At 38.9% G+C, this 217,270-nt stretch overlaps 1 protein-coding gene across 3 annotated transcripts; it reads right to left on the reverse strand.

The window, feature by feature from the left end:
• Window positions 1-51,959: 51,959 nt before the first annotated feature.
• RFX7 (regulatory factor X7) lies at window positions 51,960-166,261 on the reverse strand. 3 transcript variants are annotated; one of them, XM_037053952.1, is made up of 10 exons: window positions 166,099-166,261; window positions 165,344-165,506; window positions 109,899-109,932; window positions 90,636-90,718; window positions 89,476-89,598; window positions 65,594-65,710; window positions 63,803-63,887; window positions 62,958-63,165; window positions 59,187-59,482; window positions 51,960-58,064 (listed from the first exon to the last, which is right to left on the reverse strand). In XM_037053952.1, the coding sequence occupies exons 2-10, from the start codon at window positions 165,502-165,504 to the stop codon at window positions 54,786-54,788; spliced, it is 4,386 nt and encodes a 1,461-aa protein (XP_036909847.1). In that variant the 5' UTR covers window positions 165,505-165,506; window positions 166,099-166,261; the 3' UTR covers window positions 51,960-54,785. The 3 variants fall into 3 exon arrangements, with proteins under 3 accessions (XP_036909847.1, XP_036909846.1, XP_036909845.1); XM_037053951.1 differs by lacking the exon at window positions 166,099-166,261 and adding an exon at window positions 165,658-166,063; XM_037053950.1 differs by lacking the exon at window positions 166,099-166,261 and adding an exon at window positions 165,658-166,063 and having other exon boundaries at window positions 165,344-165,509.
• Window positions 166,262-217,270: the final 51,009 nt, after the last annotated feature.

The following is a 217,270-nucleotide window of genomic DNA, read 5'->3' on the forward strand; positions in this document are numbered from 1 at the left end:
ATGTGAGTCATCAATAATATTAACCTTATTGAGCCTTGGATGCTGTAATATCCCATTTACATCCATTGCTGGACATGCAAGTACCAAGATATGCCCCCATGAAATCTGAGTTGCACACGTACTCTTTGTTGTCTATTCTCAGACTAGCTCCTTGTGATAGAGCCAATCCCTCGGCCCCCTACCAATATGGTAACTTTTGTTTGTGTATGGGTTACTAGCCTGAGAAGCTGAAAACGACCAAGTGAGAGTTATAATTTCAGGTATAGTGGGACCCATACAGTGCCTCCTAGAAGAAATATCCCCCTATTGACCTCAGGAACTAAGACTTCTAATCCAGGAGAGTGTAAATTGTGGGAGCAAAAAGCACAAACAAATCCCTGAGACGATAGTGAGAAGAGTCCAGCCTACTTCCACTCTTTGGGTCACAGATCTGAGAGTGTAGCCCTCAGAGGCCCAACCCCCTATGTCAGCCATCATACTGTTCATCGTAGTAATGTCCACAGGCCTCTGCTCTTCCAGAACCCTAACATCCTTAATAAATATAGTTTCATGATAATATCTACTATTTCCACCCCTGCCCTACAGAGAGTAGCCAATGAGCAAAGTTGTCAGTAGCCCCCTTACCAATGTATTCCTTATTGCCTCGGTGAAGTGTCCTCTTAGGAAACAGAGTTGGGCGGTGAGTTCTCTGATCCCACATTATAAACTAATCTAATAGTCTTCCCTCCCTGAGACATCTGATTTTTTCCTCAATGATCCTGCCAAGGTAGTTAGGCATCTTTACCCCACTTGCTGTATGCCACAGTCATGTCCAAACCTCAAGGAACAATTCCAGCATTGTATTAAGACTGGATGCAGGTATTCTTGCCAGGACTTCAACCCTTGAGTCATAAGAGAGTGCTCCCATGTAGAGAAATTAGATAAATTCTCCTCACCCAGCTTATATAGTCTGCCCTTTGTAGTCAACACTTTCAAAATCTGCTCTTGCTTATGCCCTCTTGGTTTCTGTCAGGCATGGTAATTCTTAGGTGTGCATTACATTTTTCCCCAGAACAGGCACAGTATTTCCTTCCAGTATTTAGGCTATGCTATGACCTGACCCCAAATCCATTCATTATTATCTGGAGGAATTGATGGGACAGGATCTTGAAGAGGACCAGAATCATCTTGGGAGGCGCCTGCCTCATGTAACATCTTTGCAGGGTCTGCAGGTGAGGGGGTGCTCAATGCTCATGAAAGCAAGGCAACTGCTTCTGCCAGCCCGGAGAGTTATGGGAAAATCTGGGTGTTTCCATTTTCTAGAGCTGCCATAACAAATGACCACAACCTGGGTGGCTAACACACCGTACATTTATTTTCTCGCAGTTCTGGAGGCAGGGCTGCGCTCCCTCTGGAGGAGGAGTGCAGGAGGAGAATCTTCCAGCCTCTTCCAGCTTCTGGCAACTGTTGGCATTCCTTGGCACATGGCCTCACCTCTGTGCTCCGTCTTCACCTTGCCTTCTCTGTGTTATTCCCTCCGCCTCTCTCTTCTAAGAACACTCGTGATGGTATTTAGGGACCATGTGGATAATCCAAAGTAATCAATTTATCCCAAGAGCCTTAGCTTTATCACAGCTGCAGAGACTTTTCCAAATAAGGTGATATTTATAAGTTCCAGGGTTAGGACTCAATATGTTTGGTGGCCGTTATCCAACTTACTATAGTGAGGTTTCGGGTCTCTCAGGCTCTTCCAACCAAAGGTCCCCCTCTGGAAAAGAAACAGCCATGAGTGGAAAACTTATTTGAACAAATAATAAAGGAAAACTTCCCCAGTCTGGCAAAGGAAATAGACTTCCAGGAAATCCAGGAAGCTCAGAGAGTCCCAAAGAAGTTGAACCCAAGAAGGAACACACCAAGGCACATCATAATTGCATTAGCCAAGATGAAAATGAAAGAGAGAATCCTGGAAGCAGCAAGAGATAAGGGGACAGTCACCTACAAAGGAGTTCCCATCAGACTGTCAGCAGATTTCTCAAAAGAGACCTTACAGGCAAGAAGGGGCTGGAAAGAAGTATCCCAAGTCATGAAATCCAAAGACCTACAGCCAAGATTGCTTTATCCAGCAAAGTTTTCCTTTAGAATGGAAGGACAGATAAAGTGCTTCTCAGATAAGGGCAAGTTCAAGGAGTTCATCATCACCAAGCCCTTATTATATGAAATGCTAAAGGGACTTATCTAAGAAAAAGAAGATGAAAAATATGAACAGTGAAAGGACAGCAAACTCACAGTTATTAACAACCACACCTAAAACAAAAGCAAACCAAGAGGACAGCTAGACCAGGAGTAGAACCATAGAAATGAAGATCACATGGAGGGTTAGCAACAGGGGAGTGGGAGGAGGAGAAGGGGGGAGAAGGTACATAAAATAGCATAGACAGTAGGTAGAAAATAGATGGGGGGAGGGCAAGAATAGTGGGGGAAATATAGAATCTAAAGAACTTGAGACATGTGGTTATAAACTACAGGGGGGACAATGGTGGGGGAGGGCGTGTGCAGGTGGAGGCAAATGAAGGGGGGAGAATAGAACAACTGTAATGGTATAATCAATAAAATATATTTAAAAAAATAAAAATAATAAAAAGGCTGCTTAGGCAGTCACTGGGTAGCTCAATTGGTAGACCATTATCTCACTATGCCAAGGTTGTGGGTTTGATTCCCAGTCAGGGTACATATAAGAATCAATCAATAAGTGCATAAATAAGTGGGGGGAAAAAAAGAAGAACTCGAGATACGTGGTCATAAATTAAGGGTGGGGAATGGTGGGGAAGGGAGTGTGCAGGGTGGAGGGGAATGAAGGGGGGGAATAGAACAGCTGTAATGGTATAATCAATATAATATATATATTAAAAAAAACAAAGGTCCCCCTCTGAGGTTTCGGGGTCCAGTCTTCTCCCCACCAGAGCCCTCCCTGGCTTCGGCACGACCACCCCGTTGAAGCTACATACTCAGTCTCCAATGTAAGCTTTGCCAACATTACTGTTAAGCTTGAGCTTTGTTTTCATCACAATCTGCCTAGAGCGGCAGGAGACAGGTGACTTTAAGTGCTGCCGTGGAAGATTTCTAACTTTCACTGTTCTGTCCCTTTGACCAAGCTGACTCTGCCTGCAATGCTCTTCCCCTTCACCTTTCTTTGCCTGGAAGGCAGTTACTCATTTTTTAAGATCCCACTCAGTCTATTCCTTGAAGTTTCTTAGTTGTTCTATTTCACAGGCCTCCATTCTTACCTTTAAAAAAACGAATCAGGTTTTACTGTTTAAAAAAATATTCATATCTCTTTTTGAGTACCTAACATTGTCTTACAGCAGCTTCAATTAGTCTGTGGGTTCCTTGAATACAGGAGTTGTGTGTATTATGTTACCATAGTACCCAGTCAACAGCAATGTGTTAAGCGAATGAAGATATTTTCCAGCAATGGGGGAAATGTAACACTCATATTTTTACCTGAAAGAATTTTTACATTTATGGCTTTTTTCTTATTGCTCCTGACTGCTCCATTCTACAATAGATAAGCACTATCTATGCCATTAATATCCTGTACTAAAAACTTTGAGCAAATGCTATGGTTTGTTTTCACTCCCAAACAGAAAATAAACTTAGAAAAACATTCAATTTTAGTTATGAACCATTTTGAGTGATACAATGAAAAAGATGGTTTAGAAAAAAACATTAATAATTACTACAATTGTATGACCTTTCTACAATGACTTGTTGAACTTCTACCTAAAATGAATAGCATTTAGAATTTTAAATATTTGCCTGTTATTAAAAAAATAGAACAGTAACAATTTGAATTACAAGATGTTTTATATTGTTTCCAGGAAGAGTAAAAGACATTGTACTTGTGGGTTCTTTTACCCTAACAATTCTTAAATCAGATTAGAGAATCGATCCATAAAAGTGATTTTGAATTAGACATTTAAGTAATTGCTTCTATATTATTATAATATGTAAAGTAAAAGTATTACAATGAGGACTCTCCTACACTGTTCCTTGGAATAATTCAAATGTGTGAATAAAAATAACATTGCCTTCATATAAAACCAAGAACAAGTTAGTGAAAAATTAGCAGTTCGGTATTTTATTTAAAAAGTAAACATTATCATGTAGGTAATGTGGTTTATACACGTGAGTGCATGAGTGTATTTTTGTCTTCTTTCTCGACACATCACAGTTCTGAAGCAAAGATGTCATTTTTTAAGTTACAGGTAACCTTAAGTGTCGAAGTCATTGAGAAAACTGTCTTCAAGTTTTCTTAGCAAACACATATTAACATTCCAGTTTTCTTATCAAAAGATGATTCATGGTAAAATGGCTTGAGGGTTTTGTAGGTAACCACTTACAAATTAAGCTAAAGGTCTTAGTCTACCTGCACAAACTTGTTTAGCTTTTAATTGAAGAGACTCACGTGCAGATCAATAATTTGAGCGTAATTTGCTAAATAAATGTGTTGTGTTTGAGTTGTGTCTTCCTTCTTCAGTAGACTCATTTCTGAGGCAAGAAATAAAGATATTTTTAAGGAGGTGTTTTTGAAATTAAAACTCTATACCTGTCTAGTGTGCAAAGAAAGTACAAAAATAACTCAGCGCCTCTTCTGGGAAAACTTACAGAATCACAGAATGTTAGGACAGCAGGGCACGTCCCTCTCTGCATGTGCTAACATGATGCTGGAGGATGAACATGTTTATTGGAAAATAAATGCAAAAATAGTGATGGTAAAAGTAATGTTCTTTTTTTCTCTGTTCCACATTGAGTTTTTTGGATCAACCTTATATAGAGAAATATTTTCCCTGTTATGCAAAAAAAATATTTAAAAATGATGTGAAATGTAAATGACAAAAATTGGTATCAATAGGGAAATAACTTAATAAATTCTGGCATATTGATTTCCTGTGTTTCCATGAATATAAATGTGTAACTTAGATCAATGGGCAAGGTGTTGAAGGGAAAAAAACAGGACAATGTATCCTTTTTTCTATCCAAGTGGAACTGTGCACACCAAACTTAAAACAATGGTTACTTCTGAGAGGGATTTGGGGATTTGACCAAAATGGACTTTAGCCTTGTCTAAAATGTATTAATTTTTTTTAAAGAAGAAATCTCAATCTACTTCTTGTACTATAAAAAGTTAGTGAAAACATAATTAAATGAGACAATGAATGAAAATATTACTAGTATAAAGTGCTATATTAATATAAGGTTTCAAGAAGTATAAAAATATTATATAATATTTGGTGTAAGAAGGAAAAGATTAAGTATTTAGCCCAAATTACTCCTGATTCTTATGTGAGGATAATATTGCAAGGAAACAATTTTAGAATTACTAAGAACCAGAGGACTTTTTAAGATATCGTCACATTTCTGGTCAAATGCTGGCTCATGATGGATCCAAGACACTATCATTTAAAAAGAAGGAAGTAAGGGATAAATATTTAAATGGGAACTATTGTAAATTATATATCATTTGCTTTTTTACTGTGCAATGGATCTTCCTTTGGAAAGCTTCCTTTGCTGCTAGTCCATACAATTCTGACAGACTTCCACTCGGAACTTCCCACACCGCTGACCAAAAGGAAGAGAATGCAGTCCAAAACAGGGCAATCAAGCTCTCTCCTGGGAATGTAAGTTGTAAGTGTGACATCTAACAAAGACCTCAATAAAAAAGACAGACAACCCAATAAAATACTCACCTACTTCACAAAGTATTTTAAAATACTTAGACATTTCACAAAGGAGGGCATGTATCAAATTATTCAACAAACATATGAAAAGGAAGTGCTCAATATCATTAGTCAACAAGGAAATGCACACAACAAGACAGCACTGCTCACTCACCAGAAAGGATAAAAAAATCTAATGACACTACCAAGCATTGGCAAGGATGTGCAGTGGTTGGAACTCTGATCCTCTACTGGGGATATAAACTGGCACAGCTTCTTTGAAGAGCTGTTTGCTAACATTTACTAAATCTGAGTATATCCTTACATTATTACCAAGGAATTCCACTGTTAGAGAATGGAAACATATGTGAATGAAAGACATGTGCAAGAGCATTCATTTGTAGCTTTGTTTATAATATCCAAGTTGGAAACAATCCAAATGTCCATCAAGAGAATAATATTCATGGGATGGAATACTATATAGCAATTAGAACAAGCTACTGCCATGCACAACAGTAAGGATATATCTTAACAAGCATAATCTTAAGCAAAGATTCCATTTAAATAAAGCTCAAAAATAGGTAAAACAAATTTGTGTGAGAAAATCAGAATATGGATACCTTTGAAGAAAAGTAACTGGGAGAGGGCATGAAGGAGATCTCTGAGGCACTGATGATACCATTTGTCTTTGTTGATCTGCATGCTGGTTATGTGAGTGTGTTCACTTGGTAAAAATGCATTGAACTGTACACTGAAGATCTGTGTACTTTACATATGTTATACTTCCATTTAAAATGTTTTGAAATAAAATCTCTAGCAGCAACAGAGTTAGAAGACAGAGCCAAGTTATCCCGAGGCTGACCCCTAAAAGACGGTCAATGAGTTTCCACTTCTGAGGTCCCTAGAGCTCCAGAGATGTTCTACTTTCTCTCCTTCCCAAGAATACATGGTGAAGTTTGGTGTTTTGGTTTTTTTAATCCTCTGGATACTTATAATAAATTCCTTTCCCTGTTTCCTCCAATACATTTGATTGCTTTCTGAGATCCAACTTGAGTTGCCAGGAAAAATGTTGGTTTTATTCTTGAGGTAAATAGTATTTTTTTTTCAAAAAGTGCAAATACCTTAAAGGCAAAGTGGCCAAAAAGTCTTTTTATAAATAATAGAAGTCTAACTGAATGCCTTGGAATGTTTGGCTACAAGCGAGAACTTGATATAACTGGCATCTGTACTGTGTGGGAATGCCATCTAACTTAACAGCAATAAAATCCAGAATCTAACACCAGAATTAAAAGACTAATATCCACAAGAGCAAGAACAATTAGAATTGGAGGTCCCCTGCCAATTACTTATTCATGAGCACACAGACATAAAAACATGATTAACTGATCCTTAATATTCTTTAGTGAAGCAACTTTCAACCTTTTTCACCTCATGGCACACATAAACTAATTACTAAAATCCTGCAGCACACCAACATATGTATGTTTTACCAGTCTAACCAAAAAAATAGGTACAATTTTGATTATTCACACCAGATGGCTATTGTTGTGTTGGCTGTTGTCATTCTTTTTGACAGTCTAGGGGAAAAGAGGTCAGTACCCCCGACTAAATTGTCAGGTATTGCATGTTTTAAAAATCCTTGCAGCACACCAGTGACAGATTGGTTGAAAATCACTGCCTCAGTGTAAACTAGAAGGCTGGAATGTTCAAACAGGAATGTTTAAAATTGCTAATTTACAAGAACAATTCTCTTCTAAAGAGAGTGGATTATGTTACAAGAAAGTCTCTTTTGTTCTGCTGAATACCTGGATAGCTTTGGATATGCAAAGTGAGCCTCAAGCTAAATTTGGGATTGAAGAATTGAATTGTTCTTCATTTAGAGGCAGAAAAAACTAGATTTACTGGTATACTCAGTGAGTGTAGAGATGCTGAAGAAAGAGAGGAAAAGGATGGCAAGAACGGAAGGAGAAATGGGGTGGGGGTTAAGAAACCAATGGGCCAGATACCCTTCAAGAGTGTTTGAAATTCCTCAAAGCTATTCCCATATTTACAGTGTAAGCCCCATATCTGTCAAGATTACTTAACACATAAATGTCTCATGTGTAATGTGTGTGTGTTTCAGATGAAGAAAGTTGTGTTTCCTATAAAAGTTGGTGTGATGTTTTTATACAGTGTACAACTCAACAGATACTAGAATGAGATGACCCATACACTGAACCACTGCCCGTGGCGGACATACGAACATGAACATGTCTACAATTGAAAGATATCTGGAGGAGTGCTTTGTATTTCTACAGAGCCCAGAATCTGCGTTCAAGGTACTCTCACTACAATTTCATGGGCAAGGAAATCCAACTAGCATATGGTTTACACAAAACCTCACTAAAGATGAAGGAAAAAAAAAAGGAATGAGACACCTTTGTGGACGAAAAGGGGGTGTTCTACGGAAAGTAACCTCACAGGGTAAATCTGATCAGACATTCCTAAGTGGGCAGGTAGTGGTGGGTAGTCATGCCCCATACCTGTAACTTGAGTGAAAGGTTTTAAGCCAGACCTGTCCGTTGTTCTTATGCATCTAGGTTAACACACTTTTGAAACACCAGAAACAATACTTCTCTAAGGGAGTATTAACATCTCAAAGAGAGCACATAATCTTGTTCATGATCCTGTAATCCAATCCCTACCTTGCTTTCTCCCACCTCCCTGTATTTTTTCTCCTTAATTTCAAATGCATAAAAGAAGCTGCAAAATTGTTCATCTCTGGAACATTTGAGATCACTTGCTTCCTGGCATATGTCATCAGTTTGGCTCAAATAAACTCTCCACAAATAAAAATTCTCTACAGGTTTAGGCGTTACTTGTGTCAGCACCATATAACAACAGAGTGGGTTGTCTGATTGGGATTTGCTCACCCGAAATGCCAGTCCTCTGTCCAGTTGACTCCATATTAGACTCATCATTCGGGGGACTGTACTTGGACAGCTACTGTTTCAGTCAAGAGGCTTTCTACTCCATATAATACAAAATGAACTCCAAGGCTTAAACAATGAATTTGGCTCACATTCCTGGAAGCCTAGGTATATTAAGGTTGGAACAGTGGGGAACTGTAACCGACCCTGCCATTCTTTTGACATTGTTTCTGTGAATACTGCCTGACTAATATGTTGCTTCTAATAGTTAAATAGCATGTTTGTATAAGAATCCTAGGAACTAACTTCAAAAGATACAAACACTGACCTTCAGTCATCCCAGCTCTGGGAGACTTGCTGAACTTGAACTGTAAAACCAGGATGACAAAAACCAGAACGACACACACACAGACCATCACTTGACCAGTTTTGAGGTCCTTATTGGAATGGACTGTGCTGGTCTGCACACAGAGAATTTTTCAACCCTCTCTCCTTGGTTTCTTTGCTCTGCTTTCCCTCTCTCTTCTTAGAAAAACCTCTGCCTGCACCGAGATGCTGAGATGGGCTTTGAGACACGAGTCTCCCGTCTTCTCCTGCGGCTGGTACTTGAATAAAGCACTTTTCTTCGCACCAGCACCTGCCTCATGAATTGGCTTTTGTTATGGCAGGGCATCCAGACCCGTGTTCAGTCACAAGGGTTCTTGCACTATTTTCTTGCAGTTCTCTTAGCCCCACCTTCCTCCAATGTTTAGGTTCTGAGCATAATATTTTCTAGGTTTAGCCATATATCAGTACTTCATTCCTTTTTATTGCTGATGAGTATTCCAATGTATGAATATACCACTTTTTTTTTATCCATTCACCAGTTTTAACGCAAGAGCTCCAAACCAGGGAGATGCTTAAGTGTTCATGATATTCTAAAAACAAAACAAAAAAACATCTGGAGAACTAGCACATTTATTACTCACATTGCAGTGGACATGCTGTTTATTACTCACATTACAGGGAGTGCACCTATGTCAGTAGGTCAGTGCAATAGAGACACACCTCCTACAGTCCAAAGATTGTTATAAGGGATCCCAGACAAAGGAGGCACGTGCCCTACATGTGACTCTAAACTGTATCACCTCAGTGTGTACCAGCAGAAAGAAAAGGTCAAGAAGCAGCCACAGGACAAGAAACCACTCCCAAAAAGAGATAAGGAGGGAGTTACAATCCATTCCCAGAACAATATGCATTCTTTCTGGCCAAGGGTCTACTGGCTAGCCCTTATCACAGATGGTGGGAGAGCCATGTCGGCACCAACCCCAAACTCCACCACAACATTGCTCTTCCACCTCACATTCTTCACGTTAATTTTTCTGATAGGAAATCTGTCTGATGAGCATATTGGCACTTTGCATCCATATACCACGGATACAGTAAAGGCTACACCCTAAAATTAAAAGTGCAATACAGAAGCCAAAGAGACCCAGGAGCGGGGGACACCTGTATCGGACAGTACCATAATATACTTGCACAGGATTGCTGGCATCCACCCTATGATTTGCACAATTTCACTTGAAGTCCTGTTTCTGCATTCAGCACATATGGGTATGGGCTGTCATACTTCTACCTATAATGCTGACAGCTACCCTACACTATCCCAAACTGCGTGTGTGAGCTATGGCTTGGTGCGGCGGTGAGCCTGCTCTGTCACACGCGATGATACCTTCTCACACGTCCTTTTGAAGAGGGGGTCAGAAGCCTTCCAGTCTTTCAGCCAGTCTCAGCATGTCTGGGTTGCAGGGTGGATCCACTGTGGCAGGCTGGCAGAGGCTGAGGTTAGGACTCTGTGCAGACCCAACCGTCTGAGTGGTTGTTCACAGCAGCCAGTATTCCCCACCCATTGATGGAGATGGTGCTCAGGTAAATTCTGTATGGTTGATACCACATCAGTAGTTTTCGATAGTGCCAAATCAAAGGATGAAGGAAAAATGAAACACTAGTTTGAAAAAAACTGGAGAAATTCAAGATCTAGTCTAGTTCATAGGCAAGATATAAAATTTTACAGACAATACACTGAATTAGAGCCTACTTTCCAAAACTGTATACAATAGATTTTATTGAAACATAATTTTTCCCCTAAAATCACCTTCATTTTTATCAAAGAGCCAAATCAAGACCAATTCATTTACTGTACTACGTCCAGTTTCAATTTGGCCTGGTTGTTTGTATAAACACAACAGGAACAGCAATTGATCAGATAGGCTTTCTTAAATCTACTTTGCTAGAAAGTTACCAGGAATTCCTAGGCTGAGCTTTAATTAGTCCCTCAGGGCTGGGAAGTCAATCCATACAGTTGCCATCAGGCTTTGCCTACATACAGCACCTGCAGATTTGGGTGAGTTTCTCAAATTCCTGAGGTCCCCAAAATGTCTTGAGTTTCTTCCTATGCCATCTTTCAGAAAAGTAATCTTTGTTCTTTACCTGGAAAACTGCCACAAACCACAAGGTACCAGGTACCAGGGTACCAAGGTACCAGGCTGCTTCTCCAAGGGGCTTTTGTTGGCTTCAATCTTTTTTTCAGAGAATATAATAATTTTACTTTTTATTTTAATTTTATTTTATTTTATTATTTTTTAAGATTATATTTATTTATCTTTAGAGGGGAAGGAGAGAGGGAGAGAAACATCAATGTATGGTTGCCTTTCGTGCATCCCCTGCTGGGAACTGGCCTGCAGGGAACCGGCCTGCAACCCAGGCATGTGCCCTGACTGGGAATCAAACGGCGATCCTCTGGTTCGCAGGCTTGTACTCAATCCACTGAGCTACACTAGCCAGGGCTTTATTTCCATTATATTTTATGACTATGCTATAGCAGTTGTCCTGACTTTTCCAAATTTGCTAACCCCTACCCAGCACCTCCCACTCCGCTCCCTCAGGCAATCCCCACACCATTGTTCGTGTCTGTAGGTCATGCATATAAGTTCTTTGGCTACTCCGTTTCCTGTACTGTATTTTATGTCCCCATGGCTATTCTGTAACTACCTATTTGTACTGATTAATCCTCTCACCTCTTCACCCCTTCTCCCCCCACCACCTCCCATCTGGCAACCTTCCAGTAACTAACTCTTTTCTCTTGCTGTCAAGAGTCTCTCTTTATCTTCCACCTTTGGCTTTTTAATAACGATGTGTCTTGGAGTGGCCTCTTTGCACCCATCATACTTGGGACTCTCTGCATGGTTCTTTCCTTCACCAAATTAGGGAAGTTTTCTTTCACTATTGTTTCAGATAGATCTCCTATTTTTTGTTCTTTCTCTTCTCCTTCTAGCACCCCTATGAGGCAATTGTTGGACTTCTTAAGTTGTCCCAGAAGCTGTTTATACCGTCCTCATTTTGGGGATTCTTTTTTCTTCTTCTCATTCTGCATAGTAGTTTTTTGCTCCCTTATGTTTTAAATCAAGTATTTGGTTCTTGGCTTCAATCATTCTACTGTTGTTTCCCTGTAAATTGTTCTTTATTGCACTTAGTGTATCCTTTGTTTCTAACTGGGTCTTTTTTATGCTGCTGAGGTCTTCACTAAGTACCTTGATCATCCTTATAAAGTGTTTTGAACTCTGCATCTGATAGATAGCTTATCTTCACTTAATTTAGCACTTTTCCTGGAGTTTTTTTATTTATTCTTTCATTTGGCCATGTTTCTTTGTCTCCTCATTTTGGCAGCCTCCCTGTGTTTGTTTCTATGTATTAGGTAGAGCTGCTTTGACTAAGTACTTGGTCGTGTGGACTACTGTAGTAGGTGCTATATAGGATCCAGTGACACAGACTCCCCTATTGCCCAAGCTGGGTACTCTAGGTGTGTCCTTTGTGTGGGCTGAGTACATTCTTTTCTTGTAGTTGAGCCTTTGCTACTGTTGGCAGGTCAGTGGGAGGGATTTACCCAGGCCAGTCAGCTGCAAGGACTAGCTGTAAGCACTGACCACAAACCCCCATCCTCCATAGAGTATAAGCTGTGCAGGGACAGGGTAACAGTTCTCTGATGTGGTGTGTAGCTGTCCACTGGGTGCATTGACCCTGGGGTTTCCTGTGTAGTGCAGGCCAAAGTCAGCCCCCACCTGTGTTTTGCCTGCAGCACCCTGCCTGAGCTATAATGCAATCTGAACAGGCTGCTATTTGTGCTAGGCATGGAGGTTCCCAGGTGAAGCCAAGCTGTGACTCTAATCTGGCTGCCATCACTAGGGCTCACTGAAGCCAGTTATTACTTGTTTGATAGGTTGTAGGAGCCAAGACCAGCCATTCTTATGGAAAAGTGGCTTGGGTGGGCCCATAAGTTGGATGGGGTAGAGTCTCTCTGGATTTTCATTAAGAACTTCTAAATTCTAGAATGATCAGGTATGGAGAAAAATATGAATGACTCAGTATTGCTTATGAAAACATTCCTTACCAAATTGCTTTAAGAAACAGAAAGTTTTCTTATGTCTAAAAACAAACGATTAAAAATTAGCAATACAAAAAGTATAAAAGTCGCAATTATATTTAGTTTATTATATAATTTCTGTTTACCCTGAATATCTGCAAGCATCTCTATAAATCCAGTCATTTCATGAAGCTCCAGCAATCTTCAACTAAGTTCAAAGGTACGATCCCAAAATCCATCTTCAGAAATATACAATCCAAAACAAGTCAGCATCCTCTCCATGAACGCCTCCCACAACATAACATGTTTTTGTAAATGCATTAGAGCAAAACCTATGACTGTTTATAAATGACATAACTTAAAGTGACATGGGTACAGAGTTGAGTATAATATAATTGACAAAGGAATTTGCTTTCCTGCAACATTTTAATAACTAAATTACAGATGAAAGTATATCAACTCTTATATGATATCTAGAACATCTACTTTCATAAAACTATGTATATACAAATACAATGTACTTATTATTTCTTTTTTGGACAAAGTTTCCCATATACTTTAAGCATATATTTTTAAATATTTTATTTATTTATCTTTAGAGGGGAAGGGAAGGAGAGAAGGAGAGAAATATCAACGTATGGTTGCCTCTTGTGAGTCCCATGCTGGGAACTGGCCTGCAACCCAGGCATGTGCCCTGACTGGGAATCGAACCACAATCGTGTGGTTCGCAGGCCCACACTCAATCCACTGAGCTATACCAGCCAGGGCACTTTAAGCATATTAAATAAGCCTAATTAGTTCTGAAACTTCTCTTTTATAAAAGAGGGAGAACAAATATTTGAGGTATTCCAGGAGCCCATTGGAATAACTTAAACTCATTTCTCAATTTAAAAAAGTCTCTTAGACTCATAGATGGAGAACAGATGACAGGCAGTGAGTGGGGTGGGAGTTTGGGATGGAGGGACTGAGCAAAACAGGAAAGGACTCATGGACATGGCCAACAGTGTGGGGATTGCTGGGGGAGGAGGGTATAATGGGACTAAATGGTAATGAAAAAAATATAATAAAGATTATATATATTTTAAAAAGTCTCTTAAAATTTGAACTTTGTGAAAGCTGTCAAACCTAACTAAAATATTATAACATAAACTTTTATAAACCAACACATTTTTTATGGTAATAACTTTAAAAGACATTAATTAACCTGGAAGCCAGTTTTTACATCAAGTAGTTTGTTCAGAATACAGGATCCTGTTTAATTTATATAAATGTTTATTTTCTTTAGGCCAACAAAGTATTACATCCTAATTATGCCATCTGGAGGCAGAAAACACACCACATGTAATACACAGATGACACATATCACAAAGACTATACACATAATTTGACTTACTAATTCATATGGAGAAAGCACAAGATTTTCTTACTTGCTTGACTTTTTGTTTCTTCCCTCACCACAATCCTTCTGCAATCTGCCTAGTCCCTTTATACTCATCCAGAAATTAGAACAAACAACTTTTAATTCAATGTCCTTTAAAATATATTGCCATAATTTATACCTTTTATTACCAAAGCCATTTATTTTTCCCCAACTTAAACATAAGTAGTTAGAATTCTTTTCTTTTTTTTTAATTTTATTTTATTTTTCAGAGAGGGGAAGAGAGGGAGAAAGAGAGGGAGAGAAACATCAATGTGTGGTTGCTTCTCAAGTGCCACCAACTGGAGACCTGGCCTGCAACCCAGGCATGTGCCCTGACTGGGAATTGAACCTGCAACCCTTTGATTCACAGGCTGGCAGTCAATCCACTGAGCCACACCAGCCAGGTGCATTCTTTAGATTGACAAATTCATGAGTATATATTATAAATCTTACATCGTTTACTAGACCTTTAGCAAAAAAATTCTAATTAGTCTAAAATGCAACCTATGCTGCTCCTTTCCAAAACAGAAACGAGAACAAAACCTAAAGGAAAGGCAAAATTTCAAGAAGGAACTAGGACTAGCCTTAGGATCATACCTCCTTACTTTTCTCCCTAAGTCAAGCTCACTAATGGCCATACTTTTACTTTAGCTTTCTATTCCTCCATGCAGCTCCTCTGCAAGGCCCACAGGGGGGGTTGTGGGTGACCCCCCAAAACTGGTGGACCACCCTGGGATTCCCCTGCTACCTGAAGGATTCCCTCTAGGCTACTGAACACGGCATGCTGTCTCATGTAGTCTACTCAGCAGGGGTATTTTCCCAAATATCCTGTTCGTGATGCCAATTATAACATAGGGCCTCCAAACTGAGGAGTTGCTTAAGTGTTCATGATATTCTGGGGAAAAAAAAAACCACCCAGAAGACTAATAGATGTGGACATGCTGTTTATTACTCACATCACCGGGGAGTGCACCGATGGTGATAGGTCACACCTCCTCCAGTCTGTAGCATTATAAGGGGTCCCAGACAGAGCAGGCACGTGTCCTATGTGTGACTCTAAATGCCCTTACCTCAGTGTGTATGTGCAGCAAGAAAAGTTCAAGAAGCAGCCACAGGACAAGAAGCTGCTCTCAAAAGGAGATACGAAGGGAGTTACAATCCATTTCCAAAACAATACACATTCCTTCTGGCCAGGGCTTCTCTGGCCAGCCCTCGTCACCAGTAGTGGGAGAGCCGTGTCAGCACGGACCCCACACTGGTGGATGGAAATTTTGGTTGTTTCTACTTTTGGGGTTCTTATGAATAACACTGCTATATATCTGTTTTTATGGAGACCTATGTTTTCATTTCTACTGACTACATATGTAGGAGTGGAATTGCCAGGACATGTAGTAACTGTATATTTAAACAGTTGAGAAACTGTCCAACTATTTCCCAAAGTGGTGGCACCATTTCACATTTCCACCACTAGAGTACATGGCCCTGAGTTCTTCATATCCTCACCAACACTTATTAATGTCTGGCTCTTTGATTTTAGCTATCCCAGTGGGTGTGCGTGGTGTTTCACTGTTTGTGACTCCTTAATATATGCTAAGTGTGAGCTTGTGACTGTTCACCCTTGAGGAATTCTTTAATAATCAATGTCTAAATTGTGTAATAGCTGACACATATATTATCTTATAAATCAGGTTCTACAGGGTTAGATTTTTTAAAGCTTCAAGGCAAACGTGTATTTGAGCTATCATGTTGCAGGACTCTGATGGGGAAATGGGAGAGCCAAGAACAAAAGTTGGGGCTGGGTCTTGTGAACTTTGAAAAATGATATATGCATATAGTGAGTACTCATTAACATTTTTGAAGGAATGAAGGTGCATCAGTGCCCTGTGACTTGGATTCACCCCTGCCATGTGACTAAGCACTCACAGAACTACCTGTAAAAAGATGTCAGAGACATTAGCCCAGTGATCCTACAGGAAGCTGTGACCTATTTAGGTGGCCAAGACAAATGGATGAGCAGGTACACACTGAAATAAGACAAACACAATTTGCTAAGAGGTATGACAATAGCTTTCTGTATGAGAAGTACTTAACAGATGCTATTAGTTCAGAAAAGAGAAATCACTTTGGCTGCAATAAAGTAGGAAAAGAGCATGCAAGTGTTTTTTTTTTAGTTAAACATTAAAGGATGGTGTGATCTGGTAGGTGGAGAGTAACAAAGATTCTCTCCTTGACCAAATTCTAGCCAGGACCCTTTGAGTCCTCTTCTCATCAAGGCCTCAGCCTCAGCCTATAAAAACTACAGATTCTCAGCACAAGGATTTTGTCCACTACTGTCCACCCCGCACCCCCCCCCTTTAAAAGACTTAGCTGACATAGTTGCTAAGGCCTCCTCCCAGGATGACGCTAGTCCTCCTTAAAGTCCCTGCCTGAGAAAGCTCAAGGCTGCCCCCAAAGTATACTGTTTGTTCCAGCCAAAACTTTTTTTTTTGCTTTTTTTGCCTTGTGATTTTGGTGTCACATCCCAAAAGTCTTTTCCAAAACCAATGTCAAGGAGCTTTCCTTCTGTTTTCCTTCTAGGAGTTTTACAGTTTTGGGGTCTTACACAAATTTTAATCTACTTTGAAGTACTTTTTGTGAGTAGTATAAGATAGGGGTCCAATTTCACTTCTCTGCATGTTGGTTATCCAGTTTTCCCAGAACATTTATTGAGGAAACTATCCTATCCCCAGTTGAGTCTTCTTGGCTCCCTTTCAAGTATTTCTTGATCAAACTATTTGAAAGAGCAAAAAGGCAGTACAGGCTGAAAATATAGAGAAAAGAATGAAACACTGTCCCTAGAATGGCTTCTGAACATGATGGGGAACTTCCACCCCAAACCCAGCTTTCCAAGACTGACAACAGCAAAATATGTATTTAGAGAAAACAGTCATTGAAGCCTAAGTCAAAAAGACTTGCTTTGCTAACTAACTCATTATAGCTTTGTCCTCTTTGAATTCAAGTTCTGCAGAAAGAGATAGTGAAGTGAAATATATAAATTCATATAGGATATACATCTTCCACTTTAGAAATAGTATGTTCAAGCATTCTAAATGCACACATTTAAAAACTGTTTTCACACTTCAGAATGGAGTGTTAAACTTTATTGTAGCTCACATGTAGAACTTAATATGAACTGGCAGTGTGATTTACTGAAACTGTGAGTCAGAGTTTTACTACACAATAGAGTTAATTAAAAAATGTTACAACTCATTGATACTATATAAGTACATATATGTAAATACTAATACCTTTGATTTAAAGTATTTTTTCTTTCTTTCCTTTTTTTTGAACTCATCTCATCAACCAGTACACACAGAACTAGTTTGCCAAAGAGCTGCTTTCTATGTATCACATAAACTATACTAACTTTGTATTTAAAATACAATTTAAACTTTCAGATAACTTATTTTCTTTGTGAGTTCTTTCTACCATATACAAAGTTTTAGGACTTCCGCCAAGATGGAAGCATAGGTGGGAAACCAAGTTTGAATACAACAAAGGTTTGGAGTACAAAGACACTGCCAAAGAACAGAAAATTGAATTATAAGGAAGTCCGACAACAATGAACCGTTCTACTGGGACGGTAAGAGGGGTGGAGCCAGCAGCAGAGCTGGGTCAGGCAGGAAAGATACCCGGACCTAGGCGCGCAGGCAGCTCAGACCCAGTCCGGGTGTGGGGCAGACTGACCATGGTCGCACATTCGCACACAGTGAGATGGACCGCGCAGACCCCAGTGGCGAACCCAGTGGTGGAGGGTTGACGGAGATGGCGCATTCATGTGCAGTGGGACGAAACGCACAGGCCCCTGTGACGGTGGCAGCTGCAGCACCTGTGGTGGCAGCGAGAGGCGGCAGATGGGATGCCATTGCTCCTCTTTGACCCCGCCCCCACATACAGCGTCACAACCCAGTGACTGAGTTGCCCTGCTCTGGTGAACACCTAGGGCTCCGATCCTGATACGTAACAGGCACAAACAGCCCAAAAGATGGTGCAAGAAGAACTCAAGGCCCCAGAGCCCATAACTCTAAGTGACCAAGAGATTGCCAGGCTCTCAGATGCACAGTTCAAGACACTGTTTATCAGGATGCTCACAGAACTCGTTGATTATAGTCACAAATCAGAGGAACATATGAAGGCTAAACTAATTGAAATGAAGGGAGATGCACAGGAAACCAATAGCGATGGAAAGGAAACTGGGACTCAAATCAATGGAATGGACCAGAAGGAAGAACGAAACATCCAACCAGAAAGGAATGAAGAAATGAGAATTCAAAAAAATGAGGAGAGGCTTAGGAACCTCCAGGACATCTTTAAATGTTCCAACATCTGGATTATAGGGGTACCAGAAGGGGGAAAGAAACAGCCACGAGTGGAAACGTATTTGAACGAATAATAAAGGAGAACTTCCCCAGTCTGGCAAAGGAAATAGACTTCCAGGAAATCCAGGAAGCTCAGAGAGTCCCAAAGAAGTTGAACCCAAGAAGGAACACACCAAGGCACATCATAATTACATTAGCCAAGATGAAAATGAAGGAAAGAATCCTGGAAGCAGCAAGAGATAAGGGGACAGTCACCTACAAAGAAGTACCCATCAGACTGTCAGCAGATTTCTCAAAAGAGACCTTACAGGCAAGAAGGGGCTGGAAAGAAGTATTCCAAGTCATGAAATCCAAAGACCTACAGCCAAGACTGCTTTATCCAGCAAAGCTTTCATTTAGAATGGAAGGGCAGATAAAGTGCTTCTCAGATAAGGGCAAGTTCAAGGAGTTCATCATCACCAAGCCCTTATTATATGAAATGCTAAAGGGACTTATCTAAGAAAAAGAAGATGAAAAATATGAACAGTGAAAGGACAGCAAACTCACAGTTATTAACAACCACACCTAAAACAAAAGCAAACCAAGAGGACAGCTAGACCAGGAGTGGAACCATAGAAATGAAGATCACATGGAGGGTTAGCAACAGGGGGGTGGGAGGAGGAGAAGGGGGGAGAAGGTACATAAAATAGCATAGACAGTAGGTAGAAAATAGATAGGGGGGAGGGCAAGAATAGTGGGGGAAATATAGAATCTAAAGAACTTGAGACACGTGGTTATAAACTAAGGGGGGGAGAATGGTGGGGGAGGTGGTGTGCAGGGTGGAGGGGAATGAAGGGGGGGAATAGAACAACTGTAATGGTATAATCAGTAAAATATATATTAAAAAAATGTTTTAGAATGATAAAGAGATGCAGGCTCTATTCACAATTAGGTTCAACTACCAGGAAGGATTAAACACCCTCCTAATAAACCAAACAGAACCACCATGCATGTTAGGCTGGTGGTTTCCTCCCTTCAGATTCTACGGTGCCTCCCAGCTCAGAAGAGGAAAAGAGCATGAGATGGAGAATGGGGTAAATTTTCTAGTTTCTCTGAAGTCAGTCTTCCAACAAGTGTTATTTTGCTTGAAGTTTTGTTTCCAGAACAATCAGACACCAATTCTCAAATATACAATTCCAAACATGTCAGAAATTATAAGGAAGTCTTGAAACAGTATTCTTCACAACTATCTATGACTTTCTTTTACAAGAATGGCTCATTTGGAGTTAATTGTAGAGTTAATACTTAGGAAGTAAATCCCACATGACTTTTCAGGTTAGAGGTGAGACAAAGAAGAAAGGTCAGTTCCTGTACTTTGATGAAACACTTTATTCTGTCTGCAGAAGTAGCTGTGGCTCACATGAGTGACTCCCGTCGGAACGGCAGGCTGAAATAAAAAGAACCTCACGTGCTGGCAAACAGCGGGAGACAGGTCAGTTACCTCACTGGGCTGAAACAATCCTGGAATTTCCTGAACAGAAATGTAAGTTAGAATCTGTGGAGAGGAAGAGGTCCTTGGCTGCCCGGCTTTCACTGATTCTGCACCACTCACCACAGCACCTTTTTTTAACCAGTTGTTTCCTTCTTTTCTGATGCGATGAGGTGGTAATTGCTAACAATTACACTGTGCCAGACTCTCATCTAAATGTTTTATGCCTTTAACCTCCATAACATTCTGTGAGGTAGGCATCCTGTTTTGCAGATAAAACTGCTGATATGCAAAAATCTTATGCAATTGCTTTAGGTGACACAGTAGAACATCAGATTTCTCTTGGGGATTTACACATGAGGATCTCTTCCTTCATTACTCAGGTTGTGTCTATCTTCCAGGAAAATGTAATCTTAGAGAGACAAAGGCCACTGTGAGCTATGACAAAGAGGACATTGCAAACCTGATATCGGAAAACTTGAAGTCAGAAAAATCAGCATTTGTTCTGCCTTTCACTACCAGAACCAATAAGCAGAGACAGGGATTGAGTCTTTCTGGGCACTTTATTCAGATGGCCAGCAAGCTGAGAAGATGATGTACCCTAACAGACCATCTTACATTTCCTTTCAAGCCAGGCTTTTTTATAAGAAGGAAGAAGTGTAGGTAAGGGGTTTGGAATTCAAGGGACAAAAAGAGGAGGTAAGGGACTTAGAATTCAGGAAAGAGGTTAATCAGATAAAAGGTGCACTCTGGCAATTTCCCTAACACCCTTTCATCCAGTGATTTTTTAATTTGGGTCCAGTGGCCTGGGCGATTTTCCTTATCTTTGTCCTGGGCTGCAGGATGTCTCTCCCTAGAACACAATGCCTCAGATATGATCTTGATTGCTCCTGGTCTCTTCTGGAGCACAAAGGTTGGCTTGGCTTGTCGTGTCTTGAAATCAGGGTGGGTTGTACCTGCAGTTCTGAGACAATAGCTTTTTACATGTGTTAACTACTAAGATTATTAACTAATACCTAAAACTAAAATTTTCCAACTCTTGAGTTCCCCCATCAAACTCAGTGCTCTGTTCATCCATTTTTAACCTTGAAATTGGAGCTTTTTAAAAATATATTAGAATTTTATTTCCCTACAATTATTTCAAATTGCTTAGTATTTTAAGATTGTCTTTAGTATTTCACCAGAAAATGGTCACCACCTAAGATTTCCTCCCACTTTTTCAGGGATTTATGTACTTATTTACTGGGGTTTTAAGATTATTTTCAGTAAAGGTAAATGATCAAGTCTTAATTTTTATAGTTCATTATTTTGTTCTGGATTTAATACCAATATTTACATAAATAAGAGATCAGAAAAACATGTGCAAGGAATACGTTGGTTTGATGATTACCCTTGGGTGCCACACAACTCAAAATCCATGTGTCCTTCACTTCTTATCACCCATCACACAGGAACAGAGAAAATTGTGGAGGTGTGATGATCCTGGAGTCTGCATTAATGATGGATTCCTTTCAGCCTTGGATGTTTTGGTGTAACAGTTCCACCTGGTAGCCACACCGGTTCAGGCTACATATTTCTACTAGCAACTTTCTAGGAAGGCAGGGAGCGCAGAGCGAGCATGGATTGATTGCCCAAACCTACTACTTGGATCCCAGGTGCCCAAGACAGGCTTTCTCCTAGACAGGGATGGAATTAAACATTCAGACTTAGTCCTGGCCTGAAGCTCTTTTACTACTTCAGTTACTCTTGAGAGAGTTCAACTTTTGCTCTCACCTTTGTTTCCGGAGTTACTAGAATGTTGCAAATGTTAAAGTCAAGGCTTGTTGACCTTACCTATGGTACAAGGTCACTGTCCTGTTAGGGTTTCTGGCAAGTGCTACTTCAAGGCTCCTTTCTTGTTTAGCAAGATTTAGCTCTGTTTAAAAGAAGGCATACCATACTTAGCCAATGCAGGATAGATAGAATCCTCCTATTAGAACTCTTCTATTACAATATAAATTCTAATTCAATGAAAGTATTATTTATAGTCACATATATACAGAGATCCCAATGTAACTGATGCTTCAATTTTTGCTTATTTGAAGACTAATTCCTATCTCTCCCTACATCATGACACATTAAATGTAATTGAAAGATTTACATTTTTAAGATAGAGAAGTACCTGTGGAAGGGGATACTAATGAGAAGTGAGCTGACTTAGCCTACAGAGCCCTGGACATGCTCAGGGATTAGAAGTGCTGAGACTCTCAGCAGACAAGGGTGAGGGGTGTGTGTGTGTAATGAGCAAAAGCAGGGGGAGTGTTTGAAAGTCTCTATAAGCAACAATCATATTCCCAAATTGCCCTCCATGTTCCAAACTCCAATTTCTCCCCAGCACGTGCAGTGGAGGGGATGCTTCTGAGAAACTGGATTAGAGGTTCTGTATTTGACACCAGGAACGGAGGAGGGTGAGAATCACACTACGGATTCAAAACAAGGTAAGTGCCCTGGTTGGTGTGGCTCAGTGGATTGAGTGCTGGCCTGCAAACTGAAAGGTCACAGGTTCGATTCCCAGTTGAGGCACATGCCTGGGTTACAGGCCAGGTTCCCAGTTGGAGGAGTGTGAGAGGCAACTGATCCATGTATCTCTCACACACTGATGTTTCTTTCCCTCTCTATCTCCCTCCCTTCCCTCTCTCTAAAAAAAAGTAAATGAATAAAATCTTTTTAAAAAATAAATAAAATAAAACAAGGCAAGTGATATGTATACTGAAAGGTATAACCTCTTTCTCCTTCTACTGACTTTCAGAGTGACAATAACCAGTCTTATAAACACAAGCAGGAGGTGGGAAGGCGGGCAGCCTGAGGAAAAAAATAGCTATGGATGCTGACCTCTGGGGTTACACGAAGGACAAAGCAACCTGACCGCCTCAGAGTGAAGGCTGCCCACCAGCAAGACTATTCATTCAAACTACTTGAATTAGGTGTGAAAATACACACACACATACATAGGTAACAGTATCATAGTAAAGAAAAACACTGAAAACAGATTAAGCAAATTTGTGAGGAAAAAACTGCATTGGACGGATGGATCAGGAAATCAGAAAGTGAGGAAGTGTAAATTTCTTTTCTACTATAATGATAGATCATACAGATAACCTCTAAAAGTGATGGATAAACAGCAATGTTTGCATATTACTTAGAAATATAAAAGTAATGCTAGAAGAAACATACAAGAACTAAGTAGTTATATTTAAGCAACAAAACAAGAAGATGAAGAGTTGCAGTATTTTGTTACATGCCTTTAATAATTACATAATATTTTACAACTATGGACTAATATTACTCTGATGAAAGTGAATAGTAAATTATTTCTTTTCAATGAATAATTTAGAGAGTGCACACCTTAATCTACCTAAACATGCTACAGGTGAAATAACCCTCTGCCCTTTCAGAAGGAACTGGGGTGCCCTTTTTAAGGATACTCCCCATGTAGGAGCTAACTCTTTAGTGAAAGGCGATGACAAAGAGATTCATCAGTAAGGTGATACCATGAAGACATCAGAACCCAGAGAAAGGGACAGCAAGACGGCTTTCCAATAGCTGTACCACTCTTTCTAAATTAGCCTGGATATCTTTGCAATAAATGGCTGTTACCTATCTTGAAATTCAAATGCTTCTTTATATAAGAATGTTGTTGCGCTGTAGTCTGAGAAGATAACTTGAAAATAATGAAGTATTTCAAACTAAAAATATGTGCAAGTCTTTGATAAACATGCTACTTCCTCATTAATCATGCAGAGTGAAAGACTCCTTAAAATGTATTTTAATGCACATTAAAAACACATTTTCTTCATCAATATTAGGTCATGCCCCTGGCAGAAATCAAGACCAGCCACAAATACTAAATGAGAAAAATCTACAAGGTCAGGAGACATAGGTCAGGGCTTAATTACCTGGTTACTCAGTACAAAGAGTTACATGGATTATTTAAAGACCCCTATGAAGAAACACTGACAGTCATGTTCTAGAATCTTCTTAAGGAGTAATTAAATATTATGACCAAAGTGTAGATCTAAAACACAGGCTGCTAGATAAAGTAACTCTTCAATTTATTCCATTTCCTCATAAATGTACCACAACAAGTTTGAATTCAATGACTAATCAATTTATGTCTTTCCCCATAAAAATAGCTCCTAGATTCTCTCTACTGAGTATCAGACTATAAGAGATCTTAAATGAATGAATGAGAAGAAATAAACAAATTTGATGAGGGAATCTCTAAACCCAGAAATTTTTTATAAAGTCTTTATAATCCTGTTTAATATCCATCTTTTCACAGTGGCTTTGCAAGACCTGTCAGTGAAATGGTTCATCAAATATTTTAAATGTCACGATGGCATTCTTGAAGCAGAAAAGGTCAAAACACAGCTATACAATTGGCAGTAATTTCAAAGTATAACAATGTCTCAGCATGTCTGTTACTGTGTACTAGATAGTACATGGAGGTTTCAACCTTGGACATTTTTGTCTCCTAAGGTCATTCTGAAGTTCTCTGCCAATGGTAATGCCATTCACTGTTTGCAGAGGGCGGGCACGGCTTCCTACAAAGAAATAATTCAAATAATTTAATTGAAGGACTGAATGGATTTTTAAATTCATATTTGGCAAAAGAGTCTGAAATTGGAGCATTCTGGCTTTGTATGAGCTAAGCCTTTGACTGAGAAATAGTTTTGTTTTGAATGCGAAGAAAGCTTGGTTCCAGAGTCTGAACCATATTGGAGGACCAGAGTTTAGGCTTTACAAAAGGAACCATGGCCTAGCAAACAACATACTCTGTGACGAATGAGCAGTTCCTCATCCTCCAGGCAGAAAAACCAAAGCAATTTTCTGGGGCTGGGAGATAGAATTTAGAGTGAGGAAGAGAGGAGCCACAGAGTCATAGTGCCCACAAGGGGACTGCGTCCAGCTGCCTCAGGAAGCAGTCAGACCTGTAGTGGGGAGACAGGTGAATGGGGCTTGATTCAGTCATCAGAGCAGAAGGAGCCTGGGTCCCACTTCCCACGTGGAAGTCTGGGAGCACTCGCCTGCAGAGTGCCAAGCTACCATGCATAGCCTCAGTAGAGTAGAAATGGTACTGTGATGTGTTTCGTAGATGAGGAGAGCCTAAGTTGGTGCCGTGTTGGTTCCCTGTGACCTGGATGAGATCTGCGAGTTCCTGAGTCAGGTGTGACAGGAGCCCTTCATGCACAGACCACACAGGTGTGCAAAGAGCAGGTAGACACAGCCAGCTGGTCGAAGAAGACAGGAAAGAATGTGGAATGCTGATTTAAAGCTTCTTTCTTGGACTCTGAATAGTTCAAAGAACTGAAACTCTTCTCACAGAGATAAAGACATGAAGCATCAAGCAAACTCAAAAAGCAACTTGGTGCCCTGACGGGGGCGGCTCAGTGGATTGAGTGCTGGCCTGTGAACCAAATGTCGCCAGTTCAGTTCTCAGTCAGGGCACACGCCTGGGTTGCCCTCCAGGCCCCCAGATGGAGGCTTGTGAGAGGCAACCAATTGATGTATCTCTCACACACTGATGTTTTTCTCCCTCTCTTCCCTTCCCTCTAAAAATAAATAAATAAATTTTAAAAAGGCCACTTGGGCTTTAGGTGTGGAAGCTTTGGGCGTATTTGGAAAGGCTAGGTTCATTACTGGCTCAAGAGTCATGTGTCTGACACTTGAAAAAAGGCCAATAGTCAAAATGTCAGGTTTTGGAGTGAGGAAAGTTTCATTGATTGAGAAGTTACCATCTCATGTTGTATTATTCCAGTTACATTAGGTACCTAAGGAATCAAACTCATAGGAAAAAAGTAGAGTGGTGATAACAAGGGGATGATGGGAGAGGAAAAGGAGTTGTTTAATGGGTATAGTTTCAGTTTTGCAAGATGAAAAGGTTTGAGAGATCTATTTCATAACAACACGAATATACTTAATAATTCTGAATTATAAACTTAAGAATGTTTAAGATGGCAAGTTTTATGTTGTATCTTTTTACCCCAATAATACAGAAACGAATGGACCATAAAATAAATAATACTTCTGTGTTTACTCAAAAAAAAAAGAGAGAGAGAAAAGGTGCTGCCAGCTCAAGAAATGGGAGTAGGGGGTTTATAGCTTTTACAAATCTGTATGAAGAGAGCCCAGAATTCAGGCATCTTTTTTTTGTCAAGGGAAGGGAGGAGGAGCAGGGCAAGAGGTGTGTGACGCTTAGGGCCAGCAGGGATCCAAGGAAGAGTGAAAAATCTCTTTGTACTCCAGCCAGGTCATTGACCCCTGTTTATCTGATTGATCCTGAGTCTGGGCAAACCCGGGCCAAAAGCTCAAGCCTCAAGCAGAATTCCTCTGATTACATACCCACAGCAGGAGCTACTCACCTGAGGGCCATGGCGGAAATGCAGGCTAGAATTAAGATAGAGAGAGAAAGAAAGCATATCCCTCTGTTACAGACACTGGAGAAAGAGGCAAGGTTTTACCGAGAGGCCTGAAAGAGATCACTAGTGATGCAGAAGCTGAGCAGACTTCAGAGGTGCTTCAGAGGAAAGGGGGCCACTCTGGGCGGGGGAGAGCCTCAGCTCAGGCAGTGCCCGAAGCCCTTTCTCAGCCACAGGTCAAGGAGGACACTGCCTCTAGCAGAAAGAAGAGCAACTTCCTGTTGTTCTTAAAGAAAGACAGTGGACTGTCTTGTTGATGTGAAGTGAGAGTCACCACGTACAATCCTATGGGTGGGTGGTGGTGTTATACATACAGACTAAGATAAGAGTGGTGCCCTAGGTTGAACTCCTCTGCGCGACAGCCCCGGCCAGTGCCAGCCTGAAGCTTATCCTCCGCCCCCTACAGGGAGGCTCTGGCTGGAGCTTCATCAGAGGTGGGGTCAGCGGGAGAAGGAAGGGAAACCTAATTAAGGGATGGATGTGAGGATTTTGCTTAAGACGAAGGCCGCCTAGGTACACCTAGAGGGCTTTCCAAGAGAGATAGAAAACAGATTCTACATAGAGGGCTTCTTAGAAGTGGGAACATCTGGATGAGAGTAAATGTCTCTGGTGACTATGGATAATTCATTAGGGGAAGAAATGAATTTGGGGTGATACTTGGAAATTGTTAAGCAAGGTTTGTTTTCTTTCCAAAAAGGACACTTACTGCCCAATGACTTTTCACCCATTAGAATGGCATTCATTTCTTCAGGGAAAAGCCTATTTATCTAGAACAAAGAAGGCCAGCGAAGGGCTGGGAAGTAGTCTGTGTGAGGTGTGTGTGTGCACAGTTTGGGTCTAAACTCAGAGCAGGCAGTTGCCTGAAACCGTGACTATGAACTAGGTTTAAAGTTTGGGGTCCTAATGGCTCCGATGGAAACAAATGTAAGTTTCTTTTTTTGTCTATAAAAATAGGGACAACTTGTCATTTCTACAAATTCAACATTTCATCCCACCCCTTTAATGTAACTCAGATATTGGCTACTAAACAAGCCTGGGGTTTCGCTGTCCGCCACGCTAAAGAAAAACTCTAGAGGCAGAGGCTGGCGAGAAAGACAAACTTACCGAATGATCCGGAAGAACGGGGCACTCCCCATCTCAAAGCTCATTTCCTCTGCAAAACCCAGACAAAACCCGGCTGTCCTCACCAAGACCAAAACAAAGGCAGTTCCCAGAATTCCTGCTCCATTTAAAGTACTGTCCTTCCAAGCCCAAGGTAGCTAGTAACCAGTCATATCGGTAGTTTCAGCGGTTTCCAGCCTCTGTCCAGCCTCAGGCTTCCTCCTGGAGAGTATGTGTGGAGCCGGCACCACCACTGGCCATGCGGCCTCTAAGGCCACAAGGTCCGACGCTTCCTGGCTGGATAGCAGGTGAACACACAGGTGAACGCTCCATCTGGCCAGCAAGAAGGAGACTCTCCCTGCTAGAGGCCATGGGCCACGCGACTGCTGAGCTTGCCTAGCCCATAGAGAGGACAGGCCACTACTCTGACCAACTGCAAGTCCCGAGCAGCAAATGATGAACAAGAGAAAGATTTCGTTGTTCCCATGGGTTTATATTAGCTTTGGCTGTGGGGTGTACCAGGTGACCCATTAACTTTCTAAACTTTCACGTGCTTTGGGTAGGTCCACCTCCCAACCAATCCCTTCTCTCCCCAGGCTGAATTGACAGGCCTCTTTGGTAAGCACCTCACCTGCCACCGTTTTTACTTCTACCGCACAGGTGCCTGCCTTCCCTCTTGTCCCTCCCCCAGTCCAGTACCCAAAGCCCTCCGGTAGGAGGGCTTTTTCGTTATACAATTTTCTCGCTAGCCTTGGGTGTGAGAATCTCCTCCTGCTGCCATCTTACTCCGAGGGAGATTGTACTCGGTTACCTGGGCAACGTGGCCCCACCAGCTGCCGCACCTTGGCCCTGGGCAGTTTCTGATCTCCCCCGGAGGCGCCCCCCCCCATGCCCTCAGTCCTCTCCCAGTGGTTCAGACAACTTGTCCATCAGTATCATCTCTAATTTAAATCTTCCTGTCTTTTGGAAAAATAAATGAAGGGTGGCAGAATATGCCACCACCAAATGTACCACTTTCGGATGATGATTATTTTGAGCTAAAGGCAATGGTAAAGAAACAGATGTAAGAAAAGTCATGGGGATGCAAGGTACAGCGTGGAGACTGTAATTAATACTTTTTTGCATATGTGAAAGTTGCTAAGAGAGTGGATCTTGAAAGTTCTCATCACAAGAAAAAAACTTTGTAACCATGTATGGGATGGATATTAACTGAACTTATTGTGGCAGTCACTTTGCAATATACAGAAATATCAAATAATTATGTTGTACACCTGAAGTTAATGTTACGTCAATTATACCTCAATAAAAATATTTAAAAATTTACAGAGGTGTCCCACCTCCCCTCTCTACCAGGGAGGAAAGGAGCTAATCAGGGGAGAATTTAGGACCCGGTCAACCCAGAGACCGCACGGGAGGCTCTACATAACAAATGTCACCACCCAGCCTTGATCTTCCCTTGGTGTCCCACAATTTGGTGTCCCACAATTTGCCGCCCCTGGAGACTTAAGGTTCTTTCCCTTTGCCTTGTTACATCTCTAAAATGTATCATTCCTTTGCTAAGATAGTATATAAACTAAAGTGCTAACCAAACCTTGGTTCCCTCTGGGGTCTCCCATGTGTGACATGGGTGATCCACATGTTAATAAACTGTTCATTTTCTCTCATTAATCTGTCTTTTGTTAGAGGAGCCCCAGCTGACAACTTAGAAGGGTAGAGGATAATTATTTTCCTCCCCTAATTACCAATTCAGGATTCAAATGCCATTAATTCAAGTCAAACTCCATGTATAGGCCTTTCTAGATGTTCTTACCCTTTGACCTCAGGGCTATGCTCTGAGTGCGGGGTCAGGGTGGGGGGCAGGCAGCCAGCCTTGTGCTGTGGAGAGGAGTGCCTGGCCCGCCTACAGATCTGCTGACCTTGCACCTTGCTGGCCTAAGGTGACACCTTGTTCAGCTAAGGCCTCTCAGTCTCTGCTGTGTGCACCAGTAGCTGCCACCTGCTTGGATGCACTTGGCTCTTGCTACGGCCTCCCATCTGAGGAGTATGCTCGGTTCAACAGCACTCAGTCCTTCCCCAGGAACATCTTTACAGAAGTGGTGCGTCCTGTACATTAACACGTGCCCTTTGGATCTTGTCCAGGAATCACATCACCCCAGAAAACCCATGGAAAACTATAATCACTGACTGTTTTGGTGACTAAACATCACACCCTACCATTGCTACCTGTCTTCATGTATTGGTGTGAGGTATTCTTTAAGGTGGTGTCCTTCCAAATTTTCAGACCAAAAATAGTGCACAAGCTTCCCCTTCTCTAGGAATCTCAGGTTTGGGATTCTTTATCCCACCTATCCCCATTCATGGAGCTTGAGAATCCTGTCCTCCTCGGCCTTTTCTCCAAGCTTCTCCTTCCAAGCCAGGAAGGGTTTTGATTGCCTTTTTCTGTGACAGGAAATTGCCATGACCTCATGTCCTATACCCTATGGTTTATATTAAAAACTCTAAACTTAGCCTTCCGTGTTTTGGATCTAGAGATTTAAAGAGAATGTTTTAGAAGTTGAAACCAAAATAAAACAGAACAAAACCCTGTTCTATCTCAAATGGCTGGCCTCTGTAATCAATGTGCTGACCCTGGCTTCTTTGCCCCCCAGTCCTTTCCTGCCCTGTGTCCTGCTAACTCTCCGCTCTGTGGCGATGCCTGCAGGCCCCCGTGGCAGCTGGCCCTGGCTGGGTTAAGCCCCTGGGTAACACTCACAGGAGATGGGGCCAGGGTTGTGAAGGAAGAAGTCTGAGCATTTCTCTGTGTCTTGGTGGTAACCCTAGTAGGAGCCGCCTTAATCCACCGGGGATCCAGCTTCCTGAGGTTATAGTCGCCTTCCTCTGCCTCTCCTGTCTTTCTGACGTTCCTCTCGGGGTGACTTCATCACTCACTTCGGTTTCTCACCTCCTCCATCTCTTGTGAATTCAGTTACCTATGGTAATTTCCCTCTGTTTTAAGTTCTTAAAGGGGTTTCTGTTTTCCTGGTTAGACCCTAATTACACCCTTGACTTTCAAGACTCCTGCTTTTGAAAGGGTTTCAGGAATTAAATAATGATTGCATGTTCCTGCTGTTAAAATCCTAATCCTTCTTAAGATGAATGCGCTAAAAATTGGAGGGGAAGTCACGGTCAAAGAAATATAAAAATAAAATACATTAATATATTTCAAAATATATTACCAACTCATCCACAGTTATTGCATTCATTGTGTTGTTACTTCAACAGACATTTTTGCTGCTCTTGTTTATGAGGTCTCTCTGGAAAAAAGTCCAGTCATTGTTAATATAATGAGAACGGTTTGCGTGACATCAGTGTGACCTGGCAGCCAAGGAGAGTGGACTGGAGTTCACATGCATGACCAATGATGACTTCACTGTACCAGACAGTGGGGCAGTAAATGCTGTTGAGTGAGCATGTGCACTGTGCCGCCATTGCATTCAAAATGACTGAGCGAGTAGAGCATCCAGTCTGTATTAAATGTTACATTAAGCTTGAACATTCCTGCACGGAAGATATTCAGATGATCCAGAGGACCACAACTATGAGCAACTGGTGATTGGCAGCTTCACCATGATGATGCACCCACTCATGCACCATGTCTCTGTATATACAGAGTTTTTTTGCAAAACATCAAATCAACGCCCCCCCCCCGTGACTCAGCCCCCATAAAGCCTAGACTTGGTGCCCTGTGACTTCTGAATTTTCCTAAAACTAAAATCACCTTTGAAAGGGAGGAGATTTCAGACCATTGATGAGATTCAGGAAAATACGATGGGGTAGCTGACTGCAATTGGGAGAACTGCATGAGGTCCCAAGGTTGCCTACTTTGAAGGGGACTGAGGTGCCCTTGATCTATGTACAATGTTTCTTGTACCTTGTATCTTCTTTAGTAAATGTCTCTATTTTTCATAATACATGGCTGGATACTTTCTGGATAGACTTGTACTTATGGGCAAAATTCTCAGCTGTTTTAATAATCGTGGATCTTTGTTGGGTCTTACACTATGTGTCTTACCTTTTACTTATAGCAGATTGGACTCCATGCAACAGCAAGCCACACAACTTAATGAAGTAATGACATATAAGTTTGTTCAGTTGTAACAAAATTACTTTTTCACACTGACTGAAATATGCATGCAGGAAGGAGTGTTAGAACATCAGTGTGTAATGCTGGGTAAGAACTAGTCCAACAGAAGTACTAAAACCTGTACATCCAAACAGGCAGACACAGACATCAGCCAAATCAAATGTCTGCGGGGCTAGACCAGGGCCGTGAATGAGAACATAGATCCCAGGGATTACGAAGGGGAGCGGTAGCGTTGTTGAAACAGGGGGTGGGTGGGTCCGTGTGCTACTGGACAGGGAAGAGGTCTCCTCCCAGCTCCAGGGGACTATGCTGTGTGGGAACGAGGACCTCTTGTTATGGAATTTCATAGTATCTGAAGAGAAGTCAGAAATCTAGATTGCACATGAAAATATCATGATTTGGACAGTAATATCAACTAACTCAAAAAACTTGAAAATGTTGTATAAACTTAACAGACCTGTCTTGTGCTAAGTAGGATTCCCATTTGCACTCTGTGTCCTTATTAGACGTTATACTTTGGACTAATATATGTATGTGTTCATATAATGCTGCCTCAGCTCGATTATTTTGAATATTCTCATTTGTATGAAATATACATTCTTTCATGGTAGGCCAAATTTTTTAAAAGAGTCAAATAATAATAACATGAATACCTTTTATAAACAAAGATAAAGTGGGGAGAATTATTATTTTTTAATTTCTTATTTTCACTACTCACCTCCCAGATTTATTTTTCACATCTTGGTGTTTTAAAAATATCTCTAGCATTCTCACTGCTACCATCCTAGTTCAAGTAATGATTCCCTCTAGTAAACCATTCCAAAAATGTTCCGCTACACTGGGCTCCCAGACTATTTCACATGCATCTTACTATGGGGCAGTCGATGTGTACCAAGCACACTTCTAGGTATGCAAAAATAAACTGGGGGAAAAATCTCTGTGTTGGGAACAGCTCTTCCTGGTTTCAGGACTCGTAACTGTCCCCCATGAATAAGTCTGAGTGTGCGACCTCCAGAATGTGAGCCACAAGGAGACAAAGCTTGTCTCTGCGTCACCCTCTGCCTCCAATGCTTGGTTGATTAGTCTCTGATAGGTATGACTCCTCAGAGGAGGGGCAACCTAAGCCAGACACGATCACTTAGGAGGCTATCATGGAAGGACTCAGGGGGCTGCAACAAAGAGGGAGTGATGGACCCTCACCCCCCAGCTATTTTGACATAGCCTGAGCCTCATGTCCTCTGGGAGAAGTGCTTCCTGGCTCTAATCCACTTAAGCTTGAAAACTTGTGATGGGGGAGGTGGTGTAGCCCCTTGCCTGGCTAGAGCTGGATCTGGGTGATCAGGCATAAGAAAGAATATATAAAATTCTGTGAAACCTGCTTTGTTTAGAATGCTCTCATTTAAATGATAAGGGTCCAAGTGGAAAAGTTTGTTCCTCAAAGTTTTATGGTTCTTTAGCTATCTGACCCTGACTGAGAATAAGCCCTCATAGTTCTTTGAATACTATCTATTGTTTGATCCTTACCTGTATTCTTGTGCAAATGAACCCAATAAAAGCCCCTTGAGGAAGGGGCTCTTGGCCTTTCTCCTCTGAGAGATTGGCCACCTCTCCTCCCCAAGCAGATCATGTCTTGATAGTTTCACTTTCATCCATGGTAGACAGGGGTACTTTGCAGGCAAAGTGGCCCCCGCAACCCTGCCCTCAAGAGATTCACATTCTAGATATTCTAGAAGATACCAGGGCTATGACCATGGGGAGGAGGAGTCCCAACTCTGGCTGAAGGGAGGGATGTGGAGGAGCAGAGGCTGGTGCCTTGATTGGAGCCTCTAATGAACCAGGGCTCCTCCCCCAACACTCCCATCGCTGGTTTAATAGTCACGGTCTCTCCATCGCTACATTTAAAGCAGTATAGTCCCAACTACACATCGTCTTATCTCTGCTAAGAGAACTGTACTGTTTGGTATTCCCTGAACACGTTGTCATGCCTTTCTGCTTCTGTTTTCTTTATGCAGGACTGTCACCCCTGCCTGTTGAAATGCTACTTGAACTTCAAAACTCAAGTACTGCACTACCTCATCCCAAAATCTCCTAATTTTTTGGAGTTATTCTTTCTTTTTAGTTTCCATAGAACTTCTTGTCTATATTTTGACATTTATATTCTGCTTTGCAACATAGACTCTTGAGCTTCTGTCTTACCCCCACTAGCCTGCAGGAGCACTTAGGGCATCACGAACATTAAGCTTTGCACAAAGCAGGTGCTGGAGGTTTGGCTCACTCTTGTTGGTGAGAAGATGAGTTCTCCATCTAGTGGTAAAACTGAAAAATTGCATACAACTTTTGCTTTAACACAATTTCCCCCAAATGGCTCATTAATACTATGGATTGCTCCAACTTTAATCCAGATTGAGGAACGTTCTGTGTTACTTCTCAAGAAAATACAAATCTTTCTTATGGTATTTTTTCAGTTTTAAATTATTTAAATTTTCAATTACAGTTGACATACAATGTTCTATTAGTTTCAGGGATACACCTCAGTGATTATACATTTTATAACTTACTAAGTGATCATCCTGATAAATCTAGTACCGACTTGACACCATATTTCCTATGCCGTATTTACACTCCCATGACTATGCCGTAACTACCCACTTGTGCTTCTCAATCCCTTCACCTTCTCACCCATCCCCTCAACTCTACCCCCATCTGGTAACTGGTAAGTATCAAAATGTTCTGTTTTGGCTCTGCTTGTGTGCTTATTTTGTTTTTTAGATTCTATGGTTGGTACATATGCATTTATTACCATTTTATTGTTCATATTTTAGACTCTTCTTCTCCTCCCCCTCCTCCTCCTCCTTCTCCTTCTTGACCCTTTAACATTTCATGTAATCCTGAGTGATGGGCTGAGAGGAGTATCTTTTGTTCATCATAATAAATCCCTTTTGACCTGAGTTCATGTTAACATGATGACTGGTGCCCCAACAGCCCTTAAATAGCTTTGAGATAGGGGCTGGTCACCAAAGAAACCAGCAATGTGATTAGAGGGTTGGAACTTTAAACTCTACCCCACAACCTCCATCCCAGAAGGACAGAGGGGCCAGAGACTGAAATAATCACCAACGGCCAATGATCTAATGAATCATGCCTACGTAAGGGAACCTTCACAAAATGACCACATTATGGGCTCAGAGGGCTTCTAGATTGGTGAACACAGCTATGCACCAGGAGGGTTCACACCCCACCTGCATGGTACAGATGCTCTTGTGGTCAGGATTCTTCTAAACCCGCCTGATGAACCCCATCCCTTGGCTACTCCTCGGTGTTCTTTATAAGAAATCAGTCGTGGTAAGCAAAGTGTTTCACTGAACTCTGTGAGCCTGTATAGCAAATTCTCAAAGCTGAGGAGGGTGTGGTGGGAACTTCCGATTTGCAGCCAAGTTGGACGGAAGTGGGTGTAGCCTGGGAACCCACCATGTGTGACTGACATCTGAAGGTGGAGGAAGTATTGTGGAGTTGAACCCTTAACCTGTGAAGTCTGTGCTAACTCTGAGTAAATAGTGTCAGAATTGAATTAAACTGTGGGGCCCAGTGGTGTCTACAGAGGCCTGGAGAGCTGCTTAAAGTGGAAAACCCACACACTTGGTGTGCGAAGTGCTGTGAGTAAGGAACAGTTATCCTCCAGCCAGGCGTCTTTCAGCTCTCCATCTGAGCAGCCCGACCCCTTTCCATGGGGCTTGGAGCTCCAAAGGGGCAACAGTGGAAGCTGCACAGTCTTGAAAGACCTGGCAGAGTCACCTGTGCTGCGTTCTATTGGCCAAACAGGTCACAAAGCCAGGCCAGATTCAAGGGGAGGGGAAGTAGACTCACGTCTCTAGATGAGCAACAGGAAAGATGTTGTGGCCATCTTTAATCCACCACGGTCTATCTCTGTGCATAAGTTATTTGCATTTCTCCCACATGCAAAATATTCCTCTCCTCTCAAGACCTCCCAAAGTCTCATCCAATATGGCAGCAACTCAGTGTACAGCATAGCAGCACCTGGATCAGGTCTGGGTGTGAGTGAGGTTGCCTGGGTGCAGCACTTCTCCGTCTGGAAACTTTGTGATCTAAAAATTCATTATCTACCACCATGGCTACTCCCCCCGCCTGAACCCTACAAATGAGAAAGAGAGAGGGATAACAGCAATAGGCACTGAAGACACGGGGCAGGCACAGGTCCTTAACAATTCTGAAACCCAGCCACCCACACATGGCGCCGGCTCCCCTGGTCCAGAAGCAGGGACTGTTCGTCATCAGGGTGTGTTTCTGCTTTCTGGAAATGGTTCCTTCGTTCGGCTCTTGCATGTATCCTTAGACACCTTTCTCTTTTTCCATGAAAAATAGTTTATATTTGCAGCTGAGTAATTTCTCAGTCTGCGTCTTGCTTACAGGAAGTTGAGGGAAGTTGAAGGAGCTCTCTTTTCATTTTGAACTGTCTTGGTTCCTTTGTCTAAGTGTGCACTATTCCTTTAAAAATGTTGTGGGTTTGCCCTGGCCAGTGTGGCTCAGACGGTTGGAGCATCACCCCATAAACTGAAAGGCTGCCAGTTCCATCCCCAGTCAGGATGCACACTGGAGGCAGCAGATGTTTCTCTCTCACATCGATGTTTCTCTCTCTCTCTCTCCCTCTCTGTCTCTCTCTCTCAGTAATGACAAAAAAATATCCTCAGGTGAGGATTTAAAAAAGTAAATGTTGACCCTGGCTGGTGTAGTTCAGTGGATTGAGTGCGGGCCTGCAAACCACACGATCGCGGTTCGATTCCCAGTCAGGGCACATGCCTGGGTTGCAGGCCAGTTCCCAGCAGGGGACCCATGAGAGGCAACCATACATTGATATTTCTCTCCCTCTCCCCTTCCTTTCCCCTCTAAAGATAAATAAATAAAATCTTTAAAAAAACAGTTGTACGCCCTGGCTGGTATAGCTCAGTGGATTGAGCACGGGCCTGTGAACCAGAGGATCACGGTTCGATTCCCAGTCAGGGCACATGCCTGGGTTGCAGGTGGGTTCCCTGCAGGCCAACTCCCAGCAGGGGACGCACGAAACCAACCATACATTGATGTTTCTCTCCCTCTCCTTCCCCTCTAAAGATAAATAAATAAATAAAATATTTAAAAAAAACCAGTTGTACTATAGTTATAAAAAATAAAAGTAAATGTTGTAGGTTTTTTGTATACTAAGTTACAATTTACTTCATTAGACAAAAGTCATCCACACATCTCTGGGGGAGAGAGAGGCCCTCTTTTCTTTCAGTTGTAAAGTTTTAAAACAGGTCTTACAGTAACAAACTCAACTTGGTTTTGATTAAGGTCACATTTCACTGGTAGTATCCTTAGGCCATTTCTGACCTTGACAATCCTTGAGGGAAGGGGGGTCTGGAAAAGAGGGTTTTATTTCCCATCCCAGCAACCCTGAGGTGACAAAACTGAGCTCCTTCTTTATTTCATATTTCCTTCCCATATTTTACGCCAGGTGAATTTAAAAAAGGAAAAGCAGATTACCCCCTTCAGCGCTCTACTTGGAAGTTCCCTTTGGCCAGATCCGTAAGTTCATGAAGTACGTTTTCTATCTTCTGTGTTACTACAGTCATCAGCGTCACTAATTGTTCCACTACTTCAAACACAGATGAACATCTTCCCAGCCTCCAATCACAGTTTCCTCACTGCCTGACCACGCTCCCACCTTCCCCCAGGGTTCAGTCTCAAAACCACCTCCTATTACCGCACCACGCCACTTCCAGGTGCTTTCTATTTCAGTTACCTGTTGCTATGTAATAAACCATCCCAAAACGGAGAGGCTAAAAACAATGACTTATAATTTCTCACGATTTTGTGGGCTGACTGCAGTAATGTGGCTACATCCATCTGGGAGCTCACTGGGGCTGACCTGGCCAAGAGGCCCTCAACCTCCGCAACGTGCCTCCAGGTGGCCTCTCATCATAGTGGTCTAGCCTAAGTCAGCTTTCAGCCTGGTGGCCAGCTCCAGAGATAGCGCTAAAGAGGACAGACACTAAAATGCAAGCCTCCTTCCATCATGCTTGCTAAGGTCCCTTTGGCCAATTAAATCACATGATAAAGTCCAGAGTCAGTGTTGGGGGCGGGGTCATCAGGGGCGTGAACACGGGGAGGCGTTATTTATTGGGAGCCATGTTGACCCACTTTGTCTGACTGTTCTCTCTCTTGTTCGCTGTGCTGAACTTATACCACGTTCCCTGACATAGCAATCTCTTCCTTGCCTCAGTCTGTGCCTTTTATTTGGATTACTTTATCTCTAGTCTTCAAACAGCTGTTTCTTTTATTTTCCTCCAATATCAGCTGAAATGTCACCCCTCCATTACTATCTATTACATTACCATGTTCCTTTCTTGCAATCTGAAATGATCTTGTTTATGAATTTTCTAGCTTGTTTAATGTCTTCTTCCTCCTACCAAAATAGAAGATAAGGGGGCCTTTTCTACTTCTTTGTTCAAAGCAGTATTTCTAGCACTCCAAATAGACCAAATGCATAGTAAGTACTTAATAAATTTTTCTGAAAGAAGGATGAATGAACACATGGGTGGACACATGAAATACCTAAATCTTAGTGTAAAGAAACTTGTTAATACATGTGTTTACTTTTACAAAAACTACTAAGCAACTATTGACTACTAAAAACCAGAAGTGATCTATGACATTCTTTTCTGAGAACTGGAATATTTAAAATAAATGATATATTTTAGATTTGCTTGCAAATAATCTGGAGAACACAGGGAAATGGGTTGGGGCACAGCCACTATGAGACTGTAAATTGATACTTATTTAAGCTGAGTTAAGTGTATAGGAAGTTTCATAATACTATTCTCCTAACTTATATATTTATTTGAAATTTCCATAATAAAAAGTTTTAAAGTTACATGTTGATTAATAAGAGATTAAAGAGCATTAGAAAGACTGTGAAGCCCTGACTTGTGTGGCTCAGTGAATTGAGTGCCAGCCAGCAAACCGGAGGGTCTCTGGTTCCACTCCCAGTCAGGGCACAGGCTTTGGTCTTGGGCCAGGTCCCCAGTAGGGGGTGCACATGAGGCAGCCATACATTAACATGTCTCTCCCTCTCTTTCTCCCTCCCTTCCCCTCTCTCTTAGAATAAATAATTAAAATTTTTACAAAAAGAAAAATTGTGAAAAATTTTCATAACTATGAACTAGTATTTCCATTTTCTTACTTTTTTAGAAAAAGATTTCTACCCATATATGATGAAAGGAAAGCATTTTTAAACATTATCTAGAAATGTCATTGGCTAGATGACTTGAGGTTTACTTAGATGTTGCATTTAACCTGTAATGGGCCTCAGTTGAAGGTATTCCTGGAACTTTGCATGCAGAACAGATTTCTGCAAAGCAAATCATTCCTGCACTGATTTCCATTCAGTTTGAAAGCATGCTCTCATACCTCCTGTTGATATCTCTGTCTGCCAATGATAGCTCAAGGCAGGAGATGGGAAGTGCAGGAGCCCATGTAAGCACTGGCATTTTGCCTTGAACTGGAGCTCAAGGCAGGTATCTGATGCAACAACTTTTTGTGTTTTCTGCCTGGATCCAAAAGCCAGGGAGAGCAGGAGTTTGCTCCACCAGATGCCATCCTCATCCTGACAGCCGCTTTGCCTGGCTCTGGTATAGGTCTGGGGAGTTGCTCATCTCTTGGCGGAATTCAATTAATAAGAGACTTTTAATTATTACGTATCTTCCATATCAGAGTTAGTTTGGGGGAATAGGAAAAATATATGGCTTTGTCCCTAGTATCAAGCAGCCTAAAGAGTTACAGGGTTCAGGAACAAGTCCAGCTTTAATGCATTATCTGACATTTTCCACCCAGAACTAGAAGAAAACCATTACAAAGCTGAAGGCTGCCATATCCTGGGCATTCATTTACGAAATCAGCACCATGGAGCCCAAATCATCCAGAGACAAAGCCTACCCGTGAAGTGAGCTGGGAACTGATGATGTAGTTGTGTGGGCAGAGGCCCAGGTGGCCGGTTTCCAGGCAGCGCAGAACGTTGCTCCTTCACTCCGAAAGACCCCAGATATACATAACCAGGCACATCTATTCAGGAGGACAATTTTGCTTGGGCACCTCTGTTTCTGGACTAGAGAAAAGGAACCAAATGTGAATTTGTTTTATTTTATTGTATTATTATTATTATTATTTTCTGAATTTGTTTTCATGCAAGTCTCTTCACTGGGATTTGTCCTCCCCCACAGGTCCCACCCACACTTTGTGTAATGCTGTCTGGTTACAAAGGTGGTTGGGGGAAGGCCAAGAGGCAGAAATGGAGGTGTGATGGGAAGAAGCCTGCAGTAAACGAGGCACGTCAGTTTAGGGTGCAGGCAGCGACAAGTCATAGTAAACGGTAAGCACGGGTTGCTTCACCTAATCTCCCCTCCCAGGAAGCCGCACCTTCTTGGGGAGGCCCTGGATTTGTAGTGGAAAGAGCACTGGGCACTAGTCTTGACTTACTTGCTTTCCTTCCAAACCCTGTTTTTCTGTCTGAATAAGGAGGGAGGGTGATCTAGCTTCTGCAAGATATCACTTCTACAGATCCAGGAATCAGTAGGTAAGTGATGAGATAAAAAAGTGTATACTGGGCCTGGCTGGCGTAGCTCACTGGATTGAGCACGGGCCTGCGAACCACACGATCGCGGTTCGATTCCCAGTCAGGGCACATGCCTGCGTTGCAGGCCAGTTCCCAGCAGGGGACTCACGAGAGGCAACCATACATTGATACTTCACTCCTTCTCTCCTTCCCTTCACTTCTAAAGATTAATAAATNGTGTATATTGGGCCTGGCTGGCGTAGCTCAGTGGATTGAGCGCGGGCCTGCGAACCACACGATCTCGGTTTGATTCCCAGTCAGGGCACATGCCTGGGTTGCGGGCCAGTTCCCAGCAGGGGACTCACGAGAGGCAACCATACATTGATACTTCACTCCTTCTCTCCTTCCCTTCACTTCTAAAGATTAATAAATAAAACTTTAAAAAAAGTGTATGCAAACCTGGGGGGGGGTTGTAGTGGGGGCCCTGAGAGGGTTGGGGGTTGGGGGAGTGTGGCAGATCTTCAAGAGGAGGCGGAATTAGTCCTCATTAGGACATTATGTTCAAAGCCTCAGACCGACCTCGGCTTTTTGGAGTAAGTTAAATGAAGGTATCACCACAGTGCTCACTAAGTGTTAGTCTGCTGCTCTCTCCCTTTCTACAGGTGAAGCCCACCTTCCCTATGTAGGACAACCTCACCCAGACAAGAAAGAGCAGGACTTCCGATTTGCAAACACACACAAATGCCTACCTCAAGACTTCCTTAAAAAATATATATATTTTTTACATTATGCTATGCTATACTGTGCAATTTATGCTATGCTAATATATATATAATCTTAGTCTTGCTCAAGTTGTTCACTTTCTCCATTTCTATGCATAATTATATATTATATTTATATACACTATACATATATTAGCATAACATAATTTTGCAAAGACCACAGTAGACTCCAGTCACCAAATTAAAAATAAAAATTTAAAAAATATTTGTATTGGAATTTGGGTAGATCTGAGAATGTTCCTATTTATAGCCTCACACAATAAAGTAGTAGCTGAATCAAAGATTTGTTTAATGCAAATATTTGGCATCCTGCCAGAAACACCATAAGGCTATTGTCAAATCAGTTAAATTTCTTTTACAAGCAGTAAGGGAGACCATCTGCTGTAGTTGGCAAAGAAATTAACATATTTCAAAATGCAAACACATCTCAGTCTTTCCTACAGATCTCAATATCTTTAACTAGGCAAGAGATATTAGATAATAAATATTCTATTTATTTGCTGTTATGAAGGATGACAATTTCTTAGCTTAATACTTTGTGCCTTCTTCATAGATACGTGGAACAGATTGATAGATCTCAGAGGGTAGGTGGGTGGGGGAGACTGGAAGAGATCAGCCAAAGAGCATATATGCAAAACCCACGGACACAGACAGCAATGTGGTGAAGGCCGGGGACTGGGGTAGGGGGATCAGAGCTTGTGGGGGGAAGGAGCAGAAATGGGGGGTGTCTGTAATAATGAAAAAATAAAATAAAATAAAATAAATCAATGACAAAAATACATTGTGCCTTCTTGAGAAACTCCGTTTGAAAGCATCAGTGGCAATTCGATTCAGTGAGGATAGTGCCGCTGCTACAGACAAGTCATTGATGCCTACGGCGGAAGGGGCAGGGCCTTTAAGGAGCATCCAGTTTAGTGAAGATCTGGATACATATGTGTCTGTCTCTACAAGGCAGGATACTAGCATAGAGGCCCCTTCAGGTAGTAGCAAAGGCTCCCCCTTAGATAGTAGGTGAGGTGGATTTTGAAGGAAAGTATGATTCATTAAAAAGAGAGAGAGAGAGAAAATAGAGATAGTGAACAACCTGGGCAAGACTAAAAGGCAGGCATTGGAGTGTGTGCCTTGTTCATGAAACAGTAAGTAGTCCTGTTTGTCTGGACGCATTTTGTACAATGAGGCTCAAAAAGTTGTGTGGGAACAATGGTAGATAGCTGTTATATTTGTTTGTTTGTTGCCTGGCTTTATACAACTTCCTTTGGAAACAGCTCCCTGATTTTTTTTATTTTTATTTATTTATTTTTAGAGGGGAAGAGGAGGAGAGAGGGAGAGAAATATCAATGTACGGTTGCCTCTCGTGAGTTCCCTGCTGGGAACTGGCCTGCAACCCAGGCATGTGCCCTGACTGGGAGTCGAACCGCGATACTCCGGTTCACAGGCCCGCGTTCAATCCACTGAGCTACACCAGCCAGGGCTCCCTGATTCTTTTTTTGGAGGGAAACCAACCCTGCCCTTTTTGCAGCTCATGCTACTTGAAGCTGTGCGGTACCATGAATACCACCCAAAGGAGCACGGAGTGTAAGTTACATATTTAAGGATCTTATTTAATAAAACGGGAGATCACAAAAAGCTTTTTACACACACAAAAAATGTTCAAACATATACAGAAGTTAAAAAAGTCTATATAAGCCCCATACCCACTAAACAATCACCAAGATTTTACCCTTCTTCCGCTGCCTCTCACCAAAGCACTTCGGAGCGACTCCGGGACACCGTGTGTTTTCACTTCTGCACGTTTTAGTGCGCACCACTAAAAGAACGGACGTTTCCTTACAAACAAATTGCCACCATCACTCCTCAAGATTCCTTGTGGTTCGCTAATAGCCCACATTCAAATTCCCCCGATTGTCTCAAAAATACCTTTGTCTGCTGATTTGTTGGAATCAGGTTCTAAACAAGGTCCACCTGTGGGGTGTGGGTTTTCTATTAGGGCCTTAAGTCTTTTTCAACCGGGAGCAGCTCTCCTCACGGCACTTTGTTTCCTTCTGCCATTGACTTGCCGAGAAAACCACGTCCGCTGTTCTCGAGAATGTCCCTGACTCCAGGCTGGCCTGGTGGCATCCCTGTGGTGTCATTCAACGTGTTTCTCTACCTCCTGTATCTCTTGTAAGTGGAAGTTACCCAATGTCTGCTTGTTGCACATTTAGTGGTAGTGATGCTGAGACTGATCAGTGGGCGGAGGTGGCAATGGCCGGATTCTTCCACTGTAAAATTGCGTAGCCATCTGCTACATATCAAGTTCAACCACTGATGGTCTTGGCCTGAATTCTTCAGTAAGGATTGTAAAGTATTGATTTTGTAATTTTGTCTCGCTTTCCATACTTATTACCTGGAATTTTTCACTAAAGAAAAATTTTCTCTGACAAGTATGACTATTATCCTAAATACAGCTGATATAGCAAAATGCAAATTTTCTTATAATTGTCATTCTTCAACATACTACTTTAAAAATCTTTTAAAACTAAAAAATGTAAGAAAGGTATTGAAAACCACATGAAATAAACACCTTAGTAAATCATTGTAAGCAAATGCCTTTGTAACCATCACCTAGGTGAAGAATCAGAACTTGGGCAGCCAAGTTCATGGTGGTTTTTATGGTGACCATTTCCTTGCTTTTCTTTGTATTTATTTAATCACCCAGTGTGCATCTCTAAACATTATACTCTGGTTTCTTTATTTATATTTTTTAAATTTAATGTGAACATTATTATGACTTTTTTTAAAAGTCTTTTTATTCTACAGGTTCCTGTCCATTGCTTCCCCCATTTCAATGTGTTTGTTAAGGAACCTGAGTGTTTGATCTACAGAGATTCTCAAACTCTGGATTTTACTGGTTGTGTCCCCGTGACACTCTGTTTCGTAATCTATGTACTTTGTGTAAATTGGGAATCGGATCTAGAGACTCACTTATTTTCAGTATAGTGTTTGGAGGCCAGTGTACTTCATTCCAACTTGTGTTCTGTTGTTATGAGACACATGTCTGTCTGCCTGTTTATGATGTGGGTAGCTATCGATGTCTACCCTCTGTATCAATTCAATTCACTAGGGGCAGAAAAATGATGATATCCCAATCTTATTAATCCTTTATTATTTTAGCTTGATCTCCTCTCTATAGAACAGCCCCCATATGTCATTTGGTTATCCAGGGCACAGCTCACATAGGAAAGTCAGGAACCAGAAAACCACAGAATTAGAATACCACGCAGTTACAATTTGCATTGTCTTGCACTATACACACCACAGTCTCCGCAAAATCACCCACCAATACTATTGAAAAGTTTAAAAATTGCAGAAAAAGCAAACTAAATCAAATATAAAATAAAACATTTAAAAATTGTTTGCATATACCCTTTCATTTCCTTTAGTTGTATTTCATCTATGTTTTCGGAACATATATCCAATACATAGTATACGCTTTCCTCTTTGACTCTCACGTGGTCTTGGTTTTACAAGTAAGCAGGGATTTAATGCTCACCACCAGTCTTTGGGTCGACTTCTCTCCAGTCATTTGGGCATCTGGTTTGTTCTCTGGCAGGTCCTTTAGGACCTGTGCAAGGAAACAGTATCAAATGACTGTCCTCACAATGCTTCCAAAGAGAATGCTATCTAACTTAGATTTTTTTGCCAACCTGATAGGTGAGAAGGGGTAACTTGGTATAGATTTAATTTGTATTTCTCTTGTTATGATTAAGATTGAACGTTGTAAATTTTTAAGGATCATTTCTTTATCTGTGAACTGGCTGCTCATATCCCTTGTCCACTTTTGTTTATTGCCTATCTCCTTTCTCCCATTTTATGACCCCTCTGTACATGGTATGGGTTACAAATATCTTTTCCTACTTTGTCATTTGTTCTTGGACTTAGAGGGATTTTGACATCTGACTCTATAGTATGTTTAATAATTTATATGGTTAGACACTCAAACTGTTTTTTGCCCCAGGTTTTTTGGGGGGGCTATAAGTGTCTATATTGTCATTTTAAATGTATATGCAACTTCTGTGGCTCCAGAAAAAGATCACTGACAGTTTTGTTGATGTTAAATTTATCCATCAACTGAAGGAGAGTTGCTGTGTTTGACATTGGCTCTTTCCAACCAAGAACATCATTTCTCATTCCATTTGCTCTGGTCTTCCTTGTGAATTTCTGTAAAACTGTCTTAAAAGTTTTCCTTCTGCAAGTTTCACATGGTTCTTATTAAGCGTATGCCTGGATATTTTACCTTTTTGTTGTTGTTGTGGCTAGCATTAAAAGGGTCTCCTCTTGCATTGTGTCTCCTAGCTGGTTATTGTTTATAAATTGACTTCTGAATATCAAAGGCTTTTGAATTAAGGATTTCTATGGTGCCACTATAGAAATGATCAGAGAAATGAAAGATAATTGAGTATTTCAAGTGAGAATGAACATATGAAGGCAGGATAAGGAGGGAAAGGAAGACAGAAATATGCACCTCAAAGGTATATGACTTGGCAACTAATTTCATGTTGAGAAGAGGCGGAAGGGAAGGGTACATGGGCGACTGTAATGAAGGAATGTTTAAATGGCCAGGGAGAGAATGAATAAAAAGAGAAAAGCCACTGGTAAAAGATCAAAGGATTTCTATATTTAAATAACAGGTATAGGGTGCTAATTCCTAAAAGAGACCAAGAATCAGGGGTCTGAGGTAAAAAGTGAATCAAAATACAAAGTTGTAAAAACCAAAAGAACAGTGTTACTGGGTTTACCAATGATAAAATCCCCAGTAATTTTGAAACAGCCATTTCAAAACTGCTATCAGGGTGAGATAAGATTGTGAAAGATTAAGTAAAGATCCTATCAACTAGTGGTGGATTCGTGTAGGAAATGAAACTGTGTATTTCAAACATGTAAAGTCCAAATAAAAGAGGTCTCATGCTGTACATAATCTATTACAGTGGTTATCAGTTAGACAAACATGTTAAAATGACAATACCTTGGCCTAAATTAAATTTGATTAGTAGTTATTTTTGTTATGGTCACATACCCAAGTTCAAAGTTCAACCCTTTGCCTCAATACACATTCTTACTTTACCTCCTATCAGGTCCACGTGTGTGTGTGTGTGTGTGTGTTGGGGTGCAGGAGGGCTTCAAGTTTCTACTTAGGTTTAAGTGCTGAAAAGAATAGGAGCTTTTCCCACTCCTACGGAAATGTCCATCCTTTTCTGTAGGCATTTATAATCGTCATAATGGCGTATACTTAGGGTTTACAAAATATTGTCATAACGCATATAACATCGCAAGGTTCTGGGGAGTAACCAGGACATGGATCATTATTCTCAATAAAATGAAGAAAGGGGAAAAGAATGACGGAACCAGGTCTAGATCTCAGATGTTCTTGTCCCCTAGCCTCCAGGCATATGTTATGAATCAGAGCTAAATGCAGGAAATGCCTTTTCTAGGTACTTTAAGCAGAAAATTACTTCTGGCAGGGAATTAAGTGCTTGTACATACGTACATGGAAGAATGAGTTTTAGACTGTGCTTCTAGAAATGACTCCCAGAACAAGATGGTAGAGTTGACCATCAGAATTAGTTCATCCCTGGAATCACTGGAGATCAGGAAGCCAGACCAAGAACTTCCTGCTACTGTTGCAGCTGCCCTCACTGCCATTACACGACTCCATCTTGCCGTCCACGGGACTAGGGACTTGGCACTGGAACACGGACCCTTGACACCTCAGAATCTCAAGAACACACACACTCTATAACACCACTACTGAAACACTGTCACTGTGACCTTACTTGCAAGAAAGTCACCAAAAGGGGGTAGAAGGATAGCTTCTGCTTCATTTTCACCCTCCAAATCTTTTGAGAATGCATCTAATAGAGGGAAGGTAGCTCATATCCCCAACCCAGGCTGTGAGGAAGTCTAGAAAATGTGGTTTTGGGCTTCCCAGGCACTGTATGCCAGGAAGAGGCTGGGATGAAATTAAGCCGATCCACAATATTTGCTATAGCAATTTGTCTTCATCCAAGACGTTGGCAAAAATAACGAATGGTCTCAGCCACGTGGCCCACCCCTAGAGAAATGCTCTCCAGATGGAGGTCACTGCTCTCACTTTCCCCTGGTTGTAACAGGCAGAGCTGAGACTTAAGCCCTGGGTCTGACACCAATAACTAGAATGCCTGTATTGCCTTTCAATTTGATTCATTAATTCTCTTTAGCTGTTTAAGCAACTTCTAACCCATCTAATCTTATCTTTCCTTTTTGAGGAACAACTATGAAACAGTATTTAAATGCTGTGTTAAACTCAGGGCATTCTAAGTTCCTCTCCTGACTTACCAATTCCCATGAAAAGGAGATGCCACCCAATGAAGGGGAATCTACGATTGCTTAATGATCCTCAGGCTAATCTAATATTCCCCACAATTGTTTAAAATGTTCTGGAGGCTCTGTTGGCTAGAATTTGAATTTGTGGGCAGAGTTTGAGTGTAGCACTTGGTGGTCTCTCTTCTCTTCAGCTTCCTGTGCGTGGTAAGTTCAGGCTGAAAACATTTAGCAACCCCCTCCCCCACAGAGAACAGTCACCCAACTCACCACAGGGACTTTGCACTCAATAGTTCAGAAGCCCCAGGCAGATTATAAACTGTGTCAAAAGGTGTGGAGTCTGCCGTTTGTACAGATTGGATTCATCATAAATTTACCAAGTCAAGAATTTCAGGCCAAGCCCTGGCTGGTGTAGCTCAGTGGATTGAGCGCGGGCCTGCGAACCAGAGGATCGCGGTTCGATTCCCAGTCAGGGCACATACCTGGGTTGCAGGCAGGTTCCCTGCAGGCCAAATCCCAGCAGGGGATGCACAAAAGGCAACCATACATTGATGTTTCTCTCCCTCTCTCCTTCCCCTCTAAAGATAAATAAATAAATAAATAAATAAATAAAATCTTTAAAAAAAAAAAGAATTTCAGGCCAAGTGTTTCAGTCTTCACAAAAAATACGGTGGGGAAGCACTGCACCCTCATAAACAGCATATTGTTACCTGAATAAAAAGTACAAAAAGACATCCATACTGGGGAAAAGGTGTGATGAAGATACCTGGGTTAGAAAAAGCATATACCCCTCAAGTTCACGAGAACATCTTTCAGGGAATGCGAAACTGAAAGTGGTTAAACATTTGGTAAGAATCAAGTTCCTGAGGCTGCCACAAGGACCTCCAACAGAGGGGCGCACGGCTCGCATGGGCCACAGAGAGCACTGGGGCTTTAGTGCGGCGGCGGCAGCCGAGCTCTGTGGACCAGGAAGCAGTTAAGTTCTGATGGCAGACTGCTTCAGAGTAAAAAAATGAGTCATTTTTATTTAAAGATGGTGAGAAAGTGTTCTCATTCTAATATATTTTAAATGCTAACATTTTTTGAATGTGTCGAGTAATTGTAACTTAAACTAGAAATTAATTTCTCTCACTTAAAATACATCCAGAGGCAAGCAGTTGGGAAGTTTCTCTCTGTAATTAGGGCCTTAGGCTCATCGTATGCAGTTACTGCATCAACCTCAGTGTGTGGCTTTATTTCAAAGTTCAAGGGTCCCACTCATTAGGGTCCTACTCATCACATGCGCATTCCAGCCAGCAGGGGGAAGGACGGCAAGAACACTTCAAAGTTGTACAGACTTTCATGTTACCTTCTTTTGGTTGAGTACTTGGTTAAGTGGCCCCACTCAAGTACAAGGGAAGCTGGTAAATGGTCTTTCTTGCAGAAGGCTAGAAGGCTGCTGCCGGCCAACAGCAGGCTCTGTGGCAGCCACCTCATCGGGTCTTTGTCATTCTGTTCACCGTGCGCCTTCCTCAGTGTCTTGCAAACTTTCAAAATGGCAGTATCTTAAGTATCACCAAATGATTAAGAACTGTGCTTTGGGACCAACTTAATCCCAGCTCTTCCTTTTATTAGTTTTTACCTTTACCAATTTCTGAGCTAAAATTTTCTTACTTTAAAAGTAATATTCTTTCAGAATTATTAACTATGAGGAAATGAGAATACATGTAAAGCATTTAATAGTGTCTAGTGCAAAGAAATATTGTATATATAGTAATATCGTTCTCATGATATATTTTCTTTATAAAATTGTTTTCCCTTTTTTCAAAAGTACTTAGAAAGAAAACCTATTTTGAAAACTATAGGTCTCTCTCTTACTCTTCCCCCCCCTTCCTACCCTTATAAACAGATTATAGTTCCAGAGCTGGTCATATACATTCTTAAAAATTTTCAGGTTATATACTATTGATAAAAAAGCCCATCCATAAATTTGTAATTCTAATTACTAAAAATTCATTTATAACAATGCACATCAAAATCAACCTCTACTTTATAGATTTCACAAAAATCAAAATTTTACTCTTCTATTATGGTGACAGGTACTGAGCCCATTTGTGTTCATGGTAATACCCGATATTCCGACTCAACTCAGAGAGGGCAGTACAGCAGCTCCACTCATACCAGTAAACAGTCTACTCCTAAATGTAGTCTTTACTTGGAACCTTCTTTTGTACTTTTCTTAATTCCTCAGTGTGAATTCTTTTTAAAAAAATACTCAGCAGACTATACTATACCTCTAGTTGGTACTCCTTTTTTTAAAAAAAATAAATAAAGGTTTTAGCCCTGGCTGGTGTAGCTCAGTGGATTGAGCACGGGCCTGCAAAGCAGAGGATCGCGGTTCGATTCCCAGTCAGGGCACATGCCTGGGTTGCAGGCCAGTTCCCAGCAGGAGATGCAGTTCCTGTCAGGGGGCGCACGAGAGGCAACCATACATTGATATTTCTCTCCCTCTCTCCTTCCCTTCCCCTCTGAAGATAAATAAAATCTTAAAAAAAAATAAAGGTTTTATTTATTTTTTAGAGAGGGAAGGGAGAGAGGTAGAAAAACATAGGTGTGTGGTTACCTTTCACACACCCCCAAGTGGGGACCTGGTCTGCAACCCAGGCATGTGCCCTGACTGGGAGTTGAACCAGTGACCCTTTGGTTCACAGGTAGGGACTCAATCCACTGAGCCACAGTAGCCAGGGCCAGTTGGCACTTCTTAAGTAATATGTAGTTAGTTTACAAGACTGAGCATCTCTTAAAGGCAGGCACAAGATTTTAAATCTCTGGTATCTTCCTAGATTATGCAACTCATTTAAATGGATGACTTCCTGCTCTAGGAAGTGGCCCCTCCCTACAGCTATAAAGGTTGAATCAGGAACCCAAGCTAATAACTGGCTTTGGGAGGGGGCCTTGACCTTGTCTTGTCCTATAAGAAGAAATGTTTGTTGGAGGGAGGGTAAGGAGTACTTAAGAGGGTTTGGGATTTTTTTTTCCTGAGAAAAGGATGCAAGCTGTCCTTACCACTTTGGGATGTGTGAAGATGTATTTGGAGCTATGACAGCCATCTTGTGACCATGGGGCAGTGGACATAGAAGAGGAAAGTTAAAGATGATGGAACACAAACACAGTATCTGGTTGATAACAGGGAGCCATTAAATGAACCCTGCTATCTCCAAACTTAAGCTAGAAGCATGTGGTGTTCTCATGGTTTTAGCCAGTGTTAGGTTTTCCTTTACGTGCAACAAAAAGCATCTCAGGTACTATACTTCCCCTGGCCACACCACTCCCCCACCCGAGATTTTACTGGTTCATTATATCCATGGGTTCTTGCTTTGTCCATCACTCCTGATTATTTAAACTTTTCTTTTGCCTTCTGTCACTGATAATCCTAAAATACTTATTTTAAATTAACATAAAGGTATTTCATTACTTTTTTATCTTGAGTGATTGCTGTCATTCTTAGGACTGGTTTCATTTCCTTCAAGTACTTTAGAATTTTGGTTTGAGGCTCATCTTGTGTGGGAATCTTCCTGCTCTTCACCTCCTCCCTTCTAAATCTCTACTCGCACCTTCCCTTTTGTAACTACTTCTGCCACCTGTTCATGCTCAGGGCTACAGCTCTGTGGTGATAATAAAGCTATCACAGGCCTACACAGGTCTGTACAGACAGAGAAGTAGGCTGTTTGTGGCTCAGGCCCCAGCTACGATATATTATAGTCTCTACAATATAAGTTATTTGCTTCATCTCAGTTTCAAGAGTGAGAAGACTCCATTTCAAACCCTGGGTTCATTACCTTGCAGGGGCTGGCATTTCTGACCAGACCTACAACCCAGGTCCTGATTTACAAATTTAGTACACTTATCGCTTTGTATTTTTGGTTAACTTGCTTGAATACTGTTGTACTTTAAAAAGCTTGTCCATTTTTCTATTATCTTTATTTCAAACCTCCAAGAATATATACATTTAGGTACAACATAGGCTAACATTTTAAAGCAAACATTATATAAATGAGCAAAAGGATTTTCTGTGTGTGTGGGTAACAAGCAACTCTATGCCATGTGCCGTTAGTAAGTCCCAAGTGAACAGCAGGGCCCTGATGAGCAACACCTGTGTGTCCTTCCGGATTCCGAGCAGAGGGCACACCGTCAGCGCTGTTTTACCATTTCCCCTAATTTCATGAGCTCAACGAAAGAATGGCATCGTATCTGTTTCTAAAACAGTATGCTGCCTATTTAAAAACAGATCCCAGAAATCACCTTAAGAGCCAGTCAGTTTAATATAAAATGTTTTTAATTGATTTTGAAAACATTTAAAAAACAATTTTTGAGCACTTTCAATAAAAAAAGAGAACTGAAATGCTACCGCAATATTCAACTACTGTAGTTTTAGCAGGTACAACAGACAACAAAACATTGGGGAAATCTGACTTTTTGCACTAAATGAAAACATAAAACAGGGCTTGTTTTTGTCATTTATGGTGTAGTTAAGCACGTTATAGTACAAGACTATTATATGAACCTCAGATGCACTGCACAAAACACTTTCCTTCTTTTCAGTTCAAAAGTCAGTGCTTATTGCAATTATATGCAAAATTATTTACTTCATGAAGTCTTATCATGATAAACAGTATGCAAAATGTTTTAAACATCAAAACAATGAAAATAATCTCAGAAAAAGAACATAGTCAACAGTAACTAAGCAGAATTAGTAAACGTAAAAAATAACTTGTGAATAACTATGCTTGCCTGGTTAACACTGAACCAGTTTCAATACAGCCAAGAAAAAAAAAGTGGTTACAGGAATACCTAGTACTGTACAAGATAAGTCAGTAACACTCATGCACATTTTGTGATCATGTATTAACACGGTGAAGCAAACTAAACTTAATTCTTCCTGCTGTAATATTCTCATGTAAGAGAATAAGAAATAGAAATATCTCATTGAGATCAATGCACATTGCTACATAAGACAATTTTATCTGTCACTTTGATGACATTTTGTCTTTTCATAATGAAACACATTTAAAAAGTTTAATCTGTGGACTGTATTGGTTGCATTTATCCTAAGAGATGTGCCTACCACAGGTTCAACAAATTTAGTGCAATATATGAACCCCAGAAAGTTTGCTGGACGAATTCAACCAAATTTAAAGTGTTTGCTGCAATACTGTACAAGGGGTTAAAAATCCTCCGCTTTTTATATTGTTATCAAAAAAGATTTCCATTATTTTCATATTAGTAGGAAGTTAATAATGTAAACATGGGATTAGAATGGCCTCAAAATCTCCTTTTCAGAGTATCTCATATAGAAAGGCTCTCATCATTTGTTAGAAGAAATCACACAGTTTCCTTTGGGAATTGCGAACTTTGGTGTGCAGTAGTGCTGTGTCTCAATGTACAGTGAAGAAATAACTAGCCTAGGAAAAAATATCTAACAGATCATTGAATCAAGATAACAGCAAACACACACAAATGCCAATAACTAGGACATATCAATATATAAACCTCTGAGCCAAACCTAGCACCATTTATTTATCAAAATATATTAATACCCTACACCTTGCAAATTTAGTGAACAATGAAACCTTATTAAATCACACCCTTCATCACAACTGTTAAATATTCATTGATTGTAGTCTTCTGACTGGCTTACTAATTGAGATAAAGGAAAACTTAGCTGGGTTCAAGGTAGCACAGCACTGGTTTAATGCCAGCTTTAAAACTTCATGGTAATTTTTAAACCTATGTGAAAGTAATCTTGAAAACACTTAAATGGAGCTGTCAACTAGTGAGCAGACTTGTGTCAACATGAAATTCATAAATAATCATTCATAAAACAAAATGGGAGCCACTGAGAGAAACATTTTAAAACAAATCCTGAGTGCTTATTTTGCAATTGTGGTTATCACAATAAATAAATTAAGCATGTAATAAAATGCTCCTCTTCTTCAAGTAATATTGATATCCCCCTGTTTTATCAGAGATATAAAGATTTGTGGCTTCAGACCCTGGGTGGTGAAATGTTTTTTGTTTACTTTTTTATATTATCTCCCTCCTGCTTGTTTTTCAAAGAGGTCTCATGATCAAATTGTATTACTATATTCAGGAGGAGCGATGGAGTCGGTTACTAAGTTGAGGACTTAAGAATATTGTAATTAAAGACACTTCAAAATTAATCTTAAATAGAATCCTACCATATTATATGCATGCAGCAGCCATTGTGATGAAACAAACAAACAAAAAAGATTTTACTATCCTTCTAAAATCCCCTATCTCAATTACCAAATAACAAAACAAAATATTTTCCTATCATGCTTGTTTTTACTCTATTAAATTAAAATGTTTGGAGTTATTTACTTGTGTGTGTGTGTCTGTTGGCTCCACATTAAAATCAACATTTTAAAATAAGATTAATGCAAGGTCACAAATATAAATGGCTACTAGTTTTTCCTTTTAAAACTTATAGTGCAGCTTTTGTTTTCCTTAAGTTAATATTTAATTTCCCATTACTTTTTCTATTAAGCCCTTCACTGCAGGTGCAAATGGTACTGAAGTCCCAGAAAGTCCTACAGAGATTTTCCATTCTACAGTAGCTCTATGCTTCAAGCCTAAATACTTACAAGAACCTGAATATTATCCCTGTTTCAAGAACTTCTTGTCTACAATTCACCTTACCTATGATTTCTTACCTAAAAGATAATGCCAACAACAAAAAGCCTATGCCTAAAATCAATGGTTTCCTCTAAATTCTGTGTAGATCAACCAATGAATTAAAATGAACTTACACAAAATAAAGATCTAGCTTGTTCCTGTAAAAAGCTAGTCAGTCAACTGTTTACTAGCAAACAATGTGATTAAAACGGGGAACATTATACAATTTAAAACCTAATACTTGTTCTTCTACAGCCTACTGTCTTTTCAGAAACTTTTAAAGAACTGAGGCAAGTCTAACCATTTCCTAATGAAGAAGAAACCACTTCTGCAGCAAACTCTTTTAAAATGTCACAATTAATAGTAAGTGTTTCTGCTGCGGGAGGCACTTCCATTAAGACAAATACAATACATATGTCTTTAGATACAGTGTGCTACATATTATAAAACACAATTTAACCCAACATTTCAACAGTAGGATGGTCCTTGCTTTCTATCCATTCAAAACCTGATGAAGTCATAGAACTCATGGATTCACTGCAAATTTGTTGAAATAATGGATCATTCTTTAAGTCTTCCAGTGTAGCTTCATCATCTTGTCCCTGCTGACGACCTGGATCAAACAGTAGATTTGGATCTAACGTGTTCAAATCGTTGATGCTGCCTGAGAGCTCAGAAGACAACCTGATGTCGCTAGAGAAATCGGACGCAGCACTGGTGAGATCAGACGCTACCTGACCTACCAGGCGCTGGCTGGCTTGCAAGCCATCTCCACTCAACAGGTCTTTAACAGTGCTATGGAAATCTAGTTGTTGCTCTCCAATTTCTGGTTGTGCTTGATTATCTCCAGGAGAAAAGCTGATCTGATCGGTGCTATTACTTTTGGTGAGGTAAGATGGTGTTTGGAATTCATATACAGAAGTGCTGGAATCGATCATATTCTGAGGATTGGCACTAGGAAAAACAGTGGAAGTTTCCAAAATCTGAGTGAGATTCATCCGAGCTGTGTAATTGGAAGGCAGGTTGTTCATGCCCAAACCTCTCACTGCATCATCGTTTTCAGAATCCAGTTTACTCAACAAAACATTGGTTATTTTTTTACTGTTTGTTTGCTTCTGAAGAGCGTTTGGGAAGGCCGTCTGCATCATGACTGTCAATGGAACTGACTGACTTCTTTGAGCTATGTTGTTGGCACATGCGTCTGTGTGAACATTGGTGAAGACATGAACTTCTGGGGTTACTGGGCTCCCAAAGGGGGTCACATTAGATCGGGGGATATTAGATACTGGATAGAGGGTGCTTCCACTAAGATTACGTTGGCGATGAACAGCAGGGCTCACACTCCGGCATCTGAAATTGCTGCTGGCAGACGAATTAGTTCCTTTATTATCCAGAGGGGCAGGGACTGCAAAACCCTCCTGTTTGTTGGTGTTATTTACAGTGGCACCTTGATGCTGGACAGGAGAGACAGGAGTCAAGCGACCAAAATGAGTATCATGATGTCTGGACTGGGACTGATAAGACTGTCCAGGCACAGCAAAAGCATGAGGTTTCCTGAAACGGTCTTCCACTAGTTCCTGATAGCTTGGGAGAATGCCATGTCCAGAAACGGATGAATTACCAACCCCGCTATACCCATTATTCATCCATTCAAGCTTGGTCTTGTCAGGGTGTGTGGCCATGGGTCTTTGCATCGGTTTCACAGGACTACTTGAGACTATGCTGGCGTCATGATACGCCATACTGGAGCTTATGGGGGTAAATGCAAATGGATTCCTGCATTCAACAGGGCTGGGAGGGACACTGCTGCTGCAGTTAGAATGCGGAGTACCAATGGGTGTGTGTCGGCTACTTCCTAAAGCACTATCCACAGGTGTGGTCTGGGCTAGCCTGGAACAGGGGCTCTCCCGTGACAGACTCTGAGACCCAGCAATCATTTCAGAGGTTGGGGTCGGGGTCGGGGTCGGGGTGGGGGTGGGTGTGGGTGTGGGTGTGGGTGTGTGGATCGGAGTGCCATTGCTGTGGATCGGATGATAGAAGTGAGTGCTGGAGGTGTGAGATGGCATGGGAGCTCCTGGAGTCACCGGCTGATTCTGAAGGGTCATTCCCAAGCAGTTACCGTAAGAGTGAGAACTGTTCATTGACATTTGCTGCTCCATGAGCACCAGCTCTTCCACAATACTATCCTGTGTGAGTTCATCATCGAAAGGAAAATAGCTCTCATTTGTTTGGGAAATAGAAGGCTCAAACTCTTTCAGTTCGGACTGTAGAGGTAACTGATCTGAAGACTGTGCTTGTATTTGATTCAAAGAAGACTCTTGTATCTGGCTCTGTAGCTGCTGTGTATACGTGTCCTGCGGCATTCCTTCCAATTCCCAAACAGATTTCTCTAAGTCATTGATATCAGAGTGCTCAGGAATTGTCATAACACTGATATCTTGCTGTTGTTCACAGGCGGCGGATACAAACTCAGAATCCTTAGTGATCTGTTGCCATTCATTTGGATTAAAGCTGCCATCTGTTTTTGAATCGCTGTCCAAGAGAAAGATGCTTCCTTCAAGTTTTACTTTTATATCTGGAGATGATGATGGTGTTTGCTGTTCCAAAGCTGAATCACTGGTTATAAGAGCAGAAGAATTCAAGGGTTGGTTTGCTATTATGTGTGAGTTGACATTTATTGATACCTTGCTAGGAATCGGAGCACCTGCTGTTGAACTTTCTGTTTTCCCTGAATGTGGAACCTTTTGGTCCTTCTTAACACTGCCTGGTTTCTGACCTTCCATGATAACGGCAGAAAGCTGTTCCACAATTGGTTTCTTTATGGGAGGCACCTGGGACTCTTGCAATACAGAAGACAGTCGCTTTCTTGGACTTTTAGTGCATAATTTAGGGTCTTTATTTATTGAGTCACCATTAGATGGTGAGCTGGTGCTGGTGAATGTTAAGTTCTGAGTGGCAACTGAGAGAGTGATAGTGCTTTGATTATTGCCTGTCGAAGTGCCTGGCAGAATTTCGTTACAGCGACTTTTACATTTGGTCCTCTGGTCACAGACCTTAGTTGCTTTTGTTTCAGTGACTCCTTCATTTGAAGGCTTTTGCACTACTCCATCGGTATTACTTTTCTGTCCCAAAAGGGCACTGGGTGCTGCTTTAGGAGCTTTAGTACCATCAGAGTTCTCTTGGCACTGCACAGGATGCTCGTCTGATGGGATTTCCGGTTCCATTTTGACTTCCACAGCAGATGTCCCCCCGGCACCACTGGTTTTGGACCCAGGGGACTGAAGCGAAACAACAGAACCATTCTTGATCTGCGGAAAGGTCCTTGATTCTTCTGTTGTCCCTGCAGCACTGTTTACTGAGGCAGAATGTTTCAGAGGGGCACCGCTGCTGCTGCTGGGCGTGAGGGATATTGCTGTCATCTTCACCACGTTTAGAGAACTCATGTGTGAGGTGGGTACAACAGCAGTTTTGATGGGGCTGCTAGTAAAGAGGACAGTAGTTGGAGAGCGAATGGTGAGTGCACTGGTGTTGGCTGGTTTAGGTAAGATCTGAGGGTAGCGGTTCCGGGCAGAACGATCCCCACCAGGACTGGCGGGGACGTTCTGAGGAGTCTTTGGTGCCTGTTTCACAGACTGCATGTGCTGAGTGACCACTTGTACATTGAGGGGAAGAACTTTGCCATCAGAAGAATTCATTGGACTTGGTGATGTTACCAGTTGCCTGGTCCGCTGGACCTATTAAAAAGTGAAAAACAAAAAAAATCAGATTTAACAAGTCTAGAATATTAACTGTGAATCCCATATCTATATAGTATTAAAACATTTTCAAAATGTTATGCTAAAAAGAAAAAAGTTCCTATGTTAGATGAGAGTTCTAGATCAGTTCTATACAGACATAAATATTATAAATTATAATAAATGCAACACTGTGCAATATAGTTACAAAATACAATATGTAAAAACAACATTAATGAACATGTACTAAAACAATTATTTTTAAGGAGATTATAAGAAAAGGAGACACGATCTTGAAGAAACACACAACTATAAAGGCATCTACTGGAGTCTGTGCCAAGAAGATGACTCACTCACAGGGAGACTGTCTTACAAATGGTCTGCCTTGGACGTTAGTAACTAAACCACAGTGGGTGGGTCTCAGACAGAGCTTGTCTCTTCAAGTTTGCCCTACAGTGAATAGTGCAAGAATACGGTTGCCAGGTAGTTCACGTTTTATGACATGATAGCGATGATGATTAAGAACAAGAAAAGCAAGATGAAATCTCTCCTCAATAATATCAACAATAATAACATAAAATACCACCTGTTTTAGCACAACGCATGCTCACTGTAAAAGCCCCTTTCATCATAACCTCAGCTGTGTGAGATAGGAGAGGTTAAGACCACAACCTCTATCTGTTGATAAGGAAACAAGACTTGTCATAGCTGAGGGACTTGCCCGAGGTCCTATGTCCAGCAAGCCACAGAGCTAGGTCTATGTTAGCACATCAGAATTCTGTTCCATCTGAATGTTACAAAGAAAAAAGATGAAACCCAAAAAAGTTTGCAACTGTGTCAACTCTAAAAATGACTCATCTCTTACATTAAGCTTTGACTGGCTATATGCATATTTTACATATCTTGTATCTTTATATTCTTACTTATGTTCATTGTATAGCTCACTCTGTAATCAACAAGGTATATTGTGAATAAAAGGCAGCCAACTAAGGCTGAATCTGTCTGTGGTCACAAAATCAGTTTATAACTGAATCCATGCCACATCTGCCTCCTTCTCATGTACCACTTTTAATGAAACGATCTATTTCCCACCATCCAATAAACACCATTTAATGGCATTACCGGGATAGGACTAGGGACAGCTGCCACGACGATACCGATAGGTTGAGGAGAAAGGATTGCAGGGTTTCCATTAGGAAGGCTAGTCACTCCATTGCTTGTAGTGCCTTCTGATTTTTTTGCTGAGGATTCCCCCGGCAAAGGGGATTGTAGTTTCTGCTCCTGCTGCTTCTTCTGGATCTTCCGTTGCAATTGCTGTTTAGCATCAATAGGCGATGGCAAAGTCTTCACTTGGGGCTGAAAGGAGTTACTTTCAGCTGTAGGTATAAAAGCAGAAGGCTGGGCAATTCCTTTAATTCCTGAAAACAAACAGAAAGGAGAGCTAAAGTAAACACTCTCCTCCGTAAAAGGCAGTTACAGCTCTACTTGAGTACATTACCATCTACTGGACAAAGCAACCAGACCAGAAAATTTTAAATCACAGTTTCTTTATAAAGCTTAAGTATTAGATTTCTAACTTAAAAACATCTGTCGCTATGGTCTTAATGGGACACCTTGAAATATGGTTTGACTCAGGCGACAGTTTTCATTAAACCAACAGTGACAGATGAAGAGTTGGAATAGTAGCTATGTCATAAATGTGCAGAAGCTAAGATAAATAAGAGCATGTTTTACATTTTATCAGATATCAGAAATTTCCCTCCCTCCTTCTCTAATAGAAATCCATGAATCTTCGTAACTTTAATATTCAGACAACAAAGGGCACTCAATAAATACTTACTGAAACCATATGCACCTTAGGAAAAAATTACATGGGAATGTTTTTAATCCTACCAGAAATTCAGGAAAATAGGTACCACTATTTTAACTGTTGTATATTTATTCCAGTACAACCTATGAGAAATTAAGCAGGTTCTTAATAAGACTGAGGTTAAGATATTTTGAAAAAGTGTCACTGAGAAAAAGGAATGATAAACTAAATAAGAGATAAATCTTAACTGAAGAAAAACTGACCACATAACAATGTTTTAAAAAGCTCATTTCACATTTCGGGTATGCCATTAGGGCCACTAGAGAGTGAAGCTGCGGTTGGTATGAAAAGTGGAGAGGAAAGGAGAGGACAGCAACATCCTGCTGGTGCACCTTGCCATTCCTCTCCCAGCCCAATTTCCGCTTTTCATTGTTCCGTTAACAGCAGCTTGGGGAGGGAGAGACAGGAAGGAGAGAAAGAAGGGACTGTAAACTCTCTCCCACTCCTCAGTAACCACTCATTTTTTGACCCCCTCCCCAATCTCCTAAGTAGTATTTTTTTTCTCTTCAAATCCAGCCCAAATTGTTCCACTCCCTCCTGGCCTCCAGCTGCAGCTCTGGCTTCTCAGCACCTGCCCCTTGCGAGTTTCTGCCAAAGGCTCAGAGCTGTCTTGCCCCCACTGCCAGGGTTTCTGGACAGGAATGAGTTCCAAGCAGCTGACTTACAAAAGAACATTTGTAACACAACCTGTTCTCTATAATATGAAGACTACATTTATAAAAAACAAATTCACCTTCAAAGGATGAAGATTAATCACTACAAAAAGGTATTTTAAAAAATGTGGCAATGGCTGAGAACAAAATTTCAAGAGAGATTCTAAAAATGTTTTGAGTGACAATGCAATTTTTGTCAACTTCCCAAACTGACTACTTTCACAAAGGGAAAACATGTTTACATTTGTGATCCATTGTACCTTTGTTTAGAAAACACACCTTTCTTCACATTTTATGTTTTAAAAATCCTTTTAATGTTTCCCCCAGACTTGATGAACAATGTGGGAAACAAGAAAGAGAGAGATGTTTCTCTTCTCCATTACACTTTCCTCACCTTGTTAAAGTGCCCTCCGGGTGTGCATGGAGGCAGGAGAAAGACAACACGGAAGGGCCCCTATCTTTTATTTTTATTTATTTTTTTTAAAGATATTTTTCTCTACTTTCTTTTTTAAAAAATATTTTTTTATTTATTTGTTTATTTATCTTTAGAGGGGAAGGGAAAGAGAGAGGGAGATAAATATCAATGTATGGTTGCCTCTCATGGGTCCCCTGCTGGGAACTGGCCTGCGACCCAGGCATGTGCCCTGACTGGGAATCGAACCGCGTTCGTGTGGTTCGCAGGCCTGCGCTCAATCCACTGAGCTACACCAGTCAGGGCTGAAGGGCCCCTATCTTTTAAAAACCCATTTTGCCAGAAGATAAGGAAATAGTATGGTGTAACTGAGTTAACTTGGACTTTTGAGACAGACAAATCATTTCAAATTCTGGCCTCACTATTTATCTGCCCATGGACACATTACTTCACCTCCCCCAGTCCCTTTCCTGGTCTGTACGATGGGACTAAACATCACCCACCTTACAGGACTGCTGGGGGAATAAATGAGGTGACATATGCAAGCTGCCTAGCTAGATAAGGCTGTCCAAGCAGTCTCCCACTCATGAACAAGTATATGCAAACATTTACCGTTTACATTTAGACAGGAAAAATTATGGCAAGGCTCTACTAAGAGATTATTTTGCTGAAGTGGGTCCTCAACTGACCATAAAATAAAAAGGACAAAATAATTACATGTCACACCCTTCCCTCACAAAACTTAAAAGCTTCTGATAAGTATAAACTAAAAGAAAAAAAGATTATTAAAATCATTAAGATAAAAAGTGATTTCAGAGACTATATTCTGGCTGAGATAAATTTTTTGTAAATTTAAAAATATTTACATTAATCAGAAGAATCATCTCTGGAAAACAAGTTTTATGTTAACACATTTTCCCCCATAGAGATTATAATTTCTTAGACTAATAACACAATTTTTCTTTTTTAGGTTTATATCATATGACCAAGATGTGACATATACAAAATTTTATCATATGCTTCAGACAACCATTAATTTAGAAAGAAGTAATTTATCCCAACAATACTGTCAATTCTAAAATTCTTATTTGAAGAAAAGGACTCATTGCATGTTAAAATCACTTCCTATTTTACAGTAATGTTGCATACAGTTCATTTTGGGGGATGTTTGTAAGTTTTATCTGAGCCAAACTGATCACACACGCAGTGGAGAAAGATACTCCTCGGAGTAACAGTTCTGCAGCTTCTTTTCTGCATTTGAGGTTAAGGTGGGAACTACATGGAAGCAGCAGAAAGCAAGCTGGGCACCGAATTGCAGGACTGTTAACAAGATTACGTGCTCTCTTGAGAGTTAATACCCACTTCCAGGAGTATTCTGGTTTTCAAAGGTGTGTTAACATAGATAACCTAGGTCTGGCTGAAAATCTTTCACTAGAAAAATTACAGGCCTGGGGCATGACTACCCACCATGATCTGACCAGTTACGAGTTTTCTCTTTTTTTGTGAAACTAAAGCATCTCACATTGTCCTAAGATCATTTTATTTATTGGCATTAGTTTCTGGGACAGGAGTCTTTTCAAGTAATTTTAAAATTTAAGCTTATCTAATACTAATACTTATCAATTTAGGTACACATATCAACTTAACAGTACAAATATACGTATTGTTTCAATTTTAAAACAGCAATGGAAGAGTTACTATCAAGAGGGAAATCTCAGTTTCACGTCTCAGCAGAGCAATATACATAACAATAGCTTTAATCTTTAAAATGAAAGGACTGTTATAATTACCATTTTTGTTGGCTCCACAAACCCATATGAATTTATTGTTATAAGTGAAGAGTGAACTCATGCGAATACTAAAAAGACAAAACAGTTCTTTGGCTAAACTGTTTCTTTTCCTACCAGCTCTGAAAATAGTAACCCTGCCAGTTCTGCTTGTTAACAGTGACGCTGTACCTGGCGGTGCCGCTGCCATTACAGTCAGAGCAGCCATGGACTTGGTGCCTATGTAATGACTCTTCACAAGGAAGCGGGCCAGTTCCAGGACCGTGTCAAACGGCTGGCCTAGCACTTTCTGGGCCCACTCACACACGAGGCGGCAAGCAGAAGAAATAACTTCCTCGTCAATATTTTGAAGCTGCCCAGAAGGTTCAGCTCCTTCCAACTAAACAAAAGAAAAAGAAAAGTTAAATTGTAAAAGAAGGTTTAGAGAAGTTAAGCGGAAGCACATTCAAGACATGTAATCTTAATTAAACGATATAATCCAAATCTGTCAGGTCAACCATGAAGAGATGTGTTGGCAGGCGTCGTAAGAGCCTTGCAAGTAAAAGGCCCGTCCGTGCCTGTGCCCACCAGCAGCACCGTGAATACAACTCTTAAATGGTTGCTAAACCTACGTGAAGACTAAGAGACAGTTTAAATCTTTCTGGAAGTCTTTTCTGATGTCAATAAAACTATACCACTACTCATTATTTTCTCTTCTGCAGACATGTATAATAAACATTTTACTCTACAACTTAATCTTTCCTTCTGACAATATATGTACTGTCATATATATTATGGATATATTTACTAATTGGTACGTTTAGGTCTATCTTGTCCCCCCTAGTTTCAGAAGTCATGCTAATTTAAGTCGTATATGCTAACATTTTTCAGCCACTGTTCAATTTTTTTCTCGTTTATTTTGTAAAAGGCAGAGTTCCGGGTCCCTGGTTTTATCCAAATGAGAATATGCAGCATCCACACCAATGTTGATTTAAGGTACAATCCAACTTATTAAAAAGAAAAGGCAGAATTCTTACCCCATCTCCAGTTTTGTGAAAGTCAAGATTGGGCAGTGTTGGCATATGAACAAAAGCTTTTTTCCTTAGTCCACTGTAGCAATATGTAATGAACAGTTAAGGTCTTAAGTATTCTAAATTAAATGGACTGCTTACATAATTAGCACCTGAGAAGTAACCATATATGAAGTGAAAATAAAGTCAGAATGAAATAACACCTACGTTTTGAGGTCTTCAGGAAAAAAAAGAAATCTTATTACAAACTCAGGATTGGTACTCCTTTGAAATGGGAATAGTCTTTTTGAATAGAATGTTACTGTCTTAAGAAAAACAAAATAATTCTCATCTGTTATAAATTTAATGAAGAGATGTTTCTAATAAGCTGTGCCAGCCACCAGTAACCAACAGGTCAGAAGGAAAGAAGTATCCAGATGGAAACCTGGAACAGAGAAGGGAAACTCTAGCCCAGGGCACTGGGACAAAAACAACTCTTGAGTGTCACAAGGGCTTTAACCTTTTCATTTCTCTTTTTCCACTGAAACACACAGGATTATCACCTGCAACATGCCAAAGACACATCAAGACATTGTTGTTTGTACTCAGAAAACAAGGACAGGTCATGTAACACGTGGTGAAAGAACACCTGGAACCATTCTAGAAAAGGAGCCTTCCACCATCCCCTTCCCCTCCTCTCCTCCCCCGCAGTGAATTTTTATGCCGTGAAAAAGGCCAAGAGCTAAGCAGAGAGAGATGAAGTACTTCTAATCTGATACAGAGACCCCCATCTTCTTCCAAGAGTAGGAAGAACTTTAATAAACTCTTAAGTTTCATTTCCTTATTTCTGTTTGCTCCTAAATATTTCTCTATCACAACAGGAACCTGGTTTTAATTTTAATACAGATTTTAAACAGTTGGCTGAAAAATACTTTAAAGCAGGAGCCCCCAACCTCCCAGCCTTGGACTGGTACCAGTCTAGGCCTGTTAGGAACTGGGATGCACAGCAGGAGGTGACATTGAGTATAATGTGCCTGAATCTAAAATCATCCTGAAACCATACCCCCACCCCCATCTGTGGAAAAACCGTCTTCTGCAATATGGGTCTCCAATGCCAAAAAGGTTGGAGACGGCTGCTTTGAAGAAAACACTAATATTCTAGTACAAGTTCCACAAGAAAAAAATTTTAAAGATTTTATTTATTTATCTTTAGAGGGGAAGGGAAGGAGAGAGGGAGAGAATATCAATGTATGGTTGCCTCTCGTGGGTCCCCTGCTGGGAACTGGCCTGCAACCCAGGCATGTGCCCTGACTGGGAATAGAACCATGATCCTCTTGGTTTGCAGGCCCAAGCTCAATCCACTGAGCTATACCAGCCAGGGCTCCACAAGAAAAATTTTTTGAATGTTATATATTTTGCAAAAGAAGATCCCTATGTTTCTAAATAAGAGGAAGGAAAGAAAGCAAGTTAACACCTTCCTCCATTTTAATTGATAATTTACAACTGCTATACTGTGGCATGCTGTGGTCATTCTCATTGTTAAAGAAAAGGAGATCAGGCCACTAAGAACACATTACAGTAACAAATCCAATGAAATCTATCACAGTCTTAATAACCACTATTTGTTATTTCTCTTGCAGTTTGATACACAGCTGGAAAATTACATTGGTAATTATTCTACTAAGTACTTTTGCATTGTTTATATTTACTGATTTAAATTTACTTCTAAACATTTACTTCTAAACTGGCAGAACTGCAACAACAGGTGTAATATGTGAAAATTCAGACATTACTAAAAACCATCCTGGTAAAGGATATTTAGATTTGCCTCTTGTGCCCAGACGACGTGCCTTCATGTTTGGAAAGACATTTTTCATAATCTTTCCAAAGTCAGCAGCACTTAGTGGATGGTAACCAAGATTGTCACAATAGCTCCTGCAAAAGAAGGAGAGACCGATTTAGAGAGCAACAGAACTCAGAATTTTACAGCACAGTGCTATTTCAATACAATTTGATCCTTTCGACAAAGTGAAAAATCACATCACCTTCCAGTCATCCACCCCAACTTTCACGGATATGCGGTCTTCATTCCCTCCAGGGACTAACTCGGGGTTAGATTATTTTATCCTCAGGGTACACTGCACTGCTGCCTCCAGTAGCATTCAAGAAACTTTCAGTAAGAGACAGGTAGATGGTATGAAGTTTTTCAACAACAATCCAACCCTGCATTCTGAATTGGTATATCCAGCTTGTAAGGCTGTAAGTTTCCACATATATACGTATAGGTATATATATTGCATACATATACACACACACACCAGATATTAGAGATAAAACTACTACATAGTTTAATACAGAAACATGATATATTAGAACAAAAAGGGATCTTACAAATCAACTATACTAACACTCTCATTTCACCCATAAGGGAAGCCAGAGAGACGTTCCAAAGGTGCAGTGTTCTCTCCTCATCCCTACCCTCCTTATTATTGCCAGGAAAAAAGCACTTTGTAAGGCAGTATCTTCAAGTGAGACCGGGGAAACAAACTCAGTCTTAATTACTCCTGAAATCAGCTGCTGTTATTCTCTAAAGGTGCCAGTCACAGGTAAAAGGACAATCCCTCCTCTACCAGCTCAGCAGCAGGCCAAGGCCATAACTTGCTGTGGCTGCCAAGACCTTCTTCACAACCGCCGGCCTTTCAGAGAACCACTATCTGAGAAATACCAAAGAGGAAGTCAGAGGAATTCCCAAATACTTCAATCAAGTCCCCCCACCTCCCATTTTAGCATCACCCAGAGCAGCTTCTTGATGAAGACATGCAGGTGGGGGAGAGCCAAAGAAAGAGATTTAGGATGAAGAAACAAAGGAAAAGAACTAGAAGGCCTGCTGGGCAGGACATAACTGCAGTTGGGACTTGAGTTCTTGTAGACGGCTCTATAAATATCCTGGCAACATTACTGAAGTGACCTGACCACAAGAAGTTGAATTGGGAGATACTCAGGACGATGTAGGGACCTTTGGGAGTCTTAATAGAGAGAAGAGGGATAGTGGTCTGGAGCCAGTGGTATTTTTCTTGATCATAGCCTCCCTATGCCCACACTCCCCTGATGACGGTGGACAGGAGAAGCAGCTAACACACATTAAGAGTTCTTTCTACAGAAGTATCTGGACGTCATATTTAAATTGAGACTAAATACAATACTCTGGCTCAGGGATCAAGGTTTAAGGTATAACCTGAAGAGGTGACTATTTCTGGGTACTGACAATTTAATGAATTGTATTGTCATAACCATTTTGGCAGCAAGTTAAATCAGTCACCTTCATGGCTTTCACCAGCACAGAAAGGAAATGTGAATGAGGCTCCTTTCCCCCTAAGGAACTGCATGCATGCTGTTTCCCCACCCGGATCATTACTTTTCTTGCCCTTCGAGGCACAGCTTAAATGTTATGATTTTGAAAGGATCTCTTCCATCTAACGCAATGCCTTCCTGCCACACCTAGCCACATTCCCTGTTAGTGCACTTATACTAAGCCACAGCCAATTTACTTGTTTCCTCAATTAGGGCAGTGACCATATACAGGAGTGAGCAAAAGTAGGTTTACAGCTTTTCACATTACAGCTGTATGTGAAACAGTTTATTCTTATATTATTAACTATTGTATTATTTATTTATATTACAACTTACTTTTGCCCTCTCCATGTATCTGGTTCACCATTTTATTCTCAGAACTAGGAGCAAGATTTAAGAATCACAGTAACCCTACGTGTGACATTAAGTATGTAGTATTTAAAATGACAAGAAACTTTAAACAAACACACAAAAAGACCCCAAAAACACCCCAAACCAACAACAACCCAGCAATCCCCCCAAACCAATGCCTACTGGCTCCTATGATCATACAGGCAGATGGGCCTAATGAGGGATAGAATATATCCATTCTTATCCTCTCTCTGTGATTAGATTCTGATTTTTCTATTATACTAGCATACCAAAACTTTTTAATTTGGTAGATGTGATAGGTAAAAGGTTGGCAAAGTTAACTACCAAGATGACTGATTTGTTTGTCAAAATGGAACTAATCCTGAGTGAGATTTCAGACACTGGCCACCTGATTTCATCTGGATTTTGATTCTTAATTATTCTGTTACAAGAGAGGAATTCACCTTTAAAATGATTTTTAAAATAATAACCTTATCTTTAGTGGATATAAAAAATATCTTGTAGACATATAAACAGCTCAAATTATTCTTCCTGAATAGAAAGAAAGCAAAGTTTAAGAATAAAACATCTTATGATTCAAAATTCCATACTGTGCATCTTACATGTCAAAGAGAAAATAAATTACAGAGCCTCAATTTAAAGGCAACAACAACAATGCTGGAAACATGTCCTCAACTGCTCTAATTTTTTGGAATCTTAGAACTGAAAATGAGTTCAGCATTTGTATGGTTCAACTTCCTGCCAGAGGAGGAAATGGCCACACCCCAAACGATGGGCCACCACAACGTGAACTCTGTCCTGATGGGGAGGGCGTTATTGAGGTAGTCTACCCAATTTTCAGCGGTTCTCATTTTCAAAGAAAAAGAATTTCATTGTTAGAGCCCCTTCTCCACTGGGAAGATCTAGCTAGTCAATGATTCTGTTTCTAATCTAATTCAGTAGGTATTTATAAGCCACCTAGTCATCATTTTTAAACCTGGTGCTGTATGACAAACCACAGGCCATTCCAGGCCACATGGAAATCTTTGTTAGTTTATGTCTCATTTTCCTGCTTCGTAACTAGCTGCACGTTGCTCAAGCAAGATACAAGTTAGGTGTCAACACCTAACTCAGTGTCAGATTATATTTACGTAAACACAAAACCAGAGAAGAAACATGGAATGTTCTGTTTATAAAATAATAAACCCTTTAATGCCATTCTTAAAATCAGTTCCTTTATTGTCCTACTTTTCCTTATTAAAAAGTTAAAAATTTTGCCCTGGCTGGTGTAGCTCAGTGAATTGAGCGCGGGCCTGTGAAGCAAAGGGTCACTGGTTCGATTCCCAGTCAGGGCACATGCCTGGGTTGCAGGCCAGGTCCCCAGTGGGGGACACATGAGAGGCAACCACACACTGATGTTTCTCTTCCACTCTTTCTCCTTCCTGTCCCCTCTCTCTAAAAATAAATAAATAAAATATTCTTAAAAAAAAGTTAAAAAATTTTCTTTTATTATACAAAGAAACATCACTGTGAGAGAAAAACACTGATTGGTTGCCTCCCATATGTGCCTCAATTGGGGATCAAACCCACGACCTAGGTATGTGCCCTGATCAGGAATTGAACCCTCAAACTTTTGGTATACGGAACAATGCTCCAACCAACTGAGCCACACTGACCAGGGTTCTTTTATTCTTTTTTGAAACTGCTTTTAAGACTCGAAATTAAGCCTTGCATTCAACATGAACATTAACAGGTCACTCAAAATCTTTGGTAGCAAGTCACTCTTTAATGTTTAATCATACCATTTACAAATCAGTCATAGAAGTTAAAGGTATACCAGTATACATTGTTTAAAGGTCAGAAATATAGACAAAAATTGTAAAAGATTAGTGGCAAAATACAGGGCAGGGCAAAAGTAGGTTTACAATTGTTTGTATGAAAATATAATAATTAATAAATAATAGAAGATCTACTCTTGGTTTTGCACACTCACAACTGTAAATCTACTTTTGTCTCACCCTTGAATCAGAGGATACCTATCCATACCTGAACACTTTTTGTCTGCATTTATGCCTTTCATTATTTAATCCCCCTAGCAACCTTAGAGCAGAACTTTTTTCTCCCTTCAGAGTTAGTTCTATCTTCCTTTGAGACACTAAGTTTCAAACCTTTATACAGGAGCTCTTACTTTCTTATAGATATAAAAATGTCCTCAGAATTATTTATGTGAAAACATACACACATATTTCACTACTTATAGTAACTATGGCTATTACGGATAGTACCTGAATTCAACAAACGCCAGTTGATGAGGATGGTGATAAGCAGTCCCTCAAATGCACTTAAGCTGTCCCACTCTAAAGGCACATTAGTACCTATAAAAAGTGGGTGATGCAAAAAGGTGATCTACACTACCCCAAAGAAAGTCAAGGAAGACATCATTACACATGTATAAAATGTTATAAAGTTTAACTAATTTACACACTTTTAATTTGTGCTGGAAAATTCTACTTGGCATATTCTTGGCCATGGAATCCTACAATTCATGGCATACTATACTTCTGTCTTAATGTATGATGTCAAGATCCACACTTTTATTTCGTTCTTTTTTTAGTGGATGAGTATATTCCAGTGTATATACACATTCCTCCACTGATGGACATTTAGGTTGTTCCCATTATCTTGACTGTTGTAAATAGTGCTGCAATGAACATGGAGGGGCATGTATATTTTTGAGTTAGTGTTTTGGTTTTTGGATAAACACTCAGAAGTGGAACTGCTGAATCCATGTAGTTCTATTTTTAATTTTTTTAAAATTTTATTTATTTATCTTTAGAGGGGAAGGAGAGAGGGAGAGAAACATCAATGTATGGTTGCCTTTCGTGTGTTCCCTGCTGGGAGTTGGCCTGCAGGGAACTGGCCTGCAAGCCAGGCATGTGCCCTGACTGGGAATCGACCCGTGATCCTCTGGTTCGCAGGCCTGTGCTCAATCCACTGACCTACGCCAGCCAGGGCATTATTTTTTTATTTTTTGAGGAATACTACATACTGCTTTCCACAGTGGCTGTGCCTATTTACATTCCCAGCAATGGTGCACAAGAGTTCCCTTTTCTCCACATTCACTCCAATACTAGTTATTTGCTGTCTGGCCATTTTAACAGGTCTGAGGTGATTATCTCACTGGGATATCTATTTGCATTGCCCTGATGATTAATGATGTCGAGCATCTTTCACGTGCCTGGACATCTATCTGTATGTCTTCTTGAGAAAATGTCTATTCAGAGCTTCCTGTTTCTTCATTAAAAATTTTTTTTGTTTGCTACTGGGTTGCATGAGTTCTTTGTGTTTTGGATATTAACCCCTATCAGGTGTATGGTTTGCAAATATTTTATCCCTGTTGATTTTGCTGATGGTTTCTTTTGTTTCCTTTACTTTGATGCAAAGCTTTTCAGCTTGATGTAGCCCCACTTATTCATTTTTGCTTTTGCTTTTGGTGTCACAACTACATCACTGCCAAGATCTATGGTAAGGAGCTTACTGCCTATGTTTTCTAAGAGTTTTATGGTTTCAGCTCTTATGTTCATATCTTTCATCCATTTGAGTTGCTTTTTTTAAAAAAAATTATTTATTTATCTTTAGAGGGGAAGGGAAGGAGAGAGGGAGAAAAATATCAATATACGGTTGCCTCTCGTGTGTCCCCATCTGGGAACTGGCCTGCAACCCAGGCAAGTGCCCTGACTGGGAATCGAACTGCGATCCTTTGCTTTGTAGGCCCATGCTCAATTCACTGAGCTACACCAGCTGGGGCTTGAGTTGCTTTTTGTGTATAGTATAAGATACTGTTCAAGTTTTATTCTTTTGCATGTGGTGATCCAGTTTCCCCAACATCATCATTGAAGAGATTATCTTTACCCCATTGTATATTCTTCTTTCTTGAGACAGGTATTTACCACTATGAACTTTCCCTATTGGAACTGCTTTTGCTGCATCCAATAAAGTCTGGTATGTTATATTTCCATTTTTGTTTGTCTCCAGGAAATTTTTTATTTCATCTTGATCTAATGGTTATTCAGTAGCATGTTTTTCAATCTCCACACACTTGTGAATTTTCCAGTCTTTCTTTTATAAATTGATACCTAGTTTCATACCATTGTGGTAGGAAAATATGCTCAACAGAATTTCAGTTCTATTAAATTTATTAAGACTTGTGTTGTGGCCTAACATATAATCTATCCAGGAAAATGTTCCATATGCACTTGCAAAGAATGTATATTCTTGCTTTTGGATAGAAGGTTCTATATGTGTCTGTTGAGTCCATATGATCTAGCATTGTTTCAGGCTGGTGTTTCCTCATTGATTTGCAGTATGAATGATCAATCCACTGATGTAAGCAGGGTATGACAGTGCCCTACTATTATTGTATTGCTATCTATTTCTTCCTTGAGGTCTATTATAATTTACTTTATTATTTAAATGTTCCTATAGTGAGTACATAAATATAAGTGTTATAGCCTCCAGCTGGACAGACCTCTTTGTCATTATATAAAACCCTCTCTGTCTCATTATGTGTTCAGTGTCTAAAGCAGATTTGGTCTGATATAAGCATGCCTACCCCAACCTCCTTTTGGTTCCTGTTGCACAGAATATCTTTTTCCATTCCTTCACTTTCAGACTCTGTGTCCTTACATCTTAAGTGAGACTCTTGTAGATAGCATATAAATGAGTCTTCTTCTTCTTTTCTTCTTTTTAAAAAATCTTTCAGTCTCACTACATTGACAGATTGCTAAATTTAGTCCATTTCCACTTAAAATAATTATTTCTAGGCATGTACTCATTGCCATTTTAACTGTTTCCTAGTTTTTGTAGTTCTCTCTTTATTCTTCTCTTGCTCTCTTCCTTTGTGATTTGATGATATTCTTTAGTGGTATTCTTATATTGCGTTCTCTTTATCTTTTGTGTATTTACTATATTTTTATGCTTTGTGATTACCAAAAAGCTTACATATAACTATGTATATGTAATAGTCTGTATTTATTTATATATTTATAAATATATAATCTACTTATATATATATATATACACGATCTATTTTAAGTTAATAAGAAATCTGATTACATTCTAAAGCTCAACATTTTTACTGTCCCTCCCCATGTTTTATTGTTCTCTATAAAACAATGGGAAAAACAAATGCTGGCCACTCTAAAAATTAACCCAAGGCTTGCAGAAAACTGGGGAGCATTTTCCCAAGAAAAATAGTGGGCTCCAGAAAGAACAGCTCTAGGGATCCCCCATTCTCTAGCAGTAGTACTGAAAAGTAATAGCCCACATTCCCAGTTCAGCTTGGTGGCCACCAGAATGAACATAACACAGCTGGAATAGTCTCAAATCCTCATTCCAAAGAACTGTCATTATTTGTCGTGTGGTGGATTCCATAAAATTCCACCTACAGGCTGTTATCTGACCTTGCTTGGAGCTTGCTCGTTGCAAAATGCTTTCTCACTGAAGGATGGGGTGGGGAAGTTGTTAAAAAGAATTATAGGCAAGTGTCTTAACTTCTTGGCTGCCTGAGACAGTGAATAACAGCTGGGGCAAACAATAGGCTAACCAAAAACTTAAAAGAAAAGCTGGGAAATAAGAAGTTCTTTGAAGCTTTAAAAAATTTCAACATATTCCTGGAATTAACTAAGTGTTTATAGTTCACTCCTCCCCCTGCCCCAGACCTTTGATAAAGACTGGGAGATTTAAATGAGCTTAAAATGTTTAAGGAAATCTCTACCCAATCAATAGTTCACCACTAAGTTACCAAGCAGAGACTTCAATGGCCAAAGAAATGAAAGAACTCATCACTAGTAAACCAGTCCTACAGGAAGTACTAGAGGTAGTCATTCAGGCTTAAATAGCAGGACATCAAACAGTAGCTCAAATCTACACAAATAAAAAATAGCAGTAGAGGTAGCTTTGTAGGTGAATATAAAATATAGTTTAAATGTCTTTTTTCTCGTAACTCCTTATTCATATCTGATCTAAAACACAACTGCATAAAGCACCAAATATAAATCTGTGTTAATGAGTACACGATGCATGAAAATGAATGGGGATGATATAGATAACACACACACACACACACACACACACACACTTCTGAGTTAAGTTGGTATAATCCAAACTAGTTTTTCACAAATTAATGTGTTAACTGTAATTTTAAAAATATAGATAGTAAAAGAAAAAAGGGAATGAAAATGTTTCAATAAAAAATAACCTGCTTAACACAAAAAAGGTCAGAAACTGGGGAACTTAGAAATAAAAAAGACATACACATTTTATAGAAAACAAATAGCACAATGTAAATGTAAAGGAATTAAATTCCCTAATTAGGCAGAACAGATTTAGAGTAAAATATGATCAGACTATATGTCACCTACGTATTATGTATTATAGAAAAAGACTTTAGGGCAAAAACTGCAAAAGACCAAAAAAGGCATTATTTCATGATAAAAGGGCCAGTTCATCAAAAAAAAATACAATAATTAACCTACTATGCACCTAATAACAGCTCCAAAATACAAAAAACAAAAATGAGCACATTTGGAAGAAGAAATAAATAATTCAACAGTAATAATTGGAAAGCTGCAATATTTGGTTGGCCAAAAGTCCATATGTTGTTTTCTATAAAATAAAAGACACATTTTTCATTTTTACTGATATCTTTATTGATTTGGTTATTTTGAGTATGTCAGCTACCTCCTGCATGGTATAACTTTGATTGTTCTCAATTAATTTCTGGATTTCATTGCTATCAACTTCAACTGTTCTACCGAACCATGGGGAAATTATCCAGCAAGAAATTCCCAGCATGAAACTTTGCAAACCACTTCTGACATGTTCGATCAGTCACAGCACCTTCTCCATATACTGCATAAATCTTTTTATGTATTTCAGTTGCATTTTACCTTTCCTGAAATAATAAAGCATAATATGCCAAAATGTTGTATATAGTCTTCCATTTTCAATATTAAAAGGGCTATACAAAAATTCACCAATTTTGATTAAGTTTTTTAAAAATGTGAGCTGATATGACAGCTGTCACAATACAATCTAACAAAATTGTTTCTAATGAAGTTAAAGACAACTAAGTGCTACTAGAGCCACCTTGTGGAAAAAACAAAACAAACTTTTGGGCCAACCCAATACTCTACTTTCAGTAAGAGACAGAATTAAGAAGAGAAACAAGGAAACAGAATACATAAAACAACAGTACGAATCAACTATACCTAAAATATAATCTACAGAACAACCCACCTGACCAAGCAACCACAGAATATACGTTCTTCTCAAGTGCACATGAATTATTCTCCAGGATAGATGGTATATTAGGCTATAGACACGATTGTACACTAAAAGTAAATCTATACAAAATATTTTCTCCAACTGTCATGGGTTGGAACTTGAAATCAATAACTGAAACTGGGAATTCACTTGTGTAACCTATAAATAGGTCAAAGAAAAAATTACAAGAAAAATTAGAAAATACTCTGAGATAAATAAAAATGAAAACACGACATGCCAAAACTTACAGGATGCAACGAAAGTAGTGCTTAGAGGAAAGTCTATGACTGCTTATGCCTACATTAAACAAATAGAAAGGTCTCAAGTGAGTAATGTAATCTTCCATTTTAAAGATCCAGAAAAATAAGAGGAAACTAAATCCAGTGCAGACAAGAGTAATAATAAGGATTCAAGTGGAAATAAATGAAATAGGGAATAGAAAAAAAATTAACCAACCTAAAATGTGTTTCTTTGAAAAGATCAGTGAGGCTGAGAGACCTTTAGTTAAACTGACCAAGATGTAAAAAAAAAAAAAGATTTAAATAACTGAAATCAGGAATGGAAACAGGGCATTACAACCATTTCTATTGTTATAGAAATAAAAGGGGCTATAGAGAGTACTATGAAAAACTGTATGCCAATGGAATATCCACATGAAATAGACAAATTCCTAGAAAGGCATAAACTACCAAAATGGACTCAAAATAAAGTGAGACAATTTGACCTATAAAAAAGACTGAATTAGTAATTTAAAAAATACCCACAAAGTCCTGGCCTAGATGACTTCACAGGTGAATTCTACCAAACTATTAAAGATCAATATTAATCCTTTTTAAACTCTTTCATAAAAATAGAAAATACTTCCAAACTCATTTTCTAAGGCCAGCATTACCCTGACTCCAAATTAGACAGAGATATCATAAGAAAAATACAGAGCATATCCTTATAAATATATGTGTAAAAATCTTAACATTTTTTTTGTTATATGGCTTAGGCTTCTGGTCAAGATGGAGGTGCAGGTAGACACGCTTTGCATTTTCACACAACCACAGGAAGAATACCAACTAGATCTCAAAACAAGTAACACCCAGAATCATCAGAAAACCATGTTGTGTGGAAGCATGACAACCAAGGATTTAAAGAAGCCACATTCATCCAGACGGGTAGGAGGGGCAGAGTCTCGGAGATGAGCAGAGAGGCATGGAGACGTGGTATGGAGCAGAGAGGATTAAATGGATGGTCTCACATTCAAGTATGGTGGATAAAAACTGGAAGGGATACCCTGGGAGCAAGCAAGCCCATCCCCAGGCCAGAAGACCAAAAGGCCCAGGGATCCAGTGCCAAGAAGATAAACCCCCATAACTTCTGGCTATAAAAACCAGTGGGAGTGTGGGCTGTGGAAGAAACTGTTGGATTTTCAGGAGACTGTTTAAAGGGCCCACACAGACTTAGAAGGTATGCAAACTGCAAACCCACCTGTTCTGGGATTCAGCACCAGGGCAACAGCCAGAAGGACAACAGTCACATATGGGAAGTGGGGGAAGTGATTGGAAATGGGATGAGTGCCAGGCAAACCTCCAGAAGCTAAGCAGCTATACAGTCCCCTCTCTGAGCATCCCCTCCTACATACACAAAGCCACAATGTGGTGAAGAAGGTTGCCCCACCCCGGTGATTACCTAAGGCTCTGCCTCACACAATTCACAGGTATTTTTTCTACAACAGGCCATGCTACTAAGATAGGGTGTCAAAGCAGCTCTACCTAATAAACAGAAACAAATACAGAGAGGCTGCCAAATAGAGGAGACAAAAAAATATGGCCCAAATGAAAGAATACAACAAAACCCCAGAAAAAGAACTAAACAAAACAAAGATAAACAACCTATCAGATGCAGAGTTCAGGTCATCAGGTGCTCAAAGAAGTCATGAGTATAGCAACGACATAAAGGATAAATGAGATAAAGAAAAATCAACAGGGAAACCAACAGTGAAGGGAAGGAAGCCAGGACTGAAATCAATGATCCAGCACATAAGGAAGAAATAAACATTCAACCAGAACAGCAAGAAGAAACAAGGATTTAAAAAAACAAGGATAGTATAAGGACCCTCTGGGACATCTCCAAACATAGGGATGCCAGGGGAGAAGAGGAAGAACAAAAAAACTGAAAACTTATTTGAAAAAAATAATGAAGGAAAATTATATTAATTTGGTAAAGAAAATACAGTAGAAGTTTGGAAATACTCTTAAGAGTTTCAACTAAATTGGGGCCAAAGAGGACCACACCAAGACATCATAATTAAAATACCAAAGTTTAAAGATAAGGAGAGAATCTTAAAAGCAGCAAGAGAAAAACAGAAAGCCACCAACAAAGAAGTTCCCATAAGACTACCAGCTGATTTCTCAAAAGAAACTTTGCACGTAAAAAGTATTCAAAGTGATGAAAGGCATGAACCTACAATCAAGATTACTCTAATCCAGAAAAGCTATTATTTAGAATGGAAAGGCAAATGAAGTGCTTCCCAGACAAGGTACAGTTAAAGGAGTTCATCATCACTAAGCCCTTATTATATGAAATGCTGAAGAAACATTTTTAAGAAATAGAAGATCAAAACTATGAACATCAAAATGGCAACAAATTCACAATTATCCGTAATAATCTAAAAAAAACTAAGCAACTACCAGAACAGGAACAGAATCATAGATATGGAGATGATCTGGAGGACTATCAGCTAGGAGGGGGAAGGGGGAGAAAGGAGGAAAGGTGCAGGGATTAAGAAGCATAATTGTTAAGTACAAAATAGATGGGGATGTTAAGGACAGTATAAGAAATGGAGAAGTCAAAGAACTTATATGCACAACCCACAGATATGAACGAAGAGTCGAGGACTGCTGGAGGGAAGGGGGGATTCTAGGCAGGTGGGTACATAACAGGGGAAAAACTGGGACAACTGAAAAAGCATAATCAGTAACATGCATTTAAAATTTTTTTTATTGATTGATTTTTAGAGAGAGAAAGGGAGGGAGGGAGAAGGGGGGAGAGAGAGAAAACATTGACTTGTATTGACTTGTTATTTCACTTATTTATGCATTCATTGGTTGCTTCTTGTGTGCACTCTGACTGGGATCAAATTCACAACCTTTGCACATCAGGACAATGTTCCAACCAACTGAACTACCTGGCCAGGGCTGTAAAAATCTTTAACACCACACTAGCAAACTGAGTCTATCACTACATATAAAGGATTATACATTACGACCACCCAGGATTTATCCCAGGAATACAAGATGGATTCAACATACAAAAATCAATCAGTAATATAACGCAATATTAATTGCATAAGAAAAAAATCTGATTGTGGTAATCTCAATAGATGCAGAAAAAACATGTGAGAAACTTCGACAATCAACAATCTGGAAATAGAATGTTAAAGATCATCTATGGAAAACCCACAGTTAACAACATACTTAATACGTTGGCACACTGAAAGGTTCTTCCTCCAAATCAAGGATGGAGGCAGGCAAAAGACAAGGATGCCTGCCTCATCATTTTTGTTTAACATTGTACTGGAAGATTCCAGCCAGGGCAATTAGGCAACAAAATAAAAGCCAAACTAGAAAAGAAGAGGTAATGTTATCTTTATTTTCAGATGACATATATTATATATAGAGATAACCTTAAGGAATGTATTGAAACACTGTCCTTAGAGTTACTAAACCAGTTCAGGAGGGCTGTAGGCTATAAGATCATATATAGTCACATGCCAATTAAGGATGGGAATATGTTGTGAGAAATGTGTTATTAAGTGAACTTGTCATTCTTTGAACATTGTAGGTGTAGTACTTACACAAACCTAGATGGAATAACCTACTACTGTAAATTGTATGTGCTATAATTTTATATGACCAGCAGCGCAGTAGGCTTATTTACACCAGCATCACCACAAACATGTGAGTAATGCATTGAGATACTACATTATGATTGGCAGGAAATCACTAAGCAACGGGAATTTTTTTCAGTTCCATTATAATCTTATGAGATCACCACTGTATACATGGTCTGTCATTGACCAAAACATTGTTATGTGGTACATGACTGTATAAAAAATCGGTCTTATTTCTACACACATGTACAATAAAAATGGAAATTAAAAAGCAATTCCATTTATAGTATTTTAAAAGAATGCTAGGAATAAGCTTAATAAAATAAGTTACAAGAATTTTTACATGAAAACTACAAAACATCCTTGAAGAAAACTAAAGATTTGAATAAACAAATACATTCCATGTTCATGGATTGGAAGAATATTGTTAAGTTGGCAATACTCCTAAATTTATCTATTGATTAAATTCAACCTTTATGAAAATTCCTGTCTTCATTACAGAAATTAACAAGCTAATTCTAGAATCCATACAGAAATTTAAGGAAACCAGAGTCAAAAAGAAATGAATCTGGAAGGCTCATACTTCCCTATTTCAAAACATACGACAAAACTAAAATAACCAACACAGTGTAATGACACAAAGATACACAGAACAATGGGACAGAATTAGAGTCCAGAAGTGAGCCCATACACTAACGGCCAATTGATCTGCACAAGGGTTCCGAGACCATTCAATGGGGAAGAGATCATCTTTTCAACAGATGATGCATGGCTGTTGAATATCCATGGACAAAAGAATGAATCTGGTACCTACCTCACAGCACATATAAAATTTAAATAAAATGCAAAGATCCAAATGCTAAAACAATAAAATTCTTACAACAGTATAAATCTGCATGACCTTGCATTAGGCACCAGTTTGTTGTGATAGCTAAAATCACAAGCAACCAAAGGAAAAAATAAACTAATTTCATCAAGATGAAAAACTTTTGTTCACCAGAGGACACTGTCAAAACAATGAAGACAGCCCACAGGTGGGAAAATATTTACAAATCATAACATATCTAGTAAGAATTTAGTATATGGGATATGTGTACAACACATAAGTAAACAATAAGACAATTAAAAATGAGAAAAGAATTTGAATAAATATTTCTCCAAAGAAAATACATAAATGTCCAATAAAAACATAAAAAGTTACTTGGCACCATCAGTCACCAGGGAAATACAAACTGAATCCATGAGCTACTACTTCACATGTGGCTGAATGACCATAATAAAAAAAAAGACATGAAGGCGTTGACAAGAATGTGGAAAAATATAATCCTCATAATTGTTTGGTGGGAATGTAAAATGGTGCAGCCATTTGGTAAGACAGTTTGGTAATTTTGTAATTCCTCAGAAAGTTAAAATAGAGTTTACCACATGACCCAGCAATTCCACTCTTCAGTATATGACCAAGAGAACTGAAAACCCATGTCCATACAAAACCTTATAGACAAATGTTCATAGCAGCATTTTCATAATAAGAAGTGGAATACTTAATTGGCATGTGACAACTCAATGTTCACTAAATGATGAATGGATAACAAACTGGTATATTCATACAATGGAATATTATTTGATCATAAAAAGGAACAAAGCACTAAATATATGATACAACACAGATAAACCCTGAAAACATCAGGATATATGAAAGAAACCAGAAAGGAAAGGCCACATAATACATAATCCCTCTTGTATGAAATGTCCAGGATAGGTAAACTGATATAGGCAGAAAGTAGACTATTTGTTGCTAAGGCCTAGGAGAAAGAAAAATGGGTTGTGACTCCTAGTGGATATGGAATTTTGGGGTAGTAATGAAAATAGTTTCACACTGTGGTGACAGATGCATGACCTTATAAATATACACTCAATTGTACAGTTTAAAACTGAGTATTGTAATATGTGATTTGTATCTCAAAAGATAAAAATCTAAAAAGCAAAAGAGAAATTTATAGTTTTGCCCATGTGTAAAATAACAGCCTATGACACGTAGTAAACTGAGATTTTTGCCAATACATAATCTGCAGCATATTCTTTAATGCTGTGGAGTGGAAGTGATTCATTTGCTGGGACATTTGTAGGGGGCTGCAATTGATCAGTATAGTTTTTTCTAAACTTTAGTTTACTATTTTTAATCAACTAAAACATTTAAAATACAATTAAAGCTTGGGAAATTCTACTCCAAATATTTCAATCAAGACTAGCATTTGGAATGAATTTCTAGAGGTAATGGGGATTAAATAAAAAAGCCCAGCCATGAAGTCAGAAAACCTGGGTATAGCTTGTCTAGAGCATTTACTTCTGAGTTGTAGTGATCTCATCCATAAAGCAGGAATAATATCTGCTTCCATTTAGTTTATGCAGATGCTATAATATTAAACAATATATTATACATTTGAGAAAGTATACATACATGCTTAGGCCTGACCTATATGTCATTTAGCCCATGAAATGTTCACTATTTTAATGCTTTTGAAACAAATATGTTTCAAGAATCTATTTCTACCTTCAAGGTTGTCCTAAGAGTTTAGTTTACACTGATTAACACAACAGAAAATATAAACTTAGGCTGTAAGCACAAAAGTATCACACATACTAAATTAATGATTACAACATAATTTAAAAATTAAAATAATCAAATAGATGGAAAAGAAAGGAATGCAGAGAACAGTTGTGCCAGGAAATGGTGGAAACAAAGCTGTCAAATTTAAAAATCTGCACTTTTGAGACTCTACCCAGAATGAAAGCAAACAGATTTTTAGGACTGCTAAAACAGCCTACATATCATTTAGTAAGAAGTCCACTTGAGACTAATGCTTTGTTTCTCCATCATGCAGCAGAAGCAGCAGCACTGAAGAAGCAGCAAGAAGTTGCTACTGGCTCTGTTGCTATGTGTCTGCACACACCAGAGTTTCTGGATAGGTTCACGCCACCAGCTTCTTCTATTGGTCAGATTTAAAGGTCAGGGACTTTTTAGGAACACAATTATGTAAACTGCCTAAAACAAAACGATACAAATGAAAAACATAAAAGGATGGGCATATATGTAAATATACAGGGTGGGGGTAAAAGTAGGTTCACAGTTGTACATATGGAAAATAATACAATAATTAATAAATAATAATAAGAGAACAAATTCTGTTTTGTATACTCACAATTGTAAACCTACTTTTGACCCACCCTGTATGTATTTGTATTAGACAGATATCCAGAGTGGGTTGTAAATATTGACATTAGAGAAAACTTTAAGACAAAATACATTAAATATGATATGAATACATTTTTTGTCAGTAACAGGCAAAAACTGCAATAAAGATATATAATCATTATGTTTTTCTTTTGTCAAATAGCCTGAGATCTATAAATTAAAATCCATTAACTACTATGAGAAACTGGGAAACCTCACTTTTGTAAGAGATTAATGTACTACTCATTCATAACTGATAAAACAAACCTAAAGAAAAATATTTTTAAAATAGAATTTAAAGGATTTAAAAAAACACAGGAAAGTGAATTTAGTACATATTAATATACAGTGAATAAATAGTGTAATGTAATGAGAATGTCCAGAAATATTTATGAAAACTGATAATTTGTTAGGCTGAAGGTAAACTTCAACTGAAATGAATACTTCTTGACCATACTATAATAAAACAAAACAAAGTGGAAAAAAAAATCCTTAAGGGTATGAAAGGCTTAAAAAAAACCACTTAACTGTTTAGGTCAAAGAAAACAGTAAAGCTATAATTCCACACTATTAGAAAATAATGATAATTGTAACTAATCATATTCATTACTAAAGGAATATAGCTAAAACTACATTAAAAGAAAAATTCATAGATGTAAATATTCACATCTTAAATATAAAAAGAATGAAAACAAAGTAGGCATCCCATTTAAAGAGTAAGAAAAAAAAACATACCAAAAATCAGGGAAATAAAAAAGGCATCTAATAAATGAGAAAACAGACAAAAAATAAAACTGATATATCATGCTTACTTTCCTTTTATTTAAAGACTAATAAAAATAAACTATGGCTAAATACAACTTGATACAATATGGGGAAAATTGAAATACAGGATGAGACAAAGTAGGTTATAGTTGTTCATAAAGAAAATATAGTAATAAATAATAATACAAGACTAAACTATGTTTCCTGTACTCACCACTGTAAACCTACTTCCACCTTGCTCTGTATATAAGATTAGAAATAGGACAAAGGATACATCAGATACAGAAGACATTCAGTTTACAAGAGATGAGTATACATAATACTATACTAATGTATTTGAAAATTTGAATGAATTCCAGGAGTAAAAAATTACCAAAATTGACTAACAAAGTAAAAACCTAATAGAAGAACAGCACAAAAGTTGTCAAAGAATTACCTCCAACAAAGACCCAGGCCTAGACAGTTTTATAGCTGAGTTCTTTAAAACTTTCAAGAACAAGTTAAGTCCCATGCTACATAGACTGTTTCAGAGCACAGACAATTAGGGAGAGTTCCAAATACTTTAAGAACCTGGCCCAACTCTATTAAAATCCCATGAAGCATAAAAAAGAAAATTACAGACCAAATTCCCCTATGAATGGATATAGATACAAAGATCCTAAATAATATACTTGACAACAGAAAGAGTACACTAAAAAGATTACAGATCTTGATATGAAGAAAGCATTCATTCTAGTAGATAAAAGGATTCACATTGGGTACATCAATAGTTCAAAGAAGAAGCAATGCACAATAATGTCAAAAGATGCCCAAAAAGTATCTGATGAATTTGAATATCCATTTCTCATAAAATAGCAAATTACAGTCTTATTACAGTAAAATAGCAAATTACAGTCTTGGTCAATTAAAAAAGATACATCCTTAACACAAAGAAGTTTAGAGAAAATGATGCAAACATTGCTTATTTAAAGTCAGAAGGAAGATCTATTAAATGTAATAAAGAGAATGAGAAAGACATGCAGGATAAACTCTACCCAGAAAAGTCAAAAGAACTGAAAAAATTAGGATTAAGCAAAGTTCAGTAAATATAAAATTTCAATATAAATAATAGAAATTTACAGATGTTCTTTAAACCCAAAAGACCAACAGAAAAAAAATTTTCTATAATATGACACAAGTAAAAATTAATAAGGAATATATACACTTAACAAGAAAAATAAGTGAGCTTAATTGAAGGAAAAAACCTAAAACTTCACTTGAAGGGCATGAGAAAGATATAAATCAAGAAATATACTCCTGGCCCTTGGCTGGTGTAGCTCAGTGGATTGAGCTCGGGCCTGGGAACCACATGATTGCGGTTTGACTCCCAGTCTGGGCACATGCCTGGGTTGCAGGCCAGTTCCCAGCAGGGGACTCATGAGAAGCAACCATACATGGATACTTCTCTCCCTCTCTCCTTCCCTTCCACTCTAAAGATAAGTAAATAAAATCAAAAAACAAATATACTCCTAACTTTGAAGTTAATTTTTCTAAAATAAACTTTCACATCAAAATTTCTTTGAAATTTCTTCTTTAAAGTAAAAAAAATAAAAATGATTTTACACTTCATATGAAAACATTGGTATAAAAAATTTTTTTAAAGAAAAAAATTGGTGTGAAAATCAAGGAAATTTTTGATAAAGAAGGGCAATGAAGAAAGACTGGTCCTATCAGCTTCTTAAGCATTTAATAACTGTAACACTTAAAAATGGTATGGTACTGAAATAAGAATGGAAAATACAAATGAAGAAAATTCAGTCCAGGAGACTGTAGTAAGATAAGAGTTACATAATAGATTAGTGTTAAAAGAAAAAAATTATTCAGTAAACACGGCTGAAATAATTACTTAACCATTCAGAAGAATATTAAAATTAGTCCTTTATCTTAAGGCATTTACCAAAATAAATACCAGCTGTGGCCAGTGTGGCTCTGTTGGTTGGAGCATCATAAACTGAAAGGTCATGGGTTTGATTCCTGGTCAGGGCACATGCCTAGGCTGCAGGTTTGGGCCCCAGTCAAGGTGTGTGTGAGAGGCAGCCAAGCTATGTTTCTCTCTCACATAGATGTTTCTTCTCTCCCTCCCTTCCCCTCTCCTGAAACATGTCCTCAGGTGAGGGGAAAAACAACAATGACAAAGAGTTGTATGTGAAAAATGAAATAAATACCTAGGAAAAAATGCATGTAAGTATACAGCTACTAGTGGATGGCAGAAGTTCTTTCTAAGTGTAACAATGGATGTTATAAGCTGCAAAACAGTAGGCAAACTAGACTTATAAAAATTAAAATTAAATAATAAACACTAATCTTTAAAATTTCCACATTTTAATAGTTAATATCCTTATATATAAAGGTTTGCAAACTAACAACCCCAATTCTGATGATCTATGTTAAGTTATACAGTCAAGAATGTTCACTGCAATGTTGTTTGCAACTGTCCCCCCTTCACAAACTGTGTAAACGAGGGGACAAATCTGGTTAAATAACAAGAAAATATACATAAAAAAGGCATTAGAAAAAAATAAAGTGGTTATTTTTAGGTAGTGAGGTTACTGGTGCTAGTTTTCTTTTTTATACATTTATAACCATCTGCCAAAACTTTCATGATGAATACATATTACTTTTATAAACAGAAAAATAATATAAGCCCATTAATAATCACTTTCATAAACACATGTAAGAACTTCACGATCACTTGTAAATTAAACTGTCTTTGCACGCTGAAAGCCCTTTAAAGCTTCCTGGTTCTATTAATATCTTAATTTAGCAGGACAATACAGTTAAAAGAAGCCAAATGTCTTAGATTACACCTTCAATTTTTCTCTCAAAGGGATTTTTAACAACTATTAAAAGACTGACGGGCCTGTGAAGCAAAGGGTTGCCGGTTCAATTCCCAGTCAGGGCACATGCCTGGGTTGCAGGCCAGGTCCCCAATGGGGGACACATGAGAGGCAACCACACATTGATGTTTCTTTCCCACTGTTTCTCCTTCCCTTTCCCTCTCTCTAAAAATAAATAAGTAAGTAAGTAAATAAATAAATAAATATTGAGGGGGGTGGGTTGAGATGGGGGTAAAAAGCAGAAAACTATAGGTGAACAATAAAAATTAAAAAAATAAAAAGATTGACTTTTACACAAATATATCCACACACCACTATAATGAATTATACAAGAGTCCATATGAAATAGAAATAGCTTAAAATAAAGGTATATTTCATATTGATAATAGTATCTTTCCAATAAATATTCAGAAGAAATTCTGTTTAAGACTGGTCATTCTATGTATGGTGAATTTTTTATTTTATTTTATTTATTTATCTTTAGAGGGGAAGGGAATGAGAGAGGAAGAGAAACATCAATGTATGGTTGCTTCTCATGCATCCCTGCTGGGAACTGGCCCCTACTGGGAACTGGCCTGCAACCCAGACATGTGCCCCTACTGGGAATCGAACCGTGATCATCTGGTTCGCAGGCCCGAGCTCAATCCACTGAGATACACCAGCCAGGGCTGTATGGTGAATTATTATTCTGGAAAACTCATTAAGGCACCAAAATAGGAAGATGACTATTCTAAAAGGCCTTTAGGAAGGAACAAAACTTCCCTTAAAATCCTTACAGACAGAAAATGTTATTTTGTATCTAACCGAAATCTCTCCTGTGATTTGAAACTTTTCTTTAAAAAAATAAATAGCTACACTCCATTTTGCTTTCTTTAGACAAGATAATTTTAAAACTTTAAACTAGCTATTTCCTAATACTTCTTGCCTGCCTGTAGTCTATTTTTCGTATCTCCCAAGTTATTTAAATGCGCATGGCAAATTATGATTTCAAGCAATGTATAATCAAGTGAGAAGAGCCTAGAGCTCTCACATGGCTAACTCTGTGGAAATACATATTTTCTTTTTAGCACTTGTGCTGTTAGTACATGTTACTGTGTCTTTTATAACACATTATTTGTATGCATGTATATTAATTATAAACAAATTTATACTTTGAGCAGCTAATTTATTCACAGTAGGTGGAAGTCCTCACCAACCTGACATCTAACAACTTAACTTTTTCTACCCCCTCAATTTGATACACTCAAATTTAACAAGTTTGCTTTTTTACATATTACGAACCACTCACGGAATCTGAGATCTAGGCTTATACCCACCCCTAACTAATTTTGTGACACTGGAAGATTCACCTAACTTCTCTGGGCTCCAATGCTTTCACCTACACATTAGTGGGGTGGAAGTGCACTGGAAGACTCAGTGAAGTCTTTCACAACACTAATTTTATTGTCAATGGAAGGGATCAGATTACACTCTAATTAATCTTAACACTGTGGGGAAACAATATAAATAAAGTATGTTCTTAATGAACTCTTTTTTGAACTAAAATACTCAGACTCAGGTATAGTACTATACTGTGTACATGTATATCTCCATATAGTAGTATACATATTATTATATGGATTATAAAGACAGGCACAATCATTAATATAATTCTTTCAAATTTCATGCACAGAACTGGTATTTCTTTCCTTGTCACATTATTATCAAGAATTTCTCTTAACTACTACTTCTTTTTTAAACTACTTCCTATTTTCTTCTATCTCTGTTGTTTTCTACTGAACTGTAAATTATTGGCTCAAAATTGGAGCACCTACTATGTACACCGAAAAGATATAACTTTTTTCTGTTTTGTTCTGTTTTGTTGTTTAACTTTTCTTAGTGAAATAAATTACTAGGATGTATGGAAATCTAAGAAAATGGTTTACTAGAAAAATTCAGAAAAATATTATAGAAAAATATAATCATGCTTTGTTTGCCAAAGGCAGAAATCTTTAAGGAGCATAGGACTGCACTAACGAAGCAGGGTCACACTTCCACAAACTAGTGACAAATATGGTGGAGTGGAAGGACACCACTTCAAAAATACGTAAACTATCCTAAATTCCCTTATTAATTCATATGGTGATGTCATACATTAATTTGTGCAATTTGCCTTTTGGGAAACTATAGAGACATTTTTGGATGACTAGTTCTTCAACAGTTTCCTTCTTCAGACAACTTTTAGAATTTTAGAGCTAAAACCCTGGCTGGTGTAGCTCAGTGGATTGAGCACGAGCCTGTGAACCAGAGGATCGCGGTTCGATTCCCAGTCAGGGCACATGCCTGGGTTGCAGGCCAGTTCCCTGCAGGCCAACTCCCAGCAGGGGACACAGGAAAGGCAACCATACATTGATGTTTCTCTCCTTCCCTTCCCCTCTAAAGGTAAATAAATAAATAAAAACCACTTTCTTTAAAAAAAAAAAAGAATTTTAGAGCTAAAAGAAAGTCTTAAACTGCCTAATTTTATACATGATGAACTGACAAAAAGAATGGTAAGAATATATGTCCAGGTTACGTAAGTTTAATGACAGGTTCTGTTTTCTTGATCCTCAAACCAGGGTTTCAACACACCACACATTTGCCTGATATCGATCAGCTTTTAGTGAATACAAATTTGCTTCTTTGTAGTGTCAAGAGTTTTCTTCATTTTAATTAACTTGAAGTTGGTGAAGAATTCAGTATCTACAAATATACACATTCATATTCTCATCAAGGGCAGAAGCTGCATCTCATGTGTCGTGTCCTCAGAACTTATTACAAGGTCTAGTACACAGCAGGACATGGCAGGTGTTCAAAAGACTATTGTGGACCGAGAAAATGAACTTCAGACTCAGATCACATGCAGTCTTAGCTTTCATTTTCCTAAAGAGAAAAAATTCTAAAGATCTTCAGTTTAACTTTGTTCAACCCTTGATCATTTCAGACATTTTTCTCTAAGCTTTCTCCAGTTCCACTATGTTTATTAAGGTGAGAGAATCAAAAGTTTGAATGAGGGTAGAGAAAGCTTTATTTCTCTAAGTTTTATTGGTATCCTAGATACCAATAACCTCCTTAAAAGAGAAGTTGCTTTGCATCATGTTACACTGGTGAAGAGCAGCACTTATTCGACACTTTTCTTCCCAATTGTATAATTACACACTAATGCCTGCTGTTTTGACATTTCAATACCCCTAAAATTTTGGTTTTATTTACTCTGCCTGAATAAATTTCCTTTCCCAAATAAATTATGAAAATGTTAAACAAAGCTAGATATGGCATCTATTAACTTTTCTCTATCCAGAAATGTTCATTAGTCTCTATACCTTTGCTTCCAGTGGTTAAATAAGTTATCTATATAATCAAAATTATACTGAGTGTCTAATATGTGCAAGCCACACAATACTCCAGAACCCTATTATTTTATTTGGTTGGTATAGAGAAGGATTTTAAAAGGATTTCATAGATGCATGAAAAAGTCCTTAAGTCTAAATTTAAAAAACACGTTTTAGCTTTCCATATGCACTGACTTATTTATTGCCTTCCATTTTCCTTCTACCCTAGGCACACCCTTCCTGTTTCTTAAGGAACTCCACAAGAATTTTATTCAGCAATCCTATCCCATTGTCCTTCCACCTCCAGTCATCCAGATGAACTCCAGAGTAATCCTTTTATTTAGTAATCCTGTCCTTTGTTAGATACACTAATAGAGAAACTTTTTCAACTTTTTAAAGTTGTTGTTCAATTATAGTTGTACCCATTAGAGAAAAAAGGAACAGGCGAGATTTCTAAGTTAAATTCCTATATACCACTGATATCCACCAGTGCTAAATCACTGAAGCCACGTACAGTGCTTAAGCTCTTTAATACATTAGCAAGCCTGACATATATACACAATACTTACTTGTACTCATCATAGACTTCCTGTTTGGGCAGTGAAGTCTCCGGATGTTCCTCTAGAGTATTCCGAATCCAGAAAAAGGCATGCTTTTGTTGTGCCCGACTAGATGACATGGCATTCTGATCACTAATCACAGAAGAAAAACACGTTCAGCTGAACTAGACAGCAACTCATTGACAATTTTTGAGCCAGGCCTAAATGTTCCACTGAATAACTATGTGTAAACACACTCTAAATGACCAAACCAAACTCAGGACAAACAGCAGATGCCCAGTTATCTATACATGGAAGTCATCCACCTGTGGGATGTGGGAGTTATTTTCTATAACTAGTGTCTGACTAAAGTTAATGCCCTATTTCAGCTCTTCCTACCATCTCTAGAAAAATCATTGACAATATCGGGTATTTGTTTTGGCTAAAATGATCTCTAATTGGCTATTTGCTCACTTACTTGCCTGTTCATTTGCCTAAACTTACCAAACCTCCATCTTTCAAAATAAAAGTTATGGAATCAATTGTTTATTTTTTTGCTTACCATTCTCAAGTAACTACCTAAAATCTCACTAAAGCACTCAATGAGCCAGAGAGAATGTAATTTTTTGTATAAATTATGTGAATGAAATTAATTCTGAGAAATACTTAAAAGAGTATAGAAACTTTAAGAACAGAATGCATGAACCAGCAATGTTTCTCCCAAGTTTCTAAAGAGACAATATTTTGAATAATGAAATATAATACCCACAATCTTACATTTATCAGAAATTCATGCTTCATACAGGCAACTCACTATTCTCTTTTTAACAGTCTGTGACATGCTCACCTGACAGTACCTAAAAAACTCATGCAGTTAATTTATTGCTCACAATACTTATGTACTTATTCTTTGGTTTTACTACATAAATACATTAACCTGTTTATAAAACAACCTACACTGCATTTCACAGTGTTTACCCAGGGGCACAAATGAATTAGCAAAAACTGTAAGTAAACACTTAACCAAATATAATCTACTGTTTTGCCATTCTGTTTTCTGATGATGTTAGTTTAGGAATAGTGTTAACAATAACAACCAAAACACATACTGCAGCCCCCCCGCCCCCCACACTTCCTTCCTAGGGATGGCCTGTGAGCACTGCAAGAAAGGCAAAGACAAGCAGACACACCTTTTCTCTCCATTGCTGAGACCAGAAGGCAGCTGAAGGTAGAGGTAGAGTTTCTCTAGGTCTGTAAACTTCTCAACTTCTTGCTGGTTAAAAAAGATTGAAAAGAAAGATCATTTTAAAAACACAGTTTCTCTCTTAAAATTTACTAACAATACTGTAAAAAAATTACTGTCTAAATTTAAGCCAGATTGAAAGGATCACCTGCCAAAGAAAACATCATCTAGGCTTCTCCCTCATCATTAAAATAATACAGGTTAAGCTGTTTGATAAATTTATTGCATGTAACACAATTAAGGAAAAGATGTAACTTTCCTATGAATCCTTATACTCTAACATAGATCAATGCTTAGATAAAAGCTTACCACTTTTAATCACATTTAAAGAATGAGGGTTGTACAGTATTATCAGAAAAGTACTAGACTCAGAGTCAAGAGGATATTTATTATCAGTCTTAGCCTACTCACTTAACTGGCTATGAGATTCCAGTGCTCTGGCAAACACTCCTTAGAACTATAAAATAGATGAGATGATTTCTAGTGTCCTTTCCTAATTCTCAAAAACCCAGAACACATGACTAATGATGCTGTCAGCCTATAGATGAAAACAGAGATTTAAAAGTACTCAGTTACAACCAACATTCCTTCCTGCACTATGCAGATGTACTTATTCTCTGACTTGCAAGAGTAGCTGCAATTCGGAGAACTGACTGATGTGATTTTCTATCACAATTGTTCTGCAATGATGTCCTTTTGTCTATAAATGTAATTTAAATAATTCCTGCTACAACCAGGACTGTACAGCTTTCTTTCCTAACTGAGTTTGCCACAGAAGAGCTACAAATATGCCACAAATCCTAATACAATAAAAATATCATTGTAAAATCCTGGTAGCCAAATTAATTGCATTGCAATTGAAAATGTGAACACATTATTTGAATACCTGTTGTATAAGAATAAATTCTACCTGGTGGCAGAATTTATTCTTATACAACAAAGCACAGCTTAAACATAAATCTAAATTTTTAAAAAGCTTAAAATGATATAACTTAGCCTATTCTTATTCTCATCAGAATTCACCCACAAAATAGCATAATTTTAGAATTAGTCCACAGAGTGACTTAACCTCTCAGTTACGTGTAAATAAAATAACTCCTAAACCCACATTTTTTCCCATTACACTGCCTGCGTGGTATTTTCAATTAGCTCTCGCTCTTATACCTAAATAGATTTACTAGCATTATCTTTGAAACTTTTCCCATAAAAAAGGAATACACATACATATCTCCTTTCTCAATTGTTACTTAATACGTTTTTTAAAAAATCCTCAGCAGAGGACATGCTTACTGATTTTGGAGAGAGGGGAGGAAGAGAAAGAGAGAAACATTGACTGGACTGGTCGTTTCTTGCAGAAGCCCCAGCTGGGGCCTGAACTGGCAACCCAGGCAACCCTGACCAGCAACTGAACCCAGAACCTTTCAGTTTACAGGCGACTCAAACCAGCTGAGCCACACCAGCCACGGCAACACCTTCTTCACTCCAGTTCCCCAGTGTTCAGTTTTGGCATCTGTTTAATTTTGTTCCTTTGTGCATTCTACTTTAGTCCTTTATTTATCCCTCTTATCTCTTTCCCCCTTATTTTCTCTGTACTTTACTTTCCCAGCTACTTTATTAGTCTAGGTCTGTAGCAGCCTTTAGTAATGAAGGAAAATGTATGTATGTATGTATCTATGTATGATATTTATATTTCCTTCCATTTTCCACAAGGGACTTGTAACAACTATAAAAATACTGAATATCACAACATATAAAGGCTGGAAACACGTAGATGAACAACACAATTGTCCTTGCCTTTAAGGAACTTACAATGATTCTCATATTATTAAAATGTCTAACTAGCTGGTTTCCCTGCCACCAATCTCTCCCCACCTTAATCTGTCTTAAATATAGATCCTAAGATACTTTTTACTGAATGTTATTAACATCAATCACTAATGCCTATCATGTTAAATACATAGCAGGTTACAAAAACAAAACAAAAAAACAGTATTCTGGGAAAAGTCTAAGAAAATGTAATATAAAACATCATTTCTGAATAAAGAAAATGCAGTCCATAACAATGAAGTATCACTGAGCCATAAAAAAGAACAAAATCTTGCCATGTGACAGCATGGACGGCCCTTGGGGGCAATATGCTAAATGAAAGAAATCAGACAGAAATATTGGATGGTCTCTTTTTTAAAATGATTTTTGAAATCCTCACTTGAGGACATTTTTCATTGCTTTTAGAGAGAGAAACATCGATGTGGGAGAGACCTGCTGGATGCATAAGGACAGGGAAGGTACGCACCCGGACCACGGATGGACCCGGGACCTAGATATGGGCCCTGACGGGGAATCCAACACGCAGCCATTTGGTTACTGGACAATGCTCTGACCAAGCGAGCCACAGCGGCCAGAGCTTGGGTTACCTGTTCTGTGTGGAATCTACACAACAACGACTGGTCAAAGCAAAAAACAAGCCTCCTCCCCGCACCTACACAAACAACAAGCTACATGGGTATGGAGGACACACTGATGGTGGCCTGAGGTAGGGGCGGAAAAATGAGTGAATAGGATCAGAAGGTACTAATTTGCAGTTACAAAGTGAATAAGCCATGGGGATGTAATGTACAGCATGATGACTATAATCAGTAATACTATATTGCATAATTGAAAGTAGCTAGGAGAGTATCTCATCACAAGAAAAAAATTTTTATTTGTAGCTATGTACTGTGACAGATGTGAACTGTACTTACTGTGGTGATCATTAGGCAATATATACAAATACTGAATCATTGTGTTGTACATCTTGAACTGATGTAATTTTATGTCAATTATAAATTTTTTTTTAAAATCAAAGAAAAAACATTTTTTGGTAAGAATTTAAAAAGCCTTATATATTATTGGAGAAACCTTGGATTCTATAGTTCTCAATTTTTTTTAGTTCTCGAATTTTAAAGGAACTCTGTTCTTTAAAAATTGAAAACCATAGAAATTACAGAAGAAATTTAGACGATAATACAAATTAGGATACAGTGCCAAAGAGATGTTTTAAAGACTATGTCAGAGAAATCGTTTTGAAAAAGATCAAATTGTCCTGTTTCGTTTGTTTCTGCCTTTCAAACAACGAAAACTTATTACTACCAATTACTAATTCATTTGTTACGTGGAACTCGACGCATAGAAGACAACACTTGAATTTACTAATACTGATAATACCAAAATTCTATGACGCGCATGTGCACAAAATGACTCGAGTGTGTGTGATAGCATCCCAGCCCAGAAAGGCTGAGTTCACTACGAATATTTTTGGTTTTGGATATGCTGTGCCATTTACCGTTACCTATCAGTTTCCAAAGCAATGATTAGTGGTACAGTAGAGAACTTATCCTTGTTTATCAAGGCAAGAACATCAGGTAGCAAGTATATTAAACATCAGATTATTTGATATGCTTTGTAAAGATTTAAATATCAAGGAATTTGTTCCATGTTAAAATTCATTGGTTGTTAAACAGAAATGTACTGGCTGGTTTTATGAAATGAAAGACCAAGTTGTTCAATTTTTAGAGCATTAAAAAAAGACTAAAGCATAAACTTTTAAAAGTAGTGATTTTTAAATTTAGCCATAAAAACGAATGAAGTAGTGATACATGCTGCAACATGGATGAACCCTGAAAACATACTAAGTGAAAAGCCAGACACAAAAGGCCATATATTGTATGATTTCATTTCTATGAACTATCCAGAACAGGCAAATCAATCCACAGATAGATTTGTGATTGCCAAGGATTGTGGGAAGGGAAGCAGGAGGACTGACTGCTTAGTGGATTTATTTTTGGGGTGATGAAAATGTTTGGTACTGGATAGAATTAGTACTTACATAACATTGTGAATATACTAAATAGTGCTAATGGTAAATTTTGTGTATTTTACAGTAAAAATCATGATTTTTAATACAGCTCAGCATATTTGACAAACATATTCAATATATTTGACCTAAAACTTAAAATGGCAATCATCAAACATTCCTATTCATTAGACTTGAAAGACTTCATTTTCTTCAATGGAAGAAGTTAAATTCTTGAAGAAAAGTTATTGAAAATGGTTTCAAGTGTAAAGGAAACCTCAAATATTATTGAGTCTATTGAATGAACTAAGGTGATAATTTCCTAAAATTGTGGTTGAAAATCTTGCCCAAAAGCTAGTAAGAACTTCTCTCTCACACAGTTCAACATTTACAAGATACCCCAAAGGAACCTTTGAACTGAAGTCTGACTGATCTGTCGAAGACACTCCAGAAAACCACTTTGAGAATTTGGGCAAAAACCTGTTTACTCCCAATAAGCAAGCAGACCTTGTGTGTCACCGCGCCATTCACATGAGCTTATGTTCATGAAATTGCTTTTTCAAACCTGTGGCTATAAAAAGAAAGTAATGCTACAGACTTAATATCAAAAATGATCTAGCCCTGGCTGGTGTAGCTCAGTGGATTGAGCGCAGGCCTGTGAACCAGACAACGGTCAAGGTTCAGTTCCCAGTCAGGGCACATGCCTGGGTTGCGGGCCAGTTCCCAGCGGGGGACACATGAGAGGCAACCATGCATTAGTATTTCTCTCCCTCTCTCCTTCCCTTCCCCTCTAAAGATAAATGAATAAAATATTTTTTAAAAAGACCTAGATATACTTTATTCTTTCACATCCTAGACAGAAAAGCTTGTGACTAATGATCAGATTCAACATTTGCTTAGATATTATGTGATCCAGAAGAAAATAAAGGTATAACACAAGTAGATGCAAAATCAAGTTACTTTTGGAGGTTCAAGGCAAAGTTTGGTGTTTGAATCCTACTACTCAATCTCCTTTCCTTCTGAAGTTTTGGCTGATGACATTCACACAGGATCAAGTGGCACAGAGCTATCTAATGCTCCCATGTGGGGAAAACAAAGTGGTAAAAAGAGCATGGGATACAAACAGTGCTCATCAAATATCCTATCTGCTCAACCGGAATTTCTCAGCTTCCTCTGCGGTTAGCTTAGGGTCATGAACTGACTAAATGTGACGTATATGATTTCTCAGGGGACATAGTTTGGAATCAGTGTGCCACCTTTATTGTTTTGACCCCCTTTGTGGCACCTTCGAAGTCACGTGTTTCACTTGTGAGGCTGTAACATGGACGTGCCTGTCGATGCGAGTTCCTGAGGGACTATGTGGAACAGCGGCCTACAGTGATTTGTGCAGCACGCATAACGTGCATAAAAACACATTTTTGTGGTTCGGTGGCTGATATTTTTGGCTTACTCTGATAAAGCAGCATAGCCTACCTAGCCCCTCCTGACTAATACAGAAAGTGAGATGTTTACCCTCTATCACTTCTGAAAGAATGAAAGCTCCTTTCTATACATGCAAATAAAAATGTGGCGAGAAGAAAAAGCAGATAAAAATGTGGGAAGAAGAAAAGAGCTCCTCTCTAATTTAAAAAGCTTTCATTTATTCATTTTTAGAATATTCACCTTCTTTTGAAATTATATTAAGCAAGAATATATGATATTCATATTTATCAAAATGGGGTATGAGCTAAAAAAAGGATTCAGAAGCACACGTTTAGAATATACAGCCTTCAAGCTCTCTTCCACTTAATTTTACTTTAATAATAATAATAATTTTTTAAAAACCTAGTTAAGATTAGACTCTAATAACACAATCCTACAGTACGTCCTTCTATTTTGGTCCACAGCAATTAGTCACCAATTTACAGTGATCAAATTTGGATTTATTGATTTTCTAAAATGCTTTTCATTACCAATGCTTTTAATATTTTAATACCCCACTTAAAATTAAAAAGTATTTCAAATAAAGTTTACAAAGTAGGTACACATGTATCACAATCCATATTTTAAAAAATGTTAATTTTTTGCTAGAGAATTCTTTGTTTTTTCCACAGATTTATATAATAGTGTTATATGGATTAAAACCAGTTCATTTCTCTGATAAAGTAATTAGTTATTATAAAAATGTACTTTTCCACACAGCACTGCAATGGAAATCCTTATTTGTGATGTCTGTGTCCCTGTGCAAGCATTTTTTTTTTCCTATGGTATATAGCCAAAAGTAGAAGTACTTGGTCATAAAGGATGTACATTATCAATTTTATTGAGTATTTATTTCCAAATTACTTCCCAACACTGTTATGCCAATTCATATTTTCCATAGCAATGCTACAATTTCTCTACATCCTTGTGAAAACTTAAGATATCAATTCTAGCTAAGCTCATGGATACAATTACCCGAAGTATCTCACTGTTTCATTTTACATTTTCTGATTGATGATCAGACTATCTTTTCATATTATCATTTGAGTTTACACTAATACAATGGTTATTCAAGTCCAGTATGCATCAGAAACACCTGGAGAGCCTGTTTAAGGATTGTAGGACCCCACCTCCAGAGATCCAGAGTTTCTCATTCAGCGGGTCAGGAGTGAGGCTTGAGAAAGAAGTGCACATTTAAAAATGGGGATATAAAAAAAACTGGGATAGTTAAGATGTAGTCTATATGTTAATCCTCTGATGGTTCTAAGTGCTACTAATATCTCCCCCTAATTACAGCTTATCCTTTCATTTTAGTTTTGAGTCATATGATGATTTAATTCCAGGCAAATATATCAATCTTTTCATTTATAATCTGTGTTTTTTGCATCTTGTTTTGAAACCCTTCCCTAGCCCAGTATCATAAAGGTACCCCAGGTTTTCTTTTGAAAGCTTTGTTTTTCATATTTAGGTCTTTAGGTCTTTAATTTCTCTGATATTTATTTCCCTATAAGATATAAAATAGGGAAGGACGTAATTAAAAATTTTGACAAGGTTAGCTTAATTGTCCTGGTATAATTTATTGAATAATTCACCAATTCCTTTCTATTTTTTCATGCCACATCTGTTATGGAATTCTTGTTCATTACAGGTTAAAAACAATGCCATTTTTATTTTCATTATTTAAAAATATATTTCTCAGAGTTGAAATTTAAAAGTCAACAGTTTATTCTTAAGAGGGTCTTACAGCAAAATGTATGATTCACTGATTGTTCCCAACTTGTGTCACAGAAACTTTTCATATAAGAATATCACCCAGTAACTGAACTTTCATGGAGCTTTTATAAACCTGAGGTTAATAGGCACGTATCCTATTCTTTTGATAAATTAATACCTAATAAAAATATAAGACCTCCCTGGCTGGTGTAGCTCAGTGGATTGAGCTTGGGCCTGCAAACCAAAGTATCTAGGTTCGATTCCCAGTCAGGGCATATATCTGGGTTGCATGCAGGCCAGTTCCCAGCAGGGGACACACGAGAGGCAACCATACATTGATATTTCTCTTCCTCTCTCCTTCCCTTCCCCTCTAAAGATAAATAAATAAAATCTTTCAAAAAATATATAAGACCTATATTATATATTACAGGTGAATGAAGCAACTGCCACCTGAACTTGATTAACCCTTCGAATCGAATCTATCCAAAGCAGGGGGACACAGTGGTAAAGGTACAGGATGCAGAATCAGAAGGCCTGGATCTGATCCCACATTTGCCACTCACTAGCTTTATAACTGACATTAAGCAAGCTGTTCCAGCTGAGTATTAATTTTTAAATATGTAAAACAGTATTCAATTGCTCAGTTTTTGGTAAGTATTGAAAGCAATTTATAAAATACATGCATGATAGGTATTATTATTATGTGTATTCTGAAATATAGAATTGCTTAAAATTAGAGTTTAGCAGAAGAGTTTATAATTCAAATTCCACCAACAAGTACAGAATCTCTTATTTGAAAAAGCAAGGTATCTTAAGACATTTAGGAAGCATTTAACCTGGTGACCTCCACTAACTTGGGAGGTGCACAAGAAGAGCAAGGCTCCTGGATTTTATGCGCGCGTCAGACTTGGCCATTGTTCCTGAAGGCCATATTCCACCAGCACTGACTTTCCTCAGGGAGAGCACAACAAAGGGTAGAAACTATTTCCTCTCGAGTCATTAAAATTAAAATGAAGTTAGACAATACTTCTGACAATTGGGCTACTATAGAGAATAAAATCAACCTAAGCAGTACTGGTCAGAAATAAAATCTTTTCCCCAGGTTGGACTTGGAACAAAATGTGTAACTGTCCATTTGTTGTCTTCTGTCATTAAAAAAATAACCTAAAACAATATTCTGTATTTCATAAACAGTTAATTTTTCATGTTTCTGTTTGTCTGCTTAGGACATCTGTCTCTCAACTGTCAATCCATACCAGATGGATCGCAGAGAACCAGCTGGAACTTTGAATGTCTTATTACTAAAGCTTGAAGACCATCAAAGCAGATGGTAAGGAAATATGTTCCTACTCTGTGCTGGCACAGAATACAGTACCAGGTAGTCTGAGTAGAGAGCTGCTCCTGTTTTTCAGGACCACCTTGAATCAGGCTGACTCTGCAATTTCTCAGAAGTTAATAAAAAAGGATTTCTCCTGCTGGACACAAATTGTGTTTTCTGTTGCAACACTTCCCTCTGGTCTTACTGAAGTTGTTTTCCAAAGTCACAAAACTGGGGAAGGGCTGATGCAAAACAATCACAGGCTTAGTGGGAAGTTTTCATGCAAGTCCTTGATGGAGCAATTACATCCAAGGCATATTATTTTCATTTCCAGAAGAAACAGACACTCTTCTTCTTCTGTTAAGATGCACACACCTTTCAAAGGACTGTCCAGGTTGACAATGACCGAGTTCTAATGATAGATGACCAACAAGTTGTATCATTAGTTCTTTAAACTTTACTCTTCCAACTCATATCAAAAATGCTTTTTACAGGAGTTTTAATTTAAATTTGTATTTAGAACAGTCGGCTTAAAACCCAGATACCTAAATTCTCCGGTTTGACTGTTTCTCCAGGTAAGCTACCACGTATGGAGGGAAAATGTGAGTGTACACTGATCGGATAATGACACTTGAGACTTTTCTGCCCATGATTTTGTAAAACTACAAAAACAAAATGTGAAAACATTCTAATTCTCCTTCCCCTCAGGTGAAACTAATTCAGGAGCATAGTTATTACTAAAAGGACTCTTCACCAGCGTCACTGACAGAAGGATCAAAAGAGAAAAGTAGTACCTATTCCATAGTCTTTTTAAATGAATGGAAACTGTCAACATGCCTGATACTATATTCTCTCAGGCAGTTGTGAAAGCTGTCTGTCCTTCCACAGGACTGAATAAATAGGAGACAGAGAAAAGGACTCTATTTGTTAATGCTTTTTGCTTAGAGTTCTTAATTTTCAGTTTCCTAACCTGCTATGAGAACCACAGTGTGTGTGTGTGTTTGATGTTCTTTTGAGAGCCACCTACTACAAATAATAAGGGAAACCCATTTTTCTATTCTCAGTTCTAAAAATTAGAAATCAAACACGAAGAGTAACTGTTATTATACTTGCATTATTGTGAAGATTTACTCTATTTACAAACCTACTGAACTGATGTAAAATGAAAATGGTTTTAACTTTCTGTTCAAAATGTTTTGCTCTGAAATAAGGAATGTGGTGAGTCTAAAGACATCAGTTACTAGGGCACAGCTAAAAACAACTGAAGCAAGGCTCACAAACAGACTTCAGCAAAACCCAAAATGTTTCTCACTTTTTTCTTAGTAATTCTGCTGGGTGACCTAGAGAACTCATGACCACTGGAAGAAACACACACACACACACACACACACACACACACCCCCTTTCCACTTGCCTTAACTACAATCAAGTCTAGAGGAATTCTGACTTAAAGTAGCTCTAAGGAACTGCAATTGTAAGCACTGAAAAATTCACACTCCAAGGCAAATATGTAAAATTTCTGAGTAAATTCTGTGTTTATTAGAAAGGCTCAGCACATAAAGCAGAGAGAAGATTAAATTATAAAAGAAGAAAGTTAAAGAGATTGCCAAGGACATTAACTGTATTTAAACAGTGGTCATTTTTATAAACATGCTCTAAAATATACTTTTATTTGTTTCAGGGCTTACTAATGAAAAAGGAAGCTGAATCTCTGAAATTGAAATAATAAATAACAAGGTAACAAGCTTCATGGCCACATGAGCGCCCAAATGACTAAAGACCACATAAAATGCTGAGACAAGAGCATATCGCTGTAACACTTATACAGCAAAGTACTAGGGTCTGAATAGGCAGGGAGTACATAAACCCACAGACTGAGTCCCTCTGACACAGGGAGAACCCTCTTCCATAGTTAAATTCTACAAAAAGTGACCACCACAGAATGATCATGAAGTATTTCTCTGGAACTCTCAGGTTATCACTGGTGTTTCTGTATGCTGTCTGAAAAGATCCCTACCTGCTAGTGGGAGGCATAGGGGTAGGAGGCGCTACAGAGAAGGTTTGGATCATTCCAGTCACTGTGTTTCTAACTTCTCAGCACTGAAAGAAAGGATGGTCCCTGAGAGCCCAGCTTCTGTTATGTTTTCCAAAAAAAATGAATTTCTAATTGATTCTTCAAAACTACAAAGCTACACCTCAACAAAGGTGTAGGTCACAGAGAGGAAAAGCCAGTTCTTTAATTCCTGTCTCTGCTCCTAGTAACCTTCCCTTTCCCCCGCCCTTAGTCTACTTTTCTGCAAATTTGAAATGACTTAAAATGCAAAGACAGAAAAACCAGAATACTTGAAGAACGTATTTGTTGTCTATCAGAGCACATTTTTCCTGTATTATGCCATTCTTTGAATATAATATTAATGAAAATTGAATTTCTTTCAGGTAATGGTGAGATAGCCATTGTATTTTTCTCTACTCCTCTTTGTGACAAAATAAATTTAAAAGCTAGCTGACAATAATTACAGCATTTTGTAATAATTATGAAATAGAAAAGTTAGCAAAACTGATCATGACATGGGCCTTAGTGGCAATTTAGTCCACTTGAGTCCCTAACAGTAAAAAAAACACCAAAAAACAAAAACAGGTTTAAAAAAATCTCCCATATGGCATGGCCTTATACAGATTATTATCTTTTTTGTGATACTCTAAAACCAAAAATGAACCCCAGATATTTAAATCTGGCACGCTTGTCAAGTCCCATCCCGCAACTCCCCAAGTAAATGCCACACAAAAATGCTCTCTTTTGAAAGCTACCCATTTCTTCTCCACCCAATGACTTACAGAACCACGTGAGGGTCTGAGACAGGTCTTTACTACTGGCAACCCCACTGTCACATCATAGGATAAACCCTATCTTCTATTCTAATAATAAGCCCCTTTCAAGCCATAATGAATTTCATTCAGACACCCTAAACAACATTTTTAGTTCCATCCAGTCTGGGTCAAGCAGGCTGACATTGGCCATCACTTGGCATTCACTCCAGGAAGGATCTGAGGTGACAAAGCATGCTCTCTCCCGTAAGGGAGGGAAGAGAGGAAGTCTCTCTAAGTTGCATCCACCTTACACACGCCTCCAAGGCCTATTGAAGACTCTGGAGGACAGGAGAGGCAGGGCGCCTGCCTGGTAAGAATTACCCCTTGAGGGAGTTACCCACATTTATTGCTGAGACAGTGTCACCTACCTCAGAAAGTCCCCCTTGAACAATACTAGCCTGCTATCCTACACTCCAGTGTTTCATGAATCTTCTAGCTCCTGTCCAATCACTTCAGCAGTAGGCACATTAAAAGAATTGGCTTCTAACCTCAAACATTAACCATGGTATAGATTCGAAAAGTTTAAAAATTAAATGAAATTATTCATTCGTGCATCTACTTATTCATCCTTCCAGCACTGAGTACCTACTATGCTTCAGGCATGACCTTTCATTTTAGTACCAGGGAGACAGAAAAAAAAATTTAAAGCAAAACATATGTTACATGATGATGATAAATACTATGAAGAAAAAGTGTTGCAAGGAGGTACAATTTAAACTAAAGTGGTCAGGGAAGGTTTCGTGGAAGAAGAATAAAAATGCTTTGCACTATGGTTAATTAGTAGGAAAGACTCTCAAGACAGTTAATATTCAGAAGTAATCTGAAGGCAAATATGTAACTTGTATTACATATTCACACTCCAAGACAAATATGTAACAGTTAATATCAGAATTACTGATTAGTAAAATCCAGTAAGATAACGCCAGCTTCTAATTTTTTCACTCCATATCAATCTTAAAGGAGAAAAATTAATGTCAGGAATATTTTCTTGATTATAAAATAAAGCAAAATTTAAAAAATTCATATATATGCACATACTCCAGACACTTTTAAAAAAATGATATAGTATATCATAGTTTTTAAAAGCCTGGGCTCTGGAGCCACACTATCTGGATTAAAAGCCTAATTCTACTAATAAGCAAGTTTTAAGAACTTGGGTAAATGACTTAACCTGTCTGAACCTGTGTCTTCATGTGTAAAATGAGGATGATAACAGATTAACTTCATAGGCAAATTATGAGAACTGAATGGTGAAATATGTAATGCGTTTCTATGGCACATGGTAATAAATAATAAATGCTAGTAACATCAACAACAAATACAAAGCAACTCTTCATTTACAGGATATTGTGTGTGTACTATACATTCTTTTTGATAATTACTACTTGTGAATAATTATTCAGCAATTATTTACTGAGTGTCTTACATGTACCAGACACTGTGCTAAGCACTGGAGATACAAAGCCATAGAACACTGTCCTTCCTTACAAAGATTTTTGGAGAAGACAACTTAGTCTGGTGATTAGCATGCTATATGATACAAACTTTAAAAGGGGTACGGAGCTCTTTATGGAGGTGTACAAAAGCAGAGGCATGAAAGCAGGGATGGCGTGAGGCTGGACTCATGCACATTGCTAACCACCCTCTTCTCTGTCATGCTTAGAGGCCTGGCAGAGAGGCCAGAAAACAAAACACTCTTATGTCCTAGTTTCCTGGCAGTGAGGGGTACTCAAGTTGATGTTACTCTAGAGCAGCCATTTTCAACCTTTTTCATCTCATGGCACACATAAACTAATTACTAAAATCCCGTGGCACATCAAAAAAAATTTTTTTGTCGATCTGACAAAAAATAGGTGTAATATTGATTCAGTCATACCAGGCAGCTATTGTTGTGTTGGCTGTCATCCTTTTTTGAATTTGACAATATAAGGGAAGAGAGTGCCCCTGACTAAACAGTCAGGAACTACATGTTTTAAAAATTCTTGTGACACACCAGTTGAAAATTGCCGCACTAGAGGTTACTACTCTGAAGTTCCTGAAGTGGGTTTTCAAAATGAAAGCAGGTGTCCTGAAACTATAGACAGAGCTCCCCTAGAAGCCCTTTTGCCTTTCCTTCCTTCTCCCTGCCTCAGCACTTAAGACAGAAGGCATGTAAGTGCAACAGCCATCAGTGACATAACACAACAAAAGATGACATAGCAAAAAGGAAAGAGCATAGGTCTGGGAGGTGGGGGTGGGGTGGGGCATCACTTAGTTATTGCACCACTTCCTGAATGCCTAACTTTGGACTTACTAGATGACACAAACTCTATTTCTTAAAACCACCAATAGCTGGAGTTTTCTTTTATCTGCAGCTGAAGGCATTTCTAGTAGATAAATGAAGCTTTCTGAAAGTTTTTTGAACCAAGTCCAAAAGAAGGAAACAGCAGTTATCCAGGTGAAGAAATCTGAGAAGGGCACAGCTGGCAGAGCATCCCCAAAGGCCTGGTGGGGGAGGAAGTACAGCGTGTTGATGCTGCATCTGTTCTACAACACGCACCCTCTGGCTTCCTGGATGGCTTTAGCCAGGTGATTCCCATCCTCCTCCATCTTCTACTTCCTATGTTTGAGGGATTCAATACTCTCCCCTCAATGCTTCCACATGATGAACCTTCATTTTCAAATGGTAAGTTTGGTGATGTATATAAAATGTGATCCTTGACTAATTTTAGACTTCTAGAAACATTAATTTATGGCAATTAAGTCGACAGGTCCACATTATCAATTTACACATACAAAGCCTTCAACTGAAGCTGCTGTGTGTGCTTACTATGTCAGTGTGCAGTCGCTGATTTTGTAGGGGATCTTAATATTCATTTACCTTCTGATAAACTTCTCCAAACCCCCATGGATCTTAATATCCATATAAGGGAAAAATTCAGCACCACTCCTATTCATAAAGCTAGAACCAACTTCACTGATGGTTCAGAAAAACAGGTAAAGTTGTTATCACCTGGAAAGAAGGGAATGAGTAGAAATATTTTCTTTCTGGAGGGCAGTCTTCCACCCAATGAGCAGAAATTTCAGGGGCTATTCTTGCCCTAAAGCATTGGCCCAAACAGCCTCTTAACTTAGTTTGTGACTCTGTATATACACTCCTTCGTATACATCAGACTCTATTAAAAGGGTCCTTTGAGCCTCAGTTACTAAGTCTATTTCTAACCCTGCAAAGTCTTTCAGATAAAAGGAAGCACCCCTTATTTGTTACCCATATCTGATCTCATTCAGGCTTGCCCGGACCTATGGCAGAGGGTAACTCTCGGGCCGATGCCCTTGTCAGCCTAGCAAATACTTTTCAATCTGTGGTAATGTCTTGTCAATTTTTTCGCCAAAATAGTCAGGCCCCACATAAAGAATTTAATATTCCATGGGGCCAACCAAAACAGATTATCAGAGAATGTCCAGATTGTCAAGTGCTTTTGAAAGCGCCCCCTTCTCTTGGCATTAACCCCAGAGGGTTGCAACCTCAAATAATTTGGCAAACAGATGTTATTATCCCCCTATTCATTTCATAATATACTCCTTAAGTGAAACATTTGGCAATATAATCAGGTTTAAGTTTTAAAAGACTTTTATGCTTATTTTGGAATGTTATGTGGATTATGTAAGGGAGAAATTAAAATGTGAAGGAAAGAAAGCATAGGATTGTGAAGGAGGAGAGTAAGAAGGAATAAAGGAAAAAGACAGATACCACATTCATATGTGGCATGGAATGAAAGTACATTAGAGTGAATAGCTGAAGAGGGGAAGTAGAAGTAGGAAGGAAATAATAGAAATAATAAGCATCTAAGTCTTTGAAGCACTGCAAATTCTAGACCTAGGAACCACCAGGTCCTGAGAATAGGGTAATTAACTTGCTGCTCAAACTCACTGCAGTTTGCAGAAACAGTAGGGTACCTGTCTTTCCAAGCAGACACTTACTCAGGTGTTCTACAGGCCACTCCCCTCACTGGCAATCAGCAAAGAATGTTAGAGCTCCAGGCTTTCAGCCACCTAGGCTGCCCACAGGAAATCAAGACTGATAATGGCCCAGGATACATTGCAAAAACCACTCAGGCTTTCTTAGAAGAATGGGGACTTCGGCACAAAATAGGTATCCCCTGTAACACTACAGGCCAAGCAATTGTTGAAAGAGTTCACCGGACTTTTAAAACATTATTAAACAAACAAAAAAGGAAGAGTTGGGAAACACTCCACAGGAATTTAAACATGCAGGCAATATATACATAAAATTTTTTGAACTGTGATAATAATTTAAAGTTATCCATAGACAAACACTTTGTGCAAAACAGCCCTGCAGGCCCATACCCCTTGGTCTCATACAGAGACCTGTTAGGGGAAGGAAGTTGGGAAGGCCCACTTGAACTACTGACTTGGGGGAAAAAGGTATGCTTATGTTTCCTCTCCAGAAGGACCTTTGGAGCTGCTGGCGAAGAAAGTGAAGCCATATCACAGAAAAGGCTTCCCTGGCCACAAACGACCTCTGCTCCATCAGACTCTCCCAATCAGGACTTCTCTAAGCTGTGTGTCACCCCCCTGGAGTGGAATTCCAGCCAACATTCCTGGGCAGAGATATTCATCATCACCTGCAGGGCACATTCTCGACCAATCTCAGAGGACAGACTGATCAGCTCCAGTCTCAGAGCTCCAGCTGGAGCTCCACCAGCTCAGTGACATCCAATGCCTTACTGAACAGAAAGTGTTCCAGACCCTCCATGATAACCTATAATGATTGAACCCTAAGAACTGGTTTGATGGACTGAATTTATGAGTTGGGTCATGGCAGCCCTTGGGTGCCTCCTTGTCTTAATCCTTATTTGTGCTTTACCATGTATATGGAGGTTGTTTTCTCAAGATCACATTTGGGAACATCAAATAGTAGGTTTCACAGGCTTAACAATTACAATCATGTTCACAAACAAAAAAGGGGGAGACATGGGAACTGCGCTGCCTGGTTTCAAAAGCTGTAACTGCCCCCTCATGACTAAGGCTGAGTGAGAGACCTTGAGACCCAAAGCCACTAAGGAGACAAAGCTTATCTTCCTGGTAGGGGCACTGCCTCTGCCCCCTTTACTTCACCCTGTTTGGTCCTGGGTAGATGACTGGTTAGCCAATGATGGGTAAGATTCTTCAAGAGAGGGATGACCTAAGACAGGCATGGTCACAAGGGGGCCCTCAGGGAAGGATTTGGGGGGCTATCCAAAAAGGGAGTGATGGACCCACCCCCCTCAGCTTTGACATAGTCTGAGTCCTCATTATGTCTGCAAGAAGTCTCCTAATCTCTTGGCTGCCTTACTCCCCCTGCCTGACTTAAGACTGAAACAATGACAGAGGGCAATGCAGCCCTGGGCAGGAATGGGCAGATTCCCTGGGGCAATTAGGCCTAAAAAAGAATGCATAAAATCCTGTGAAACCTACTTTACTAAAAATGCTCTCAATTTTCTGATAATGGTCTGAGCAGGAAATGAGTTTGTTTCCCAAAGTTTGATAGTCATCTAGCTAACTGACCCTGATTCAGAATAAGCCCTCATATTTCTTTGTTAGATTATGTACTATTTGATCCTTACTGCCTCACAATGATGGATGAGCTTTATCTGTATTCCTGTGCAAACTGAACCCAATAAAAGCTCACTGAAGAACAGGCTCTTGGCCCTTCTCCTTTGAGAGATCAGCCACCTTTCCTTCCCAAGCAGATCATATCTTGGTAGACTTATTCTCATCTGTGGTGGCCGGAGCCTCCCCACAGAAAAAGAGGGAAAGAAATAACAATCAGCTGCCTCTTGGAGGTGCTCTGACTGGGGACCAAACCCACAACCCAGGCAGGTATCCTGACCAGGAACTGAACTGGTGATCATGTGCTTTGCAGGATGGCATCAGCCAACTGACTCACATGGGTCAGGGCATGACTACCAGGTTTTTATGTTAGATGAGTGACTCTACTCAGTAATATAGTATGATAAAGTATAACAGCCCTCCAAGATGTTCAGGTCCTAATTCTCTAATCCCCAGAATTTGTGAATCTGTTATTTTACATGAAAAAGGGACTAAGCAGGTCAGTAAATTAAGGGCTCTGAGTTGGGTAGATTATCCTGAATTGTCCAGTAGGCTCAATGCAATCACAAGTATCCTGATATGGGGGGAGCCCGAGGGTAGATTTGACTACAAAAAAAGAAATGTCAGAGTAATGCAGTGTAAGACTCCAGCAGCCACTGCTGCTTTGAAGATGCAGCTACTAAAAGCTAGAAAACGCAAGGAAACATGTTCTCCCCCAGCACCTCCAAAAGGAGCTGACACCTTCACTTCATCCTAGTGAGACCTGTGTCAAACTGCTGACCTACACAACTAAAAGAGAGTGAATTTGCATTGTTTTAAGACATGAAGTTTATGGAGATTTGTTATAGCAGCAACAGGAAATTAACAAAGATAGGTTCAGAATTTGGGATATGATACAAAAAGACTAGTTTTTAAAAAGTTGATTTTTAAGTACCTATGTATGGGACATCCTGGTAAAATTAGTCCATTTTTAAATAGGTGGATATGTGGGTCTGGAGCTTAAGCTGGGGATGTGAAATTAGGAGTCATCAGTATACTAATTGAAACCATTAAAGTAGCTGACATCACCATGAGCAAACACAAAGGACTTAAAGGAATGGAGACCCTTAAAGGAAAGTTGGGAGGAACAGCCTAAAATTAACAGGAAACCAGGACTGTGAGGTACCTAAGGAATTAAAGAAATAAGAAATAAGAATATACTTAAACCAGGGGAGTATGAGGACGATTAATAGAGCCAATTGAAAAAGGGTTGTCAAATTAGGGGCTGAGAGCATCTATTCTATTTGGCAATAAGAGGCCCCAGTATTCTTGACAAACATGTTTCAAAGGAGTGATTGTTAGGACAAGATTTGTTATTGGGGTTGAATAGAAGGGTTGAAGCATGAGTCCAAACTCAATTAATGCTGCTAACTAAAATTTGACTTTCTTCTTTCAAAAGAAAGAAGATAGGATGGTAGCTAGAGAAGGGTTGTGGAAAGTAGTTTTATTATAGATGGGGAAAAATCAAGTAACTATTAATGAAAAAAGGTGATTTTTTTAAGTAAATGCAAAAGCATCAGTTTCTTCATTTGCAAAAGGGAGTTAAAAGATTACTCACTTCAGAGGGTTATTGTAAAGAAGAAGAAAAAATTAGCTTATAAGGAAGACCCAAACCTGAATGGGTAAGTTCTGCTGTCACAGGTGGAGAAAGAGGACCAACTCCAGTGACACCTGGGAGAACCTAACAGCACAGTCACTGAATAACCTAGAACCTAAGGAGCATTCCATCAGCAGAAATTTCATGCAAGTCAGTTCTATTCCAGTAGCCCTCGTAGCTGCACACATCTGCCCTCACATGTTTATGAGAAGACCTAAGGAACTACAAATACCATATAAATTTAAACTATTATTGTGGTCATGGTAATTTCTGAGGCCAGAAATCCAAACATGAAAAGTATATTATAGCAACAAAAACTAACCCATAAAGCACTTTAAAAACTTTCATTTAAACAAATTCTTAGAGTTCTATAAGTACAAACTAAATTTAAACTATTATTGCAGCATTAATTTTCAAAGTCCAGTAGCCCAAATACGACAAAATATGCTATCACAACAAAACTAATCCATCAAACACCTTAAATCCTATCTTTAAACAAGTTCTGTAGAGTTACTAGGACAGAAAAAGAAACACTCACTTTTGTGAATGTTTAAGGGAACTTTAGTGTAAGTTTCCAAAACATACAATTACCTCAGATTTTGATTTCATTATTGATGAAATAGAGGAAGGTAGATAGCTTATAGGTAGTTCATCCCAAGGGCTGTAATTAGACGCCAAGTTTTAATCACTAAAATTGGGTTTGATTTAAAATAAATACTGACTCAAGAGCAATATATTTTATATAATGGTAAAGCCATATTACAAAAAAAATTTAAGGTATTTTACTTACCAAAATGCAGTCCACTTTAGATTGTACAGTTTTGCTGAAAGAAAAACAAAGTTAGGTTAATAAGAATGATATATTTACTACATATCTGAAATATCTCAAAGAGATAGCTATTCAGTCTTCCCTACTATGAAAAAATAATCCAAAACTCATTAAGATCAGGCATTGTATCCTAAAACTGCATTTTTTAAAAATTTAAAAATCTATGTCCCATTCACTGTACTATTCTGAATTCCAAAGCATGATCAGAATGTTTTTCAAATTCACTGCTAGTCAACCTTTGTTACTGCACAGTATTATTTTAACAGATGTTCTGAATAAACAAGTTTTTAATGATATATAAAAGTGTAAATGTATTATTATACTTAGCTATAAGACACAGAGTTTATAATGAATTATGATTTTTACTGTATGCCTACTATTCTGGACAATAACTTGTTTAGCATTTAAGAGGCACAATGGTGTAACATTATCAGTATTTCAAAAGACTTGTTATAGACTCTTTCATGTGTACACACACAAACATATGCTTGCAAAGAATTCCCTAGACATAAAAGTAGTAACAAAGTAATAAATTACAAAGAAAGTAAATATATTTAGAAATAAGTAATGTAAATAAAGCCCATATATATTAACTTACATGAGCTACTAACTATAAGTGAACTATTAAATATAACTGAACTATTGTATACTTGCTTCATTAATACAAATGAAGCCTGTATAAAATAAATGGTCATTTGGATTTTGTTATAATACATTCAAGTAAACATGCAATGAGATTGTCCAAGTCTAGAAATAGTTTCTATAATTTTGAAAAGATGTTAATGTTTAAAGCCACGTAAATGTCAAAAAAGTGGTTATTTGCTTTGATATATAGCTATACAGTAAATAAAAAATCAGCATTTAAATCCCATTTGTTTGCAATCAATAGCCTCAAAACTTTACATCTGTACTCAAATTTCAAATGTAATTTTTTAAAAATACAAAGTATAACTTAATTAAGTACAATTACAAAGTTCAAAATGACTAAAACGAACAAGAGAGGACTTCTGTATAGCTTATTACCCACTAACTGCTAAAGTGTGCTATTTTTCTCTCTGAATAGCTGTTTCCCTCAGATAATACAGTAATTTATAGACAAAGAACTGCTGCCAAAAAGTAATATATCGAGAATCCAACCATTCTCACCACCTGAGTATAAACTACCATCACTTCCTACCTGAAGTGTTAAAATAACCTGGCTAGTTGTCCTGCTTCTATCTTTATTCCACCAACAAAGGGCTATTCTCAACAAAGCTACCAGAGTGACTCTCCGTCCAAACCAGGTTAGTCCTTTGCTCCACAGTCTGTAACACGGCCAACAAAGCCCTGATGGTTCATCCCCCTGCTATCCAACTTCATCTCCTACTAACCTACTCCATTCATTCACAGCTCCTGCTCCACTGGCCTCCATGCTACTTCTCAAGGCAGGAGCAGGGCCTTTGTACTAGTTTTTTCCATCAGCTGCTGACACTCTTCTCCCATATAACTTATTTGTTCACTTTTTTGGCGACTTTGTTTGATGTTATCTTTTACACACAGTTCTTCCCTGCTTTACCCATATAAAATATGGTCACTCTCTATCCCTCTTGCCCTGCTTTACTTTTCATTATTGCACTTTCACCAGTCATTTTACATTTTTATTAATTTATATGCATGTTTACCGGCTATCTCCCTTGACTAGAATTCAAACTCCTTGAGAAGACTGTCTGTTTTGCTCACTGCTGTGTTATCACCTGGCACATGTCCGGTGTCCAATATATGGACATTATATGTCATATGACTATACTGACATTACAGATTGAACTGGGGAAGTTGATTAATAATTTGGATTTATTTTTGTCCTTAAAAAGGTCTTGTAATTTTTCTCATTACCTTTTGTTAGGAAGAGTCCTAGGTAGCTTATAAACACTGTGAATAGTATCTTTTTTCTTATTATAATTCCAGTTGGTCTTCACTGATGTACAGAAAAATTATTAGTTTTCTATGCTGACTTTACACCCAGCAGTCTTCTTAGATGCTTATTAGTTCTAACAGTATGTAGAGTCTCTTGTAGGCAACAATGTCGTAATGAAAATATTTCCCTTCCTTCCCATTCTTTATATCTCTTCCCCCACTCTTTTTTCTTATCTAATTACTCTGGCTAAAATTTCTAGTCTAATGGTGAAGAGCTGCAGTGATAGTTGACATCTTTGTTCTCTTTTCAAGTTTTGTTTCAAAATTCTAATATAATGTACTGGAATACTCCATTTAATTGATGTTTTATAATTTCCTAAAATATCCCTTGAATATTGAATGCTTTGATTCAAAATAATGTTTCAGTATCATAATGCTCTGCTTTGGAAAATGACACAGTTAAGTTATAATAGAGTAACTTTCCCACACATACATACATACCAATTATATACTGTGGACAAAATATAACTAAAAACATGAAGGTGAAAGAGAGTGAACAAAAGCAGGTAACAAGTAGAGGGAATTCATCCTTGAAACAAAGGAACTATACGCTTCATAAGAACTGTATTTATAAGACTGTTGCCTGAGAGCACGTATCTGCCCTTGCAGGAACGATCACTCAATACTGAAGCAAAAGTCTGCTGTCTTGCCAGCAGAGGAGCGAGAGGACAGAATCTGGGGCTGCCAGAGCCACTGTGAAGTGAGAGATGGAATCCCAGAAAGGGAGGTGCCACAAAATTTCTGTGCAAACTATGCCCAAATATTTGGATGACCTATGTCTGGAGAAGACTCCAAGGTTTCAAACAAAAAGCAACAGCCTGAAGGTGGAAAGATCTGAGTTGAGCCTTCTGCTGCTCCAGTCATATTAACTATCTACCAGAATAATAACAACCAAAAACAATACTCATCAGAGAAATAGAACAGAATCGACAGTCTATAATGTATCACCCACAATGCCCATTACACAAGCAAAAGAATGAATTACATAATCTACCAGAATGAGTAAACAGAAAAAGGGAACACTGAGTCAAGAATAAAGAACAAACAAACAAACAAATGGTTCAGAAACCCCAAACTAAATGATCTACACAAGGATTTCAGAGGAGGTATTATAAATATGTTCAAGTATTTAAAGGAAAATATGATCATGTTAAATGCATGCATGGAAGAAATCTCAGCTAAGAAATAGGAGCTATGAAAAAAAGGAAATTCTAAAATTAAAAAGTATATATGAAATGAAAAAAAAACACCACTGAGATACCTTAACAGAAAATCAGATATAGTAGGAAAAGGTCACTAAACTGAAAATCAATATAGCTAACCGAATCTAAAGAAGAGAAAGATTTTCAAAATAATAAACAGAGCTTCAGAAACTGGTAATATAATATCAGGTAGTCAAGTTATGTACAACTGGAGAGGAGATAATGAGACAGAAAAGTATATGATAAATGGCCAAATTTCCCCAAATTTTATAAAACACACAAACTTACATACTTAAAAAGCTCAAGCAAACTTCATGCAAGATAATTAAAAAAACCACACAAAGTTCCATCATCGTTGAAGGGATAAAAAAACACAAAAATGAAAAGCAAATCTTAAGGCAGCCAGAGCAAAGAAACATTGTACGCTGTGAAAAGGTGATATGAATAAATGATAGCTATTTAGTCAACAGATTTGCAAAAGAGGCATCAAAGCAGTTCAGGCCATAAAGGAAAATCTGTCCAGCAAAGGCTGATGGAGTGGGGTGTCTGGATATACCTATAAACAAATGAACATACTTCAATCTACAGAAACACTTGAGTTGGATCACAAAATTAATGATAAGAGCTTAAACTATAAAGTGCCTAAAAGAAATCTTAGAAGAATATCATGACTTGGGAATAAACAAAGGTGTCTTAGGGTACAAAAGCAGTAATAATTTTTAAAAAAGAAATAAATCAGCCTCTGTCAAAATGAAAACCAACTTCTGTTCATCAAGACATTGTAAGAAAATAAGCCACTAACCAAAAGAAAATATTTGTAAAACATATATCTGATAAAAGACTTATGTCCAGAATACATAATGAATTCCTACAACTGTGGACTCTAGGAAGACAACCTACCAAGAAGGTAGGCTATCTGGACTCAAATTTAAAGGCACAGCCTAGCAGCCTTTTCTAAACAGGGGCCTCTCATGCAAACCACACTTCTGGGAGAAGCTTCTATTAAGCTGCCTGCCTCCCATGGTTTGTTTCTGCCATCTGAGCCAGCTCTTATAAAGGAATTCCTATTTCTCTATTTAAACCAGTAGAACTGAGGCCTTCCCTGTCCAATCAGAGTTGTGCAACTATATCCACCACTAGCATCTTCACCCAACAATGAGAAAGGCTCCATTCTGACCAATCAGGATAGTGTTTTTTGGACCAAACTGCGAGGATTTGGAGTCCTCACTGGCATGAGGACCGACAAATCAGGGACCATGGTAGGGGCCTCTGTGTATATAAGTCAGCTCTCCTCTGGCTCAGGGAGCACACTTTCCTGTTCCATCAGTTCACAGAATAATAAAGACTGGTAGCCCAATTAATAAATGAGCAAACAGCTGGAATAGATAATTCATAAAGAAAAAAAATGTACAAATGTCCAGGGATAATTCACCAAAAAAAGGATGTAAATGTCCAATAGGTACATGAAAAGTTGTTCAACATCATTAGTCATCAAGGAAACATAAATCAGAATTTTAATGATATACTATTATATATACTCAATAGGATGGCTGAAATGAAAAACACTGAAAACACCAAAAGTTGAGAAGAATTTGGAGCAACCACCACTGTCATACATTTCTGGGGGAAAGGAAATGCAAAAGGTAAAACTGCTTTAGAAAAATTTAGTAGTTAGGACATGTCTGGGTAGCTCAATTAGGGTGTTGTCCTGATATGCCAAGGTTGTAGGTTCAAACCTTGGTCAGAGCACATACAAGAATGAGCCAATGAATATATAAGTGGAACACCAAATCGATGTCTCTTTCTCTCTCACTTCCTCGAACAAATCAATAAAAAAAATTAGGAGTTAAATATAAACCTATCTATAACACCACAGTTCTATTCCTACATATTTATGCAAAAGAAATGATGACACTATGTGTTCCCAAAACAGACTTGTACAAGAATGTCACAAAATCTTTAATCTTTAATCTTTAGTCCTAAACTAGAAACAATTGAACAGCAGTCCATATAGAAATGGTTAATGTGTTATATTCATAGAATGAAACACTAAGCAATTAAAAAAAAGAAAACCTCTGATACACAGAATATGGATGAGTCTAGTGTATATTATACTAAGCCAAAGATACTACCAAGAAAAATTCATTCTGTACAATTCCATTTATGTGAACTTCTAGAACAGGTAACATTAATCTGTGATAAAAGAAAAACGAGAAATAGTGGCTGCCTCAAGATGGGATGGGGGGGATTATGAAAAACCATGTTCGGCCTCTGTAACACACTGCTCCATTTCCTGTTTTCAGAAAAGAATGACTTTGTCCTCCAGCTGCTGAAGTGATTTTGGCAAAGCCCTCAGTTGTCAGCCCCCTACTGGGATCGCGTATGCTGGAGAAAACTTCACTTCCTAAGGTCACATTCTCTTTCAGAGACAGCCCACATCCAGAGGCTGATCAATGGGGGCCCAAAGGCCTGTAGTTGTCTAGACTAAGGACAACTCTGATGGGTCATTCCAGCTTCAGAACTTTCCAGCATTGCAGCTTCACTTTCTCTCTGCTTCCTTCCTGTCCATTCCTTCCATAGAAGTGAATCTCAAGAGCATTCCCTAACAAAGTAGGTCTTAAAATATGATTCCTGGACTAGCGTTACCTGGGATTAGTTAGAAAGGCAAATTTGTAGGCCCCACCCCAGATCTACTGAATCAGAAAAGCAGAAGCCCTATCCACCTGCAAAGAACTTCTTATCAGCTTTTTGTACCTCTCTCTAAAATATATTAAGATGGGTATACAATCAAGAAAAAACATTCTCCTGAAAAAGGGGGTTCATATCCCCTACTCGGAATAAGAAAAAAATTAATACGAAAGTAAAACAGAAAAATTAGATACTATATACATAGATATATGTGTATATATTATGAAGCCTGTCGTGGAGTTATCCAGCCATGTAATATTAGAGATGTTTACTGAAGAAGATAGAAGAGACATTGTTGTACACAGGACAATGACACCTCAGTCCCCTTTCAAAGTAAGTACCTTGGGACCTCACACAGTTCTTCCAATCGCTATCAGCTGCCCCACTGTATTTTCCTGAATCTCATGATGATCTGAAATTTCTTCCCTTTCAAAGGTGATTTTACTTTTGGGAAATGCCGGAAGTTACAGGGCACCAAATCTGGGCTGTAGCAGGGCTGAATCACCTGGGTGATTTGATGTTTTGCAAAAAAACACTGCATGAGACGTGATGAATGAGCGGGTGCACTGTCATGATGAAGTTCCCCATTACCAGTTGCCCATAGCTTTGGCCCTCTGAATCATCCAAATAGTTTCCAAAAAGGAATGTACAAACTTAATGCAAAATTTGATGGAGATTTATTACTCTACTCACTCAAGTCATTTTGAATGTGATGGCCACACAGCACACATGCTCACTCAACAGCTTCTACCGCCCCCATTGACTAGTACAGTGAAGTTGCCATTGGTCACGCATGAGCATTCCCAGTCCACTCTCCTTGGCTGCCAGGATACATCAATATTGCACAAACCATTCTCATTATAGTAACAGCGGCTGAAGTTTTTCTGGACAGACCTTTACCAAGCTCTCTTTGAGGAGAGCTAAAAAGTGATGTCTTAGAAATTAAAACTACTGGGCTGGATGTTTTTTTGTTTGCCCTTCCAGATCCAACTCCCACTCTTTGCAATAACCAAGGAGACTGGCCTTTATGCATTGTATCTGTATGGCTCCTTTCCCCTCCAATAAGGGCCAATATTAGTCACTACAAGGAGATAAGGGAGTGAAAGAAAGGGTGGGAGGTATTTATTCCACTTTGTTTCTCTCTGACAGGCAATGAGCTAGTAGCTGGGGAACTGTGGTTCTTCTTAGCAATTCTTTTAAGACTTTTCAAAAGTTGAAATCAAATTAAACATATACAAATTTAAATTGAAATATTTCAAAGTTATCAAAGAAGATATGGGTTACATGTGAATATATATGGAATTAGCTTCTATCTTCACCATTACTCTGAGTAGCTACATTTAAGAAAAGTTTCCAGTAGCAAGAAAAATACACAAAAAAATATACTCACACTACTCAGTAATGAAGGACAGATGCACAGCCTGCACTTTTTAACAAGGTGGAGTCATAGGTAAAAACGGCTTGCATCCTCATACAACCACATCAAAATTACAACTAAATTACAGAACAACCATCACTCAGAATGGTCAGAAATCGAGTTGAATAGAAGTCTGACAAGTATGGAATTAAAGAAACCACGTCCATCCAGACTGGTAGGAGGAGCAAAGACGCAGGATGGGTTGGTACAATACCCATGAGTAGTGGATAAAAACTTTACAGAGCTATCTCTGGAGCAAAAGGGCCCCCAGCCCAGGGCTCCTGTGCCAGGAAGATAAGCCCTCATAACTTCTGGTTGCAAAACCAACGGGTATTGAGCCTGTGGAAGAAACTTCTAGAGCTCCAAGCAGTTTCTCTTAAAGGACCCACACCCAGACACTCAGATTCACTCTGTCTGAGCTACAGCACTCACACAGCAGCTTGAAAGGCACCAGGGGCATAAGGTAAAGAACTGAACTGTCTGGCATCAAAGCAACAGCTGGGGGATAGCTTCCTCCCAGACAGAAGGGTGGGCAGAGGCCACTGTCTCATTTCTGAACCCACCCCCCAAAGAGCCACAGATCAGCAGACTGATTGATGCCTTATCTGAGACTCCATCAACCTGGCTAACACTGCTTGCCCGGCCCTGGAGATCCCCCTGAGGCTCTGCCCTACCCAACTTAAGAGCCTACTCAAGTTGTTATCAGTGAATTTTCTGTATGAATGCCTGCTTTTCTTGGCTCATGCTTCACAACTTCCTAAATCCCCTCAAACAAGAAAAAGCAGGCCACTGCAAGACCCCAGCCCCAGTATCTGCTAGATTGCCCCAGGCACAGCACTAAACAGCCTAGATCCACAGCTTGGCTTCACCTGGGAATCTCCAGGCCCAGCACAAGCAGCATGCATCTGCAGTTCATGCAGGGTGGCCCTGGAAAAAACACAGGTGGGGGCTGCAATGGCCTGCACAATCAGTGGACAGCTACAGACCACTTTGAAGCACCACCACCCAGTCCCTAAACGCTGATCCTCCATGGAGGGTGGGGGTTGATGGTCAGTGGTCACAGTCCTTACAGCTGACTGGCCTGGGTAAATTCCTCCAACTGACCAGCCAACAGCAATCAGATCTCAACTACAAGGAGGGAGGAGTTGTATTCAGCCTGCATGAAGGGTGCACCTCGAGTACCCAGCTTGGGTGACAGGGCAAGCTGTGCCACTGGACCCTACAGGACACCTACTACAACAGGCCACACTACCAAGACTCTGAGTCAAAGCAGCTCTACCTAATACATAGGCAAACACAGGGAGGCTGCCAAAACAAGGAGACAAAGAAACATGGCCCAAATGAAAGAACAGATCAAAACTCGAGAAAAAGAATGGAATGAAATGAAATGGAGATAAGCAATCTATCAGATGCAGAGTTCAAAACATTGGTTATAAGGAAGCTCAAGGAACTTAGTGAGGACCTCAACAGCATAAAAATGATCCAGTCAGAAACGAAGGACACACTAATTGAAACAAAGAACAATATGCAGGGAATCAAGAGTAGAGCAGATGAAGCCAAGAACCAAGTCAATGATGTGGTATATAAGAGAGCAGAAAACAACCAATCAGAACAGGAAGGAAAAAGAATTTTTAAAGAATGAGGGTAGTGTGAGAAGATTGTGGAACAACTTCAAGCATTCCAACATTCACATCACAGGGGTTCTGGAAGGAGAAGATAAAGGGCAAGAAACTGGAAATTTATTTGAAAAAATAACAAAAGAAAACTTCCTTAATTTAGTGAAGGAACAGACATGCAAGTCCAGGAGGCAGAGTATCCCAAACAAGATGGGTGCAAAAAAGAGGCCCACCCTAAGACATATTAGAATTAAAATGCCAAAGGTTAAAAATAAAGAGAGAATCTTAAAAGCAGCAAGAGAAAAGAAGTTAGTAACCCACAGGGGAGTTCCCATAAGATTGTCAGCTCATTTCTCAAAAGAAACTTTGCAGGCTAGAAAGGATGGGCAAGAAATATTCAGTCATGAAAAACAGGGACCTACAGCCAAGATTGCTCTACCCAGCAAAGCCATCATTTAGAATCAAAGGGCAAATAAAGAGCTTCCCAGACAAGAAAAAGCTAAAGGAGTTCATCATCACCAAACCATTATTATATGAAATGTTAAAGGGACCTATATAAGAAAAATAAAATAAAAACTATGAACAATAAAATGGAAATAAATATGTATCTATCAACAATTGAATCTAAAAAACAAACTAAGCAAACAAGAAAGGAGACAGAATCATGGATATGGAGAGCGTTTTGATGTTTGCCAGATGGAAGGGGGACAGGATATGGGTGAAGAGGTAAGGGAATTAAGAAGTACAAATAGTTAGGTATAAATTAGCCATGGGGATATAAAGTACACTATAGAAAATGGAGTAGGCAAAGAATTTATATGTATGACCAATGGACATGAACAAAGGTGTGGGGACTGTTGAGGGAGTGGGGGATGCTGGGTGGAGGGGGATAAAGGAGGAAGAAAATTGAGACAACTATAATAGCATAATTAATAAAATATAATTTAAAAAATGGCAGGTATTTGATTTTTAAAAGTTCTTCATTCTCTTTGAATAAATTTATTTTGTTAATCTTATCTACAAATAACATGTTCAAATAACAGTGTACATTGAACTTTAATATTTTTCTAAGATTTTTTAAATTTTCTAAATTGTTGATAAACTTACATTTGATATACATTACATGTTTGTTCTCAGTGTTTCTTAAATCACTATTTTTATAAAAAATTTTAATAGCATCAATCTGCTATTTTGATATGAGATAAAAATATTGTATCATAATTTTGCTGTGGTTTATGGAACATGCTAATTATTCTTCTAAATCTTCCAGTTCAAGCTTCTGCATATCAATTCAAATCATCCAATATTATAAAGTAAACCTTAATCCTAGGAAAAAGGGGAAAACATACCCATAAGGAGAACACATAGAACAATTTAAAGAATAAAGTCTGAGAAAGCATATTTTGTTTTCCCTAAATCAAATTACAGAGTGAAGCTGGGGAAAAACATTTTTACTAAGTGGGCCTATATAAGACAGACAGTGCATTTAGGACACATGTGTTTAAAAAAAAAACAACAACAAAAACATTTATTCTAAGCCTACTTTACCTTAAAGAAACACTACACTAAACACCATGTTAATATCTTCCTTCTTCAGAGTTAAACATAATACAAGAAAATAAATTAGCAGTCTTGGGTCACACATACTTATTATGTAATACATTGTAAGTAAAAATATGCCTAAAAGAACATTTAGGGACTTTGCTGCTAGGAACATTTCAGAACCTATGTCTCTCTGCATCAACAAATTGCTTAACAATTATTTGTTTAGTGGGGGGTAAATGCAGACAACTGTACTTGAACAATAAAATAATTTTTAAAAATACCTGTTTATTGCAGATAATATCATTCTAAAACAATCCTGCTCATCCCTTCCAATACTGGGCTTGGCCTCTAATCCAAAACTTCAATACTATTTCCATATTTATTTGGATTCTCCAAGTCTGAGTTCAGAGTGACTCATAATCTATATATATTTGATTCAAAATTCCTGAATCTAGGAATTCCTGAATTCCTCTATTTCTGCAGAAATAGAGATCTGTGAATACTAGATAGTAATCTTCACCCACAAAAAATCTTGAGGTAGGGGAGGTACAGTGTAATACAGCAAATGTAAAAAGTTCTTGCATTGTAGCCTTGCCAGAACAAATCAAACTCTCCCATAAAATAATAAATTCCATTAAAAATCTATTAACTTCAGATCTTCTTTGTGGATTATGACTCAGCTGATAGTCCATCATAGCAAAACACATTTTTACCTTATCTTTGTCTGTAACAAATGGGAAGCAGTTACTTTTAGTTTGCTCGAATGAGAACAAAGTTTTACATTTATAAAAATAACTTTAGTAACAGCGATTAATTCCATAAAAACTAAAGGGGATAACCAAAAAACTATGAAAAGGAAAATAGAAACTACCCTGAATCCCCCATCTGGACATTTTGGTTTATTTACTTAGTATGCTGTCTTAAATAGAATTAGCATTTGCCCTGGCTGGTGCGGCTCAGTGGACTGAGCGCCAGTCTGAACCAACAGGTGCAGGTTCGACTCCCAGTCAGAGCACATGCCTGGGTTGGGGGCATGTGAGAGGCAACATATCAATGTTTATCTCCATCTCTTTCTGCCTCCCTTCTCTTTCTAAAAATAGAAAAATAAAATCTTAAAAAATAATTCATATCTGTTGGTGATAATGCGGAGGAACCAAAATCGTTGTATACTCTGGTAGTAATGTTAGATGATATATAGCTGCTGTGGAAACACTGTTTGGTGTTTTCTCAAAAAGTTAAACACAGAATTACATGACCCAGCAATTCTACTCCTAGGTACATAGACCCAAAGAAATAAAAATAGGTATTATTAACAAAACTTGTATATAAATATTCATAGATGCACTTACTCACAAGAGCCAAAGAAGTGGAAATGACCCAAATGTGTCAATGAAACGGATAAACAAAAGGTGGTATATCAATACAATAGAATATTATTTTCAGCCACAAAAAGGAATGCAGTACTGATACATGCTAACACATGAATGAAAATAAAAAATGTGCTAAGAGAAGGCAGGCGCAAAAGATCACTTAATGTGCTTCCATGTGCATGAAATATCCAGAATATCTACATCCACAGAGATGGAAAACATGGTAGTTGCCAGGGGCTGAGGGCAGAGGAGAATGGGGAGTGACTGCTTAATGCACATGGAGTTTCATTTTGGGGTGGTTAAATATTACAGAATTAGACAGAGATGATGGTTATACAACATTGTGAATGTACTAAATGCCATTGAATCGCACACTTAAGTGGTTGATTTTATGTTATATAAATTTTACCTCAATGATAAGCAAGCGTGATCATAAAACTAAAATTTCATTTTGATACTACCAGTGCCTACTGAACAAAGCATCAATTGTTCCTTTTTATAACTCAAAATGCCTTTAAAATAGTCACTGTTCAGTTTTTGCCTGTTCTTAATGTTTTTGAACATTCTTTACTATACCCAGCACAATGTTCCACAAATGAGTCATATCAAAAGTGAACCTGCTTTTCCCACAAGGTTATTGTAAGTGTTAACTTTATCATAAAACTCATTTTGTTGCTCTGAACATTGAAACTAATTTCAACTAAAATGAACTCTACCACCAGGTAACTTCCCTACTATTCAATTGTTGATATTAAGATTAAACTTTCAACTTAGTGACATCCATTCATTAAGCTATTCTTTTCTATTATTATTTTAAAATAACAAAGTTGCGAGTGTATAGATAAGTTATACAGAATAATATAACAAATACGAATATTTCGCTTTTTGTCCCTTAAGGAAATCTTAACGGAAAAACTGAAGCCCCTATGGACCCTTTCACAATCCCATTTCACTCTTTTTTTAAGTTGTCATTTTCCATTCCCATGAATGTTTATAATTTTACTACAAGTTTGAGTATTTCCATAAGCAACATAAAGCAGTTTTGTTTTCTTTATAGACATGAAGTCAGGATGCATATACATTCTTTTTTCCTTTTACTTAACAGGCTTTAGAAGAGGTGTGTTTGCCAGAGCTTGCTGTGGTACTTTGTCAGGACAAGCCTGGCAGATAATACACCTATCATTCCATTATTTGAACATACCACTTTTTACTCACACATGCTTTCACTGAGGGACTCTTAATGGCGTTGCCAGCTCTATACTGTAATACATAATATTGCAACCAACACCTGGCACATGGATCTGGCTATATACCATTGTGAGACTTTTTCTCAGACAGACATACACAAACATACACACACACAAGCCTTGCAGGGGAATTCTGGTACGTGGATCTTCAACTATTATTGCTAAATTGCTTTTCAAAGTACACTCCATCGACTGTGTATGAGAATGACTTTTTCCTATTCTCTCTAAAATCTGGTCATGACAGACTTTTCCCATCCTGGTGTGGGTGAAATATTTTGTTTTAATATGCATTCCTCTATTAGTGAACATCTTTACATGCTCACTGACCACTAAACTTTCTTCTGTGAACTGCCTAATAGTATCTTTACTCATTTTTCTACTTGGTTGTTTGCCTTTTTTAATATTACTATTACTTTATTCACTTTTGGGAGTTCTCTTTACACTCTGGATCCTAATTATTTGAATTACAAACATCTTCTCCCCACCTGCAACTTGTTTTCCTATTCATGGTATTCACTGCTTTACAGAAAGCTTTTATTTTAATATAGTTAAATCTATTAACATTTTTCTTTATAAGAGGTGCTTTTGATGTCGTTTTAAAAAATTCTTCCTTTTCATTATGTCACAGATTTACGTCCTTCTAAATGTTAGATTTTTACATCTGGGGTTGAATTTCTCTGGATTTTATGTGTGAAGTTTTTTTCCTTCCTTAGATAGGTAACTAAAGGTGCCAGAGGTTCATCCTTTCCCTTGTGAACAAGGTCTACATCTTGTTAACCTGTTTCCTATATCTTGCACTTTCTCTGGTACACATTAGGCAATACAATTTGTGATCAATAAAAAAAGGGATAGAAGGAAGAGAAGGGAGAGAAAGGGAAGAAGCAAGGTAGAAACGAGAGTGTGGGAAAAAGTATTCAGATCTTGGTCCTTGGTGCAAATTACGGTTAATATTTATATCAGAACCAAGTAAGACAAAGGGTATGAAGCAGATTCAGGGGTAGACAAGAGGAAGATGGGCCTTCCAGAACTCTGGAGTGCTGGAGGCAAAGATAGTGCTCATGTACAACTGGGTACTGAGTCTGCTTTCTCCTTCCCAGGATGGAAATATGGCCTTGTTGGTGCTGGACTGGTTCAAAAATCCAAAAAACTGTGACATTTTTTGGTAAGTATCACTTGATTATTACAGTTGTTTTTATAGAATGTTCACGAAAGCTTAGGTATAAAAGGCCAAGATACAGCAAGAATTTGATACAGCAACACTAGCTGAATTCTCCCTGAAACAAAGGTGCTATATGTACTACAGGAAACCTAGAATGATCAAAAGAGCTGTTTAAAGACATACCCATTTATTACTATTGAAAATAGTTACCTGACTTACATATCCTTAACTGAATAATCCAGGAACCTACAACAGGTGGGTGGATAATCTCTTCCAACCAGCTCTAACTTGAAGGTCAAATAGAAAGGGAGGGGCAAGGGTGCACGACAGAAAACAACAGTGGAGTGGGACCTAGAATGACTTTGCCTCAGTGGCCCTCAACAGAAAAACCAGCTGCCTAGAGCAATCTTATGAAAGAAATCATTACAGTCGAGGAAGTATGTCTCGTAAGAGTATAAGGAGGCTTAGCATCATGCACCTATACAACAACCTATGAAATATTCTTTCCAAAACAGTGAAACATGTCTACATACTGAACCATATCTACATCTAACTACTAATATGTAAGTAATAGAGGGGAAGAAAATGATAGCACTGTTAGAATGAAGTCAACAAAACCCAGACTGTGGGAAACTCCAAAGGATAAATGATCCAGTTTCTTCAAAAATAAAAAAAATAAAAAACTCCAAGAAAAAAATTTAGACCTACAGATTAAGAGAGATTAACCAATAGCAATGTATGGATACTGATTCAAATTAACTGCAAAGAAAACTAAACAAAATGAGATGTGCAAATTTGAGCACTGACTGTATGCTTGCTAGTATTACAGAATTCCTATATTTTTTGGTGAATTAATCATACAACTATTTATTTACATATGAAATAATATGATGCCTGGGATTTCCTTCAAAATAACCAATGGGGGGGTTGTATATGGAGTTACATATAAATAAGATTAAGAGACTAGTTGTTGAAACTGAATAATAAGAACATGAGGACCCAACGAAATCTCCCCTTTTGTATACACTTGAAATTTTTCAAAATGAAAAGTTTAGGAAAGGGAGGTTCTTAGAAGATCCTTTTTAAAAGAAAAGCACATCAACCATGTAGATCCTACAAAGAGGCTAGTTTAAGACCTAAAAATCTTCTGACGTCGATTAAAAATATGAAGGACTTAAACTCTGTAAGACTATATAGAAAACTAAGGATTACAGATTCACCCACTATAACTAATAACTACTGAGTTACTGTTAGTCAATGTTTCCTAAACAGCCACTGAGTGATACTGAAAGAGTATGTTATTGCTGGTTGCTCCAAATGCTGAACCTTACCACTAAATCTGTACTTTGGGGAGGCAAAGGTACTAAACAAATTTTGCTGTTCTCTTTGGTCTAAATCTTCTTGCCCATTTCTTTTTCAATGCACACAGGTTGTTCACGTTCATAATAAAAATTCAAAGAGTCAATAAAATTCAAATGTGCAATGGAATACTAGGAAGGAATTTGCTCATACAAATTGTTGCAAGTTAGAAAGAACCCTTCAAAATTTATCTAGTAAGACACTCCTTGGTATGTGTAGCAAAACAAACAAACAAACAAAAAACTCCATATGGTTTTTTAAAAAAAGAATTCTGATTCTCCCACTACTAGCTATATGCCTACTAGTTACTCAGATGAACTGTTTTCTTCAGGTATATGACACCTGCTCCAAAGTTTTTTGTGAAAATCAAACAAGATGATTTATCTCAAGGCCATATGGCAATAACAAGCAAGTAATAGATGCTTAGTGTAAATGTTAAGTAAAACCAAATCTAGTCTTATCCTTTCATTTACAGTAAGGAAACTGAGAATCAAAAAGGTAAACGATTTGTCCAAGGTCATATGTTAATTTTTATTTGGTCCCATTTATGTAACAATGCCACTATTATACTTGATACTAATGCCTCTATTTGACACTGGGTTTTTAATTAAGAAAAAAATTGTGCCCTGGTTTCATTCTTTTGGAACTTTCGTCTCCAAAAAAATATTAGATATTGCCAGTCAGTGAGCCAGATAAAGGTTCTGGCTAGTTCCCAAGTCATACACTCTGCTGGGCTTCATTGCCCTCTAGTGCTACTCTGTAGAGGCAGCCTCGGGTTTCTAACAGGCAGATTTACCTGGTGCACAGAACAAGTAACAATGCCCACAAAAATAATGAAATGAAACATGAGGTAGGTGCACACACACAGAGACCCATCTATAAGGATGCCCCTTTTCTTTGGGAAATGAGGTTTTGAGGTTTTACTTACTTTTCAAACTTGAAAAAAGCTTCTTACACATCTTGTTCTTGTTTGAATTTATGCAAACATATAAAACTTAAAAAAAAAACAAACTAAAACACAGAGCAAGATAGAATCATAAGGATAGCCCAGTGGGGATCATTCTTCTTCTTCCCCTACTGCATTGCTTCAGAACCATAAAGGCATGAAGCTTAGTATCTACCTCCTTTTGTAGGTTACGAGAAAGCTGGGTCAGCGATAAGGCAGATCTCTAAACTGAATAAAACGTGGGAATCAATATAAGTGTCCTCTTATTGGGCGGGGGATGTACCTTAGGTGTCACCAACAGACTTGTAATAACATAATGTTGTCTTTTTAAACTGAAAAGCATTAAACCAACCTATGGTGTTTATCATTAATGATTAACTGAGATTCTCAAGGAAGGAAACCAAAATGGGAATGGCTATAGAGGATCGAAGTTAAACCACAATTTCTTCTAAGACGGCAGACTCAGGTAATGACGCTTGATTGGAAACTATGTTAATGTCTCATGTAAACTGCTATAAGAATAATTCTTAAAATTCTTCAAATGGAAGTTGAAATCGCCCATGTGTATACTGCCACAATCTTGAGACATGACTTGCTATTTTTTTCCAGACTTTGTTTAGACACTACAGGAAAGCTTCAGTATCCTAATTATCTCCCCAAAAAACTAAGTTTGATACCCTATTGTCCTCTGTTTAATCCCCAGAATCATAGGACTTTTGTCATAACATCAGGTGACACATAGGAAAATAAATTTCATAGTTAATATTAAAACTCTCTCCCCCAAAGCACTAAAAGAACCAATAGTGGAGAGCGTGATCTAAAAATATTATTCCAATCTATGAAGTAGAAAACTATCTAAGGAGACTAAATAATACTCAATGTTCAAATGATGCTTTAGAGAAAAAGATACCAAGGCTGACATATTTTAAAGGTAGAACAGTTATCAGTGGAAATAGGTAAAATAATTTATAAATGATATAATTTGAGAGTACTAGATTTTTTATCTTTCTTCCTGTGCCTAAAGCATAATTCTACATATGAAGCTCTGAGGATAATCTCTTCTTGGGTTACTTCAAAGACACTTACCGAATAAAGGATCATTTGATCTTAGATGAAAGTTTTCAAAACATAAATAAAAACAGAGATCTCACCTGGGGCAGAAAGCTTTACAAAAACCTAAATAATAAGGTTCAGTCTCTGACACCTGTCAGTTTATGGGAAAAGTCTATTATTTTCACTGTCCGACTGAAATACAAGGTAAGCCACATAAGTAATCTTATGTTATCTAATAATCATATTAAGTAGTAAAAAGCAATGAAATTAATTATAATGAAAATATTTTATTATGAACACATCAAAAATATTACCACTTTACTATATAGTCAATATAAAATGTTAAAATATTTTAACTTTTAATAATTGTATTGATTTGAGAGAGAGAGAAGTGGAGAGAGAGAAAAAGAGAGAAACATCTATCTGTTGTTCCGCCCATTCATGAATTCATTGGTTGGTCCTTGTATGTGCTCTTGTATGTTTGACCAGGGATCAAACACAAAACCTTGGCATATTCGGATGATGTTCTAACCATTTGAGCTACCCTATCCAGCCAGGGCCTGAAATATTCTAGATCCTTTCTTCAATAATGTCTTTGAAATTCAGTATGTCATTTTATACTTAACCACACATCTCGGTATGATTTAACCCCAGCCACAAGTAGCTGGTGGCTAGCGTACAGGTCTGTGGCATAGTACCTATCATGGGTGATACTTAAAAGAATGTAAGGAAGTTGGATGACTGATTTAGAGTTCAGCATGCAGAGACAAAGCAGGTTATCATCTATTCTTTAATCATAGGACATACTCCCTAAAAAGTATATAAAACTGTCATTCTCTCGGGTAGACTGCCTTCAATCATGAGACATACGGAGTTAAGTCCTTTCTAGATTTTACAAGGACAGCCTAGTGACCAGCATCCCAGTATGTCCTGCACCCCACTCACAAAAAGTCACTAAGCTAATATGTCCTAGAGTCTTTCACTTAAAGCCAAGAATCACAGGCAAAGATGACAACGCATTTGTATGTTACTGTCAGCAAGGGATTATATCATAACACAGGCAAAAGATAGTTGTCAAGTATAAAGGAGTATGAAAATGTTAGAAACCAGCCACTTGGAACATAAGAACATCTGGAACAGAGAACTGCAAAGTTAAGTGTCTATACATTAGGGCCTAGAGATCATTTTGTGGAGGACTGTTTCTCCCAATAAAAATAGGTATCCCATGGGATAAGTAGCCAATATTCAAGTAAAGTTAGAAATTGCTGAGTTAAATAAAATTAAACATATGCTAATGTCCCTATAATAGAGAACTATTTATAGACCTTAGTGTGCTTTTATGCACTGTGTCCATTTAGAGTAAGTTAGAAAGGGGGCTATAGTTTCCAGCATTTCCCGACCAATTCAGTACCGTTTATTCTCAGGGATCATCTTCAGGAACTAGTATCCCAGGTCCAAAAATCACAATCTAGAAGCACACGTAGGACTCCTCCTATAATCACAGGAAAAACCAATGCTAGGGTACTGGTAAGGGCTTTAAGAAAAAGAGTATACTGCTGGGCAAGGGTGTAGTTCCTAACACTCTAACACAGACTCCAAATTATCAGGAACACCTTTTTAATGTGGTCAAATATAAAAGGTCTGTCTGCAGAGCTATAATGCCCACCCTATTCCTACACTCAATAACGCGATGAAATAAAAATATAATTTAATTAAAACCCTAACAAAACCATCTTTTAGCCCTATGCTCCTACAGACCAAAAAAGAAACTTTACTAAAACCAAATGGGAGTGGTTCACTTGATTTTAGAGCTGCTGCAGTTGAAACGAGGTATGTCTACAAATTTAGTGAACCTCACAACACAAAGTTAAATAAGTAACCAAGCAGTAAAAATAAGTAATGTACACAGAAACACCTAAAACCACCACTGTCCGGAAACAAAAGGGACCAAAAAAAACCTGTAAGAACATCAATGAACACAATGCAAGTTTAAAAAAAAAAGGAATCATTTCTCCAAAGGAGGGAGATTTTTCTATGGCTTGTGGGAGGCATCACTGGCAAAGCAAAGAACATAGACCAAAAAGTAGTCTGTGATCTCTCCAAATCCCTAATCTGCATTAAATGCTCCCCCTACATGATCAGAGGAGAGAAAACATAAAGTGAAGGTAACACTTAACAAAGTATTAAGACACGTGTAACTACCAATAGCAGGGGACATTAGAGTTGCCTTCCTTTGTCTTTCCCTGAGCAGCAAAAATCCAAGTTCCTGCGCTGCTTTATTTCTGACCACGTTTCCATTCTACGAAATGCCCGATTATGCTTTGGGCCAAAATTTATTTGCTTGCTTGTTTCTTTCTTAGTAATAACATGTAAGACTTCTTTATATATTTCAAATACTAACCTATCAGATGTGTCAAAATAATATTCCCTCATTTTGTGATTTCCCCTTTTACTTTCATTATGTTGACACAAGATTAGGAAAATTTTAAAATTAAATAATAAGTGCTCAGAAATGCTAAGGAATTCTACTTAACATTTAAGAACTAACACCACGTCTACATAATCTTTTTCAGGAAACAATGCCTTACAGAGCTTTTTATTCAACAACAAGATGAAATCCAGATTCATGCATTGTAAGTGGCTCTTGTATCTTTTGTCTATAATAGTCCTTCCACCTTTTCTCCCTAGTTTATTCACTTTTTGAAGAGTTCAGGACAGTTGAGTTCAAAATGTCACATACTCTGGATTTGTATGACTTCTTCTTCTTGATAGCATAAGTGAATGATCCACAGACTATTTTAAAACAAATGCTTTATTTTTACACTAAAGACTTTACACTATGCGTCAATGTCCATATAACTTGAGTACCAGTTAGGGTATCTAAGTGCAGATCAACTGAACTGCATGATATGTGTAAAATTTGTTTATAACTTCAATCTGACACAAATTTAATGATGTGCAGAATTGTGTTTTTTTGTGGCAAAGTATTCAGGCATGAATGCTAAATAGCTCATGTAAATGAAATAATACACTTTTTAATTTTTTTTATTTTATTCACTTATCTTTAGAGGGGAGGAGGAGAGAGGGAGAGAAATATCAATGTATGGTTTCCTCTCATGTGTCCCCCACTGGGAATTGGCGTGCAAGCCAGGCATGAGCCCTGACTGGGAATCGAACTGCAGGCCCGCGCTCAATCCACTGAGCTACACCAGCCAGGGCTAATCAATACTCTTTTACACAACCAATTTGTCCGTTTTTCTTTCATTTTTATTTTTCTCCAGTAATGAGCCAGCACCAATGTCTATCACATATGAGCAATACTACGGAGTTTAATCCTAAGATTCAATTACTCACATATTAAGAGGTCCAAATTTCTTGTTCCTGCCTTTTTCCCTTGTACAGTTAGGACTGAGAATCTAAACTTTTCTTATACCTTCTCTAAAAGAGGAGCCCTAAGGAATCAATCTCTCAACAATTCACTGACTACTGACTATTGTCCACATAATTAGTCTCCGAGGTCTCAAATCCAAAACAGAAGAAAACAGTGTCCCTAACCTGTGAACAGCCCATTTGGAAAACCACAGCTGGTGTAAAGTACTGCCAGGCATATGAACTGGGAGACTTGAGAAAACAGAGTAAGCCTGATATACGGATCTATAGCATCTAGAAGGGGGGAAAACAAAACAAGTACAGTCATTCCCCATTTGGGAAGGAAGGAGAGACCCAACTCTAACAGTATGTGCAGTGAGCAACAAGAAGGCTCTAATCACCCCCACGTAAAATAAATAAACCAATAATAACAATAAAACAAAATAAAAACTCTCCCAAATAATGATACCATGCATTGAATACCAAGACACGGTATTTTATATACATTAATTATGAAATGAGGTATAAAGAACTATACAAATCGAGAATATAAGAGGAACCAGAATTCCAATCTAGGTCTGTCTTATGACAAACCTATATTCTATTTGCCAATACCAGATAACAGAAACAGACCTAACTGCACAATGAGAGGTAATGCAATTTAAAACAGTGAAAAAGACAAATGCAAATGAATGAAGAAACTCAGTTTCAATAAAAAACTTAGTGGTCAGGATGACATTCAGAGAAAAAAAGGTTGAAACAGCCCTGACCAGTGTGGCTCAGTTGGTCGGGCACAAGCCTGCAGGTGAAGGGCTGCCCTTCAATCCCAGGGTGGGACACATGCCTGCCTTGAGAGTATGTCCACAGTGGGGGCGGGGAGGTCTGTGAGAAGTAGCTGATCAATGATCAATGTTTCTCTCTCACATGGTATTTCTCTCCGTCTTTTTCTCCCTCTCTCTAAAGCTAAATAAAATGCTTAAAAAACAAGAAGTTCACAGCATATGATAATTTATTATAAAAAGCTAAAATGTAATACTACCTCAGTTATTAACTTAAGTATTATTATTTCTTCCTTTAATCCTGCAATTATCAATCTTTTTAATCTCATGGCACATATGAACTACTTAACTAAAATTCTGTGGCACACAAAAAATGTATTTTTTGCCCCTTTGGCAAAAAAAAATGTATAATTTCAATTCATTTGCACCAGATAGGTATTGTTATGTTGGCTGTTGTCATTTTTTTCTCTTTTTTTGACAATCTAAGGGAAAAGAGGTCAGTGCCCCTGACTAAATAATCAGGTATTGCATGTTTTAAAATCTCTTGCAGCACACCAGTTGAAAACCACTGGTTTAATTAGTTCCTTTGTGATGGATATTGAAGCTCCATTATATGGCATGAATACATACTCAGGATTTCGTCCTTTTGATGAATTGTCTCTTTTCACTGGTAACACACTCTTAGTCTTAAAGACTACTTTGTTTGATGTAGAATCATTCCAGTTTTCTCATAATTAGTATTCACATAGTATGTCTTCTTTCCTTCCTTTCACATTTAGTCTGTGTCTTTAAAATGCATCTCCTCACTACTTCCAACTCAGATGGAGGCACAGGTAGATACACTTTGCTTCCTCACACAACCAAAAGTACAACAAATTTAAAAACAAAAAATAACTACAACTGACAGAAAACTAAATTGTACAGAAGTCCAACAACCAATAAGTTAAAGAAGAAACATTCATTCGGACAGGTAGGAGGGGCAGGCGGGCAGCCACAGTGGAGAAGACACATAGCAAGGCAGTGGCTAGCAACCAGGGCAGGCAAGGAGGCAGCTGGCAGGCAGGAGGTGCCACATTTGCATGCAGATAAACCAGGAGGAACAACTGGGGAGCAAGACAAACCCCACAACCTAGGGTTCCAGTGCAGGGAAATAAAGCCTCAAAACCTCTGGGTGTAAAAATCTGTGAGGATGGCAGCAATAGGAGAAACTCCCAGCTTCACAGGAGAGTTCGTTGGAGAGACCTACAGGGTCCTATAAATGCACACAAAACCACCCACCTGAGAATCAGCACCAGAAGGGCCCCATCTGCTTGTGAGTACCAGGGGAAGTGACTGAAAGCAGGCTCTCCAGCAAGGGGCATTGTTCCCTCCCTGACCTCTCCCCCAAATACAGCATCACAACAACAGCAACGTGGGTTGCCCAGACCTGGCGTGTACCTAAGGCACCGCCCCCTCACAACATAGCAGGTGTGCCCAAAGAAATATGGTCCAAATGAAAGAACAAATGAAAGCTCCAAAAATAAAATTAAGTGATGAAGAGATTGACAACCTATCAGGTGCAGAGTTCAAAACACTGGTGATCAGGATGCTCACAGAAATGATTGAGTATGGTTGCAAAATAGAGGAAAAACTGAAGGGCATGCAAAGTGAAATAAAGAAAAACATACAGGGAACCAAGAGTAAAGGGAAGGAAATGGGGACTCAAATCAACAGTTTGGAGTCAAAGGATGAAATAAACATTCAACCAGAACAGAATGAAGAAACAAGAATTCAAAAATATGAGGAGAGGCTTAGGAAGCTCTGGGACAACTTGAAACGTTCCAATATCTGAATCATAGGAGTCCCAGAAAGAGAAGAGAAAAGCAAGAAATTGAAAACTTATTTGAACAAATAATAAGAGAGAACTTCCCCAATCTGGCAAAGAAAATAGACTTCCAGGAAATCCAGGAAGCCTAGAGAGTCCTAAAGAAGCTGGACCCAAGGAAGCATACACCAAGGTACATCATAATTACATTACCCAAGATTAAAGATAAGGAGAGAATCTTAAAAGTAGCAAGAGAAAAGGAGACAGTTACCTACAAGGGAGTTCCATGACACTAGCAGCTGATTTCTCAAAACAAACCTTATAGGCAAGAAGGGGCTGGAAAAAAGTATTTAAAGCATGAAAGACAAGGACCTACACCCAAGATTACTCTATCCAGCAAAGCTTTCTTTTAGAATGGAAGGTCAGGTAAAGTGCTGCCCAGGTAAGGTCAAGTTAAGAGAGTTCATCAGCACCAAATCCTTATTATATGAAATGTTAAAGGGACTTATCTAAGAGAAAGAAGATCAAAACTATGAACAGTAAGCCCTGGCTGGTGTAGCTCAGTGGATTGAGCGTGCGCCTGCGGACCACATGATCGTGGTTCGATTCACAGTCAGGGCACATGCCTGGGTTGCAGGCCAATTCCCAGCTAGGGGACTCATGAGAGGCAACCATACATTAATATTTCTCTCCTTCTCTCCTTCCCTTCCCCTCTAAAGATAAAATAAATAAAATCTTTATAAAAAAACCTATGAACAGTAAAATGACAAGTTCACAACTATCAACAACTGAACCTAAAACAAAAAAACAAACAGCAAATAACTAGAACAGGAACAGAATGACAGAAATGGAGCGCACATGGAGAGTTATCGGTGGGGAGGAGGAGGGAGGAGAATGGGGGGAAAAAGGCACAGGGAATGAAAAGCATAAATGGTAGGTACAAAATAGACAGGGGGAGGTTAAGAATAGTATAGGAAATGGAGAAGCCAAAGAACTTGTATGCATGAACCACAGTGGGAAAATGCTGGTGGCGGGGAGATGCAGGGCAGAGGGGAATAAAAGAGAGAAAAAATGGGTTAACTATAATAGCATAATCAATATAATATACTTTAAAAAATATTTTTTTAAAAAGCAAAGTACATCTCCTGTAGACAGTATGTAACTCGGCCTTGCACTTTATACAGTATGAAAATCTCCACCTTATAACTATAGTTTTTTGTACATTTACATTTAAGGTAAATACTGATATGGTTGGCTTTGTTTCATCTTGTATGTATTCCATTTTATTACCGCTACTGGCTTTTTCACCCATACCACTTTTTTATAGTAATTGCTTTACATATTTGCAATATATATCCTTAACCCATCACAGTCTACCTTCAATAAATATTGTATGTTTTCATAATATTGCGACAATGAAGTTCAATCTGCCTTCCTACAATCCTCTATGCTGTTGTGCCATGTTTTTTACTGGCATGTGTTATAAACACACATTAGATTTTTGTTTTAAGAAGTCAATTTTGTAGAACTTTTATAAATAGAGAAACAAGAAAAAATATTATTTATATTTACCTATATAAAGGCCAGTCTGGCCCTCTTCATTTACAGCTGAGTTTTAGACTGGAACTTCCTTTAGCCTGAATGACTTTTTAGTAATATTTCTAGTGAAGTCTGATGATGTTGAATTCTTAGCATTTGCTCCTCTGAAAACATCTTATTTTGCCTATAATGCTAAATATTTTTCTGGGTTTTAATTCCACATTATTTTTCAACACTTTCAAGAATATATTCTTCAGTCTCTATCATATTTTTATGAGAAGTCAGTGTTCATTCCTATTACTGTTCCACTATATATAATGCAATATGTCTTTCCCTACTTCTTGCTACTTTTAAGATGTTGTCTTTATGTTGTTTTTCAGAAATTTGACTTAAAATGCATTATAACAGCTTTCTGTGGTGCTTATTTTTTTAAATTTTTAATCTATTAAAAACCTTTTTTCATTTGTAGTTAACATTCAGTGTTATATTAACTTCAGGTGTACAGCATAGTGGTTACACATTTATAAAACTTACAATGTGACTCCCCTGAGAAGTCCAGTGCCCACCTGGCACCCTAGAGTTATTTTGATATCACTGACTATATTCCCTGTCCTGTACTTTACATTCCCATAACTGTTTCTAACTCCCAATTTATACTTCTTAATCCCCTCACCTTTTCCACCCAGCCCCCAAATCCCATTCCATCTAGCAGTCATCATTCTGTTCTTTGTATCTATGAGTTTGTTTCTATTATGCTTGCTTGTTTTTTAGATTCCATGTAAATAAAATCATTTAAAGCCTTTCTGTGTCTGACTTATTTCACTTAACAAAATATCCTCTAAGCCCATCCATGTAATTGCAGATGCTCAGGTTTCAATCTTATCTATGGCTGAGTAATATTCCGTTGTATATATGTACTACTTCTTTATTTATCCATTTCTCTATCGATGGACACTGAGGTTGTTTCTATATCTTGGTGACTATAAATAATGTTTTGATAAACATAGAGATGCCTATGTCTTTTCAAATTCATTTTGGGTTTCTTCAGATAAATACCCAGAAGTAGAACTGCTGAGTCTTTCCTTATTTCTTGTTATTGCTGTTGTTTTAAAGTGTATTTTGTCTGGTGTAATTCCTGCTACCCCAGCTTGGTTTTTTTTTTTTTTCCATTTCCACTTTCACAAAATATCTGTTTCCATCCCTTTACTTTCATTTATGTGTCTCTTTCAATCTGAAGTGAGTCTCTTGTAGACAGCATACCTAAGGGTATTATTTTCTTATCCATTCAACTACCCTATGTTTTTTTTTATTAAAGCATTTAATCCACTTACATTTAAAATAATTTTTGATAGATATGTAGTTATTATATTACTCATATTTTTAATCCCTCTATCCTGCCCCTCTTCTTCCTCTAGTCCGGGGTGTCAAACTCACTTTCACCAGGGGCCAAATCGGCCTCGCGGTTGCCTTCAAAGGGCCAAATGTAGAGCTTCTTAACCCTAGTTAAGGAGCAGTTACATTTATAGTCTGAAAATTACATTCGGTCTTTTGAAGGCAACCACGAGGCTGACATGGCCCCAGGTGAAAGTGAGTTGGACACCCTTGCTCTAGTCCCTTTAACATTTCTTGTAATATCAGTTTGGTGATGATGAGGTCCTCTAGCTTTTTCTTGTCTAAAAAGTTCTTTATCTGTCTTTTGATTTTAAATAACTTTGCTGCGTAGAGTAATCTTGATTGTAAGTTCTTGCTTTTTATTATTTTGAGTATTTCATGCCAATCCCTTCTGGCCTGCACAGCTTCTAATGAGGTATCAGCTGATCATCTTAGGAGAGCTCCCTTGTAGGTAAATAACTGCCTTTCTCTCACTGCTTTTAAAATTCCCTTTGTCTTTAACCTCTGGCATTTTAATTGTGGTGTGTCTTGGTGTGGGCTCATCTTTGGGTTCATCTTGTTTGGTACTCTGCACCTCCTGGGTTTGTGCACCTATTTCCCTTGCCAGTTAGGGATGTTTTCAGTCATTATTTCTCCAAATAGGTTTTCAATTCCTTCCTCTCTTTCTTCTCCTTTAGTACCCCTATGATGCAAATGTTGGTACGCATGATACTGTCTCAGAGGCCCCTTAAACCATCCTCATTTTTTAAATGTTTTTTCCTTTTTGCTGTTATGATTGGGTGATTTCTTCAAAATCACTTACAATTCCCTTTAATATATTCATTTCAGTTATTGTATTCTTCATTTCTGACTGGTTCTTTTTTGTTCTGTATCTCCATTTTTATGTTTCCTATCCGTCTGTTGAAGTTTTAAGATCGCCAAGCACCCTTATAAACAGTGTTTTGAACTCTGCAACTGGTAGATTATGTTTCCATTTTGTTCCGTTCTTTTTCTGGAGCTTCGTTCTGCTCTTTCACTTGGAACATTTTCCTTTGTCTCATTTTGGTTGCCCCCCTGTGTTTACTTCTATATATTAGGTAGAGCTGCTATACCTCCCAGTCCTGGTAGAATGACATTATGTAATAGATGTCCTGTGGACCCCAGTGGCACAGTTTCCCTGGTCACCTAAGCCAGGTGCTCCAAGTGTGCTCTCTTGTTGTAGTTTAGCCTTGACTGCTATTGGCACACCCGTGGGAGGGACTGACCCTCCAGCTGACTGCTTGTAAGGAATGGCCATGACTATATTGGAGGAGCTGTTGTGCACAGGCTAACCCTACAAGTGAGATAAAGCAGGGCTCTGGTGGCTTCCAAGGCTGCACTTTGCGTTTGTCATTTGCACAAGTCATTGAGTGGTGCTCTGATGTGGTCTGAATTGGCTACTAGGTGTGTTGGTTCTGGGACCTCTTGGGAGGGGTTTTTGTGCAGGCCAAGGTCAGCTGCTTCCTGTGCCCTGCCCAGGGCCACTTGGTATGAGCTACAAAGTGATTTGCAGATGTTTGTCAGTTGTGCTGGACTTGGAGGTGCCTGAGAGGGGCTGAGCTGCAAACAAAGAATGGCTGCTCCTAGTGCTGGGCTCAGGGCTGCTTAGCACAAGGCATGGGAGACAACAAGGCCAGATGTTACCTGTTTGGGATTTGTGAACCTTTCAGAGATCTTAGGAAAGTTTGCAGCATGAGCCAAGACAGGCCATTAAAATGAAAAAGCCACTGGAAGTGGCTTGGGTGGGTCAGAAATTTGGGCTGGGTGGGGACAGAAGGAATTACCAGGGTTGGGCAAATGATGTTAGCTACGGTGATGAAGAGAGTCAGATATCAAGCTTGCCTGGGCCTGCATGGGCAGGGCTTAGCAAAGGAACAATAGCTCTTGCCAGCACTGCTATCAGGGAGAAAGCTGCCCCTCTGGCCCTCACCCTGAAGCTAGACAATTCAGTTCCTCCCTATATGTCTCTGGCACCATTTGAGCTGTTGCCCTATGCTGGAGCTCAGAGCAAGTGAGTCAGTCCACCAGCATTTAAGTCCATCTGCAGGCCCTTTAAAAGTAATGCCTGTGAGGCCCTGGGCACTGTGGCTCATTTGGTTAGAGCATCATCCTGTGGGCCAAAACGTTGCAAGTTTGATTCCCAGTCAGGGCACAAGCACAGATTGTGGGTTTGGTCCACAAAAGGGGCATGTATGAGAGGTAACTGACAGAAGTTTCTCTCCCTTTCTCTTTCACACCCTTCCCCTCTCTCTAAAATCAATAAGCATATCCTAGAGAATAAAAAAAAAAAAAGTTGACCCTGGCTGGTGTAGCTCAGTGGATTGAGCGCGGGCCTGTGAACCAGAGGATCGCGGTTCGATTCCCAGTCAGGGCACATGCCTGGGTTGCAGGCTGGTTCCTTGCAGGCCAACTACCAGCAGGGGACGCACGAAAGGCAACCATACATTGATGTTTCTCTCCCTCTCTCCTTCCCCTCTAAATATAAATAAATAAATAAAATCTTTAAAAAAAAAAGTTAACACCTGGGACTCCAGAAGCCCTCCATCGTACTCAGACACAATCTCTGCTGGTTTTCACAGCCAGATGTTATGGGCATTTATTTTCCCAGCAATGAAACCCAAGGCTGGGGAGTCCACTATGGGGCTGGGTCCCCTTTCTCCTCTAGAGGGACCTCTGTAGCCAAGATAACCCTCCTGATTTTTAACCAGCCCATTTTGTGCCTGTACACCTCCTCCCAGGCTCAGCGTGGCTGCTTCTGTATAGCCCTAGTTATAGGACTTGTGTGCAGCTAGACTTCAAGCAGTTCTCTACAATGGTTAGCTGTACTTTAGTTTTAATTTTGATATGGTCATTGGAGGAAGCAAGCACAGCATTTACTTACTCCATCTTGACTGGAAGCCCTCCTTTGTGTTTATTGTGCTTTGCCCTTGTTGGCCTCCACAGGTCTGTGGGTGTTTGTCAACTTGAAAATCTTTCGCCCTGGCAGGTGTAGCTCAGTGGAATGAGCATGGGCCTGCGAAGCAAAGGGTCACTGGTTTGATTCCCAGTCAGGGCACATACCTGGGTTGCAGGCCAGGTCCCCAGTGGGGGACACATGAGAGGCAACCACACACTGATGTTTCTCTCCCTCTCTTTCTCCTTCCCTTCCCCTCTCTCTAAAAATACATAAAATATTTTTAAAAAAGAAAATCTTTCACCTATTCCAACTTTAAATACTCTTCTGTTCCAACGTCTTTTCTCTTTCTGGGACTCCATCTATGTTCTCCCACACATGTTCTCCCATTCCATCACTGACCCATGGTACTGCACCTCGTTAATTTTTTATCCTTCTTCTTTTTCCTCTGTGGTTCAGTTCACTCAAGTTTTCTTTTGTGGTTTCCAATTTTCCATTAAACATATCCAGTAAATTCTGCATTTCAAGTTGAAATTCAACTTGATTATGATTCTAAATTTCAAATAAAAACATGATGACCATAACTAACAGATTTCATTATTAAATATTACTGAATGTTAACAGTTTTATATTTGGAACTCAAGGGATGAACAACTGCAATCCAAAATACCCAAATGATGCAAATCCAAATCGTTTTGCTTTCTATCTGCCACAATCACTCGACAGCCCATTCATCTCTTAAATTAACATAATGATTAAACACATGTAACCTCAGCTACACAATCAAGTAGCAAACACATCATTTTCTGTACACTGACATCCCAGAAAAATTTCCTACGAAACTGGATTTCTCTGGCTGGATTTCAGTTATAGTCCCTCACAGTTCACTGTGTACACTGAGGAGAGCAGTAGTCTGAACCACCTAGGTATTTTATATTGCACTGCCCATGCCGGACTACACATTCCAACTTCCTTAAAAATTGATTTTCAACAACTACAGAGAACATATTCTATTATTTAAATAAAGCAAGACACAGGTTTTACCTCCAACTAAATAGGTTAAAACTTTAGAGAAATCACATTTCACACCTCACTTCAGGAGTTAGGAATCCCGAAGTGTCCTTTCTGCTTAACTCTTCACCATCTTCAAGCGGTTTTAATTTGGTAGCCTTATATCTGGAGACGAAAGCAAGCCGGCAAGCGATCGCCTAGAACACTTCTGTTAAACTTGTCTGGTGACTCACACCTTGTATACGCTACACTATTAAATAATTTTGCATAATCTTTTTTCATAACCTTTCATCATGCCTTTTCTTAAATAACCTGATTAGGCTTCGAAACAACTTGATAAATATAAAACTGTCAACTTCCTGTACTGTAAATGCAAGAAGAGCAGACATAACATTTAAATAAATTATATATATTTTTTATAATGGGGAGAGGAAGGTGGGAGATAAATAAAAAGGTAAAAGAAGAGGGGGAAAGGATAAGAACAAAAGAGGACTAGACAATAAAACAAAGGGGACAGAGAAGTCCAGGGGGCTGACAAACTAGTAGTTACTTCAGTGACATGAGCACTGTCTGTGAGGAAATACTTCTCCTCACAATTCGATGGTAATTACTTTGTGTCCTGTTTTAGTCTAGATGATCCACATTAATAAAACATGAGTTTGAAGAAGTGGATGCACTAGACCAATACAGATATTTTGGAGCCAGACAGAATCTGTCTAAAGCAGCGATTTTCAACTGGTGAGCCATGGCACGCTAGTGAGCTGCAGGAATTTTTAAAGCATGCAATCCTTGACTATTTAGTCAGGGGAACTGACCTCTTTTCCCTTAGACTGTCAAATTTAAAAAAATGACAAGAGCCAACACAACAACAGTCATTTGGTGTGACTGAATCGAAATATATTTTTGTGTGTGTGTCACAGAATTTTAGTAATTAGTTTATGTGTGCAATGAGATGAAAAAGGCTGAAAATCACTGGCCTAAAGTAATGAATGGAAGGATAAGTAATAAACTGGTGATTAACTATAAAGATTAAGAGGAAATACAGGTGTATACATTCAAACTCAGTTATCCAGAGAGTAGTCACCCAGAATCAGAAAGCAAGGAATAGTTTAGGGAAGGGTGACAAACAGATGTGTGTCATTGCAGAAGCAGAACTAGAGAAAATAAGACAAAGCGATGAAAGGAACTGAGGAAAAAGACCCAGGCTTGAATGTGCTAGAATCAAAGATGGAACAAGAAATTAATACGGAGAGCAAACTGTAAATACCTACACACTGTGTTAAGCCCTGCTATTTAGCACAACCAAAGTGTGATCTTGATGTGAACTATCTACTAGTATTCAGGTCTGCACCAAAAGAGTTTCTTATCATGATAATATGGAATGGAAACCTATAAATAATTGTGTATATACTATATGAAACCCTCCAGAGAGGAAGAGCATAAAAACAAAACTACAGCCCCGAAGAAAAGTGGCACCTAACACTAGGATGGCAGCAAGAGTGGTAAACCACCAACCAAAACCCAAAAGGGAGCGTTCTTTCTGTTTGGAGGTTCCTCATTACCTATTTTATATAGAAGAAACTTTTCTGGAGTTCTCTGGTTTGTTTAAAAAGAAAACTGAAAAATCCCTGGGAACAAGAAAAAGTGAACAACGTTATTGCTCTCCAACTGGGAAAAAAAGTGGTAAGAAAGATTTTTTAAAGAACTGATATAGACACAGAAGCATAAGTATGTAGTTAATCTTGAATTCTCTGGGAACAGCCTGAAAGAAAGAAACAGCATTACCCCAAAGTTAAGCCTTAAGGATCACAGCTAAGTACATACGTTATCAATGTGCCCGACCTTCCCTCTTATTTTGTTTTCAGTTAGTCAGGCTACACTAATCTGACATGTCATAATTTCCAGAGGTTAAAAATTAAAAAGGGTGGCAGCGACACCACAAAGTTGTTTCTTCTCCTCCTCCTCCTCCGCATCACCAATGAGAAATTATTTAAAAATTTAACAAATCCCCATGAACAGCAATGAACACTTCTTTACAATAAAACACTGTAAGGTAGTACACAGCATGTATCACTAAAATCTACCATAGGAGGGAAAAAGGGAACATGTCAGTGAGTTTCAGAAAAATGTTTTGTACTTCAAACTAAAAGATCCAACTTGAGATTATACACACTAATTTGCAATTCTTATAAAATGATTTATTTTTTGTAATACTGCCTATATTAACACTAAATCAAACATTCAAAAAGCTCATCTGTAAACAAAAACTTAAACAGCTATACTTTTTATACTGTTGAAAATGGTACATCAAGAAAACTTAAGATTTTTAATGGTAAAAACAAGTTTGCTATCTTTATTTATAACTTCTACACTGACATAACTTAAAACACTACATGAGGGAGTGGACGGTGGAATGTGGGAGGAGGAACAGAAGGAAAACACTTGCTCTGACTAGTGTGGCTCAATGGACTGAGTTCTGGCCTGTGAAGGGAAAATTCACCAGTTCAATTACCAGACAGGGAATATGACTGGGTTGCGGGCTGGTCCCCAGCTGGGAACAGTGAGAGAGGCAACTGATATTTCTCTTGCTGCATACTCATGTTTCTTTTTCTCTTTCTTCCTCTCTTCCCCTTTGAAAATAAATAACATCTCTAAGAAAACTGTACCAGATCCCCAAATGAAGTCTAAATGTACAGTATTTACTGAGTGAACTCCTGCCTTCATGCATGCCTTCATCCTGTACTTGGAAAATATATGTGACAGATACAATCCCTGTCTTTATAGTGCTGACATTCCAATAGAAGACACTAAGAAATTATGCAAACAATTTATTTATTATAATTGTAATGTATAGCAACAAGAATTAGAGTTTAGAGGGAGAGTGATGAAGGACCTAACTTATCCTAAAGATTCAGAAAAGACTCTCCTTTTATAGTTAATTCCGTTGCCCTCTGAAGGATAAGTAGAAATTTACTGTGGGGAGGGTGAGGGAGTGGTGTCAGTGTCGGGAGGACACAGACCAGGCTAAAGGACAGCAGGTGAAGGAAGGCAGGAACAAGGCCCATGAGAGTTCCTGAATCATGCCCCAGGGTACTGGAACCAGTATCTAAATGCAATTCTTTTACACAAGAGTTTGAGAGTTCAAAAACAGTTATTTACAAAACTCTGATTGCAAGAGGAAACCAGTAATAGTAAGGCTACTGGATTGTTATAATGATATTCATTTGCATTTCTTTAAAATAGAACCTCTATTGTTAATCCATTTTCACTCCAGTTATTTAAAATAATTGTATTATATGTAAAATGTTTTACATTCAAATTCTCATTTTTACTAATTCAGTGATGTCATTTACTCTAAATTGCTGATACTTCATTATACTCCAATAGACAGATTATGAACATTCAGTCTCTCTGATGGCAAATCTTTCAAATTTAGTAATAGCACTTGTGGTATTGTAACTTAACATTGCAAGTATGACCCTCTAATCAGTCTAATATGTTACATAGTTTTTTATCACTGCTCTTTTTAAAGAAAATGGTAAGTTGCTTATGATTATAAAAATACTTAAAATTGTTAGAAAACAGAGAAAAGTGCAAGGAAAATGAAATTACTTACAGCTAACTGCAACACCCACTTACAACTATTCAGAAATATTTACTTCATCTTTCACACACACACACACACACACACACAACTCCTAGTGTAAAGTCAGTAACCCGTCGCAGCCTGTTCTCTCTGTGTCTCTCCTGGCCCCACTATGGTCTCTTTTCAACACAGTAGCAGCATAGTGAGCCTTTTAAATCACAGTTGGGTCATGTCACGCCTGTGCTCAGGGCCTTCTAATGGTGGCTCCCATATCAGAATGAAAGACTGTCTCCGTGCCTAACAGACTTGCAAGGCCCTACACAAATCTACCCTCTCCACTACCTGACATCACTGTACACTCTACCATACTTTTGCCACATGGCCTCCTGAGATGGCCTTCTCATGACCTTTGCACTTGCTGTTTTTCTGCCTAGAAAACTCTTCCTTCAAATATCATCATGTTCCCTCTATTACAGTACACTAATACAGTTATAAGAATCAAAAGTAATCATATAATATCATAAACAGATGGTATGTTAAAGTTCTTTGAATTTTATCATGGTTAAAAAATAACAGCCAACATTTATTTAATACTTAGCATATGTCTGATTCTATACTAAATGTTTTAGATGAATTATCCCATTTAATCTTCACTACAACCTTATGAGAGGAACTACCGTGTTTTGCCATGTATAATGTGTACTTTTTTGCCCAAATTTTTGAGGGGAAAATAATAATGCATAATATACATGGGCATAATAATGATTACATACCATTGGTAAAATAATGGGTATAAATCCTGTGTATACTGCACACAAAAACGTGGGCGTGCATTATACACAGCAAAATACGGTATTGTTATTTCCATTTTGCTGAAAAAGGAAACAACTTCAAAAGGTTATGTGACTTGGGCAGCAAAACCAGGCAACTAATTTCATAATGCATTATAATGACTTATACCACTTGCCTTTTTGTGATTCTGACTATTTTTACTTTAAAACTGTTAAATATGTTAAGTTTTTAAAATAAAGTAACTCCATTTTGTTTTTATGCTTGGCAGAGAAATTTTCTAAGCATCTCAAAGAGAGAAAACTTCAGGCACAATCACCTTACTCTATAAAAATGTTACAGAAAAGTGTCAGCCCATATAGTGCTCTGTAATTATCAATATGTAGAGTAGAGGTGTCTGAAAATAACGTGTGCCACAGGAAGACTCACACAAGTGTCTGACGAGTTACGAAGCTCAAATACTTAGGTAATTATTTTAGCAGTAGTATCTAAATAGAAGAAAACTTTTTGACACATGTAAAGTAATGAAAGCCTGGTCCACAGAGAATAAAGACAAAGAAGACCTTAGAGAAAAATAATACAGCCTAGAGCAACTTCATCTTTTGAGCTTCTAGAAACCCAAGTCCTGTTGTTAAGACTCCTCAACATGTAAAACAAAAACACTACCTCAAATGCTCCCACTGCCTTTGAACCTTCAGAGTGATAATTAAATAATCTTACCACTTCTAATCAACCCAGTCAATGTTAACTCCCTACTTTAAAAAAGAAACATCAAAACCTTCTAAAACTAGATCATGGTGATGATTGCGTAACTTTATAAATATACTAAAAACCATTGAATTGCACTCTTAAAACAGGTGACTTTAATGATATGTAAATCATTCAAGCTGTTTTTTAAAAAAACATTATGCAAAGTGAAATAAGACAGTCAGAGAAGTCGAATACCATATGATTTTACTCATATGTGCAATCTAATGAACAAACTGAACTAACAAACAAAACAGAGTCAGACTCGTAGAGAGCAGGATGACAGCTACGGCGGGGTGGAGTTTACGGGAAGAGCGATTGAGCAAAAAGGAAAAAGGACTCACGGACAACAGTGTGGTGATTGTAGGCGGGTATAAGGGACTAAATGATAATGAAAAAAAAATACAATTAAAAATTTTTTTCAAATAAAAAATTGGAATCTACGTAAGAAATGCTAAATAATTACTTGCAAATTTTAATTCTCAACAAGGACATGAAAAGTTTATCAACAAAAGTGGGCACCAAATGTGGCCATTACCCCTTGAGCTCTTTATAATTTCCTTACCATTTGCTTGTAGCTTGTACAACACAGCTTCTGAAATATGTTATAAGTAATTGGTTACTAAATGATGAAGTACCAAAGTCTGCGAATGATATACTTGTAGACTACAAATAGTTGGGTCTTGTTTTTAAATCTATTTTGACAGTATCTGTCTTTTAATTGGTATATTTATATCACAGTAGGCAGTCGGCTAGTTAGATATTTACAGAAAGGAAGGCAACAAAACTGGCTAAGCCTAAACCTGATTGACTCTTAAGTTATAGCTTCAGACATCCCAGGGGACAGTGACATCTGCTACCAAAGGGGACTTAATCCAGGTGCAGGCAGGAAGATGAAGTTGGGCGGGGGGGGGGGGGGGGGGGGNCGGCGGGAGGGGGGGGGGGGGGGGGGGGGGGGGGGGGGGGGTACCAGCCAATCGCCTTGAGGAGGGGGCAGAGTGGGACTAAATAAAATACAATAGAGGAAATTTCTCTGCCCAGACTTGTGCAGGGGGAGGTCCTTCTACTATAAGGGATGCACAGTAGGTGACCATAAAGGGGGGCAGTCACCTCTGGGAAAAGGATCTGATTGGGTAAGGGCATAAAATCCCAGAAGACTCAGGAAAGGAACTTGATAGTGGAAGGGCCCAGGACAAGCCCATGAAGAACCAAAAAAGGCATTGGTTAGTTTGAAAGAAAGCTTAACCCTTCTCAAACCTAAGATATAAACAAAGCTTAACAAAGGCCTATGGTGAATTTGCTCCTTTGTCACTCTCTCCCCGGTATAGCAGCCCTGTGGGCCCAATGGCCCAAGTGCAGCCTTGGCAGAAGAGAACATGCAGATGGGGATATGAGACACACAGAAGTTCTGAATCTCTAGGTCCTGGACCTCCTGGGCCTGAGAGGCGCAGGTGCAGTCTTGCAGTCCCAGAGGCTGGTCTTCTTCCACAGCAGGACAGAGCTGAGCCACCTGGTCGTGGATGACACACAGGGCACTTGAGGACTGTCCTTTGTTTTTGCTCCAATAAATCTTTCCACAATACCCGCCCCCACGTGTGTATCCCCAAAATGTCTTTCCTGTGATAGCTCAAAAGAATCAGGTTTCCATGAGCAACAGTTAGAACATTCACATTTAAAGTGATTACTGATATAGTTAGATTAATATGTACCGTATTTATAACCACTTATTATCCAGTGACTTTTTTGCTTTGTTCCTTTTTTTCTTTTTGTTTTCTCTGGTTCTGTTTAACACTTTACATGATTCCTTTCCCTCTACTTTTATCAATTATACTTCCTTTTAAAATCTTTTTAGTGATCACGCAGGGTGTCCAACCTGCGGCCCACAGGCTACATGCAGCCCAGGACAGCTATGAATGTGGCCCGCCACAAAACTGTAAATTTACTTAAAACCTTTTTTTTGCTCATCGGTTTTCATGAGTGTTTGTATATTTAATGTGTGGACCAAGATAACTCTTCTTCCAGTGTGGCCCGGAGAAACACCAAAAGTTTGGACACCCATTCCCCTGCGAGGGTTTTCAGTATTCTTTTATGATTAATTCAAGTTCACTATACTGCTTCACAATTAGTACAAGTACCTTGAGTATTCCAATTCTCCACACCTCTTCCCTTACAACATTGCTGTCATTCGTTTCACTTGTCCATAAACTATAATCAATAAAAACATTATTTTGAAAAACCCTATGTTAGAAAAAATATAGAAAATATTTTATCTTTACTTATTCTAACTCTTCTTTATATAGATCTGAGTTTCTGACCTATATCAGTTTCCTTCTTTTCATAGAAATTCTCACAATTCATACAAAACAAGTATACTAGTAACAAATTGCCTCAATTTCTATCTGAGGAAGTTTCTATTGACACACCTTTAGACTCACTGAACCTTTCCTCAGGTGTTCCTGTCTAGTCTACTAATAGGCCAAAGATGTTCATTACTGTTACTGTGTGTTTGATTTCTACCATTTCCTTTGTATTTATTAGTTTCAACCTCTCTGCTTACATTACCCATCTGTTCTTGCATGTTGTCCACTTTTTCCATTAGATTCCTTAGCATATTAATCATAGTGATTCTAAATTCAGTCTGATATTTCTAAAATTTATACCATATCTAAGGGTCTGCTTCTGATACTTGGTTTACCTCTTCGAATAGTGTATTTTGCCTTTTAGCATACCTTATAACTTTTTACTAACAGCCAGACAACATTAGGTAAAAGGATCTGAGGTAGGCAGGCCTTTAGTGTGAGGTTTTATGTATATCTGGCGAGGAGTTAGACTGTATTTACTATTTGCCATAGCCGTGGTCTCTGAGGCTAAAATTTTTTCTCATGTCCTTGTTTTTATCTCCCATGTTCTCTTTGGGAATACCTAAAGACTTCTTAAAGTCTGAGGCTTATGGCTGTTTTATCAATAATCCTACTATTATACGGGAGCCTTAGTGATATGGTGATAAAGTTGGGGTAGGGATACGTTGTCATGCGATTAGGTTTTAGTCCTTTAGTGAGCCAGAATAGATATTCCCTTCCCCCACAGGGAAGACTGAGAGGGCTGAAGCTGGGTATTTCCATTCCCCCAGGCCAATGAGGTTTTGGTAAAGCCACAGTTGGTTAGGTTCTGACAAAATTGTTTCCCTTATGGCAGACCTTATTTAAAAAAAGAAAGAACTTTGTGCTATTTCAAAATGGTGACTTTTCTCCTCTTCCCACTGTTCCCCTTACTCTCCTCTGTTCATGCAGAAAATAGGAGACTTTTCTCTTGTATCAAAGGCAGAACCTGGTAGGGCTCCTGAGGCAAAACTCAGAGACGGTTTTCCTAAGACTGGAACACTCCAGCTAGCCCACAATGAGCCTCCAGCAATTCCTCGATTATAGTGCAGTGTTCCTACCTATAGTGGTTTTAGCTTTTGGTTTCTGCTCCTGGGCTTCTGCCATGTATCTATAAGCTGTGACTCTCTGCATCTGCCTGTCTAAGCAAGTGTGCCCTGTGACCTCAATTTTCTAATGGATTTAAGAAGAGCTGTTAATTTTCAGCTTGCTCAACTTTTTTCTTGGGATGACTGGAGTGAGGTCTTCCAACCTGTTCAGGTCTCAGACCAGAAACCAGAAGTCAATATACTTTACCATCATCCCTGGGAACTGAGTTCAGAGTATCCCTGAAATATAACTCTCACGTAGTTTGCATTCTAATATGCTTTACACATAATCAGGGGTTTACCCAAGGGAGAACTACAAGATAATTAATATTAAGCTGGTGACTATCACCCACTGTTTGTCAATAAAGGGGAGTGAAGACTGATAACCGTTATCCGTATTCTCTGAGTAGTTTTCTCAGCAACGGGACACAGGAGTTCACAAACTGCTGTCCAAAGGACAAATCCTGCCAGCAGTGGAACAAATCTTGCCACATCCATTCATTCATATAGTGTCTCTGGCCACTTTCTTGATGCAATGGCAGGGTAAAGTCGTTGCAAGAGACCCACCCTACTGCATACAAAGCCAAAAATATTTACTCTCAGGCCCTTTGCAGAAAAAAGCTAGCTAACCCCTGGGTTATACAACCCATACTTTCTTGCACACGGGATCACTGGTATTGTGTGTGTGTGTGTGGGGGGTGTGTGCGCACATGAACACGCCATATATGTCTTTTAATTGCTAACCAGGGCTGAGTGCAAAATGACTATGCACTATCTGTTTAATTTTTACTCATCAATTCACTTAGTAGATAATCACTAACAATTTTGGTTTAGTGGAAATCTTTCAACACAATGTAAATGATAGGTATAGTGGAATTATGTAAAAAAATAAAAATTAAAATAAAGAAGTAATTAACTCTACCTGAGGTGCTCAGGAATTAAGAATACAAAAGTTGTGCCACAAAGTTTTTGGCTTAATACTTATTTAGTAAAAGATAGATCCTCTAAGACAGTGGTTCTCAAACTTCACTATCAGAATCACCCACCTGGAGGGGCTAAAAAACAAAGACCAATGGTCACAGCCCCAGAGTTGCTGTCACAGTAAATCCGAGGTGGAGCTCTGAAATTTGCATTCTGAGTTCCCTGGTCATGCATCATGTAAGTACAATATTAAGCTAACAGAGTTTTTTAAGATAACTGAGCTGCTATACCTCAGCCTGTTTCATGAAGTTGAAATACGATGGGACCTCAGAACTGTTTTCCTATTTTAGTCATTCCCTCCTCATTTCCTACATAAATCCATCACCCTCAGTTATTTGCCCTTAGCACACAGGCTTTCTCTGCTGTCAGCTTCAGGCTTTGGCCATGACTCAACAAGTTAACTTAGCCTTATGTCATGGCTCCTAAAATGAATAGGTCAACCCTCCACCAGGACCAAACTGAAAAGAAGTTATTTCCAGTTCAACGTTAAGTTGGGGGGGGGTCCTTCAAAATCTCAAGTTTATCTCCTGGGAACTAACAGGGGACACAGATAAGTTGATCAGTCCACACAAAACCCTAACTAAATACTATTGCATACTCATTCATGAAAGGCTACTCAACTATGTAGTTGTCATCTGCTCAGTATTTTTAAAATAAGGGACACATGGCTCTCACTTGAGACCATGTTATCTTAAATTTTATTTATGTAGTGAAAGATATCTGACCAGTAGAACTGAAACTTTAAATAAATGATTACTTCAATTTCAACAATACAAAAAAAAATAATTGCTGTTAAGTCCTTTATTCTGTAAAGTGCAGTAACTTGTTTTGGGAGGAAAATTATCACATTAAAATTATCAGATACAGAAATATGAATATGTAAAAAAATAAAGTGCCTCTAAGAATGTAGTAGACGAAAATGGTATTCACTAGTGCTGGTGCTAGGCAGAAATACAAAGATGCAGAAGGTGCTGCCCCTAGGCTCAAAGAACTTCTTTTCTGAAACAGCATAGGAAAGCTTCCAGTCAGGACGGCAGCAGAGGTACTCATGTCCCCCGACAATCACACCAAAATTACAACTACCGAACCACCATCATTCAGAACCACTGGAAATTTAGCTCAATGAAGTCCTACAATCAGGGACATGAAGAAGCCCATCGAGACTGGTAGGAGGTGGAAACACTGAACACCCTGGTCCCACATGTGTGGGGGATAAAAACTGGAAGGGATGTCTCAGCAGTGAGATGAGTAGCAAGAGTAGCAAGAGGTACCAGACCTCCGCAGGCCCCCCAGCCCAAGGTTCCACTGCCAGGAAGAGAAGCCTCCATAACTTCTGGCTGTAAAAACCAAGGGCTGAGTAAGATGGAGGGTTACTGGAGTCCCAAGCAGTTCCTCTTCAAGGGCCCACCCACGGATGTATTCAGACTCATCTCCAAAGGCACCAGGGACATACAGGGAGGAACTGAAGTGTCTTGCAAAAGGATGCAAATTAGAGGGGCAGCTTTCTCTCAGACAAAGGCCATTGTTCCTTTTCTCAGCCCTCTCCAAAGAACTGGTAGACAGGTGCTATATCTGAGTCTCCATCAACCTGGCTAACACTGCCCCATCCTGTTGATTCCCTGGGACTGCTGACTCACCAATTTGCCACCCAAGTTGTTTTCAGTGGCTTTTCATATGAATAGCCTGTCTTGCCTTATGCTCAGACTTCCCTAAAATTTCTCAAAAAAGCAGCATCTGGCCTCTGAGTGCCCTGTACCTATCCCTAAATGGCACTGACATCAGCCGGCCTTGGCACAAAGTTTGACATCTCCTGAACACCTCCAAGTACCACAAAAGTTGTAGCCACCTGCAGATTGCTTTGTAATTCATGCCAGGTGGCCCCAGGCAGAACACAGGCAGCTGACCCTTGCCTACACCCCCTGGGAGGCCCCAGGGGGGGAACACTCTGTAGACAGCTTTGGAGCATATCAAAGCACCATCTTCACATGTGACATACTCAAGGGGCACACTTTTAGTGGTCATCAGAGCACCCCTGAAGTAAGTCTTGCCCCAACGAGTAGGCCTCTGTACATCTGACTGACCTGGGGATAAAGTCCTTCCCATTGATATGCCAACAGCAATCAAGGGTGAACTACAACATGGAAGTGTATATAGCCCACATGGGGGCTGTGGAGGGGCCCACCTGAAGTGCCCAGATTAATGAAGGGGGAGGCTGTGCCACTAGACCCTACAGGACACCTACTATATTGGGCCATTCTACCAAGCCCAAGAGACATAGCAGTTCTATCTAATACATAGACATAAACAATGGGAGGCTGCCAAAATGAAGAGACAAAGAAATATAGCTTAAATGAATGAACAGAACAAAATTCAAGAAAAAGAACTAAATAAAATGGTTACAAGCAAACTAATAAATGCTGAGTTCAAAACACTGGTTATAAGGTTGCTCAACTGAACTTAAGGGAAGAAGAGATGAACTTCGCAAAAACTTCAACAGCATTAAAAAAGGACAGGGAAATCATGAAAAAGAACCAGTCAGAAATGAAGGTTACACTCACTGAAATGAAGACTAATTTACAGGGAATCAACAGTACAGTGAATGAAGCCAAAGATTAAATCAGTGGTTTGGAATATAAAGAATACAAACCACCCAATCAGAACAGGAAAAGGAAAAAGGAATCCCCCCAAATGAGGACAGTATAAAGAGCCTCTGGGACAACCTCAAGAGTACTAACATTCACATCATGGGGAGGAGAAGAGAGCAAGAAATTGAACACCTATTTGAAAAAATGATGACAGAAAACCTCCCCAACCTAGGGAAGAGCCCTAGATAAGAGCCATACAAGTCCAGGAAGTACAGAGAGTCCCAAACAGGACAGAACTGAAGAACACACAGAGCTTCCCTCGCAAGAAAATGCTAAATTTTCCACCACCAAACCAGTATTACCTGAAATGTTAAAGAGTGTTTTTGAAGGAGAAGGAGAAGAAAGAGAGGAAGAAAATGAGGAGAAAGAGAAGAAGAGGAGGAGGAGGAAGATAAAAATATGAACAATAAAATGGCAATAAGCAGAACAGAAACACTCACAGATATAGAGAGAACATCTGGATGGTTGCCAGATGGGAGGCAGGTTGAGGGGGTTGGATGAGAAACGTGAAGGGATAAAGAAGTACAGATTGGCAGTAGCAGAACAGCCATGCTGATGTCAAGTACAGCAAAGGGAATATAGTGAATAACATTCTAATAACTACGTATGGTGTCAAATGGGTACAAGCTTTATTGGGATGATCACTTAGTAAATTCCATAACGTCTAATAACTGGGTATCCACCTGAAACTAATACACTACTGTTATGTAAACTAATTGAAAAATAAAAAATGATTAAGAAACGGCATAGGCAAAAATTGACAGTGTTTAAATGCTTAACTGTACAGAATTCATTATATGAGTATGAGAAAAGACCAATGCAGACTAGAGTAGCCAAATAATGTTTTAAAGCACAATGATTTGAGCTATTACTTCAAAAATAATTAAAACATGATTAGGATTTAGAGACAAGGAAGTGGAAGTCCCACAGACGATATAAAACAGAAATAAAAGCAGAACCACAAAATATGGGGTCCAGCAGAAGTAACGCCTGCTTGAGTGTGGTTGGTAGAGTAATAACATGGGTGTAATAATTTATAGTTTTAATTTGAACATTTCGCCTAAATTGTCACGTGGTGTGCTCGAGTATGATATTGTTATGTTACAGAATTACATGCTTATTATTTTGTAATAAAAGGGGCGTCACTTGTGCTGGGCCCTGTATAAGGCAGACAGTGAAGTGCCCACTAGACTGAAGTGAAGATGAATGCTGGTTAACAGTAAGAAATAGGGTTGGATTGATTGTCTGCTGCTAAAGTATACAGGCCATTGAAACCTCATGGAAATCTTTAGACATGGCATGGTAGGAAAGGTGAAATTATTGTAGATTTTTAGAATTTTTAGAAGGGGACTACATGAAAAAGCATATTTTAGAAGACTTATATTGGCAACAATATACAGCACAGTTCAATGGTGGGAGTGAAGCTCAGGGGCAGAAAGCAGCTATGTTGTTGCTGGAATAATTCAGGAATGAGACGGTAACGCACTGAATATGGTCCTGAAGTATAGATAGGAAAATAAGGAGAAACTTAAGTGACAGTGCAAACTTGGCAAGTTGTTAAAATAATGGGCACAGGGATGAGAGAAAAAGCAAATATGAAACCACCGTTTCCAGCCTGATGGAATGAAGAAACAGTGATACCTACTACCAAAAGTAGAATTGGAATCAAAGCAAATTGAGGCAGCAGGCACTATGGCACAGAAGCAGGGTTACTGCGAAATGCCAAGTCTAAGATGACAGTGGTAGGTAGCTGCCTCTACTCTGCCTCTACTGGTGAAAGAATGAGTAGATGTGGTTAGAGTTCAGCCCACCTATTTCTTAATGTTAGCAAAGAAGTGAAAAGGGAAAAAAATAATGGATGACTGAGAAGTAACTGTCTGGATATTCACAATTAAAGAGCATCTAGCCCTGGCTGGTGTGGCTCAGTAGATTGAGTACTGGCCTGTGATCCAAAGGGTTGTTGGTTTGATTCCCAGTCAGGGCACATGCTGGGGTCGCAGGCTGGGTCCCCAGATGGAGGCATGCAAGAAACAACCACATATCAATGTTTCTCTCCCTGACTTTCTGCCTCCCTAAAAATAAATAAATAAAAGCTTTTCTAAAAAAAAAAAAAAGAAGAAGAAGAGGAAAGGAGCAGTAAAAATAAAACATTAATCAGAGGTAAGGTCCAAGAAAGCAGGAATTTTGCATCTTTGCTCATGGAATCCCCAAAGCCAGGCAGAGTAGCTGATCCAAAGGCAGCTCTCAAAAAGGAATGAATGAGAATTCCAAACCTTCAAAGGAATAGTAACAAGAAGAAAAGTTAAAGACACAATGAAAGATAAAGACTGAAAAAGGGCCACTAAGTTGGCAAGAAAAGCAGAAAGTCAGACTGCAAGAGTTTAAAAGGACATGAGCAGAGAGATCTAGCGGTGTAGAGGGGTGGGTGGTAAGCTGATGGACAGACATCAGTTAAAACAGAGAGCAGCAGCGTAGACAAAGGGCATTAGTTTACCTGTTTGGGTATTGTTCCAAACTAAAAATATACTTTGCTTATTCAAGAAAATTTGGAGAATAATCAAGTGGGGGGAGGGGGAGAATACTGTACATTGTTCCACCACCTAAGTACAAACATAGTTAACACTTTTAACATATATTTCCAAACTTATTCCACCAAAAATATGAGTGGGCTTACATATCCTAGAGCAGAACAGAAATTGAGAGAGTAAAGGGGGAGTGAAAGGGATAAGGAAAACAACGAAACCCAAGGCAAGAGCAGCTAGCAATGGTTACTATAATTCTTAAATCTTTTTGTTAATGGTCAAAATATTACTTTTCTGCTTTCATTATTTTTATTATTGACAGTAAAAATTTTTGCATATTTTAACTGTTATATTTTTTATAAAGTGAGTATTTACATTCTTCACTCACTTACCTAATGAAATTTTTTTTTAACTCTATGAATGAGCTCTTTAGGTCATTGAGAGATCAACTCTTTGTTTTACTGCAAAAACTTTGCTCCGAATTTGTTTGTTGATGTTTTAAGAAAGTCATAAGCATGTATAAAGTCACAGGAAGAACAGCCAGTGGAAAAGAACAGTCTGATGATGCTGACAGAAACAGGGCATGTGTTAGAACAAATTCCATAAACACACGGAAAGGGATGAATCCAAAAGGGGAAAACAAACTGCCTGATTATGGAAAAGTACACAGACATAGGTGCCAAGAGACAAAAGTGAAGGTAGCAGTTGAGGGTGATACACGAGGGACCCCCATACCAAATATTCTATCTAGTCCTCTTCATGAAATGGCCATCCCCCACTGGCTGTCCATTCAGAACACACAGTCCAAGACTGCTACCAGAGCAGCTCCTGGTCCTCTGACCCAGCTCCCACTCGCACCCAACCTTTTCTTCTCTATCATTACCTCACAAATTTTCCTCAACCTTTCTACATTAAAATTTAGGTGAGAAGATTGTGATTGGTGGGAAACCCATGCCCGAGGCAAATTTTGTGCCATGCTATTCTTCTCTAATTATTCTCCTTACTAACTGGCTTACTGTTATCCACAATTCTCACTATCATCCCTCCTAATGAGAATAAGGACTTCTCAGTAAGCACAGCACACTGATGAGTGTATTTGGACCAATAGCCCATCCCCTAATTTTTGGTTAAGTCCATTATCTTGAATTTTGCCAATAGATATTATGTCCTCTGTTGGGAACAGCCCTGCCTGGTTTCAGAAGCTGTAACACTTCTTGGCTAAGGCTGAGTGAGAGACCTTCGGACCCTAGGCCACTAAGGAGACAAAGCTTATCTCCCTAGCAGGTTGCTACCTCTGCCCCCTTTATTTCACCCTGCTTGGCCCTGAGCCTCACCTGTTAGCCAATGACAAGTAAGATTCCTCCAGGGAGGGATGCCCTAAGACAGGCTTGGTTACGAAGGGGCCCTCAGGGAAGGACTTGGGGGCTATCCAAAAAGGGGGTGATGGACCCTCGCCCCTCAGCTTTGACATAGTCTGAGTCCTCATTCTGTCTGCAAGAAGTCTCCTAATCTCTTGGCTGCCTTACTGCCCCTGCCTGACTTAAGACTGAAACAATGACAGAGGGCAATGCAGCCCTGGGCAGGAATGGGCAGATTCCCTGGGGCAATTAGGCCTAAAAAAGAATGCACAATATCCTGTGAAACCCACTTTGCTAAGAATGTCCTCAATTTTCTGATAATGGTCTGAGCAGGAAATGAGTTTGTTTCCCAAAGTTTGATAGTCACTTAGCTAAATGACCCTGACTCAGAGCCCTTATAGTTTTCTTTGTATGTTATCTATCATTTTATCCTTACTGCCTGACAATGATGGATGGGCTTTATCTGTATTCCGGTGCAAAATGAAACCGAAAGAAGCCCACTGAGGAAAAGGCTCTTGGCCCTTCTCCTTTGAGAGATCGGCCACCTTTCCTCCCCAAGCAGATCATGTCTTTGTAGATTTATTCCCATCTGTGGTGGCTGGTGGAGGGGGGAGGGAGTCGTGCTCTGTGGGTGGAGGTCCCCTAGAGTCCTGACCAACCGCCCCCTCCTTCTTTTTTAAAAAGATTTTATTTATTTATTTTTAGAGAGAGGGGAAGGGAGGGAGACAGAGAAACATCATTGTGTGTTTGGTTGCCTCTTACAACCTGGGGACCTAGCCTGCAACCCAGGCATGTGCCCAGACTGGGAATCAAACCGGCAACCCAGCAGGCTCAGCACTCAATCCACTGACCCACACCAGGCAGGGCCAAATCTTTCCCTTCTAATTGTTTTTGTTTATATCACTGATTACACGAAAGCATTTTACAAAATCTCTGTGTCAGATTCAATTGATGATGCATGCAACTACCACCCAAGAGATACCTCTTTTGAAGGTAGAAAAAGTGTCTCATTACCTTTCAATCTTCCTATGCCTATACAGTAAAATACAAATGTACAGCCCTGGCTGATTGCGGGCTGAGTCCCCAGTTGGGTGCACATAAGAGAACCACACATGGATGTCTCTCCCTCTTTTTCTCTCCCTCCCTTCCCCTCTCTAAATATAAATAAATAAAATTAAAAAAAAAATAAAATACAAGTATACTGAATGCAGTTTTCCTTGACCACTATATTCTGTAAATTCAGAATTAGTCTTTGACCACCTCACTACTTTAAACGTGTGTATACAGAATTTGGCCACACACTCCTTGCTAATATCTCCTCCTTCAGAAAAACGGATCATGCATTTACTAATCTGACAGTTAAATTTTAGATTTAATAGATCTAATGACTACAATCAAATTAGGGAAGTGATTCACTCACATTAACTAAAGCATCTTGTTCAAATTAATTTCCCAAGCTCCCAAAAGCACAAACTTTACTTCCAGCCAGATGTCACTGAAGTAGCACTCTTATCCAATTAAACTTTTAAGATTTCACACATACGGTAAAAACAATGGCAAGTTCTTGGCTACTCAATATTTTATTGTCATATTGTAAATTACTTATTATGTAGTGACTGCTTTGTTTCAGGCATATTCAGTCACTGAAATCCTACAAACTTTATATGTTAGAAATGCTTATATAGGAAATGTTTCATTAATTCAGTAAAAATTCACTAAAATGGAATTATCTCAGGTACGACCAATCTAAATTACTAAAAAATATTAATTTATACAACTCAAATCACTGTTCCCTGGTAGTTTCACTGAATGGCAGCACATGAGCTGGATCTTAAAGTTAGACACTTATATCAGTGGAAAAAAGAGAAGTTCTTAAGGTAGCAGGTAGAGAGACCAGCAGAGGCATAATTAAACAAACAAGACAATGAAAACAAAGAAAAAGGGTAGAAATACTGCAAACTGAAGTCACCACTTAATACAGTAATCCCTTATTTTCATCTTGTAGCTACTTGGTAGTACCAGACGATCACAGTAGGAAAGTCACAGAAAAATAAAAGAATACAGGTAGAAAAACAAAACCACAAACACAAATGCTCTCCATGCTTGATCTGTGTCTTAAATTTGGAATCTTAAATGGCAATGCCATAACCCTAGGGACTATCACCCTCCAAGGTAACCAACGATTCTAATGTTTTATGTATAATAGAGCTCACACTCTAAAAATTACAGATTTCAGGAAAAAGGGGGAAAGTAATTACAGGGCATATGTACTACCATCACTTCCTGTCCCCACGCCCTTGGTAAGCATCACCAATCAAATTCAAATTTAGCATTCAAATTCAAGTGAATTTGCTATCTTGTGTCAGCATGGGTAAGTAAGTACCTTTTTGCTATGTGAACCCTTGCTATTCAAACCCAGACTATAAATGGATTAAGGTGAAAAAAATGTTTTAGATGAGGTTTTTTGGAGGAGATGGTAGTTCACACCATATGGATTCTTGTCTTCTAAAATTCCAAGACATAACAGACTGCAATATGTCAGTATGACCTCTCACTCTGAATTCAAATCAAATAGTGATTCAAGTAGCAAGGAATATCTGTATGTTTCAATCTGTTCTGTGATACGATGAATACAAAAATCTCACCTTCTACACAGCATTTTATAATATATATATAGAAGCTACTATATTAGATGTCTGACAGAGGTACTGTGCATAATTAACCAAACCTCACTGTTTTCTATTTCCTGTTATAAATTGTAGGTACATAAGCCATGAAACAGAACAAAGTAAATGTCTCAAGAAAAAAATTAAATGTTTTAGTTTTTACTCACATGGGTTAGGTTAAGTGTTAAGTATCTTAATCTCATAGTCAGCAATGGAGTACACTAAGGCTTTAGAGACTATTGTTCCTTTATTATTTTGCCCAGAGCAAGAAGATTTTCCTCCTTCAGGTCCATGCTGCTCACCTTTAACCTGAACTCTTAGAATCTTGAGAAAACAGAAGAGAAAGCAACTAGATACACAGAGACTGATGGAAACGTAGGCACTAAATAAGAGTGGTCTAATTTGGTAGGAGGTATGAAGTAACCATCGAACTGTCCTATTCTTTACACTCACAAAGAACACTCTGTCACAACCACACATTAAAATGTCTATCCTAGATGAAGAAAAGTCGTTAAACTGAACCCTACCCTAAATTATTCTGAAGAGAATACAAACCTTTCTTATTTACATAACCAAATTTACAATATAACATTTACCACTGCCTCAAAATATTAATTACTACAGAAAAACATTCCTGTGTAAGAACTGAACCTGTTTAAAAACAAAGCAAGCACACAAGTAACACCCCCAGTGAAATCTCTCCACTTGCAGCTATAGGATTACTACACAGATTTACATATATTTTTGCACCCTCAACAACTCTTAGAATACTTTAAATGTAATACATGCCCAATAAATATTTGCAGACTGAATTTACATAGAACTCTTGCACAAGGTAACAATAGTGAATACCACCTTCAGATAGTCCTCCAGAGCTAAGAAACCCAAAGGAATATTGACAAATGCTAATAGTTCGTCTATTGAAAATGTTCTGCTGATTGCCTGTGATTAGTTAATGAGGTTAGTTTCCGATGTGCTTATGGTATGCTTTACTATTGCTGTCAATATTAATTTAGTAACAAGAGTCATAATCTAACCTAAAGGAACTTGCAAGGTCATCTAATATGAACATTTCATTTTCTAGACAAGGAAACTAAGATCTATTTTTACTACAACTAACACTCTGGCATTTGTCGCTTTTTTTCCCTGGTCTCCTAAATGAATAAAAGAGATGTTTCATTGCACATTTTTACTTAGGTTAATATTACTGTACAAATGAATGGATAGTCCTCAAATGCCAGTCTCTTAGCATAGTACTTCATATATATAGCTGGTAGTCAGGTAAGTACTCACTGTTCTTGCATAAAGTGCTCAAATTTGAGTAAATGTCAATGTTCGTCTTAACTATCTCCATTTGTACAATTTTAACATGCAACATTTTTTTCTAATATAAAAAGTAATTTGACATAAGTTTTTATTCAAAGCATGTCTCATAACAAATAAGACACTTCTATCTTTTCTACCACTGTGAAGCTCATTTCCCCCAATAAGGCCCAAAACTAAGAGTGATATAGAAACTAAATCAGTTCTGTACATAACATCATTAAAGATAATTCCCAATGGGGAGAGCAAATTGGTCAATTACTTATACAAACATGCACACATCCACTGCCTAAGCTAAACAAGGCCATGAAGTCAAGGCGCTTGAAATTGTTTAACTTGCCTTTCTGGTCAATAGAGGAGACAAATTCATCAGTTTCAAATGCAGAGGAGAACCTTCTTTCTGGAATCAGAACACTTAGTGCTGGAATGCAACCATCACAGGTGGCCTCAACACAGACAACCAAAAAGTACCCTAAGTCTTTGGTGTGCTGTGTATGTAAGACAGACTGAACTCAGAGTCGACAGCATGTCAACCAACTAACTGAAAATACATGAAAGCCGGCTGATACACTATTCAGTCTTTAATTTTAAAGCAAAATGAAGGTCATGGGCTATAGTTTAAGTCAACTTTACAGTGAGTGAGAAGCTTTATAGTAAATGTTTCCTACTGCAGATGAAGGAACAATAACTGTTTCTCAAACAGAGCTAATAAACTGCCTGACCCAGCACTAAGGACAAAACTGCCAACTTCTAGAAGAGGGCACAGAAATCAGGACTAATGTGGAATCGCTGACCATACTTTGCTCACTGTAAGAAATAAGAAAGTTAAACAAAATTCCTCAATTTGGGATTAAATTAGAATTTAGATAACATCCAAAATGGTCCACATGTGTCATTCTACTTTGACTATAACTGCAAATCTAAAATGTACCAGATTCAGAAGTCTGTATGACTTACAAGATTGAATGAAGACAAGGAGTGCTGGTCCCTGCACTGCTTCCATGGTTTGATAATGAATCAGAGGAATCTAATAATTTACCTGTCATTCAATTTATGTTTCCATAAAGTGGGTAGAACAATGACACATCTTAGGAGACTGTTTTAAGAAATGGTTTACAAGGTCTTACTTAATAATAAAGTTACATAAATAAAAATAACAATAATCAGTAATTCTTTTAAGAATCCCTGAATTTGTTTGTTGAATAAATACAGTATTAGAATATTGTCTACAATAAAACACCAGGATTTTGTTCAAATTTCTAGTAAAAAGTTTGTAGTCTCTGGGTCACGGCCTAATAGCAAATATGCTAATCACTTCCAGTCATGTAGGTAAATAATTATTCTTTTCTTTTAATTGTATTTTTTTATTTTTAGAAGGGAAGGAGAGGAGAGAAATATCATGTATGGTTGCTTCTGGTGCATCCCCTGCTAGGAACTGGCCCCTGCTGGGATCTGGCCTGCAACCCAGGCATGTGCCCTGACAGGGAATCGAACTGCGATCTTTTGGTTCGCAGGCCTGTGCTCAATCCACTGAGCTACACCAGCCAGGGCAGTAAATAATTATTCTTAAAAATATCTAATCACAAACAGGCAGAAGAGAACACAAATGTAATTTTTTTCTGTAGCAATTTTATTCTATAAGGGTTTCAAGTAAAACTGCTTCAGAAAGGAAAAGGAAAGCCCTTAGCAACTTTTTTTTGTTGAAGCAAAATATAATGTTAAAACCATGAAGACACTGGAGATAAGAGGAAAGAAAAACTTGCTTTGGTACTCTTTTTTCTAGGTAACCAAAGAAGGGTGCGATGTAAGCTAAAGTCTGCAGGGAGGTTTGGTTGTGGCTTTGCTTTAGGTTGCCAGTATGAGTCTTCATTTACAAAAAATAAAACCATGGGTTACTACTTTTCTTTCTCTTAATGAAAAGTTTATAATTCTACTGCTTGGAAAACATATATAACATTCTTACAGTATATTCAGTATCAAACACACTTCTGCAAACAAATCTCCTTTCAAGCGAGTAGTGTAAATCATTTGGACCTTTGTGGAGTGGGAATGAGGAAGGTCAAGAAAAGTGCATGTAGGCTTGTTAACCTGGATTTCAGTTAAGGCTATTCATAAATATATTATACAAGTGTTATACCACTATCAAGTTAGTAAAATCTTTATTTGCTAGAAGTATCTTAAAAATACATATTTCCAACTTTTAAGAAATACAGTTTCTGATCTCATTAAGTACCTTACTTTCAAATTTGAATACTGAATCTTTTTCTTCCAAAGCCTTGCTTGATGCTTGAAATTATCATGGGAATACTTTTATCAAAAAACATTTTAGTTTAACAAACAAAAATAAATAATTATGAACCGAGATAATAATCCATTGTCCAGCTAAAGGCCTACATCACATACTATATTTATATTTGTAGAATAGAACAAGCACAGACAGGTTTGCCATCTGCAAGTCCAATGAACTGTGGTCAACCTAAATAAAAGTAAAACCCATTTTACATTATAGTAATTTTTAAATGCTATATTTCTGCCTAATGTAACTTTAAACACTCATGAGTAATGTTACTGAAGACTGATGTAGGATATAACAAGACTGATTAATTTCTCAGAACATTATCAGGTAATACAAAAATTGGTAAGACATTATTTCCTCAAGAAATGTGAAATGAGATACCTAAAGAATTGCAACCTTATCTATTTATTACAAGTGATTTTAAGTTCACATATATACATACTATTTCTTATAGGATGGCATTAAAGGTATTTCACTTCTTAATGGCTTTATTTATATAACTACTTGATGAATACCATAAACACAGTCTTGTGGAGCATGGAATACGACACTATACATTAAATATATCCACTAATGTTTATGATCACTAATGTTTTCCTGTAGTTTTAATAATTTTTGCAAATAGCGTTTCTAAAGTTGAAAATTAAATGCCAGTAAGTGTGCCAATATAATTTTAAAATAAGATTAAAATTGGACATCTGGGAATTAAGGTTGAAGTATTTGCTGCCCATTACTTTTTCAGAGCAGGTACCAAAATCTTAAAAGTGCACTACTCTACCTCAGGATAAGTTTTCTCACACTAAAGTCAGCACGATTAAGTAGTAATGGATGTGTACTCATAAATTATCAATGAAAAAAGTAATTAAATCACATGATTTACCAAAAGAGAACTCTACTATCATTATTATTCAAGCACTTCAGTCAGCTGCCTGTACAACTTACTCTTATTTTAAAAATATAAAAAGAAGGTTCCTCTCCCCCTAGTGTTCTCATAATAAATTAAAATATACATAACTAACTCAACTTTTTAAATATATCTTAAAATATTTTAGTCCTCTCAACTTGAATGTTCCTTACCTGAATGTAAGCACCAAAGTGCTTTAAATGCATTTTAATGATGATTTCAGGGACACTTACATTACACCAAGTTAATGGGGGGGGGGAGAGAATCACTCCAGTTGGATAAGCAAGAGTTTAACCATCTCTACCTCTAAACTGTGGCTTTTAAAAGGGGATAAGGGTACCCACTGAAGAATAAAGCCTTCTCACACACTCACTCAACTACCTCTCACACACACACAATAGTATTTTTCTGACCTCTTCAGGTTGCCACAACATGACTACTGTCAACGTCAAAAATAAATTATCCTTTAAAATATATAAACTTCATTTTAAAATTAAAAATGAAAGCCAGATACTCAGCCACCAACTACTGTAGTAGTAAAACTGTTAGAGCCTGCACTGACCTACTTCATATTAGCATCATGACAACACGGATGGATGTACACCAGGAAAATAATAAAAATTACTATACAACAAATCTTAGATTTGTATTTTAAAATTGTCACTTTTTAAATGTGCAAATATTGTGCTGCAATGTCAGCTATTTTATGACACGTTTATTTTTAAATTGCAATATAAAAGGAGTTTTGATATTTTTGTACTCATTTAATGACAGACATAAAGGATTTCATTTTTTAAATCAGAGCTTTTTAATATCAATTAAATTCTATTTTTAAATTTCCATTAAAAGTAGTCTTTTAATTTTAAAATGGCACTACACTTTTAAAAATGTTAATGAAGAATCCTACAAAAAGAATGCAAGTTCATGTTCAAAGAATATTTGCAATGGCTCTAAAAGGACAGACTTAACTCAGTATGTTTAATTATTAAAAGACTGCCACCAGTCTTTCAGAGTTTAATCTAATGCGGAAATATTAGAAATTCTCGTACAAGAAAGTACAGGTATAGCAAAGGATATTGCATCTATGGTTTCTAAAAAAGATACAAGAAATGGTGAAACATTTATTTTAAAGATATCTTTTTAAATTAAAAAAAATCACGGTGTAAACTGCCACCTTAAAATAAAGCATCTTATACTAAAGAAGCCCTTTCTTTGCAATCAATGCAAAGAATAAACTGCCTGGAAGAGAAATTTAATCTCGGTATAAAGGAGGCAAAACGTTCTGAAACAGCAGCTAAACCAACTGAAAGGAAGAGACACATTAGGTTTTGTGCTGCCTATTAATATTCCTACGCACAATGTCTGTTTGGTGAAAATTCACAATACACTTCTTCCTCCCTGTATGACTGCAAAAAGGAGTAAACACATTTCACATTCCTCAGTCCCAAATTTATGCTACCATCATGCAAGATGACAATTTCGACCCATATTTCTCTTACACGTTAAGTGAAAACCATAAGTAACGTGTTTATCTGCACTCACAATTGAGGAAAGGGGCAAAAAGCATTTTGGGGATATGGAGACGAAAGGCTGATGTAAAGTCCCCACACCTCCAGGGTGCAATAAATATGCATTCGACCCTGGATACCCACATTCAATGAATGCATCAGTCTGCTCCTCCGCTCCCCGCCTGCCGCCCCCACCCCCTTTGCAGCAGAAATGTGCCTGGGCTTTTTCACCCCGGCGATGGTGGATCCTCTTACCAGATGGAGTTCTTGATCTCGTGTTGCAGCGCGCTGGCCTCTGTCCCTGGCAGCCCAGGCACAAGGGCTGGCAGAGCCACCCCCGAGTTGGGGGTGCTGGGGGGAAGCTGTTGATGGGCATCAGGCTGCTGTGGTGGCGGCTGTTGTTGTTCCTCTGCCATCGCTGCTGGAGGGGTGGGAGGGAGGGAGGGAAGATGGGGACTCGGGGAAGGGTGAGGGAATAGACGGGGAGGGGAGGACGATGGGGGAGAGGAGGAGGAGGGGGCAGGGGAGGAAGAGGAGGAGGAAGGAAGCTGGATAAGCTAGGCCTTTACCCCAGGGCTCGAGTGAGTCGCCTGCCGCTTGGGGGACATCACCGGGGAGACCGAGAGGCTCCTTACGGCCAGGGCGCTTCACCGCGGGAGAGGCATGGCGGCGCCCCTCAGCCCCCCGCCGCCGCCTCCTCCCGTCAGCGGCCGGGGCTAAGGAGGGGGTCGTCGGAGATGAAGTGGGGAGCAAGACTCCCCCAAATCCAAGGAGAATGGTTGCTCAAAGACTTCACGGCCTGGTCTTCCTTTCTTGCCCCCTGGTCCTTCTACGCCGGGGGCCCCCACTCTGCTGCAGCCCCAAGCTCAGCTCCACACCACTCCCCACGCCGCTGCTGCTGCCGCCGCCGCTCGCTCCTCGCCCCGCGGCCGCTGCTGCCCAGCCAGCCCCGGAGGCAGCCCTGTGCGCGCAGCCGCACTGCGGCCCGGCGCAGACGGCAAAACACCTACCGCTCCGCCGGGCGGGGGTGGGGGGGCGTGGACCAGTGTGTGCGGGTGCCCCAGCACGGCCCGGGGGGCTGGGAGGGGGACGGCTGGGAGGGGGACGCACGGGTGTGGAGGCCAAGCGCGGGCCCCTTGGGCCCTGAACATGCACCACCCGGGCGAGGAGGCTACTGGCCGCTCGGTGGAGCAGAGCAGGAAAGCATGGGGGAGGTGCTGGCAAGAGAAAGAGGATTTGCGGGAGGCAGAGGAGGAGAAACCAAATTTAATATTTGGCATGGAAATGGGATATTTTTTTTTGCATCTTCAAAGCAAGGAGAGTAAAATTAATCAACATTACCCCCTCCTCCTCTCCACCAGTGAGGATTACTTTTTTCCCTTGGTAAATGAAGAGAATTGGAGCAGATAAGAGGATAAGCTGACTTTAAAGAAGCCCCCAAAGAAAAACACCCGTTGGAATTAACCACCCTATAGGTAATTCAGTCTTGAACGGAAATCGCAAGTCAGGAGGAGCTGGGTTGAGTGCTCCACAGTCGGGCATTCAAAGCCCTCCAAATCTGGCCCCACTTTAGCTATCCAATCATAGCTGCTTCCATCCCCCTGCAAGAACTCCAGGCTCCAATCAGTGAAGTCTCCATGCCATTCTCAATGCACAGCAGATTCATTCTTCCTTCGTGCCTTTGCTCATGCTGTTCCCCTCACCTCCCCACCTCACCCCCTTTCCAGGAATGCCCGCCCTCCTCTGTGGCGCTCTCAAGCCAACCCAGGCTCTAAGGCACAGCTCAAGTCACGGCTTGTCAGGGTCCCTGGCTGCCAAGGCCCCTGCCTGAATCTGAAAGAAAAGCGTGTAGTTCTCCCAATATGGAGGCTCAGTCTCCAGCCACAAGCTCTTTGCTTTGGAGCCAGCTGAACCTCAGACACACTCTGCTGACTTTCCCCCATTCATACTGAACCAATAGCTTTGCCCACTAAGGGTAAAACTCCACACCAGAAACAAGCAAGTCCCCTTTAAGAGCAGAATTGGCTTTTCTAGGTGGGGCTGATCAGGGAGGCCCAAACTGCCTGGGTGTACAAGACAACAGCCAAGGCCCCTGGCACTAGATGGAACAGCTGCTCAGCTCACACTGACCTTTCTCTGGGCCCATGGGTGTTATGAGCTCTTCAGCTTTAACTTTTTTTTGACAGTTTATATCAGCTATCTACCTGACAAGATTCTCTGGCCACTTTCCTGCTGTGCTTGGACTTTGGGCCATGAGGCTCTACTACCTTTTAAACTCCTGGGAGGTGGAGAATCTGGCTTGGGATTCCTGGCCTTCAGAGTGCTCAGTTCCCTTCCTTGGCCTGGGACCTTCTTGCTTTCGCACTACTGTGCCCTCGGGCCTGGCCCACAGACCGCACTCCCAGACTGACCCTGAATGCTTGCACTTGGTAGGGTTGGGGGGAGGAAGGAAGGATACCTGTGTGCAAAACACAGCTCCTGCATGCAGATTCCAGGCCTCTTGGATTCCTTTGAACCCTGAATACCCTTTGCACTGATTGTTTTGCACAAACGGTCCCCCTTTTCCATAACCCAAGATAACTTAGCTTAACCACTTTAGGAAAATACAGGCTTATGAATTCATTTGCATATGTACCCTGAGTTTTATGTAAAAACAGTATTTTTCTGTACCAAATTGATAGACATGCTTGCTGTGCACTAGACAGAAGCTTTGAAGACGAATAAAAATAGCTAATGTTTGTTGGACACTTTCTGTGCCAGATGTAGCACTTTCCATACATTATCAGTTATTCCTCCCCAAACTATATATTGTAGGAACTATTCTCCCTATTTTACAGATGAAACAGGAGCCTAAAGAAGTTAAATAACATCCTTCAAGTTCCCCATCAGTAAATGACAGAGCAGAGAATTGAATCCTGGAAGTCTAATTCCAGATCCTGTAAGCCATACTGAAAATGAGGTTGCACTGAAAATCCTGAGTGTGTATCTAAGCTTGTGTTTGTGAGGAAGATGAAGGAAGTAAAAAGGCATTGGGGAAAGCTGCCAAGTCCCCCAGATTCTAATTTTTAACCAGGCCAAAAGAGAATGATGGCTCCACATTGCCACGCCCTGGAAGGGGAGATCCTAGAGACTGGGAGATTCATCCAAGGAAGCTAATGTATCTGAGAACTGCCGAAGGCCTTAAGAAAAGGAAGCTGAGAACCGAGACATTTCTTTAAAAGTTCGCTGCCTGGTGTCACATAGGCTGGCTTCCCAAGTGCAACTTTTGAGTTTTTTATAGGTTCCATAAAAGAGTCATGTCACCCCAGCTGCCACTAGAGGGCTCAGCAGAGCTGCAACCCTGAGCTGCCCTCTAGTGGGGGCGGCGAGAAGGGGGGCGGGTGCTGAAAAGAGGGCATTATTTAGCTTTGGGGGCCTTCAAGGACCAGCAGAAGGTTGGAAGAGACCTCTGAGACTCTTCTAGGTGTCATTGACAGCGAGGGGCAGCAGTTAGTATTGGACTGAGAGATCTTATTGCCAGAATGAGACTTCCTTTGTCCCTTTCCTCCCTTCCTTGCAGGGAGGAAAGGGACAACCCCCTACTATTCACTTAACACCTGAGAGTAGAGCCCGAGTTCCATTAGTCTTTAGAGATGGCTGTAAACACAACTATGCCACTGGAAACCTAAAAGAAAATCTGATGAAGTTACCCAAAATTTTTGGCTGGGACTCAAGCCAAACCCAGACACCATGAGTAAAGGTGGCAGTGTAGCCATGTGCTTCTGACATTGTGTGTGCCCCTCTGGTGTCAAAACAGTGTACTAAGGTACTTTAAGAACCCAGCATTAATGGGGCTTATTTTCTTAGGCCTTCCGTTTGACTCAGAAATAATGGAAAACACTATAGTAAGCATAAATTTTAAGATTACACACTAGAACTTGAGCTCCTATTTCCCAATGCTGATGAATACAAGTCTGTTCTCCCTATAAAAGTGTACTCAGAAGTGGAAAATTTTGAGATACACTGATGCAGTGGGGAAGAAAGACTTCAGTCTTGGAAATTAAAGTCCTCTGTTTCCATCTTTATAAAAATGAAAACAATGACATACCTCATATAAAGTGACACCTAAACCACAGAAGTGTTATACACACACATATAAAGACAATCTAAAGGTGGATGGGTTGTGAGCATCTCAAAGGTAGTGACTATGTATTTATACTAGTAGTCATGGTACATAATTCTTTACTCCAAGAATTTAGTCTATATTTGTTGAAATCAGTAGTTACCTAATTTTCTTAGCCCAATACATTCTATCGTCTTCCTCTCCTATGTCTGTAAACCTTGCCTTCTTTATGAAACAATAAACTTTTTATACTGTCCAGACTGTAGCACGTATATTTATCCTATATTTAATACGCTTGATATATAATATTATTGGACACAGACAGTTGAAAGGAGAAGGAAGGAAGGAAGAAGGAAGGAAGGAAGGAAGGAAGGAAGGAAGGAAAAGAAAGAAAGAAAGAAAGAAAGAAAGAAAGGAAGGAAGAAAGAAAGAAAGAAAGAAACTTCTGGCCAAGATGGAGGCATAGATAGACAGGCACACTGTGCCTCCTTGCACAATCAAAAGAAAGACAACAACAATTTAAAAATGAAAACCAACCAGAACTGACAGAAAATCAAACTGTAAGGAAGTCTGACAACTGAGGAGTTAAAGAAGAAAGATCCATCCAGACCAGTAGGAGTGGTAGAGATGGGCAGCTGGGCAGAGAGGACTTGAGGTCAGGCTGTGGCTGGAGGACCTGGGTGGACAAGGCGGCAGCTGGTGGACACAGCGAGGTGGTGGATTGTGGAGTGGGGCTGGTAAGACTGCCTCTGGCTGGCAAGGCAGCAGCTGGTGGACCCGGTGAGGTGGCGGCTGGTGGAGCAGGCAGTCCCACATTCGTGTGCAGATAAGCAGGGGGAACAACTGGGGAACGAGATGGACAGCACAACCCAGGGCTCCAACATGGGGAAATAAAGCCTCAAACCATTGATTGAAAACACCTGTAGGGATTGAGGCAGCAGGAGAAACCCCCAGCCTCACAGGAGAGATCATTGGAGAAACCCACAGTGTCCTAGAATGTACACAAGCCCAGCCACCTGGGAATCAGAACCAGAAGAGCCCAATTTGCTTGTGGGTAGAGGGGGAAGTGACTGAAATCCAGCAGAGAGCAGAGCATGAACCATTGTCCCATCTCAGACCCCCTTCTCAACATACAGCATCACGACACAGCTATGTGGGTTGCCCCGCCCTGGTGAACACCTAAGGTTCTGCCCCTTACTATACAAGTGCACCAAGACAAAAAGACATATGACCCAAATGAAAGAACAGATCAAAGCTCCAGAAAAAATACAACTAAGTGACGAATAGATAGCCAACATATCAGATGCACAATTCAAAGCACTGGTAATCAGGATGCTCACAGAATTAGTGGAATTTGGTCACAAATTATATGAACAAATGAAGGCTATGCTAAGTGAAATAAAGGAAAATGTACAGGGGACCAATAGTGATGTGAAGGAAACTGGGACTCAAATCAATGATGTAAATCAGAAGGAAGAAAGAAACATGTAACAGAACACCATGAAGAAACAAGACTTCAAAAAATGAGGGGGCTTAGGAACCTTCAGGACACCCTTAAATGTTCCAACATCTGAATTATAGAGGTACCAGAAGGAGAAGAGGAAGAGCAACGAATTGAAAACTTATTTGAGCAAATAATGAAGGAGAACTCCCCCAATCTGGCAAAGGAAATAGACTTCCAGAAAGTCCAGGAAGCTCAGAGAGTCCCCCCAAAAATTAGACCCAAGGAGGAGCACACCAAGGCACATCATAATTACATTAGCCAAGATTAAAAATAAGGAGAGAATCCTAAAAGAAACAAGAGGAAAGGAGAGAGTTACCTACAAAGGAATTCCCATCAGACTGTCAGCTAACTTCTCAAAAGAGACCTTAGAGGCAAGAAAGGGTTGGAAAGAAGTATTCCAAGTCATGAAAGGCAAGGACCTACATCCAAGATTGCTCTATCCAGCAAAGCTATCATTTAGAATGGAAGGGCAGATAAAGTGCTTCTCACATAAGGTCAAATTAAAGGAGTTCATCATCACTAAGGCTTTATTATAGGAAATGTTAAAGGGATTTATCTAAGAAAAAGAAGATAAAAATATGAACAGTAAAATGACAGCAAACTCACTTATTAACAATATTATCTAAAACAAAAACAAAAGCAAACAACTACAACAGGAACAGAAACACAGAAATGGAGATCATATGGAGGGCTATCAACAAAGGACTGAGTAGAAATAGACAGAGGGAGGGTAAGAATAGTAAAGAAAATGTAGAAGCCAGGGAACCTGTATGTATGACCCATTGGCATGAACTAAAGGGGGAGGGGAAGTGGGTGGGAGGGGGTGTGCGGGCACAGGGGAGTGAAGGGGGGAACATAGGATGACTGCAATAGCATAATCAATAAAATATATTTTAAGAAAAAGAAAGAAAGAAAAATGAACCTGGTTCCAACCTGTAGTAGGTTACATTCTTTGGAGCAGAGAGACATATTAATATATATTGAGTATATAAGATGATGAACTCTAAAATAGATCATGTCTACTAATGCTATGGAGACATAACGAGGGGAGATACTGGTTCTGCTCAGGGTAAAAGAACTGTTTGGAAAAGGCCTCTTGGGTAGCACTTGAATAGGGTCTCACTGGGTGAACACAAGTGCAATGGGCTTAGAACATTTTTTTAAAATTTTTTAAAAATATATTTTGATTATACCATAACAGTTGTTCTATTCCCCCCCTTCAATCCCCTCAACCCACACCCTCCCTCCCCCACCATTCTCCCCCCCTTAGTTTATAACCACGTGTCTCAAGTTCTTTGGATTCTATATTTCTCCCACTATTCTCGCCCTCCCCCCTATCTATTTTCTGCCTACCATCTATGCTATTTTCTGTGCCTTCTCCCCTCTTCTCCCCCTCCCACCCCCCTGTTTCTAACCCTCCATGTGTTCTTCATTTCTATGGTTCCACTCCTGATCTAGCTGTCCTCTTGGTTTGTTTCTGTTTTAGGTGTGGTTGTTAATAACTGTGTGTTTGCTGTCCTTTCACTGTTAATATTTTTCATCATCTTTTTCTTATATAAGTCCCTTTAGCATTTCATATAATAAGGGCTTGGTGATGATGAACTCCTTGAACTTGCCCTTATCTGAGAAGCACTTTATCTGTCCTTCCATTCTAAATGAAAGTTTTGCTGGATAAAGCAATCTTGGCTGTAGGTCTTTGGATTTCATGACTTGGGATACTTCTTTCCAGCCCCTTCTTGCCTGGAAGGTCTCTTTTGAGAAATCTGCTGACAGTCTGATGGGTACTCCTTTGTAGGTGACTGTCCCCTTATCCCTTGCTGCTTCTAGGATTCTCTCCTTCATTTTGGTCTTGGCTAATGTAATTATGATGTGCCTTGGTGTGTTCCTTCTTGGGTCCAACTTTTTTGGCACTCTCTGAGCTTCCTGGATTTCCTGGAAGTCTATTTCCTTTGCCAGACTGGGGAAGTTCTCCTTTATTATTTGTTCAAATACATTTTCCACTCGTGGCTGTTTCTTTTCCCCTTCTGGTACCCCTATAATTCGGATGTTGGAACGTTTAAAGATGTCCTGGAGGTTCCTAAGCCTCTCCTCATTTTTTTGAATTCTCATTTCTTCATTCCTTTCTGGTGGGATGTTTTGTTCTTCCTTCTGGTCCATTCCATTGATTTGAGTCCCCGTTTCCTTTCCATCACTATTGGTTTCCTGTGCATCTCCCTTCATTTCAATCAGTCCAGCCCTCACAGGTTCCTCTAATTTGTAACTTTGTTCCTCTAATTTGTGACTATAATCAACCAGTTCTGTGAGCATCCTGAGAAATAGTGTCCTGAATTGTGCTTCTGAGAGGCTGGCAATTTCTCAGTCGCTTAGAGTTATTGGCTCTGGGACTTTGAGTTCTTCTTGTGCCATCTTTCGGGTTGTTCGTGCCTGTTCCATAGCAGGATCAGAGCCCTAAAGTGTTCACTAGAACAGGGCAACTAAGTCGCTGGGTTGTGACGCTGTATGTGGGGGCGGGGTCAAAGAGGGACTATGGCGTCCTGTCCGCCGCCTGCCGCCAAGGCCCTCACTGGTGCCGCAGTTGCTGCCGTCACCGGGCCCACGCGTTTTGTCCCACTGCACTCGAGTGTGCCACCGCCGTCAGCCCTCGCCCCCTGGGGCCTGCGTGGTCTGTCTCACTGTGCGCGAATATGCGCCCGCGGTCTGCCCCGCACCCCAACTGGTTCCCGTCTGCCTGCGTGCCTGGGTCGGGGGCCCTGTCCTGCCCGACCCTGCTCGCTGCTGGCTCCGCCCCTCTTACGGTCCCTGTAGAACGGTTAGATGTGGTCGGACTTCCGTATAATTCAATTTTCTGTCGTTTGGCTGTGTCTTTGTTTCTCCAAACCTTTGTTGTATTCAAACTTGGTTGTGGGAGAAGGCACAGTGTTTCCACCTATGCCTCCATCTTGGCGGAAGTCGGGCTTAGAACATTGAGTGAAGAGAATTTCAGGCCAAGGGCAGCATGAGCACTGGCATGAAGTCATGACAGATCACACGGGGTGTGTGACTAAAGCATAGCTCAGTGTCAGCTTTGTGCTCAGATCCTCAATGAAGTTTATAAAAGGAAAAGAAGGGGCGCAAGCCCATTTTATAGACTGTTACTATACATTATTAGTCATGATTGTTCTGACAAAATATGAGGCCTAAAGTAGGTTTTGTCAGTGGTAAATATTGGGTAAGTGCTTAAATTATGGTAGTTTACAGATGCAGAAAAGATTAGGATTTACCCTATTCTCCTTTTCTTCTGCTTTAAAAATAAAAACATAGTATTTTCTTAATCTCCTTTCACTTGATCATTACGTCTTCTGCCTACTTCCATTGTGAACGTTCCCTCTAGGAGCTGAAAGAGGAATACATAATCTTATGCATGTTATTATTACTTGAAGGAAAGAGAAAGGAAGGCTTTCCACCTCCAAATAATCTTTCTTTATTTTCTTTTATTGTTCGTTTTAAAAGATTTTATTTATTTACTTGCTAGAGAGGGGGGAAAGGAGGGAGAAAAAAAGGGAGAGAAAGATCGATGTGCGAGAGATGCATTGATTGGTTGCCTCTCGCACACCCCCAACCTAGGCGTGTGCCCTGACTGGGAATTGAACTTCGACCTTTTGATTCACAGGCCATCACTCAATCCACTGAGTCACACCAACCAGGGCTTTTTCTTCTTTATTTCTATTGTTGACACTACTACAGATGTTCCCATTACTCCCAACCCCTCCCTGCTTTGCAAGTAATGGTTAATTTCTTTGGCGTAAGCTGATGTCTTTCAAAATGCATGTGGTCCTAGAGGAGCTGATATATTCAATTCCAATGCTGTAATATAACTGAATCTTCATTCATTCTTTTAATAGCATTAAAGGGAGCAAGGTAGGGAGAATGGGGAAGGGGCCAATGAAGGAGAAAAAAGCAGAATATGGAAGAGGGAGGTTGTAGGATTGAAAACCAAATGCATATTGGCAAATTTAGATAAATATTTCCATGCCATACTTACTAACATAAGTGTAACATGAAAGAATAGATTGTTAGAGCACAAATATTCCACTATGTCATTCAAATAATGATATGTTAAGGCAAAGTAGCCTAATTGTTCAAATACTGGGTAAGGCAGCAGGTTGTTAACAACACTGTTACTACCTGGCTATGTGACCCTGTCTATACAAGCCATTCATTCAGGTCCCTTTAGTTATCTCTAAGGATTAATGGGATCAAGTTCTCATAATGTACTTGGCTCTTCAACTGAAAGGTATTATGAAAATGAATGCCAGGTACTGCTTTGATTTCACTTAGAAATTTTCCACTGTTATTAGAACCATATACATGTTTATGTTGTGACTGGCAATTCTCTTTATGTTAAAGAAGGTTCAAGTTAATATCATCTGTCTGAATTGTAAAAGAAATGTTTCCTTTTCCTTAAGGCGCAAAGTTCCCCAATACAAATCTGATAGCTTGGAAATTCAGGCCACAGCAGCAGCTGTGAAGAGGAGCAGGTAAAGAAAAAGTATATTTGCCTAACCCTAAAAGTGACCATGAAAAGACCCCAGAGCCAGTCCTACAACGAGGAAGTCATCACAGTGTGGTCTGACCTGGTGGAGCCCAGGAATCCATGAACTTTATTATTTCTCAATCCATTTCAAGGCACAGATAAGTACCTATTATGTGCAAATTATTATGCTGGGACCTTAGAAAGAGTTAAAAATAAGTGGTAAACACAGTACTGTTGTAATCTTCAAGTTTATAATCTAATTGGAACACTAGACATATCAGCTCATATATCTTTTTAAAAGTTAAAGTACAGGGAACAAACAAATAAAAAATATAAGTATGTGACAGAATAATTTATTGGGCTATTAATTTGTTTTATGTTCTTATATTCTCCCCCCCCATCTGTTCCAAAACAGGTTTCAAGGGAGTATTCCTAGGCAGAAAGAAGTTGTCTGACAGGAACTCTCTCTTAGACAGCCCCAGAGGGCACCACTCACCCCTCTTCCTTTCTTCCTCCACTTATTCAGATCCTCACCCAAGGACACTTTCCTTTGCTTTTTTGGAGAGAGAGAGAGAGAGAGAGAGAGAGGAAAGGGAAGAGAGAAACACCAATGTGACAGGAGCATCAATCGTTTGCACCCAGACTGGGGATCCATGTGGGAATGGGGATTATATGTGATCAGACTGCCAGGGATTGCAGGACCCCTTGCCTAGACTGGGGATGAACCCCCAATTTAGGCATGTGCTCTGACTGGGAATCAAACCTGCAACCTTTTGGCCACGGACGACGCTTCAATCACTGAGCCACGCTGGCCAGGCGGCATCACTCAACATTTTAAATAAAACCTCCTGGACCACAATTCCTTAGAGTGCAGTGTGACTGTTATCCCTGGAGTTGTGCCCAACAGTCTGCCTTCCAAGTTCCTTGATCCTTGAGATTTTGCTAGGGGATTAAGAAGATAAGAGCATCTGGGAAGCAAGGGACAGAAAGAGAGAGAGAGAGAGAGAAGGAAGGAGGGGTTGTGGGTAGGTGGAATTACAGGAAAAGAAAAACATTTCCTCAAACTGGAAAGGAGTAAAAGGTCAAGATTCCAGTCGTGGGGACAACAGCCTTGCTTCCTCAAAGGACCCCAAGAGATAGCCCGACCTCAGATGAATGTGTGATGGCTCTACGGCGGCTGGGTGCCCCTGCCACTCTTGGCCCATGAGCAGAGTTTTGTCTGGATTCTAGGGACCGTATATCCCTGAACAGCAAGGATCCAAAGTCTGTTGTTCCAGGGTAGCAAGGGAAGGAAGCCGAATAATAACTGGGACTGGATCCTTCTACTCCAACAGAATTATGGCTGGAATTACTTCAATCTATGATGAATTTAATTTAAACAAAATAAATGTGGCCTTTCTTGTGCACCCACATTTGTACTTGCAAATGAATACCTACCAGTGGTGGATACTATATGCAAAACAGTATTAGGTGAGATATTTAATATTACCTGCAGTTATTGGCACAGCTAATAACTGATGAGAGAGTTTAGAGAAAACAGCAAAAGGAGCTAAAGTAATTAGAGGTGGCTTCCTACAGAACCTGGGACAGAGCTAGAGTAAAGCAAACTAGAGCAATCGAACCACCAAAACTTATAAGCTCAAAACTGCTAAGAGGGTAGAGGGAATTTCAGGTAAGCTTCCAGCTCAAAGAGAGCAGATTCAGTGAACAGCGGGTAATGACCACAGTGATGAATTGAGGCATTGCATTTGTAGCAGCTGGACTGCTGACTCCTTCCCTTCTCCTGCTTATAATTGTCCACAGATCAAAGCAGTGAGTCTGCGGGTCCTGGGAACCAAAAAACAAAACAGTAGCGATGGAGCCCAGACGGGCAGTGGGACTTCTCACTCTAAAGACAAACATTCTGCCCAGCAGCACATCCTTTCCTTCCCCTATAAGCACCAGAGTCAGAGACCACATTAAATAGAAGTACAGTGCTACCAGGAATTCTTATTTACAAAGTTCAAGAAGAATCAAACACAAGAAGAATATAAGTGTGTAGAAGAACCAAATCCAGTAAACTCTGAAACTGTACCTAAGGAATGATAGTTAATAATTAAAATTAAAAGATAAGTATAATTTTAAAATAAAATTTATTGTATACTTTTAAGATATAATTATAAGTAAAACACATATTTTTAGGTATTACAAATATATAGGTTATCTTCAAAGAAATTCAGGGTGTTATATCCATGAAAATGAAGCAAACAGGGATCTTAGAGACTAAAAACATTCTTTTAAAAATTAAAAAAAACCTCAGAAGATGTGTATCACCAAAAGAATCTCCTTGAAAGGATGACTATAGGATGGACTTTAACAAAATAAATAAAGAGAAAGATGGAGATGTTCAAGAAAGAGTGGAGAGGGAAAAAACTAGTTAACCTGTAGTTACCTAATATGGCAAATGTTGAAAAATTAATAACATAAAATTAAGCTCCAGATCATACGCTGGCAAACTTTTTTCTGTAAAAGGCCAGAGAGTGAATATTTTCTGCTTTGTGGTACAGTTTGTGCCACTATACTCAGCTCTGCCACTGTAGTGTGAAGGCAGCTATAGATAATATAACTGAATGGGCATGACTGTGTTCCAGTAAAACTTTATTTACCAAACAGGCATCAGGACAGAGCTGGCCTACAGGTTGTCACCAGATGTTGGGTCCTAGATGACTGCAGTATAAAGACAGCAGAGACAAGATGAGAAAACTATGATCTCTATCATCTCTCTCTCTTGTACACACACAACCAGAAGTCAAACTGTCAATAAACACAACTACATGAAAAATGCAATTCCATAGTTTCTACTAATAATGAACCTCTTTTTAAAGATTTTAATTATTTATCTTTAGAGGGAAGGGGAAGGAGAGAGCGAGAGAAATATCAATGTATGGTTGCCTCTCATGCGTCCCCTGCTGGGAACTGGCCTGCAACCCAGGCATATGCCCTAACTGGGAATCGAACCACTATCCTTTGGTTCACAGGCCCTCACTCAATCCACTGAGCTACACAAGCCAGGGCCTAATAATGAATCTTTACAGACCTAATAATATAACATCAAAAGTCATGTTGGTGATATAAATTACAAAGTAAAAACTGATAGCTATATAACTAGGTATGAAAATACACAGCTGTTTTAGAAGACTTCAAAATATTGCAGAAATTGACAGATCAAGTAGAAAAAAGTAAGTAAGGTTAGAGAGGATTTGAATAACACAATAAAGAAGGATGATTGAATAGCTACAAAGGACATTTATGCAACAAATGGTGAGTGCACAATCTCTTCAAACACACATGCAACATTATCTACCTGCTAAACACACACAAAATGTTAATAATTTCCCAGATAAGAAATCATTCAGGTCACATTTTTTTATCACACTGCATTAAAATTTGGACTAAATGAAGATATACAATACAATAATTTATATAAACTTGGAAATTTAAGAAAATCACTCCTTTAAATAAAACTTTGTAATGTATTTTTTAACACTTTTAATTGTTCACTTTAATAAAAAGGAACTTAAAATGAAGTTTCAACTATTTAGAAATAACAATACCTAAAATGCATTGAACATTACCACACAACAAGCATTGTATTAAGTGATCTACATGGATTATCTCACTTTATTGTTACGATAATCCTGAGAAGTTGATTTCATTATCATTTCACTTCATAGATGAGGAACTAAAACACAAAGTTCTGGTAAATAACCTGCCCAAGGGCACAGGGTCAGTAAATTATGGAATTGTCATTTGAACCTAGATAGTACGGTACAAAGCTGGTACATTTAACCACTGCAACTAGAAGGGCAATGGGATCGATATAAGTCAAAATCTACATATACTCAGAGAGAATATGTACCCTTGAGTGCACATACTAGAAAACAGTAAAAGACTGAGTAGAAGTTAATCATGTATGCAGCTCAAGAAACTAATGGAAGGAAAATAAAATGTATATAAGAAAACTACTACCAAAGGAAAAAGCAGGAATGAATAAAATAGAGAGCAGAGATAATTTGTATAAAATTAAAATAACATTTTTTGAAAAGAGCCAAAAATGTCAGAAGTCTAGCATGTCTGACCAAGGTCAAAGAGAGAGAGAGATGATCAACATTAGAAATGAAAATGGGACATAATTATAAACTTGGAGTAGATTCTAAAATAAGATGAGTCAGATAAATAATAAATTTAAGCCAATAAGTTAAAAAAATCTAGGTTAAAGGATTCTAGAAAATGTAAATCACCAACATTCATCCAGGAGGAGATACATATATGAAAAGAACTAATGACAACGAAAATGACAGTACATTGAAAAGGCAGTGAAAGCTCTTTCTTTGAAAAGTCACCAGACACAGACGGTTCTACAAGAAAAGAATAAATAATTTTCTGCTGTATTAATCAACTGAAAATATGGGGAAAATAGAAAGTTTTCTAATTCACTCAAATTTGGGCTGACATGGCCTGGATATTAAAACTACACAAACAAAGCATACACTTGTTTATAAACACAGGCACAGAAATCCTAAGTATTAGCAAGATAAATTTAAAAAGTCATAACGAAGTAGGATTTGTCTGAGGATTTAATGCTGATTCAAAATTCAGAATATATTAATGCAAGTACTTATATTTAAGTTAAAGAAAAATATATAATTATATTAAAAGAAGCAAAAAAGCATTTGATATAATTCGACACCTTAAAAAAAGATTTTACTTACTTATTTTTGGAGAGAAGGGAAAAGAGGGAGAAAGAGAAGGAAAGGGGCACCAATGTGTTAGAAACACCTTCTCACATGCTCCACCCAGAGAACCAGCCTCACTACCCAGGCATGTGCCCTGACCAGGAAATGAACCAACAACCCTCTGGTCCACAGGTCAGCGCCTAATTTACTGAGCCAAAATAAATTGACACGTAAGATTGTCCAGCCAAGACTTGACACCTATTTTTGATTAGAAAGAAAGCCACTTCAGCAACCAGAAATAGAAACTTCTTTATTTTAATTCAAGATATCTGTACACATAAGCATCACATTTTTCAATATTGTTTCGAAAGTCCTAACCAATGACATGTTATGAGAAAAAGAAAAGTTAAAGATGGCAAAGCAGGAGAAAATATTTTCTAAATATATTAGATACATATTTTCTATATCCAAAAATATATATAATCTTTAATAAACACTAAAACTAATAAGAAAAACATAAGCACAAACTAATAGAAACATGTGCAAAGGATATAAATACTTAAGAAGAAATATCAATGATGAATAGAAATATATATTTAAATAACAGCAAAATGCATTTTTTTTGGTCTTGGAACTGGAAAAATTTGAAAAGATTAATATCTAGTGTTTATAAAAGTGTGATAAATTAGGTATTTTCATGCATGGCTGGTAAAAGACACACATTTTTCATTTTCACCCTTACCTTTATTGATTTGGATATTTGGAGGATGCCGGCTGTCTCCCACTGTTGGCTTCTAGTGGGTAGAGGCCAGGGCTGCTGCTGAACAGCTTCCAGTGCAGAACAAAGCCAGCACCACAGCAAAGAATTATTTGGCCAAAATGCCAAGAGTAACAAGAAACTTCACAAACCACTTTTGACATGTTTGATCAGTCACAGCACCTTCTCCATACACTGACCAAAATTTTTCTGTGTTTCATTTGCATTTTTACCTTTCTTGAAATAATAAAGCATAATACACCAAAAATTTGGCATATCTTCTTCCACCTTCAGTATTAAAATGGCTGCACAAAAATTCACCAATTTTGATGTCTTCTTTTAAATGCACACTGATATGACAGCTGTCACAATACACTGTAACAAAATTGTTTTGAATGAAGTTAAAGACAACTAAGAGCTGCTAAAGCCATCTTTGGGAAAAAAAACTGAAAAGACTTCATCCAACCCAATTTTTAAAAAAGATTTTATTTATTTATTTTAGAGAGGAGGAAGGGACAGGGAAAGAGAGGTTGAGAAATATCACTGTGTGGTTGCCTCTCATGTGTGCCCTACTGGGACCTGGTCTGCAACTCAGGTGTGTTGCAGACCTGACTGGGAATCGAACTGGAGGCCCTTCAGTTCACAGGCCAGAATTCAATCCATTTAGCCACACCAGCCATTACATTTTTCACAGTATATTTTATTGATTATGCTATTACAGTTTTCTCAATTTTTCTTCCTTTATCCTCTTCTGCCCTGAACCCCCTAATCCTCCAGCATTCTCCCCTTAGTTCATGTTCATAGGTTGTACATATAAGTTCTTTGGCTACTGTTTCCTATACCATTTTTAACCTCTCCCGGCCTATTTTATGCCTACCAATTATGCTTCTTATTCCCTATACCTACCCCCCATTTTCTCCTCCACCACCCCACTGAAAATCCTCCAGGTGATGTCTATTTCTCTGATTCTGTTCCTGTTCTGGTTGTTTGCTCAGTTTTTGTTTTCAGTGTTTTTTTTCTTTTAGGTTCAGTTGTTGATAGTCGTAAGTTTATTGTCATTTTACTGTTCATAGTTTTTGATCTTCTAATTCTTAGATAAAGCCCCTTTAATATTTCATATAATAATGGCTTGATGATGATAAACTCCTTGAACTTGACCTTATCCGGGAAGCACTTTATCTGCCTTTCCATTCTAAATCATAGCTTTCCTGGATAGAGCAATCTTGGATGTAGGTCCTTGCCTTTGAATATTTCTTTCAAGCCCCTTCTTGCCTGTAAGGTTTCTTTTGAGGAATCAGCTGATAGCCTTATGGGCACTCCTTTATAGGTAGCTCTCTCCTTTCTTCTTGCTGGTTTCAAGATTCTCTCATCTTTAATCTTGGGTAGCTTAATGATGATGTGCCTTGGTGTATTTCTCTTTAGGTCCAACTTCTTTGGGACTCTCTGAGCTTCCTGGACTTCCTGGAAATCTATTTCCTTTGCCAGATTGGGGAAGTTTTCCTTCATTATTTGTTCAAATAAATTTTCAGTTTCTTGCTGTTGTTCTTCTCCTTCTGGCACTCCTATAATTCAGACATTGGAACGTTTCAAGTTGCCCCAGAAATTCCTATGCCTCTCCTCGTGTTTCTGGATTCTTGTTTCTTCATTCTGCTCCAGTTGGTTGTTCATTTCTTCATTTTGTTCCAAATTGTTGATTTGAGTCTCGGTTTCTCTCCTGTCACTGTTGGTTCCCTGAATATTTTGCATTATTTCACTTTGGGTAGTCTTCATTTGTTCTTTCATTTTGCGACCAAGCTCACTTAGTTCTGTGAGCATCCTGATTATCAGTATTTTGAACTCTGTGTCAGACAGGTTGCCTATCTCCTCATTGCTTAGCTCTCCTTCTGGAGTTTTGCTTTGTTCTTTCATTTGGGCCATATATCTTTGTCTCGGGGCATTTGTTACATTGTAGGGAGACGGGGCCTTAGATATTCACCCAGATGGGACAAACTTCTTTGCTGCATTGTGGTGCTGTCTGTGGGGGAGAGGTCTAAGAGGGAACAATTCAGCTTGCTTGCTGGGCTCCAGCCCCACTTTCCAACAAACTCTCATGTGAGACTGAGAGTTTCTCCCATAATGCTTACCGTAGTCCCTAGTCAGCTCGGAGTCTCAGTTTCTCATTTAGCCAGCCCCACCCTCACAGTCTGGCGCCTTGCCTTGGGTTCTCTCAGTCTGCCTGTCTCCCTCCTATTGGTCTGGTTGACCATTTTTAAAATTCCTTGGTTGTCGGAGTTCCATGCAGCTTGATTTTCTGGCACTTCTGGTTGTATTGTTTTTAGATTGGTTGTTATCCTCTTTTTGGTTATGAGAGGAAGCAAAGGGTTTCTACCTACACCTCCAACTTGGCCTGAACTCTATTTTATTACCACCTTGGCATTTTACATTGATACTATAGAGTATTATGCATCTGTGAAAAATGAGGCTTATCTGCATGAGACATAGAAAGAGCTGCAAGATGTATTGCAGTGGGGTAAAAATAAAATTACAGAACCATTGTATAGCATGACCATGTGTTTTTTTAATGGTATACATATAGGTACATGTATTTACACATGTAAGTAGATACGAAATAATTTGGAAGTGAGCTTGGTTAATGGTGTTCTTTAGGAAGGACTGCAGAAATGGGGGACAGGGATTGAAGGTATAATTCATGCTTTACCCTCTATATTTCAGTGGTTTTTAAATGTTTAGTAAAAATATATTCATGTAAACTTCTATGATTTTTAAAACTGCTTTTAGTTTTAACAGACACTAAAGTGCACAAATTATAAATATACAGCCCAATGAATTTTTCCATCTATGTTACTCATGTAATTACTACCCAGATCAAGATTTTGACTATTTCTGCTCTCCACAATACTTCCTTGTGCTCTTCCTTTGTACCCACGACCACAGATTATTTTGTCTGTGAAATTCATAGAAATAGAATCATATAGTTATTATGGACTTTTTGGGTTTAATATCATGTCTGGTCATCTATGTTATCAGTCCTTTTTATTGCTTACAGTATTCTACTGTAGACATGTATCACAATTTATTCATTTTTCTGTTGATAAACATTTGGGGTAATTTTCAAGTTAGGGCTATTATGAACTAAACTGCTATGAACAACCTTGTAAATGCCTTTTATGTGTCATATTCATGTATTTCTCTTGCACACCTAGTATTGGAACTGCTGGGTCATAGGGGAACCTTTAGCGGACTCCAGTGATTCAACACGATTTTAACAATTTAGACTCTCATTAGTAATATATGGAAGTTCCAGTTCTAGTTGCTCCATATCCTGGCCACCACTTCATATTATCAGTCTCTTTCATTTTAGTCATCCTGATGAGAATGCACTAGTATTTCATTATGGTTTTATTTTTATTTGCATTTCCCAGATTGCTAATCATATAAAACATCTTTTCATATACTTATGCCCACAGTGATATTCCTTTTTGTAAAATGCCTGCTCAAGTTTTTTGCTCATTTAGTCTGAGCTGTTTATATATATTGTTTATCTTTTTATTACTGATTTGTTAGTGTTTCTTAGATATTGTACATGTGAGTTTTTTGTTGGATATATATGCAGGATACAAGGTCTGTCCAGAAAAAGTCCAGCCATTGTTAATATACCAAGAACGGTTTGTGTGACATCAGTGTAACCTGGCAGCCAAGGAGAGTGGACTGGAATGCGCATGTGTGAATAGTGATGACTTCACTGTACTAGTCAGTGGGGGTGGTAGATGCCATTGAGTGAGCATGTGCTCTGTGTGGCTGGTGTATTCAAAATGACTGAGTAAGGAGAGCAACAAGTCTGCATCAAATTTTGCATTAGGTTTGAATATTCCTCTGCAGGAACTATTTGGATGATTCAGGAGGCCACAGCTATGGACAACTGGTGATTGGCAGCTTCATCTTGACAACACACCCACTCAGGCATAATGTGTCATGTAGAGCTTTTTGGCAAAACATCAGATCACCCAGGTGACTCAGACCCCCTACAGCCCAGATTTGGCACCCCATGACTTCTGGCTTTTCCCCAACTAAAATCACCTTTGAAAGGGAAGAGATTTCATACCATCAATGAGATTCAAGAAAATACAGTGGGGCAGCTGATGGAGATTGGGAGAACTGTGTGAGGTCCCAAGCTGCCTACTCTGAAGGGGACTGAGGCATCATTGTCCTATGTACACTGTTTCTTGTATCTCATATCTTCTTCAATAAATGTATATATATACATAGATATATATTTTATGTATATCACAAGTATATTCTTATAGGCTGTGTCTTGTTGTTTCCCACATTTTTGTGTCTTTTGATAATAGAATTTCAGAACTTTAATTTATCAATATTTTCTTTTATGGTTCATGTTTTTTTGGGGGGGGCTACTAAGAATAACTGCCTACCTCAAGGTCATAACATTATTCTTCTATGTTATTTTCTGAAACAGGGGTCAGGAAACTATGGCCCATGTGGTCAGCCACTTTTTTGTGTAAGTAAATTTTTATTGGGATGCTGCCATTTCCATTCATCTATGGCTGCTTTTGTGCTTATAACAACAGAAGTTGGGTACTTGCAACAGAGACCATGTAGTATAGTCCATAAAATAAAAATATTGGCTATCTAGTCCTTTAAAGAGAAAAATGTACTGATCCCTATACTAGACAATTACTGATTTTCTTTCTTCTCTGGCCTATAATCTAATTGGAATTATGTTTTGTAAGTGGTATAACATATGGTGAAAGTCTGTTGTGTCACATGAATTATCAGTTGCTCCAGCATCATTTATTGAAAAAAATATTATTAGCATGAAATTGCAGTGGCACTCTTGTTGCACATCAGGTTACTGTACAGGGTGGGACAAAGCAGGGCTACAGTTGTGAGCATGCTAAACACAGAGCTTACTCGTGTTATTGTTTATTAATTATTATATTATTTTCATACATAAAGCTGTAAACCTATTTTTGTCCCATTCTTTACATGTGTGGGCAGATCTCTGTGCTCTCTCTTCTGTTCCACTGTTCTATTCATATACCATTGCAGCGAACTTAATGCTAAATCTTGATATCTGATATTGTAAATTCTCCAACAATTTCTTCTTCCTGATTTCTTGGCTATTACATTTTATTTGTTTTTCCATATAATTTTAATAATTCTATAATACATTTCCACAGAAAGACCTGCTGGGATCTTGATTGAGATCACACCAAATTGATAAATTAATTTTGATATAATTGACATCTTTACAATATCAAGTCTCCAAACCCATGAATGTGGTATATCTATTTGTTTAGATCTTTTAATTTTTTTCTAAAATGTTTTGTAGTTTCCAGTTTAGTGAGCATGCATGTCTTTTATCAGATTTGTTCCTAGATATTAGAAGTTTCTCAACGCTATTGTTAATAGTATTGTTTTTAAAATTTTATTTACTAATTGTTTTAGCAAGTACTTAAAAATAAAATATATTTTATATATTGACTTCAGTGTCCTAGCTAAATTCATTTATTAATTTTAATAGTGTATATATTCTTTTGAGTTTTTCTATATTTACAACCATATCACCTGGGATGACAGTTCACAGGCTCCTTTCCAATATTCATAACTCATACGTCTTGTTTCATGCCTTGTTGCACTAATTAGGGCATATAGTCCTAATGGTTAATAGAAGTAATAAAACAAATATGTTTGAGTTCTTGCTGAACTCAGGAAGAAATCACTCCACATTTCACCATTCAATATGTTAACAGTAGGCTTTTTGTATACAAATATAACTACATTAAAGAAGTTCTCTTCTATTCCTAGTTTTAATTGGATGACTTTTTGTATATGTGGAGGTGATCAGATGGTTTTTCACTTTCAACATGTTAATGAGGTGAATTATATTAATTAACTTTCAAAATTTTATTCCTAAAATAAGCCAATGTGGTTATGATGTATTATCCTTTTTATATATTCCTTGGATTTGATTTTCTAATATTTTTTCTAATTCATATATCCATTAATAAAAATTATTGTTCTCTAATTTTCTTGTTATATATTTGTATTGGGGTTATGCTGGTCTCATAAAATGAGTTAGGAAGCATGAATTAGGAAGCAATGTTCTCTCTTTATTCACTAAAAGAGGTTGAGTATGATACATATTATTTCTCTCTTAAGTGTTTGGGAGAATTTGCCAGTAAAGACATCTACACATGAAATTTCTTTTTTTAAAGTATATTTTATTGATTATGCTAGTACAGTTTTCCCAATTTCCCCCCTTTACCCCCTCCACCCTGCAACCCTCAACCCTCCAGCCTTCCCTTCCCTTACTTCATGTCCATGGGTTGTACATATGAGTTCTTTGACTTCTGTTTCCTATACAATTCTTAACTTCTCCCCATCTATTTTATGCCTGCCAATTATGCTTCTTATTCCCTGTACCCCTCACCATTCTTCCCCTCCCCCCCCACTGAAAACCCTCCATGTGATGTCTATTTCTGTGATTCTGTTCCTGTTCTAGTTGTTTGCTTAGTTTTTGTTTTATTTTTTTGAAGTTTAGTTGTTGATAGTTATGAGTTTATTGTTACTTTACTATTCAAATGATAGCTTTGCTGGTAGAGTAACCTAAGTTGGATTCCTTGCTTTTCATCACACTGAATACTTCTAGCCAGTAGTCCCCTTTTGCTTGCAATGTTTCTTTTGAGAAATTAGCCAATAGTCTTTTGGGTACTTCATTGTAGGTAATTCTGATTTTCTTTTGCTGCTTTTAAGATTCTCTCTTTAAGCTTTGGCATTTTAATCATATTGTCTTTGTGTGGTCCTCTTTGAGTCCAACTTGTTTGGGATTCTCTGTGCTTCCCAGACTTGTAAGTCTATTTTCTTTGTCATATTAGGGAAGTTTTCTTTCATTATTTTTTAAATAAGTCTTCAATTTCTTGTTCTTCCTCTTCTCTTTCTGGTACCTCTACGATTCAGATATTGGTACATTTGGAGATGTCCCAGAGTCTTCCTATCTATCCCTGGGTTGGTTTTTTTTTTTTTTTTTGCATTCTTGTTTCTTTTTTCTGTTCTGGTTAAATGTTTATTTCTCCCCTTATGTTCCAAATCATTGATTTGAATCCTGGCTTCCTTCTCTTCACTGTTGGTTCCCTGTAGATTTTTATTTATTCCTCTTAGTGTAACCTTTATTTCTTTCTTCCTTTATGTTGTTGCCTTACTCAATAGGTTCTTTGAGTATCTTGATCACCAGTATTTTGAACTCTGCATCCGATAGGTTGGTTATCTCGATTTTGTTTAGTTCTTTTTCTGGGGTTTTGCTCTTTCATTTGGGCCATATTTCTTTGTCTTCTCAGTTTGGCAGCCTCCCTGTTTGTCTTTGTGTATTCGGTAGAGCTGCTTTGACTCACTGTAAAAGCACCTGTAAACTGTGTAGGGCAGAGCCTTAAGTAATCAGCATGGTGATCAACTGCTTTGTTGCTCTGTGTAGGGGGATGGATAAGAGAGGGGACTGTGCTGCTGCTGAACTTGCGGTGGTTTGCCCAACACTCACCCTTTTTCCAGTCACTTTACACACTCCGTGTGTGTGACTGGTGCCCTTCCGGCTGTTGCTCTGGCATTAAATCCCTGAGTGGGTAGGTTTGTGTACATTTTAAGAGCATGTGAGCTCTTTAAGTGGAGTTTTCTGAAAATCCAGCAATTTCTTCCACCACCCTAACTGCCACTGGTTTTTATAGGCAGAAATTTTGGGGGTTTATCTTCCTGGCACTGGAACTCTGGTCTCTGCAGTCTGGCCTGGGCCTGGGATGGCTTACTTCTGAGGCATCCCTCCTGATTTTTATCCACCACATGTAAATGTGGATATGCCTGTGCCCATTCCACCACCACCACCACCACCTCTGCACCACAGTGTCTCCTTGCTTCTTTGCCCCCTCTCCTCGTCTCTTCCCTCCTACACATGTAGATGATTGTGGCTTCTTTAAATCCTTGGTTGGTGGACTTCAATACAGTTTGATTTTCCAGACAGTTCTGGGTATTACTTATTTTGATATTCAGTTATAATTCTTGTATTCTTTTTTTTAGTTGCATGAGGAGGGGAAGCATGTTTACCTATGCCTCCATCTTGACTGGAAGTCTCCAAAACATTCCATCTTTTAAAATAAGCAAAGTATCTAATTTTATACAATTTACACACACACTTCCAATTTTAGTAATGGAAACAATAAAATTATTTACTTCTTTATATTAAACAATAACAAGACTAACTTCCCAAGGCCCACACAACAGCCATATAATAGAATCTGTCATTAATATGATGGTCTTGGAATTTTTTGTATTATGTTTACAATTTAAATTAAGTTCTATTTATTAAAATAAAACCAGGCAAAGACAATGAACTGGCAGCCCATTAAAAAAGGAATACAAACAACTATTAACAACACTGAAATATTAACCTCATTAAAATGAAAGAAATCAAAATTAAAAAGACAAGGGACTATTATTCATTTATATTGGCAAAAATTAAAATTCTTAAAAATGTAGTATGTATAGTTTACCAGGGAATATGCAGGTAGCGGGTGAAAGGGTAGTCATACACATAAAACTACCTGGAAGTGTAAGTTGCACAGTCTTTTTTTGAGAGCAATTTGCTTTTTTGAGAGTAATACTTATCAAAGCTCTAAGAAAGTTAATACCTTTGAACCAAGCATTCCACTTCCAGAAACTTTCTCAATGACATAATTAAGCATAAACCTCAAAATGTGGTTACAGGGGTATTAACTGAACCACTGCTTAAGCAATCAAAATGTTTAACAAAAAATAATGAGCAAATGGTGGGACACCTCCCTTATGGCAAACAGTAGCTTCCCCTCTATACCTGTTCTCCCACCTAGTTGTAGCTTTTCCTTACCAAGAGTCTCCTTCCCACGGAGTCTAACAACTGGCTTTCCGAGGGATCTGATCTGAGTCAAGGGAAAATGAGAGGAAATCTTCTGGGGACTCATGGGAAAAGTACTCCTTGCTGACAAAACTGAGATGCGAGAAGAGAAAGCAGCCTTTCTTGACTTTAAGATGTAATTTTATTAAGATGTGAAGCTAGAAGTTATAGCAGCAGCGCTCATAGTAGCACCACCCACAACCATGAAACAAAGTGCAAAACAAACTGAAGCAGAGGCAAAAAATGACCCCTCTCAACTGTGTGTTGTATGAGATCATCAATGTCCTTGGTTACTTTAGTCAATTATTTTTGGACATTGTTACCGCTGGTCAAAAGCATCTTACCTGTTGGGAACCGCTCTGCCTGGTTTCAGGAGTTGTAACCGCCCCCCATAGATAAGGCTGAGTGAGCGACCTCTGGAATTCGAGCCACTAAGGAGACAAACCTTATCTCTGGCAGCAGCACTGCTTCTGCTTCATTCCCTGCCCCCTACGCTTGGTCGGTTAGTCAGAGATGGGTAAGACCCCTCGGAGGGGGAGCAATCTAAGCCAGACACGATCACTTGGGAGGCCCTCAAGGAAGGACTCGGGGGGCTGCAGTAAAGAGGGGGTGATGGACCCTCACTCCTTGGCTATTCTGACATAGCTTGAGTCCCCACTTCCGTCTGGGAGAAGCACTTTCTGGCTCTAATTCACTTAAGCCTAAAAACCTATGATGGGGAGGGTGGTGCAGTCCTTTACCGGCTAGAGCGGGTTCTGGGTGATTGGGCATAAGAAAGAATTCCTAAAGTCCTGTGAAGCCTGCTTTGCTAAGAGTGCTTTCATTCATATGATAAGGGTCAGAGCAGGAAGTGAGTATGTCCCCCAAAGTTTTTGCAGCCCCCTTACCTAACAGACACTGACTGAGATTAAGCCCTCAGATTTCTTTGAAATGTTATCTACTGTTTAATCCTTGCCGCCTGAATTCCTGTGTATTACAACCCAATAAAAGCTGTTAAGAAAGGGGCTGTTGGTCTTTCTCCTCAGAGAGATTGACCATCTCTCTTCTCCAAGCAGATCATGTCTTGGTAGTTTCACTTTCATCCGTGGTAGATGGGGGGACTTTGAGGGCAAAGTTGCTCCCACACTTAACCTGATACTAGCCATACAATAGAATACTTTAGAGCCAGTAAATGTTTTGCCGCAGAACTGTTTATGAACATATATATGCAGTTAAGAGAAAAAAAGTTACAAAATAGCATGTTCTCATTTTTTATTAAAAAATATGTTATATGAACTCATTTGCCAAGGAAAGGGTTTTAGAAATAGTTATCTCTGATATAGTTATTTCTGAAAGACAGAAATTTAAATGTTTCCTTTTTGCATATTTGCTTTTTCTGTATTCTATACAAATAAGCATATAGAGGCATGCCTCCGAAATATTGCAGATTTGGTTCTAGACTACCATAATAAAGTTAGTCATAGTATTTTTGCTGGTGAAATGCACAACCTGTGAAGTGCAATACACTTGAATGATAGTAAAGCAAAGTGCAATAAAAAGAGGTCTGCCTTGTATTACTTAAGATTCTACCATCTCTTTCTACTTTTTCTGCTAATTCAATGTGATTGTTGGGAGGAAGAAAAGGTAACTACATTTTACTAAGCTATCTTGAATTGGGAGTACGCTTTTTAAAAAGGAAAAATTGTTTTTCTTTTTCAAACTGTGTACACTTTCTAGAGTTACCCTTTTAATGCATAAATGAATTAATAACATTTCTATAGATACAGAATTAGTACTACCCACGTATAATGCACATTCTTGTTTTTCCCTCAAAATTTGGGCAAAAAGTGTGCATTATACACTGCAAAATACTATAACACAAACTTGGTGGGGAAGGGCAAAGGCCTTTATTAAAATGTTGACCAAGTCTGGGGAGCCGAGGATCCCCAGTTCCAGACCAATTTCCACAAAACACAGAAAGAAGCCAGCCATCCCCAGGAACTGAGTCAGTGTCCAGACACGCTGTTCCAATCTTATCTGTCCTCCAGGGCCCCAGGCTGTTATGTGAAGGGGTCTTTGTCTTTCCAGCTGCAGGCTCCCTTTCTTTCTGGAGTGCACACTTATGGGGCCAGCATCTCCATTGTCTCTCCACAGCCTCTTCCCTCTCCTGGGTCCAGGGCATGCTGCAAGGTCACTGCATCTGGTCATGCAAGGGCCTCCTCCATCCATGGGCCCCAGAGATCAAGGATGCTCACACCTGAGGCCGGTGAACGTTCCAGCCCATGTGTCTGTGTGCTGCTCTCAAAGCGAGAGAATGGGAGTGGTCAGGAACCTGTGCCATGTGGCTTGGAGCTGCAGCATCTCTGAGCCTGCAATTAGTTAGGCTGGGTCCTGGGTTCTGGGCTTGGCCTCTGTGAACTGGCCTCTGATGGGGTTAGTGAGGGAAATGCAAAAGGGGCTGAGACTCCACACTCTTCATTTAAATCTTTCGGCCCTAAATCCTGCATGCTGAAGGAGCATCCAACTTGCCAGCCAATCCAGGCTGGAGTCCATCACTGCAGGACAGCCTGCACAGCCTCTTTGCACTTCCTCCTGCCACCATGAATGAGTAGTGGGTAGGAGGGTTTTTAGCCTTGCACAGGGGCATGACATCTCTTCCCAGGGCAGGGGGTAATGTAGTGTTTTTTTACCCTCACCTGGAGGTATGAAGCCACATGCCAGCTTGGGCTTCAATCCACTGCTTTGGGTTTTCCTGAAACCCCTCCCTCACTTTGGGGAGTGCAGCCTTTCATATCACCTTGGACATTGTTGGGAACTATCCTGCCTGGTTTCAGAAGCTATAACCCCCCATGGCTAAGGCTGAGTGAGAGACCTTGAAACCCTAAGCCACTAAGGAGACAAAGCTCATCTCCCTGGCAGGAGCGCCGCCTCTGCCCACTTTACTTCACCCTGCCTGGCCCCCAGTGCATGATCAGTTAGCCAATGATGGGTAAGATTCTTCAAAGGAGGGATGACCTAAGACAGACATGGTCATGAGAGGGCCCTCAGGGAAGGACTTGGGGGGCTATAGCAAAAGGGGGTGATGAACCCTCACGCCTTGACTTTGACAAAGCCTGAGTCTTCATTCTGTCTGCAACAAGTCTAATTTCTCAGCTGCCTTACTTCCCCTGCCTGACTTAAGCCTGAAACAATGCCAGAGGTGGGTGCAGCCCTGTGCTGGAAAAGGTGGGTTCCCTGGGACGAACAGGCCTAAGAAAGAATGTATAAAATTTCATGAAACCTGCTTTGCTAAGAATGCTCTCAATTTTCTGATAATGGTCCAAGCAGGAAATGAGTTTGTTTCCCAAAGTTTTATAGCCCCTTAGCTAACTGACCCCGACTCAGAATAAGTCCTTATAGTTCTTTGAATATTATGTACTGTTTGATCCTTACTGCCTGACAATGATTGATAAGCTTTACCTGTATACTTGTGCAAATTGAACCCAATAAAAGCCCATTAAGGAAAATGCTCTTGGCCCTTCTCCTTTGAGAAATCAGCCATGTTTCCTTTCCAAGCAGATCATGTCTTGGTAGACTTATTCTCATCTGTGGTGGCTGGGGGGGATCCCTGCAGGTGGAGTCCCCCCAACAGGGCATCCCTCCGCTCTGCTCAGTGATCTGGCCAGATCCTCCCTGTTACAATAGGAACAGATGACATTAACTCACTGTAGGTAAGAATAGTAAACTGTTTCTGGGATGGTTTAGAATCGTCTTGAGATGAAGCATCCTGATGTGTAGGTTCACTGGGTTTCCTAAGAGCTACTTCAATACAACGGTGCTCTTCTATTTTGCTTTCCTCAAATGCCCATTTTTTCTTCTCCATCCAGAAACAAATGTGTTTCTTTATAAATATGGCATGTTTTGAATTCTTATTTCTTAATTCTGTTTTGATTGGATATGTATTCTCCCTTTTGTTTCAAATTGTTGTGTTGAGTCCTGGTTTCCTTCCTGTCACTGTTGGTTTCCTGAATATTTTACTTATATTTCATTTGGGGTATCTTTCTCTTTTTTTTTTCATTTTTCAACTAAGCTCAATCAGATCTGTGAGCATTTTGATTACCAGGGCTTTAAATTCTCCATCAGATAAGGTGGCTATCTCCTCATTGCTTAGTTCTCTTTCTGAAGTTTTGCTCTGTTCTTTCATTTGGGCCCTATTTCTTTGTCTTGGCTCACCTGGCAAGTTGTAAGGGGGTAGAGCCTTAGGTATTCACATGGGCAGGGCAACCCTCCTTGCTGCGCTGAGGTGCTGCCTGTGGGGGAGGGGCCAGAGAGGGAACAGTGCGGCTCACCTGCTCATCTCTAGCTCACTTTCCAATGGACTCTCATGTGAGACTAGGAGTTTCTCCCACCACAGCAACTGCTGTAGTTCACAACCACCTCTGAATCTCAGTTTCCCCTAAAGTTAGCCTGCCTGCCGGGTACACCACCCCCCGCCTCAGTGTTTCTGGGTCAGCCTATGTGGTCTGCTGTCTTACCAGTCTGGTTGTTCTGGCAGATTTTTTCTTTAATTCCTTGGTTGTTGGAGTTCCATGCAATTTGATTTTTTTGGTGCTTCTAGTTGTTTATTGATTTTAGATTGGTTGTTATACTCCTTTTGGTTGTGCGAGGAAGAAAAGGGTTTCTACCTATGCCTCCATCTTGGCCAGACCTTGGGTTCCCTTTTTCCCATATCCTCTCCAACACTTGTTGTCTATTGATTTGTTTATGATGGCCATTCTGACTGGTGTGAGGTGGTATCTCATTGTGGTTTTAATTTGCATCTCTCTGATGGCTAGTGAAGCTGAGCATCTTTTCATATGCCTCTGAGCCCTTCTTGGAAAGGTGTCTGTTCAAGTCTTTTGCCCATTTTTTAAATTAGGTTGTTCATCTTTCTGGAGTGGAGTCATGTGAGTTCTTTATATATTTTGGAGATCAAACCCTTGTCTGAGGTTTCATTGTCAAATATGTTTTCCCATATAGTTGGTTCTCTTTTCATTCTATGGTACATTCTATTTACACAATGGATTACTGCACAGCAGAGAGAAAGGAGCTCCTACCCTTTTTGACAGCATGGATGGAACTGGAGAGCATTATGCTAAGTGAAATAAACCAGGCGGTGTGGGACAAATACCATATGAGCTCACCCTTAAGTGGAACCTACTCAACAAAACAAACAAGCAAGCAAAATATAACCAGAGACATTGAAATTAAGAACAACCTGACAGTAACCAGAGGGGAGGTGGGAAGGGTTTTCAGGAACAACTATGAAGGACACATGGACAAAACCAACAGAGAGTGGAAGCAAGGGAGGGAGGTGGGGATGGCTGATGCAGGGTGGAAATTGGGAGGGGGGGTGCGTCAATACAGACAACTGTACTTGAGCAATAAAATAACTGTGAAAAAGAGAAACAGCTAGATACAGTTTTTGTAATCATTCAAAAGAATGCATGGTTATGATGAAAAAAAGTGATCGTGGGGTGCATTTTACTGGGGCCTTGGTACAACAGTAGGCTTGAGACTGCAGACTGACTGGAAACTTCATGTGACCTATCATCCCCAAGCTGCTAGAACTATTGAGTAATACAATGGTCTCTTAAAGTAAGGCCTGTGAGCTGCAACTGCCACCTGTGCTCAAGGGGTTGGACAAAATGCTTATGGGCTGTCCTCCGGACTCTAAATGGAAGGAGTCAGAGGGGAGCACCCAGGCCCATTGGAAGCACTGCTTCACCAGACTGCAGTTCCAGCTCAGCTCCAGGTACAGACTAAGGATGCTTTGCTGAAACCAGGCTTGGGAAAACAGGGGCATATTCTCTTGCTCGCTCCAGAGGGTCTGGAGCAAGGGCAAACAGCCACTTGGACATGTCCTTGAGAAATAAAAGGCCCTCACATGCATTGGGTGGGTCTTGTTGCCCCTTGGGGCCAAGCGGTGCAGAGAAACTTGCAAATAGTGACCTGGATGATTGTGACATGGACCCCAGTCTTAAAGGTGTCATATCTAGGACCAGCAGACCACAAAATGCTTCTTTGTGGCACTTTTGTGATTTCCCTATGGCCCATTATGACTTCTCCACTGTTGTTACAAGTAGATGCTAACCCCCCAGTTGAAGCACGAAAAGTATGGTATTCACTCCCAGGAAGACCCCTCTGCCAGCCACTGTCTTTTCGGCTGACCAGAAGTTTGCTTCTATATTGCCTGAGGGCCATGACTTGCCCTTACTGATGCCTATAACTGCTCTGTCTTTTCACCCTTAGGGTACAGAATAATACTTTAGTGGGCTGGGCTCATACCTAAGCTTCAGTGGCTAACCAGTCGGCATGCTAGGTCTGCACTGAATTCACCCTTAGCACATCTGCTGGTGTCCCATGGCGCATCTCTCCTGCTTCTGTCTCAAATTGGACACGGCTTCAGAACCATTGGAATAGTGAGCATCCCTTGTGGAATGTTACCTGGACTGACATCTATGCTGGGTGAAGCAGAGGTATGACTGGCCCCAACCCTTAAGTGGCTACCTCAAATTTACAGTTGATGTCATCAGTGAAGACAGTCTTGTGTGACACTGTTTCTCCTCGTTATACAATTGGCAGAACTCTCACACCTGGCTTGGGTCTCATCTCTGCCTCTGGAGCCATCACTGTGGCCAGGTGAGTAGAGGGCAGCCTGCTAGTACATTTGATTGGAATTGGGAGGGAGGGGACCTGGTGGAATGGGCTGACAAAAAGATGTTTAATTCTCAACAGCATTTTCTAGGACCTGAAATCTGACCTGCCCTGACAAAAGTCTGCTTCATCATTCAGATTATTGCTAACGCTGCTGCTTTTCCTTTCTTCCTTTTTTGTGCATCAAAGAGAGACACTGCTCTTTTATTGCTAATTTTGACCTTTCTCCTCCCTTCAGATGCCCAGTGTATGTTTTTTGTTTACTGATACATATGACATGATTTTGTTTAAAAAGCAGTGATACTTTAAGCCTTCTTTATGTGATGCACATATTTACTTATTACAACTCCCATGTTATTTTTCACTCTGGAAACTAAGTTTCTAATTAACAGTAGATTTTATAAATGCTCCTTTGTAATGAAGCTTCTTTGTAAATAGATGTAGTATGACAACCATGGCATCTTCTTTATTATTTTAAAGAGTCTATGGTTATTTTCATCTAAATTTTTATTATTTTAGACAACAGTACCTCATTCCTTACCTTTTCCTGTTATTCAGTATTAACTGAAGTCAGATACTTGAAAGTAGCTGGGAGGAACCTCCATAGGACTGCCCCAAAGACATGGAGAAAATGTAGGTTGTAATTTGAATACCAGTAGCATTTAAACACAAGTTCTATTTTACTTAGGATTAAGTATAAACTAGTTGGGGGAGTATGAGCCTGGATACTAAAAAACCAAGGCAGAGACTGAACAGGGTGGACCTCATCCAAATATTTCACTAATATCCAACTGAGAAAGCACCAGTGAGCATTAGAACATCACAGTAGTGATGCTTATATTTTATTTTCATTTATATATATATATATATATATATACATATATATAGTATATATATGTATATATATGTATATACACACATCCATTAAAGTTTAAATATATCTATAAATAAATGTTTGGCTTAAAGTAACTGCTGATAAACTGTACTTACTCTCTTCTCTCTTCTATAATGTAAATCTATTTCTTCTCAGCTGCTTTATTGGAAGTAGACCGAGTTTGGTACTTTATTAGCTGAGATACCACTTCACGATGGCCTAGGGACCATTTACTGTACCTCTCTGAGTCTTTGTTTCCCTTCCTGTGATATAATTACAAGTCTAACTACCTTGTAGGTTGTTGAGAGCATTGTAGATAGTTTATGGAAAGTATCTGGCCCAACAGAGGTGCTCAGTAAATGTAGCTATTATTAATATTAGCTCTCAAAACAGTCTGGGTTTAAAAAATTAACTCACCAAGTATCCTTAAGGAGGACCATTCTGGTGTCCTCACTGGATGCACCAGTTAAGCAGTACCCTCTTTTGAATGTATCCAAGTACAAACCATTCCTCTTCATGTACTCACTTCTTCCTATGTCTTGAATAACTTCTTGAGGACTGAATTCACAGCTGTCAGTCTTCTATGGCTCTCTTCTTTTGAAGGCAATGATATCTGACCTTGCCAGTGTCCTGAACATCTTAAGGCCATTGCTCTTATCTTTGTACCTAAGAAGGAATATTTTATCAGAGTCAAACAAGAGCTACTGGACTGTTGGATTAGTTTGACCACTTTAAGCCTGGGTTTTGTGTGCCTGGGTAGAGCCCCAGCTCCTCATATGCTGCAAAGCCACAGACTCCGTTCACCCCTCTGTGTAATCCCAGGCCATTTGCATGGATTTCTCTCTCAGTCAACTGCTCGGAATTCGAACTTCTCTTTTGGAACAGGAGCACTGAGCCAAATTCATGCGAATTGAGAGGCTGAATCCTGTCGTCCATAAACACAAAGCTTTGTTAGATTTCTGCTCCTGAAATTCAAAATCACTGTCTCTCCTTACTTTATTATTTTCTAGTCTTTATACCCTTGGCCACTGGAATGGACTAAATTTCAATGACAGTCAGAATCAGTGGTGAATTTGTCACTTGAGCACAAGCTTGTTGCCCCAGTGACCCAACCCGGGATCAGTTCCTCCTCCTGTGCCACCCGGGATTTAGGCCCCAGTACATCTCAAGGTAAAGTTCACACAAGCATCATCACTGCTAAGTACAGTCAGGTATTATAGCCTTGTAAACATTCACATAAATTATGTTTCATATATTACCTTGTAGATTTACCTATCCTCTACTGTATTATGTGTGTGCTTCTTTTCAAATCTTCTAATTATCTAATTTTGTGACAGTCATTCTAGTTTGTAACTGAATTTCAAGTCCCATTTTGTTTTAGAGCCCTAGGAAAATTGCACACGTTGCTTTAATTAGTACCAATTTGCTTGTCAAATTTTCAAGATGAAGCCATTGTGTTTTAGGATTATTTAAAGTGGGGGCATTAAAATTAGCTGGGGCTTTTTTAAGAATCACTCATTATGACCCAATTTTAAAGTTATTTTAAATATAACATTAAAAAGGATTATTAACAAGTCTGAGCTCTACCTCTGTGGATTATAATATCTCAGTGTTATATAAAAAGCTAATTGTTAGCTGCTTTTCACTGTGTAAAATATATCATCAGCTCAATTGTCTATATTGGGAGAAGCAGAGGTTGAGTAATCACAAGTAATTTGTATTTGTCTCTGCGATGCTGTTGCCCTTAAATTTGAATATGAGTGAGTCCAATATCTAGGGAATTCATGTCAAAATAATGAAGCTCTATTATAAAGATCTTAAATCAGAAAGCTGACAAGTTCAATTCTTCTTTCTTTTCTTCTCTAGTTGCTTTCCCAGGTTGAAAGGAACAAGTTGAGCTGAGTTCATTCCTCCCTGGTAAATTAGAATATTGAGCACAGATGTTAAATCATGGGTCTGGGAAGAATTCAGTAGCAGATTAGAAGTTGCTGAACTAAGGATTTTTAGATCCATATTGGGTTATGTGATTAGGCTTTTTTTTTCCAAAAAAGAAAGAAATGAAGGAAACAAAAAAAGGAAGATAGATTGTATCGCAGTAGAAACATTTACAGAAAATACTGCAGAAATTCTATAAAAAGAAAAGGGAATGACATCTGGCCAAGCATTGTGCTGGCTTAGAATTTATCTACCAACTTCTGCATATTGCATGCTGTAGGGGGGACAGGTAAATTGAAGAAGGAAATAAAATAATAACCTAATGAAGTAAAAATTTGTGTCTTCAAAAATGGGTATTTCCTGTGTTCTGTTATGTAAGAAATGCATGTATATAACACATGATATTTATCTATGGTTTGTTTCACTTAGCACAGTGCACTCCAGGTTCATCTGTGTTGGCACAAATGGCATGACTTCAGCCGCATCGTAACATTCTACAGTGTGTATGTAATATTTCCAAGACATGGCTATTGTGAACAATGCTGCAATGAACATGGGAGTACAAGATCAAGGTTCTGGTTGATTCAGTTACTGGCCAGAGCTCTCCTCCTAGCTTGCAGACTTCTCACTCTGTCTTCACATGACCTTTCTTTTGTGCACAGAGAAAGAAGTCAACTTTGTGGTGTCTCATTATAAGGACACTAATCCCACCAGATATAAAACTCACCTTTACAACCTCATTTACCCTTAATTATTCAATACCTCTTTACAGGGCCAAAATCCAAATATAGTGTATTGGTGGGTAGGGCTTCAACATATTTGGGGAGTATACAAACATTTAGTCCACAACAACCCCTGACACTTAACACAATGGCATATATATGTAGTCCTTAAATAAACTAAAGAAGGACAGCATTGAAAATATGTGTCATTTTAAAGACCTCAAGGCTAAAGTCTGGGAACTACAATGGCAGTTTGTTAGATCTGGATATATATTGATTATTTTCTTAATAGTGAAAGAATACAAGGAAGAGAGAATTCATTGACAATGAAAGCCAAGAATTCTCATGCTCAGAGAAAGATACCTTTGGGCACCACTGTTTTTTGTGTCCCATATAAGCATCCTCAGCCATGTTCGCTTTAGGACTTCGACCTGTCTGAATGTGGCCGGAGGACCCACAGAATGCGGGTGCTGAGGATCTTTGTGCTTGGTGAAAGAGAACAATGCTTCAAAGTCAAACTGAAAGAAAAACTCAGGGAAGAGCAAAATGCCTGACATTCAAGGTGCTATGGTGTTGGCTTTTTCCCCATTTGTTCCTTCTCTTCACCTTCTTCTACCCTGTTTTTTCCCCTTCTGGAAGTCTGATCTATATGGACTGCATCAGTGGGCTTCCTTGATCTTTTGGCTTTTATCTGAAGACAATTACCTAAATTCTGGTTCTAAAAGAAGTATAGTAAATGATTAGAAATTGGTCACATGTCTAAATGGAGCCTGACAAGGAAACACAGAAAGGCCTGAAATTGAATGAGGTGAAGCCCAGAGGAAGCTGATGTTGGGCAAATACCTTCAGGGTAGATGGAGACATTCTTTAGCCAATGTGCATTAGGCTGTAGCAGGTTTAATGTAGTTCATACCTTGATTGGTATGGGCCCCTAAGAACATTTTCAGAAACAATAGAAGAACAGGCACAGAGCTCTGGATTCTTAGTAACAGTAACAAGAATTCAGATGGTAAGCAATATATAAAGCATTTTAATAATCGCTGTTACATAAGAACAGAACACTGCTGCTGTCCTGCCTAAACCAGTAGAAAGAAAAATTTGACTTCTATACTAACTCATGAAGACAAAGGTTACAGCAATGGTTTTTTTTGGATCTGAACATTGTGTGGCATGATATAAGAGCCATAAAGTAAGGAGGTAATCATTCTTCAGGGCCATCACAAGTGTCAGAATGAAAACAGCTCCCATATGATTAAATAATAATTCTTATAAATAACTATTGCTGGACTAGGGCTGGGGGTGACATCAAAGGCCTCATAATTTTGTTTAATAGGGGTTTTTTGTTTCTGCATGGTGGAAAAGATGAAACAAAAGAGCCAGATAGGATAAGCTTTGTAGCCATTAGAAATAGAGGATTCCTGCCACACTTGCATGTGCACGTGTGTGTGTGTATAACAGAGAGAGACAGACAGAGAGAGATCTTTAGTGCATGACTGTCCCATCTACTATGACAGATGACCCAAAAAGGCACCTGAAGTCTGGCCAACCAGACTTCTTTTTCAGGAGGAGGGAGAAGAGTTGGGAGGAGGAAGGCTTCCCTGAGAGGTCTTCTTCCCAGCTGCCTAAAGTGCTCAATCAATGTTTTTTCTCTTATTTACTTTTTGTCATCCTGAATGAACATAATGTTCCTCTCTTCCTCAGGAGTTTGCTGCATCAGCTTAAGAATGGTAAGAACAGGTGCATTCCTAGAAATACAAAGCCATAAAATCACCATGCTGGACGGAACCTTTGATACAATCTAATAAAATCCAAAGTTCTCATTCATGCCTGGAGATAAGGAACCTCAGGCCCAGTGAAGTTAAATGATTTTCAAAAGGGCATCTGGATACTTGATAGTAGCAGAAGAGTTACTTATAGCTTGGTGTTTTATTACAAGTAAGAACCACATAAACCAAGCACACCCTAACTTAATTGGCATATAAATACAGTACCCATAGGAATAAACTAAACCAAAAGTCAAAAGGAAAAATAAAAGTGTCCTCAAATGGCATTGTAGAACCAGTCTATTTTCTTACATATGACATATCTCTCTCATTTTTATCTGATACAGCATTTTACTTGCAAATATGTCCCTATGTTACCCTACAAAGCACAGAATTACCAAGTGCTTCTGTAAGGTGCAACACACCTAGGTGAAAATAAGCTGTGTTAATAGAACATTTTGCTAACGATGCTGTTTATTTTGTTTCCCTACTTTGGGTACTGGAATTGTTATTGTAAACCCAGGTAGGACCTACCTAGCTTAGTTAAGGCTTAGCTAACTTACGATTTTATGAAACTAGTAATGGATGTGCTGAAAATGATTAAATCAAGACCAGAATAAGAACTATTTACTTTTAAAAATGTATTTTAATATATATCAGAACTGGAAACATAAAAAAATTGGTTGTTAGCTTTTTGAAACTTCGTGAGAATCTGATGAAAATCATGGACAGATCTCCCAGAAAGTTTTATATAGATGAGAAGTTTTAGTTAATATTAGCAAAATTGACATAGACCTCAAGTCTACCCATGGAGCTGAAAATAAGGGACTTTGCCATATAATGACATGATTTTCCTCTTTCACTTCCTCTTTCAGCTGTTTAGGTAAGGGATTTGTCTCTGTTCTGGTCCATTCTGCACAGTTTCCTGCATCTTCTCCCTGCTTGGCCACACTTCTATTTGAGGGTGTCACTCTTTAGTTTCAGTGGCCTTCCTTCTGTTCTTGTATTTGTGAAAAGTGAAATTCCACCCTGAGAATTGCCTTTAAGAGTATGTTGTTTCCACTCCAAAAGGCACTACAAAATTCTGGCTGCCAATTCTACTTGTCAATAAAGGAATGACTTTGGTTCTCTCTTTGACCTTCTATCCTTTCCTTGTCTGGCTAATTTCTAATGGCTCCATATTTCTTCCAAATGGGGAGGGGGTGAGTTATATGTTGTATAGTAGTGTGCTAAAAAAACCCCCCAAAACTCTGCACTTCACAGGTAGCATCTCTAATATCTTTAATCAACAGAGGACTTGCTAATTAGCTTAGAATAATGCATATTAGAGACTATTTTTCATTCATAAAATAGGTAGTATTTAAAAGATGGGCTAGAAATATTGTATGGCCCTTCCACACCTGTGTGAACAGGGACCAGATATGATAAACAGTGAAACCATTAGTCCTTTCCCTTTGGAATGATACTCCATGCTTAGAATTCGAATTCATCCTGGGTACAGTCACTCCAGAAGGATTCTGTAGCCTGATTTTGACTAGGTGACTGGCTCAATTATGTTTTTCTGCCTTCTGTGACTCTTTAATGCAAGTTACTTGTTCAAATGCTTAAAAGTATAGAAAACTAGGTTTTAGCAAGCTTACACTGCAGTTTGGGTGACTGTTTTTATTCCTGCTTACCAACAGAAATGTGTAAGTGTGGCAGAATTTAACCTAGAACTTGACTGCATTACAGAATCTACACAATAGAATGTAGGGGATGAGATGGATAGCCCCCACTTAGCGCTGACCATTGGAAGCTTAAGTCATTTTAGAAGTACACCAGGTAAGAAAGTCTGCTTTAGAAGGCCTTTTGTTCTTTGGTAGGTATGTGTTCTCTCCTTCTATGTAGAACTGAGTATCACCCTTGTAGAAATATAAAATGTTAATGCTGAAAGAAAACTTAAAATTTCTAGTCTGATTCTTCATGTTAGACATAAAGAAATTAAGGTTCAGAAAGTCTGTTACATTCTCAAGGTTAATGCACAAGCTAGTTAGTGGTGAAAGAGGGATTAGGTGGTGGATCTTATGCCCCAGGAAACTCACTGTCATACATGGAGCCATATTTTCCCAAGAAAAATATGAGATATGAGACCTAGAAAGTTTGGTATGACTTATAGGGGGGTAGGACAAAAGACCTGGAATTCTAAAGGTGCTAGCACGCATCCTCATTGCTTTCAGCCACCCTTACTGCTCACTATGTACCCATTTGCCCATTTCTATGGTTCCATATTTTTAAATCTTCCTTCACCACACTAAAAAGCTACTCATTAGTAAAACTGGTATCAGCAGTACACATTGGCTTTCTTCCTATTTCTGCACTCACTCAAAATATAGGTCAAAGAAGAAGGATGTTTCCTTTTGTTTTAAGGATGTATAATACATTTTCCTGTTTGTCCAAACTGACTACTTTTTTGTGATCTCTGGCTTATCCAGAAGATATTTCAAATTCTGGAAAATTATATAAAATAAGACCTATTTCATGGTTTGACTACAGCTAGTGTTAATAATGGCAATTTTTAAATCAACATTTTTGGACCTAAATTTAGTGATTTATTCAGAGTCCTAAATCTTTCTCCACCTGTATGTTTTGTGAATGTACACAAGATGATGTAATGATCCCTTCATTCATGTCTGAAGATTTAGGAATAAACAAATGGTTCCAAAGAATCCAACACTTCAAGTATCATTAATATGTATAAATAGTTCCCTGACAGCCACATCACCTAATGAATTAGACTCAAGAATTGGAGACTCCAGCTTGAAAGGGATATTAGAGATCCTTCAAGGCAACCGTCCCTGTCATCCAAGTTCTGTTCACACCTTGTCACTTGTCACTGACTGCAATGCTCTTTTCTCAGAGACAGTTTATTCCAATTTTGGGCAGCTTTACAAAGTTCTTGAACTGCTACACAGTTCTTATTTGAATAAAATACTTCTGTTTGTGACTCCCATCCACTAGACCCTTTTTCTACAGTTCCTTTGGCGTCATGATGAATAAATATGTCCAATTTTCCTTTTACTTATCAGCCCTTTAAATATTTGCAAGTAGTTTTCATATCCTATCACAGCTTTAAAACAGAACTATTGAAGAACACAGAATGAACTCTTAATTTTTCTTCTGATTATGCTTTTATATATGTGATTTATAAAACAACTGACAAAATTTCTTAAAGTTTCAAAACTTTTTATGTAAATAATATAAGGTTTAGAAGAAATATTTGGAAATTACAGGTACATACCTTAGTATGATTGGGCCCAGAAACCGGTGAGATAAAGATCTGAGTGTAAGCAGCCTGTGTGGGAAATGCAGAATACCTTCGGGAGTGAAGAAGTAATGTAAGGAAGAGAATCCAGGCAATGAAGGGTGTGTTACTAGGCCAGCCATCACAATGGGCAACTAGAGAGAAATCACATGGAGAAACCCAGGGAAATACTGCAAAATAAATTCCTCAGAATTGTGTCCCTCAGGAGTGAGCTACTACCTCAGCATTTTTGGTCTGCTCGCAGGCAAGCTGTCGTCCACAGATCTGGAATAAAAGTCTCAGACACAGAGGAAGCCATTAGAAGTCAACTGAATCACTGTGTGGGACACTGGCAGCATCTGGAATAATAAGAAAAATAAAGGTAATAATTATTATTAATTACAAACATTTTGATGTGCTTCCACTCAAAATTTTTGAAATGTGTATTTTACCATAAATTAAATGATCATAAAGTGATTCTACAATCTTGATTTGCAGCCTGTTTTAACACTTAGTAATACCATATATTGCATTTTTCTATGTCAATAAATATACATTTCCTTATATCATCACTAATTATAATATATACCTTAAGTCATTTAATTAATCCCCTGGTTGGACATTTAAATTAGTTCCAGGGTTTTGCTCTTTTGTTTTCTTTTTTTAAGATTTCATTTATTTTTACTTATTTATTTTTAAAGGTTTTATTTTATTCTCATTTGAGAGAGAGGGAAATAGAGAGAGAGAACTATTGCTGTGTGAGAAAACACTGACTGACTGCTTCCTGCATGAACCCCAACCAGAGAGGGAGGCTGCAACCCAGGCATGTGCCCTGACTGGGAATCAAACTGGCAGCTTTTTGGTTGAGGACGATGCTCCAACCAACTGGGTAAATAGAACTGGCCTTTCTTCATGAGTTTTCTTAATTAGGTTTGACACTTGAAGCAAAAATTATAACACTGTCTAATGTGGTTCTCAATGTATGCAAAAGAGATTCATGAAAGGAATCAGTCTACCCAATTTTAAGAATCTGATCGCTACAATCAAGGTGGAGGACAAAGCCAAAGTGGGGCAGGATCGAAGATGGGAGGTGGAGATGGCTCGGGTTGGGGGGAGTAGAGGGGGAAAATGTAGACAACTGTATCTGAACAACAATAAAAACAGAAAGAACAAAAAAGGCTGAGGTATCTCAATCAATGGAACAGAACAGAGGACCTAGAAAGAAACCCACAGAAATACGTGTAACTGATTTTTGACCAAGATGCAGAAGCAATTTAATGGGGACAGATAGCCTTTTCCACAAATGGTGCTGGAACAAGTGGACCTCTGTAACTGAGAAAATAGAATATCGACCTAAGTTTTACATTGTGTGCACAAAGTGATTCAAAGTGGATCATGAACTAACATAAAAGTATAAAACTTAGACAAACATAGGAGAGAATCTCCAGGATCCAGGGCTAAGCCAAGACTTCTTAAACTTAACAGCAAAAACATAATCTATAAAAGAAAAAATTCATTAACAGGGCTTCATCAAAATTAAAATGTTTGCTTCAGGAGAGATTATTATTATTTTTATTTTATTTTTTTTTCAATTTTTTTATTTAATTATTTTTCAAGTACAGTTTTCAGTCTATTACTCCCCTCCCATCCCACCCCTCATCTTCCCCCCTCCCTCCCATTTCCACCCTTCTCAGTTGTTGTCCATGTATCCTTTATCTAGGTTCCTCTAAATCCCTCCCTTATTTCTCCTGAAATTCCCTCCCCTCTCCCCTCTGGTCACTGTCAGCCTGTTCTCTATTTCAGTGTCTTTGGTTATATTTTGCTTGCTTGTTTGTTTTGTTGTTTAGCTTCCTGTTAGAGGTGAGATCATATGGTATTTGTCCTTCAACACCTGGCTTATTTCACTCAGCATAATGCTTTCCAGTTCCATCCATGTTGTTGCAAAAGGTAGGAGCTCCTTCTTTCTTTCTGCAGCATAAAATTCCATTGTGTATATGTACCATAGTTTTTTGATCCATTCATTTACTGACGGGCACCTAGGTTGCTTCCAACTCTTGGCTATTGTAAATTGTGCTGCTATGAACATTGGGGTGCATAGGTTCTTTGGGATTGGTGTTTTAGGGTTCTTAGGATACAATCCTAGCAGTGGAATTGCTGGGTCAAAAGGCAAGTCCAATTTTAGTTTTCTGAGAAAATTCCATAGTGTTTTCCATAATGGTTGTACCAGTCTGCAATCCCACCAACAGTGGACCAGAGTCCCCTTTTCCCCACACCCTCTCCAACATTTGTTGTTTATTGCTTTGTTCATGTCAGGAGAGATTATTAAGATGATGAAAAGACAAGCTAAAACGTGGCAGAAAATATTCACAAACTATATTTCATAAAGGATTAGTATCTAGACAACATAATGAATTCCTAAAACTCAAAAGTTAAGAAAATTAATCTAATTAGAAAATGGGCCAAAGCCTTGAAGAAATATTTCACCAAAGGGGGTATATAGATGGCAAATAAACACATAAAAAGATATTCAACATTATTAGCCATTAGAGAAATGTAAATTAATACCATAATGAACATCTCTATACAGTTATCGAAATGGCTAAAACAAAAAAAGTCAAACGTCAAGTGATGATTCGCATGTTGGGGAATCTGAATCAGTCATACATTTCTGGTGACAATGTAAAATAGTATGGTCACTGAAAATTAGTGGCAGTTTCTTAATAAATTGAACATGTAACTACCATGCAACTCAGCAACTCCACTCCTGGGCACTTATCCCAGAGAAATGAAGGCTTATGTTCACATAAAAACCTATACATGGATACTCATAGTAGCTTTCTTGTAATAGCTCCGAACTGGAATCAAACTTGATGTCCTTCTATGAGTGAAAGGTTAAACAAACTATGATGCATCTGTACCAGGAATACTACTCAGTAATGAAAAGGAATAAAGTGTCGATACATCCAACCTGGATGAATCTCCAGAGAATTATGCTAAGTGAAAAAAAAGCCAGTCTCAAAAATTACATATTGTATGATGTCATAAATATGGGGGTGTATATATGTGTGTGTGTGTATAAAATTATTGGAATGGCAAAATTATAGAAATGGATAGTAGATTAGTCATTGCCAGGGATTTGGGAATCTTTGGGGGTGCTAGGAAAATGAGTATATCTATAAAAGGGGAACATGAATGATCCTTCTGGTAACAGAAATGTTCTTTTTCTTGGCTGTACTGAAGTCAGTATCCTGGGTGTGATATTATAGTGTGGCAAGATATGGCCATTGGGAAAAACTAGGTAAAGGGTATGTAAGATCTCTCTGTATCTTTTCTTACAACTGGATGTTCTAAAATTATCTCAAAATAAAAGTTTCATAAAAACAAGAGAGGAGTAAGGTCATTAAGATAGTTTGGACTGGCACCTATTACGTCACTAGAGCTTGTGAAGTGCTCCCGAAAATGGTCTGTTAGGGACAGAATTTACTATGCAGTAGGAGGCAGGAGACTGGGATTCCACTGCCGGAGACCCAGAGAGTTGATTTTATTCTGATTGGGGAGTGTTTATTTTGATTGTTCTTTTCCAGGCCAGTGGCTTGAGAACACCTGGTACACAAAGTTTTGTAAAAGCATCTAAATACAATTTAGTATATTTTTCTTTAGGTGAGTAGTTTGCTTTAGTCCATGGGTATATTTACTTTCTCATGCTCTTAAGCAAATGCTAATTGCTGTAATTTGCTTAGCTTATGTTCAACATAGCACACGTGGCGTGGTGCAGGAGATAATGCTGGTCGAAGGGGCACATAACTGAAGGAAGGGAAAAAAGTCAGAAATAAAGGATTTGAGTGTATGTCATAACTAGATAATTCAGAAACAATTATCTATTATTATTTCATCTAGTTATTTAAGGAACTGACAAATTTGTTCTGTTTTCCTGTTCTTTAATATTCCTTTCCAGTGATGGGCTAATCACCTCTGTTTCCTTCTTTATCTTTCTAATTTTCTTGTTGAAGAAAAATGTGGAGCAGTATGCAATTCTAAGCATTTAAAGCAATTTAAGTGAAAAGCGTCTTTGTTTGTTTTTGTCGCTCCATTTAACTCAATGGTGCAGATGCAGAGGGCAACACTTTTCTGCTGTAGTCTGGGGTCTCTGGGCTAGAGGTCTCTGCTCCTGACTCAGACACTTTGCCCTGTTGCTCTGAAATCAACGTGGTGGTGTTTCAGAGCTGGAGTACAGAGAGTCTCTCTGTGGTAACAATTCGTCCTCTTGACTAATTTTACCTAGGCTGTGATCTGAATAGAACACCTGATCTTGAGAAAGTATAAAAAGTAGCTCCTGAATTGCTACCCAAAGAAGCCCTCAAAGACTTGTTACCTAAAGGGAACACAGATGCTTTTAGGAGGAAAAGAGTGATTCCAGAAGGTGTATAGCCTCCAAAAGTTGAACAGTCAACACAGCATGAGGTAATTGAACTATGCAGTGGTTATTACTTGCAGAGGCTGCTTGATTTCCGGGGTACAAAAATGTATCCGTAGCTGGTGTGGGTATATTCTCAGAATTTTAGATCTTTTGGAGACCAGAGATACTGAAAATAACTGTGGCAAAGTTGGCAATCATTTAGCTCAGCTTTTAAGGTGGAAAGAATACAGATGTTTGAGGAACTTCTTGAAATGTGATGCAGTGGAGTTGGGTGTAATACAGGAATAAAAATGGGGCAGTAAGGAGTGTGAGGATTTCTGGGGAAGTAGAAAACAAGTCTGTAAGAAACTTTGCTTTACAGACACTAGCAATGGAAAATCAACCTCATTAATTAATTAACTAATTTATTTATTTATTAGCCCATCCAACAACAAATCAGCTTGGAGTCTGTCCATGCATGGGCGATTCAGTGATCAGCTAGAGATTCAGGAAGCATTTATACACAGAATGTTGGGTGATTCCTCTCTGGTGCTCTTTTCCAATCGTCCCAAACTCTGTTCTCTAATCCTTCCATGCTGAAGATAGTGGATTTTTTTTTTTTAAATCAGAGCTTTAGCCACCATGTATTGTGCCAACTATAGCTTGCCCTCAGGTCTAAGGCTATAAAGATGGGAAACTCATTCCATGTCATTCCCTTTACCCAAGTATAATTTTCCTACAATAAATTACATGATTTTGGTCACCTTCCAGTGTCTTCTCTCTCTCTCTCTCTCTCTCTCTCTCTCTCAGTATTGTGTCCAGAGTTTAACCTTGTTAATTGCAAAGTGTTGGTCCAATAAATTACTCAGCCGTATCAGAATCGGAGTCCCCTTCCTCTCTTTTTAACCAAAAGAACATCTGTTCATTTGTCAAGAATTAGTTAAGACATGATTTCCTCAAAGAAACCCTACCTTTCTCCCATCCCCTACAGGTTGAAAGTTAGCTACCCCAAAGTGTTGATTAGGTGTTTCTCCTCTGGGCTTTCATGTGATCTTATTTCAAAGTTACTTATTGTATACATTTATTCTTCAACTGGCTATAAGAATTTGAGCTTAGGGACCCTATTATTTATCTTTATATCACTAGTGTTTACTATGAGGTTAGTATATAGGCTAAATATTTTGTTAAACTTATGTATGTTTAGAACATGGAAGAAATGTTAGTGAAATTCTGGCCAAGGTGGAGGCATAGGTAGACATGCTTTGCTTCCTCACACAACTAGAAGAAGGACAATAACAAATTTAAAAACAAAAAACAATCCAAACTGCCAGAAAATTAAACTGCATGAAAGTCTGACAACCAAGGAGTTAAAAAAGAAATGTTCATCCGACTGGTAGGAGAGGCAGAGACAGGCAGCTGGGGTGGAGAGGACACAAGGCAGGCAGTGGGGCAGACTGCATGATCCCATGTTTGTGTGTGGATAAGCCAGGAGGAACAACTTGGGAGACAGACATATGGCACAACCCAGGGTTCCAGAACTGGAAACTAAAGCCTCAAAACCTCTGGCTGTAAAATTCTGTGGGGGTTACAGTGGTGGGAGAAACTCCCAGCCTCACAGGAGTGTTCATTGGAGACACCCACAGGGTCCTAGACCATACACAAACACACCCACCCAAGAATCACCACCAGAAGGGCCCAATTTGCTTGTGAGAAACAAAGGGAGTGACTGAAAGTGGGGAAAGAGCCAAGCAAGTGGCATTGTTCCCTCTCTGACCCCTCTTCCACATACAGCACCACAACTGCAATAAAGTGTGTTGCCCCACCCTGGTGAATACCTAAGGTTTCACCCCTTACAATGTAAGAGGTGTGTCCAGACAAATTACTATAACCCAAATGAAAGAGCAGATCAAAATTCCAGAAGAAGAACTAAGTTGTAAGGAGATAGCCAACCTCTTAGATGCAGAGTTCAAAACACTGGTAATAAGCCCTGGCTGGTGTAGCTCAGTGGATTGAGCATGGCCTGTGAACCAAAGGGTCGTGGTTCGATTACCAGTTAGGGCACATGCCTGGGTTGCGGGCCAGGTCCCCATTGGGGGCCATGTGAGAGGCAACCACACATTGATGTTTCTCTCCCTCTCTTTCTCCTTCCCTTTCCCTCTCTCTAAAAGTAAAAAAAAGAAAAAAAACCACTGGTAATCAGAAATGACTGAGTATGGACACAAAATTGAAGAAAAAGTGAAGGCTATGCAAAGTGAAATAAAGAGAAATATATAGGGAACCAACAGCGAAGGGAAGAAAATTGAGGCTTAAATCAAGGATTTGCACCAGAAGGAAGAAGTAAACATTCAACTGGAACAGAATGAAGAAACAAGAATTCAAAAAAATGAGGGGAGGCTTAGGAACCCGTGGGACAACTTGAAATGTTCCAACATCTAAATCATAGGGGTTTCAGAAGGAGAAGAGGAAGAGCAACAAATTGAAAACTTATTTGAAAAAATAATGAAGGAAAACTTCCCCAACCTGGTGAAGGAAATACTTTCAAATTCAGGAAGCTTAGAGAGCCCCAAAGAAATTGGACCCGAAGAGGAACACACCAAGGCAATTCATAATTAAGTTACCCAAGACTAAAGGAAAGGAGAGAATCCTAAAAGCAGCAAGAGAAAAGAAGAGAGTTACATACAAAGGAGTTCCCATAAGACTATCAGCTGATTTCTCAAAAGAAACCTCACAGGCAAGAAGGGGTTGAAAAAAAATATTCGAAGTCATGAAAGGCAAGGACCTACATCCAAGATTACTCTATCCAGCAAAGCTATTATTTGGAATGGAAGGGCAGATAAAGTGCTTCCCAGATAAGGTCAAGTTAAAGGAGTTCAACATCAGCAAAATCTTAGTATATGAAATGTTAAAGGGACTTATCTAAGGAAAAGAAGAAGATCAAAACTATGAATAATAAAATGACAACAAACTCACAACTATCAAAAATTGAATCTAAAACACAAAAACAAAAATGAACTAAGCAAACAACTAGAACAGGTAAAGAACCACAGAAATGGAGATCACATGGAGGGTTATCAGAGTGGGAGGAGGAGGGGGAGAATGGGGGGAAAGGAACAGGGAGTAAGCATAATTGGTAGGTACACAACAGACAGGGGAGGTTAAGAATAGTCCAGGAAATGGAGAAGCCAAAGAACTTATATGTACAACCCATGGACATGAACTAAGGTGGGGGAGGCTGGAGGGAAGGTGTATGGAGGGTGGAGGATACAGGAGAGAAAAAAATGGGACAAGTGTAATACCTTAATCAATAAAATATACTTAAAAAACTCCCACAAGATCCTTTCTCTCTCTCTCTCTCCCCCCCCCTTCTCCCCCTCAGCCCTGAGCTTGTACTGGTCCTTAAAAGGCCCCTAACTAAAGTAAAACTACCCATGTGAAGAGTAAGGATTTTAGATCATAGTCAATTAACTGATAGCTAGCTGAACCATGACCAGGCTACAATGTGACACGTGACAAGTGTTTGCAGCATGTGTGGCTGTAGAGGGTGAAATGAAGAACAGCAACTGTAAAGCATTGTCACAGCTTCACTGAAAGTCACTGTTTCAGGAGACCCTTGGTCCATTTTCCCTTCATAGGCAATGAAATCCCAGACACTCAGGATGCAATATTTTCCCTCTCTCTTGAAAAAAAGATGAAAATTATTTGTGGCTGTTAACCATGATTTCTGAGTATATCTTATCCACATTTTGTGCACCTTTCTAAGAAATAAAGTTCACCTTATAGTAATAAGCAGGATATCATCAATCCAAAGTAGTCTGTCTGAAATGTATGCCAGGTTGCTGTTTATTGCCTGCAGTAAAAGACAAAGAAGGACCTGCCTAATAAATCCATCTCAAATGAGCTAACATTTCAGCCCCCAAAAGCAACTAAAATAGGTTTCTGTTGACAAGGAGACAAAAGAGTCTGATTGTAAGCAAAAGAGTATGGATTTGTCCCCCAAATGTTGGGATGTGTAGCTCCTCTTGAACATAAAAAGAACCGTCACAAGCAGAGGAATAAAAGTGCACGAGTTGGATTGTGGCCACAGTGGTGGTGTATGCATATTGTGTGATATCGCGTTGAATGGAGAAAAATGAAGAGACATCAGGGTAACTTGGGTCTTCAGGCCTCTTGCTAGGTAAAAGATTAGGTATAGCTAGAGGTTATCAACTCTACTTTCATCAAAAGTATTAAGCAATCAGACTTAGCAGTTGCCAAAATATTGAGCTAAAAAAGTTTCTGGTTTCATGAAATTATTTTAAGTGTAGATGCAAAGCTTGGGTTAATAATATTCTACACATGAGAGAATTGCTATTTTATTTGGTATTGTGTATTTCTTTAATTCAAAACGCTATTTCAACTGAAATACCAAGATCAGGTACACAAACTGCTTTCTTTTGGTTTCTGTAAGTTGTAGTATGTAACTTTGTTAACAGGGCACTTTAGATACTACTGTTATCCTCCTTACTGCTTAGGTAAGTGGGAGAGGATGCATTTAAGTATATATTGAAGCTCTTGGTCTGGAGTTATCTCTATAAAAGAGCTTAAAGCTATTCTAAAGTTAACAAGATTGAAAAAGAAGCAAGTTCAATACTTTGGGGAATAAACTTCATGTCCAGGAAGTTAGCATGTGCAAAACCCTAGTCAGGAAGTTGTTGGAAAGTGTTGCCTGATGAGGTGTTAAAGGCACACCCAAATGTTAATTGCTGTGTTTTTATTTCAAGTTTTACCACTTGTCTTCCGTTAGTATAAACCTATTTAAATAATTTATTCTTCTTTTTGACAATGCAGTAGCTGATAGCACTTCTATTCTTGTTTATTATCTGTTTTCAGTATTCTTACAATGTGATGCTTTATATTAGGTTATCAGAAAGTGATGAATATGAGGTATATTTGCTGTCACGTCAGAAATATATTGCTTTAAAATGAAAAAAATAAGCTTTTCATGCAGAAACATTTCAGGTACTCCACCCAAACTTTGAAATAAGATATTCAGTCAATTAGTAAAGACTGAGCTCTCATTCATTACTTCATATTATGTAAGAGTACTTGAGAAATACATTTCTAAGTATCTTTGAATTGTTTTCTCCTTTTCTTCATTCCAACCCAGCTCATCATTTAAACCTAAGGCAAATTCTTTCCTGTTTTTATGTAAAACTGATGAGTGAATATTTGGATCCTTGTGATATAAGGCATAAGATTTGGGTACCTGACCTGGTTACAGCCCCTTTCTGAACAAACAGACCAGAAGCAGTACTTAAGCATAGGTGGCTATGCTTAAGGATCTCAATACGATAACTACAGTTGATTAGACTCAAAGCGAGCAAATGACCTGGCAAGCAGGTGAGTGAGCCCATGACCCCAGCTGTGGCTAAGAGTGGTGCCCTCATGCCCAGTAACTGGGCAATACCAAAAGAGACTTCTTTCAGGGAATTTGAATGGGACACCTGCTGTGAACGGCTATTTCATTGTTATTGACAGACAGAAACAGCAGCAATAAAGATAGTAACTGAGTGGCAGAGCACTAGAATTGGTAGCAATGAAAGTGGACTATTGTTGATAAGATGAAAGAAGCAGATCACTAGAGTTACATCATTTCCATAATGATACCCCAGTTCTCCACTGCCTGGCTAGATGATTATTGAGACTATGTCCTTTTCTTCTAATGACCTGCCATCTGTATATCCACAATAGATCCGTCTCATTTGAAATAGCATGAGAATGTTCCTTAAAATCCTAGAAAGCCCAGAGCAGTGCTTCTCAAATTTTAAAATGAATACATATCTCCCGAGGAGCTTGTTAAAATGCAGATTCTAATTCCGTAGGTCTGGGGTGTTGCCTGAGATTCTGCATTTTATATAAATTTATATAAGATTGTTCAAATATTTGTAGAAGTCAATCATGGAAAACTAGTTTTAAATTTGCAATTTCCATTCATAGTAGAAGTAATCAATAGCATTGTTATCACAGAGCACTTCCTTATGCAAGAAAGGCACTGTGAGTGACATGTGGCACCCGTGCCTTGACTTACAGCTGATTCTGTTAGTATTTTGGCAGGTAGACAAGTGTTACCTGGAAAACACCAGAAAATCGGTATTATTAAGGCAGGACTGGGTGGCCTTTGTCATTTGGGGGATGACAGATCCAAATATGGTGCAGCTTTGCAAACATCTCATCATTATTACCCATACACATAGGCACAGAGGATTTTGAATAATTACAGCTAATACTCTGCTTCTGCTCAGGAAAGATTTAACACACTCTTGCCTGTCCTCATCTGACATTAATTACACAATGTTTGAAGGTAGGGAACAGCTGCTGAAAAATACATAGCAAAGAATAAGAGGTGTGAATGTGTCTTGTTGTTTGCTGCCAATTGTCAGTCTGCTGAGGAAGAACATCCAGAAATCACCCCTCCTTCCCAAAATAGGTTGTCTAAACTTGTGTAGGGACAGCAGTGAGATAGAAAACACTTCCCTTAACTACTCACTTTATGTCTATTCGGCATGACTCTTCTAGGAAGTTGAATTTTCTATAGCACTGGTCTAGTCTATTCTTAAAACTTAAATTTTTTCTTCTGGTAATAATTTTAAAGGAAGTCATTTCAATAAAGAAATGGGTTTTACTAAGGTGTCTGCATTTATTTAAAAGTATTACAGAGATAATCCATATTTTAACAACAGTAGCTTCTTTTATAGGTGAAGAGAAAGTGAAAACTTTCTATGACTTCACTATAAAGTTCTTGATAACTAAACTTAAAAAGAATTTAAAGTTTTTCTACTAATCTTCTGACCAAGAAGAGATAAATTAAATTGGTTCCATAATCATTTTCCTATTGCCCCGACTGAACTGGCTTTGTTTTCTTTATGTCCACTTTTAACTGCTTTGTACATTTTAACATGCATTCGATTTATTATAATGTTTGCTTTTGCTTGATTTAATGATGTTACGGCACATGCTGTGGTTTTGTGTTCTTACCCTTCGCATCAGTCATGTTGGAAATGAGCAGTAACGCCCCACAGATGCCTCCCATAAATGTATAGCCTTGGATATTTTTAAGTAAAAAATGAGAGTAACCATTACTACCTAATTTCTGATGTCTCTATAACCCTATTGGGGGAAATTTAAAGTGATGCCAGCACTCAAATGGAGAAGCACTTTTGAAAATTTTAAATTTCAGCTTCCTGAGTTGTGAATAACAACTTCTTTTAAGGTTACATTAATTTCAAAGGAATCGAATAATTATTAAAAGAGATTTTGGCCATGATTAAAATAGTCATTTTAAATGACTTATCGGATTTTCCATGTACACTATCATGTCATCTGCAAACAATGCCAGTTTTGTTTCCTCCTTTCCGATTTGGATGCCTTTTATTTCCTTGTCTGATCGCTGCAGCTAGAACTTCTAATACTATATTGAATAGAAGTGGTGAAAGTGGGCAACCTTGTCTTGTTCCTGATCTTAGTGGAAAAGCTTTTAGTTTTTGCCCATTGAGTATGATGTTGGCTGTAGGTCTTTCATATATGGCCTTTATTATGTTGAGGAATGCTCCCTCTATTCCCATTTTTCTGAGTACCTTTATCATAAATGGGTGTTGAACCTTATCAAAAGCTTTTTCCGCATCTATTGATATGACCATGTGATTTTTGTCTTTGCTTTTGTTTATTTGGTGTATTACATTTATTGATTTGCGTATATTGAACCATCCTTGCATCCCCGGGATGAATCCCACTTGGTCGTGGTGTATGATCTTTTTGATGTATTGTTGGATGCGATTTGCCAATATTTTATTGAGGATTTTAGCATCTATGTTCATCAGTGATATTGGCCTGTAATTTTCTTTCTTTGTTGTGTCTCTATCTGGCTTTGGAATTAGGGTGATGCTGGCTTCATAAAAAGAGTTGGGGAGTTTTCCCTCCTTTTGGATTTTTTGGAATAGTCTGTGAAGAATAGGGGTTAGCTCTTCCTTAAAAGCTTTGTAGAATTCTCCTGTGA

Source organism: Sturnira hondurensis, unplaced genomic scaffold, assembly GCF_014824575.4.
Source record: "Sturnira hondurensis isolate 20B ecotype Veracruz unplaced genomic scaffold, ASM1482457v3 Scaffold0008196, whole genome shotgun sequence".
NCBI lineage: Eukaryota > Metazoa > Chordata > Mammalia > Chiroptera > Phyllostomidae > Sturnira > Sturnira hondurensis.

Bases quoted from the DNA above. Each gene is read 5' to 3' on its own strand.
- RFX7 (XM_037053952.1), bottom strand. From the start codon at position 165,504: ATGGCAGAGGAACAACAACAGCCGCCACCACAGCAGCCTGATGCCCAT. The intron at 63,166-63,802 runs GTAAGAATTCTG...TCTTTTGTTTAG, and splicing joins TTCACAAAACTGGAGATGGG to TTGGAAGGAGCTGAACCTTC. The intron at 59,483-62,957 runs GTACAGCGTCAC...GTTTGTTTTCAG, and splicing joins AATGGCAGCGGCACCGCCAG to GAATTAAAGGAATTGCCCAG.